The sequence below is a fragment of the Sturnira hondurensis genome, unplaced genomic scaffold (assembly GCF_014824575.4).
Source record: "Sturnira hondurensis isolate 20B ecotype Veracruz unplaced genomic scaffold, ASM1482457v3 Scaffold0000880, whole genome shotgun sequence".
Lineage (NCBI taxonomy): Eukaryota > Metazoa > Chordata > Mammalia > Chiroptera > Phyllostomidae > Sturnira > Sturnira hondurensis.
Genome location: NW_028073511.1, coordinates 7,922,677 through 8,197,991, shown reverse-complemented (window position 1 = coordinate 8,197,991; position 275,315 = coordinate 7,922,677). Strand labels below are relative to the sequence as shown.

Sequence of the window (275,315 nt, the reverse complement as noted above, 5' to 3'; positions counted from 1 at the left end):
CAAAGAAAATATAGGTGAAGCAAACAGCAGCCATTTACTATACTCTTTTTCAACTACTTTTATGTTTGAATCAAATAGAGAACTATTGTGCAGGCAGCTCAAACTATGTACAAATAACCAACACAAGTCATTTAACATATTTTTACATACATTTTATATATTTCACATGTACATATGTAAAATATTTTAGTTAAAATATTATTTTGTCCTCACTTTTCCTGCACTAAGGAGTTTTGTTTTGTCTTTTCACTGGTAACCTCATGACTAATAATTATTAATAAATAGTGAAATGTATGTATAACTCCACTAAAAACCCTTAAACCCAGACACAGGTGACAATTAGGCCAGCAACAGCTTATGAAACCCTGAGAGACAAAGTATGCAGAAGTGGTCTCAAGGAGGAAAGAGAAAGCAGGGCTCCAATCTAGAAAAAAAAGCAAGACAAATACAGCAAAGATAGAAATTGATTGACTCAACAATGGTGTCAGGCAGTGTTCCAGGTACTGGGGCTATAGCAGTGACAAGTTGCATTGCAGTGAGGGAAACAAACAAGAATCCCTGCCTTTATTTATTCTAGAGGAAATGGTGTCTATCCTGTGGCAGGCACCGCTCTAGGGATGTTACACACACGCATATCAACTCCACCCCAACAACCTATGGGATCGGTGCTACTCTGACCTCACGTCTCAGATTCGTAAACTAAGGGAAAGGGCCAGTGTGCTGCCAACAGTCACGCAGCTAATGTATGGCAGAAGTAGAAATTGAATCCAGGGAGTTTGGCTTCACCACTTACACTCTTTATTTTTTTCTTTTTCTTTCTTTTTTAAATTTATTTAATTATTTTTCAAGTACAGTATTCTGTCTATTACTCCCATCCCATCCCACCCCCGGTGCTCCCCACCTCCCTCCCATTTCCACCCAGTTGTTGTCCATGTATCCTTTATATATGTTCCTCTAAATCCCTCCCCTATTTCCCCTGAAATTCCCTCCCTTCTGGTCACTGTCAGCCTGTTCTCTATTTCAGTGTTTTTGGTTATATTTTGCTTGCTTGTTTCTTTTGTTGTTTAGCTTCCTGACACTTACACTCTTAAATTCTGCACTATATCACATAAAGTAAGGGAGGAACCACACAAAAAGAGAGAGAGAGAGAAGAGAAAAAGCAAGAGACACAAAGCATGCTCAGAGGAAAAGATAGTTATCAGGAGTATTAAACTAAAGAAGAGCTCAATTCCATACACCTCTTAATGAATTTATAAGCATTGAAATCAAGAAAATAATATAAGATTGTCTTCACTATAAAAATTGGGAAACGGGAATGTTGAGAGAGACAGTAGGGTTGTCAATGACCAGCTCAACCTACTACACCATTTTGGCCAAGCCTTGCTCTTGAGGGGTGAATTATGAAGTATGTGTAAGAGATAAAGAAATTCATTACTAACAGTTTCTTTGAAATTCATGGACATTCCAGATCAACTGGTTTGCAAACTTGCTAAACAAGAGTATTTAGCAAGTATTCAGTATTTTCCATCCACTCTTTTTGGTTGATATAATGTACTAGCTATTTGGGACTGAAGTCTCTCTGGATGTAAAGTATCATTGAGGATTTCCACACCTGCATACCCCTAACCTGCTCACATGTACATTGGTTAAAATCATAATGAATTGGGGAGAAAAACTGCTTCACCCCTTAAAGGTTTTAAGTATAAGCTAATCAAGATTGGGTATTAAATCATGACCTTTATTTTACTAACCCAAGTAATTATTTTATTGAACATATTTCATAAATATTAATATACCCATGCTGAGTCAAAGATAAAATTATCTCTGGAAAATATTACATGCTCCTGTTGAACTTTTGTTCGTGCTCAAGGTGGATGTAGGGTAAAGAACAGGTTCTTTATTATCACTAAATGCTGACTCAATTACTAATGAGTCATTTCCTGTTTAATAAGTTGCTTACTCACACACAATGAGAAGCTCAGTCTTATATTCTAATCTCTGACAGGAAAGAATAATGATGAATATACTTTAAAGCTTTCAATAATGCAGACAGCTGGCACTGAATTACAATTATTTAAAAGATTTAGTTATTTATTTTTCAAGAGGGGAAGTGAGGGAGAAAAGAGGGAGAGAAACATTCATGGTTACCTCATGCACATCCCCCACTGGGAACCCCACCCACAACCCAGGCATGGGTCCTAGACTGGGAATTGAACCAATGACCCTTTAGTTTACAGGCTGGTACTCAAATCCACTGAGCCACACCAGCCAGTGCTGAATTATACTTTTGAAACCTTGCTTAAGCAGCTACTTCTCAGAGTGCTACATGAGTCAGACATTGCAGTTTGGGAGTGGAAAAATAAATTTTTCTCCCACCTTTATAAGTTCTTCTGATGGGAATAATAATCAAATTAACCTGACACAGATTAACAGGAAAAAGTGTTCCAATTTATTACATGTGTGCCTATGGAGTATATAAGAATATGAGACCCCAGGACACATGGGCAGTTGAAGCTTCTATGCCATTCTGAAGGAAGGAGAGGGAGGCAGGAGACTAGGATTTCGAAGAGAAAGCAGCCAGTTCACAGGTAGACGAGAAAGTACAGACAAGTGATGAACAAATTCCTGCTGGTCCACCCAGAACCAATGGGCACAGAGGCATCCAACAAACAGGCCGGATTTCTATATGCTAGGTCAGTGTGCAAACATGAACAGCTTCCTTTCTTTAAGCAGGTGTTCCTTTAGGCAGGCAAATTTCTTAGTCTTCTGTTTCTTAAAAATAACCAGCTTAAAATAACTAATATCCCAAAAGGCATATTTTGGAGTGGCAAACTCTGTTCCCCGTCACAGTTAACTGGCATACCTAGTATTCTTTGTCTTTAACCCAACATCACACAGTTTCCAACCGGAGTACCTACCCAAATCAATACAGATAAATTTCCACTGATTCCACCAAGCTTTTTTAACTACACTAGTTCTCATCTCCTTTCTTCCCTTCACTAGCTTTCTGTACTTTAACTTCTTTTTTACTAATTGCAGTGCCCAATAGATACACATATTATTCTTAACTTTTCCTTCCTAGTGTCATGGCCTTAAAGATAAGCTACTTCAACGGTTCTTCTACTTGGTGGCCTGTGAGAATCATCTGGGAAGCAATTTTTAAACTTGCCAGTGCCCCAAGCTGCCTTCCAAGCCAACTGAATCCAAATCTCTTAGAATGGCCCTGGCCGGGTAGCTGGGTTGGTTGCAGCATCCTCCCAATTTGCTCCTCAGTCAGGGCACATATAAGAGTCAACCAGTGAATGCATAAGTGGAACAACAAGTTGATGTTTCTCCCCCGTCCCGGCTTCTTTAAAAAAAAATCAATAAATGAAAAGAAAATCTCTTAGAGTGGGCCAGATAACACTTAAAAAAATACTCTCCAGGTGATTCCCATGCAATCAAGTTTGAAAAGTGATGAGGCAATTCAATCTCATTCAAATTAGAAAATTTGACTCTTTCATGTCTGTTAGCTTTAGCTCCCCAATTGTGATTTTCAATGCCTAGAAACAGAAATTCTTGTCTTTACTTATGACATAGTATTCTTACTATCTTAGCAAGAATAACATAGTTGTTTGTGGCAAATGCATATCTAGCAAACAACAAATAAGCTCTATTATCTAGTGACCCATTCATCTTTTCAGGCAGGGTGGCTTCAAAAACAATACTCCTGCCTGCACCTTCCCCACTTCGTAGACTGAGGTATTTGAATCAGTAGAGGGCTAAGCGTCACCAACGGCCACCCCCGAGATGCCCGAGTCATCTCCACTCTGGCAAACAACTGCAGCTGGTGTGCGCAGCCCAACAACTGCACATCTATCCTGGCCTCGGTTGATCCCCTCTCTTTTCACCCCACCCTCTCCCTGCCCCAGCATACATTCCCATTCCATTTCAGGGCATGGCATTATACGCTTCCCAAGGTAACAAATGTTAAATCCTAGCAGCCAGAGCAGCAGGAACACACCGGCACTAAGAATTAGGTTGGAGGTATTTATCTTCTTCATCGAGTAAGAACGTACCCTTGAGAAATTACGGGGCATGTCCTTAAGTGGAGTCGGGAGGGGCTTCTCATAGGATTTAGACTTAAATGAAATGATCTCAAGGAAGCAGGAGCTAGTGCTTGATTAGATCTTGTCAGGAAACGGGACAACTCAGAGAAACGGTGCCTTGGCATTTTTTAATCAAGGGAATCGAAGCAGGAAAAGCCTAGCGGTATCACTGGCAAAGCAGCCAGGGTCACTTAGCCAGAAGAGGGGGAGGTTTAATCTTTGTTATGGTTTTGTAGTGACCTTGTCTCTGGTCACAGAGTGCCCTTTACACGGACAATGTTTACATTACCTGAGTGTTGAGTACGTGCAGTATGTGCCCACAAGGCCTGGCTGCCAGCAGGCCTGTTCCATTGTTGCCTTTTCACAAGTGAAAAATTGTTCGTGAGACCAGCTTTCAGGTCAACTACAAAATAAAGCCAGAGGCATGCGAGTGAAGGGTAAACCTTCCAAAGGCCAAGGCACTAAAATAACAGAATGACTCTCTAGTAGAGGAATTTACATCACCGACTGGACCTAGCGGGAAAAGGGAGAGGGCCAGGTGTGGCGGACCCTGGCCAGCAGAGTCCGCCTGTTGTGGCTGACAGCGAATGAACGCACAGGCGACAACAATCCAGTGGAGAAAAAGGGAACCGCACGACTACTCTCTCAAGGGGAGAGTGCCTGTGGACGCCTCGGCCGCTCCCTCAAGAGGGGAGCACCCCTGTGGCTGTTAATTGCCCAAGGGGTGCGACAATTGCCAGAGAGAGAGCAAGGCTTCTGCTTACTAAAGAGAGTGTGGTCGCAAGAGAGGGCAGCCTTGGAAAGATACCCTTTTTCCCTAAAATACAACACACCCCGCGCCCTCGGAAAAGTACTCAGGGTCGTGGGCCTTTACCTGGGCTGTTGCGCGCATTCCACCCACGTTGGTGTGTTGACCACATAGATGGCTGATGGCCTTGGCTGATAGCCTTTGTGTCCCTGTTTTGGGGCGCCAGATGTGACGGACTCTGCTAGCTGGAGTCCACCAGAGCCAGGTCTTGGGGAGGCTGTGCTGCCAACAACAGGCTTCTTTTGACATTGCCAAGGCACAATGTCTTCCTTAACTATTCAGACTCCACGGAGGTAAACTACTTTATTATCCCTCACTGACCTGAAACTATAACAGGCAACCCAGAGAGGAAGCAAATGGGGTCGTGTTAGCACTGTGTATCAGTCTTTCAGCCAGACAGCACCATCCTGCAGGCAAGCTACCTGTTTCTCTGGTTTATATTCTTTTTAGCTTTGTGTCACTGAAGTTGAGTTTATTTAGCATTTCCTCTTCATGTTCTTTCATGCATTTGCACACAACTTCTCGACGTCTAGAAATTCAGATGCTATATGATGGGTGAATGTGTCTCATTTCTCAACAAATAGATGTTTCCTGCCCTGCGATAGTGAAATATTGAATAGTGGCATATTGCACAAGTGCAATAAATCTTGTGGTTTATATTAGACTTCCTTCAGAAAACAGACCTCTGCATTGGACATTCCCCCAATATCCCTGTAAGGAAGAAAAATAAAGTGTTCTTAGTGACATTTGAAAGCAGCAAAAAAGGGCCTAGAGATCATCCACGCAGATTTTGGTGATGTTTCTCATGATGTGGTCCCGGGACTACCAGCTTCGGAATTACTGAGGGTCTTGATAAAACTCCCTATTCTAAGGCGTGCCCCAAACCTACAAGAATAGAACCTGAAAGTAGGCTAAGGCATTAATCTGCAGGTGATTTTCATGTCTGTTAAAGTTAATGTATTGTCTCCTATTTTTGGACAGATAATTTGATGTACTACTACATAAAAAGAAGAAAACTTCAAGGGGACAAGGGACTTGCTTTGTTCCCGGAGATGTCCCCACCACCTGGAAGAAGCCAGTTAACATTTAGCGCCCACTCAGTGATTTACTGGTTACGTAAATAAATAAACAGGAAAGACCATGAAGTCATAGGCTTAAAATAGGAAGGTAATTTTTTAATTAAAAAAATTTTTAACTGATTTTAGAGGGAGGGGGACATTGATTTTTTGTTTCACTTATTTATGCATTCATTGGTTGATTCTGATATGTGCCCTGATCTGAGATGAAACCTGCAACCGTGGTGTATTGCACGAGGCTCTAACCAACTGACCTACCCAGCCAGAACCAAAACAAGAAGGTAATTTAAAGTAGGAGCAAGCATTTAAACGTTAGAATTCTGGCTCCACTGTTTATCAGTGCTTGACCTTGGACAAACACTTGAACCTCCCTGTTCTTCAAAGTTCTTAAGGAGACTACTACTTCCTTGGTTTGTAGTAAAGAACAAACGAGTTGAAGTACATAGAGTGCTTAGAACAGTCCTCGTCTGAGAGGCTCAAAAACTTCACTGAGCTGTGACTTAGCAGAAGCCAGCCCGAGGCCAGGCATCTAATCAGCCCGACCTGACCCAAGTTTTCCACTCCAACCACACTTGTGGTGGCGGTTGTTCTGCAACTTGGCAGACATCAGGAAGTCCTCTCTCTCTGAATGTCAGCATTCTACTTGACCCTTCATGTATGAACACACTTTTCTACTATTGCAGTCATCTGTATAAGCAGACAGGAGAACTGAGCATTTTCTAATAAAATAAGCACCTGTTACCATGAACGGACTGGAAATTACAAACTAATCTGAGCTCCCCTTTTCCTGTTAGCTGGCTTTCCCCATTAACCTCGGGCGAAGGTCGGAGCGGCAGACCGAGGGCCTGGCAATGGGAGATTCCAAAAGCCCCCCCGCACAGATACCCACATTCTTAACTCCCAGAGTTAAAGAGAAGGGGGAGTGGAGGGAGGGGGGGCGTTTAAAAAACGACGTGAACACAACATTTTAAATCCTAAAGTTCACTTGGCGTTTTGTGTTTGTTTTGTTTCCTAGGCCTCATTACGCCCCTTCCCGAGATAAAGGTTGATTGTAACCCAAGTGGACGCAGGCGTGGCCACTGCATTCCAAAGGAGGAACGACAAACAAAAGCCCTTTTCTCAAAGCCTCCAACTTTCCCAGTCTGGTCCTTCCACCTGTATTCGATTATCTGGCCGGCGCCGTGGGGGTGGATTCGCAGTGAACACGCAACCCTTTTTCTGGAGAATTTGATGAAGTCAAGTAATTAAGAAGAGCAAGCTTCCTCGTGCCTTCCCGTGCGTCCCAGTGCCCTTTGCTGGGCGATGCGGAGGCGCGCAGTGGGAGGGGTTGTGCGTCTCGGCTGTGGGGAAACTCGGAAAGTGGAAAGCAGGATCGAGCTGAGCAGTGAGAGGAAACTGAATCAGAAACACGTCAGAGGTCACGGACCAGGGCTTGAGGCGGCGGAGCGACCGGGGGTGTGCGGCCTTTTGTTCTGCGGGGGCTCCAAGCCCGGGTGGAAGGCGGGAAGCGAGGGCCGGGGATCTGCCCGCAGTGGCTGAGGCAGGTCGCTGCCGCGCTCGCGGGGCGGGCGCCAGGGCCGCGCGACCGCACCTGGGGCTGCGCCTCCCGCGCGCTCCGGAGCAGGGCCGGAGCTTGCCGCGGGAACCAGTAAAGGAACCAACGAATGAATGACCCCCCTACCAGCATGGGGGCCCCGGGTCTCCGGGGAGCCACGCACCGCGCCGGCTGCCCTCGCAGCCTGGGGCAAGCGGGGACCGTTCCGCCCGAGGTGGGGCGCGGCTCCCCACTGGCCGCGGGCGCCCAGAGTCCCGGGGCCGGCGGAAGCCCGGGAGGCGGCCACCAGGACTGCGGGGACGGGCAGAGTCTGGACTCCTTGTCCTGGGTAAGAGAGAAAGTGCTCTTTCTTCTTCACCCGGAGAGAGGGCTGGGGACTCACGTGGATCCTGCGCGGCCAGAGACGGCTGCTGGGCAGGACGGTTCCCAGGCGGGCGGAAGCGACCCGGAGAGCCCTGCCCCACACTTAGGAGAAAAGCGGGTTCCTTGCGGCCACCTGGACCCTCCCGCCGGAACCCCGCCGCGGGACACCGCAGCCCCACCCAAATCCGTGCTCGTGCGGGTGGTGGATTATCAAGTGACACAAGAAGTCCTCTGGACCGCGTGGACGAAGGGCTGCATGACCTCACGGACAGAGGAGCGCTCCATGACCATGGTCACGTTTCGTAGCAACAAGGAGTGAGGCGCGTTGAGGGGCGCACGGACCCCTGGGGCACCCCGCGCTCTCGCCCCGCGAGTCCACGCGGCGGAGAGACGACCTTTCCAGGGCCACAGGGACCTGATTTCCCAAGGAGATTAAACAGGGAGGAGGCGCCCCAGGAATGTTCTGGGCTGGCGAACAAACGGTGATCCTCAAGAAAGGAAAACGCACTTCTGCATCCCCAACCTGCAATTAGCGAACAGCAGGAACCTTTAGAGACTGGCGCGGGTGCTTGGGGAGGCCGCTGATGGCACCCAGTGCACATCGAAGACAACTGTAAACAACGTATTACCTCGTTTGTGGCTTAAATACTGTGAGGGTCTGGAGACCTACCGCATTCACAAGAGGAGGAGAAAAGGTACTTTGAAATTAACAGAATGTGGAGATTTCGAGATAAGAAAATCTGTTGTTAATTCTCCTTTTGCAATACCTCTCACTTGACCTCTTTTCGGTCTCCCCATTTGCTCTTTGAGACAAAAGCAGAAATGAAGTTTGAGGTCTGATTTCTGCAAAGGGAAGGGGGGTAGATGGGGAGAGGGGCTTGTCCTTTAAAAGTTGAAAAATTAAGTAGAAATAAATGGGAAAATTAAAGCAGCAGCAAGTAAACATTTTTTTTTTACTTCTGTTGTGCACATCCCTCACCCCAATGTAAGTGTTAGGAAGGCAAAAGAGGCGTTAGGAAAACTGGGGACAACAACAGACCGAACTCCGACAGTGAAATACCATTGAAAAGGGCTTTACTCAAAGTGTCTACTTTAGTTCAGTAAAAAGGCTGTTAATCTGAAAATTTTAAGTATTTTAGTGTTAAAATACTGCAGTTGAATCTGATCCACACGTAGAAATGTATAGCTTGCCATAAAATAACTGTATCTTATTCTTGCCCATTGTTGTTTTATTAGTAAGACATGTAGTCAAGACCTGTTGAAAAGACATCTCTCTTGATGCTGTTGGAAAACACTCCTTGTGGCGCCATGGAAGGAACTTTTTTAAAAAAATGTATTCCTCTATTTATTAAATACCACCTTTATTAACCTCTTAGTAGTGTGGCTGGGTTTGGAAGTCTGAGGAGCCAAGCACTCCTTCTGGAGATGGACAAGGGGTGGTATTTGGTCACTGCAGGAATTAACAAGACAAGGGGGGCTTTGGCTTGAGGACTAAGCTGTTCAACAGTGTCCCCTACCTCACTCCCTCCTCTTTGCCCCCTGTTTTCACTTTAGAGCTTGAAATGCCCTCAAATGTACTCTGATCCACTTCTTGCCCCCCTGGCAGCCAAGATAGGTAAACTGTCCGGATTTTATACATGAGCCAACCTTGGCCTAGAGGTCATGTGGCTTGTGCAGATCACACAGCTAGTCCTGCATCTGCTTAACAAATAATACCCAAGGCTGTGTTCCAATAAAACTATTTGTGGACACTGAGGTTTGAATTTCACACAATTTCCCAATGTCATGAAATACTATTATTCTTATGGTTTCTTTTCAGCTATTTAAACATGTAAAAGACATTCTTAGCACACAGGCCACACGCAATGGGTCACGGGTCTGATCTGGCCAATGGGCCATAGTTTGCTGAACATTTTGTGGTCAATCACAAAATTCAGACTGCCGGTATAACCAATCAGGGGTGCAGAAGAGATGAGATACAGTCTCTAATGTAAAATGCAGTTGCAGTCTATTTGAAGACAACACAGTTATCCTAGTGACAACACTGAAATGAAGCCCCAGCACAAAGAGCTTTCACTCTCTGGCACGTAGCAGTCCCAGGCCTGTGGTCAGCACGCACAGGGCAAAAATCAGACAGGAGCCTGGACATCCATGTTGATTTGTACTGAAATTGTACATGTGATGTAAATGTAAACTAGCTTGCCATGTTCCTTGTATCCAGGTGCTAACCATCCTAAAAGCATAAACAATTACACATTTCAACCACTCCAGATAAAACCAACTGTGCCAAGTTAGACTAGATGATCGTCTCTCGCGTAACAGATAGGAGTGGCCTTTCGAGGGACTTCTAGGGAGTCAAAGATGCCAAGGGCGTCCTGAGTTTTCTGACATGTGTTCATGAGAAGTACCACAGTGTCCCCTTTCTGTCCCTGAGTCCTGCAAGTCCCATGGGCTAAGGGGTCTCCGCTGTCAGTGCTCCAGCCCAAGAGACCGACACCTGAGCTGATCTGTGTCCTAAACTGCTTGGTAGGTAGAAAAGATAATAAAGGCACCATAAATTAAACCTTTATTTTTCCCCAACAACCCTGTCTGACTCCCCTATGAGGTTAAACTGCTTGGCAGATTTCACACCTGATGTAATAAATTTGGTTATGAGTCATATGCCCCACATGACAGAGTCCTGACTATAGTCAACAAGAAAAGCCTCTTCGACGTGGACCAAAAATGGGAGCATCACCTGGTTGCCTTCTCCATGGAGGCAGACCCCGGAGTTCACTTCTCGGGTTTAAAACTGCTCCGCCTCTTCTTACTGTGGCTTTGGGCAAGTGCTTGATCTTTAGGTGCCTCTGTGTCTTCATCCGTTAAATAATAAATGCTATTAATCTCATAGAACTATTTTTTCCCCAGGATTAAGTTAAATGAAAATCACTGAGAACAAAGCTTGTCATAAAGCGAATGCTTGCAATTAGCTATTTTTTAAAAATGTTATTTGTTTATTTTCAGAGAGGGGAAGGGAGGAAGAGTCGAGGAACATCAATGTGTGGTTGCCTCTTACACACTCCCTCCTGGGGACCTGGTTGGCAAGCCAGGCATATGCCCTGACTGGGAATCAAACTGGCAGCCCTTTGGTTCACAGGTTGGCGCTCAATCCACTGAGCCACACCAGCCAGGGCTCAAAATTAGCTATTATCATTGCTAGTGAAACCAGAAAAGCTGGCATTCGTGCTGCCTGTCACATACCAAACCCAGTAAGCAGAGACGGGGGCTGAATCTTTATGGGTGCTTTATTCAGATGGCCGGTGATCTCAGAAGACAGCAGGTTTGTGCCCTGACAGACCACCTTCCATTGCCTTCCAAGCCAGCCTTTTTATAACAGAGCAGGTTGCAGTGAGGGGGGTTGAAATTCAGGGACAATTAGATTAAAGAACTGTAGCATTCTCCCCCTGGGGGTAAGCTGTCCCAGGAAGAGATATCTGCCTCTCTCTGAAACAGAATGGCTCTGGAGGTCTCTGGCTAGGCCCCAGGCCAGCTGTCTCTCAGGGTAGTGTCTGATGGTACCTGCAGTTCCTGAAATAATAGTTTGAACATATGCATTACCTACTAGGCTTATTAACTATTTACCTTAAACTAAAAATTTTCCAACTTTTGAGTCCCCTATCATTAATGTGATTATTTTTAGTTCACTTTCATCCTCACCAGCCTTGAGTCTCTTATTTAATAATAAAAAAAAAAATAGCTGAAGGCATACAGCCCCAGAAGTCCTGTGGAACTCATGCCAGTGATTTTTATTCACTCTTCCCCATTGCTGAAAGACTTATTCCTACCTTTTCCTAACACTTAACGTATGAGTAAATGCATTCCTTAAATTCCTTATACATGACCTGGTCCACATCTTGTAATGAAGATTGATTCTAAGGTTCAAAAACCTACCGTGCACCATGCCGGGATCTCTGATGGGGTGTCACACACTGCTTGTTGGTGCCTGTTGGTTGGTGGGGTCTTTGGATGCTGTCTCTTTTAGGACCTGTCAGGTCGGTTTATTTTCCCTCTGGGATTTCAAGTCTAATGCTCTGGTGGTTAGTTTGTTTGCCTTCAGAGATTTTAAATCTTCCAGCTCTCTTTGTAAGAGAAAAAAAGAACGGGCACGATGAGTTTTCACTGTGTCTCCTTTCTTTTAAAATGTGTCTATTCAAGTCAGCTTAACTCCATTCGTTGGGTAGGCCAAAGGTCTCAAAATCTAACCAGCTCTTCCTAAATGTCATTCTTGCCTCACGTGAATGTGGAGCACAGTTATTTTCCAGAAGAGCCGTAAATAGCACGAGCTTCACTGGAACCCACCTGATAAGTGTAACTAGCTACAAAGAAGAAAACAGTTAACCAGACAGCGTACCTGAGCAACAGCTAACCCTCCCTTCCAAGGAGACGGAGCCTTGGGTGTGCATCCCACCTCCTTTGCTTGCTGCAAGTAACTGAAACTACCTAATGACACCCATGCCTACTGCAAGCACCCCCACAGGGAACCCCCACCCAATACTGTCATCCAAATATGTTGGGGTTATTTTTAACTCCTCTAAGAATTTAAGTACAAATTCTTTTTAAAGCACTTATCAACCTCCCTGTTAAATGCCTGCACTGTGCTTACAGATTTTCTTTCAACAGAGGTCTCCCTGATATGAAAAGTAAGTTGAAATACTATTGAATTTGCTTCACAGGTTTTCCTGATCCAAGCAGAACCCTGTCCTGGGAGGAGCCCGAGGGTCTTCTCCCATTCGCAGCGTCCTGGGAATGAATCCCAAGGACATTGGGATTCATGTGGACATTCTCAATACTGAGATGTCTCTGAGAGTGGCAGGGTCCTGGCTCTCTGCTCTCACCTCCGTCTCACGGAAAAATGGGGCCTTCTAAAATTGGCTTAGGTGGATGAATCACAGCAAGGACTTCCAGAAGCCACCTGTCCGCTCAGGAGACCAAGAGACAAAGATCACAGTCACATAAAAGACCACGGATCAGGCAAGTCAACCTCTTAAAACCTTGGTCCACAAACTCCACCATTTTCGAGATTCATTACCTATGACTTGCCGCTCTTATTCTTGTTGGTTCTCACCAGCATTTTGTGGCCTTTTGCTTAGAAAAAGAAAAAGCTTTCTATTAAAACAAAAAGTTATATTCACTGTAGAAAAGTTTGAGGAAATATTATTTTGCTAAGGAAAAGAAAAATGGAATAAAAAAAAAGAAAAGCCCATGAACCCACACCTCTTTTCATATTTGGTTGTTTCCAGTCTGTGATTTTTTTTAAAAATTTTATTTATTTATTTATTTTTAGAGGGGAAGGGAAGGAGAAAGAGAGGGAGAGAAACATCAATGTATGGTTACTTCTCATGTGTCACCCACCGGGGACCTGGCCTGCAACCCAGGCATGTGCCCTGACTGAGAATCAAACCCATGACCCTTTGCTTCACAGGCCCATGCTCAATCCACTGAGCTACAACAGCCAGGGCCAGTCTGTGTTTTTTCTTTCATTCTATTTTTATGTATGAATACATACAGTTTTCTGAGCATGAACTATGTGTGAAATTGAAGTATTGTCTTTATATGAAACTAATGTATGCTGATGCTACTCAAGGTGTGGTCTGCGGACCAGCAGCATAGGCATCTTCAAGAAAGTTTTTGGAAAAGCAGAGGTCAGGCCCCAGCCTGATCAGCTGAGCCAGATCAGCTGAGCCAGAATCTGCAGCTGCAAGATCCCCGGGAGATTCACAGTCAAGTTGGAGAAGCTCTGACATAACTGCTGTATGTAGCCCTGTATCCTACTTTGTCGCTTACAAAAACTAAAAAGTTTTTATTGTTCATAGATTCCGGCTTAATTCTTAACGATGCCATGGAAATGATACTTTGTGAAATTATGAAAACACTTAGAGATTACAAAAAAGTTAACTCTAGTATGTATTGATTAGTGACGTAGCAAAGAAAGATCTAAAAAGCTTTGTAATTTTTTAAAAAGCCTATAATTCTCATGTTTTTCCTAACAAAACATTTCTTGATTATTGGAGTTAAAACTAGTCATGTGTGGCTTAACGACAGAGGTACATACATTCTGAGAAATGTGTTTTTGCATTTTAGGCGTTTCTGGGTGAACACTTCAGAGTACGCTCACACAAACGTAGATGACACAGCCTATTGCACACTGAGGCTGAATGGCACCGCCTATCGCTTCTGTGGAACAAACCCGATCAGCATGTTACTGTGCTGAACACGGCGGGCAGTCGTAACACAATGCTAGGCATTTGTATTTCTCAACATAGAAAAGGTACGGTAAAGATGTGGTATAAGAGATAAGATTGTACACCTGTACAGGGCACTTAACCGTGAATGGAGCCGGCAGGACTGGACTTTGCCCTGGGTGAGTCAGTGAGTAGTGAGTGAATATGAAAGCCTAGGACATCATTGTTCACTGCTGTAGGCTTTATAAACACTACACATTTAGGCTGCATGAAATTTATAAAACAATATGAGGTTAAGCACAGGAGAAAATAATACTATTAAGAGACATGCTAAAACACAAGATGTGTGATGAGGCTGCTCCCTGGGTAACACAACATACTATTTTACCGCAAGCTTATTTTTTATAAAGTAGACAATGCTGTAAAGTAATGATAAAAAGTATAATAAACACATAAATCAGTAACATGGTGATTTATTATTGTCAGGCATTATATAGTCTGCGTAACTGCTTGTGCTGTACTTTTGCATTAATTGGCAGGGCAAAAGGTTTGTTCACACAAGCATCACCCGGAACACGTCAGTAACTCTCGGCACTGTGGCTCTGGATGGTTACCAGGTCGATAGACGAAAGGAATTTCTCTGCTCCAGTAATAGCCTTACTGGATCTAAGATGGTGGTCCTTCTTGACCGAATACTTTTATGCAGCACATGACTGTATTTTGGAAATGTGGTTCTTTTATTATCTAAGAATGTGAAACAATCCTTAAACACCCCTTAAGGGAAGGAGGGCAGGAAGTCATTAATGAAAGCAGAATTGCAACAGTTCCAAGGGCAGACGAGGCAGGACTTGTCAGCCACTTATAATAAATTGCTAGGATGTGAGGTGGCGGGGGAGGGGTGGTGGCGGTGGCGTGGAGCCTGAATTTTAATCAACTGATTCAGATAGGAAAACAAAGGCTGTAAATGGTGAACACCTGGACCTCTTTATGACTCCAGTCTGTACTTTCTTCATTAGTTAGGGCAAAAAACTTTGTAACGTCTCTAAGTGAAGAAAAGAAACAGCTCAATTTGCTTTAGCATTATAATCCGTTGTAGGCACCATGCAGCAAGTAGATAACAAAACATAAGATTTGGTTAGCCTCAAAGCAAGAATTACTTTAAATTTTAACTCAGATTTCTAAGTATAAGACAGAGTGAGTGCTTTTAGGAGACTGCAGCCTTCACACACACAAAAAAGGATACAAAAATATTCAGTTTGATATAGGAAGAGAGCCAGCCAGCCTCAGCTGTGCTTGGCGGGGAAAGCGCAATGGGAAAGCTTTATGGTGATGGAAAAGACCTTCACACCATCCTCAGCCTGACTAAGCTTTAAACAGGTTTCTTCCGGGCTGTAGGCTCCCGACCTGCCTTATCTTAGAGCACTTACTTGAGAAAACTTGCAAATGTAAATTCTTTCTCTGCACTTTGGGATGTAAATCTTCCAACCTCTTGGAACTTTCACAACCTGGAAGCTACCGCTTTGAAAGCTAATCAAGAAAAACAGTTACCCCTCACCCCACAGTCTCTGTGAGAGAGCTTGAGCCCAGCCTCATGAGCATCAGTGAGTATACAGGAGGCTTACGGGCAGTGAGTGACCAGCCTCCCCTAAAGGCTTCCGATACTTTCCTACTAGCTCACCCCAGAGCTTCAAAATCTTCCCACCTTTTGTTTTAAGTGAGTTGAGTTCAATCTCTGTCCCCTATTGCAACAATCTTGAACAAAGTCTACTCTATCTGTTTAAACTTTAGTGCAATTTTTCTTTGACAATAACGAAAAAGGAAGGCCTCATGTGTGCTCTGACTGGACGTTATTGGTGTGGCAAAGCTGGAGGCTGGCTGTCTTAGAGGGGCTTCTAATATAATTGGCTTAGGGGTTCTCCGGTGGGTCCTGAATTGGGAGGGTGCAAACCTTGCCATGGGGAAGCTGGCAGTCATCCACCAAGTCCCCGTCTCTGTGGGCTGATTCAGAGGCTTCTGCTTGGCTTCCCAGGCTACTCGCTCCAGAGGTTTTAGGTTAGAGTTCTAAACACGATAAATAGTACCAATCTCGTAAGATTTTTCTCTAGGAGTAAGTTAAAAATACAGTGCCTGACATACAACAAATATTCAAAATTACCAATATTGTTTTTAGTCTTTTATTTTTTAAAAAAGGAGCAGAAGACATACAAACTCAAGAAATCATCAAACCCAACTGGTGGTTTTTACTAAAATTCTTCTTTTTTCGCCTACATATTATTATGTGTGATCTTGATACAGGGTGCAGCCAAGAGGAAGGTGTCTAAGAAGGGATTTGGAATGGGGTCCATAAATCAAGGTATCTAGGAATTATTAGAGAGACATATAAGATGTCCTCACCCCTTCTCCCCCTCCCCAGGTGTGAGTTGGGGGAAGGGACACATGGAGCAGGAACATGCAGGGCTGTTTTGTACAGCCACAGCCTTGCAGCTAATCCATGGCATGGTCATTTAACATATCTATAGCCTTTGGCGGGTCACTTGGATATGTTAAGTAGCTGCGGCCAGGCTTGGAGCCAGGGGGATGGAAGTCACTTCCCTTCAAGGTGGAACTTGGGGGGCAGGTCCCCTGNTGATACAGGGTGCAGCCAAGAGGAAGGTGTCTAAGAAGGGATTTGGAATGGGGTCCATAAATCAAGGTATCTAGGAATTATTAGAGAGACATATAAGATGTCCTCACCCCTTCTCCCCCTCCCCAGGTGTGAGTTGGGGGAAGGGACACATGGAGCAGGAACATGCAGGGCTGTTTTGTACAGCCACAGCCTTGCAGCTAATCCATGGCATGGTCATTTAACATATCTATAGCCTTTGGCAGGTCACTTGGATATGTTAAATAGCTGCGGCCAGGCTTGGAGCCAGGGGGATGGAAGTCAATTCCCTTCAAGGTGGAACTGGGGGGGCAGGTCCCCTGAGTTACAGCACCTGCGTGGGAGCTGGGAGAAGACTGGCTCCAGGACACGGGGCCATACCTGCCCAGACTCAGGATGGCAGCCCAGTAAACTTGGAATAATAGAGGAATGGTGGCAGGTGTCACTGAGGGTAGGAGGAGTCAGAAATGGGGGTACAGAGGAAGATTGGTGCGAGGATTTAAACCCAGACACGGCAGCCATTGAGGAGAGTGCCACCCAGCTTTGCCAGAGTGAGGACACTCTCTTGGCTTTGCCAGGAAAAGAGATCCACGTGGTTTGGCCAGAGTGCGGACCCCCACAGCTTTGGTAGAAGAGGACCACGCAGCTGCAGGGCACTCCCTTTGGCCACGTGGCCTGGGAAGCAGGAGAGACTTTGCCTGGAAAATCGGTACAAAGAACTCTTGCCAGTAGCCCATGAGAAAGTGCCACATGGCTTTGGATTAGTTAGAGATCCTGCCTGGACGGTGACACAGCGGACGGTGGCAGGATCCCGGACGTTTGCTTCCTTTCCTGAGTTAAGATACCTCAAATTCAGGCAGGGGGAGAAGGAAGCACTGTGGGCATCTGTGGGTATCCTAAAGGACTTTGATATTTTAATGAAGGTGTTAGGTCACTACTTTAAGGCTGTATACCTTTAAATAAATATTTCCTTATCACAGATCTCTGGCACTGAGAGACGTCTTTCCAACAGGGTGCCGCACATAGTGAACCTTGGCCCCTATTGTTCTGTAACAGTCTGGACTCTGTCCATCTATGTATTCAATCATTAACTATAGGACTACTTAAAGACAGTGTTACAAGCTAGAAGACCTAGTCACAAAAAAATTAGAGATAATCACATATTTGTTTCTTAGAAACCTCCAGAATGCAGTATTGCAAGTAGTTTCTTATGGGTGTGAACTGTGCTTTCTCATCAATCAGCCGGGTCTACTGGCACCCAAAACACCACACAACAGAGTAGTGCCGCCCTTACTGAGAGTGCAGCCAGGACTGCACAGGGTCCCCTGAGCACAGGGCACCGCTTGGTGACCACGGAAGCCGCTGAGTGTGCACACCCAGTCGAAGGCTAGCTGGACACCCTGCTGCAGGCACAAAGCCTGAATGTTAAATCTAATTTGTGGGCCCATTGGATCATCACTAGGTACGTGTCCTACTTCCAAAAAGTCTCATGAAGATTTATTTTGAAAGCCCACTAGGTCCATGGGGAAATGGCTAAAATTGTATATCCTAAATTCAACTTGGGAGAGGGATAGAGAGGTATGAGTGGCACCAGATAATTTTTACCAAACCAAGAGAACTTTAAGAGAAGATTCTGAACACAGTCAACTTCTGTAAGATTCTCTGACTACGGATGTCCATGCCCTAAGCCTGCCTATGGACTTCCCAAACCTGCCACAGTATTGACCCAGAATCCTGGGGTTACAAGGTTCAGGCCATGCAGTCTTTTTGTCCCAACACAACTGGATGGGAAAATGTGCAGACCTACAAGTGAAATGATATATTCCAAAGGCTGAGCAGAGAAAAGGAGATTCTGTGACTTCTATTCTGCGGCATGCCAAGGACTAGGAAGTGGGCCGGGTTTGCCCCAGGAGTGAAAAATAAGCAGTACGTCATCTACAGAGATTTTAAAACGATGATAAAAGTTCACTAAAGTCGATCTTCTTTTTCTCCTTGCTGTGTGCTTAGTGATAAAACACTACTCTCAGGGAGAAAGAAACATTGTTGATCTAAACCACAGGTGGCAAACACAAGGCCCATGGACCAAATTGGCCCTCCACCTTGTTTAATCCTGCCTGGCACCTTGTTTCTACCCAGCGGCAGCACTGAGCTCCTTGCCCCTAGTTAAGGAGTAGTTACATTCATACAGCCCTAAATTACATTCAGCCCTTTGAAGGTAACCATGAGGCTGATGTAGCCCCTAGTGAAAATGAGTTTGACAGCCCTGCTCTAAACTCTAAAAAATCACTGTTTGAACTTTAATAATACAGATGTAAACTTCAAATTAGCACTTTTTAAAACTATTTTTCTATATGGAAAATAAAGAACTCTCAGTGTTGCCCCTTAATCTCTCTCTCTCTCATGCACACACAGACACACAGAATCAGCAACGTGTATTTTTGCTGAGAGTCAGTTCCGAAGGATTCAGAATCTTTCAAACTCACTTGGCGTATATGCTGTGTATCCAGCCTGTACATATTCCTATATTTCAGTAGATTCAATATATAAACAGTACCACAGCCATTGTAATGATTAAGACAAAAGTCAGGGCACATGCCTGGGTTGCAGGCCAGTTCCCAGCAGGGGACGTATGAGAGGCAACCATACATTGATATTTCTCTCCTTTCCTTCCCCTCTAAAAATAAATAAATAAAAATTTAAAAAAAAGACAAAGAACTTGAGTTACTTCAATTCTGACATTATATATGACTCTTTATGTATGCAATTTAACATAGGGAAACAGCAAAATGTAATACTTTTTGTTTGGTAAGTACAGATTTAGTTTACACATGAACTGCTTTACTAAATTTGTATAATATATTTAACATGAAATTTATTTTTATTCATTATTTTAAAACTAAAGAACGAATCAAGAAAAAAACATTACATGAGTGGTACAATTTAGCAGTTGGAAGTTCTATTTCCTTTGTAGACATTTTAGTTTTATTAAAGTTTACTTTTTAGTTACTTAAAATTATTTACATAAATTATTGTACCAGACTAACCAAAGGATCAAAGTTATTGTTTGTTTCACTTTATGATTATTACTGGACACTATTTTCTTGTTGGTGTTAAAAATTATCAGCTCTTGGTATCAGGTTCACTAAGTGTCCCACTGTCAGTATGTAGCCGGAGAGTCAGAAAAGTGGAGGACTAACAAAGTTGCAATTTAAACTCAGATTTCCTGATCTCTAATCAAAGCTGTTTCTAGTACTTCCTATGGAGGAGAAAGCAGCTACTGATTGATTTTGACATTGGATTTAGAATACACACACACATACACACACATACACACACACACACACACACCCCTATACATATGGGGTGTGTGTGTATGTGCATAAAGATTTTATTTATTCATTTTTAGAGAAAGGGGAAGGGAGTGAGAGAGACATTGATCAGTTGCCTTTCACATGCCCTCAACTTGGGACCTGGCCCACGACCCAGGCATGTGCCCTGACTGGGAATTGAACTGGTGACCTTTTGGTTGGCAGACCAGCGCTCAATCCACTGAGCCACACCAGCCAGGGCAGATTTAAGATATATATTACTGGATAACAATGATGTACTAAGTACAACTCATAAAATGCAACTGCCCCTTGAATATGATCAAACAATAAGTTAAAATTATCAGGTCCTATTTCTTTATCATTTACAGTTCTATTTATATTAAGTTGGAATTCAGGAAACCCACATATTCCCCATTTCTTTCATTCTAAAAAGGCTTTGTGTGCAGTATAAGTTGGTGGTCTATTTTCATTTTTTTGCACTTATCAGTCCAATTTTCCCAACACCATTTATCAAAGACACTGTTTTTACTCCATTGTGTGCTCTTGCCTCTTTGTCAAATATTAATTGACCATAAAGGCATGGGTTGATTTCTGAGCTCTTTATTCTGTTCCATTGATCTATATGCCTCTTTTTATACCAGTACCAGGCTGTTTTGATTACAGTGGCTCTGAGGTATAGTTTGATAGCCAGTATTGTGATCCCTCCAACTTTTTTCTTTCTCAATTGCTGAGGCTATTTGAGATCTTTTTTTGGTTCCATATAAATTTTTAAAATATTTATTCTAGATCTGTAAAATATGCCATTGGTATTTTAACAGGAATTGCATTGAATATATCAATTGCTTTGGGTAGAATGGACCTTCTAATGATGTTAATTCTTCTAGTCCATATAATCTCACTCATATGTGGAATCTAATAAAATAAAACAAAATAAACTGACAAAATAAAACCAGAGGCATGGATACATAGAACAGACTGACAGATCTTGGAGGGGAGAAGAGTAGGGGCACTGGAAGAGATCGGCCAAAGAACATACGTGCATAGCCCACAGACATAGGCAACAATATGGTGAAGGGAGGGAGCACAAGCTGGGTGGAGGGGCACAAAGGCGGGGATAGGGGGATCTGTATAATAGTGTCCACAATAAAAAATAAATAAAGACTTTGTGGAAGATGCTGGATTGGGGATGACAAAGAAGGCCTTAATAATTCTCTCAGTTTGACTAGGCTTCTTCCCAACTCTAGGCCCTACCCTCCCTTCCTTAAAGCATTTACTTGAAAAAACTCTTTTTTTCAATTGTTCAAGTACAATTTTCTGCCTTTCCCCCCACCTCAGCCCACTCCCCCAGCCCTCCCCACCTCCTTCCTGTTTCCACCCCCCACCTTGTTATTGTCCATGTGTCCTCTATACTTGTTTCTGCAAACCCTTCACCATTTCCCCCTGAAATTCCCTCCCCTGTCTCCTCTGGTCACTATCAGCCTGTTCTCAATTTCCATATCTTTGGTTATATTTTTCTTGTTTGTTTGTTTGGTTGATTAGGTTCTTGTTAAAGGTGAGATCATATGGTATTTGTCTTTCATCGCCTGGCTTACTTCACTCAGCATAATGCTTTCCAGTTCCATCCATGCTCTCACAAAGGGTAGGAGCTCCTCCTTTCTGCTGCATAGAATTCCATTGTGTAAATGTAACACCGTTTTTTGATCCATTCATTTACTGATGGGCCTTCCAGCACTTGGCTATTGTTAATTGTGCTGCTTTGAACATTGGAGTGCATAGGTTTTTTGGATTGGTGTTTCAGGATTCTTAGGATATAATCCTAGCATTTGGAATTGCTGGGTTAAAAGGGAGATCCATTTTTAGTTTTTTGAGGAAATTTGATACTGTTTTCCATAGTGGTTGTACCAGTTGGCAATCCCACCAACAGTGTAGTAGGGTTCCCTTTTCTCTACAACCTCTCCAACACTTGTTTGTTGATTTGTTTATGATGGCCATTCTGATGGGTGTGATGTGGTATCTCATTGTGATTTTAATTTGCATCTCTCTGATGGCTAGTGATGCTGAGCATCTTTTCGTGTGTCTCTGGATCCTCTGTATGTTCTCCTTGGGGAAGTGTCTGTTCCAGTTCTTTGCCCAATTTTTAACTGAGAAAACCTTCCATTGTAAAATCTTTCCCTGCCCCTTTGAGATATAAATCTTTTAAAAAATCTCATGCCAGTTCTACAACCCAGGTAAGTCTTTCTCAAGGACCTAGGAGCCATCTCACTGAAATGTAATCATCAAGGAAGACAGCATCTCTATCTCCCAGTCTCTGAAGGAGAATAGGAGTCTAACTTCCATGGGTACTGGTTAGCAAATACATATGTTCTAATCACAGAGAAAAACATTTGCAAATTAAGGAGCAGCCCTGCATGCAGAACACAACCCACTGATCAGCCTCCCCACCAACATCCCAAGTACTTCACCCACTCACTTCAGCACTTAAAAACCCTTCCCCTCTTTGTTTCAGTGGAGTTGACTTCAGACTAAGTTCTAGCTATCCGTATTGGAATGGCCTTAAATAAAGTCTTCTTTGACTATTTAACTTTGTTAGTGCAATTTTTGTTTTGACAAGGATCAGACAAGAGCTGGGGAGAAGCATATTTGTTGACAAATAGGAAATAGATTTGATTTCAGAAAGGCTGAAGATGCTTTGTATTTCAGGGACACTGACAAGGACTTCTTGGATAGGATCCTTTGCATGTGCCTTTACTGGGCCTTTGGAGCGCCGAACACAGGACTGTGAGGTCTTCAAGCTCCAATTACATCAGGAGCAGGAAAACTTACTCTGTGACCTCTGAACACTGGCTGTAGTCACAAGCAACTATCTGTTACTAACCACCCCCTTTTCTTTTATTATTATTCACTGAATGTCTAATGCTTGCTTTGATCCTCACTTCTTCATTGTGGTTTTGAAGAAGTTCATGGGCGTTCTAGGACAGAGCATTATACACCCAGCCAAATGACTGGTGATACTCTGATGTCTCAGATGCCTTGGAGGAGAAGGACAGTTCAATGTGAAAGACAAAATTATGGAGCGCTAAGTGAGGGTTCTATTTGTCAAATGTTCTGTTTATTTGTTCTGTCTTACAGAACGGCAATAAGGAAGTTTGTACAACAGTGGTCAGCACAGAAACTCTGACCTGACAGGAGCACCCTCTGTGATGATATGACTGGCAAAATGCAGAAAGGGAAGTCACTGATAAGGACTGCAAGATAACACCTAACCCTGCAGATCACAGGCAGAGCCTGGCCGCTGAGCAGCACATACCTCGTGAGGCATTGGCTTAGTGATGAAGCCAGTGTCTGGGCTGAGGTCCACGTCCGATGGGAGACCCGAGGGGCTGCCCAAGGGTGAACTTTCTGCATGAGGCTTGGGAAGAAAAGGACAAGCTCCACCTTGGTTGGTGACTCCCTGGCACACTCCAGTGACTTGAACAGATGGACATGGAGAAGAGTTGTAAGACATATCAGCCAAAAAATCTGAAAATCTGGACAAAGAAAAACTCCGTGTGATTTTCCTACTGTAAGAGTGAGTCAGTCACATAACTCCCTTTGAATCTCATGGGCTCTGTCTGCCAGTGTGGAGACTAGAAATACAAAATTAAGTGCATATGCCAGTTCTGCCTTATGAGCTCCCATGGGAGAGACAAGCAATTAAACAGACATTAACATTTTTAAAAGATAATTTTATGAGTTTATTTGAGCCAAAAGTGAGGACAATTGCTGGGAAGTCAGATCTCAAATACCCCCAAACATTAACATTTTAATGTGAAAAATGTTGACAGGTAAAGTCAAATATGTCATGAAAACACACAATAAAGGTACCTAACATGATTTGGAGGGTCAGGAAGGGCTCATCCTTTGTATGAGAGCTTCATATCTAGGCTCTTGTATTTGGGAGGGGGGTGAGAAGAAGTTGCCAGGCAAAGACAGGGGAGGACGTGAAAGGTGTCATAATGCATTTGAGGGCTGCAAGAAATTTGACTCTGACTAGAACATAGAGCAATAGGTAGGGAGCCTCAGACCTGAGGACAGAGGGCCAGTAGAAACTAGATCATGCTGAAGCATTTTAAGAAGAGAGACTTGGTCGGTATTATTTTTGAAATATTAATTATTCGGGGAAAGTGTCAAAATATCTGAAAAGTGGAGTAAGTTATAACAGAGGAAGGCAGTCTTCGAGATGAGTATTAAAATAACAGGGGACTTAATGATTATACAAGGGTGGGCAAAAGTAGGTTTATAGTTGTGAACCCCAAATGAAAAGAGAAAACTACAGTAGGTGTAGAGCACAGCTGGACCTGAAAGGAAACTTTTCTTGGTTTCTTGAATAAGAGAAAAAGTGTAGTATTTTCATGGAAAGAAGGGAAAGGCCAATAAAGTGATATGCCATATACAATTAAGATGGAGTTTTAGATTCCTGTTAACGGCGAGATCATATGATATTTGTCTTTCACCACCTGGCTTGTTTCGCTCAGCATAATGCTTTCCAGTTCCATCCATGATGTTGCAAAGGGGGCGGGGGGCGGGCAGGGTTGGGAATATAAGACAGAAACCTGTACTTGAACAAGAATTAAATAAAAATTATATTTAAAAAAGATGGAGTTTTGATAATTCACCAAATACTTTTACATATAACACCTCAACAACAAAAATCAAATAAGGTTAAGTGACTTCCTCAAGTTCAAATGGTATAAATTAGTCCCTAAAAACAAAGGTTCTAAAGTCTGGCTGATTCTGATAAAAATTTCAGCTCTGCCCTGACCAGTATGGCTCAGTTGATTGGGAATTGCCTCACAAAGCCAAAGCTCTCAGGTTCAATTCCCAGTCAGGGCACATGCCTGGGTTGTGGGTTCAGTCCCAGTTGGGGTAGGTACAAGAGGCGACCAATTGATGTTTCTCACACTGATGTTTCTCTCTCTTTCTCCCTCCATCCCCTTTCTCTAAAAATAAATAAATAAAATCTTTTAATAAAATTTCAGCCCCAGAGGTGACTTAATCAATCTAAACTCCAGTTTCCTCACCTTTAAAGTGGGAAGAATAATCCTTACAAGCTGTTACGTGTGTCCCGTGAGATAATGTACAGAAAGTGTCAGGCCTACCTGACACGTGGTTTAGAACTGAAAGTCATGAGTATAAGAAGAGGAACTCGAGTCTTTTAATGCAAGTCCACATTCTCTCTGTTTCACAGAGCTGACAAAAGAAATGCCTGAGTGTAACGAGGCATGGTAAAAATAGGGAGGAAAATTAAGTAAATACAGAAGGAAAGAGCCTCTGAAAAAGGGCAGGACACAGTTTCTGGGACATGTGTACAAAATGACTACAAAGAAAAATGAAAGTGGGTGAGGAAGGAAAAAAGTTCAGGGAGATTAAAAAAGGAAGTCAAATTGTCAGTCACCAGCAGAGTGAAGATGAACATTATAGTTTCAAAGTAAGCTCTCGGTGAGAAATCCAAGTCAACAAATCTATCGCCATCCTGTTACCAGACAGGCGCCAGGCCCACAGTAGGTCTGCCTCAGGCTGGCCTGTGGTGTGTGGGCTCTTACTTCACGTAGGAAAGATTTCACAACACAAGTCCAGGTGATTTTGAGCATATGTTTATTAAGGCCGAGGACTGTGAAACAAAGGAAAGACTTAAGGTGGAAGAAGTAACCGGAGAGAGCTTAGGCGGGCTGCTTTGGTTCCCTAGAAAAGTTATAGGAAAGGAGTGAGCCCAAAACAGGCTGCTTTTGGCTCCCTTGAAAACCAGGAAAAAAAGGGGGGGCCCTGGAGACAGGATCGGGGTAACCCCAGGGGGAGCTGCTGCTGCTCACTGGCTGCAAGTCTCCTTAAGACCCTTAGAATTTAGGAAGAAATAAAAAGTTCACGCATTGGAAGGGCCAGGAGTGAGCTCTAGAGCAAGCCCGTGCACCGGCTCTTTGTTCTGGGGGCTTATCCTTTTCCCGTGGGTGAAAATCTTAGGGGAGGATTTTAGCAGAATGTTCATTAGCTTTCCAGGTGCATTTTTAACTATGCTGATAAATCGAAATGAATGCATAGCAGATTTTGGGAATATTCTTTGGTCCGTTAAACTGTTTTATTTTAATCTTGAGTTTGTCTGGATTTTAATAGGGTTTTTGTTATTTGTTCTCCTGACTTCTTCTGTCCTTGTGTAACACAGGGGTCAGGCCAAATCCTGACAGAAGGCAGGGGGCAGGGAGAAAACCCCAAGGTGGAATTTTGACGAGAATCATCTCATTGCCGTCCCTGTGAAGGGAGGGGCTGCTGGAGGAGAGATTGCAGGAAGCAACTGGGCAGCTCCTTACTCAGCAGGAGGGATCTTGTACAGAGCATGCGTGGTTCAAGACTTCTGACCCATTGCGCAAAACAAAGGCAAATGCAAACAGAAGGTGTAGGTAGAGGTGCGCACTCTTTTCCCTTCCTTGGTTAGCCGGGTCTGCTGCAGGGAGACTGAGTTCCTGAGTGAGACTGGCAGGTTTCCCAGAGACCACATAGCTGGGCTCCAAGCCCCTGTACCCCTTCCACACAGAAAATGGCAGCACCAGCTGAACAGCAACTGGAAAATGGCCAAGCTGCCTGGCTAATCCTGCTGTAATTGGCTGCACTGCATAAAGCATGGTACTTTTAGGAGTGGGAAAAGGGATTTCAAGTACATTCTTGAACTGGCATAGGGTGGCAGGGCTGTTTGTCTTTGGGTGTTTTAAGGGGAACAGGGCCCTAAGGCAGAAACCTACCACCATTCCAAAAACTGTATAACCTTTAAATAAACAACCCCATTCCTTTTCACCAAACTCTTGCCTTCAGAGTTATGCCTCTAGGTGGTGAACAACAGAACCTCACGAATTGTTCTGTGACAGCATGAGGCTGTCTGTTAACACTTGGCTTTAGTTGACACAAATAACATTGGGTCTCTGTTCTCTATTTTCAGACCAGGTAGGTTTAAGCTGTGTATTCTTGATTAAGGAGGAGAGGTAAACCATTCACTCTCAAGTATCCTTGGTTAGGGGAGGTAAGTTCTTGCAACTCACCAGCTGGCTAAGTCATTTAAACTGTTTTGGCCTTGTTTTATTTTCTTGCCTCAGTTTTCCCATTCCACTTGCCCAGGAATTTCCTTAGCTTCTTAATATCTTGCCTCAATTCATTTACAACTACCACCACCAAAACCAGCAACTTTGCCCCAAGCAAAAGAAAAGAAAGAAAAAAGGAATTGATGAAAATATAACCACAGCTCAAGAAAAAGCAGTATTGATGCCTGGTCCTACATTTCTGTGGAGCAGGACAGCACAGAGAATCATCCACAGAGCCAGGGGCTCCGAGCCCAACACAGGGCAGGGTTGTTACAGTGCCCGAGTGGCTCTGCAGGGAAAGATGACTCCCTGGCAATGGTTGTGGTGGCAGAGGCAGCCACCAGGACCAGGACCTGCATGGGAGCTGCACCAGCCCTGCCACAGAATGATGACTGTTTTGATACTTCAGGTGGAATTCGTCCTTTTCAGTTTCAAATCTAGAAGCAGAAAGTTGCACTAAGAAAGTGGACTTTACATGCACAGCAGAAAAATTTAAAAATCAAGTTATTAACATAAGAAAAGGTAAACACAGTCATGTCATCTCCACAACCAAAAAAGTGACTTCAGAACTGAGAATAGTATGCTGGAAAAATTGGAAAATAAATTAATTAACAACAGGAAAACAGAAGGAGCAAAAACCCAATAACAATGGCCTAAATTCATAGCAACGTAAAGAAGCTTCAGCATCAGTTAAAAGATGTGAAGCCTACAGCTAATTTTGTAGAAAAGTTTAGAGAAATGATGGGAGAAATTGAAAATACAATTAATACCTCAAGAAGCAATAGAGGTTGATGTATGGAGAGCTTATTAAAGAAGACAAAACAACTAACAAAGAGTTGCTTGACATATCAAGAAAAATTGAGGTTGTGCGGTGGCACAATGTGTGTGAGGTGCCACCATCCAGATCACCCGGCCAGCCGTGGGCGGATTAAGAGAATTCTAGCCAAGATAGAGGAGTAGGTAAAAGTACTTCACCTCTGCACATAACTACAGCAAACATTACAACTGAATTACAAAACAAACATCACCCAGATTCATCGGAGAATCAAGCTGTATGGAAATCTGACAAGTGAGGATTTAAAGAAGCCATATTCATACAGATGGGTGCCTTTTCTTTTTCTAAAAATATTTATTTATTTATTCATTCATTCATTTAATAAATATATAAACAGAGAGAGGGTAAGGGAGTGAAATTAAGGTTAAATAAACAGCCCTGGCTGGTATAGCTCAATGGCTTGAGCGCAGGCCTCCAAACCAAATAACCATGGTTCAATTCCCAGTCAGGGCACATGCCTGGGTTGCAAGCCAGTTCCCAGCAGGGGATGCACAAGAAGCAACCACACATTGATACTTCTCCCCCTCTCTCCTTCCCTTCCTCTCTAAAGATAAATAAATAAAATCTTTAAAAATAAATAAATAAATACATAAATGAACAAAAATTAACAATGTTATTTATTTTATTTTTGTATTTTATTTTTAATTTCATTCCCTTACCCTCTCTTTATTTATTTATTTTTAGAGAGAGGGGGAGGGAGGAAGAAAGAGGGGGAGTGAAACATCAATGTGTGGTTGCCTCTCATGCACCACTACTGGGGGCATAGCCTGCAACCCAGGCATGTGCCCTGACTGGGAATCAAACCAGCGACACTTTGGTTCACAGGCCCGTGCTCAATCCACTGAGCTACACCAGCCAGGGCCAGATGGGTGCCTTTTCTACAACAGACCACACCACTGAGACAGGGAGTCAAAGTAGCTCTACCTAATGCACAGAAACAAATGCAGGGAGGCTGCCAAACTGAGGAGATGAAGAAATATGGCCCAAATGAAAGAACAGAACAAAACTTCAGGAAAATAACTAAATGAAATGGAGATAAGTAACCTATCAGATGCATAGTTCAAAACACTGATTATCAGGATGCTCAAAGAAAGTATTGGGTACTGGGCAACAGCATATAACAGACCCAGACAGAAATGAAATTTGCACTAAGTCAAATAAGGAAAAATCCACTGGGAACCAACAATGGAGGGGATGAAGCTGAGATTCAAATCAGTGATTGAGAACATAAAGAAGAAAAAAGCATTCAATCAGAACAGCAAGAAGAAAAAAAATTTTTTAAAGGAGAATAGAATAAGGAGCCTCTGGGACATCTACAAATGTACCAACATCTGAATCATAGGGGTGCTGGAAGGAAACGAGGAAAAGCAAAAAATTGAAAACTTATTTGAAAGATGAAGGCATAGGTAGACATACTGTGCTTCCTCACACAACCAAAAGGACAACAACAAATTTAAAAACAAAAATTGAATCTAAAAAACAACCAGAACTGCCAGGAAACTGAACTGTATGGAAATCCAACAACCACGGAGTTAAAAAAAGCATTCATCCAGACCAGTAGGAGGAGGGGTGGAGATGGGCAGCCAAGTGGAGAGGACTCATTGAAAGATAGTGGCTGGCAGATCAGATGAGGCAGTGGGTGGTGGAGCAGGAAATCTGACATTTGTGTGCACATAAGCCAGGAGGAACAACTGGGGAGTGAGACAGACCTTACGACCCACGGTTCCGGTGCAGGGAAATAAAGCCTCAAAACCTCTGGCTGAAAAAATCAGTGGGGGTTTCAGTGGCAGGAAAAACTCCCAGCCTCACAAGAGAGTTCGTTAGAGTGACCCACAAGGTCCTAGAACATACACAAAACTACCTACCTGGGAATCAGCACCAGAAGGACCCACTTTGCTTGTGGATAGTCAGGGAAGTGACTGAAATCCAGCAGAAAGCAGAGCTAGTGCCATTGTTCCCTCTCAGACCCCTCCCCTGCATACAGCAACACAAGGCAGCTATGTGGGTTGTGCCCTCTGGTGAATACCTCAGGCTCCACCCCTTACTATGTAACAGGTGTACCAAGACAAAAAAATGGCCCAAATGAGAGAACAAATCAAAACTCCAGAAAAAATACAACTGAGCAATGAAGAGATAGCCCATCTATCAAATGCACAGTTCAAAACACTGGTAATCAGGATGCTTGAAGAATTGGTCGAGTATGGTCACAAAATAAAGGAAAAAATGAAGATTATACAAAATGAAATAAAGGAAAATATACAGGGAACCAACAGTGACAAGAAGGAAACTGGGACTCAAATCAGTGGTTTGGGCCAGAAGAAAGAAATAAACATTCAACTGGAACAGAATGAAGAAACAAGAATTGAAAAAAATGAGGAGAGGCTTAGGAAACTCTGGGATAACTTCAAATATTCCAACATCTGAATCATAGGAGTACCAGAAGCAGCAGAAGAAGACCAGGAAATTGAAAACTTATTTGGACAAATAACAAAAAAGAACTTCCCCAATCTGATAAAGGAAATAGACTTCCAGGAAGTCCAGAAATCCCAGAGAGTCCCAAAGAAGTTGGATGTAAGGAGGCACACACCAAGGCACATCATAATTATACTAGCCAAGATGAAAGATAGGAGAGAATTGTAAAAGCAGCAAGAGAAAAAGAGATAGTTACCTACAAAGAAGTGCCCATAAGACTATCAGCTGATTTCTCAAAAGAAACCTTGTAGGAAAGAAGGGGCTGGAAAGAAGTATTCCAAGTCATGAAAAGCAAGGACCCACATCCGAGATGACTCTATCCAGCAAGGTTATCATTTAGAAAGGAAGGGCAGATAAATTGCCTCCCAGAGAAAGTCAAGTTAAAGGAGTTCATCATCACCAAGCCCTTATTACATGGAATGTTAAAGGGACTTGTCTCAAATAAATAAGATAAAAAATACGAACAATAAAATAACAACAAATGTACAGCTATCAACAATTGAATCTAAAAAACAAACTAAGCAAACAGAACAGGAACAGAATCATAGGTATGGAGACCATTTGGAGGGCTATCAGCTTGGAGGGGGAATGGAGAGAATGGAGGAAAAGGTGCAGGGATTAAGAAGTGCAAATTGGTAGGTACAAAATAGACAGAGAGGGTGTTAAGGACAGTAGAGGAAGTGTAGCCAAAGAACTTATGTGCATGATTCATGGACATGAACTAAGGAGGAGGGTTGCTGGATGGAATGGAGATACCGGGTGTAGAGGGGCAAAGGGGTAAAAACTGGGACAATTGTAAAGGCAAAATCCATAAAATATATTTAAAAAATTAACAACAACAACAAAAAAACCCAGAGTTCCGGCCAAGATGGAGGCGTAGATAGAAACCCTTTGCTTCCTCGCACAACCAAAAGGAGGATAACATCCGATCTAAAATCAATAAACAACCAGAAGTGCCAGAAAACCAAACTGCATTAAACTCTGACAACCAAGGAATTAAAGCGAAAGTCAACCAAAACAACCAGACTGGTAAGAACCTGTGGTGAAGCAGCGTGAGCGGGGCTATCCCAGGCTGGGTATATTTTTCTGTGTGTATCTTTTCAGAAAGTATTTTAAGACATTTCCATGCTACTGAACTTTTCATAATTCTGACCACTGCTGTTTGGTATTTAAATATCCATGTTTTTGCTTGTTTAGTTGGTTTTGGGGGGGGGGTTGGTGAACAAGGGAGATGGAAGGAATAGGAACTTTGTGAACATCATGAACACATCACTAGATCAAGTTTCTAAATCACAAAGTGTAGACAGTTTCAGCCTCTTGATATACTAGAAAAATTATCTTCAAGAGTATTTTAGAAATATCTTGGGAAACTTGGGAAAACTCACATGAAGAAAGAATACATGAAAAAGAAAGGAAGTTTTAAATTACATAATATCAAAACTAATTTCTTCTGTGGTTTCAATCATTAAAAAACAACAAATCAATGTTTCTCTTTCTCTCAAATCAATGAAAAATTTTAAGAATAGTTGAACATTATATGATAAGAAAGCTGTTTCTACACTTTTATTCGGGAGCAAATGTTCTTCTACAGAGGTCTCAATGAGTCGGTGAATACGACCATGGAAAAGTGTGTGGGTTGTTTTTTCAGTTCATTTTTCTGGGTAAAAATAGCTCCTAACAGATATTTAAAGGACTGTGTAATCTAAGAAATAAAGTTCTTGGGTAAATCATCCATGAAAATTCCAGAAACATTTTGGAGTGGGGGGCGAGGGGTGGGAAAAAACACATAATATCAGCTCATTGAACTGAGTCTGTTGAAGTTTAACACTGAGAGTAGCACCGGGTGGCCCTGGCTGGTGTGGCTCAGTGGACTGAGCATGGGCCTGTGAACTAAGGGGTCACAGTTCCATTCCCAGTCAGGGCACATGCCTGGGTTGCAGGCCAGTTCCCAGCAGGGGACTCACAAGAGGCAACCATACATTGATGTTTCTCTACCTCTCTCCTTCTCTTCCTTCCCTTCCCCTCTGAGGATAAATGATTAAAATCTTTTAAAAAAATAGCACCAGGTGATAACAGTGACCATCCTCACCAGGGGCCCAAATGGCAGTGACAGGCCCCAGGGTGGCTGGGCTGCTCCTGCTGAGGTTGCCCCGGCCCCAGCCCGAGCGGGGCAGTGGGTAGTCCTCTGCACTGGACCCAGGCTGTGCAGAGGTGCTGCCGCTGGAGTGGTCATTTGACTTCGATGCAATGTGCGCTTCTGGAAGGGGGCTCACTGTTCTGGGAAAAGCAGGACAAAGCCTGTCCCTGTCACAGTGGCAGCTCAGTGACAAGGAGCTTCACAGTGGCAGCTCAGTGACAAGGAGCTTGTCAACTTTGGGATGTGGCTGCCGTGAATGGCCTGTCCTGTGTCCGAGTCCGTGAGGCCTGGTGCCCCTGATTACCCGAAGCTGAGGGCTAAGTCTCCTCCTGGTCCCCAGGCCCTGAGATGGTGGCCTTCATTGGTGCCTGGAGGTAAAACAGGTGCATGAGGCCAAGGGTCCCGGGAGCAGGAGTCCTTTTTGCCCACCTGCTGGATGAACATCATTCTTGTCCTCCTGCTCCTCATGGTCAGGGAACGACAGGTCCCCGGGGGCAGGCGGCAGTGGCCTGCGTGGTGTGCAGTCCAGTCAGTGCCCGCCCTCCTTCGCCCAGGTGACTACCTTCTGTCCCCCCGTGCCTGTGTCCTGGGTCTTCTCATGTAGATTCACTGGACGCTCCCCTGGAGCCCCTTCCTGTGGGCGTCTGTGTTCCTGTCAGTGGAGGAGCAGCTGGATTCTTGGCGTTGAGGCATGCTGCCTGCCCCAGGGTCCCTGTGTAGCTCCAAAGGCTCCCGTTTGCCCACAGGGTGGACCCAAAGCTGGGCTCCTCTAACCCCTGTCCTGTCACCCGAAACCCACTTTACCCCCCACACCAAGCCCTGCAGCATGGGAACATGCCCACTTTCTCCAGCCTCCATGCTTTTGATCTGTTGTTGTTCTGCCTTCCCCAGCTGGATTCGATGGTCCCCTGACTCATCTGACACACTCCTGTCTCCCTGTCCTTGAAGTCACAGAGCAGGCCTGGGCTGGCCATGGGTCACTGTCCCCATTCCTCCCTCCCACAGTCCTGTTGAGGTCCTGCTCTGCTTTTTTTTTTTTGTCCAGGACACTAGGCCCTGCATGGGCTTCTTCTGCTTAAAAACATCAACAAGAATATATTAAAATATATAAAGTTTTGAGAAGTTACAACTTTCAGCAGCCAATTGCACCTGTTTATTAGGCTCGAGGTGGTCATAATGTACATACAAGATCTGCCCAAAAGGTATCCAGCTGGGCACTGTGAAAACCAGACACATTTACTGAGGAAGATACAAGAAACATTGTCCACAGGACAATGATGCCTCAGTCCCCTTCAAAGTAGGCACCTTGGGACCTCACAGTTCTCCCAACCGCCATCAGCTGTCCCATTGCATTTTCATGAATCTCATCAACCGCCTGAAATCTCTTCCCTTTCAAAGATAATTCTAGTTTTGGGATAAGCCAGAAATCATAGAGCACCAAGTCTGGGTTGTAGGGAAGCTGAGTCACCTGGGTGATTTGATGTTTTGCCAGAAAACCCTGCACAAGACATGATGCATGAGGGGGTGTGTTGTCATGATAGAGCCGCCAATCACTGGCCTTTTAAATCATCCAGTTTCTGCAGAGAAATAATCAAGCTTAATGCAAAATCTGATGCAGATTTGTTGCTCTTCTCCATCATTTTCTTTTTAAAAGATTTTATTTCTCTATCTTTAGAGGGAAAGGGAAGGAGAGAGGAAGAGAAACATCAATGCATGGTTGCCTCTCCTGGGTCCCCTGCTGGGAACTGGCCTGCAACCCAGGCATGTGCCCTGACTGGGAATTGAACTGCGATCCTCTGGTTTGCAGGCCCGCGCTCAATCCACTGAGCCACACCAGCCAGGGCACTACTCATTCATTTTTAATGCAATGACCACACAGTGCACATGCTCACTCAATGGCATGTACCATCCCCACTGACTAGTACAGTGAAGTTGTCATTGTTCATACATGCACATTCCAGTCCACTCTCCTTGGCTGCCAGGTTGCGCAAACCATTCTTGTTATATTAGCAATGGTTGGACTTTTTCTGGACAGATCTTGTATGTATATAGGCATTATTATTACAATTTTGATGTTCACACTAAAAATTGTTCAGAAGCCCAAACACATGACCTTTATCATCATAGCTGTATGACATTCCATTGTGTCATGTGGCAGTTTATTAAGCTGTTGGCCAGATGTTCAAAAAATAAAATAGTTACCATTTCTTCACAGTTTAATGTGTACCAGGCACTCACTAAGTACTGTATATGAATTATATCTAATTTACATAACCACCCACAGGCTTAACATTAAGCAGTATTACTCCTCATTTTGTAAATAAGTGAGCTAGGCAAAGAGTAGTTAAGCACTTTCCTAAGGCCGCGCAAGTAGTAACAAAGCCAACATTCAAACTGAATTCTAGGTGACTCAGAACCAGTTTTTTAAAGATTTTCTATTATAGTTGATATTCAATATCATTATTTTAAGGTGAAATATGATTTCATATGATTTTACTTATAGGTGGAATCTAAATAACAAAAGTTTCAAACAAACAAAACAGAAAAAGACTCATACATGCAGAGGACAGACTGATAGTAGGAAGAAAGAGGGGTTTGGAGGATGAATGAAAAAGGAGGGATTGAGAAGTACAGATTGGTAGTTACAAAACAGTCACAGTGGTGTAAAGTGCAGCACAAGGAATATCGTCAATAACACTTGAGTAGATTGACAGTTGTCAGAGGGGAGGGAGTGTGGGATTGGGTGAGTCAGGTGAAGGGACGGAGCGGTACAGATCCGTGGTGACAGGAGAGTCCCAGAGGTGCAGACTGCAGCGTGGGGAATGCTGCTGGCAGTATCAGGACAACTGTGTGGGGCCAGGCGGGTACTGGAAGGGGAAGGGGCACCACTCTGTCAAGTACCTGACTTTCTAAACGCTTTGCTGTACATCTGAAACTACAACAAACTGATAGTGAAATGTAAACTGATTGAAAAAAGTAATAAATTAAAACATTTTACACACACAAAATATTTTAATAACTATGTGTGGTGCCAGGTGGGTACTGGAATTATCCAGGGGATCACATTGTCAATTATAAAACTGTCTAATTATTATTCTGTAAACCCGAAACTAATGTAAAATAATATTGAATGTCAATTATGGGTGAAAAGTAAATTTTAAAAAAAGGAAAGCTCTCTCCTAACCCAACAAGCAGAGCTCGTGAGCACAGCTCCAGCCTGGTCACCAGTCCCTCCCGGAGTCACACATTACAGGCAGGCGATGCCTCACAGACGGGTTTCCTTGTGTCCTTACAGTCAGTCTCCAGGCCCCCGTGACTGCTGTGCCCTATAACTTGGACAACCTTCCCACCTCTGTTTGCCGACAAACTCCTTGTCCTCGGTCACGATTCAACCCACTGTCTCCCCTCCAAGGCCTGAGGTGAGACTGAGTACACTCCTTTTGCACACACTTACCTACTCACTCAACCTTTCATGTTGGAATCTGAGTCTTCCCCTCTGGAATCACCCTCACCAGGGTTGAGATCTACCTTGTCTTGTTCATCCTGCTGTAGCCTAATGTGAAATTGGGTCACCCCCCTTTTCTTTTCCATTGGCCTCTACTGCAGCCTCAGTGGCCTCTGCCCATCTCTCACCACAGCTTCACCTGGCTCACTCACCCTTGTCCTCAAGTGTCTCCTCCACTGCCTCGCCTTCCACAACCAACTACCCTGTCCCAGTGCCACCACAGTGCACAGTGCATGGGACCGACACCACCTCATCGCTTTCTTATTCTCATTCCCCCACCCTCAATCCTTTGGCAACCATCAGCTCATAGGTTAGATCTGAGTTCAAATGTCACCTCTTTTTACCCACCCAAGTTGATTTTTGTAATCCTCATCCAAGGATATATTTACAAAGAAACATCAATATGAAGGAGAAACATGGGTCGGGTGCCTTCCATATCCACTCGGACGAGGGATCGAAACTACAACTTAGTTTTGTGCCTTGATTGGGAATTGAACCTGCAACCTTTTGGTGTACAGGACAACACTCCAAGCCACCTGGCCAGGCTCCACTTATTTTTTTAATCTATGTAACTCATCAAAATGATAATGCTTGGGAATATTACCAATTAGTTTTGTTCCCCAAGGATTACAGAGGCAGGAATCTAGTCAATTTTATCAGTGCCGTTTTTCCAGGACCTAGAAAGTGCCTGACACTTGGTGTGAGCTCAGTAGTTCAGGGTGTGCTCCACAAGTGCCGAGAGGAATGAACGCCTCTGGGACGACCCTCTGCTTCTTGTCTGTCTCATAACACATTGTGAGCTCCTGTAGGTCAGACACCCAGGTTTTATTTTTATTTCCCCCAAACCTAACAGACTGCCTTGCTTGGAATATAGTAGGTAAATGATATTTTATGAATGGATACGTATGCTGTCTGGATCCTTTCTTCAATGACAACCTCTCTACCTAAGACACAACTTCCAAGCATCCAATATTGGACGCCTTGCTAAAGGAATTCTGAACTGTTGTTTCATGAGAGTAGAGCTCATGAGAAAACTTTATGCTAGAGTCTTAAACTGGCAAAAGACCTTGGAGACTGGCCTTGCAGACCAAGTTTCCAGATGAAACACTTCTGGTAACGCAGGGCTGATCATCTCAGGAGACAGGGCCCACAATGAGGCTGGAATTACATTAAATGAGGGGCCTCGAACAGGCCTCTTTGGGATCGAGAGCTGTTGTCAAGCTGCTATCTGCCCATCTTGTCTTTGAAAACTAACCCTGAAAGCAGTGGCTTCACACATCGTCACACAAGCAGCTGAGCATCAGCTGAGCATCAAATAATGTTTCACTGACTCGAAGACGCCACTCATTGTCAGATGCCCATTGTTTTACGGACCACTGAGAAAAAACAATGCTGACAGTTAAACTCTGAAACGATACTAAAAAACTGGAACAATACTGGAGTGTATCCCACTTTCAGAAGTGTGTCTTAGATTGGACTGATATAAAACATGGTTTTTTTTCTCTTGAAAAGGATGAAGACAGAATTCCACAGTCTGCCGTGCACTTGGTTGGTTGGTCCTGCTGTGATTCACTGGCAGGCTCGTCTTCCCATGATTCTGGATGACTAATGAGATATCTTTGCTCATAGTCCTCCCCCTCCTCAGATTATCAAGGTCACCTGACATTTCTCAGAGAAAATAGAAACCATCAGATGTAAATTCTACCCACTTCCCACCAACAAACCCACAAACCCACCTGCATGCACTTCCGCCTTCTTCTCCTTCCCGTATCAACTTAGAGGAAGTGTCTCTCTTCCCTTCAAAATTTGCCCCTTCTCGGTAGCTCTGTCCCCTTCTCCTCAGACTTCCTCAGGACAGCATTCCTTATTCCTGTTTTCTGCGTCATCCATTTCTCCCCCTGCGATGCATCATCCCATTAACATTCACACGTGTTCAAATATCTTCCCTCCTCAAACCAAACCAAGTCCAAAGTCTCCTTTAGTTCCTACTGATTCTGCCCCAAGTCTTAGTCCTTGCTAACCTTTCCAGTTCTAACCACCGTATCTTCCAATCTGGTGTCATATTCAAATCCAGAAAATGTGCTCTCTGCTTTATCAACTCCTAGACCAGTGATCAGAGCAGGCCTCGCAAGGCCATCCTGCGCGGTGACTCATTGCCATGTGATTGTTAGCCCCGTCCACACAGCAATTCGATGGCAGAGTGGACCAGGTCAGTCCCGTGACCCGAAGCAATGGCCTCCTGGTTTGGTGGCCTTGGCTGTGGCTAAGGCCAGTCCCTGGAGCAAGTGGGTGGCAGCGTGGCTTCCTTCACAGGACACATCTCTTAACTTCATAAAAGATGCTGATGAAGGAATTCAAAAAAGAGGAAAAGACACCTACCTGACACTGAGATCGAAGCCACTCAGGCAATTTTAAGAACAGAGACATAAAACTCTGTACTGATTTAGAACAGAGTATGAAGATCAGAGCTTCAAATGAAGCAGCAACTGCTACTTACCGACTTCAGCTACTACAGAAAGACTGAGAAATCAAACTTCTGAAAGGAAGACAGGTTGCGAAACTGCAGTCGGCCACTCAGGAAAGTCGCCATCCTGCGTGGCGCCGGTTTGGGCTGTGGACAGTGGGGGGAGCGGGGGCGAGTGACAATGTTGTGGTCCCTCCCAGCACTTCAGCTGGGCAGGCACAGCCCCGCCCCCATAGCCGTCCTGCTCTGCCGCTGCACACACCGCACCTTCGCTACCCGCTGCCCTCCTGCACCCCAGCCAACGTGCCTGAGCCGCGGCCCGGGGTCGGGTACAGGCGGGAAGCAGGCCAGACGCGCAGCAAGTGCGGGAGCCGCGTGCAGAGCGCCACGATGCGACGCAGACTGGGTCAGTGGGAGCAGGGGAGGTGCCCAGGATCACCCTGTTGACAATGTTGACGCCGGCAGAGCACTTACCCAGAGCAGGCAAGCACCGCCACCCACACAGCGCTCTTCCCATCTCTTTAACCAGCTGCACCCGCCCTGCTGACCCGCCGACCTGCCAGAGCGGCAGCAGTGGTACCGCCACTGGCGGGCAGCAGCTGTGGGAGCCCCGCGCACAGCGCAGGGTGGCACAGAGAATGCGGGCCTCAGGGTCACCTTTTGACTCCAGCCACCGCCGTGCTCGGAAGGTACCAGAGCATCACAGCACCGCTACCAGCCAAGCGCTTGCAGGATGGCCGCAAGCAGCCACCCTTTCCAGCCCCACAGATCAACGGATCTCCCCATCCCAACCTACGGAGAGAAACTTTACTAAACCAAGGTTGAAGAGTTTCACAGTGGTGTCTTACTCCTTTTTTGACTCAGGTCTTACAGTGGCTTTCGAGGAAGCCTGGGATATTGTGCCTGGCTTCAAATGCGCCTCCCCGCCCCCCCCGCCCAAAAAAAAACACACCACCAACAAAACCCAAACTCGCTGCCTTAGTTTAGTCAGAAGTGAGGCCACCACAGGACACAATGGTGTGGGTTCTCTATTGTTTCTGGGGGACCCTGCTACAGATCCTCAGTAACCCTCTGATTGCCAGAGCTCCAGGTGAGGGCTCAAGTGAGAAGTCTGGTGAACTGACCCAGGACAGGAGCCAGCACCAACTAGTTGTCCCTGTACTGCTGGGGGTCTATAACCTGAATTCACCCAAGGGACATACAAAAATTGGAAATGCGCTCTTTGCTCATAACTGCTTTTCATCAGGATCTCAGGGCTGAGATTATGTGGAATATTTTCACTAACAGTACACAGGCCTTTCATGTCTTCCCTTGTTTTGGGATTTACCAAACTTCCAGTTCTAAGTGCAAGAAACCCAAGAAGTTAGGAGCCTGTTTATGCTTAAGAAACGAAGCAATGGATGAGTAGTTGGGGCTCAGGAATGATTTGTGATCACCTTTAAAATCCTTGTGGATTGGTTCCACCTCTTTACACTTTAGTTGGTTCTTTCTTACCACCTTTTCCCCCCCAGATGACAGAAGAACTGCAGCTCACTCTCATGGTAAGACTAGCTGTATTTCAAATTTTTTGAATTTCAGCCCCTAAGTCAGTAACATAGTTTGGGCAAAGCACTCTCCCAAACACTGGGTGGCCGGGGAGGCACTTTGTAAGATGGTAGCAGCTCCATTGTAAATACTAATGAACAGGGGTGTCTTCCTCAAAGAAAGGCAGTGGGAGGCCCCCCTTTTCTCTCAACCATCTCCATCACTGCAAAATGCTTTTGGGAAGAGGAAAAGAGCAGCTTCCATTAAGAAAAATCTACTCCATACTCCTTACTCTATAAGGAACTTTATATAAATCATTTCAAATACCCCCAATATTTCTGTGATGTGGAAAATACTATCTCACAGTTCCCAGTGAAAAAAAAAACAGACTCACAAATGTTTAGTAAAATCACACAAGTCTAGACCTTTTAGTGCTTTCATTTTAGTATTTGCATTGTTTCTTTTACTTACAAAACTGAAAGAAGTACGATAATTTGCATTGTACTCTGCAATAAGCATATGAAGATAATGGAAAATAACCAATAGACCCACACAACTGGCAATAATATTCTTTATTACTTATTTTTCTTTTTGAAGCAGAAGCATGCTTTTTTACAGCACCTGTAAACAAGTCAGTGAATTTTGAGTTACTTGAGTTTTTATATATATTTTTTCCCACACACCCTGGAATGTTAGCATACCACAATACCAACTGCATTACACTAATTACTGAAGAAAAGACAGGAGAAAACAAGGGTAAAATTTTATGGCTAAAAATATTCATAGCAGCAACTTTTAAGAGATGATTTTATTACATCAAGTCATTGCACTTGGTCATTTTATTGCTATAGTAAAATAAGGCCATTAAGTTTGTAACATTTCTGGTTTTAACGGATTGTCTCATTCTGTTCATATATTTCAAGTTTAAATGCAAGCAAAAATATGTTCAGTGACAAATCTCGAGAGCACTTGGGTTTTTTTCCCCCTGTGATTACAGTAAGAACCATGTACAAAAGAACCATCTGTTAACTCCTGCAGCCCACTTTCTCTTCCTAACTTCAAACCTAAATTTTCTAAAGACATGTCAGACTTAAATTTTGTAAAGCAGCTTTGTGGTCAACCCCCCCACCCCACTACAAATTCCAAAATACAATTAGGAAAATTAAACCTAAATAATACATTCACAAGCAATTTGGCAATGATGGATTCTGTGCTATTCACCTTTCATCTGTCACTTATGTTCATTCATAGCAAATAATGATGACTTAACCTCCGAGGAATGGCTATGATTTCATACCATTTTGTTATAAACTTTATGAACAGCAATTTATACAATTCCATATCAAAAACAAATACTGATACATTGCTAGATTAAAGTAATCGTTTTCCCTGCATGAGTCTGTTTGGTTTTCTTTACTTTTTGATCAAAGGTAGAAAAATTGAGACAGTACTTTAATGACTTTTCTATTCTGACTGAGGGAGTTCATAAGCAAATACTTGAAATGCACTTCCAGACTCATGACCATCTTGATTTCACGTGCTAGTGAGAGAAGGACCTGCAGAAACTTTAAGAACAGCCCGAAATCTGCTGGAAACCTCCCCCTTCCCATTACTAGGGGAAGGGGAGTCACTTAACAGATTTTCCCAGACAGAAAGCTGGAGGATGATACACTGTTTATGTTTATACTCCAGGACTTTCATTCAAAGATAAGATCTAGTGTATTTAAAACTGGAAGAAATCATTCAATTGACAAGTCATTTAAAACATTAGGCTCTGCCTGGTGTGGCTCAAGGTTGCAGGTTCGATTCCCAGGTTGCACATGCCTAGGTTGCCTGCTCAGCCCCTCTGGGGTATGTGTGTGAGGCAACGGATCAATGTTTCTCTCAATGTATGTTTCTCTCTCTTCCTTCCCCTCGTCTCAAATCAATAACCATGTCTTTGGGTGAGGGTAAAAAAAAAATTAGAACAAGAGTTAACAATAATGTTCAGTAATGACCTCATCAGACAAGCCCAAGGACTTTAAAAGAGTTAGAATATGCATACATACTCAATACACTCAGGCTTGTAAAAAAAACAAACAAACAAAACAAACTCATGAAGTTGTGAATCTAACATGAAGTAATTACATATTGGAATTTCTATTATTTTCAACTTATTATTTTATTTGAAATTTGACAATTTCATTTAACAAAGTTTCAGTATTGTAATATCAAAATTGTGAAGGAAAAATATTGGTTTGGTGCTTAAAAGTAAAATAAAATGGAAGCATGATAGCGGGTATTCAAAATCTGAAAGTCATTTGCAATAAAAAAATCTTAAATTCTCAATTTTTTGCAAATAAAAACATCGAATTTCTACTTTTAATATAAAACCCGACATTTTAAGACTATACATGTAACACTTTAAAATACCCAATTGGTGCCCTGTCCAGGTGGCTCACTTGGTCAGAACACCATCCTGTACACCCAAAGGTTGCAGGTTCCATCCCCAGTCAGGGCACACACCTACGTTGAGGGTCTGATCCCCTGTTGGGGTGCATATGAGGCAACCAATCAATGTTTCTCTATTTCCCTTCCTCTCTCTCTAAAAAATCAATAAACATATCATTGGGTGAGGAATAAAAAAAGTTCAACTGTTTATAAGTGATTAAAGAAATGCTTAAATCATCCACTTTGTGAAAATGCACTTTGAATATGGACAACCATATTTGGTTTTAAATAAGCTACAATTTTATGACATACTAACACTCTTTATAAAGTTGACTCCTAAATCACATCCCAAAATATTTCCACCATATCATTTTGGTATTAGATGAAACACTGTAAAACCTGAGTATTTACATAAAGATAACTCGTCAAAGTATGAAACCTCATACTGAGCTTCTGAAAGTTTGAGTTTTGTTCACCTATCAAAAATCAGAGGGAGGGGCATAAAGAATTCAACACAAGATCATGAAATGAGTAATATAAGCCTGTAAAAGAAGCAGAAAAGCACAGCAATTAGGTTGGTGTTTGCATATTACGTGTCTGCTGTAGTTTCTAGGCACAAGGGTTAAATTGACTAAATGTTCTTTAGACCCAATGAATTTAAAATGTAGCTCATATTTTCCCAAATATATTTAACAATCCACCTTAACTAAATTCCTTTTATAAATCCTTAGTGCAATCCATACAAAATATTCCAAAAGCAGATGAAATTATTTTGATTATTTCATTAGATATTACTATATGCACGGTGAGTAATCTGGTATATATAGCTAGGAAACTCCTATTTCATTGCCCAGAATATAAACAGCACTGCAAACAAACAGGCACACAGTGTAATCCTAGATAAGAAGCTAAAAGTGAAAGAAAAAAATATATATACATACAAAGTATATATCCCTTATGTATAAAGTTTATAACTCTTATATATAATGCATGGGAAAAGTAGTGGCTATAGTTACTATAAAGCTAATCTGTCTCTCTCAAATAGCATATTTTACAGATTATTTGTAAAGATATCACCATATTTATAGTATAGATCTCTTTAAAAATAATATTACAAGTTTCAATAAAAAAACTTGTGAACTTTTTCCTTTTTATACATATTCAGTAGTATTTTCAAGCAAACTAAAAAAGAAGTTTGCAATCCCAGCACATAAGAAATAAGTAAGGCCTCTTTTTTCCCTCATATTGGCAAAACAAAATATATAAAAAAATTTACCCTCCCCTACTTTTATATAGATAATATAGTTCAAATACTCATATTTCTTCATCACAACATCAGCATTTTAAGTAACAAGTTAGTTGAAGTCCATAGTGTTGTTCTGAGTCCCTGTATCATTAAAAATACTGGGTCTGTGCCTCTTCAAGAAGACAGGACTGCTTTTTTCAGCTTCTCTATTTCTACCTAAAATACAAAACATAAATTGAGCAACAGATAAGATATATTTATGTTAGTAAAGTTTCTTTATTTCATCCTAAGTCGTTAATATCTGGTCATACTTTCAAACCCTCCAAATGCTGATTTCTATTCTAAAATCCAATTTTCAATGGTGTGTACAGAAAATTTCCAATGGTGTAATACAAAGTTCAACAGAAGAAAATGTCATAATGCAAATTCCTCAATGGCAGGGCACAAAAACCACAAAAGCAAGTACAGTTTTCTGAACCAAAATTTTAACTCATTTGAACATTTGGAAAAACTCGAAGAAAATGAGCCCTACAAAGCACAAGAGAACCCTTGAAACCAAATTAAGAATTGTATAAACCTGTAACTAAATAAAAGGTGAAGTACAGAGCAGAAACACACACACACAAATACATAAAGGACCAGTGTAGTTCTACATTTTCACAACTGATGTGACGTTGGCAAATCACTTAACCTTGCTTGGTCTCAACTGCCTTATCTATAAACAGTAGGTTCTAGATTAAGTTCTCTTTAAGTCCCAGAAATACATTTAAAATTCAGTCAATGTACTGGAAATATTTTGATCTGTAGGTAGACTGTATTCTTCTATTAATAGAAATTCACAATTCAGAAACTTAAGAAAATTTAAAAATTCATTAAATTTTCACAATAACTACTGAGTTATGTAATTTTGATATATTACAAATAACTAAGTTGAGGACCAAAGAGATTAAATATCACGCCAATGGTTCCACGCTGCTAGCAAATGGCCTATTATTTTAATCGGTAAGGTCTAAGGCTATAAATTTTTATATTCCCAGTTTTTATATTCTCTTCACAAGGATATATTTTGACCATCTTTGACCTTTCCCAGCATGTGGAAATACTTAGGCCTTACCATCTTCAGCATCATCCCTGTACCCAACAGTGCATACAAATAATACATGCTACGACTAACCTGACAAATAGTTCATTATTAAAACGATGAACATTTTGTCACATAGAAAAGGTGTAATTCAAAATGCTCTCAATCTCCTAAGCAATTCTAGCTGTTCAAGAATGGTTTCTTAATTGTAGGATCTTTCCTGATATTATTCTTTGCTTAATATGATTAGTTAAACATTTTAGCAGCATTGGACTGGGAGAAATCTCAGTCTTCAGACTGGATGGAGATAAAATTGCTCAGTCATCAGCCTAATGTGCTTTTATTATTTCTATTCAAAAGATACATTACCCAACTGTACCAATTTTAATGGGACAGAATACACAGAAAACAAGGAAAAAACACTGGTGGAAGAGGGAGTAGGGTGTGGAAAGAGTAATCTTCAGTAATACTCCTTAGAGACTGCTATTTGTCATAAATTAGTTATCAGGCAATTATATTGCTGGAAATTGCTGGAGTTTCTCATCCAGCTCTTTTGTGTTCATTGTTCATCTTTAGTCCCTTTATCATTTTAAGTATAATTTAATATTATATAATATTAATTTCATGTCAAAGTACTACTTTTAATTTTTTGGGAAATATAATTTTTCTTTAAACACATGATCCAAAACAAAATGCCTGAGTAAGTGTGCTTTTATAAATACAAGAGTCAAAATGTTCCCCTTTAGGATCAAATATTTACAATACAAGTAAGTCAGTGAGAAGTTAACAGCTGATTTGGCTGGAGAAATTGAATCGAATGACATGCTTCATAAAGAACTCAATTGATTCTTATCATAATTTTTTGGACAAATCTCATCATATATTGAAATTCAGCACTGTGTTAGTTCCTCTTTCCCTATTACTTATTTTCACATATGAATATAGATGTGTATGTATAAACTATAAAAAATAAAAGTCAAGAAATATTTAATTTCTCAATTTCTATTATGTTACACACTGGAAATTTAAGGCCTTAACATGTATCCTTTAACATTTATCAATTTGACAAAAACTTACTAGCTATCTAATATATATACATGTTGGAAAGCCCAAAAAATCTGTTCATTTTTTCCATAAAAGACACATTTTTCATTTTCACCAATACCTTTATTGACTTGGATATTTTGAGTATGTCGGCTATCTTCCACATGGTATAACTTCATGCTCAATCAATGTCTCTATTTCATCACTATCAATTTAAACTGGTCTACCCAACCGTGGAGCATCATCCAGTGAGAAATCTCTAGCACGAAACTTCAAAAACCACTTTGGACACATTCAATCAGTCACAGCGCCTTCTCCATCTTTTTGTTTTCAGTCGTGTGATTTTACCTTTCTTGAAATAATAAAGCATGATATGCCAAAACTGTTGCTTTTTTCTTCCATCTTTACTATTAAAATGGCTACACAAAAATTCACCAGTTTTGGTAAGTCTTTAAAAAAATGCACTGCTGATATGACAGCTGCCACAATATAATCTAGCAAAATTGTTTCAAATGAAGTTAAAGACAACCAAGTGCTACTAGAGCCATGTCTTTAAAAAGATCCAACTTTCTGGCCAGCCCAATGCATAGCACTGTGTTAGAAGTTATGGGCAAAAATGAAACAGACATAGGTCCTGCCTCTAACAGTCTTACCGTCTAGAAAGATAGCCTGTATATTATCACATAACAGTGATAAGATAAACATTTTTACTTATTCCTCTCTTATAAAATTGAAGAACATAAATTGGTTAAAGATAAATTACTTTAAATCAGAAAAAGACTGGTAACTAACTTAAGGTAATTGAGCTGGGCCTTGAGAATCTGTAGAACTTGGGCAGGAGAGGATGAGACAAAAGGAAAATCCAGGAAAGACAACAGGAGTAAAAGTTCAAATAATTAACTGTAAGAAACAATGGAGGATCAGCAAGTGAGGAAAGGTAAACTAGGATCAGGACATAAAAGCTATGTATACCAAATTGGGAAGTTTGAACTTCATTGAGCAATTAACAGAAAGTTCTTGAAAGTACTGAGTATGGAAAGATTATTTTGAGATATAAATGAGAGAAACTTCAGCAAGCTAAACAGAAGACAAAGAGCAAGACAAAGGGACAGAAATAGTAGAGATAAAAAGACAAAGATTAGTTTGTAAAAACTCACAGGCCTGAAAGGGAATCAGAAAAGAACAGAAGTACCATGTCTGCACAACTAGAAGGGCAACAAAACCATCCACAAAAACAGAATCAGAAGAGCAGGAAAGAAAGATGATAAATTTCATGCTAAGTCTATGTTCACACTGGAACATCCAGGAAACTAACAGCTAGAAACACAGACAGAAGCTGGGAAAGGAAGGATTAGATTTACATGGAGATGCACTAGAACAAATCATGATATTCATAAGCTCAGAGAAACAAAGCAGGAACGCACAGAAAGGAGGACCAAGGACAGTACTGAGGGAATACCTTACTTATGTTACAAGATAGGAAGAAGAGATGGAGAAGCTAAAGAGAGGAAAATGCAGGATCACAAAAACTGAGCAAACCTTTGAAAGACTGGCAGTGTTAAAAATGTAATAAGCTACCAAAACTGCAGAGATATTGGAGTTGCCATTGGTAAACTGAAAATGTCAGGAGTTAGGGACTGAATTAAAGGTAAAGAACTAGACTGCTAATGTACACTTTTTTTTTGCAAGGTCAAATATACCTTCACATATATTACCTCAACAACTAAAACTGAGTAAGATTAGGTGACTTCTTCAAGTTCAAAAGGTGTAACTTAATCCCTAAGAGTAAAGGTTCTGAAGTCTGGCTGTATCTGTTAAAAATTTCAACTGAACTGGTGACTTTATCAATCTAAACTCCAGTTTTCTCACCCTTAAAGTGAGAAGAATAATCCTTACAAGTTGTTACGTGTGTCCCGTGAGATAATGTACAGAAAGTGTCAGGCCTACCTGACATGTGGTTTAGAACTGAAAGTCATGAGTATAAGAAGAGGAACTCGAGTCTTTTAATGCAAGTCCACATTCTCTCTGTTTCGCAGAGCTAACAAAAGAAATGCCTGAGTGTAACGAGGCATGGTAAAAATAGGGAGGAAAATAAAGTAAATACAGAAGGAAAGAGCCTCTGAAAAACGGCAAAACACAGTTTCTGTGACATGTGTGCAAAATGACTACAAAGAAAAAACAAAGTCAGCGAGGAAGGAAAAAAGTTCAGGGAGATTAAAAAAGGAAGTCAAATTGTCAGTCACCAGCAGAGTGAAGATGATGAGAATCATAGTTATCAAGTAAGTTCTCAGCAAAAAATTCAAGTCCGCAAATCTATCACCATCCCATTACCACTACCCCCACTATCAGCAGCAGCTTCTTCCCCAGCAAAAGAAAAGAAAAAAGGTCAACTGAAAAGAAAACTATAGCTCAAGAAAGAAGCAGTGTTTGAGTGCAAAGATCTACAACTAGACTCTGAACCATATTTGGTTTATTCATGTGCCTCATGCACTGCCAATGAGAGGTAGTGCTCAGAATACAAGTGCTCCACCACACAATGGAATGTGACAGAGTGTCAACAAGAGAGCTACCAAATTGTTACCAGGTACAGCAGGGAGTGCTCCAGCTGAAGCAGGACAGCACTATCTGTAGTGGGACCCATCAGCCCGCTGGTTGGGAACAACACTCCACTCTATGCTGACTGCAATCTCAAAGCTGGCAGAAATGCATTACCTCTAGATTACTTCTCTTTGCCTTCTCTTCTTCCAAATCCTTTCGTAGTTTTTCCAGTTCTTTCCTAAAAACAAAGTCTTTATTACTGCTGAGGCTTTCAATTAAACAATATATTTGACTAATGTTAACAATCTCTTTGTTGCCTGATAACCCAGAATACAAAGAAACTTTTTAAAGGAAAGAGTCACTCTAAGACAAATTTCAAACCCTGTAAATAAAATGGTTCAATATAACAGTTAAAGCTGTCAAGAAAACCATGGCAAAACTACTTGAGATTAAAAACATTTTTTAAATGAATACAGAACAGGCCATGATAAAGAAATAATAACTGGCTTTTATAAGCAATTTCCCCATATTCAGTTATCATACATTTCCTAGGCTGTGCACTCTAAGAGCCTAAACAATTTGGTAAGATGAATGTCAAAATATGTCACCTTGGCCAAGTTAGAGCATCATCCAATAATACACCAAGGTTGCAGGTTCAATCCCTGGTCACCGCACAGACAAGACTCACCAATGAGTGCATAGAAGTAGAAGAAGAAATTGATGTTTCTCTCTCTCTCAAAAAATAAAAAAGAGTCCCAATAGAAGGCAAAATATATTTTATTTAATAGGATAACCTGGATTTTAAATTTCTCTTTCTTTCCTTTGTTTAAAATTAAATGTTACACCCCTGGCTGTAGGCTCAGTTGGGTGGAGTAGCATCCCTTAACGAAAGGGCTGCAGTTTTAAGACCAGTCTAAGAGTATACAATTCCTGGTCCAGCGACGTATGGGAGGCGATCAATTGATGCTTCTCTCTCCCATCCATGAGTCCCCTCTCTCCCATTTTCTCTCCCTTACTCTCTCTAGAAGGAATGAAAATAATGTCCTCAGATGATGATTTAAAAAAATTTTAAAAAATGAACCTTACATTAAAATCCCAAACCGAATCAATAAACAAAATAACTTCAGCCAATAATTCACTCTGCTTTAACTTGTGTTCATTTTTCTGTGGTTCCATGTATCTCTTTACAGTCTTTTTTCCTCCCCACAGCTCTTGGTATATATTCCGTAGCTATCTTTTCACAAAGTATTTGTGAATATTCCACAAAGACATTTCCATGCTACTAAACTTTTCATAATTCTGTCAACTGCTGTCTGGTACTCAAATATCCATGTTTTCTGTTTGGTTAGTTGGTTTGGGGGAGGTAACAAAGGAAATGGAAAGAATAGGAACTTTATAAAGATCATGACTGCATGCAGACATTTTCAGCCTCCTGACATATCAAGAAAATTATCTTCAAGAGTATTACAGAAATAGCTTGAGAAACCTGCAAAAACTCATTAAAAATATAAGAAAATGTTTTAAATTATATATTACAAAATTTATTTCTTCTCTGGTTTCAATGATTAGAAAACTTTATTGTAAGTAAATTTACTACTGTTTTCTAGTAATTATAATTTTTAAAGTATTTCACTCAAATTTATCTAGAGCTTATTTTATTGTTATAAATGTACTTCTAAGCTATTTAACTTCCTAGTTCCATAAAGTTTTTACTCAATAAAATGATGCTTCCTTTGTCCAATTATTCTATTATTCTGAATTTATTATACATTTAATTTCAATCCTAATTATGATCTAATACAATATATACCCTACTCTTTATTTTTTTTAACACCCCACTCTTTTTATCTAAACTTGTAAATAGTTACATTATTCCAAACAGTTGTTTTTGGTTCTAATAATTTTTCACATTTTTACTGCTTTTAATGCATTTAAACGCTTTCACATTTTTATTGCTTTTTGAAAACAGATTTACAAATATAAAACTTTTATGTAACATTCTATTATCTATTTTTTAAAAAAATCTTTATGGGTGCTTTATTCAGATGGCCAGTGATCTGAGTAGATGATGAGTTAGCACCCTAATACATCATCTTACATTTCCTTCCAAGCCAGCCTTATTTTTTGCATTTTTATTTATTTTTAAAATATATTTTATGAATTATGCTATTGCAGTTATCCCATTTTTCTCTCCCTTTTATTCCCCTCTGCCCTGTACATCCCTCCCACCATCATTCCCCCACCTAAGTTCATGTCCATGGGTCATACATATGAGTTTTCTGGCTTCTCCATTTCCTATACTATTCTTAACCTCCCCCTGTCTATTTTGTACCTACCAATTATGCTTCTTATTCCCTGTACCTTTTTCCTCATTCTCCCCATTCCCCTCCCCACTGATAACCCTCCATGTGATCTCCATTTCTGTGATTCTGTTCCTGTTCTAGTTGTTGGGCTAGTTTTGTTTTTTAGGTACAGTTGTTGATTGTGTTTGTTGTCATTTTACTGTTCCTATCTTTGATCTTCTTTTTCTTAGATAAGTTACTTTAATGTTTCATATAACAAGGGCTTGGTGATGATGAATTCCTTTAACTTGTCCTTACCTGGGAAGCACTTTACCTGCTCTTCCATTCTAAATGATAACTTTGTTGAACAAAGCAATCTTGGATGTAGGTCTTTGCTTTTCATGACTTTGAATACTTCCTTCCAGCTCCTTCTTGCCTGCAAGGTTTCTTTTGAGAAATCAGCTGATAGTATTATGGGAACTCCTTTGTAGGTAACTGTCCCTTTTTCTCTTGCTGCTTTAATCTTGGGTAATGTAATTATGATGTGCCTTGGCGTGTTCTTCCTTGGGCCCAACTTTTTTGGGACGCTCTGAGCTTCGTGGAATTCCTAGAATTCTATTTCCTTTGTCAGACTGGGGAAGTTCTTCATTATTTTTTCAATAAGTTTTCAATTTGTTGGTCTTCCTCTTCTCCTTCTGGCACCCCTATGATTTGGATGTTAGAACATTTAAAGTTGTCCTAGAGGTTCCTAAGCCTCTCCTCATCTTTTTGGGAATTCTTGTTTCTTCATTCTGTTCTGGATGAATGTTTATTTCTTCCTTCTGGTTCAAATTGTTGATTTGAGTCTCGGTTTCTTCCTGTCACTGTTGGTTCCCTGTACATTTTTCTTTATTTCACTTTTCGTAGCCTTCACCTTTTCCTTTATTTTTGTGACCATACTCAACCATTTCTGTGAGCATCCTGATTACTAGTGTTTTGAAATGTGCATCTGATAGGCTGGCTATCTCTTCATTGCTTAGTTATATTTTTTCTGGAGCTTTGATCTTTCATTTGGGCCATATTTTTTCTGTCTCAGCATGCCTGTGATGTAGTAAAGGGCAGAGTCTTAGGTATTCCTTCACCAGGGCGGAGCCACCTACGTTTCTGTTTTGTGGTGCTGTGTATGGGGGAGGGGCCCAAAGGGGAATAATGCTGCTTGCTAAGCTCTCAGGTGGCTTTCACTCACTTTCTCCACTACCTATAAGCAAATTGGGCCCTTCTGGTGCTGACTCCGGGGTAGGTGGGTTTGTGTACATTGTAGGACCCCATAGGTCTCTGCAACAAACCCTCCTATGAGGCTGGGGGTTTCTCCTGGCACCACAAGCCCCACAGGATTTTACTGCCAGAGGTTTTAAGGCCTTACTTTCCCACACTGGAACCCTGGGCTGTGTGTTCTTTCTCATTCCCCAGGTGTTCCTCCCAGTTTATCCACAAATAAATGTGCGACTACATGGTCCACCAGCTGCTGTCTCAGTACTCCAACTGCTACCTTGCCAGAAGTCCTCTCCATCCTCCACCCCTCCAACCAGTCTGGATACATGTTTCTTCTTTAACTCCTTGGCTGTTGGGCTTCCATACAGTTTGATTTTCTGGGAGTTGTGGTTATTTTTTGTTTTTAAATTTGTTGCTGTCCTTCTTTTGGTTGTGCAAGGAGGAGAAGTGTGTCAACCTATGCCTCCATCTTGGCCAGAAGTTGCTCATTCTGTAGCTCTTTACAAGGACAAGAACAAACTACATATCTGGTCCTGTAACTTTTCTAGTGGAGAAATAGATTACTGATGTTACTGATGTATTATTCTGTCAATCTTCCATGTCAAACTTCCTAATTTTTTAAATGACTTATTCTATAAGTTCACAATTTTAATACTGAATGATTGAAGACTATATTTCTAAGCTATAAAGATATAATAACAAAGCAAAACCCAAGAACTCCAAGCCAGCTTAGGAAATAAATTACCAGTACCTCTGATACCCAAAAGTGACCCTCCCTCCTGAATTCCACTTCCCCCTCTACTTCACAGAAAAATTTTACAGTAATTATTGTCCTTTTTCTTCTTTTTAATTCTACCACATACATAAATATATCATGAAACAGTATGTTTGCAGGTGTATGCTTTTCAACTTCATGTAAATAAAATAATACTGTATGCACATCTCTAACTTACTTTTCCTGCCCCAACATTTTTTAGATTATGTTGACACATGTAGCCATAATTAATTAATTTATTTTTTCATTTTTTATCCTTACCCAGACACTTTTTTCCATTGGTTTTAGAGAAAGAGGAAGGGAGAGAGGAGAGAGAGAGGGAAAGAGAGGGAAAGAGAGGGAGAGAGAGGGAGGGAGGGAGGGAGGGAGAGGGAGAGAGAGAGGGAGGGAGGGAGGGAGGGAGGGAGAGGGAGAAACATTGATGTGAGAGAGAAGCATGGATTGGTTGCCTCCCTTGTGTGCCCAAACTGGGGATTTAACCTATAGCCCACATATGCACATTGACTAGTCAAACTCACAACCTTTCAGTTATGGGACAACACTCCAACAACTGAGTCACACCAGCCAGGGCCATAATTCATTTATTTTTATAGCTGTAGATGGTACACTATTTCTTTGTATATCTCCATTCTCCTCTGATGCTCTTCTTTAGTTTAAATTTCAGGAGAGTTCTCAGGTTCTTGGGTGGTACTCAGTAAAGATTTCCTGAATGAACAAACTTAATAATTTATAATACATATATTGCAGAATCTGAAAAAAATTGCTGGACTCAGAAGAGATAAACTAAAGGATTCAAGACAAAGCCATCAGCTCTGGTTGGTGTGGCTCAGTGGACTGAGTGCGGCCCACAAATTCAAAGGTCGCCTGTTTGATTCCCAGTCAGGGCACATGCCTAGGTTGCAGGCCAGATCCCAAGTTGAGCGTGTGCAAGAGGCAACTAACAGATGTATCTCTTGCACACAGATCTTCCTCTCCTTTTCTCCCTTCCTCCCCTTCCCTCTAAAAGAAAGAGCCATCTGTATCAAATTAGAAATTCTTGCTCCATATATATGAGATATATATATGCATGAAAATACTAATTACTCAAGATAAATTTATTTATATCTAAGAAATGTTTAGTATAAAGTGCTATGCAAAATACAAGTATATCATATTGATCTTAATATTTTAAAATAAAGAATCCAATGTCAAGTGAGTATTGGGGGAGAAATGGCACATTTAATCTCAGAGGTAACATGGTCTCTGGCAATAACTTTTCTAACAGATTCTGCATTTCATAAAATAACTTGTAGAGGCCACAGGAGACAGTAAGAAACAAAAGAAAACCTGAAAACTCTACCTCAGTTCAGTTAAATTAGCTCATCTTTGACTTATTTTAACACCAGGCTTTTGCAAAAAAATGTCCTTTACTTTCACTTAGGGTATGTATCACCATATACCATTATCCAAAATTTTTCAGATATAACAGATGGGTCTTAGAGATCACCTATCTCAACCTGTTGGGAGCTGCCCTGCCTGGTTTCAGAAGCTGTAACCTCCCACCATGGCTAAGGCTGAGTAAAGAGACCTTGGGACCATAAGCCACTAAGGAGACAAAGCTTATTTGCCCGCTTTTACTTCACCCTGCTTGGCCCCAGGTGGATGACTGGTTAGCCAATGATGAGTAAGATTCCTCAAGGAAGGGACGACCTAAGACAGGCATGGTCATGAAGGGGCCCTAGGGGAAGGACTTGGAGGGCTATCAAAAAGGGAGGCTGATGGACCCTCACCCCTCGGCTTTGACATATCCTGAGTCCTCATTCTGTCTGTAATAAGTCTCCTAATCTCTTGACTGCCTTACTTCCCCTGTCTGAGTTAAGCCTGAAACAATGCTGGAGGGTAGTGCAGCCCTAGGCAGGAACAGGCAGTTCCCTGGGTGACCAGTTCCCTGGCCCAAGAAAGAATGCATAAAATCCTGTGAAACTTGCTTTGTTAAGAATGCCCTCAATTTTCTGATATGGGTCCAAGCATGAAATGAGTTTGTTTCCCAAAGTTTTATGGCCCTTTAAGCTAACTGACCCTGACTCAGAATAAGACCTCATAGTTCTTTGAATGTTATCTATTGTTTGATCATTATTGCCTGACAATGACTGATGAACTTTGCCTGTATTCCTGTGCAAATTGAACCCAATGAAAGCCCACTGAAGAATAGGTTCAGGGCCCTTCTCCTCTGAGAGATCAGCCAGCTTTCCTCCCCAAGCAGATCATGTCTTGGTAGACTTATTCTCAACCATGACGGACAGGGTCATATCAACCCCCATATCAACCCACTTGTATTACAAATATCCAGCTTGACCCTTAGGAGAAACATCAAAGACCTCTGAGAAATAAACTATATATATAGAGGTACATCCCAGATCCAATACACAGTATGGTTTTCCTAATTTAAAAAAATTTTAAAAATTTATTTATTTTTAGAGAGAGGGTAAGGGAGGGAGCAAGTGGGAGAGAAACATTGATACCGATCAGTTGCCTCTTGCATGCACCCCACTCTGGGGACGAAACCTGAAACCCAAGCATGTGCCCTGACAGGGAATCAAACCTTTGGTTTGTGGGATGTTGCCCAAGCAACTAAGCCACACAGGTCAGGGTGGTTTTTAAAGAAAATTTTAAGACTAATTAACCCCTGTGTTTGGCCAGAAAAATTCTAGCCTTAAATTATAGGAATGTCTGTACCTTTTCTGTAACTGGGCTACTTGAATAAGTATTTAAGTGAAGTTTCTTGCCACAAGGAAATAAGCACATTTAAGAGAAATTTCTTCGAAAGCATACTTGTTGACACCAGTAACATGGTAGATTACATCTTTAGTTCTTATGATTTGAAAGATCCCTTTACACAGATATCAAGTAGTATTCAAAGAAGCGACCAAGGCCTACTTACTTACCCATGATCCTTTTTCAGTGCTTCTACAATGCATAACAGTTCAATCATCTCAGCTTTAAGTTCATCCAGGGAGTTTTTTACCTCATCATCTGCTTCTGATTTAGTTTTAATTTCTAATGGAGTTACGAAAGCAGTTACATTTGGTTTTGAAGGACTTGAAGGTGTTGAAAGGTACACAGATGGCTGAAAACAAAAATAAAGACTTGTGATTTTATTTGGATTCAGACTTAATATTATATTTAAGTTCAAAAGATTTTTATAGCAAGGAGCTAAGTAAATGTCAAGATAAATGATAAATTTGGAAATACTAAAAGCAGTCTGATGTTCACAACTAGAAAAAACACCAAAACAAAGAATAAATTTGCGGCCTGGCTGGTGTAGCTCAGTGGATTGAGCGCGGGCCTGCGAACCACATGATCGCGGTTCGATTCCCAGTCAGGCCACATGCTTGGGTTGCAGGCCAGTTCCCAGCAGGGGACTCACAAGAAGCAACCATACATTGATATTTCTCTCCTTTCCTTCCTCTCTGAAGACAAATAAATAAAATCTTTTTAAAAAAAACTAAAAGGAAGAATAACTTTGCAAACACTAGGGATTTTTGTGAGAAATGCCAAGAGTTTTGTTCTCTTAAATTAAAAACAACATCATAAGGGAAGAATCCACTACATTTATATTATGAATGGTTTGCCCAGTGGAATATTTAGAAGTAAGAATATACAGCCCCACCCTTACCCACAGTCTCACTTTCTACACTTCCAGTTACCTACCATCAGTTATCGTCTGAAAATATTAAGTAAACAACTCTAGATATAACAACTCAGGTTTTAAATTGCATGTCATTCTTAAGTGTGATGAAATCTCAACTTGTCTCATTCTGTCCTGTCCAGAACATGAATGATCCCTTTCTCCAGGATATATGCTACTTGCCTATTAGTCACTTAGCCATCTTGGTTATCAGACTAACTGGTCCTGGTATCACAGTGCTCGTGTTCAAGTAACCCTTATTTTACTTAAGAATGGGCCTGAAGCACAAGAGTAGTGATGCTGGCAATTTGGATATGCTAAAGAAATGCCATAAAGTGCTACCCATAAGTAAAAAGGTATATATGTATGCATGTATGTATGTATGTATGTTTAAAAAGAAACATTTATAAATAAATAATTAATTAAACAAATAAATAAATCGGAATATGTATATTCCTATACCACTGGAGGTCTGGCAATGGATTTGCCACAGAAAGGGGGAGAATACTGTATCACCATTATAGTGTTGTTTTGATCCTCCATATTAAAGATACTACTTAGACTATCCAAAGAGCTTCACTTACAAGTAATTATAAAGTACATGAAGAGGCATTAAAATTAACACATGGTCTGACATCCTTTTACTAGTTCCATAAAATAACAGAAAATAGAATTTCAATCGACTGCTAACATCTGAGAAAATCAGATTAAGTACATCTGATCAACTGGAATAGCAGGCAAATGCCCTGGAATGTATTTGAGAAAGAGATGACCTTCTTAAATACAAGTGTCAATTGTGGTTATAGTACCTAGAAAAAAAATGGCAGGAGTTTAGAAAAGAGTCAACACCACATAATAGATGGAAGAATACATGTACTCTGTCATTCATTCAAGTAGTATTTAGTGCTTATTACGGTGCCCAGCATCAAGCTAGGTAAAAAGTAAACAAAAGTGATGGCTTCTGACTTAATGAGTATGTATGTTTAATGGGAAAATGAAAGAGATGTGTAGATCTATGCTTTAAAAAATATAAAACACGGCCCTGACTGGTGGGGCTCAGTTGAATGGAGCATCATTCTGTAAAGGAAAGGTTGCGGGTTTGATTCCCTGTCTGTTCACCTGTGATTCCTGGTCCAGATGCCTACGGGAGGTGACCAATAGATGCTTGTTTCTAACATCAGTGTTTGTTTCCCTCCCTCCCTTCCTCTCTCTCTCTTAAAAAAAAAGCGTAATGAAAAAAATATCCCTTTGCAAGGATAAACAAAAAATAGAACACATGTAACATTTTAATACCACTTAAAGTAATATAAAATCTTCTAAGAAAAAACAATGACCTTCACAGAATAGTGTTATTTACCTTTAACAACTCTATTTTGTTTTTTTAAATTCTCACCTTGAGGTCACTTTCATTTGTTTTTTCAGAAACAGAGAGAGAAACACTGATGTGAGAGAAGCACTGATTGGCCGCCTTGGCAGGCCCGCAGACCCAGATGGGATCCTTTGAGACCAGGGATCATGGCAGCACACACCTGCCCCCACGTATCAGGGATGAACCTACAACAGAGACATGCGTCCTGACCAGGAATCCAAACACAACCCTTCTGTTAGGTTGTTTGCGGGGTGGGATGGGGGGCACACTTTAACCACTGAGCCACACCAGCTAGGGCAACAACTCGAAGGACACTTCAAATTACACAGCTTTGATGTTTTAAAAAAAATCGTATAAAGTATACAAATCTTAGACCACAATGCACACCTCACCTTTGGAGAATTGCCAGAATCCTTTTTAAATTCAGATGGCTTTACATTGGCACTATCTTCTTCTTTTGGTGACTTCAAGATTTTTTCTGGACTATGAGTTGGCTAAATAATTAAAAAAAAACAGAAAAGAAGGAAAAAGGTTAGTATTTGGATAATAAAGTAAATAACTTTTATTTCTGTTCTCCACACTTAGCTGTTCCAGCTTTCCACTGTTATTAATAGGGTGTTACATAATTTCAAGCTGTATAAGAAGACCCTTGCATATCTTGAGGGGAAAAAACGGTTGCCTGTTAGCTATAAAAATTTTCTCTACCTATGTAATTTAAAAGCACCACAGTGCTTAAGAACTAATATATTGGCACTAAAGCACTGCCAGTATGCCAGGCAATGTACAAAAAGCATAAAAATTAGTTCCGCATTTAAATACCAGGATTAGTACAACAAATACCTTTTGGTAGTTCAAGGAGATTCTCGGTCTTTCCTAAAATGGGTATGCACCACTCAACTCTAATTACTGTTGTTGGACAGGCATGTTATACAATACCCTGGTCTCATTTAAGTGCTCTGTGGTTATGGTCTCAGTACACTCCATTTCTGATTCTGGAACCTTCCATTTCAAGCTCTGTTAATAAGCAGGGTGCATTTTTTTTTTTAAGGATGCATTTTCTACATCTCCTTAAATACAAACATGTGCCACTTGAGTACAATAGCTACCTTTCTGATTTTCAAACTTTACTGGAGCTATAAATCCTCCCTCATTCTAATCTTCAAAGGGACTTGGTCTGCTAAATCCCCTGTTTTACAACAGTAAGTGTAACTCACAGAATGTCCACCATTGAAGCGGCCCGGCAACCTTCTTCCAGGCATCTTTGGTCTATTTGCAGTGAGATGTGGCAAGTTTTCTGAGGAAGCTATATCATCAAAATTTACGAGATCTGGAGAATAAAATTCAATGTACTGAGGGATGACCATGCATTTTAAAAGGTAAAAAAAAGAAAAGTATTTCTGGATTCTTAACCATAAATTAAAGGACTCACTTGTTGACCTGCACTTTTCAGATGCATTGAGAAAACACCACTCACCCTTAAAAACAAACATCCTGTTTACCTGATAGTTTATAGCATAAGACTTCAGTAACAATATGAAGTTTGTGCTTTTAATAGACTTTGATCACAGCAAAAAGTTCTTGAAAGATATGAATTTGTACCACCACTTGTTGTTGCATAAAAAGCTGTCATCTCAAGTTACTAAAAATGATTTATTTCAACTCATAATTAATTACAATATATATCAGAAAATTAAAACAAAAAGTTTGTTTTAAACTTCAGGTAGCATCCTGATATTCACATTTTAAGGACTCAACTATCTGATATCCTGCTGCTTTTCAATTGCTTTTCTCAATGTAAAGGGAAAGTGTAATTTCATGCATCTTGGTATATGTACATATGTATGTACACAGTAAAGGTGTAGCAGGAATGCACAGTTTGTAGTTCACTGCATTTCTGCTAGGATATTTCCATGTCTGGAAATCATAAATCATGAATCTAAAGCAGATGGGAGATAAAGGGAAAATCCTACATATATCATCCGTCTGCTTCCCCACTATCCAAAGGCTAGTTGATCTTTGATCCAGAAATGGGTGTAAAGACAAATCTACATAATTCACATCTCTGAAATCATAGTATATATAACTCCTTCACTTTTTCTACATGATGCAGAAAACCTTGCTAAAGGGCCTGATCTTTAATTTTGAAGCCCAGGTATTTGTAAGTAACAAAAATCTTAAGGGTAACTCCAGACATTTCCACAGTCAATACTGTCTTCTTAAAGTCCACATTGCAAACTAAGGAAATGGAAGCAGGTTTCTCTGGCCTAATCTTTCAGGTATGGAATCATTCTTCACATTATTATTTGCCTGGATGTTTATAATGCTTTGTTAAATATTTAGATGTCCCATCTCACTGTTTTGTTAATAAAAGAACCTAAAGAGTATCATCAGTATTGCCTTCAGCTTATTCATCAATTTTCATATTCAAAGTAATTCATTTAGATATTTTATTTAAGGGACAAAAGACACAAAAGGGGAAGGCAGAGAAAGTGGTATGTCTGTTTGGCAATACATATTTTGTGACAACTTTAAGTGTTTGTTGACCACTTCTCCATCTTCATATTCTGGGATTACTTTCTGTGTTTCATCTTACATCTAGTCACTAAGTTAATACATCACAATGGCAATCTAATGTGCTCAATACAATGACTGTTTTGAGTCATTCAATAATAGCCTACAAGTGATTATAAAATATAACAAACCATAATAAGAAATGCGTGGCTTTAATGGAAAAGGCATTATACAGTGTGAAAGACCCTGAGTTTAAATATATATTTAAATATCTCATTTATCTATAAATGTCACCAACAAAGTAAATCAATATTTTTTAAAATGTTAAAAATATACTGTAGTTTATAGGGTGAAAAATTGCTTTTTACACTGATGTTTATTGACAACCTAAATAAAAAAAACTTTGAAAAGTACAAACCATTTTGGCCTATGGCAGTTATTTTCAAATGCATATTTAAGCAACTTGAAGAAATAAAAAGAAATAAGCAGAAAAACATAGGAACAGATGAAGATAAATGAAATTGAAAGAGCAAATAAAAGGTAGACTTACAAAATTATACATCATGCTCATGTAAAAAGGATTTGCCTATGTCCAGTTTTGGGCTACAACACCAAGACAAATAATTTTACTATTCTGTAACTCTCTCAGGTCCTTAATTTAAGCCATTAGGTTAGTAAAATGAAACAGTGCACATTTTGGACTCATAATAAATTTGTACACTTTTAAATTTCCGAGTGGTAAAAATGAATTTAGACTATATATGTGGCATAAAAGGCATGACAACCATTTAACTCACAATCATACTGTCACTCTGCCAGCCATTTGCATTTTTAAATACTATTAAGAAAAGGAGTTTTTCAAAGTCACAATGAAATATCATAATTTGTGAGAAAATAAGCTGACTTTTTTGGTTTTTAATTAAACAAAAGCCTTATAAAAAATTAAGTAATCTCAGGAATAATTGTCCAACATGAATTTTATTTAAAAATGGAAAACCAATGGGTTAGAATAGACAGACAGACATGTACATTTTTAGTAAAATTACAAAAATAAAATCAATGTGCACCACCTATTTAATACTGAATATACTATTTTGATTTCTTTGATAAATTATTATCTTACCAAAATGGAGAAAGGTAGAATAATTTCCTGACACGTAAGAAGGGAAACATGGCAAACAGGCTAGGAAACAAAATCTGGAAAGAAAAGTCAAGGATAGAAATGTCTAGAAAAAAGTCTAAACAAAAAAAATTATTTTACAAAGCAGGAAAAAGGAACAGTTGTAGAATGAATAGAAACCAGTTCAATATTTAGCATAAATCTATTGCAAATTACCTAAATTTACAAAAGATGTGTATTATATTTTAGATTTTTTCTTTTGTTTTCAAAGGGAAAAATATGAGAACATAAACTTAATAGACATTTAACTACAAAGAAGCTGTTTTTTATTACACACTGAACACCCAAACAGTTTCCAAAGGGATGTTTTAGTATTAAGATTAATGGTCAGAGTACAACTCATTAATATAGATGTAACTAAAATTAACCCATCTTTTAGTCTAGTTTTAGTCTTCAGCATATGGTAATACAATGAGAAAATTTTAATTCTGTGATCTAATAAAACTATATTAATATTCTTTTAAAATACCTCACTCTAAAAACGCAACTCAGTACAACACTTGAAATTTCATACATATATAAATGAAAATTCACTAATGTCTCATGATACTCTCATCATTAGAAAATACAAATTTTATTCTTTGCGCTTATACCTGGTAAATTCTACATTTTCGTGTGTGGTGCTTTGCATTGTTTTGTACCTTAGTTCTGATACAAGCTTATTTTTTACAGTGTGTACCACTCAAGGTAAGCATCTTATTAGAAAAAAACAACATAAATTCTTTCTGAAAGAAATAAATGAATAAATGTGGGCAAATAAGTCAAACAAAAATAGATAAACTATCAAACAGAATTAAAGAGAAAAAATGGTTCCTTATTTAAAAATAAAGGCTTTTGGATCAAATCATGTATCTATTTCTACAATTTCTTTTTTACCAATGAATTTACCACAGAAAAGATAAAATACTACATTTGAAGAATACTTCATCAGCTGTGTTTTCTCAATGACATAGTTATGTTACCACTAAATTTGCTACCTTGTATTTTAAACTAATTGCAAACCAATTATACTTCCTGGAAAACTGACTATTTTAGGACTATGTAAATTTTATAATTAACCCGAATTTTATAGCCAGAATTTTATAATTCTGCCTTTATGTATAGGAAAATCCTATCTGAGAGCAGAATAAGAAATTTACATCCTTTGTAGATAGGAGCAGAAACAGAATGAGTTGGGATTAAAAATGGAGGAGGGGAGTAGAAGAGATAATAACCTTTTATACCAACTTTCATGTGTGATGTTCTAATAGGTATAATAGATATTTTGGGTCATTCAACTGTTAGCAAGAAAATAGATTAATAAAAGGATCATGCCAATAATGGCCATCAGCTAATAATTTATAACCCATGTATTTTACCAGCAAGGTCACAGTGTACTTTCTATTCTATTACATCATTTCACCTGAAATTATTACTACATCACAATAAAACTCTAAAGAGATTTATCTATTTTTAAAAATTTTCTGAAATTTATGTTAAAGGCCTAGATTGATCCGCTGTTTAAAAATTTTAAAACCTCAGCCTGGCTGGTGTAGCTGAGGGGATTGAGTACAGGCCTGCAAACCAAAGGATCGTGGTTTGATTCCCAGTCAGGGCACATGCCTGGGTTGCAGGCCAGGCAAGGGGATGCATAAGAGGCAACCATACACTGATATTTCTCCCCCTCTTTCCTTCCCTTTCCCTCTAAAGATAAATAAATGAAATATTTTAAAAAAATGTAAAACCTCAAACTGAACCAAATATATAATTTAAAACATGCCTCAACCTAATGCCAATGAAGTGATGCAGAACTGTTTCTGAAGACACAAAACACTTTTCTACTACACCTACTAAGAACATGATATGCTAATTAAAAAGGAAGCAATGGCCCTGGCTGGTGTAGCTCAGTGGATTAAGCACAGGCCTATGAAGCAAACGGTCACCAGTTTCATTCCCAATCAGGGCACATGACTGGTCAGGGCCAGGTCCCCAGTAGGGGACAACATGAGAAGCAAGCACACATTGATGCTTCTCTCCCTCTCTTTCTCCCTCCCTTCCCTCTAAAAATAAATAAATAAAATCTTAAAGAAAAAGGAAACAAGGAATGGCCTGAGTTGAGGTCAGAGACATAAGCATTTTGTTGTCAGTATCTATGCCTTTTATGTTGACACACTACTTGTGCCCACAACAATACTGTGGAGAGAAAACAATTCTTAGCAAATACTTGTCACTTAAGATAAACTCAATTTCCAAAATTTGCATTTTCTGAACTTTACCGGGTATAAGTATGGTGTACCGCGGTAGCCTGATGGCAAAAAGAATAAAAAAGAATAGCTAGTCAGTCAGCTGTTAGTTTTTTGACCATATATACCTCAGCATCTCTACTCCCTTATTCATTTGATTATAAAACAAAAATAAAATTTAAAAACACGGTTCCACAAAGCCTCTTTAGTTTTTAATGAAAACTGAATACTGGCTATGAATGTAAGATAAGAATTGGGACCAAAGACAAAATAAAAAAAAGAACTTTTCAATCAACAGTTTTACACTCTTATATGTCATTTCCACTAGAAATATAGCAAAGAATGACATGAAGTACAGAAAATATACAGCCTCTAAATATAACTTCAGTTAGAAAGAGACTCATCAAAATGTAAAACTTCTGATCAAGATCACAGAAAAAGTGGAAATTGAAAATGTAATGCCCATGAATTTTTGATTTCCAGTTAAAACTGTGCACTTACCCTTTATCTCTCCAACTATTACTTTTTAAAACACACTTCTAGCTGTATTTTATATTAAATAGAAAACAAGAATAGAATTAAATTTTTATCACTAACCTTAATAGAAAGAGCATTTTTCAAAAACACAAAAAGTTTGATTTATTTAACTAATAGTGAAAACAAATTACATTCATCATATAAAAACATAATGAATACACTTGAGTGAATGCCTCTCAAATACAATCAACATCTTAAATTCCAGAAATTAGTAATGAATGTAGCTTCACTCAGAACAGGCAGGATCCAAAATACATGATGAAATAATCTATAAAACATTCAAATTAAAAAACTGCAGGAGGCCATGTTTGGGTCAAAGCTTTGCTACTAGCAAACTGAAAAGAAGAAAGACAAAAATCACCTGTAAATTTTTGAAAGGTATAAGGGGGGCAGGGATGGGAATATAAGACAGAAAACTGTACTTGAACAAGAATTAAATAAAAATTAAAATAAAAAAAATAAATTGTGAAAAGAGAGGAAAAAAAAGAAGTGGAAAAAAACCCCTACCACAAACGAAACTTAAGTGGAGCCCTGGCTGGTGTGGCTCAGTGGACTGATCTCCAGCCTGCAAACCAAAAGATCCCCAGTTCAATTCCCAGTCAAGGCACATGCATGGGTTGTAGACCAGGCCTGCTGGGGGTGTGCTCAGAGGTGACTCGACTGATTTCTCTCTCGCGCATCGATACTTCTCTCCATCTCTTTCTCCCTCTCTTCCCCTCTCTCTTAAAGTAAATAAATAAAATATTTTTAAAACTCTAAGTGTAACTGACCTTGAGTTTATGTTAAGACTAAAATTAAAAACTATAGCCCTGGCTGGTATAACCCTATGAATTGAACATGGACCTGTGAACCAAAGGGTCGCTGGTTTGATTCCCAGTCAGTGTACATGCCTGGGTACAGGCCAGATCCCCAGTTGGGGACACGTGAAGAGCAAGCACACACTGATGTTTCTCTCCCTCTCTTTCTCCTTCCCTTCCCCTCTCTCTAAATAAATAAATAAAATCTTTAAAATATTAAGACTTAAAAATATTTCATAGAGTATGCAGTATAAACAGATTTAAAGAGTTCTCTCTGGCTTATGTGATCCTGAACGTCTGATATGTCTTTAGCTTACTTTATTTAGATGCTAAATATGAAAAATTAGCATCTGCCTCTTAAAAGTTATTGTAAAGATAAAAACTTAAGTGAGAAAGTGCTTTGAAAATGTAAAAAAACTAAAAAACAAATTCAAAGTACTGTACAATAACGCTTTAAGAGTGAGATCTTTATCAAAACTTCCTCTGTTTAAAGCATTCCATTTTAGAACTAAAAGGTATAAAAGACTAGAGACTAATAAAGACAATTAACAGGCTGAAAAATCAGTCTGAAAACTTAAGGAACAACACTTAGCTAAAGAAGTAAAATCTGCTGATATGTAAAGAAAGTAAGCCACAAAAACCTAATTTGCCTGAACTGGAAACAAAAGTATATTGGGATTAAGTGGAAAATAAAAAGTTTCCTTAAATGTAATCTAGTGCTAGTATTGAAAGTCTATATCACATCTCTTTATTTTTAAACCTTTAAAACTAAATGTCTTCATATCTCCCTGACTTAAATAGTGTGGTCATTTTATTTTGAAGGAACAGAACAATAAATGGATGAACTCTAACTATCCACCTTAGTCCTCTGACCAGTAAGAAAGCTTATGTGCATCACAAACATTTGGTCCATTTACCTTCTTTTACATTTTTCTACTTGGCTTCACAGATTTTAAAGAAATTTTAATTAAATTCTACTGTATCTATCCACACACAAAATTGCATAAAAAATTTATTTTTAACACTTTCTGAAAACTACATTGGCAACTTTTTTACTGTACCACCTTTCTACACGTTAACTTACCTGTTTCTTTAGGGCTCCTAACTGTAAATGAATCTAGATCTACTGATTTTGGTCTAAGTGGTAACTGTTCAGAATCTAGCTTTGGTTTTGATATTGGCTCAGTTTCAAATTTTGATGAAATGGTAGACACTTCCCCATTAATCCTGAAATGAGACAAATCAGAGGCAAAAAAAATCATTTACATGTGAAACATGACCATTTTTAACACTGTAATTAATGATATCAAAGATGTTAGAGATTAATAGTGATTTTTCATTGTGTTCTATAAAATAATTTTCATAAACATTAATATCTACCAAGTATAAATATAAAATTAATATTTAACAGAAAATTATTGAAGTCTATAGAAAAAAACAGGGAAAACAAATACTTTAAAAATTACTTTGAGCCCTGGCTGGTGTACTCAGTGGATTGAGCGCGGGGCCTGCGAACCACAGGACCGCGATTTGATTCCCAGTCAGGGCACATGCCTGGGTTGCAGGCCAGTTCCCAGCAGGGGACTCACGAGAGGCAACCATACATTGATATTTCTCTCCTTCCCTTCCCCTCTAAAGATAAATAAATAAAATCTTAAAAATAATAAAATAAAAATAAAAATTACTTTGAGATTTAGAAAGGCACAAATGCGTACTTTTGGGCCCACATTTTTGAGGGAAAAATAAGGATGCACATTACACCTGGGTAGTACCAATTCCATATCTATATAAATGTTTTTAACTCTTTTATTTATGCTTATGCCTTAAAAGTGTAACTCTAGAAAGCAGTAACAATAAATGTACGCAAAATAATATCCTGGAATGTGATAATCAGATCATTGATTTTGTTGAATGTTCAACAAACGCTCAACAAAAGCAGTTTTAGCCAACGATTCAATGAACAGCGTAAGACAGATGATGCTGTTTCTTATCAACTTGTTAAGATAGATGATGTGGATTGTTATCCACTTGATAAGATAGGTGATGCCAATTTTACTACCATAGGGTGAACAAGACAGTATTTCTCTTCATATACTTTAGGTTGGAGAAATTATTGGAAAATCCCTTGGAAAAATGTCACAACTTTTTGTATACTGAAAACTTTAAGCTAAGAGTTATTAAACATGCTAAAAAGCAAGGCAACAGAGCTGCTGAGAGACACTTTGGGCCTCCTCCCACAGAGTGTCATCAGACTGGAGGCAACAGGAAGAAACGCTTCTTCAGATGCAAGACAGAAGAAGGCAATGCCAGGGGAACCTCCAAAGAGGCTGGGGGTGGAGCAGGAGGTGAAGACCGGGATTCTGGAGCAGCTTCAAACTGGTATCGTAAATCTGTTACTAGTACATAAAATTTCTTATACCTTGTATCTGTTCAAAAATAAATGCTAAATTCCTTTATAATACAAAAACTAAGTATCTAAATATAAATAAATAATTTAATTACAAAGTTAAAATGAAACATTTTTTCCCTGAAAGTGGGGCCAAAATCATGGGTATGCATTATACATGACAAAATACTATATATTAATAAACTAACTTAAAATTAAATAAAATTTACCTGGGTACAGGTGGTGGTGGAGGAACTGGTTTCTCAGGCCGCTTTGTGTACACTGTTGCAGGAGATCTCAATAAATTATTGGCTTTGGTGGGTGGAGTAGGCTTCTTGGGTGGGACTTGTGGAGCAGCTGGTTTAGAAGGTTTCTGTTCCAGCATGGATTTTTCATCTGATTATTTAAAAACATTTAATAAGCTATCAAAAATGGAAACTGTTTAGTTTTTCTACGGCTTAAAGCTAATGTCAGGCTGAAAAAGTATGAAACAGATGAGAGACATTACTTTTGTGTGCATACTGTTTTATCTATTTTAAAGTTATAATTTGGTAATCCTAAATATCTAAAAAAGCTTACTTTGTTGGAGTGGGGGACCCCAAATAAGCTTATGATATACAAATAACGTTTGCTTCTATTGTCTTCTAGGCATCCTTTGCTCTTAGCAGTGTTATCCTATTCAAATATAACCACTCATGATTTCACTCTAAGCAAAAACAATATTATCTGGACTTAAATCCAGATCATTTCCTGAAAATGAAGTAGAAGGAACTGAAAATGTGTAAGAATTCTACCATATTTAACCCAATAATTTTGAAAAAATGTTAACAGAAGTTAAGGCTAGACTGATTAGTCAAAGATAAGATAATTATAGGCTTATATTTATAATTCTCACTATGGTATCAGGAATTTAATTAATGACATTTTCCTATTTTGGCTTCATATCCATTATTAAATCAACTGTACTATATTGATTTGTTATATAACTAATATATGACTATAATGTACTTGAGTACCAGATTTTAACTTACATAAAATTAGCCATTTTAAAGTGGACAAGTCAGTGCTGTTTCGTACGTTCACAATGTGTTGCAACCACCACTTCTACCTACTTCTAAAACCCTTTCATCCCCCGCAAAATAAAACTCTGTTCCCTTTAACCAGTTACTCCCCTCTCCCTCCTCTCCCCAGACCCTGGAATCCACCAAGCTGCTTTCTATCTTTATATTTTTATGTATTCTATATATATACACAAGTTAATACCATATGTGACCTTTTAGCCTGGCTTAATTCATGTAGCATAATAATGTTTATGAGGCTCATCTGTATTGCACTGGGTTGGCCAAAAAGTCTGTTTAGTTTTTCCCATAAAATAAGAAACACATTTTAAATTTTTACCAATAACCTACTGATTTGGATATTTTGAGTATGTCAGCTATCTCCTATCTCCTGCTATTGGCTTCTTGCGGGTTGAAGCCAGAGGCACTACTAAACATCTTCCAATGCATATGACAGCCCCACAGCAAAGAATTATTTGGCCAACATGTCAACAGTACAAAACTTAGCAAACTACTTTTGACACATTTGATCAGATATAGCACCTTCTCCATATACTCCACAAATCTTTGAGTTTCAGTTGCATTTTTACCTTTCTTGGAATAATAAAACATAATATGCCAAAAATGTTACAGATCTTCTTTCGTCTTCAATATTAAAATGGCTGCACAAAAATTCATCCATTTTGATGTTAGTTTTTTCTTCAAATGCATGGTGATATGACTTACAGCTGTCACAACACCATCTAACAAACTTGTTTCAAATGAAGTTAAAGACAACTAAGCACTGCTAGAACCATCACATGGAAAAAACTAAATGAACTTTTTGGCCAACCCAATAGCAGGTATCACTTTTTCCCTTTCTTTTTGTGACTGAATAATATCCATAAATACAGCACAATCCATTTGTTTAATGACATCTGGGTTGTTTCCACCTTTTGGCTACTGTGAATTCTGCTGCTACGGACAATATTTGAGTACTTGGTTCTGATTCTTCTGGGTATATCTTGGAGGAATGGCTGAATCATATGGTAATTTTTTGTTTAACTGGTTGAGGAACTACCAAATTTTTTCATAGCAGCTGAAACACTTTATATTTGCAACAGCAAATATAAACCCCAACAGGAGGGGTTTAATTTGACCATATTCTCTCTTTAAAAGATTTTACTTATTTATTTTTAGACAGAGGGAAAGGGAGGGAGAAAGAGAAGGAGAGAAACATGGATTGGGTGCCTCTTGTATGTTTGTGCCCCAAATGGGGACTGAACATGCAACCCAGGCATGTACCCTGACAGGGAACTGAACCAGTGGCTTTTTGCTTTGTGGGATGATGTCGCTCAACCCACTAAGCCACCTCTGTCAGGCCTTCACCACATTCTTGCCAATACTTGCTAACTTCCATTTTTTATTACTATAGCTATCTGAGTAGGTGTGACGTGGCAGCTCACTGTGGTTTGGTTGGCATTTCCCTAATGACAATAAACATCTTCTCGTGTGTTTGCAAGCCATTTGTGTATCTTGTTTAGAGAAATGTTTATTTCAGTTTTTTGACTATGTTTTGGTTGGGTTGTCTTTTTGCTGGTGAGTCCTAATAGTTCTTTACAGATTCCAGATACTGGACACTTTATGTATTCTAGATACTAAATATAGAATTTGCAAATATTTTTCCCCATTCTGTAGTTTCTCGCTTCACTTTCTTTACAATGGTCACTTTCTCAGTATGTCCTCTGATGCACAAAATTTTTAATTTTAATGAAGTCCAATTTAAATATTTTTCTTTTGTTGTCTGTGTTTTTGGTGTCACATCTAATAATCCACTACCAAACCCAAGGTCATTAAGACTTACCCTTTGTTTTTTCCTAAGACTTTTAATTTTATATCTCTTATATTTAAGTGAATATTCAACTTCCAGTCAAATATTGTATATGGTATGAGGTGGGGGGTCAACATCATTGCTTTGCATGTGACTATTCAATGAGAATTTTAATTTAACTAGAAATTCACCAAAAATAAGAAAAAATTTGCATTTCAGAAAGACATCTTATTGCTAGGTATCCAAACACCCAAAGAGATGTGTAATACACAGATATTATGATAATTTAGAGAGATAAAAGGAGGCATTATCTAAATGTATAAAAGAAACTTCTTGCTAAAAACTGCTATACCATAGAGCAGCTAAAAAATATAGCAAAATAACTGGGTATGTCCTATCTTGTTTACTATAGACTACAGCAATACATTACCAACAATGTAACAAATCATTTATTGATTCAGATGAGTGTTAGTTCCCTCTTGCATGAATAAGAATAAAAAAATAGGTAATGATACTAGTACCAAAGCATGAATGATTACAAGAAATTCTGACAGAAAAATAAAATATTCCATTCTTTATCAGCAGTCATTTGGCCGATACCTCAAAAAACAGAAACAAAAACCCCCAACACCGTAGTATCAAAAAACAGCAATATATTCTTAATTGTATCTACTTTCTGAAGATTTTGAGGCAACAGAAATATACCTATATTTAGCCCCTGAAGTGACAAACTGGAGTAGAACATATTTTCAGAAGCAGTAAGTACAAAGCTCATGAAGCTATCATCACATGAGCACACCCGAGTGACCACCACTCAAGCCAAGAACTGAACACTAGCCACATTACAGTTCTCCATGTGCCTCTTCCCCCAATTACTAGCCTATTGCTATCAAAAGGTGTCTCCTAATACCATAGGTCGCTTTTGCATATTTTAACTTTACATCAATGCAATACGTGATTCATGTTGCCATGTGAAACTCTAGTTCATTTACTTGTTGCTATATAGTATTCTGGTATGAAGATACTTTAATTTATTTATGCATTCAACTGCTAGCAGACACTTGTGTTGCTTCCAATTGAGAGTCAATATAAATAATGCTGTAAAAAAACTTTCTCAAATGAGTCTTTTGGCAATATACAGATACTGTATTATAGAATTGTATACCTAAAGCCTATGTTATTTTATTAACCAATATCACCCCAATAAACTTAATTTTTTTAAAAATGAGTCTTTTGGTGCATATCATGGAGCATACACTTCTGCTAAGTCTGTAACTAGAAGTGCTGGATAACAGGATATGAATAGATTCAAATTTAGTTCTTTGTATTAGATAATAATACATGTTCCCACTAACAGTGTATGAGAGTTCTGCTAATCTGTATCCTCACCATCATACAGTATTATCAGTCTTTTAAAAAAACTTCACCCATCTTGGTGAGAACCTTATTTTGGTTTATATTTATATTCCCTTCCTGATAATGAAACTGAGTAACTTTTCATACTAAGTGACTATTCAATTCTATTAACTACACTTTTGGGCTGTCTTTGTAGGAATTTTATATATCTGTATATGTATATCCACAACTTTTCATCCTCCTAATGTCTTTGAAATAGGCATTCCTTATTTTAATATAGTACAGTGAATCTTTTCTTTTACAGTAGGTACACCTTATCTATCTTATTAAAGAAATCCTTCCACCCTGGCAGGTGTGACTCAGTTGGTTGGAGTGACGTCAGGTAAATTGAAAGGTAGTGGTTTGACTCCTGGTTAGGGCACATGCCTGGGTAGTAGATCTGGTCTCTTGTCAGGGTGTATACAATCCCCAGTTCAGGCCCATATAGGAGGCAACCAATCAGTGTTTCTCACATCAATGTCTGTCTCTCTGTCTCCATCTCTATCTCCCTTTCCCTCTCTCTAAGATCAATAGGAATGTCCCTGGGTGAGACTTAAAAAAAAATCCTCTCTACTCCAAGGTCATACAAATACTTGCTTATATTTATTACCTTTTAGAAAATTCACAGCACAATCAGCATGGAATTAATTGACACTTAAGTATTTTCTAAGATAGAGTTAGTTTCATTATCATTTATTGAAACAAATGTCTTTTACCCTTACTTTACATTGCAGCTTTGGGCATAAGGCAAGTACCTATCAAACTATTTCTGGATTCAAATCTATGTACTATGTAAGATAGAGGTTAGGATTTATTTATTCACTTCTTATATATAAATATCAGTTAATCAACATTATTTATCTTTTCTATACTACAATGGCAACTATTTTATAAGTCATATGGACTTAATTAAATGTCTCTATTAAATAGTGTTTCTTCTTTACTATAGTCAACTTTGTCAGCAATTAACATACAGTTAGACCACCTTTCCTTTGACTGACATTTGCCTGGAATATCTTTGCCCATCTTTTCAACTTAATCCTTCCTGAATCCTTATCATTTAGCTAAGTCTCTTGATAACAAAATATGGCTGGGTTTATTTTTCTTTTTCAGTCTTAAAATTTTTCTTTTAATGGGAATATTTAGCCCACTTATATTTTCTGTAGTTACTTAATATTTACTTTTTTCTTGCTTCGTCTGTTTCCATTTTCTTTCTAGCTTTCTTTGTATTTTCATTATTCCACTTTCTCCCTACTATTATCTTACAACCTATACATTATTCTATTTCTGTAGTTGCCTAGAGATGACAACACATATCCTTGCCTTATTAAAGTCACATTTAAATTTCCTAATGGCTAAAACTTTAACTCCATTTACACCTCCTGTGGTCCTGTGACCTTATGTCTATGAAAGCCCAGCAGACAACGTTGATGTTTCATACAGTCAGTATTTAAACTCACCTACCTATCCAAGCCTTTCTGTTGTTCTTCATATCAGCATCTCCCACATTACATTTAAAATCATTTCCCTTCTGCTTAAGTAACATCCTTTAATACTGCCAGTAGTATAAGTATACTAGTGTTAATAAATTATTTTTGATTTAATTGATCTAAAAATGTCTTTACTTCCTCTTTTTTTCTGAAGATATTTTCACTGGCAATATAAATCTATGTCAGCAGTTACATCCTTTAACACTTTGCTGTCATCATTCCATTGTTTTCTGGCTTCCATATTTTCCTACTGAGAAGCAAGTATCTGATTTTTGCTTATTTAAAGTATGTCTTATTCTCTGGTTGCTTTGAGGATTATCTTTGTCTTTTGTCTCTAGCAGAAAGACTACAACAAAGTGTATGTAGGGAAGTATTCTTTGCATTTGACAATGTTGGGATCCACAATACTTCTTGATTATGTATAAATGCTTAACGCAAACTCTTAGCAAAGGTTCATCTTGTATTTCCTATATTCATATCAAATTCCCTGTCAAAAGCTAAAATCATGCACATTTTCCTCCAGAAACTGTCTCTATTTCATACCCACCTCATTTCCCCATCCTCACAACCCTTGGGATCCCATCATTCAACAAGATGTATGAAATGTAAGACCTAAACCACCTTCCTTATTGTAGAGCCTAATATATCTCAGTATCTTTGGCAGATAATACATTTTGTTCATGCAAATATACCCTGCTTTTATTATGATTACCACCAAACCAGTAAAGTGCACAGCATTCTTTTACAAGACTGATCAGTCTAAGAGTGCACGTGTCCAAAGTTGGTCCAGAAAACTGAAAAGGACTTACATTCCATGGTTGTGGAGAGGTATTCCTCTTTCCTATTAAACAGACAAGAAATCATGTTGCCCTGATTGTCACTGTCACCACAAGGAGAATTAATTTAGTAGACATTAAGAATGGCAGAATGAAGAGAGAGATATAATCCAGGTCCATTATAAAATTATAGACTTGAGAGGAGGGGAAGTCAGATGACTCCTACTTCTGGACTTCCAATTTATCTAGACTGTTTCCTTATTGTGTAAGTAATTTTGAACAAGGATATGTCTGTTCTGTGCTCTTAAAACATCCCAACCTCTTTTTATGCAAATCACCCCTATACCTACCTAAATAGCATGAGAAGAAAGTTTCAGAAAAACCTATCTGAACATGCCACATGTTTAAATTACATAATAAACATTGTACTGCATATACCTATTCATTATATACCTATTGTACAAGGAACTACAGAATCAAAGTCAAAGAAGATTCACATACACACACACTCCCTATCCCTTTGCCTTAATGAAGTTTAGTCACATGTGAGAAAGTAACAAAAAATATCTAAACTAATACACGACATACAACAATGAGTTGTATCTACTTTTAGATAAGAATAACTTTAAAAAATGAATCAAGGAGGTGACATTAAGCTGGATATCATTACTGAAACTTGAAGAAAAAAATGATTTAGCCACTAAAAGTTTCTGAAAGGTGTACAAGAGAGGTAGGATCTCAGGGAGAGAGTACTATACCATGTAAATGTGAAAGAAAAAAATGGTATTCTATGAATATGCTACTGTGGGGGACTGTACTATTATAAGCTGGATATTTTTCCCAATTGCAAAAGCACTGGAACACATTAAGATGATGTGTTGTATATGACATACACATATTCAAGAGAAACACATACACATTTTATTTACTGCTATAGGATAAATTCTAAAACGCTTCTCACTACTTTACATCCTTTTTGCAGCAGGGGAAGATATTAACACACTCCTCATACCACTGAAAGGCCTTCCATGAACTATGTAAGTAGTTCTCAATTTTGTCTTCAGATTAGAATCATGTGGAAAGCTTTATAAATACCTCAGTCCTATCCTATAAAAATTTTGTGGAAGATTCTAGGCATCAGCATATTTTTTAGACATCCAGGTAATTCTATATGCCACCAGTATTGAGAACTGTTCCAAGCTATCTTTCTAGCTTAGTTTCTCAAAATTCCTCCAAGGTATCTATAGTCATTTCCTGAATATGCTATGCTTTCTCTCATTCTTTTCATATTCTTTCTGTAGAATCACCTTCACTTCACTTCTTCCTTTCAGCATATTTTATTGATTATGCTATTACAGTTGTCCCAATTTCCCCCCCCCTTTGCCAACCTCTGCCCGTTACTCCCCTTTCCTCCACCAATCCCCCCACTAAGTTCATGTCCATGGGTTGTGCATGTAAGTTCTTGGGCTTCTCCATTTCCTACACTATTCTTAACATTCCCCTATTTTGCACCTACCAATTATGCTTCTTATTCCTTATATCTCCCTCCCATTCTCCTCTTTCCCCTTCCCTGCTGATACCCCTCCAGATGATCTCCATATCTATGATTTGGTTCCTACTCCAGTTGTTTGTCTAGTTTGTTTTTGTTTTTTAGATTCAATTGTTGATAGTTTGAATTTGTTGCCTTTTTAATGTTCATGGTTTTAATTTTATTTATTTATTTATGGGAAGGGAGGTAAAAAGCAAGGGAGAGAAACATCAATGTGTGGTTGCCTCTCATGTGGCCCCCACTGGGGACCTGGCCCATGACCCAGGCATGTGCTCTGACTGGGAATCAAACTGACCCTTTGGTTCGCAGCCTGTGTTCAACCCACTGAGCTACACCAGCCATAGCAGATGTTTTCTTCTTAAATAAGTCCCTTTAACATTTCATATAATAAAGTCTTGGTGATGATGAACTCCTTTAGCTTTACCTTGTCTGGGAGGCACTTTACCTGCCCTTCAACTCTAAATGATAACTTTGTTGGATACAGTGATCTAGGTTGTAGGTCCTTGCTTTTCTACACTTTGAATACTCCTGGCTAGTCCTGTCTTGCCTGCAAAGTTTCTTTTGAAAAATCAGCTGATAGTCTTATGGGAACTCCTTTGTAGGTTAGTTACTCTCTGCTTTTCTCTTGCCGCTTTTAAGATTCTCTATCTTTAACTTTGGCATTTTATTGTGGTATGTCTTGGTGTGGTCCTTTTTGGATCCTACTTGTTTGGGGCTCTCTGTGCTTCCTAGACACATCTATTTCCTTCACCAAACTAAGGAAGTTTTCTTCCATAATTTTTTCAAACAAGTTTTCAATTTCTTGCTCTTCCTCCTCTTCTGGCATCCCTGATCTGGATGTTGACACTTTTGGAGATGTCCTTATCCCGTCCCCATTTTTTGACTTCCTGTTTCTTCATTCTATTCTGGTTATTTCTTCCTTATGTTCCACTTCGTTGATTTGAATACTGGCTTCCTTCCCTTCACTGTTGGTTCCCAGTGGATTTTTCTTTATTTCACTTAGTGTAGCCTTCATTTCTTCCCTTATGCTTTTGCCATACTCAGTGGGATCTCTAAGCATCCTTATTATGTGTTTTAAACTTTACATCCGATAGGTTGGCCATCTCTGTTTAGTTCTTTTACTGGGGTTTTGTTCTGTTCTTTCATTTGGGCCACGTTTCTTTGCCTCCTCAACTTGGCAACTTCTCTGTGTTAGTTTCTGTGTATTAGGTAGAGTTGCTTTGACTTTTGGTCTTGGCACCCCTGTTACATGTACAGGGGTGGATGGAGCCTTAGTTAGGTAACTGCCAGGGCAGGGCAACCCACTTCGCAGCTTTGAATATGGGGGAGGAAGAGAGGGGGCAAAGCCATTGCCTGACTGCTGTGGGTTTGTTTGGCACTTGCTCTGCTTCCAGTCACTGATGCAACTGGCATCCCTCCAGCTGTTTCCACAGTCGTGTATAGAGTGTATGGGTTTGTGTATACTCTAGGACCGTGTGGGTCCCTTAAGAGGGCCCTATGGAGAGACTGGCAATTTCTTCTGCCACCTCCACTTCCATTGGTTTTTACAGCTAGAAGTTATGAAGCTTTATTTTTCCTGGTGCTGGAACCCTGGGATGTGCAGTCTGGTTTGGGGATCGCTCCCCATGTACCCCTAGTATGAGACTGCCCATTTCACCGCTGCTGCTTCATTGCTGCTCCTACACCATGTCCTCTCTGTCTTGGGTTCCTGTCTCTGCTCCTTCTACCCCTCTGGTTGTACCCCTCTGGATGAATATGTCTTCTTTAAATCCTCAGTTGTTGGACTTACACAGAGTTAGATTTTCTGGCAGCTCTAGGTGTATTTTGTTTTGTGGTTAGTTGTAATCCTTCTTATGTGAAAGGAGGTAAAGTGTGCTCTGCCTACGCCTTCATCTTGACCAGAAGTTCACCTCTGCTTTTCTAGTCAACAGATTCTGTTCATTTTCTACATCTTTGCATAATCACAATAGTTAATACCTATTAACTCTTCAACTAGCAATTGTCAGAATATCATTTTCAAAAGTGAAAAAATAATTTTTAATCTTCCTAGTAACTAGCAGAAGCAAGTTACCTCATACATAACTGATTGAATTTATGTTATTGTATGTTCAACATTTGTTACGTCTGTTTCAAGTGTGGTTATAAATATAATTTGCTGCTTCTTAAGATGTCAAGATTATTTTTAGGTTCAATGTGAAGTGACATATTAGAGTGACATATCAAAATGCTCTTTGTAGAACAGTAGAGATAAGTATCATTTACTTTTTGGTAAGCACACTAAATATAAAATACAACAGAGTGTTGCCACAACTCTCAACTCAATGTCCACATATTACGTATTGTGTCACAGATTAAAAGACATTTGAGTTTAGTACCTCCAATAATAAATGACCTTAAATGATTTTAAAAATATGTGCCTTGATTTAAATTCCTCAGAAAAGTGAAGTGTATTATACCAAGGTTTGAGAGTATGTAACAATTTCAAAGCATATTGTGATCACTGATTTCTAACATTCTGCAATGTGAAGAATCCTGATTTAAGAATCCACAGCCAGCAAATAAATTGGAAAATCTACCTTTATTATCATAATTCAATTTTTAAAAAGTTTTTATTCTATAAATTAAGCATTCCATTTATTGGCTCACTAAAGGAGAATGCTCCTAAGAAAAGTTATAAACTAGATATGTCAAGACTTCTATTTAAGGCAGTTCATTAATATACCAGGAACTACTCCTCTAGCAACTTGGAATCCAAAATGGTAAAATATCTTTCAAGGATGAGGAAAAAATTTTTCAGAGAAAACATGTTCCACTATTAGGTTCTCCATAAAGGAAATTATGTATTAATATATATTTTAGGCAGAATGTATAAAATAAAAACAAATGGAAGTACAAATGGAAAAACAAATGGAAGGAAGCAATAAATGTAAATAAATCCAACCAAACACTGACTGGGAATCTACAGTATTCACATAGTGGTTGAAGCTTTTATGTATATGACTGAGAAAATTAAGAATAAGGTAATAACCCTGGCTGGTATAGCTCAGTGGACTGAATGTGGGCTGAGAACCTGAGAACCAAAGGGTCACCAGTTTGATTCCCAGTCAGGGCATATGCCTGGGTAGTAGGCTAGGTCCCTATTGGGGGCCACATGAGAGGCAACCACACATTGATGTTTCTCTTCCTTTCTCCTCTCTCTAAAAATAAATAAATAAACAAACAAACAAACAAACAAATAATACTTTTTAAAAGAATAAGATAACACAAGACTGAAATCTGACAGTCCTTCCTTATTAATTTTTAGATTAGTGAAGTAGTGAGTGACTTAATCATGCCCCTACCCCTTTGGAAAGGAACTGTCAGCAGCCACATGACCTTCTATAAGAGATAAAGTTTTAAGTAGTCAGTAGAACCCCAAACTTTTTCAAGGAGATAGGGTAAGATTTACTGACCTTGAAAACCCCAGAAATCAGCCAATTACACCTTCAATCACTGAAATTCTACCATGTGACTACTACAACTTCTTAGCAATCCTAACCCCCTGCCATTTAATGTCAGGATCAAATCTATGCCAGATGCAGAAATTAAAAAGCAACAACAACAACAACAAAAAACTCAAGAAGGAATATGCATCAACACACTTCTCCCCTCCCATCGCTAATTACGAAACCAGATGCCATTATAAACATACTGGTGCTTAGTTTCTGCTTGGAGGGTTTTATTATCTGGTTATATTCTGCTTAGGAATCAACTGAAAATTAAGAAGGCTGATCCTAATTTCTTAAATAGAAACTCTAAAAGAAATGCTCCTCAAGGTAAAGTGAGTACAGATTCATTGCCTCTAAAAAAAAAAAAAGTGGACCCAGGCTAGGATTCACCAGCCCATTATGCTCTTCCTGTGGATGGGCCTGGTACAATTGAATTGATTTTATAAGCCCGATGGAGCTCCTGTTGCCTTCTATTCTACACATTTATATGCCTCCCTGTGTGGCACTCCAAAATAAACATGTTCATCTCTTCCTGTCATACATATTTCATACCAAAGATGAGAAAGGGTGCCAAGAATAAAGTAGACTAATGCAAGGTATGTCCAAGTAAAGTTTTTCCATAAAGTGGGAGAAAAATTTGTACTCCAGAGTGCTGACAGTATCACTCTGCTGAGGAACAGTGTGGCTGGCATTCAAGGTACCTCTGAGAAAATAGGGGGCAAAACACTGCCAAGTAGGTCTGAGAAGATACACATGGCAGCTTGGGGCCAGGAGCAGACAGTGAAAAAAAATAGATAAAAAATAGATGAAAATAATAGATAAAAAATCTATTTTTAATAGATAAAAAATTTAAAAAGTAGATTAAAAAATCCCATTCTTAAAAATTTTTAAAGTATCCCATGATTTTCACTTAAGAGTCAAAGGTAGGAAGATCAGTTGCATGTTTTCTAGTAGCTCCTTTTCTCCCCTCCCAAACACAGCAGAGCCTTTCAAAGGATATCTTCTATACAATTAAGATCATAAGAAATAAAAATCATGAACATATATACTGGTATATAAATACAATACTGTATTTATTGTCAGAAGGCTAAGGCTCCTTAACGTGGTCCCTGACATCGTTTGAAAAAGCTTGTTCTGTGGACTATGAAGAAGGGTGGAACTTTGCTTTATACCTGGCCCTGGCCAGGCTGTTCAGGTGGTAAGAGCATTGTCCCAATACACTAAAGTTGTGGGTTTGATCCCTGATCAGGGCACATACAAGACTCAACCAATAAATATATCAATAAGTGGAACAACAAATCAATGTTTCTCTCTCTCTCAAATCAATTTAAAAAAAAAGAACCAATCTATTTTTCCTATTCTTTGCACAGATCTATTAGAGCCATTTGAGGTCAATGGCTTTTTGAAAAAATATTAAGAATGTATCCCTAATTATACCTTTGTCTTGTTTCACTTGTAAAACAATTCTTGTATGTGCACACTTAAACTTTGAAACCAACTTGTTAAAATCAATTTTAAAGTCTTTTCAGTGAAGAGTTTAGTGTTAAGATTTAAGAAAAAGAAAACAAATGTCTTCTATTCATTCACATATTTGCCATTTCTGGCATCGCTCATTACTTTGTATACATCTGAATACCTTTATTGCATCATTTTCCTTCTCCAAAATAAAACAAAACAAAAACCCCATAACATTTCTTATGTGGCATATATAGTCTGTTGGCCATGAGTTTGCTCGGATTTTGTCTGGAAGTTTTTATTTTGTCTCCATTTCCTAAAAGCTATTTTTGCTATGTAGACAAGTCAAGGCTGACAGTTTTCTTTTTGACTTTATGCATTTCTCTTTGTCACTGCTTTTTAAAATCAAATCTATTAAAATGTGCCTTAAAGTGGTTTCTTTTTTGTTGGTCCATTTATTTATGTATTCATTAACTGATTCTTGTATGTGCCATGACCAGGGTTGAACCCAGAACCTTGGTGTATTGGAAGGACGCTCTAACCAACTGAGCTACCCGGCCAGGGCCTTTTATCTTTCTTCTGCTTGGAGTTCACTAGGTTTCTTGGATCTATGGGCTTATAGTTTTCATCAGATCTGAAATTTTATCAGCCATTACTTCTTACAATATTTTGTCCTATCTCTACTGTTTCTCCATTGCTTCAGGGACTCTATTTTTCATAAGTAAATTTATTTATTTACTTATTTCATCTATTTTACATAAGTAAAATCAACTTATATTGTTTCCCATGCCACTAACGCTCTGTTCATTTTTTTCCTAGATGTTTTTCCTACACATTTTAGATAATGTCTATTGCTTTATCTTCTAATTCATTAATATTTTCTTCTCTCCAATTTCCTGGAAATTCCACCTAGTGTTTTTCATTTCAGATATTGTACTTCTTGTCCACAAAATTTCAACTTGGATTTTCTTTTTATATTTTCCATTTCTCTCACCATCATGTCCAAATTTCTTCTACTTTCTTAAACATATGAAATGCACATATAATGGCTGTTTTAATGTCCTTGCTACTACTTCCACTATTATCTGACCATTTCTAGGTGTCTTTAAATTGACTGATTTTTCTTTGAGTTACAGGGTTACTATTTTCTCCTGTTTTTTTTTGCCTATCCAGTAATTTTTAATAAATCTTTTGTTGTTTATGCTATTACAGTTATTTTACTTCTTCCCCCTTCACACTTTTCCACTCATCCCACCATCCACTTCTATAGTGAGTCTCCACATCACTGACTATGTCCAGGGGTCCTTCAATATATCCAGTAATTTTTGACCGGATAATGGACAATGTGAATTTTATACTCTTTGGTGCTACATGTTGTTATACAGGCACACCTTGGAGATATTGTGAGTTCGGTTGCAAACCACCACAATAAAGCAAGCACCACGATAAAGCAAGTTGTAATCTTTGCTGGTGGAGGATTTTGCCTTTAATTTGTAAAAGAATGCAACATCTGTGAAGCACAATAAAGCCAAGTTCAATGAAATTAGGTATGCCTGTGTCCTTTCACATTCTACTGAATTGTGTTCTAAAGTTAGTTTAATTTGTTTCCAAGGTAGATGCAGATTAGTCTTTAGTAAGGTAAGATACCACTTTATAAATCTATCCAATACCTTATGGGTTCTTTCCACTGTGGCTTACAGGAACGAACTTTCTGTGAGTTTCAGAAACTGCCTCATCAAGTGTTCTCCAGCACTCTCTCTCCAGCTATGAAAGTTTTCTTACATGTGTGTAATCCAGTACTCAGCCAAAGGAAGCCTCATGGTAAATTCTATATAATCTCTCAGTGCTCTCTCTGTGTAACCTTACATTCTGGCATTCTGCCCCACAAACTATAGCTGCTTTGGCCTCCCTAAACCCCAATCTTCTCAACTCTGCAGAAAAACTAAGCTCTGTCTGGCTTCCTCTTTCCTGTGGCCTGTAAAATGTTTCTACACAATAAGATGGGGATAATTTTAGGGCTTGCTTCATTGGTTTCCTTGAAAACTCCTCTCAGTGATAACAATCCTATGCTACCTGTTGTTCAGTATCTGAAATTATATCAAATATTTTTACATTTTGTCTACTTCCCTAGTTTTTGTAACTCAGGAGGAAAAATTCAGTCCCTGCTACTCATTGCGGCCAGAATTTTGAGGAGTAAATGTAATAAAAATGTGTCTCCATCAACTTTGATTATAAGATCAACTCACTGATTTCAGAAAACACGAGAAGTCAGTATTTGAATTTTAATACACTATCTACTTGATGGAGAGGACAATAGAAAGAATATCATAATATAGATGATGAAGTCAGCAACATACTTCTACATTATCTTTGTACTTGAGTTTCATGTAGGACAGATATTGCAACCAAGTACAAGTGATCCAAGAATTGGACCTAACAATGTTGATACCACAAAGGACTAATCTGAAATTTTTAAAAAATGCTTTTATTAAGTACAAATTATTTTTACATCATAAATAAAAAATTCACAAATGTAAAAAAAGATAGTAATAACAAAACCTTTCACACAGAGCTCAAATAATTACAGCTATGAAGGTGCACAACATATTCAGGAAAAAGAGTGTGGTTGCTGCATTTAGTCAGTAAAAATGGCGGAGGATGGTAACAAAAATGTAATATGGGATCAGTTCCTGACAACACCAAATATTAGCCAGGATGTGGAGCAATGGGAGCTCTCAATCGTTGGTGGGAATGCAAAACAGTATACACACTTTGGAAGAGTTTGGTCATTTCTTAGAACACTAAAAATATAACCTTATGATCTCACAATACTCCTTGGTATTTAACATGGCGAACTGAAAACTTATGTATGTACAGACAAAAACATGCATGGAGACGTTTAGAGCAGCTTTCCTCATAACTGCCAAAAATTGGAAGCCACCAAGATACCCTTCCAGTAGATGAATGGCCCCAAACAACAGAATATTAAATAGCACTAAAAATAAATGAGCCATTTAACTCTGAAAAGACTTGAAGTAACTTTAAAGTGAAAGTGAAAAAAGTCCCTTGAAGTGACTTTATACTATCAAGTGAAAAAAGCCAATGCGAAAAGCCTACACAATGTGTGATTACAACCACATGACATTCTGAAAAAGGCAAGATTATAGAGGCAATAAAAATATCAGCATTTGCCAGGGACTGGGGAAAGGAATAAATGAAAAGGTACAGCAGGGAGGATTTTTAGGGCAGTGGACTACTCTATATATTATCACAAGTATACATTTGTCAAATCACACATTTGTCTAAACTCATAAAATATAAAACACTAGAAGCGAAACCTAATGAAAACTATAATCTTTGTATGGTAATGATGTGACCATGGAGGTGCACTGACTGTAACAAATGTACCACTCTGGTGCAGGTTTTCAATAGTGGGGAAGTTCGTGGATGTGTGGGGCCAGGGAGTATACAGGGACTTTGCTTTCTGCTAAAATTTACTTCAGTATAAAACTGTTCTAAAAAAGTCTACTAAAAAAATGAGTCCTGCCCTGGCTGGTGTAGCTCAGTGGATTGAGCATGGGCCTGCAAATTAGACAATCACGGTTCGATTCCCAGTCCGGGCACATGCCTGGGTTGCAGGCCAGTTTCCGGCAGGGGATGCACAAGAGGCAACCATATATTGGTATTTCTCTCCCTCTCTCCTTCCCTTCTCCTCTAAAGATAAATAAATAAAATCTTTTAAAAAAATGAGTCCTGCAAAGATGTAAAATAAAAACCGGACAAGGAACTAAAGTAGGAGAAATCAGTTAAGAGAAGTCAGCCACAATTTTTGTAAGAGAAAGACTAGCAGTAGAAACAAAACCATTCTAAAATAGTATTCAAGTTTCGCATGAATATATAGCCTCATCTACCTGATAAAACCATTCCAGATCTTTCTGTACAAAGGAGGTATATTCTCCAAATTAATAATGATACAAAATAAGTAATGTTTTTTAATAAAATACATAGCTTGGAATAACTAAGTTTACATGGCAAATAAATGCAGTAAAAATCAAATAAAAATCAAATAAAAAATCATAATAAATCATTTCCATGTTTTAAATTATAACACATTTATCCTTAAGAAATTTTTAAAATTTACTTCAACTGAAGCACTATAAAAATAATAGAAGTATAACTGTGTATGCTTAGTTTTCTTATACATTATTTGAAATAACTATGATTAAGTACTACATCCTTACTAAAGAAATAGTTTAACATTCTAATGAATGTAAACTGGTATTAGTTTGAATAAAATCTTTTTAAAAATTACTTATTTATTTTAATTCTTACATGAGGACATTTTTTCATTTGTCAAAAAAAAACAACCCCAAACATTTTTCATTTGTTTCTACAGAGAAACAGTGATGCAACACAGAAGCACCGAATAGTTGCCTCCTGCATACACCTGGACCATGGATCACACATGCCCTGACCAGGAACTGAACCCACAAACTTTTGGTTACAGGATGACACTCCAACCAACTGAGCCACACCAGGCAGGGCTGAGTAAAATCTTAATTTCCATTGGATTTTAACAAACTACTTGCTCCCAGAAAACACCAGGCATTGCAAAGTAAATACTGAACATTTCTTAATATCAGTGTAAGTGACTCAGTGTGGAGAGATGTTTTTCTTTAGAATGAACAAACAAAAAAAAAGGTATTTTTCTAAAAGTGGAAAGATTAGCCATACCTCTTTCTTCAGGCTTTATAGGAAAACACTTTTTCTCTGCAGATATCAGTTCAGGTTTGGGGGCTAAAAACAAAACAAAACAAAAACAAACAAAAAACCCCCTTAATACTTTTAAAAAATTGCTTTAGAGCACAAAAACAATTATACTACAAACTAGAGGCTAGTTAAAAATAATATCAGATTAAAATATGGTTTAACAGAAAGAACAATATAACAGAAATCACTAGGCTGAATCTAATGCTATACCTGTCATGGTTTGCATGAGTAGGTAGTAACTCTGTAATCTCAGTTCCTTTTTTGTCAATGAAGGTGTTCATGATGGAAATATTCTACTGTTATGCTGTCCCAAATTGACTATTGAGACTTGAAATGCTCCTATTGTGACTGTTTCATTTTATACAATTTTAATTAACTTTGTAATCCCAATTTAACTAGTTTCCAAAAAGCCTTCAACACTATCTGACATAAAAATTACTTTTAACTAGTGCTTTCCTTTTTGGGGATTAGGTCAGCAACTATAAAGCTAAAACCAATGAGAAAAAAAGAACTTACATTATTCTAAAGAAAGCAAATCTTTCAAGAAAAAAAATTGTACTATATTAAAAAAATCAGAAATTGGAGGCTGGAAATTAACAGAAATACACAAAGAGCTAGATTATAAAAAGTTAACTCTAGAAAACTCTTCTAGATTTGTTTGTTTAATCCAACTGTCTTTAAAAAATAAACTCTTCTAATTTGTTTAATTCCCTAGCGCATTCTCTTAAGAAAGAATACATAAATCAGTTTTTGTTTGCAACATTAACAAATTGATTTCATCTGAAAACATAGAAAATAAAATTTGTCAGGTCAATATATTAAATTTTCTTAGCAGGTTTATTTTTTCATTTTTTTTTCATATTTTATTGATTATACCGTTATAGTTGTTCTATTCCCCCCCTTCATTCCCCTGTACCTGCACACCCCTCCCCCACCATTCCCCCCTTTACTTTATGACCACCTGTCTCAAGTTCTTTAGATTCTATAGTTCCCCTACTATTCTTGCCCGCCCCCCTATCTATTTTCTACCTACCATCTATGCTGCTTATTTTCTGTACCTTCTCCCCCCTTCTCCTCCTCCCATTCCCCTGTTGCTGATCCTCCATGTGATCTCCATTTCTGTGATTATGTTCCTGATCTAGCTGTCCTCTTGGTTTGCTTTTGTTTTAGGTGTGTTTTTTAGTAACTCTGAGTTTGCTGTCCTTTCATGTTCATATTTTTTTATTTTCTTTTTCTTAGATAAGTCCCTTTAACATTTCATAGAATAAGGGCTTGGTGATGATGAACTCCTTGAATTTGATCTTATCTGAGAAGCACTTTATTTGCCCTTCCATTCTAAATGAAAGCTTTGCTGGATAGAGTAATCTTGGATGTAGGTCTTTGGATTTCATGACTTGGAATACATTCTTCCAGCTCCTTCTTGCCTATAAGGTCTCTTTTGAGAAATCCAATGACAGTCTGATGGGAACTCCTTTGTAGGTAACTGTCCCCTTATCTCTTGCTGCTTCTAGCATTCTCTCCTTCATTTTCATCTTGGCTAATGTAATTATGATGTGCCTTGGTGTGTTCCTCCTTGGGTCCAACTTCTTTGGGACTCTCTGAGCTTCCTGGATTTCTTGGAAGTCGATTCCTTTGCCAGACTGGGGAAGTTCTCCTTTATTATTTGTTCAAATAAGTTTTCCACTTGTGGCAGTTCCTCTTCCCCTTCTGGTACCCCTATAATTCAGATGTTGGAATGTTTAAAGATGTCCTGGAGGTTCCTAAGCTTCTCCTCATTTTTTTGAATTATTGTAACTTCACTTTTTCCTGTTTGGTCACTTCTTCCTTCCATCTGGTCCACACCCTTGATTTGAGTCCCAGTTTCCTTTCCATCACTATTAGTTTCGTGTGCATTTCCCTTCATTTCAATTAGTTTAGCCTTATATGTTCCTCTAATTTGTGGCTAAAATCAACCAGTTCTGTGAGCATCCTGATCACCAGTGTCTTGAATTGTGCATCTGAGAGGTTCGCTATTTCTTTTTCACTTAGAGTTATCGGCTCTGAGGCTGAGTTCTTCTTGAGCCATGTTTTGGAGTGTTCGTGCCTGTTACGTATGAGGAGCAGAGCCCTAGGGGCTCACGGGGGCGGGGGAGGGCACTCAGTTGCTGGGTTGTGACGCTGTATGTGGGGGCGGGGCCAAAGGAAAGCAATGGCGGGCCCCCTCTGATGTCTCCCGCCACCACCGCGGGCTGCGAGGTCTGTGAGGTCTGTCCGCTGCTGGGTTTGCCTGCTAGGGCCTGTGTGGTCCGTCTCACTGCTCACTGCTTTGCTGGTTTATCTGCACACGTGAATGTGTGACCGCAGCCAGCCCACCGCCCCGAGCCCTCACTGGGTCAGCGTGACAAGGAGCTGCCTGGGTACCTGGGGTCGGGGGATCTTTTTTGCCTTTCCCAGCTCTGCTGCTGGCTCTGCCCCTCTCACCAGTCCAGTTGAACGGTTTGCTGTTGTCGGACTTCTGTATAGTTCAATTTTCTGTTCTTTGGCTGTGTCTTTGTTCTCCAAACCTATGTTGTATTTAAACTTGGTTGTGGGAGAAGGCACAGTGTTTCCACCTACGCCTCCACCTTGGCAGAAGTCAGCAGGTTTAAACTTAGTCAATTCTCTTAACTCAAAATGACATAGAATTAAAGCATACAAATTATTTCAAGATTCTAATTTTATATGTCTTATACTTAAACAAATACTGATATTAATGTATGTGAACACTCACTTTTTATGTATTTCTAAAAATTGGTATATAACACATATATTAGACCCAATTTCACCATTTTAGAACATAAAGATATGAATAGCAAACTGAATAATGTTTTTCTTACATACCTGGACCCTTAGCAGGAGGTGGTGGTTTCCTTGGTTTCTATTAAAGTAATAATGGTAAAAATAGTTGAACACTTGAATATTAAATATAGTTAGATTCTGGTCATTAAAATCAAAAGTATATGAATATCTCTGCTTAACTCCTATTTGCTAAAAATTACGGGATAAATCCTGACAACGCCACAAAAGGTCACCAACAAAATTTATCTATTAGAACAAATACCTCCTAGATAAAAATTCAAGTATTTCAAAATTTATCCCTGTAAGATAAACCTACAAATTCTTAATGATCAATAAAAATGTTCTGTCCTCCCTCCCACAGATTAATATTCCTAGCACCATTTTACCTTCTTTAACAGCTAAATTGGGTGGGGAGGGAGGTGTAGCAAGGAAAGGCAGAGAAAGAGACTTTGTTTTTAAACGAAAAACAAAGTATCTAAAAGTATACCTAGCTTTCATGTTTGACTCTTCACTCTCAAAGAGAAGATAAGGCAAAGGTTTGTGTTTCCTCATTTTGTTTAAATTCTCTTAGACTTATAATGAGTCACTTATAAGAGTCCACTTACTATGTTTAAAAGCTTAAGACACATTTCTAAGTATGTGAATTTGGTTTTTCCAAATTGAAAATAACTAATAATCAATAATGTGTGTTCGTTAAGAAAAGTATAAAAAAATAAAGCACACTGGAGGCTGAATCAATAGTGAATTGAATCCAGGAAAGGAAGTGTCTAGGAATGGTGTAAGTCTCCACAGAGGCTTACTGTAAACTGTAAGCTGCAGTAATTTACTGACCTAAATGAAAGACCTAAAAGATCCCAGATTTCTGTGCTGGCCTAAATCAAATATGGTAGACTGTCTTTCTGCGTGTCTGCTCTCTAACTCCCCTTCCCCCTACTTTATTTAAAAACTCAATTAGATTCATCAATCTATGGGAGGAAAAAAGGGATCAAGTTATAGAAAAGCAAAAGATCACTGACAAAACTCAGCCTCACTTTATTCACCATGAGAAATAAAATATACATATTAAGCCCCGGCTGGTGTAGCTCAGTGGACTGAGCACAGGCCTACGAACCACAAGATCGTGGTTCGATTCCCAGTCAGGGCACATGCCTGGGTTGCAGGCCAGTTCCCAGCAGGGGACTCACGAAAGGCAACCATACATTGATGTTTCTCTCCTTCTCTCCTTCCCCTTCCCTCTAAAAGTAAATAAATAAATAAATAATATTTTAAAAATATCTACATATTAAATCCTATAAGGAAGTGAAGACTGCTTCTTTTTCTCCACAAAATGCACTGAGAAAATAGTAAGGTAGAAACTGCCTTATTTTCAACAAAATTAAATAAAAATATAATTTCGTCCAGGCAATTGCTAATTTGTCTAATTAGTATAGCCACCTTTTTTTCTTTTAATTATGAGTCTAAGGTTACTCTCTACTATAATCAATGGGTGAAAAAACTGGGAATAAAACATGAAACTGAAATAATTTTACAATGTTGTTTTGTTTTTACAATAATTCCAGTAAGTTACCTAAAGACATGAATGTAATATTCTCATAAAACTATTCAGTAACAAAATAAAAACTCTGTTTACAAAGAAATATTGGCTAAAGTTCTTTAAACTATTATCACCATTAAAAAATAAAAGCTTACTGGAAAGTCCTTATCCAGTTCATTTATCTGAACGGCAAAATTGTCTGGAAATACTCCTTCTTTACCATTAAGTTCACCCTTCCACCAGCCAGCTTCTCCAGTCTCCTAAAACACAAAATGAAGAATAATTAAGATTGTATGGATTATCTTTAAAAAAGAGGAAAAAAAATTACAAATGCTTTTAGCACTAGTTATAAAATTGGGCTTAATTTTTAAAAAGATTTTATTTATTCTTAGAGAGAGGGGAAAGAAGGGAGAAAAATGGGAAAGAAACATTAATGTGCGATTGGTTGCCTCTTGTATGCCCCCAACTGGGCCTAGCCCGAAACCCAGCTTTTGTGCCCTGGACTTGGAATCAAACTGGTGACCTTTCGGTTTACAGGATGGTGCTCAATCCAATGAGCCATACCAGCCAGAGCTAATTTCTTAAAAATAAGTCAGGTAACTTTCAATTTAATTTACAAGAATAAAAAGTTCTTGGATACCCTGGCTGGGTGACTTGGTTGGTTGGAATGCCATCCTGTACACTAAAAGGTTTCAGTTTTGATTTCCAGGGCAGATATGGGAAATCCAATAGATGTTTTTCTTTTACACCAATGTCTCTCTGTTTCTCTCTAAAATCAGTAATAAAACCTATCCTTGGATTAGGATTAAAAAAAAGTTGTTGGATAGAAGAAAATAAAAAGAACAGAAAATGGAGAGGGTAAACAGAGAACATGAATTACCAAACTGTTTCTTAACAATCTTCCCAACATTTTATATACCAAATATTAAATTATATTATTCACATGCATTAGAAATTAATAGGCTCTTTTCCAACTCCTTCCAAATGCCATCCTCCCACGAGCAATTAGTCCAAACTGTATGAATATTCAAAATGGCATAAAGTGAACCACCTGATTGTTAATTTAAAACAATGAAGCCCTGGCTGATGTGGCTCAGTTGGTTGGAGTGGCCTCCATAAGTGTAAGGATTGTGGGTTTGATTCCTGGTTGGGGTACATGTCTAAGTTACTGGTTTGGTCCCTGGTCGGGGTGAGTATAAGAGGTGACCAATCCACTGTTCTCTCCTTCCCTCCTGCTCTTGCTAAAATCAATAAGCATGTTCTTGGATAAGGATTAAAAAAAGAGGAGTATGGGAAGAAATTTCAAAATACTACACGACAGAATTACACCAAAAGAACAAAATATTTATAATTTTGCTGTATTACAAAATACTAATTATAGGATTCTGCCCATACGCCAATAATACTGAGTTTCCTTTTTCCAAGTTATAAAACTACCCCATTCTTTGAAATAATTGCACCATTTCCAACAGTATATAGTTTCATAAGCATTTACATGTCGATGGACATTTAAATTATTTCCTTATCATTTCTTTTTTTTTTTTATTTTAAAAGCAATGCAACAAACATTAGGTGGGAAAAATGGATTGAGATAAAAGAGAAAGAAGATAAACCTGAAGAGGGTTAGGGTTAGAGGGAAAAACACAACATGATGGTAATTTTCCAATATACTATAACAAAGATAGTGAAAATTTTAAAACAAAACAAAACAAAACCCTCTCTGACCACTCACTATATGCTCACAGTATGTGAAGGTTTCTCAAGACAAGGAAGTAAATAAGAGAAAGTCCCAGCTCTTCTAAAGCTCACATTCTAGGGGAAAATAGAAGAGTACTGAGAAATATTTCTATAAATAAATTACATGATACAATTCAGTGAAGAACAGAGAAAGATCTTACCTTACTTATCAAGTGGATTATCTCTCCTTCTTTAAAAGTAAGTTCATCTTCATTAGCACCTTCATAGGCAAATAACGTTCTACAATATTCCTTAGCTAAAATAAAGAATATAAATAATGTGGCTTCTATAAATGGATTATTTCAACATATACCTATGAAGTCTTTATTTTGGGCAAAGAAATGTACACTAGAAGCTATTAAAATGAATTTAATAATTTTAGCCAATACTACATGCTCAGCTAAGTATCAATTTTATTCATCCTTCATTCAACTACTTACTAAACTAAGTCCTACTATGTTATAGGTTCAGTTCTAACTAGGGGGTAGAACATTAGAGAACAAAGCATATTAAAAACCTTAACTCATGGTGTTTATACCTAGCAGGATTTAATACTCTGATCAAGTAGTACAGTGTTGACGAAAGTTTTTTAAAAATCCAACATATTTGAGCATCTTTCATTCCTAGTATAAAATTTTTATTCAAACACTTACTTACCTTTAACTTTACCTTCAGTGTCTGTTTTTATCTCCACACTCTGAGTTCTAGATCCTTGTGACTATAGGATTAAGGGCCAGAATAAAGAAGGATGAGATAAAATATTTTAAGTTAGAATAAAGATAATACTATTAGACAAAATTTGCATTTACAGTTATCCAGCTTTCCCTAATGGTACTTAGAGCCAGATCGGTAGTAATGTGACTGAACACTCTGCCAAGATCTCAAAAGCTATTTAAATGATAGTTTCAAACCTGTAACTTCTCTACTTCATCAACTCCTAGATCAGTGATCAGAGTAGGCTTCGAAAAGCCATCTTGTAGGGTGAGGCTGAGGCAACTCTCTGAGGACTGTACAGGAGTGGGCATAATTGGCGATGGAAAGATTACAAGTGTAGGCATGATGCACAGGCATGGACATTTGGCCAAATATGCCCACTTGTGGTCTTAAGATGATGTGTGTCACTGTATGAACTTCATTCAACTTCAAATGTAAAAAAAACACCCCCAAAATGGTGGCATGGAAACCACAAGCTGCAGGACAACATGAGCTATGTGACAAGAAAGTCAAAGGCAGTGTGGATTTTCTGAGACAGAGGAAGCAGGGGAGGGCTGCTGGGGATGTGTCACTGGAGAAGAGCCCCTTGTTAGGCTCAGGCCAGATCTTCCAGCTCCCAGGTGCTAAAATTAGAATAAGTCGCAGAAGCTGCAGTCAGCTACTTGGTCAGGAAATTCTAGAGCTGCCCTTGTACCATAAGCTCCTGCATCACCTTCTTTGGGTGGTGATATCAACCCTCATGCATCTGCTGCTTACAACAGAAAGACTCAGAAATCAACCCCTTTAAAAAAGACAGATGGTGGTAAAGAATAAGTTGCATTCAACCATTCACTCAGGAAATTCTGTAGCCAGCCATGTACCCTGCATCAGCTCACAACAGAGATGATATGGACTTTCCAGACCCGATTTCATCACAACAGGAAATAACCACTGTCAAATAAAGCTGTAACACTTGAGGCTGAAGTTAGCCATTGGAGACGTTTTGCTCAGACTTTCACAGTGAACACCTATGAAGATCATGAATTTTAGACTTCAATATACCATCAAGAAACTTGAACAAAAGAAAAACAAAGATATTGATAATCATCAAGTTGAAATGGCAATATTGCAGAATGTTCATGAACAAAAAGTGACAGAAGTAAGGCAAAGGTTTCAAGATAAAGTAAATGAATATGAAGAAAAAGATCGAACAACATGAACCTCTTTTATAGCAGTGTGGCTTGGGAATCAGAGAATCTGATGATTTTAAAATTTATGATAGTGCAAAAATCTATTCAAATTCTGCAACAGAAGAATAACAGTCTACATCAAGAAGATCAAAGGTCTTGGAGTCAGAATTATATCCCACAAGAAAAAATTATATTCTGTACAAAATAAGAGAGGTTTCAAGGAGAGAACAAGACCAGACAAATGAGAAAAAGAAAAAAACTGAAAAATGTGAACTGAATCCCGATATTATGAAGCAAAATGATAACATGACAGAAAAGGAAAAAGTTCTTTCACAAAGTACATCCATGGAAGAAGCACTGAGAGTGCAACAAGCATAGTCTAATGCTGAAAATAAAGTAATGGGATGAAGCAACTTAAACCATGATAACAGTCTCATTGACAACAATCAGAATTTGGAGAAGGAATTAGCACAAAATCAAATTGAATTCCTCTCTTTAAGTAAAAATTTCACTAATAAAAGAATGAAAATAACTTTTAAGGAAGGCAGTACACAAACTGAAAAACTACTGATTTTTGAAGTCAGCATTTGGAAAATCAAACAGGAAAATTAAAAAACTGCAGAAATGTCTCAGGAAAAGGAAACAGAAAATCCAGCACTGGTAGAAAAAAATATGTGACTTTCTATGACAAGGAAAGAGAACTGGAATACTTTGCAATGATGAAAAAGGCTCTTGCTGTAGAGGAACTACTAGGAAAAAAAGAGCACAACAGGGGAATTAAATCAGCTTTGGAAAGCAGTTGTATCTTGAGGACTTCCAGACAAGATGAAGGAGTAGGGAGACACATTTTGCCTCTCGCACAACTGAAAAAAGGACAAAAACAAATTTAAATACAAAAAAATAACCAGTAACTGTCAGAAAACAGAACTGTATGAAAGTCCAACAACCAAGGAGTTAAGAAAAAAAATTCATCCAGACCAGCAATGGGGCAGAGACAGGCAGCCTGGGTAGAAAGGACTCAGGACAAGGGGGTGACTAGAATACCAAGGCAGGCCAGCTGGCAGTTGGAGCAGGATAAACCAGGAGGAAGAACTGGGAGGCGAGACAGACCACGCAATCCAGGGCTCCAGTGCAGGGAAATGCAGCTTCAAAAACCTCTGGTTGTAAAAACCTGTGGGAATTGCAGCAGCAGGAGAAACTCCAACTCCCATGACAGTTTGTTGGAGAGACCCACAGAGTCTGAGAACATACACAAAACCACCCACCCAGGAATCAGCATCAGAAGGGCCCAATCTGCTTCTGGGATATGGAGGAAGTGATTAACAGCAGAGCAAGAGCTGAGCAAGCAGCACTGTTCCCTCTCGAATCTCTCCCCCACAAATAGCAACACACGGAAGCAACTTTGTGAATAAGGCTCTGACTCTTACTATGTAACTGGCTTACTGAGACAAAAAAATATGGCCCAAATGAAAGAACAGATCAAAACTCCTCCAAAATACAACTAAGCAATGAAGAAATAGCCAACCTATCAGATGCAGAGTTTAAAACACTAGTAAGCAGGATGCTCACAGAATTGGTTGAGTATGGTTGAAAAATAGAGGAAAAGTTAAGGCTATGAAACATGAAATAAAGAAAAATGTATAGAGAATTAATAGTGACAGGAAAGAAACCAGGACTCACATCAATGATTTAGAGAAGGAAGAAATAAACATTCAATGGGAACAAAACGAAGAAATAAGAGTTCAATAAAATGAGAAGAGGATAGAGGCTCAGGAACCTCTGGAACAACTTTAAACGTTCCAACATCTGAATCATAGGGATTCGGATGAATCCCCAGAAGAAGAAGAGGAATTAAAGAAATTGAAAACATAATGAAGGAGAACTTCCCTAATCTGGCAAAGGAAATAAACTTCCAGGAAGTCCAGGAAGCTCAGAGAGTCCCAAAGAAGTTGGACCCAAGAAGGAACACACCAAGGCACATCATAATTACATTAGCCAAGATGAAAATGAAGGAGAGAATCCTAGAAGCATCAAGGGATAAGGGGACAGTCACCTACAAAGGAGTACCCATCAGACTGTCAGCGGATTTCTCAAAAGAGACCTTACAGGCAAGAAGGGGCTGGAAAGAAGTATTCAAGTCATGAAATCCAAAGACCTCCATCCAAGATCACTCTATTGAGCAAAGTATCATTTAGAATGGAAGGGCAGATAAAGTGCTTCCCAGATAAGGCCAAGTTCAAGGAGTTCATTATCACCAAGACTTTATTATAGGAAATGTTACAGGGACTTGTCTAAGAAAAAGAAGACAATCAAAACTACGAATAGTAAAATGACAACAAACTCACAACTATCAACAACTGAACCTAAAAATAAACACAAAAATGAACTAAGCGAACAACTAAAACAGGAACACATTCACAGAAATGGAGATCACATGGAGGGTCATCAGCCAGAAGGGAGAGCGGGGAGAATGGGAAAAATGGAATAAGAGGCATAAATGGTAGGTAGAAAATAGACAGGGGGAGATTAAGAATAGTATGGGAAATGGAGAAGCCAAAGAATTTATATATATATGATCCATGGACATGAACTAAGTTGGGGGAATGATGGGAGGAGGAGGAGATACAGGGTGGAGGGGAATAAAGAGGAGAAAAAAATGGAACTGTAATAACATAATCAATAAAAACTATTTAAGAGATGTAGTTATATCTCTCGAGGAAGAGACAGGTATGTCACTTTGGCATTGAAACAGAAATAAACAGAAACTGTGTCTTAGGGAAAGAGGATCAATATTTACGTGACAAGGAATTATGCTTAAGCCAAGAACTCAAGAGATCCCCTAACCATGCTTTAGAACCACATGACTGTCCTTTGCCAGAAGCTTGGCCTGTAGAAGATAGAGCAATTTAGAAGGAACCTTAGAAGGAAAATCACAGCACTGGAGGAAAAGCCAACCTCACCTTTTAATGCAATGGAAAAGGCAAGCCTTCACACCAGTATGTAGGTAGTCATTGCATGAACAACTGAATGTTGTTGCCAAGGAGAGAGATGAATGAGCATTACCACAGCTTTCTGTCTCTCGGGAATAAGAAAAGCAGTATCCTCATAGCTAACCTGAAGTTGGTACTAGCTGAATAGATGGAGAAGCCAGATAGTCTTGACTGAAAACTGAGCATGTTATAGGGGTGTATGAATAAAGGAAATGCTGGCTTGGATCAGAAGGAAGAACAAATTAAAGAATTTAAAAAACACAATGAGGTCCCACAGGAAGTGCTGGATAATACACAGAAGAAATTAATGAACTCACTAGGTACCACAGAAGAAAAAGTCAACAGAGTCCAAATGAGAAAACCCTTTAGAGGATATTTTCAAACATCCACCATGAATGTTGTGAAGTGTTAAAATTAATGGGAAGCACCAAAAGTGTTACACTGAAGTGTTATAATTAACGAAAAGCAAAGAAATAGAGCAGCTGTTCAGTGAAGAGCAAGGTGGTGTTATCAGGTAGATGACCAGGCTTGGATGAAAATGTATCCCCAACGCACTGCTGAAACCAATGCACCAGGTCTATGCGTAAGAGCTCTTTTTTGGAACTTTTTGTTGAATATCTACAAGCAGAATCTCATTCAGCTTTCCATCAGCAAACACTATGCTTGTGATATGAAGACTATAGATTGGCCAGGGAAGACAATGAGCTAAAAATGTAAAACCAAGTCTTCAAACTATCTGAGGATCAATACCCAGAAACACTGGTGTGAATTCCTGTTCCACAGCTGTGTCTCTTATTAACAAACCTGGACCTGTAACTGGTGGCTCTGGACATCTTTTAAATGCTATTACTAATGTTTGGCCCACATATATTCCTTAGCCAATATCACCTGAGATGATTGCTCTAGTTGTCCTGAAAGACCTTCCAAAGCAAAATAAATGATTCTTGAGCCAAAGATAAAACAGCACTTTAATGCAGTGGTCTTAGGAAAAAGGTACAATTTGTTTTTGCAATTTTACTTTGTTTAAAGAGTATATCTTTACTTTAATAAAGATACTTAAAAATTGTTAATGATATCATTAATAATTGGAGTTACAAGCTTTAAGAGCTGGAAAGGGGCCCCAGATCATCTAATCTAATGTCCCTCTTAATGCAGACACTGCTTCTCCAACATTCCTAGCTATTATATGGTTATACAACAGTACTCCAAATGCCACAAGAACTCCAATCTTCATCTTTAACACCAAGAATCCATTAGGACCCATAATCTTAAGGCTAGGCAGTGTCAGACCTAACAGAAGATAGAATTCAAAGTACAAGTTTTCTTTCCTGAATCAAATCATAATTACATAAGAAAATATGCAGCAAGCTAGAAAGAAAAAAAATGTTGAAACTAAACACATTAGGAGAAAACATCACAATATATTTCACCAGCCAAGAGTCTTAAAAGTAAAATATTGCTAAACCAAGCAATTAAATACGAAATACTTTAAACTCTTAGGATTTAAATAAAGACATTCAAATGAGAGCTACAAGGGAAACAATGCCCTAACAACTTCACAGGAAAAGCATCCTGTCTGAATACCCCATCTGGAAGTCCCAGAGGTTAACACCAAGAACCATGGCCTTGAAATAAATGCCCATAAAATTGTAGCTATCCCCTGCCCCCCAACCCCCACCCCCACTCCCGCCAAATAACAACTTAAGCCCCTGAAGCTCCCTGATGTTAACACTAGAAACAACTACTCCAAAATTAAGACTGTAGCTGCTTTTCCCCCCAAATAAAAACTTAAATATTTAGTTTAAAATCTCGTGTTAGAAATTAAAATGTATGGTACATTGCTGGGGAAATGCTTAAGAAAAATAAAGTTCTCCATACATTTACAGAGGAAGGTGAGTGGACGTCACCACTGCTGACAAACCACAGGAAAATTAAACAGTGCCTAATAAACTTAGTTCTCACTGCAAAGCCATTTTAAAATGGCTCATTTGAGGCTTACTTCAAATTAAAGGGGAAAAATATATAATTTTAGCTTTAAAAGGCAAAAAAAAGCCTTGCCTTTTCTAATTTTAAACTGACAATTGTAATTCTAAAGCTTCCACTAAGAGTTTTGTGTTAAATTTACCACAAAACATTCTAATTTTATAAAAATCAAATATAAACACTAATTGCTATAAACTTGAAGAGTTTTTCACAAGTTTTCTTAATCAGTAACTACAGATTTCAAAATAGCATCTTTAAAAGTTGCAAAGTGACTTTTACATTCTGCAAAATGTTTAAGGAGAGAAATGGTAGAGATCCGAGTAAAGTTTTATCCATATTACCCTTTCTGATTTCTTCTCTTCTATTTCACTACTGGGTGTTCTTGTCCTAAGTTTCACAGAGCCTTCTTTAAAAATGTCTCCAAATCCAATCCCTCTAATTTTCTTTGGCTGTGTAACGGGTCCAGGTGCACTCTCATTCCCACTCCCCAGAGAGGGTAACGTTACGGTAGGCCCAGTCCAAACAGCTTCTGAAAGAATAATTTGTTTTTGAAGAATGATACCCAGCATCCTGAAATTCTTGGTACTCCCCCCTCCATTGTGTTTACAATATATGATGCCTAGTGAGAAATATCAAAAACAATGAAATGACTAAATACTACTATATCCAAGAGTAAGATGCACTTCACATTGATATTTTTCTGGATGCTGTGTATAACAATAAAAATTTAGGTATTTTTAATTAATAAAGTGCTAATTAAGAAATCAAGGAAATCACATTATACATGATTCTTACAATAGCATGTCAGATTTACTGCTTTGGACAAAGATGGTACAAAATGTAATAGTGAAAATAAAAATAAAGTTCATCATTTTTTAACAGTTATACAATTCAACCTTATTAAAGTTAGGGTGAGTTTCCAAACACAAAAACTGGGAATATCAGCAAATTTTTATTTTAGAAAGTCAGCAGTTCAAGACCTGTCATCTTAACTCATGGATGAAGTAACATAAATTACTAAATTTGAAGCAGTCCACGAGAATTTACATTATAGTGGTAAGAAAGTTATTTCTACATTCTTGCTCAACAGCAAAGGTTCTTATTTAGAGTCCTCAATGAGTTCATTAACAGCCCCATGGAAAACTATGTGGGTATTTTTTCAGTTCATTTTTCTGGTCAAAAGCAGCATAGCTTATAACAGATTCTCGAAGGACCTTATAATCTAAGAAATAAATTTCTAGAGTAAATCATACAAAAAATTTCAGAAACGTTTTAGAATGAGGATGAGAAATGGAGAGAAATACATAAATTTCAGCTCCCTAAACTAAAAACTTACGTTGGAATTTAACAGCAAGAATAACAACGGGTAATAGTAAAAATGGCAGCTATCATTTATTCTGTGCTTTTGTAGCAGGCACTTGCTAAGCACTATACATGAATTATATCTAATTTTTATAACCACACATAGGCTTAGCATTAAGCACTATTACTCCTTATTTTGAAAAACCAGGCAAGCAGATGTCAAGAACTTTTCCAAGGCCATAGAAGGTTTAAATAAGAGTCAATGTTGGAAGCTAATTCCCAAGAACCCCAAACCCAGTTTTAAATATTTTAATACAAATGATTCAAACAACAAAAGCCTCCAATCATACATTTGAAAATATCTTAGTTAATAAATTTTATTAAAAATATAATGCTACCAAGTTCAGTAATCTACTCTCATAATTTGCAGTAAGAGCCTAAGCTACATACAAGGAGGGACCCAACTCCCACCCCCCCGCCCCCCGCCTGGGGAAAGTTATTTATAAGAAATTGTGTATTTATTCGTACATGTTTAAACTTCACTCAACTTCAAAGTCCTCTCCATTCGATGCAATACACCTATTGAGATTTTTTGCCCACTGCTCAAAACAGTTTTTGAACTCAATGATTTTGATGCCTTTTAGTGCTTCTGCCGTTTTTGTTTCACCTCTTCCACATTGGCAAATTGTTTCCCTTTGAGGACTTTTTTTTTTAATCCGGGGAAACAAAAAAAAGTCAGTAGGGATGAGATTGGGTGAATAGGGAAGGTAGGGCATGAGGCAGGGGGCATGCTGTTTTTGGTCAAAAACTACTGAACACTCAGTGTCATGTGGGCAGGCACGCACGTAAATCACCTATCATGAAATGGGCAAATGCACTGAGTCTTAAAAAAAACTCACTGAAGCCAAACGCAGCCTCTCACAATGCCATCTGATACACTGATACAGATGGGTTCCTACAACACTCACCTAGGAGGTAAGCCTGTCCTACAAGGGGCCTGCCTCCAGAAAATAATTCCAGGTTTTTGTGGGTACCTCCTCATACACTTTTTCTAATAAAGTTTTAAGTTAACTTTATTGAGAGAATATTTATATACAATAAAATAAAAGCATTTTAAATGGACAATCCAATACTTTTTGATGTGTGTCCCATGTAACCCCAACAATTAAAATATAAAACATTATGTCACGCCAAAAAGGATACTTTGTTTACTATCTCAGTTAATCCTTCCTACCCTATATTCTCAAGAACCACTGGTCTTCAATTTTTCACTATTAAATGCAATGACATTTTTACATTTCAAATTTAATCATATAGTATGTCTTTTCTATCTGCTTCTCCTGCTAAGCAGAATATGTGTAAACCATCCATGCTTCCACACTTCAGTCCTTTTTATTTACCATTAAGATGTCAGTGGCAGATTTTTTAAAAGATCTCATCTATTTATTCTTAGAGAAAAGGGAAGGGAGAGAGAAAGAAAGAAAGGGAGAGACACATCAATGTGTGTGGTTGCCTCTCATGCATTCACTACTGGGGACCTGCAACCCAGGCATGTACCCTGATGGAGAATAGAACTGGCAACCCCTTGGTTTGCAGGCCTGCGGTCAGTGCACCTGAGCTACACCAGCCAGGGCTGACAATGGATTTTTCATAGACAAGCTTTATCCAATACTAAAAGTTCCCTTCTATGGCTATTGATACAGGGTGCAGCCAAGGGGGGGCCCAGAAAAGATTTGGAATGGTGTCCAGAACGCAAAGTGTACAGGAATATTGGAGGAAATATTAAGATATCCTCACTCCCCCCCCCCCCCAAGGTGTCAGTTGGGGGAAGGGACGAATGGAGCAGGGCCATTGAGAGCTGTTTTGCATAGCAACAGTTTTGCAGCTAACCTCTGGAGTGGTCATTTAACATATCTATAACCTTTAACTGGTTTCATAGATATGTTAAAGAGCTGTGGCCAAGTTTTGGGCCAGGGAGAAGTGAGTGGCTGCTACCCAGGCTAGAATTGGGAGCTGCTTCTCTGAGAGAGGGCCTGCTTGAGAGCCATGTGGCTTTAGCAGAGTGGGGGCTAACCAGGCTAGAAAACGGGGGCGGCTTCTCGTAGAGAGTGCCTGCGAGAGAGACACGAGGTTTCAGCAGAGTGCAGACCCCCTCTTGGCCAGGTGGAAGGGAAGACCACGCAGCTATGCCAGAATGGAGATCCCTGCGGCCAGGTGAAGAAGAAAGACACGCACTTTTGGTGGAGTGCGGCTTTGGTAGAAGAGGCCCACGCAACTTTGGCGTGCTCCCTTTGGCTGAGTAGCCTGGAAACTAGGAGAGACTTTGACTGGAACTTGGTACAAAGAACTCTTGCCAGTGGAAGGTGCCGCATGACTTTGGATTACTTGGAGATCCTGCCTGGACAGGCAGACGACGCAGCTCACGTGCCAGCGACCTGGGAGAAAAACGGACGTGTGCTCTTTTCCTGATTTACGGTACCCGGAGTTGGGACAGTGGGAGAAGGGAGCGCTGTGTGTGTGTGTGTAGGTGTATACCCTTAAAGACTTTAATATTTTAAGGAAGGCATTAGGCCTGAATAGCATTAAATAAACATTTTGTTTCCTTTTCACAAATCTCTGGCATTGAGAGATGTGTTTCCAATTGGCGGCAGACAGAACGACCTTAAGATTTTAGTGTATTGTCCTTGGGAGGGGTCCCTGTTTTCTGCAGCAGTTTTTGGCATCCCTCGGTGGGCCAAGTATTGCCCCCCCCTCGGACCCTTTGTTCGGTAACACTATTATAGAGAATTTTTATCATAATGTTGAATATGCAAAATTCTCTTTCTGCATCTGGTTGAGATGACCATATGGTTTTTCTCCTTTAAACTGTTAATATGGCAGATAAATTTTTGAATTTGTGGAATAAGCCCCACTAGTCATGATGCATCACATATTTTGTTGGATTTGATGTGGTAATGGTTTATTAAGAATTTCTCTGGTTATGATCATGTTTGTAATTCCTTAATGACTTCATCAAATTTTGATAAAGTCATACAGATTTCAGAAATCTTAAAGCATTTATGTTTAGACTAAATGCTTGATAGAATTTACCAGTGAAACCACCTTGGTAGAAAATTTTGTATAAAGGTGTTTGATAATGAATTCAATTTTTTTGGACTATAAAGTTTTTATTTCATCTACATTGGTTTCGGTAAGTTGTACTTTTCAAGGAATTTGTATATCTCACCTAAGTTGTCAAATTACAGGCACTATTTCCTTATTATGCCTATATTGTCTGATCTGTAGTGTCATTCCATTCATGTCTGATTGTCATATTATTTGTTTCTCTTTTTACCTGATCAGCTTTATCAATTCTTTTATCTTTTACTGATTTCCTTGACTATTGATTTGTTTTTTTATTTCAGTTTTGGGCCCTTCCTTCCTTCCTTCCTTCCAATTATTTCAGATTTAATTTGTTCTTTTACTAGTCTAAGATATAAATCAAGATTATTGATTTTTATATTTCTCTTTTTTAAATCAGCTGTTAAAGCTATAAACTTCTCTACAGGTGCTGCCTTACCTGCATTCCACAATTTCTGGTATGTTATGTTCTCATTTTTATTAATTTTAAAAAACCATTCTAATTTCCCTCATTTCTTCTTTGATCCACTGGTTATTTATAAGTGTTACTTAATTCCCATATACCTGAAGATTTCCTAAATATCTGTTATTAATAATTCCACTATAGTCACAAAACCTACTCTGCAGGACTTAAATCTTTTCAATTCACTGAGCTGTTTGATCCCCAAACACAGGGTCTATCTGCTAAATATTTCATGTACTCTTCAAATGACTGTGTATTCTACTACTGTTGGGTTAAGTATTCTGTAAATGTCAATTAGGTCCACTCATTTGATGTTATGCAAGTCTTATAAACTCTTTTTTTTGGGGGGAGTCCACTGATTTTATTGATTACTGAGAGAAGCATGTTCAAGTCCACTTGTGGATTTGTCTGTTTCTTTAAATTTCTGGCGGTTTCTGTCTCATGTATTTTCAAGTTCTGGTATTAAGTTATACATATTTAGAATTGTTATGTAAATATTTTAAACTGACTCTATCATTATAAAATATTCCTTTTTATCTTTAGTAATATTTATTTTCCCAAAATATACTTTGACATTAATATAACCACTCCAGATTTCATGTGCATTGCACAGAATACCTTTTTTCACCCTTTTAAAAAACCTGTACTGTAATATAGCCATGCATCATATAACATCATTTTGGTAATCAGCGGACTATATAACAATGGTCCTATGAGACTACAATGAATGGAAAAAAGTCCGATTACCTAATGATGTCATAGTAGTCATAAAATTGTAGCTCAATTCATTACTTACTGTAACTTTTTTACTTAATAAAATTTAAAAGTTCATAAGGCAAAAAAGTTACAGTAAGCTAAGGTTATTTTAGAATTAAAGAAAAATATTTATTTAGTGTAGCCTGTGTGTACAGCATTTATAAAGTCTACAGCAGTGTACAATAATGTCCTAGGCCTTCACATTCACTCACCAGTCACTCACTGACTCACCCAGTGCAAATTCCAGTCCTTCATGGTAAGTGCCCCATATAGGTGTACCATTTTGTATTTTCATACTGTGTTTTTACTGCACCTTTTCTATGTTTAGATGTTAGATACACAAAGTTACTACAGTGTTACAACTGACTACAGTATTCAGTATAGTAACATGGGACAGGTCTATAGCCTAAGGAGCAATAGGCTGTTCCATATAGCCTCAGTGTGTAGTAGGCTGCCATCTAGGTTTGTGTAAACACATTCTACAATGTTCACACAGCAATGAAATTACCTAACAATGCATTTCTCAGAATGTATCCAATCATAAGGGACACATGCCTATATTTAAAATGAAACTGTATGTTATTATCCAGTTCATTGGCCTGCCAATTGGAATTTACAAACTTAATTTTAATGTAATCAATGATGTGATTGTTTAAATCCAGTATCTTGCTAATTGTTTTCTGTTTACCTCACTGATCTTTGTCTCTCTTTTCTCCTCTCTTCCTTTTCCTCACTAAGGGCAGGAGTCAGGGGGTGGGAGAGTGTTAAGCATTTTCAGTTCTTAAGGCTGGAAACCCAAGATCAGAGTGCCAGCATGGCTGGGTTCTGGTTGATCTCTCTTCCTGACTTGAACATGGCCGCCTTCTTAGTGCGCCTCACAAGGCCTTCCCTCGGTGTGTGCACATGAAGAGACAGTGGGATCTGGTGCCATCGCAATGTATAATTGCAAATTTTTTTCTTCTAATGAGAACTTTTAAGATCTACGCTCACATCGATGTTTTTCTCCCCCTACCAAAATCAATAAACATATCCTTGGGTGAAGATTAAAATAATAATACAAATTAAAAAATACAATAGAATTTTTCAGAGAATTTTGCATAGAAGGAATTCAACTTCCTTTTAAAGAACAAAAACATTCTTGGACATATGTTGTCCTCAACTGCTACACTGCTATATACTTACTGTCCACTGACTCATCTCCCTTCCTCCTCAATTCAGCTTCTATCCAAATGACCTACCTCTCTTTACTGCTCTTGCCCAGGATATTAATGATCTCTTCATTCCTAAATCCAGAGTTATATTTTATTTTGTATCTTATTTACCTTACTTAACCTCACAGTAGCATCTGACACTACTGTCTATGCCTTCTATGAAAAACTCTTATACCCTACCTACCACACACTCACAGGTTTCCTCCTCGCTCTCTATGCCTTTTTGGTCATCTTTTTAGTTACTCTATCTTGGTCTATACCATAAATGTTACTACATAGGATTCTGTCGTAGGCTCTTTTCCTTTCTCTCTCTAGACATTCTCCTTAGGTACTCTTATCTAACTCCATGATTTCTTGTACCACCTAAAATACTGTTAAAGCCCTAAATTTGAATTTCCACCCAAACTTTTCTTCCAAGATTTCAGACCCACATATATAACTGGCTACCCAGTATCTTCACTAGGATATCCTCATATCCCTCCAGTACACAAACCAAACATCTCCAAAGTGAACTCATTAACTTCCAAAACTTTTCCCTTCCTCTCTACAGATGACATCTCCATCTACAATCTTCTTGAGCCAAAAACCTGGTAGCCACAGTATCTTCTTCCTTAGTCATTCCCATATCCCATCATTACAAGGTGCAGTTCTTTATACTACCTACACTACCTATGTTTCTCTATTCCCATAATTATTCCTCTAGTTTAAGCTGACACTATTTCTACCTTAATCATCAGAACATTATCAACTAATCTCGCTGTCCCAGTCTTACTCTTCTCCAACCCATTTTCAACAATCCAACCAAACCAATCTAAAAAAAATGCAATCATTTTACTCCCTTTTAAGGCTTCTCGGTGACTAGATTGAGCATTTTTCTAAAGCCTTCTTAAACCTGACCCAATAATTTCTCCAGCCTCAACACTCACCACATCCAACTATATACTCTCAATCCCTTTGAACTTGAATCTCTTTCAGATCTTGAAAATTCTATGCTCTTTCTCCACCCTCTGAGGGTGACCCTCAGTCACCCTCTTGACATAAACTTGCCTAGGGACTTCCTACCCATTCTTGGATCTCAATCTGCGGCACATTCCCTCAAACCATGCTAAATTTGGGCTTTCTAACATATATCTATAGCACCCTAAACTTTCCTGTCACAAACATTTCTCATGTTGAATAATAATATTCATCTAATAACCTTTTCTTACTCAAAGGACCAAAAGCTTCAATTATGGGAAAAATCATGCCTATGTTTCTCATTACTGTACTCCCAAAACCTTGCACAATATGGTCAACAATAAGCATTCAATATATTGAATAAACAAATACATAAACTTTGAATTAATTGAATAGTACTAGGTATATTCAAAATTTCCCTTCACTGGCTTTGACTTCCAAATTTCAGATTTAAGAATGCATTGACTCCATGGAAAATGCCACTGTACCCACTATCATTGCTCATTAAACACTCACAGGGCTAAAAGTACATGAAAACACAGTTGTACAGGCATGACTAAAAGAATATTAAGATACAACAGGCAAATAAGTGGGCTAAAACAGTGAGAGTTGTGTAATATTCATTGCCCCATATGTTAAATAGCATAGTAAGGTAAAAAAAAATAAGAGAGAATTCCAATTGTGATTTTTATCACTCTATGTTGAATAATCTCAGTTACAATTTCTTTGAATAATCTCAGTTACAATTTCTTTACCTTCAAAATGGAGTGAACTCACTCCTCAAAAGTTAGGAGAATTTGCCCTAGTTGGTGTGGCTCAGTTGGAGCATCATCCTGTAAATCAAAAAGGTTATGGGTTCGATGCCCAGTCAAGGTACACGCTTAGGTAGTAGGTTCGAAAACCAGTTGGGGAACATATAGGAAGCAACTGAATGATGTTTCTCTGGTATATCAATGTTTGCCCCTCTCTCTCTCTCCCTCCCTCCCCCTCTCTCTAAAATCAGTAAGCATGTCCTCAGCTAAGTAGTTTTAAAAAGTTAGGAGAATTTAATATGACAAAGTGTTTGAAAAGTTCTCTGTACAGCACAGAAGATTATTTATTCACTGAGGACTAATGTGGCAATTTTCTAGAAACTTAATATGCAGTAACAAACAACATGTACATTCTAACACAGGGGCAGACAGACACTAAGAAAATTAATAAGGAATAACAACATATACATCAAAGAAGATAAGGGAATTAAAGAGCAGGGGATGGGAGTTTTGGGCTGTTTTATACAGAGATGCCAGGAAATGCATCACTGAAAAGGTGACTTCTGAGACTACTGAAATCAGACAAAAAGCTGTAAGGACATCTCAAAGAAAAACATTCTTAAAGGTATACAGCAAGTACAAAGGCTATGAGACAGAAATGTTCCTGACTTCTTGAAATGGGTAGCTACTAGAAGATGAGCACTTTAACATTCAGTAGGGAGATAATGACAATTACCAGGCTAGTAGAATGATACAGTAAAATAAAACTTATACCAGGGTAAGCAGTAGTGGAGGTGGTAAAAGAGAACAGCTTCTGCACATTTATTTAGTAGGTCACAAAAAAGCAAAGTGTAAGATTAAAAAGAAGAGTAAAAGATGAATCTAATTCTTTAGTCTAACTAAAAGAGGGATGGAGTTGCCATGAACTCAGATGAAAAACACTATACAGCAACTCGAGGTGCAGGGAAAAAGACATAAAATCAGTTTTAACCATTTAAGGTTAATATGCCTAACCTTATGAAAAGTTTTACTTTTCATAAAATGAAGCACTAAACATTTTTAAGATAGTCAGCAATATAACAAACTATAAATTCACCACATTCTTATAAAAATATATTAGTGGCTCTCTTACAACTTTTATTCTACAGTTCTTCAATGAAAACTTAGGGCATAAAAATAAATTACCCAAGATGGTTCAGGTAATATTGTCCATACTTTATGTGGAGTCAGAATTATCTTCTTAGCAGTAATAGCTTGAGTGTTCTTTTAAAAGATTTCATGTATTTATTTTTAGAAAGAGGGGAAGGGAAGGAGAAAGAAAGGGAGAGAAACACCAATTGGTTGCCTCTCGTGCGTGCACCGACCACGCCCCACCAGGGCACCGAACCTGCAACCCAGGCATGTGCCCTGACTGGGAAGAGAACCAGTGAACATTTGCTTTAAAGGACAATGCCTAACCACCTAAGTAACACTGGTGAGGGCTGTAATAGCTACAGTCTAACTGCTCAAACCGAGAACACCATCCCATATATTTCAGTTTACTGATTATAAGAAGAGAACAGAAGAGCTCTACTAAATGCAAAGAAGTGTAAGAAGAAACTATGTAAAATAATCAAATTGTGGTGGATATGGCATTCCAATTCTATAAGCAAAAAAATAAATTTATAATGTATAGTTAACTATAATTCCTGTAACAGCTACTGGAACATACACTATTTTACTAACTAAAAAGACTGTCAAAATACCAATTATAGACAGAGACAGTAAACATTAATTTGTTAAGACACAGAGAGAGTAAACATCAGTTCTTTCAGTCATAAACCACAAGATCAAGCTCTTAAATTAAAACTTAAGAGACTACTTTTATAACTAAAGTTCTTAAGTTCTTATAAAGCACTCACTTCCTGGCATTCAAATCAATATTCAAAAACTCTCTGCCTAAACATTAGAGTTCTAAAAAAAGGAATTATAGTGTACTTAAACCACTGACTTACCACCCCATAATCACAAACCTCCACATTTAGAATGCTTGTTATTGTAACAGGGTTAAGCAAGCACGGAAGTACATTTTTAACAGATATGACTTTACAAGGTTACTAACATTCAAATAGGGCTACGCTGTTCAAGAAAGTGCCCAAAATATTTATAATTATAAAAATAATAAACTATATCCAAATTAAATTTGACTTCTTTTACAAGTGGTCCCATATGGAGACTAAATTTTGTACATATTTTAAGGGCTCAATTTATTTATTTTATTTTATTATTTTTTTAAGATTTTACTTATTTTTAGAGATGGGAAGGGAGGGAGAAGCGAGAAACATCAATGTGTGGTTGCCTCTTGTGCACCCCCTCCTAGGGTCCTGGCCCGCAACCCAGGCATGTGCTCTGACTGAGAATCGAACCGCAATCGTGTGGTTCGCAGGCCCATGCCCAATCCACTGAACTATGTCAGCCAAGGCTTAAGGGGTCAATTTATATAGCATCATAAAAATAATTTCACTATAAACTTTAATAACAAATTTTAATGTTAAAAATGTCAGATGATCCAATACCTATAAAACATAAGAAATACCAATATGGATCAGAAGTAATTCAGGGGATAATTTGCTAAAGAATAAGTGTACTTTTTTAAAAATATATTTTATTTATTTATTTATCTTTAGAGAGGAAGGGAAGGAGAGAAACATCAATGTATGGTTGCCTCTCGTGAGTCCCCCGCAGGAAACTGGCCTGCAACCCAGGCATGTGCCCCGACTGGGAATCGAACCGCAATCGTGTGGTTCGCAGGCCCACGCTCAATCCACTGAGCTACACCAGCCAGGGCATAAGTGTACTTTTTTAAACCAGATGTTTTTAGTACTTTATGTTTGTTCTCTAGTGGTTTATGTATCCTTAAAACTTTTGACTTCAGAATTGGTACCAAGTATTCTCAAGAAAGTATAACATAAAATAGTAAATCTGTTTGTTACAACTCCTCTATTTACTCCCATCTTATCATTCAGTGGAATGAGCATCTGTACTGCAGACTGACTTCATCATCTTTGACTTCAAGAATTTCTAAAATCCATTAAGTAGACAGGCACATTTACAAACTCAGGTCAAAACTGTATGTAAGTGCACCATAAGTGGGAAGAAATAAGGTAACATCAGTATTATCATTTCATAATCAGAGTACTTACTAAAGGTTTATTTCAGGCCAAAGTAGACATCAGAAGAAAAACTAAACTAAAGATATTTACTTCATTTTAAGACCCTGTCATAAGCTGTTTGTTTTTTTAAGCAGATAAATCGAAGCTCACAGTTCAAAAGTGACAACAGAATTTCAAAAAATACAATATAAACATTCCATGATATATATGATCTATTTAAATCTACTAAAAAATTTTAAAATAGTCTACCTGAATCTTCCTGGGCTTCATGAGTTTCATAATCATCTGTTGCCTCTAATACTTTCACAAAATTTGAGGGAAACAGTCCCAACTTGTTGTTCAGGGTTCCACTCCACCAGCCTTCTTCTACCTGAAAGAGTTCACAACTCAAAAATAATAAATATTTCTCTTAATGAAAATCTTCTCTCTGTGGGAAAATAAAGCTATGGAAGTGAATGAGCACAAAGTTAGTGATACAAAATAATCCCTTTATATCTGTAAGAAAACAATATAGGAAAAAATTTTTAGTAGATTAAATCTAAGTGGATTGGATTAACCATATATCATGAGCAGTTTGCAACATTTACATGGAAAATCTGTAATCAATTGTAATCTTGTAAAGAATTTACATGAAAGTATCAGATAACTGAGAATAATTATAAACAGCAAGAAGTAGAAAGCTTTCTTCTGGAATGTTACTCTTTTAACCTCAACTGAGACTCAGTTTGTGATTACGATGTATATTTCTTGATTTGGAAAAAGTTCGATGAATTTAAGAATAGAACTTCATAAAGGCACATAAAATTAGCCTTTTATTTGAACAGCAAGTCTTAACCCAAGTATGAAAAGAATCACTTATTTTTAAAAATCCCAGTGTCACACTCTACTAAAGATTCCCCCCCACCCCAACCACAAATATTTTCAGAAACCAAACTTTTTTTTTTAAAGATTTTATTTATTTATTTATCTTTAGAGGGGAAGGAGAGAGGGAGAGAAACATCAATGTATGGTTGCCTTTTGTGCGTCCCCTGCTGGTAGTTAGCCTGCAAGGAACCGGCCTGCAACCCAGGCATGTGCCCTGACTGGGAATCGAACCGCGATCCTCTGGTTCGCAGGCCCGCGCTCAATCCACTGAGCTACACCAGCCAGGGCTAGAAACCAAACTTTTAGAAAAATATTTATGTTCACTAATAACAAGGTTACTAAATTTTTGTGAAATTACTTAATAATTTTATAACTGGTATTTCTAAAATGTCTCAGAATATTTTTTAAAAGATTGAGATATTTTAGAAACACAGGCAATAAGTACTTTTATGAAATCAAGTAATTTTCATGAAATTACTTAATATTTAATAAGGTATAGTTTCAGCTAAGAATAATAAGAGATATTAATAGGTAAAAACAATTTTCTAAAGAATAAACTATTCAATGTCAAAACACACTTAGTAGTACATGCAATATCATAGCTACTTTTTGTTTAAAATATTTTTAATTTTTTTACCTCATAATGACAAGCAAACTTTAATAATTTATTCATCTAACAGGAACTCTCTATATAATAAAAGTCATGGTGTTAACTGCTAGGAAAAGATTCAAGTCTGTATATAAGAAATCTCTCTCCTTGATTTAAAAAATCTAAGGAAGAAACCCAAAAATAGGCAGATTGTTGCAATATAATATAGGTACTATAACAAAAGTATGAACAAACGCTATAGGAGCATAAAGAAGGGCTTAGAAGAATAAAAAAAAGGACTAAACTAAGATGGAAATGAAAAAGAGTCCGATATTTAAAGGCTGAGTAAGAATTTTCTAGGTAAAAAGCATGTTAAAAAATATGGTGACATAAAAATGAAGAACTTATTCATGGAATATATATAGCTAAAATATGAGGTGACTACAAGACAAGCTGTTTGAGGAATAAATGGAAGCCAGTAAGTATGATAAGTTCAGAATTTTTAGCAGACATAAGGAGGCATCAAAGGTTTGTGAGTTCTTCAAAACCATGTGTGATGGAGATATGCAGACCAAATTGGAATAGGCACAAAAAGGAGAGAAAAACATCAGAAAACCATTATCTACACCTGGAATCCCAAAGTGACAGCAATTGGGTAGTTAGGGTAAATAACCCTGTAATAATTCCTATTAATTAAGAAATTCTTAAGAGGCAGGGTAATATGGTGGTAAAGAACACTGACTCAAAAACTGACCTTGTGGATTCAGAATCTGGCTCCTCTGCATGCCAGGCATATGAACTTGGGCAAAGATGTCTGAGACAAGATCTCCTATCCCCTACACTCATCTACATCGTAAAATGACACCCTTCCCACCAAGAAGTGGTGGCCTTTGCCCCACCCCCTTCAATCTTGCTCAGTGAAAGTGACACTATCTCTTCCAAGATTAGATTATATAAAAGGTCATCTCTATGTTTGCTGAAATTCTTACACTTAAGAACCCTGCCATGTAATAAGTCCCATTATCCTAAGACCTCCCTCTGCTACAGTAAGAAAGCTAAGCCAAAGGAGACTCTACATCATGGCTCTCCATAGGCAGTCCTAATCTTCAAGTCTTCCAAGCACCAGATACATCAGTGAAGAAGCCTTCCCATGAGTCTACCAGCGTCCAACCTTGAATCCTTCCAGTTGATGCCCCAGACATCACAGAACAGACCTAAGTCTTCTCTGCTGTGCCCAACTGAATTTGTGACCTACACACCAATGAACCTAATAAAACAGCTGTTCTTTGCCACAAAATTTGGGATGGAATGTCATGCATCAACACTAACTAGAACAGCCAATCACTTATCTTCTACGAGTTAATCTATTCAAACTGAGATCAAAACTACTATATTCAGGTTGTTTAAAATTTTAAAGAAAATAATAAATGTAAAAACACCTTTTCAGATGTAAGTTCAATAAACATTCACTATTGCTATTGCTACCTGGAAGAAATAAAACTGAACTGCCTTTTGTGTAAACACATTGGAACTTAACATAAACCTAAGTGATAAACTGCATCATATGATATTAGGACACAGTATCAATTCCTGTGACAAATACATGGTATGAAACATATACTATGAAAATGAGAACTTTACCTGCCAAATAAAACTAATATTCCTTAATGGTAAAGCAGAGATATAAAAAAACTATTTTTAAATATTTTGAAATATAATTCTAAGATACTAAAGCAACAGATAAGTGTTTTGGGTTAATATTTCAATGTGATAATACAAACGATGCAGTTACTGTCATTAAAGATTTAAAGTCTATCTTAAAATTTTTATAAAAAACAATAAAATTTGCAAAAAAAACCCTGATATCCTTGCAAACTATTTTTCTGATACCCAAAGCATCAATACTTTTTTTTAAGATTTTACTTATTTATTTTTAGAGAGAGGGGAAGGAAAAGAGAAAGAAAGGGAGAGAGACATCAGTGTGTGTTTGCCTCTTGCATGACTCCTACTGGGGACTGTCCGGCAACCCAGGCATGTGCCCTACTAGGAATCCAACCAGCAACCCCTTGGTTCATAGGCCAGCACACAATCCACTGAGCGACACTAGCCAGGGCCCAAAGTATCAATTCTAATTGCTGCTCTATCTTTAACACATGTTTTCCTTACCTCTTCATTAATATAAATAGTATCTCCTACTTTCAGCTCCAGTTCATCATCATTTTGTGGAATGTACTCAAAGAGAACTTTGCAATAACGCTTCTTGGTCTCTAAAGAAAGTAACAGAAAAAAATTCGGTTAAGAACAATCATTAAAACAACAATAGTGTCTTTATTTACAAATTATATCTTTTTCATGGGATTTATATATATGAAAATAGAACATGTAACCATTTTAAGCAGCTAACCACAGTCAGTTCAGGTGGCTTTTCACCTTGTCCCCATATTACAATCTATTCATTCCAAAATAAATTCAAACCAACTAGAAATAAGGTACAAAGGGCACAGCAATGAAATCATTTACACATTTGATCCCACCAATTACACAACTAGACATCCACTGTCAATTTGGAGACATTTCAGAAATGGACAATAAAAGATACTGTTGGCACAATAAATTTATCACATACAAGTCCTCTGAGCCACTAATTTTCAGACCTTCCTGATCAAAGCCTAGGAATATTTAAAATGCACTAATTTAAGAGTATCTGTGTTTTTTTTAAAAAAGAAGGAAAATGCATAAATCTAAAATGTACTTTATCTTCTTAAATAGCTCTGTTTTCTGATACATAAAAATCAAATTCACATAGGTAAATTAGATAAAAACTTTTACCTTTTCAAACAAGCTACATTTATTCAGGCAAATGATAATCATTTAGTAACAATCCAGGTTTGTAGTTCTAAACTTCTTTTAAACTCTTAATATACTTGAGAACACAGCCCTGGCTGGTGTGGCTCAGTGGACTGAGAGCCAGTTTGTGAATCAACGGGTCACTCTTTTGATTCCTGGTCAGGGCACATGCCTGGATTGTGGGCCAGGTCCCCAAGTGGAGGCACGTGAGAGGCGACCACACACTGATTTTTCTCTCCCTCTCTTTCTTCTTCCCTTCCCGTCTCTCTAAACATAAATAAATAAAATCTTAGAAAACATAATTCAGAACTCAGACTCACTCCTTTCTTTACAAGTGAATCATTAAAGCAGCTATAGGTAGGTGAACAGGTATGTCTGATTAAAACTGCTTCTTGCTACCCAAAGAAATCAAGAGAAGGCTGAAACTTGGAAAGGCAGCAATGGAAGAATTAGGAAAAATCACCAAAAGCAAAGATGTTTTACTGAAGACCAAAGCTAAGATCATCTCCTCATTCTCATATTCCCAATTACTATCAACGAATGTGAAAGCTGGACAATAAAAAAGGCTGACAAGAAAAAAAAAAGATTCATCTGAAATATTGTGCTGGAGGAAAACTGTATGGATACCCTGGACAACCAGAAAGATGAACAAGTAGGTCCTAGAGCAAATTAAGCCTGAAACATTGCTGTACAAAAATGACACGACTGAAGTTGTCCTACTTTGGACATATCATAATAAGGCAATTACTTCAGCTCTGACATGCCATGGATCTATAAAATTATCAACACAAAAAAATAAATCCAACTGAACCCCCAAAACAACAAAAGAACACTACAACCAACATTTCAGAATAATTTTAAGTAACACTTTAACAGTGGCTTTACATATATTGCAGGAAAACTTCCCATGTCTTAGAACTACAGATAAGTATCGTTTCTAAATATTTTAAAAGTTGTTGAGGTGACCTTGAGAAAATGTGTTCTTTGTAGTTAGCACTTCATAAGTGAAGGGAAAATGATCTATATTACAGAAAGGAAAAATCTATTTTGCTCAGGGTACACTTAAAAAAATCTTTTATATCTCTCTGACAACCTTAGGCCTTAGTTTGTTTTTTAATATAATTATCTTTTGAAATGATTTAAAGTGGAAAAGAATATTAATTAGTAACCCTATCCACAAACATATCAATCAGCTTTGGGCAGCCAAATTATGTTTTAACCAAAAGCCTTGGTTTTTCATCCTCACATTAAGCATAATTCTCCACTGAGTGTTTTTTTGCCAAAGTAATCCGCAAAATTATTTGCAAATAAATTTTTCATTTTTCAAAGGAAAGTGCCATATAAGATAAAAACTTCTAAATTGTCCCAATTATTAACACAAAATGTATTTATCTAAAAATGTTTTCAAGATTCCATTTTCAAATATGGTTCATTCCATTTCTCTATTGAACTCATCTATTATTGGCAGCAAAATTAAAGAAATTTTGTGATTTTTTTTTACATCTTCAAATGGCATACACAATGTTCATCCATCCATACTGACCAATAAATATTTACTTAAGTACTACAATGTATCAGAGCCTCTGCTAAGCACTAAATAAAACAGAACTTCTGCTCAAGATGGTGGCATAGGCAGGCATGGCTTGCCTCTTCCTACAACCACATCAAAATTACAACTAAAAGATAGAACCACCATCACTCAGAACTGTTGAATTTGCGTTGAATGGAGGTCTGACAACTATCTATTCAGACCGGAATGAGGGCACAGATGTGGATCAGGCTGGTCCTTCACTTACATGTGGTGGATAAAAGTTCAGGAGGGATATCTCTGGAGTGAGGAGTCCCAGACACACACCAGGCCCCCCAGCCAAGGGTTCCAGCGCAAGGAACTCTTGCTGGCGGTTCCTGGCCCCACACAAGCAGCAGCCAGCCTAGATTCACATCTTCGCTTTGCCTGGGAATCTCTAAGCCCAGCACAAATACAGACCATCTCAGATTGGCAGGGTAGCAAAACACAGGTCAAGGCTGACATGACCTGAACCTCCTGGGAACCTCAGGGCCAGTGCACCCAGTGGGCAGCTATAGACCACATAGGAGCACCACCACACTTCATAGCTCGTCCTCTCCGGAGGTTGGCGGTCAGTGGTCACAGCCAATCCTTGCAGATAACTGGCCTGGATAAATTCCTCTCATTTATCTGCCAATAGCAACCAAGGCTGAATTAGAAGAGGAGGGTGCACTCAGCCCACACAAATACCCAGCTTGGGTAACAGAGAAGGCTATGCCACTGGACCACACACTACATTAGGCCATGCTACCAAGACATGGAGTCAAAGCAGTTCTACCTAATACACAGAAACAAACACAGGGAGGCTGACAAAATAAAGAGACAAAGAAACACGACCCAAATAAAAAAAACAGATCAAAACTCCAGAAAAGGAGCTAAATGAAACAGAGATAAGCAATCTATCAGATGCAGAGTTAAAAACACTGGTTATAAGGATGTTCAAGGAACTACAACACCATAAAAAAGATCTAGTCATAAATGAAGGATACACTAATTATAATAAAGAACAATTTATAGGTAAACAACAAGAGAGCAGATGAAGCCAAGAATCAAAACAGTAATTTGGAACACAAGGGCGCAAAAACAACCAATCAGAACCACAAGAAAAAAAAAAAGAATCCAAACAAATTAGGATAGTATAATCAGCCTCTGGGACAACTTCAAGAGGACCAACTGGTGCCAGAAGGAGAAGAGAAAGAGCAAGGAACTGGGAATCTATTTGAAAAAATAATGAAGGAAAAGCTCCCTAATTTGGTGAAGGAACTAGACATGCAAGTCCAGGAAGCACAGAGTAGCAAACAAGATGGATGTATAGAGGCCCACTGAAACATACATCATAATTAAAAGGCCAAAGGTTAAAGATAAAGAGAGAATCTTAAAAGCAGCAAGAGAAAAGAATTTGGTTAGTAGCCACAGGGGAGTTCCCATAAGACCATCAGTTGATTTCTCAAAAGAAACTTTGCAAGCTAGAAGAGATTGGCAAGAAAAATTCACAGTGATGAAAAGCAGTGATCTATGGCCAGAATCGCTCCATTCAGCAAAGCTATCACTTAGAATTGAAGGGCAGATAAAGAGCTTCCCAGACAAAAAAAAGAGAACAGAGTTCATCATCGCCAAACCATTATTATAAGAAATGTTAAAGAGACTTATTTAAGAAAAAGAAGATCAGGCTCTGGCTGGTGTGACTCAGTGGACTCAGTGCCACACCAGCCTGTGAAATAAAGGGTCACTGGTTCAATCCCCAGTCAGGGCACATGCCTGGGCTGTGGGCCAGGTCTCCTTGTAGGGGCATACTGGAAGCAACCACACATTGATGTTTCTTTCCTTCTCTTTCTCCCTCCCTTCCCCCTCTCTAAAAATAAATAAATGAAATCTTAAAAAAATAAAGAACATTATAAAAAAAGGAAGACCAAAACTCTGAACAATAAAATGGCAATAAATACATTATCTATCAATAATTGAATATAAAAAAACAAAACAAACTAAGTAAACAAGAAGAACAGAGACAGAATTATGGACATGGAGAACATTTTGATGGTTGCCAGATTGGAGGTGGGGGGGTGGGAGTGGGTGAAGAGGTGAGAGGATTAAGAAGTTCCCATAGTTAAAGAATAGCTATGGGAATGTAAAGCACAGTATAGGAAATGGAGTAGCCAAAGAACTTACACACATGACTCATGGACATGAACAATCGTGGGGGGACTGCCTGTGGGAGTGGGGGGTGCTGAGGGAAAGGGGGACAGAGGGCAAAAAATCAGGACAACTGTAATAGCATAATCAATAAAATATCATTAAAAATAAATAAAACAACAAAAAATAAAATAATATTGTCATAGTAGAGTCGTCAGTAAAAAATGCATAATATTAAGTTGATTTTAAAAAACAGCAACTAGTATTTTCTTTTTTAAAATTTACTGATTTTAGAGAGGGATGAAGGAACAGAAACATCAATTTGCTATTCCACTTACTTACACATTCATTTTTTGGATTGCTGTATGTGCTCTGCCCAGGAATCGAACCTACAACCTTAGGGTATCAGGACAGCACTCTAACCAACTAGACTACCCAGCCAGGGCACAACTAGTATTTTCTTACCACAAACAATCCCGGATATAGCTTTTCACATCTAAACAATGTCAAGAAAGTTTTTTTAAAGTCAGTATTTCATAAGTAAAGGTATTAACAAGAGGATAAAGGCAATACAACAAAGGCAGGGACATATTTCACATCTTTTCTGTACTAGTACTAAATTTTTTTCAAACATCTCCACACAACAGATCATTGAAACATATTATCATCATATTACCAATGAGAAAACAGTACTCAAGTTAAATAACCTGTCCAAGACCACACAGCTAAAGAGAGGCAAAACTTAAGCCTTTTACCTTTCCACTATATCATCATGTGCCTCCTCTACAGATTATGGCGCTTTAACACAGCGCTCACGCAGTCTAGTCATGTTGGGTGTCCTTATTCCTTGAAAATGCCCTATACTTGCTTATCTCCATGGGTCTTCCAAACCCCCAATTCTACCTGGAATTCCAAAACCTCCAATGAAAACCATCAAAAGTTAAAAAATACAGGACTTGAGTCATTTGCTACATATATGGTTGAATCTTCTAGACTCTTTTTTACCCTCAGCAATAAAAAATCATAATACTTAGGTCATTAAATGTAAGATTCAAGCTGTTCAAGATACTAACTATATTGTTGAGACATACGGCTTGGTTAAAATACTCAAAATCTTAGAAAATATTATCATTATCACTATTATGAAGGGAAAATCTCATATGACTAGGAAAGTAGTATCATATCAAAAACATACTTTCAACTTAAAAATGTATTTGCATATGTATAAGTATACAGATATACAGATAAAACCAGTATGACAAAATGTTAACAGCTTAGGTGAAGAGTATACCTAGTTCAATGCACAATTATTCATTCAATTTTTCTGTAAAATTTAAAATTTTTCAAAATAAGACAGAAAGTTAGTACACCCTATCCCATTCATTTGAGAGGCTGAAGCTACAGGAATCACTTGAGTAACTTTTCCCGAGTCAGAGTATTTTAACATCAAAGAACACAGCCTGAACTAATATGCTCATTTAAAAAAAAGCTGCAAAGATGGTATTCGAATTTTCATTACTTTCTTCAGTGCTGACTCAAAATCAGCAGGCATACTATTTGCTATCAACTCTTTCCTGGGAATTGAGCTCTATGTAGACTGGCATTCTAGTTAACTCAGTTTTCATATGGCAACATCTTCTTTCTCCACAACTACTAGCAATCAACTAGTGTCAACTTCAATGCATCTTTCACATTCAAAATAATTATTAACTAGATGAAAAATCATTTCTGCAGCATGAGAAAGGCATGTAAAGTTACAAGCACTGATTCCTTCCCTCACATGAGCCAAGAGTAGATTCACATGACTTCCATTTGTCCCCCAGATATAATATTCCACAATGTTATATAGAGTTGTGATGCTCAAAGATATCAATTCTTTACTCTCTAAGTAAAATACTCTACACCATCCCTTACCTTTGTGCATTATTTTACAAGGGTCTCAGCAGTAATGTGACAATTATACCTGTTTTGCTCTTCTATAACTTGAGCAACTTGTAACAGTCAACTTTGTCTTAGAAAAACATTATTCTGTGCTAGCTCTAAAAATACCTGTTTATTTGATCAAAGAAGTTATCACACTTAACTAAGTTTCAATGGCTTCATGACCAGACTTCATAAAAAAAGCAAACTCTTTTTTGGCTCTGGAGACTTAAAAAAAAAAAAAAAGCTAACAAGTACAATTTCCAGATATTTAACATCATATTATCTATTTGAACTTGTCCTTTTTAGTTGTTCATAGAAAACTGAACACATGCAGATTCACTTGTCTTGGCAAGTGAGATTTAAACTGAATATGCAATCTGCACTGTCTATCACTATCAAACCATTTATAATAGTTTTAAGGTTTTTAAGAATACATTTTACTAATAGTACTGGTTAGTAGTACCCACTACTGTTTAACATTGCAACGAACCACTTTTGAAAACGAGTGAGTCCATTTTGTGAATTAAGAATATGATGCAAACAGAAAAAAATGCAGATTAAAAAAGAAAACACATAAGCTTGCTTTTCCTGGAAAAGCAATTTGAAAGCAAAAACAACCTGCATCCTGTTTTAAATGTTAGCACCAAATGACCAATTTAGTCCTTGTGGCACAGGCACTTAAAAGCAAGTTATGAAAGAGCCTTAGGAAAAAACCTAAGCCTCCTGGCAACAACTACATAATGTTTATTCTTACAAGAAAAATAATTATGACAAATGTTCTTGAGGAAGGTAAAAATTTGATGTGCCCTTTCCTATCAGGAGACAAGATAAATAAATATTCATAACTTTGAAACTATTTGTCTAGCCTTAAGAAGAAACTTGTCTCTTTATAGCTCAGTAATGCTAAAGAAAGTGTTAAATAGATTTTACAATAGGCAGAGGTCATAAATAGCCCTTCTCTGGGCCTGTAAATTCTCCTTAGGCACAAAAATTCTACATAGAGCTCCACCTGCAGGATGTGGACATGGTCTGTTATCTCTTCCCCAACCTCCCAACAAACAGAATTTCAGAGTCCAGAACAATTAGATCTACTGATTCACCTTCAGCCAGTGGACTGAAAATAGTATGGGTAATATCTAAATATTGTTTGTACATCGCATTTACTGGGAAACAAAGAACACAGAGAACTCTCTAACTGATCTGTCTCAATGTCATGAAATTTTTTTATGAAAATCAAGTTTTATTTTATGAAAGTAAACAAAGAGTGATAAAACCCAGAAAGTACAGGTTTCCCCAAACTTCACAGACAACAGTATAGAAAGTAACAGGTTGAGATATAAGGATATAAAATTCATACATTTTTTCTTACATTTGTGAAACGTATGTAAACAAAATATCTTTTCTGTAGACTACTTGGTTTAAGGGATTTAAAGACTACAATATGAAAGACACTAATCTAAATGTGGATGAACACTCATTTACTACGTATTAAGTTAAATTGAACACAGCAATCAGTATTCAGTCTCTCAAGGGCCTTCAGGTTTTACTATGTTAAAATGTTGTCTATTTCCATAAATGCTTCAGTTCTTTGTGGATGTTCAATACTGTTTGTTTTTTTTTTTTAAAGAAGGGCCTTTTTTTTTTTTAAAGATTTTATTTATTTATTTATCTTTAGAGGGGAAGGAGAGAGGGAGAGAAACATCAATGTATGGTTGCCTTTTGTGCGTCCCCTGCTGGTAGTTAGCCTGCAAGGAACCGGCCTGCAACCCCAGGCATGTGCCCTGACTGGGAATCGAACCACGATTGTCTGGTTCGCAGGCCCGCGCTCAATCCACTGAGCCACGCCAGCCAGGGCTCAATACTGTTTTTATAATAGTCTTTCTCAAGATGTCAAGCTCTTTGAGAACAGCAATTATTACTTTTTTTTTTTACCAATTTCTCAGCAGCAGTAAAATAAATCTCAAGAGTTTAAATGATCTAAGGTAATGAGATGGACTCCAACTCTGTCTGATATCAAATGTGCTCACTCTCTAGGCTAAACTGTTCTCCTAACATATTTACTGAGTACCGAATACTTAAAATGCACTCTATTGAGCCAATCGCCTTGGAAAACTGAATGTTTATGTTCAGGCGTCTAACTACTAAAGAAATGTACTATTAGCGCTGGCTGGTGTGGCTCAGTGGACTGAGTGCTGTCCTGAGAACCAAAATATTGCCAGTTTGATTCCCAGTCCGGATATATGCCTGGGTTGTGGGCCAGGTCTGCACCAGAGACAACCACACATTGATGTTTCTCTCTCTCTCTTCTCCTTTCTCTAAAAATGAATGAATGAATAAATCTTTAAAAAAATGTACTATCAAAATTCTTTCATCTATCTATACTGATTAAGAATAAGCAGAGATGTATACATCTCATTAAATAAATGGTATTAAAATACATTAAGGCTAAGTGTTAACTATTCTATAAAGAATGTAAAACTATTAAGAAAACAAAGCCTCATATTCTAATTTATAATCCCCACATAGTTGTCAGCAATTCAAGCTATCATATGAAGAATGACTCCATGAGCCAGTAACTCGTAACATAAAAATAAGTGGAAAGTTTCTGCACTCAGCTGCACAAGGTTGAGCTAATTTTTCTTAACATAATTTATGAACAGCTACAAAATGTATTTTTTATTCTGACTTAATCTAATAGTAAAAATATTATTTACATACTCTTTTTAATGTTTTTAATTTGTGGATGTGGCTGAATTCCTCCAGCTGGAAGTCCATAGGTGCTTATTCGTTGTACAAGACTTGCTACATTCCCATGCCTTTCCCGTCTGATGGGCAAATCGTCATCCTTGTATTCTGTCTCTCTCTTAATTTCCTATAAAGGAAGAAATCAGTAAATAGGCAATTTTATATTTTATTAAATTAAATTTTCAAAAACATTTACCAAAACACCAATTATAATTATAATATATTTTATATACTTACAATATACGATTATATTTAATATAATTATATATTATAAAATAATATATCATGTATCATTATATATTCACCAGTTATAATATAAAATAATTATAATATTTATATAATAACATAGTTATTATTATATAAAACACCGATATCAACAGTTTTCAACATTTTCCTCTGTCCACAGAAATTTGAAGAATGCAACACACTTTGGTAACAGTGACTCATTATGAATTTAAGTCTTATCTGAATTGGAGATATAGATACAGAAAAGGAGGCTGAAAGACCATCTCCACCCCCAGTATGCACATTCAACCTGAAGTACATACATGAACAATGACAAACAGTAATTCTAAGTCAGAGGTAGACATACTTTTTCAATAAAGGGTCAAATAGTAAAATATTTTAGGGATCTGTAGGCTGTAGAACCTGTGTTGAAACAATGGACTCTGCCATTTGTAGTGCAGAAACAACTACATACTTAATGAATAAACATAACTATGTACCAACAAAATTCTATTTTTGGACACTAAAATTACAATTTGGTATAATTTCACATGTCACTAAATATTGTTCTTCTTTTGGTTTTCTTCCAACCAGTTATAAAACTCTTAGCTAGCATTCTCAGCTCATGGACATTACAAAAATAGGCAGTGTTCACGTTTGGCCAGTGGAGCCATAGTTTATTTAATGAACCCTGTTCTAAGTTAGAGGCTAACAGAAGATATGCAAACCTTCATGAAAAAAAGTATGAAATTTTATTGGAAGACATAAAATAAGACAAAAGGGAAGTTATGCCATGTTCAGCTTAAAAAGTCAGTATCACAGAGATATCAATTCTCCCTGAAACTGATATAATGATTTAATGCAATTCCAAAAATATCTCACAGATTTGAGAGAGCAATTTAATAAACAGGTTCTAAATATGTTTTAAAAAACAAGGCCAAGAATAGCCAGAATACTCCAGGGAAAAGAAAGTGAGGGGACTTTTTCTTTTTGACTAAAATATAAAGAAAAACAATGTGGAATACTGGTACAAAAACAGACATACTGATAAATGAAACAAAATAAAAAGTCCATAAACAAAAAATTTGTTTTATAATACACAAAAAGAAAAAATTGCATGGTGCTTGCTTGCAAAACTACTAACTACATTTAGGGTGTACAGAATAGAACTGGATTCCTACCTCACATATTTATATTGATATTAATAATTTCTGTTCATTAAAATCAATAATTTAAAAAGTGAATCACTAACCAGAAGATATTTGTCACATAAAAAGTTAACAAAGAATTTCTATCTCCAGGCACTTGAGTCTAGTACAATGTTAAGCAGTTGTTACTCTGCAACTGGTAAGGACTTCAGATAATTGACTCATTTATACTATAGAAAAGGATCTGATGCTTGTTTTTTTAAAATAAACAATATATATTATTTTGCAATCAGAATAAAAGTTGTTCATTTGGAGAAACTACTACATTGGTGGAGAAATGTGAAAAATTATTAAAGTACAAATCATAGAAGAGAAAATACTTTGTAATATAGATAACTTGCTTCATTTTTATGGGTAATGCACTTAAGGAAAATACTTCAATTAGCTATTAAAACATAATGTATCATCATCTGAAAACCTAGTTTCAGACTACACTAAGATTTTTCAAACTAAAACAAACATAAAAGGTATATAAAGATTGGTAGTCTTTTAGTAAAAATTAACTGTGAGCCCTGAGCAGGTGGCTCAGTTGGTTGGAGTCTCATCTTCTACACCAAAAGGTTGTGGGGTTGATCCCCAGTCAGGGCTGCCCCCTCCCTTCCTCCTTCTCCCTCAAAAAAAAAATCAATAAATAAAAATGTAAAATATAAAACAAAATTAAGAAATATATTTAATTATTTGTAATTTTACATTCAGGATTTCCCAAAAAGTGTTATACAGAACTAGAACCTCAAACTTTATAGAGGCGTAAATTAGAAGATAGAGAAAAGTAACATTTTTAAAGAATAAGGAAAGTAAGATTAAATGTTTATTTGGTACCTATATGATGTTTCAGCTTTACTGCATCAACATCAGACTCACACTTAAAACATCAGGCTTCCTTTCCAACCTAACAAAATGGTTAACCCAACTCCTAGAGTTTCTGTTTTACAGAATATTAGTGATATTATATAAGAAATGATATAGCAGAAACTGTAAGTCATCAGATTTTCCTTCTTATTATGATCAAATTAAACTGGATATTCTCGCTCTCTCTCTCTCACACACACACACACACAGTAACTTGAGTGCAAAGTGAAATGACCAACAGAGAAAATCTCCTTAATATGAAATCAATGTGTACCTTTTGAGTGCTGACCTTTCAGAATCATCAAGAAGAATAGCAAAGAAATAATAGGAGGACCATTTTGAAAGTTTCTAAACAACTTCTCTCCTCTCTCAAACAAGCTATTCTCCATGAAACTGCTGTCTCTTTAATTTGGACAAAGAGTCTCCATATTTCAACTGTTCCTCCCTCATTTGTAAAAGGGAAAAGTAGGAAAAGGTGGGGAGAGTTATGTACATTCATTGGCATCCTACTCCTTTCTTCCTCCTATTCCAAGAATGCTAATAAGAGCCAAGTGGAGTGGAAAAATACTAAATAAAGCACTCTTCTCTTAGTCAAATTCCTTCAGCCATATCACACTGATTGAAATGAACTGAAAATAACCCAATAATTTATAATGGTCCCATTTTCACACTAGTTTATTAATTTTTTAAATGCTATTTGTGCTTTCAGTCCTAAAATGAAGGGGTTTTAGGATATGCATGGCAGAAGATGAGGGCTAGTCTACAACACAAAACACCAGGTCTACATGGAAATCCTTCTCTCAAAGCTACTAGACTCCTTGAGGCCACAGATGACAACAACAAGCAGACACTGAGTATGAACTAATAAAAACCAAAACCAAAAGATATCCCAGAAGCCCAGCTTCTGGCAATCGAGATTTTCTGGTTTAAATTATTACAACTTGAGGAGAACTTCTGGACAAGATGGAGGCATAGGTAGACACGGTTCACCTCCTTGCACACTCATAAGAAGGATCACAACTAATCTCAAAACAAAGTACAACCAGAACTGTCAGAAAAACAAACTGTATGGAAGTACGACAACCAAAGATTTTAACAAGAAATATTCACCCAGATAGGTAAGAGGGTCAGAGCCTGGGAGCCAGGGAGGAGAGGACACAGTGTGGTGGTGGTAGCAGCAAGGCAGTGGCAGTGGTGGCAGGTAGAATAGGCAATCCCACATCCACCTGTGGTGTGGTTAAAAACTGGGAGGGACACTTGGGGAGTGAGCTACCCCAGCCCCAGGCTAGACTGTGCAGCACAGGGTTCCAGCGCTAGGAGAAAAAGCCTCATGATTTCTGGCTGTAAAAACCAGTGGAGGTTGGCATGGCAGAAGAAACTGTGGATCTCTCAGTAGGGTCAGTATAAAGGACCTGCACAGCCCTAGAATATACCCAAATCCACATACTCTGGGATACAACACCAGTGCAGCAGCAGCTAGAAGGGCGTCAGTCGTAGGGAAGTGGGGGAAGTGACTAGAAACAAGTGAGAGTCGAGAAAGCAACATTGTTGCCTCTCAGACCCCTCCTCATATACTGCCACAAAGTGGTGAAGTGGGTTGCCTCACTCTGGTGAATACAGGACTCTGCCATTTACAATGTCAACAGGTGCATCAAAATGGGGCCAAAGCAGCTCTACCCAATACACAGATACAAACACAGGGAGGCTGTCAAAGTGAGGAGACAAAGAAATATGGCCCAAATGAAAAGACAGATCAAAACTGCAGAGAAAGAACTAAGCAAAACTGAGATAACCAACCCATCTATGCATAGTTCAAAATACTGATAAGCATCCTTGGAGATCTTATTGAGTAGGGCAAAAACATAAGGAAAGAAATGAAGGCTACACTAAGTGAAATAAAAAAAATAAAGAGAATAAGAAGACTCTAGGATATCCCCAACTGTGCCAACATCCGAATCACAGGGATGCCAAAAGAAGAGGGAGAGCAAGAAACTGAAAACTTATTTGAAAGAAAATAATGGAAGAAAACTTCCTTAATTTGGTGAAGGAAATAGACATGCAAGTGCAGAGTCCCAAACAAGGTGGATATAAAGAAGACCACACCAAGACACATCATAATTAAAATTCCAATGTTAAAGATAAAAACATCAAGGGAAAAGCAGAGAATAACCTACAAAGGAATTCCCATAGGACTATCAGTTGATTTCCAAAAAGAAGCTTTGCAGGCAAAAGGGAACTAGCAAGAAGTATTCAAAGTATTGAAAAGCAAGGACCTACAACCTAGATTACTCTATCCAACACAATTACCATTTAGAATGGAAGGGCAGATAAAGTTCTTTCCAGCTAAGTAAAGCTAAAGGAGTTTATCATCACTAAGCCCTTATTATATGAAATGTAAGGGAAAGGGACTTATTTAAGAAAAAAGATCAAAATTATGAATTATCATCAAAAAAGAGAAAAATTATCATCACTAAGCCCTTATTATATGAAATGTAAAGGAAAGGGACTTATTTAAGAAAAAAAGATCAAAATTATGAACAGCAAAATGACAACAAACATACAACTATCAATAACTGAATCTTTTTAGTTGGAAAAAGACAAAACCAGACTTAGTAAACAACTAGAACAGGAATAGAATTACAGAAATGCAGATTACATGGAGGGTTATCAATGGGGAAGTGGGAGGGGGAAATGGTGGAAAAGGGACAGGAATTAAGAAGCATAATTGGTAAGTGTGGGGGTGACATCTCTCGCAAGTCCCCCTGGGTGCCACGGAAAGTGAATATGGCCATAGACATGACATGATCTGCTTGGGGAGGAGGGGTGGCCATTTTCCCTGCTGGGAAAAAGCTGTGGGCTGGTGGCCAGTTTCTCTGGGGGAAAAGGCCAGCAGCGGCCAATTTCTCCAAAGGGAAAAAGGCCCTGAGCCCCCTGCTCCATAGCCTTTTATTGGGTTGTAATACACAGGAATACAGGGTGGCAAGGATCAAACAGTAGATAACATTTCAAGAAATGTAACATTTCAAGAAATGTTGTCTGAGTTGTTATTTCAAGAAGAAATCTGAGGGCTTCAGAGTCTGTCAGGAACAGAGTTTTAGGGTTTACTGCTTGAACCCTTAACATATGAATGAAAGCACTCTTAGCAGAGCAGATTTCACAGGTTTATCAGGAAGTCTTTGTGATGCCAGATTTTTCCCTAGGACACGGTCTAGCAAGGAGCTGCACCTCTCCCAAAAGGTATTCAGGCTTAAGGGGATTAGAGCCAGGAATTGCTTCTCCCAGAGAACACAGGGATTCCGGTTATCTCAAAGGGGGGGGGGGGGAGTGGGAGGGGTGTGTGTCCATTGATTGAGTCGGCTTAGGTTGCCCCCCACTGTGAGGGGTCTTACTGGTCATTGACTTCCGACCAAGCTGTGGGGGCAGGGAGAGGAAACTGAGGCAGCGTTTGCTACCAGAGACAAGCTTTGTCTCTTGCAGCTTTGCTACCAGAGACAAGCTTTGTCTCTTGCAGCTTGCAGGCCTGCATCAGGTAGGTACAAAATAAACAGGGGGGTCCGGACTGGCATAGCTCAGTGGATTGAGCATGGGCCTACAAACCAAAGGATTGTGGTTCAATTCCCAGTCAGGGTACATGCCTGGGTTGCAGGCCAGTTCTCAGCAGGGGACGCACAGGAGGCAACCATACATTGATATTTCTTTCCCTCTCTCCTTCCCTTCCCCTCTAAAGATAAAACTTAAAAAAAATAAACAGAGGAATGTTAAGAATGGTGTAGTAAATGAAGAAGCCAAAGAACTTGTATACATGACCCAAGGACATGAACTAAGGGTGTAGGGAGGAGGGAACATGGGTACCAGGCAGAGGGGGGCTAAGAGGGAAAAAGCAGGACAACTGTAAAGCATAATCAATAAAATATACTTTAAAAAAAGAAAAAAGCTGTGCCTGTTGTGGTTTAGTTGATTGAGTGCTGGTCTGGGAACCAATAATTCGTGGGTCCAATTCCTAGTCAAGGCACACGCCTGGGTTGTGAGCCAGGTCTCCAGCTGTGTTGAGAGGCAACTGATTGATGTTTCTCTCCCTTTCTTTCTCCCTCCCTTCCCCCTCTCTTAAAATAAATAAAATCTTTTTTAAAATTATGACAACCTGAAATACTTTAGCAGAAACAAAAGATATTAACTCCTTAGGGGGAAATTAGGTTTTAACTTTTCAGGTAAGTCCCAGGTAAACACTAACATAATTTATATCATAATGTCTTGACTTTAAATTTATGGTGTGAAAAATAGGATACAAAGGGGAATGACAGTACAAATAATACAGTTTAAAAATATTTTCTATGGAAAACAATCTATAAAGTATCTACCAAATTCCTAAAAGTGAAATGAGGTTGAGAGAGTGTAAAGAAATGTACTTTTCACAATGGATACTTTCATACTGCTTGAATGTTGTTTCAACATGTATTACTTCAGTGACTTTTAATACAAAATGTGAGGTGCCTCGTTAGCGCAGTAGGTAGCGCGTCAGTCTCATAATGCAAAATGTGGTATGCCCACAAATAATAGTGCTATTAGTCAAATTGTTCTAGGGCATTTAGAGAGATCTTAGTTCTGCGAGCACATATTACTAAATCTAAACCCTTACATATCTTTTCTGGCATTATCTGTATTAAACTATTTCTCTAATTCAGTGAATACACTCTATACAGGATTTATGTTATCAAAAGTAACCCAAGTCACAAAAGAATTGCTCTTTTAGGTTTTACAGCATGTAAATGTTTTACATACTGTTAATGTTTTACAGTAATAGAAAATGCACTACAATGTATCATAAATAACTACATATATAGCTTTTAAATTGTCTATTTTTATTTTAATTCCCAATAAGCAAATAAAAGTTGTCTTCCACTTAGTATTCTGATACCTAGTTATTTTCTCCTCTACTGTGTTTCAAATTAATGACAGTAAATCAAATACCAAATGTTCTTCTCCTGATTTAAAGCTAGCTTCCTGAACTACTGTTCTATTAAAGCTATGAATACTTCTCCTAATACTTGAAAACTGAGGTTTATAATAGTTTTCACACAGTAAAGGATTTAAAAAAATAAAGGTCACACCCTGGCTACTGTGGCTTAGTGGACTGAGTGCTGGCCTGCAAGTCAAAATGTTGCTGGTTTGGTTCTCAGTCTAGGGCACATGCCTGTGTTGCAGTCTGGGTTCCCAGTGGCTGGGGAGTGGTGCACATGAGAGTCAACCATATATTGATGTTTCTCTCCCTCTCTTTTCCCTCTCTTCCTTTCTCTAAAAGCAAATAAATAAAATCTTTAAAAAAATAATAAAGGTCCCATAAAATCAAATGTTATTTTCTTCAATCAAATAATTCTTATCGAAACAGTGGAATGCCAACAGACTTAAAAATGAAATCAATGTTCTTCTAGAAAAAGAATGTTGTAATTTAAAAAAATGACCTAGTCCCTTTCTCAAGTAGCCATGTACATCAGATCATATTATTCCTACTTAATATTAAGATAAATTGTCAAACTGCCTATTAAAGAAAAAGATTCAATAATTAAATCCTTTTCTAAATGTGAAAAAAACTGCTAGAAATTTAGGTCAAAGTAAAGAAACAAAAATCCAAATAATTTTTATTTACTTGTCAGCTTCCTGTAGTATGTGTGAATAACTTTTGTTTCCTTGTTGCTTATATCGAGACATCTAAAACATTTTATCAAGTTCCGAAGACTCTTCAAAAGAGAGAAAAATTTCATTTAAATTTTCAAAACATAATTCACTTACCAATACCTGAGACATCTTCCATGAACATATCCACTTCCTTTTTAAAGCAGTAGAGTAAAACTGCCGCAACAGTAACAGATCTTATAAAAAACTTGTAGCACTACCAACATCATTAAAAAGCCTACAAGAAAGCTGCTTTGAAGCTGGCAGATTAGCAGCCCCAATCAGAAATTACTGTCCTCCTAATAATCTTTAAATATAGCTAACATTTCTGTTAACTTCTTTTGATATGTTATTTCACCGATATCCCTCTGCTTTCCCCATAACTTCTTGTGCTTCAATACTTATAAAACTATTAAATGTGCTTTCTATATTGGTGCCCCTCCCTTTCCCTCTCAACTTCCTCTGACTCACTCAGGTAATCAGACTATGCGCTCTACCATATAAGAAACTCATCAGTGAGCAGAGTTCACTAAGGTTTATCAAATGCCTATAACTAGTTAACTGCACTGTTAGCTATTTTCATGTGTTATCTTAATCTGCAGAGGCAAGTCATAGAAGAAAACAAAGGTATCAAGTACACCTACTACCTTTTTACTGAATGCTAATCTATGTACAGTATTCTTGTGTTAAAGGTAATCAATATTGTATTTTTCTGAATACTGTATAAGAGCTTAAGAAAAAACAAGTATTCCCACACCACTTCTAAAAAAGGAGAAACTCTCCTAGATTGAATTTTTTAGACTGCTAAGGGTGTGCACTACAATCTCTATTTGAGGCATCACCATTTAGAGTTTACTCTTACAGAAAGACAGATGTCCTTTTCCCAATCCCTCCCACTAAGTAAGTACAGTTAAAAACTGGGGACATTACACATTAAGAAAAAAAAAGTAACAGTACTATGAAAAATGAAGGAAAGAAGGTAGCACAAGCTGAAGAGACCAGGTTCCTCTAAACCTGGTTGAGTTCACTAGGTTTTCTTTTACCTCATATATTCCAGACTGAGTACTGGAGAAGCCAGCAACCTAGACAGAAATGTCAATGGGCAGAAAAGGAAAAAAGGTTCAAGAAAAGCCTACTCTGTTTAGCCAAAGGACCAAGAAAAGAGTAGCCTAACAAGACAGAAAGCTCCTAGACAATAACCACTCTACTGAAGTCACAGAAAACAAACAAACAAAAAACCAAACAAACCTATAGTCTCAACCCCACTCATGCCAGTAAAGGCCAGGAAGGGGGCCTAGATTTATACCTGGGCTGTAGCAAGGCACCCTAACTACCACCGCTACCCCAGATCCCCAGCTAGGATGCTGTCAGATGAAGCCAAATGAAGAGCCAGGACTCTCCTCCCAACAAGGCAGGAACCAGCCCTCTCCCTCTACTGGGAGTGCAGGCCACAAGGCAACATTGAGACACATCTGCTTGTACAGCAAGGAGGTATCAATGGAGGCCCACCCAAAATCAACAAGAAACTCCTCCGTCTCCAAGTGTCAAAGGAGACCAAGTGGGGTACTAAACTTGGAGGTAATTCATTTTTCTTTTTTGAGCACAAGTTCTCTCTTTAGTTTAAATCAAGTTAAGATTTCAATCCAAGGTCTTCAACCAATATTCTGATTTTTAAAAATAAATTTTTACCACCAGTGCTTTTACCGTAACTTCAACAAAAATCCTCAGCTTTTAATAATGAGTCCTCATAGATGTCTGCTTTCTCATCTTTTCTTAGTATAGTAACTGAAACAACTGTCCAAAGGCATTTTATTTTAGCCCCCTCATTTTCAGAGAACTACTTTTTCCACTCCAGAGGACTCAATAACAACAAAAAAGATCATTTCCACCAGATCATTTTTCTATAAATAAGACTATTCACAGAAAAAACCCATCACAATCAGTGTTACCCTAAGCAACTAGAGCTTACACAAACCCTAACACACTAAAGCTTTTTTATTGTCTAGTTTTCACCCAGTCAGCCTACTTTTCAATAAATTTGATCTGTTCTAGCACTTCTACCACCACCAAGACAAGATTATTTCCCTAGGGAAACAGGCTAATCAAGCTAACTGCTTTTCCCATATTATCTCATTTTAATAACTTTCTTCTTTATTTTTGTTCTTCCTTAAAACTGCTTTTTTAAAAGGGCATTTAGAAATGTTCTACCTTATTTACCTGTTTTTATTGTTAACATCTGACTTAACGGTATCTGGCATATTACAGGCACTAAAAACCCCCCTAAATATTTGTTGACTAAATGAACAATTTTGCTGATTTTCTTCTCCCGTCTCCCGAGCAAGAAAATAATAGAATGAAATAATAAACTCCATCATATATCTATATGCAAGACATATACACACATGATCAATTTCCTAACAACAATCCAAACAGGTGAGATCTTCCACTTTTACGTACTAAGAAAAGCATGCTCTAAAGTGACGCATCTTTAGGAAAAATACACAGTAGGTAGCATATGGGTATGGGGGAGATGGAGTAAGAGTCAAATAGAGGTTTACATATCCTGACTCCAAAAGCCATGTTCCTTTCACAGGACTATGCTATTTTCTTGACATACCTCTAGTACAGTAGTTGTTCACCACAACCATCACATTGAGCTTATCTTTCTCTGAAGTCTTTGTAAGTTACTGGCCAAATAACTTCAGAGATGTTATCCCAGAACACTCAATTTAAACAATCAGTGCCATTTTCCTTCACACCACCACCCACTTTTTTCTTCAAAAGCATACTCATGGCTATCAAAAATTATGTTCATCTATTTCATTTATTTATTCCCATGTCTGTTTTCTCTTCACTAATAGAATATAAACTCATGAAGAGGGAACTTACCTGTTACTCTCCATTGTATCCCCAGCATCTATAAAAAGTTCTAGAATGTAGAAACCTCAGTATATATTTAAACAAATGAATGGCAAACCAAAATGAATAAAACAATTGAGAGGCATCATAAAGAGGGGATATGCCACCATTTTGCTACTGACCTTACTAAAGAATAGCTCAATAGAAGGCACCAGTGGAGTTTAGTTTATCAGAGATACAGAAGAAACCCATTATCCACATAAAATTGAAAACTCTGCTATAATTACTGCAAGACAATACATGTGTTCGATGAAAACTATGTGCTTCAAAGAAAGCTTACTGAGAAGTATCCCTTATTGATGCTAAAGTTGTTAATCTTATTTGTAATGGATAAAAACATTCATTTTATTCATATTTTTCAGACTATAAGATACACTTCCCCCCAAATTTGGGAGGAAAGGGGGTGCATCTTATAGTCTAAATGTAGCTTACCTGGCTTGTGGGGGAGAGAGGGAGGGCGGGTGGCCTATGTTATTTACGTTATTAAATATTTTACATTTTTTGCTTCAAAAATTTTTCCACTATATTCCTCCTCTAAAACCTAGGTGCAGTGTAAGAAAGAGCAGGGTCTTATATTATTTATGTTACTAAATATTTTACCACATTTTTTGCTTCAAATTTTTTCCCCTATCTTCCTCCTTTAAAACCTATGTGCAGTGTAAGAAAAAGCAGGGTCGTTAATGACAGTGCTGTGAGGCTGTGCTGTGCAATGACAGGAGAATACACATCAGTTTATTCGTTTTTTTTAAATCCACAATACAGGTCCTGTATAAATTTCAAATCAAACTCCTCATGGTCTGTCCTTAAAATACCCAGTACATCATTGTGCCAGATCCTTAGAGGGGTATGTGCTCATTTTTAAAGTGAGCTGTATGACAAGGCTCCCCCAGAGTCATGTTCCACGCATGGAACAAAAGCAAAAAACCATAATTTTTGATTTATTAGCAACATTGACTTTCACTGTACTGAAATGAAGGTATAGTTCAGTCTGGGATGTTGTGAAATTCAAAGGTGATTCAAAAGAAGAGCTGTTATCTATTGCTCCATTAGAATAGAACCCCCGAAAATGACTTTTAAAAAACCAGGGCCAACCCTTGCAGACCCCAGCCATATTCGAGGCTGCTCTGGGAGACAAAGCCAACAACAGCTTCCTAGATTTATTCCGTGGTTTGGGTTTGTCTGTTTCTGTGAGAGTTGAGGGGGAGGAGGGCAGGTGGAGTGAGTGTGCCAACTGCTGCGCATGCCTATGTAGTTAAGCCTGGCATTCATCTTAGTGTACATCTCATAGATGACATCAGTGGTGGTCATATAGTTGACGAGGAAGAGGTGGACCTTGTCCAGGCACCCCTCGTCTTTCATGTTCTGGCCCTTGGAGAACAGTCAGGAAGGTTGGACTTATAGGACGGCACATAAAGGGTTTCCTGCAAGATCCTTTGCATGATTTGGCCCTGGTACTTCTTGAGGACAAGCTTGTATGCCTTGGTGGCACTGAGCCAGATGAAGCTGGGGTGGTTCTTGTCCTGCTGTCACAGATACTCTGGAGGAAGTCCTGGATGAAGTAGAAGCATCTTTTTCAGCTACATCAGTGCCAGCATAACCCGACTTTGGACCCTGGTCCATCCTTCTCCACCTACAGCATGAACTTGGCCAGGTCAGTGTCATATACAGCTTTGATTTCCACAATGTTGTCACTTATGTCTACCTTGATATGCATAAACACTGGGGACCCAAGGCAACCAAAGAAGAGTAGCAGGCAGGACATGCCTTGAGGAAGGGGCCGATCTCAATCTGTTTGTCCACAGGCAGCAACTTCAGCCAGTGCTCAGCCAGCAGCGCCACTTCAAGGTCAAGGCCCACAGTTTAGCCCCAGACAGTGCTGTGGGCATCCACGTCATTCCAAAGCATGTATTCTTTTTCACTGTGTTATGCTAAAATTGAAATTTTGATGGTGGTACTACAGTGAAAGCTACCCTGATACACTGAGCCTTCAAATTCCCTTAACTTGTATAATAAAAAGTTTTCGGCAGAATTTCTAAGGGTGGCAGTCGAAAAACATGAATAAGACTTTGAATGAATCCACTTACAAATAACTTTTCATGAACATTGCAAGCCCTATTTCATTTCCTAAATCTTTTTATTTTTATATTTTTTGCATATTTCCATTCCATTTTAGTCTTAGAAATGCCCTTATGTCAAATGTTTTTCTAAAATCTCAAGTCTAGCTTTGATTTAAAAAGGTTTATTCCCATAAACTGAAATTCGAGGAAACTTTTTTTTTTATTGTTGACTGTTTTGCAGATGTCTTCCATATTCTAACCCTTCACACAGCCCCTACGCTGGCCTTCACCACATTGTTGTCTGTGTCCATGAGCTATACATACATGCATATAATGTTCTTTGGCTTAATCTCTTCCAGACTGGCCTACCCCCCTCACCTCTCAGAGCTGTCAGTCTGCTCCATGCCCCTATGCCTCCATGCCTCTGGTTTTATTTTGTCAGTTTATTTTGTTCATTAGATTCCATATATGAGTGAAATCACGGTATCTGTATTTCTGTGGCTTAGCAAAATTATCTCTAGGTTCATCCATGATGTCACAAAGCATAAGAGTTCCTTCTTTTCCAGCTGTACAGTATTCCATTGTATAAATGCACCACATCATTTTTACCCATTCATCTACTGACGGGCACTTGGGCTGTTTACAGATCTTAGCTATTGTAAATAACACTGCTATGAACACAGGGGAGCAGCTAGTCTTTCTGATTGGTATTACAGGATTCTTGGGATATATTCCCAGAAGTGGGATTGCTGTGTTAAATGGCAGTTCCATTTTTACTATATTTTTTTGGACTATAAGAAGCATCCCCTCCCATTTGAGAGGAATAATGGTTGTTATGCTGCGGTTGAGTTCTGTTTACATTTACATTGGTGAAATATTATGTTATTTATGTTATTCAATATTTTACCACATTTTTGGCTTCAATTTTTTTTCCTCCTCTAAAACCTAGGTGCATCTTATGGTCTGAAAAATATGGTAAATTTGTTTGTTTGTTTGTTTTTTAGGAAACTCCTTATTTTCCACAGTGGTTGCAAATAGTATGCATTCCCACCAGTCACACACTATGGTAGCCTTTTCTCCACATCCTCATCAGCATTTGTTGTTTGTTGATTTATTGATGGTAGCCATTCTGCCAGGTGTGAGGTAATAATTCACTGTACTTTTAATTTGCACCTCTCTGATAATTAGTGACGTTGAACATTTTCTTAACATGTCTATGGGCCATCTATAGGTCCTCCTTGGAGAAGTAGCTATTCAGGTCCTTTGCCCATTTCTAAATTGAATCATTTGTTGAGTTGAGTAAGTTCTTTATGTGATATGGAAGTTACAAGTTAACTCCTAATCAGATAGATCACTGGTGACTATTCCATATAGCAGGTTCCTTTGTCATTTTATTATGGTTCCTTTTTCATTTTATGATGGTTTTCTTTGTTGTGCAAAAGCTTTTTAGTTTGATGTAGTCCTACTTGTTTATTTTTTCCTTTGTTTCCCCTGCCCTAGGAGAAATATTAGCAAATATATTTGCGGATGCAAGATATCTAGGATTTTACTGTGTATGCTATCTTCAAGGGTTTCCATGGTTTCATGACTTACATTTAAGTCTTTTACCCATTTTGAGTTTATTCTTGTATATGGTGTAAGTTGGTAGTCTATTTTTTTTGGCATGTATCAGTCCAATTTTCCCAACGCCATTTATTGAAGAAACTATTTTTACTCCATTGTATGCTCTTGCTTCCTATGTCAAATATTAACTGACCATAAAGGTGTGGGTTGATTTCTGTGTTCTCTATTCTGTTCTCTTGATCTATATGCTTGTTCTTGTGCCAATACCAGGCAATTTTGATTACAATGGCTTTGTAGTATAATTTGATATCTGGTATTGAAGCTCCCAACTTTGTTCTTCATTCTCAAGATTGCTCAAGCTATTTGGGGTCTTTTTTGGTTCCGTATAAATTTTTGCAGTATTTGTTCTAGATCGGTGATATATGCCATTGGCATTTTAATAGAAATTCTGTTGAATCTATAAATTGCTTAGGGTAATAATATAATCATAGTAGGGGAATTTAAAACCCCACTGACATCAATGGATAGATCTTCCAAGGCAAAAAATCAAGAAAACAGTGACCTTAAATGATACACTAGATCAGACAGATTTAATAGATATTTACTGAACATTTCATTCCAAAGAAGCAGAATATACACTATTCTCAAATACACATGGAATATTTTCAAAGATAGATCACATGTTAAGACACAAAATAAGTCTTAACAAATTTAAGAAGACTGAAATCATATCAAGTATCTTCTCAGATCACAATGTCACGACACTAGAAATCAACTACAATTAAAAAGCTCAAAAACATTCTAATACATGGAGGCCAAACAGCATGTTATGCAACAATGAATGGGTTACCAATGAGATCAAGGAAGAAATCAAAAACAACTTGGAAATGAACACACAATCCAAATCTATGGGATAGAATAAAAGAAGTCCTGAAAGGGAATTTCATAGAATTACAGGGCTACCTCAAGATGAAAGAAAAATCTCAAATAAACAATGTAACCTTACACATAAAAGAATCAGAAAAAGAGCACGAAAAGCCTGGAGTAAGTAGAAGGAAGAAAATAATAAAGATCAGAGCAGAAAAAAAAAGGAGAGAGAGACTAAAAAAAGAATACAAAGACCAATGAAATCAAGTGCTGGTTATTTGAAAAGATGAACAGGATTAATGAACCTCACCAAAAACTCAAGACCCACCAAAAAACAGAGAGAGGACCCAAATAAAATCAGAAATGAAAGAGGTAAAGTAACAGTAGACATCACAGAAATACAAAGGATTTTAAGAAAGTACTATGAACAACTATATGCCAATAAATTGTACTACACCTGGGTGAAATACACATATTGAAATGTACAATCTCCAAGAAACATACAATCTTTCAAAACTCAATCAGGAAGAATCAAGTTGGTATAATATCCACAAATCAATAAACGTGATACACCAAATAAACAAAATGATCGATAAAAATCAAATGATATCAAAAGATACAGAAAAAGAATTTTATAAAATCCAGCACCCATTTATAATGAAAACTCTCAGCAAAGTGGGAATAGTGGGATCATACCTCAACACAATAAAGGCCATATATGAAAAACCTACAAGCAACATCATGCTCAACGAGCAAGAACTAAAACTGTTTCTCTTAAGATGAAGAACAAGACAGGGCCCTGGCTGGAGCGCCAGACTGAGAGGTTGCTGATTGGATTCCCAGTCAGGGCACATGCGTGGGTTGCAGCCAGGTCCCTAGTTGGGGGTGTGTGAGAGGCCACCAATGGTATTTCTCTCCCTCTCTTTCTCCCTCCTTTCCTCACTCTCAAAAAATAAATAAAATCTTTAGAAAGAAAAAAAAAGAGGGATGTCCACTGTCACTTCTCTTATTCAACATAGTAGTGGAAGTCCCAGCCACACATATCAGACAATATAAAAGGCATTCGAACTGAAAAGGAGGATGTACAACCATCATTATTCACAGATGACATGGTATTGCACATAGAAAACTCTAAAGCCTCCACCAAAAAACCACTAGATTTAATGAATGAATTCAGCAAGAGCTACACAAAATTAATATCCAGAAATCACTGACACTTGTATACAGCAATAATAAAATCTCAGAAAGAGAAACTAAGAAAACAATCCCATTTACTATTGCAACAAAAAAAGATAAGGTATCTAGGAACAAATTTAACTATGGAAGTAAAAGACCGGTAGTCAGAAAACTACAGGACACTGAAAAAAAAACAAAAAACCATGACACAAACAAGTGGAGGCATATACTATGTTCACAGATTAGAATAATTAACATAAATGTCCACACTACCCAAAGGAATCTATAGTCAACACAGTTTCTATTGAGGATGCATTTTGATTTTTCTTTTTCCAGGGTCATTTCTAAAGGTTACCATGAGAACTTTTACCTGGCTGGTGTAGCTCAGTGGATTGAGTGCGGGCCTGTGAACCACATGATCACAGTTCGATTCCCAGTCAGGGCACATGCCTGGGTTGCAGGCCAGTTCCCAGCAGAGGACTCAAGAGAGGCAACCATACATTGATATTTCTCTCCTTCTCTCCTTCCCTTCCCCTCTAAAGATAAGTAAGTAAAATCTTTTTAAAAAAAGAACTTTTAATTTTGTAATTCTAACATCTTTCAACTTTGCTGATGCTACTGGGGAATTTCGAAGGCTAAGATTCATATCGCTTTGTCCTTACAGTCTTAAAAGCACACCACATACACTATATTTCTCACCTAAAAATAGCCTGACATTTTCCTATCATTGAGCTACTTACTACTTGCCTATTACCAGTACAACTTTAGGCAAGAATTATACATTCCCTAACTTTGAAAAATGTTAGGATAAAGTGAGAAAATACATGCAAAGTATTTGCAAAGTATTAATACAAATAAGAGGTATTATTAGCCTGTTAGCTATCCCTTCATTTCCGTTGTCACAGTAACACTCTGATTTCCATTATTATACTTTACTATATTATACTTTCCCTTCTTTATACTTCATAGAAGAAAAAGTAGTTCCCTTTACTTTCTCTTCTTTAAAATTTTTCCTTCCACTCAGATTGCCTATAAATAATATTCTACATGCACTGTATCACTGGCTTTAATCTACACTTTTGGCCTTAAGTCCCATTACCCACCCCCATATTAAAACTTTCTTTCAGTCAACATAGTCCATCTATTTTACCACAAAATATCTTTTGCTGTTGCAATAGACTACAATGAGTATTCATCCAACTTCTTATCTTTAAAGACCAATCTAAGTGTTATTTTTAACATATTTTCTGAATAATATTTTTCTAAGATTCCTTAACACCCATCATTTTTACCACATATTTGACATTAAGCCATATAACACATTACAATTTATCCTCCTTGTTCCATGCTGTCATCTCCCCCAATAAATTAAGATGAGGGAAATACTCCTCACACACTAACACAAATGCTTCATAGGTAATTACTAAGCATTTATTTATTGGAGTGTTTACTTTGTTTAATATCTCAATTACAAAGCAGCAAGTCCCATAGCATAGTGCCAAATATCAACAAAGACACTGATATTGAATCTCAAAGTTTATAACAACTAATAAGGCATTTGACTCTCTACTTTAGTCCCAAACACTGAAGTTGAAAATGTAGAGAGATCCAATAAACACTTTTCTTCTCAATTTTGACTTAATTCTTAAACACTATAAATCCATGAGGTTAAGGTAAGTTATCTGGTAACTTTTCGTGTGGAAAAAATGAAGTTAGTGCCCAAATCATATGTGAACAAAACAGAAAGCAAGACTGATAAAAGACTCAAATTGAAAATAAAAACTTTAAAATAAACAAAAAAAGAGTATCTTTAAGCCTTCTCTGTTCCCAAGTTATAGTTAGACAAGTCACAAAAAGTGCTTATGAAGATAAAAGACACATAATCAGAAAGACAACAAAGGATTAGCACTTACAATACTACTACAGCATTAAGAACTACAGCAGGTTGAGAAAAAGAGCAAGAACTCATTAGAAAAATGGACAGATCAATGGACACGCCCCAAAATACCATTGATAATGTTCAACTTCTTAATCAAACACTAAAAATACTAGTAGTTATATTAAAAAGTTGGGTTAGGAGCAGACCAGTCTAATCTATGCAACTTTAGAACCTGAGCACTAAAAATGAAAATAAATAACAGTAATTGGAACCTCAGACGATGGACAATAACTTAAGTCTGTCCAAGCAGTCATGACAATGGATTCCTTGGGATCTAGTAAATGCATAAAAATAGCCCTGGCTGGTGTGGTTCAGTGGACTGAGTACTGCCTGCAAAGCAAGGGGTCGCTGGTCCAATTCCCAGTCAGGGCACAGGCGTGGGTTGTCTCCCTCATTCTCCCTCCCTTTCTCTCTAAAAATAAATAAAATAAAATCTTTTAAAAATGCATAAAAATAATAAAGTGGAAATGCTGATTTGTGGATGCTGAGACAGTGCGGACAGAAATGGAGGTGAGCACTGGATGTTAACAGTCCAATAGTACTAAGACTGTAACTTTAAGGAAAATACCCAAGTACTGATAATCATTTAAACAAGCAAACAAACCAACCAACCAACTGACAAGCTGAGAGCCCATGCCTTCTTTGCTAACATTGTAATTCTACACTCTCTATCACAATTCTCCTTACCTAAGAAATAAACTAACAAGACTTTCTCCCCTGAGAACCATCTAGTGTTACAAAATACACTGTAGCAGAAGTGACTATATTAGGTATCCACACTGAAATCTCAGGTAAATCTGTATAAAACTGTATTAGAAGAGATAACATACAAATTCAGAATACAGGTGGTTGGGGGAGACAGAAATAAGAAGGCAACAAAGAAATCAATAGTATCTATAATATCTTATCTCTTTATTATAAAGTAACACTGAAGCAAAAAAAAAGGACAAAATAATGATGTTCTATATTCTATACATTAAGTTCATGCATCCTTGTTCTATATTCTTTATAAATTATTTTTAAATAATGGAAAGATGAGCTAATATTGCAAAGGGACACTGAAATAGACATGTATGCCACAAAACAAATTTAATGTCTATTACAGGCTGCAAAAATGATTTGATTTTTCTATCCAGCTTCCTGCCCAATCTGAGTATCATTGCTCTTTTAGTACAGGTAGCCAGAATAATAACAGGGATATGAATTTTCTATAGAAAACTGGTCCTACCACTCACTCCATAGTCTCCACATTTACAAAATAACAAATGTATCTAATGTTCCCCTGAAACGCTTATTTCCAAATACACAATGAAAATTACAACTTGCCCTTGAATCTTCACATATACATCTGAAGTGTTAAAGCCAACTGTTACCATTAACTGAACTACTGACTTCATACAAATTTCAATCGTTTTTCTACTAATATCACATTCTCTTCCCGTTCCAGAATCCACTCCAGAATATCACAAAGCATTTGGTCACCATGAATCCTTAGTCTCCTTTGGTCAGTATCAGTTTCTAGTCTTATTTTTCATGACTCTGAAATGTTTGAAGAGTACCAGTCAGGTATTTTGAAAAACATTCCCCAATTTAGGTTTGTCTAATTTTTTTTCTCAAGCTTAGAATGGGATTATGAATTTAGGGGAATAAATACCACAGAGGGGAAGGGGATACATGTTATCAACATAATTTTTAACTGATAATGTTAGTCTTTATCACTTGTTTAAAGTAGTATTTGCCACGTTACTCCATTGTGAAATCGGATATGAGAAAAGTGTCTACAAAAATCTTCAGAATAATTCTGTATAATTTATCCCTTCAACATTTATTTATTTACTCAGCCATCTATATCAGCATGGACTCATGTATATTTATGTTCTACTTTGGGTGGTAATCAAATACTAGGTTATTTTATTGCTCAAATTGTTCCAGCTATGGACACTGGGAGCTCTTTCAGGTTGGCTACTATGTTCCTTTGACATGAGCCCATCATTTTGTTTTTTCAAGGACCTCCTTACTTTCTGCCACTAATAGATACTCTAATGTCATCTTGTATTTTCCTTGCTCCTGCCCCCAAATCAGCCATTTCTCCAAGGAGTCCTCCTTCCTTTTATTGGAAAATGATATTTAGAAATCAAGAGCCTTGGCTGGTGTAGCTCAGTGGATTGAGCGCGGGCCTGCGAACCACATGATCGCGGTTCGATTCCCAGTCAGGGTACATACCTGGGTTGCAGGCCAGTTCCCAGCAGGGGACTCATAAGAGGCAACCATACATTGATATTTCTCTCCTTCTCTCCTTCCCTTCCCCTCTAAAGATAAATAAATAAATTTAAAAAAAAAGAAATCAAGATCTGAGCACTGGGTGTCTATCTACTACTCTGCCACTGCTTCTAGACCTTCTCAGCAGAAAGAGCTGAGAAATATATGTATGTGTACTAATGCATGTAAAGCACACACACACACACAATTATTTGTGTATGTACCTATACAAATTTTAAACTAAACATGAGTTCATATTGACGTCCTGACTCTAATTCTGAGGTTTATTTTTAATCTCAGACTGAGCGTCCCTCTAATACCTAACACACTCAAAATGTATTCTTTATTAGCAGGCAATTCATTACACTCAAGCTCTACTATCAGTTGTAACAAAAAAGAAAAATAAAACACACTTCAAAATTGAATCCCATGATAGGTCATTTCCAGTACTGGGACTATGCATGAGCACATAATTAGAACTGTATACAAACCTATTTATTTTTTAACCAATGTTGCATTACTTCAATATTCATTGACCCTTGAACACTTGGACAACACACATTTGAACTTTGCAGGTCCACTTAAAACATGATCTTTTTCAATAACTACTGGAAATACATTTCCTCTCCCTTATGATTTCTTTAATGTTTTCCTTTCTTTATTTTAATCCTCACCCAATGACACTTTTTCATTGCTTTTAGAAAGATAAGAAGGAAGAGAAACATCAGTGTGAGAAAGAAACATAGCCCTGACTCATGTGGCGCAGATGGTTGGAGGTCGTTCCACTAAGTGAAGGGTCCCCAGTTCATTCTCCATCAGAGCACGTGTTTGGGTTGCAGGTTTGGTCCCCAATGGGGATGTGTATGAGAGGCAGCTACTCAATGTTTCTTTCTCACATTGATGTTTTATTCTCCCTCCCCTCCTCTCACTCTAAAAATTTTTTTAAAATCTTAAAAAAAAGAAACAAACATCACTCAGTTGCCTCCTGCACACACCCAGACCAGAGATGGTACACACCTAGACCAAAGATGGAACCTGCAACCTAGGTATGTGTTCTCACCAGGAATCAAATCTACAACCTTTGGTTATAAGATTAACACTCCCACCAACTGAGCCACACAGGGCACAGCAATTTCTGTAATAACACTTTTTCTTTTTTTTAATTTAAATTATTTTATTGTTGTTCAATTATGATTGTCTGTTTTTTCCTCCCCATCCTTCCCCCACCTCCTCCAAACCCACTTCCCTCCCTTGCTTCCACCCTCCCCCTTGGTTTTGTCCATGAGTCCTTTACAGCAGTTCCTGAAAACCTGTCTCCCCACTGTCCCCTCCCCCCTCTGGCTATCATTATATTGTTCTTAATTTCAATGACTCCTGGTAGTATTTGGTTTGCTTTTTTCTTTTGTTTCACTTACTTTGTTGAAGAATACAGCATATAATACATATAACATATAAAACATGAGTTAATCAACTGTTCATGTTATCAATAAGGCTTCCAGTCAACAGTAGGTTATTAGGGGTAAGGTTTTGGGGCAATCAATTATATACAAATTTTCCACTGCACAGGGGGATCAGCACCCCTAACCCTTGTGTTGTTTAATAGTCAACTATACTTTCTCTTGAAAAACCACTTTCCATTTTAAAAAAGAGAGAGAGATGAAAGACCAATGTCATGGCTTACTGTATGTACACCATTAATACAACATTTTAAAAAGAAAACAGAAATTATGTGATTTGCCCTACATCACACCACCAGCAAAGGGCAAACCTAGAACTTAATTATGTTTAAATCCAATTTTTCTACTCCAATTTCCATGGTCTCTGCATTACATATCATTTTAGATAGTAAAAAAGAAGGCAATTTATAAAACAAAAAATAAAAACAAAAGTGATCTCCCTCCATAAGTTCAATTGCCTCCTACAGCTTTTCTCAGTTGTTTCAAGACAGAAAATGTAATTAGGGAAATGGTTGTCTTCTCTAAAACCAATTAACAGAGTAAAGTATGCATTCATAGTTAGATTTAAAACCACAACTAAAACAAACACAAAGTTATTCAGAGAACAAATATTTACTTAACTACTCTATAAGTTGGACAAGCAAATCAGACACCCGCTTTTCACCTTCCCAGAAGAACCCATAATTTAATGAGGACAGGAATGTGGTTGGGTTTAAGAAACTTAATAGAGAATACAAGACAATTATAAGTGAAGTGTAAATATTGAGATATTCTTTACTTTTTTTACTTCTCTTAAAGGATTACTAATTTTATTAGTTTGTAATAGATTTGATTTTTTTCTGGCACAGGTGAGTAGAATGTTTACTATAAAGGAATGTTTAGTTATAGTTGAAGAGTAACTGTTACTTTAATAGATTAACTGCTGTAATGCTGAAAAGCAACAAGATTCAATAAAACTTTAGAGGCAACAATCCTGGATTTCTGTTCAGATTCTGTGTCCTATTAGCTATCCAACAGTGGATAAACCATTTAACCTCTCAGTCTATATGCCACTATATTTAAAAGAAAGCTATCATTAAAGCTTCACAAGACTTTTGAAGGCTCAAATGAGAATTTCACAGCAAGACTTGAAGCGCTCCTCAAATGCAAACTACTGATTATTTATTTAAAAATATAGACAGACAGGTAGATATATACATACAAATATATACAAACACAGTGTTGTTACTTACCAGGACACCAAGAAACAATGACATAAATTACAGAAGCACCCAGACCTCTAGTTTTTTAAATTCTGCAGGGTAAAAAATTATCTATAACATTTAGTTATATACATAAATAACATTAAGATATAATGTTAAGATTAAATCCTATGAAGCAAAAGCTAGAAATTTAACTGAAAATACCTACCTTAACAAAATTATCAGGAAACATTCCTCTTTTCCCATTTAGTTCTCCTTCTAACCATCCTTCCTCCTGTAGTTTTGTCACATTCCTGATGATATCCCCAACTCGAATACTTAATTCATCATCATGTACAGCATTATAGTCAAACTCCACAATATAGTCAACTAAAAAAAAACACAAACCCACAATAAATTAATGTTTAAACAACTCATAATACTATTAATCATATTACTAAACTTAGGAATTTGTTTAGCAACAATAATATTATACAAAAATATCAAGAATTATCTCAATGATTTTAAATATTTGGCTACATAAGCAAATTTCTTGATTACCTTAGTAGAAAGCACTGTATAAGTTTTAAGTAGAAGGCTCAATACAATGTATAATGCATGTCATCAGTTTTTCTTATAGTCAGATATTATACCTTATACCCTTTGTGTTAAGGGGCAGAAAGACTATACTTTCAGGGATCATTTCTATAGCTCGTTAAGGGGCAGAAAAACTCTGGGTCCCCATGATCTCATCTCTTGATAGTCATGTCCTTGTATAATTCCCTTTCCATGAATGTGAACATGACCTATAACTGACAACTTCTAACCAACAGAATGTGACAAACATGATGGACTGTAAGTGATGACAAGATTATAATGTCCATGTTCCGGCAACTCATTCGCTGACTTTGAAGACGCAAACTGCCATATTGTGAGCTGCCCTATGGAGAGGGACACATGCAAGCACCTAAGGGAGGTCTATAGTTGACAGCCAGCGAAACACTGAGGTCCACAGTCCAACAGCCCACAAGGAACTGAATGATGTCAACAACCATGTCAGGTTGGATCCATCCTCATCTGAAAACACAAGCCCTGTCCAACACCTTAACTGCAGCCTTGCAGAACACCCAGCTGGCCATGCCCAGATTGCTGGACCACAAAACCAGTGAGGTAATAAATGTATATTGTTTTAAACTCCTAAGTTTGTGGCAATACTGTTACAGAAGAATACAGAAAGAATATACCTTAAAATAAACATTTACAAGGATATATATTTCACCTCTTTTAAGTACAAGATTTGAGATTATAGGACATGATTTATACATACCATTAATATTTTATATGTTCAATAAAAGTAATAACAGATTTCCTATTCAGATAGCATTTCCTACTTTAGCCATACCTCCAATTCATCTTTCTTCCTCCCATAAGAATAAGAGAAAAAAGATCATACATATGCAAAACCAACAACCAAAAAAAAGGAAAGGGAATACGGGCAGACACTGCTGGTGACCAAACCAACAAACATTACTATACTTATTCCCTCTCCTTCCTTTCCCGCTGAACTTTTACAAGTGAGGCCTCTCTCAGACCCAACAGGTATAGTCAAGGCCAGTACTTCTCAAATAGTAATGTACAATTAAGTCATCTTATTTACTTGCAGAAAGCATCCTGTCAACTTGGGGAATCACACTTAAATGCAGACTCGGAATAAGTATGTCCTAGGATACCTAATGTTGCTGGTCAAAGAGGCAAAGGTCTAAAGATAGTTGACTTATAATAATTTATATACACATATTCTGATGGGTTTTCAAATAGGCATGTGATGGATGGATTCTTTTTATTTTAGTTGTTGTTCAAGTACAGTTTTCTGTCTTTTACTCCTATCCTGGCCCACGCCCCGAGCCCTCCCCACCTCCCTCCCGTTTCCACTCCCCCTAGTTTTTGTCCATGGGTCCTTTATACTTACTTGTTCCTGTAGCCCTTCCCCTTTTCCCCTGAAATTCCCTCCCCTCTCCCCTTTGGTCACTGTCAGCCTATTCTCTATTTCAGTGTCTCTCGTTATATTTTGCTTGCTTGCTTATTTTGTTGTTTAGATTCCTGTTAAGGGTGAGATCATATGGTATTTGTCTTTCACTGCCCGGCTTATTTCACTTAGCATAATGCTTTCCAGTTCCATCCATGCTATTGCAAAGGGTAGGAGCTTCTTCTTTCTTTCTGCTACATAGAATTCCATTGAGTAAATGTACCATAGTTTTTTGATCCATTCATTTACTGATGGGTTCCTAGGTTGCTTCCAACATTTAGCTATTGTAAATTGTGCTGCTATGAACATCAAGGTGCATAGGTTTTTTGGATTGATGCTTCAGGGTTCTTAGGATATAATCCTAGTGGAATTGCTGGGTCAAAAGGCAGATCCATTTTTAGCTTTCTGAGAAAATTCCATACTGTTTTCCATAGTGGTTGTACCAGTCTGCAATGCCACCAACAGTGCACTAGGGTTCCCTGTTCTCCACAAACCTCTCCAACACTTGTTTGTTGCTTTGTTTATGATGGCATTCTGGGTGTGAAGTGGTATTTCATTGTGTTTTTCATTTGCATCTCTCTGATGATGGATGGATTCTGAGCAAGAGTTCTGAAAAGGTTTTATTTGACCTTAAATCCTGCAGACTTTGGATTTTCTTTGATGAGAATGTAATGCCCCAAACTCCTACAACTATTTGAGACAAGATAAAGAGCAGGTCTGATTAGGATGAAAGAGAAGATGAAAGTGACCTGGACCTTTGCTAAATTAACCAACCCAAGAATTACAATACCTTTAGACTTCTTGTTACAGAAGTAACTTTATCTTAACTTTTAAGTATATTTTATTCAGTATTTCTATCTGCGGCTGAAAACATCCCAATCTTAGAAGGGAACTAGTGAGAATTTTTTTTTCTTTTTTTTTCTTTTTTTTAAAGATTTTATTTATTTATCTTCAGAGGGGAAGGAGAGAGGGAGAGAAACATCAATGTATGGTTGCCTTTTGTGCGTCCCCTGCTGGTAGTTAGCCTGCAAGGAACCGGCCTGCAACCCAGGCATGTGCCCTGACTGGGAATCGAACCGCGATTGTCTGGTTCGCAGGCCCGTGCTCAATCCACTGAGCTACGCCAGCCAGGGCGAGAATTTTTTAATAATAAATTTGTGAAAATGGATCCATAACTGATAAAGCCAGGAACAGGAAGCCCAGAGAAGTTAAATAACTATAAAAGAGAAGAGAACCCCAGAAAACCAGAATTTCACAACAGGAGGGCTCATGGTAAATGTAAAGCTGAAAATAGGAAAATTAATCTCCATATGGAAAAGCTAACACCCATTATCAACCACAATAGCTCTAAGACAATAATGCTAACTAAGCAGGCACTTTTCTCCTAAGGCAAAAAACCCTAAAAGGTTAATCACATACACAGACACACATGCACGCACAGTTTGAGGAAACCAATATAGTTACTAAGCATGAGAGCTAATTTCTTAGAGAAATGACTCCTGATTTCCAGAATTCAAAGGTCTCCAGAGCTATGGGTAGCTCCCCACCTGCTAACTGTAAAATAAAACTCTAAGTCCTATCAACATAAACAGAATCCCCAATCAGTTTTTTACTAAAAGGAACCAGAAATCTTTGGAACTACAGGCAATTCTAGGATTAAGCCAGAGAAAGTACAAAATAAGCCTGTAACATAGCATTGTGTCATAAAGCAAGAAGTTCTCAAACAAAGATGAGGTGATGCCAAAGGACACAGAGAAGTGATATTAAAAGGCTCCTGCTGCTCTAGCTGATGTAGCTCAGCAGGTTGGATTGTCATTCCATAAATAGAAAGGCCACGGATTCAATGCCCAGTCTGCCCAAGTTACAGGTTCAACCCCTGGTCAGGGTGAGTGCGAGAGGTGACCAATCAATGTTTCACTCCCCCTCCCTTCCCCTCTCTAAGCATGTCCTTGGGGTAGTGAGGGAGGGAGGGAGGAAATTAAAAGGTTCCTGATGGCCCTATCAGGAAACCCTCAGCACCTAAATAAATAATGACAGAAACTAAATATACTCCACTGAATAAAGAAACCATGAAGTCCATACATGCATCAATAAGTATTTCTTAAATTTTATGGTTGGATTATGATTAAGTAGAAAAGGTCCTTGTTTATAGAAATTACACACTAAAATATTCTAAAGAAAGATCTTAGTCCGGAAAAAAATTCTCCGTACTGTACTTCTAAAATTTCTACATTATTTCAAAAATTTAAATAATTTAAACATGTGCAAATTTGAATCCTCAAGAGAAGTATAGGCATGCATCAAAGATGCATTTTCAGCCCTTACAATTTCAGCCCTTATCAGTGTGGCTCAGTTGGTTTGGGTGTTGTCCCACAAAGCAAAGGGGCACTGGTTCAATTCCCAGTCATGGTACCTGCCTGGGTTGTGAGTTCAGTCTGTCAGGGCACATTTGAGAGTTCACTAATCGATGTTTCTCGCTCACATCAATGTTTTTCTCCCTGTCTCCCTCCCTTCCCCTCTCTTTAAAAATAAATACAATCTTTTTTAAAAAAGACATTGAAGATTCAGTTCCAGACCACTGCAATAAAGACAATACTGCAATAAAGCAAGTGATACAAAGTAGTAAGACAACAATGAAGTTTGCATATATCAACTGACTCTTCCTTTCACGAACAATTTCTATATACATTGCAATGCTGCTTGATAGCATTTTCCTCATAAAACTTCTTTCACATATTCAGGCTCCACTTCTAATTCTAGTTGTCTTACTATTTCCATCACCTCTGTAGTTACTTTCTCCACTGAAATCTTGAACCCCTCAGTCACCTACATTAGTTGTAATCAATTTCTTCCCAACTCCTGTTAATGTTACTATTTTGACTTCTTTCCATGAATCAAGAATGTTCTTAACGATACCTAAAATTGTAAATTTTTTCCAGATTTGCAATTTACTTTGCCCAGTTCCATCAGAGAAATTACTACCTATGGCAGCTACAGTCTTACAAAATGCATTTCTTAAATAGTAAGACTTGAAAGTCAAAATTACTTTCTGATCACTGGCTACAGGATGAACACTGTACTGGCAGACATGAAAACATTAATCACCTTATACATCTCCAGTCTTGGGTAACAAGGTGCACTGTCAATGAGCAGTAATAGTTTAAAAGGAATCTGTTTTTCTAAGTAGTAAAAATCTCAACAATGGGCTGAAAATATTCAGTAACATTGTTGTATAAACAGATATGCCGTCATCCAGGCTTTGTTGTTCCTTTTGTAGAACACAGGCAGAGTAGATTTAGCATAATCTTAAGGCTCGAGAATGTTCATAGTAAATGAGCACTGACTTCAACTTAAAGTCAGCAGCAGCTTTAGCCCCTAACAAGAGAATCAGCCCATCATCATTTGGAGCCAGGCATTGACTTACCCTCTCTAGCTATTAAAGTCTTGGATAGCATTGTCTTCCAATACAAGGTTGCTTCATGTACATTGAAAATCTGGTGTTTATATAACCTATCTTCATTAATTATCTTAGCTAAGTTTCTGGACACTTTGCTGAAGCTTCTACAACAGCATTTGCTGCTTCACCTTGCACTTTCATGTTACGAAGATGACTTCTTCCCTTAAACCTCATGAACCTCTGCTAGCATCTAACCTTTCTTCTGCAGCTTCCTCACCTCCCTCAACCTTCAGAGAAATGAAGAGAGTTAAGGACTTGTTCTGAATTAGGCTTTGGGTTAAAGGAATGTTATGGCTGGTTTGATCTTCTATCCAGACCACTAAAACTTTGTCCATATCAGCAATACGACTGTTTCACTTTCTATCATTTATGTTCACTGGAGTAACAATTTTAATTTCCTTCAAGAACTTTTCCTTTGCATTCACAACTTGGCTAAGTTGAGCAAAGACCTGACTTTTGGTGTATTTTGGTTCAACATGCCTTCTTTACTAAAAGCTCAATCATTTCTAAAAGCTTTGATTTAAAGTGAAAGACTGCTATTCTTCCATTCACTTGAACACTTAGAGGCCACCGCAGGGTAATTAACTGGCTTAATTTCAATGACTTATTTAAAAAGGTACCTTTGTTTACCTGGAAACTGCACCAAACATTCTAACAATGCAATTTTGTTGAAGGCTTTGGGCCATGCAATATCCATTCTATCTCTATAGGGGCTGGAGACTAAAGACCAGTCATATGGGTAGTCAACTGTATCTCCTCAGTAAAACTGGACACCAAGTCTCAGGTGAGATTTCCTGGTTGGCAATATTCTGCATAATGTTACACATTATTCTCAAGAGGAGTTAGTACTGCCCGTGATTCTGGGGAGAAGGCCTGGAATCTTCCTGGACTCCACCCCATGCTTTGCTTCCCTTAGCGGATTTTAATCTGTATCCTATTACCACAAGAAACCATAGCCAAGAATATGACTGCTTTCAGTGAGTTCCCTGAGTCCTTCCAGTAAGTTATCAAACATTAGGGTAATTCTGGGAACCCCCAAACTCTGCAGATGGTGTCAGAAATGAGGGCAGTTTTATAAATGGTAACCCATACCATAGCACTTTCCTACAATAAACATATATAAAAACAAGTTACTAACAAAACTACAGTCACCAGATCTCATGTAACTGAAAAGTTAAAACTATTTAAATAAAATCTTATTTAATTAGAGTTTGGTATACAACTATGTGCAGGTCATCACTCCAAGAATCAGCACATTCCATATTTTAAAAACTCAAAAAGAGTTCCAAAGAATGTGGACCCAAAAAGGGACACACCAAGGCACATCATCATTAAGTTACCCAAGATTATAGATGAAGAGAAAATCCTAAAAACAGCAAAAGATAAGGAGACAGTTACCTACAAAGGAGTTCCCAATAAGACTATCAGCTGATTTCTCAAAAGAAACTTTACAGGCTAGAAGGGGCTGGAAAGAAGTATCCTAAGTCATGAAGGACAAGGACCTACATCCAAAATTGCTCTATCTAGCAAAGCTATCATTTAAAATGGAAGGGCAGATAAAGTGCTTCTCAGATAAGGTCAAGTTCTTAGAAGAGTTCATCATCACCAAGCCCTTTACATGAAATGTTAAAGGGACTTATCTAAGAAAAAGAAGATAAAAAATATGAACAGTAAAAGACAGCAAACTCACGGTTATTAACAACCACACCTAAAACAAAAGCAAACTAAGCAAACAACTAGAACAAGAACAGAACTACAGAAATGGAGATCACATGAAGGGTTATCAACAGGGGAGTGGGAAGAGGAGAGTCGGGGAAAAGGTACAGAAAATAAGTAGCATAGATGGTAGGCAGAAAATAGACAGGGGGAGGGCAAAATAGTGTGGGAAATGTAGAAGCTAAAGAACTTATGACACATGGACATGAACTAAAGGAAAGGGAATGTGGGTTGGAGGGGGTGTTCAAGGTATAGGGGAATGAAGGAGGGAATGGGACAACTGTAATAGCATAATCAATAAAATATATTTAAAAAATAAAAAATAATAAAGCAATTGTGTTTTACTAAATTAAGAAAGAGATTTGCATAAAGTATTTGTTTAAAGTGAAGAAATACAGGTTGCCCTGGTCTAGTTAGAGTCACCCTGATGTGCCACAATTATGGTTTCGATTGCTGGTCAGGACACATATAATAATCAACTAATAAATGTATAAATAAGTGTAACAACGAATGTTTCTCTCTCTAAAAATCAATTTTAAAAAATATTAACTAAATAAAAATGGGGGTGATGTATACATACTGATAAACACTGTAGTATTATAAAAGTATACAGACTCTATCACTAATGGCTCTTCCACCTGACCCACTCTTTTATCAAACCAATCATTTAAGATTAAAGTCTTTTTGGATTACTTATCTTTCATTTCAAATGTGATCATCACTGAAAGAGAAAGTGAAATTTAAATTAATTATTTAGGTCCTTATCAGTTTATTTTTTTATTTTTTAAAAAAGTTTTAAAAAGATTTTATTTATTTATTTATCTTTAGAGGGAAAGGAGAGAGGGAGAGAAACATCAGTGTATGGTTGCCTTTCGTGTGCCCCCTGCTGGGAGTTGGCCTGCAGGGAACTGGCCTGCAACTCAGGCATGTGCCCTGACTGGGAATTGAACCAGGATCCTCTGGTTCGCAGGCCTGTGCTCAATCCACTGAGCTACGCCAGCCAGGGCTATTTTTTTATTTTTTAAAAAAATATTTTTTATTTATTTTTAGAGAGAGGGGAAGGGAAGGAGAAAGAGTGGAAGAGAAACATCAGTTTCTCTCTATGATTGCCTCTCATGTGTCCCCTACTGGGGACCTGGCCTGCAACCCAGGCATGTGCCCTGACTGGGAATCAAACCACAATCCTGTAGTTTGCAGACCCGCACTCAATCCACTGAGCTACACCAGTCAGGGCCTTATCAGTTTATTTTTAAAGTGTGAAGAAAGCAACCCAAATTGATCACATATCACATTTTAGCATTTATGTGATCTGTTCATAGATTTTACAATGACATCAAATAAGTGATGAAACATTAGAAAATGTAGACCAACAGTCCCAGAAAAAAACAATTAAAAAATCTGGATAAAATATAAAAATCACCTTCTTGAAGATTTAAAAACTGAAAATATAAAAACAGAATTAGATGAAAGAAATCCAGATAAGGAATGGAACTGAGAGAGGTAAGTATAATACGGTGGTTCTTTGCTCTAGGAAGTACTGCCAAGTCAAAAGACATGACTGAGAGGCTAGACTGTATTTCAAAAGTTCTGTGACTCTAGGGTGTAAGACTGGAGTCCCACGATTATCAAGGGTAGTACCTCTGAGAAACCATATACACAATTGTGGACCCTAAACAAATACACACAGGCACTGGAGTCTAGTTTATTTGGATGACTCAGGACACATCATACCTTGACTGTGGAATTGTGGTTCCAGACAAAACAGAAGTAACCAAAATCCTCTCCAGGAAAGGCTATCCTAAATCCCAAATTGTGTCAATTTTTTTTAAATTTATAATATCCAGGAACCAAAAAAGACAACCAGACATGTAAAGTAACAAAAAGATATTACTAAGTACCTACACGAACAAACGAACAAACGAAACATTCCAGTAAACTCCAGATACTGGACTCATCAGGTACAGACTTTAAAACAACAACATTTCCATGTTTACAAATATAAAAGTTCTGCTTAAAAAACTGACACACAGCTAAATAAAACTGACACACAGCTAAATATTGTACATAGTGAGAATTTACACTGGAAAAAGAACCACAAAAATATTCTCAAACTGAGGAAGACAAACTCAACAGATGAGGGTTGTTGTTTTTTTAAGTATACTAGACACAGCCACAGAAAACTAGCTAAAATGAAAATAGGTAAATAGAAACTAACCAAAATGAAGCTGAGAAAAACAAAAATATGGGTAATATAAAAGAAAATGTAAGAGACATAGAAGATAAGACAGTGTAACGTACAACTGGAGACCCAGAAGAACATAAAAGGTAAATATCTGAAAGGTTAATAGCTATGAATTCACCAAAATGATAAATGACATCAATCCATGGAGTTAGGAGATCTAAGCCATTCCAAGTGGTTGAACAAAAAGAAATCTGTAAATTACAAGTAGTAAATTGCAAAAAAAAAAAAAAATCAAATACAAAGAGGTAAAACACCTTAGAGAAGCAAATTTAAAAACAGAGGTTATAGAAAAAGCAACACCTATGGACAGCTCCTAGCAGCAATGGAAGCCAGGAGCCACAGAATTTAGTATCTCAATGTGCAGAAAGAAAATAACTTGAAATTGTAAAGATTACACCAGAGAATATAGCCTTAAAGACAATAGAAAAACTAAACACTTCTGACAAGCAAAAGCTGGGAGAAACTAAAAGAAACTGTAAAGGATATCCTCTGAGCAAAGCTTCCAATATGTAAAAGATCCAATATGAAGTGACAGAAAGGAGAAAAATAAAAGAAGTGGTAAGCATATAGGCATACGAATACTGAGTAAAATAACCACATGAAAATTAACTTAAAATGCATTCAAGACTTGAATGTAAAACATGAAACCATAATAAAACATGTATAAGAAAACAGGCAGTAAGTTCCTTGAGATCAGTCTTGGCAGATTTTTCAGATTTGACATCAAAAGTAAGAGCAACAAAAACAAAAATGAACAATTGGGACTACATAACATTAAAAAGCTTCCCCACAGCAAATTAACCCATCAACAAAATGAAAATGTAATCTACCAAGTGGGAGAAAATATTTGCAAATCACATATCTGATAAGAAGTTAACTTCCAAAATGTATCAAGAACTCACAACTCAACAGGAAAAAAATCCTATTTAAAAAAAGGGCAGAGGATCTGAACAGACATTTTTCCAAGTACATACACATGACCAACAGGTACATGAAGAAGTACTCAACAAATCAACAGAGAAATAAAAATCAAAACCAAAAGGAAATGTCACTTCACACCTGTTAGAATAGCTATTATTAAAAACACAAGAAGTAACAAGTGTTGGCAAGGATGCAGAGAAAAGGGAACCTTTGATACAGGGTGCAGCGGGGGGCACCCAAAAAAGATTTGGAATGGTGTCCAGAATTTAAAGTGTATAAGAATATTGGGGAAACATATAAGATGTCCTCACCCCTTCCGCCCACACAGGTGTGAGTTGGGGGAAGGGACACATGGAGCAGGAACATGTAGAACTGTTTTGTACAGCCACAGCCTTGCAGCTAATCCGTGGCATGGTCATTTAACATATCTATAGCCTTTGGCGGGTCACTTGGATATGTTAAATGGCTGTGGCCAGGCTTGGAGCTAGGGGAATGAAGTCACTTCCCCCCAAGATGTAACTGGGGGACAGGTCCCCTGAGTTACAGCGCCTGCGTGGGAGCTTGGAGAAGATTGGCTCTAGGACATGGGGCCATACCTGCCCAAACTAACAATGGCATCCCAGTAAACTTGTAATAATACAGAAATACTGGCAGGTGTAACTGATCCTGGGAGGAGTCAGAAATAGGAGTACAGAGGAAGATGGGTACGGGGGATTTAAACCCAGACCCTGGCAGTCATGAAAGGGAGGGAGAGCCACACGGTTTCAACAGAGTTAAGACCTCTTGCCCAGGTGAAAGAGGGAGAGCCATGCAGTTTCAGCAGAGTTAGGACCCCCTCTTGCAGTCATGAAAGAGAGAGCCATGTGGTTTTGGCAGGGTGCATACCCCGTTTCCCAGGTGAAAGGGAAGACCATGCAGCTTTGCCAGAATGGAGATCCCTGCGACCAGGTGAAGAAGAAAGACATGCACTTTTGGTGGAGTGCGGACCCCTGCAGCTTTGGTAGAAGAGGCCCACGTGGCTTTGGGGCACTCCCTTTGGCCAAGTGGCCTGGAAAGCAGGAGAGACTTTGACTGGAACTTGGTACAAAGAACTCTTGCCAGTGGAAGGTGCCACATGACTTTGGATTAATTGGAGATCCTGCCTGGACAGGCGAAACAGCTCAGTACCAGCGACGTGAAAAACGGATGTGTGTTCTTTTCCTAATTTACGGTACCCAGAGTTGGGACAGTGGGAGAAGGAAGCACTGTGTGTGTGTGTGTGTGTGTGTGTGTGTGTGTAGGTGTATACCCTTAAAGTCTTTGATATTTTAATGAAGGCATTAGGCCTGAAGAGTATTAAATAAACATTTTGTTTCTTTTTCACAAATCTCTGGCACTGAGAGATGTCTTTGGCAGCAGGCCCAGTAGATATCAGTATACCATCCTTCGGAGGGGCCTCTGTTTTCTATAGCAATTTTTGGCATCCCTCAGTGGGCCAAGTATTGCCCCCTCCCCCTCTTTTGGACCTCTGTTCGGTAACACCTTTGCACACTGATGGTAGGAATGTAAATTGGTACAGCCATTATGGAAAACAGTACAGAGTTCCTCAAAAACTTAAATACAGCACACCACCATATGATCAAACAAATCCACTTCTGGGTATTTATCTAAAGACGACAAAAATCTGAAAAGATATATGTACCTCCATGTTCAATGCAGCATTATTTACAATAGCCAAGATATGAAAATGACTTAAACATTCATCCATGAATGAATGAATAAAGAAAATGTGGTATTTATACAATGGAATACTATTCACTCATAAAATAGAAAAAAGTCTTGCCACCTGCATCAACATGGATGGACCTTGAAGGTATTGCGTTAAGTGAAATAAGTCAGACAGAAAAAGTCAAATTCCAGATATCACAAAATCTCACTTTTATGTGAAATTTAAAACAAAACAAAACACAAGCTCATTGATAGAGAACAGATTGGTGTTTGCTTGGGGAGGGGAGAATAGGTGAAGGTGGTCAAAAGGTACAAACTTCTAATTACATGCAGCAAGGTGATTACAGTTAATACTATATTGCATATTTGAAAGTTGCTAAGAAAGTAAAACTTTAAAACTCATTACAAGAAAAAAATTTGTAATTACATATATGGGTAACAAAAGTTAACTACACTTATTGTGGTGATTATTTTGCAACATAAATATCAAATCATGCTGTACAATGAAATTAATGTTATATGACAATTATACCTCAATATTAAAAAGTAAATAATAATAATATAAAGGAAATTAAAGATTTATAAAGATTAAAATAGCTGCAGTATAAAATTCAGGAGTGAAAACTATTTTAAGATCTTTGTATGGTATAAAAGAAAAAAGGTATCAATTGACATTTGATTTTTAAAGATAAAATGCATGGGGTAATCACTGAAATTAGAGTATAAAAATGCCAAACCAAAAAGTCCCCCAAAAAACAAAAAAACTTGACTTACAGTTTCAGTGCGAAGATGTAAAAAGCTGGAAGTTATCATTCTTACCCTTACAACAAGAGAAAGCTAAACAAACTGAAAATCAATGACTTTCCTTGAACCTATCAGAGAACTAAGGATACAGGGGAAACCACCACTTCAAGATATGGAGAGACAGGCATGCATATTCAGAGTGTCACAGCCAAGATCTATTAGATCACTTCTAGTAGAAACCACTGGAGCCATAAACTGGGAGGAACACTATTATCAGTTTCCCAGAGCAGTCATAAACTAACAAAAACTAGGTGACTTAAAATACAACATTCTGCTCTCACAGTTAGCTCTGGAGACCACAGCAGAAAATCAAGGTATCCAGCAGGGTTAGATCTTTCTGAAGACTCAATGGAAGAATTGCTCCACACCTCTATCTTGGCTTCTGGGGGCTGCCAATAATCTCTGGAACTCCTTGGCTTGCATAATTCCAACCTCTGCCTCCATTTGCACATGGCCTTCTCCTTATATATCTCTGTCTTGAGTCTCTTTCCTCACTCTTAATAAGGACACCAGCCACTGAATTTATAGCCAATCCTAAACCTAGGATGGCACCATGTTCATATCCTTAGTTACATCTTCAAAGACTCTATTCCCAAATAATGTCACACTGATACTTACCAACAATTAGAACTTAATTTAAATATTACCATTTTGGGGACAAAAGGTCAATCTACTACATACACTTAAGTGGTAATTTTAATAAATTTCTGGAGGCTGAGTGTGGAATATCATGAGAGTGGGAAACTTCTGGAGACTGCAGTCTTAGGAGAGCTCCACACATTTGTGGGTTTTACATCCAGGAACCCCATCAGATTCTCACAGTGAGAGCCAATAAAGATGTCTTTATAGTTCTGGCAAAGAGGAAGGGAAAAGTATCATTGTGAAATAACCAGGAACCACAGCATTCCATAACAAAGACCCACTCTCCAAGGAAAAGACCTTATCAGAGACTTATTTATCTCACCTATGAAAAGGGCAATTCTCAGATTCCAGTCTCCCTTACCATTTTGTCTCATGTGTGCACTCAAGCGTTTGGGGAGAGGGGATGGTAGACACTATTAAAGACTTGTAAAATTTGAGAATCAATTCTAAGATTATATGATGCTTCCATGCCCCTACACCTTATGACCACACCAACAGGGCTCCAGTATGATAACACTTAATTAGTGCTGAAGGAGTTACACAATGCAGATACTGAGAAAAAAGTTCCTAGGGAAACCCAGGAGGTTTCAGGAGGAGAGACAAAAATGAGAACACTAAAGGAATTTGAAGCCTCTGGCACCTACAGCTAGAGCAAATATTAAAGCACAACTCCTAGCCAGATTAATATAAAACCTTACACTAAAGACCTATTTACCTCAGCTTTTATTACCTAATACATTATGTCCAACTCTCAATAAAAAAATTACACATCATGCTTAAAAGGCAAAAAATGGCACAAAGCAAGCATCAGAACTAATACAAACATAACACATATTTTGGAATAAGACACGGAATTTGAAGTAACTATGACTAATGTGTTAGGAGTGATAACAGAAAAAACAATATGCAAGAATAGTGGGTAAGACTCCAGCAGAGTAGCTCAATTGGTTTGAGCATCATCATGATACACCAAAGTCGCAGCTTCAATGCCTGGTCAAGGCACATACACCAAACAACCAGTGATTGCATAAACGAGTGGAACAAATTGCTCTTCCCTCCCTTCCTCTTTCACTCTAAAAATCAATAAATACATTTTTAAAAAATAGTAGGCAAGATAAGCACATGGAAACTCTAATAAATAATCAAGAAAAACTAGAAATCAAAAACACTGTAACAGCAATAAAGGAAGCCAGGGATAGATTCCTCAGGAGACTGGATAATGCCAAGGGCAGAATCAGTAAGATTGAAGATAGATCAACAGAAGTTTCCCAAACTGAAATGCAAAGAGAAAAAAATATTTTTAAAAAATAACAGAAAATCCAAGAACTGTAAAACAATTTCAAAAGATAAATATACCCATAACTATAATGCCACACACACAACAAAGGAGGAAACAGAGCATAAGTAATATCTGAAATAATAATGGAGATTTTTCCATAATTAATAACATACACCAAACTACACATCTAGGAAGTTCAGACAACACAAAGCAGGATAGATGTGGAAAAGTCTACACCTAAGCATACCATATTCAAACTGCAAAAAAACGAAGACAGAAAATCTTGAAAGAATCCATGAGACAGAGACACCTTACCTTGAAAGGAACAAGAATAAGAATTCCATCAGGCTTCTTTCTCTTCAAACACATGCAAGCAAGAAGGGAGTAAACTAAACTATTTAAAGTATAGAAAGGAAAAAAAAACTACATAGAATTCTATATCCAGCAAAATTATCTTTCAGAAGTGAAAGAGAAAGAAATCTTTTTCTCAAACAAAAACAAGAATTCATTGCCAGAAGAGCTGCCACGAAATAAATGTTAACACAAGTTCTTTAAGGAGAAGTAACTTAAATCTATGGGTTGGCCAAAAAGTCCATTTCGATTTTTCTATAAAAGACACACTTTTCACTTTCAACAGTAACTATTGATTTGGATATTCTGAGTATGTCAGCTATCTCTCATGTGATATTAACATTAATTGTTCTGAATTAATGTCTCGATTTGATCACTATCAACTTCAACTGGTCTACCCAACTGTGGAGCATCATCAGCAAGAAATCTCAGCATGAAACTTCGCAAACAACTTTTGACATATTCGGTCAGTCACAGCATCTTCTCCATACACTGCACAAGTTGTTTTTTTGCATTTCAATTGTGTCTTTGCCTTTCTTGAACTAATAAAGCACAATATATCAAAAATGTTGCTTATTTTCTTCCACAGTCAATGTTAAAATGGCTACACAAAAATTCACCAATTTTGATAAGGTGTTTTAAAAACGCACACTGATATGACAGCTGTCACAATACAATCTAACAAAATTGTTTTGAATGAAGTAACAAACAACTTTAAGTGCTACTAGAACAATCTTACAGAAAAAAAGAAATGAACGCTTTGGCCAATCCTACATAAAACAAGAAAGAATGAAGACACAGAACTAAATTAAGGTAAAACAAAACCTTTTCTTTTTCTTATTCTTAATTGATCTAAAAAATAATTTTTAAAATAATACTTACCATGTTTGGGGTGATTATACCATATTGATAGATGAATGAATGGTAACAATACCATAAGGGGGGATTAGGAATACTCTATGGTACCTACATTACACATGAAGTGGTGCAGTGTTATTGAAAGGTGATCTTAGATTAGCCCTGGCCAGATAAAGTGTCGTCTTAAAGTGCCAAAGTTGCAGGTTCAATCCCTGGTCAGGTAACATACAAGAATCAACCAATGAATGCATCTATAAGGGGAACAACAAATCCATGTTTCTCTCTTTCTCTCCCTCCCCCTCACTCTCTCAAATCAATTTCTAAATTTTTTAAAAGACCAATGTCTTTAACATATGTCTGTAACATAATATTTGTGAAAAGTTTTAAGAGAAAATAGTTACCCAAATACATGAGCAATGTCTACTATGGATTTATCATTTTAGGTGATAATTATCCATATTTCTCATCTTTTAGGATAGTCATTTCAATTAATACTACTTGCTCTGCTCAGCTCAACATTCTTCCCCTTCCAAAGTTATTTTAAGAAATAACTAATAAGACATGCTTTGAAATCAGACCAATCAGGCAATTCTGATCTGCCTTCTCCACATCCTGTGTATATGACATTAAGTAAAAATCTCTCTAACTTCAGCCCTTGCTGGTGTAGCTCAGTGGATCGAGTGCGGGCTGCAAACCAAAGGCTGGCCAGTTCGCCTCCTAGTCAGGGCACATGCCTGCGTTGTGTGGGCCGGGTCCCCAGTGGGGGTCATGTGAGGGGCAACAACACATTAATGTTTCTCTCCCCCTCTTTCTCCCTTCCTTCCCCCCCCCCAATAAATAAATAAATAAATAAATTTAAAGAAATCTCTGTAACTTCAATTTCTGAATCTTAAGATTGGAAACAATGAAGTTTTACCCCACAATGCTCCTGCGGTAATTAGATGTTCAATAAAATTTCCAGCATTGTAAGCATTCCCTAATGCTAATAAATAACAAAACATCAGCAAAAAATAAATTTTAAACTTACCAAAAAATGGAAAGTTGTTACAAAGGACAATTTCATTCACTTTCTAAGTAGACTTTAAAAACATAATGAAGTTATACAGACAACTTCAATAACCTCTAATAATCAGAATCATTTGAATTCTTCCTTGTTGCTAAGCACCTACCAAAAATAAATACATGTAGACAGGTAAACATGGCTCTCCTCCTTGCACACCCACATCAAAATTACAAATGAAATACGAAACAACCATCACTCAGAACCATCAGAAATTGAGCTGAATGTAAGTCTGACAACTATGGAATTAACAAAACTACATCAAAACCAGTACAAGGCAAAGATATACACAAGTTGGTCCCACATCCACATGTGGCAGATAAAAATTCAGGAGGGGTATCTTGAGAGCAAGGAGTCCCAGTCCCACACAGGCCCCCGAGCCCAGGGTTCCAGTGCTATCAAGATAAGTAAATCCCCGTAACTTATGGCTGCAAACACCAGTGGGGAGTGAGTCACTGGAAGAAACATCTGGAGTCCAAAGCAGTTCTGCTTAAAGAACCCACATATGGACTTCCTCAGACTCATTCCTTCTGAGCTCTAGCACTGGGTACCAGCTTAAAAGGCACCAGTAGCATACAGGGAGGAAATGAAGTTTCTGGCATCAAAGCAGGAGCTGGGGGACAGCTTTCTCCTGGAAAAAAAGGCAGGCAGAGATCATTGTCCCTTTTCCAAACCCTCCTCCCACAGGGCCAAAGAGTCAGCAGGTGGGTGCCATATCGGAGACTCCAATGACCTGGCTAACACCGTTGCCCCACTGTGGAGATTCCCTGAGACTCTGTCCCACCCAATTTATGGGCTCACACAAACTATTAGACATCACTTGTCCCCATGAATAGCTAATCTTGAATCAGGCTTCACAACTTCCTAAATTTGATTAAACAAGCAACAACCAGCCTCAGTAAACCCCAAGCCCCCATACCTCTTGATGAGTGGCCCCAGGCCCTGCCTAGCAGCTGCCAGCCTAGATTCACACCTTGACTTCACCTGGGAATATCCAAACTCAGCACATGCGGCAGCCATCTCAGATTCTATCATATCTCATGAAAAGTGGCTCTGGGCAGAACACAGGTTGGGGGTGACCTCAGCCTGCACCATCGGGGAAACACCAGAGCCTGTACTCTCACCAGAGAGTTACAGATCACATCAGAGCACCACCACCCCACCCCTACAAGGTTCATCCTCCATGGAGGGCAGAGGTTGGTGGTCAGTGGTCACAGCCAGTCCTTCCAGCTGGCTGGCCTGGAAAAATTCCTCCCATTGATTTGGCAATAGCAATCAAGGCTCTGTAAGAGGGTGTACTCAGCCCACACAAATGGTACACCTCAATTACCCAGCTTGGGTGATAGGGGAGGCTATGCCACTGGACCTTACAGGATGTAGTTAGTGCCTAACTACATTAAGCCACACTACCAAGACACGGAACCATAACTGCTCTACCTAATACACAGAAACACACACAGGGAGGCTGCCAAAATGAGGAGACAAGGAAAACACGACCCAAATGAAGAACAGATCAAAATTCTATAAAAAGAGCTAAACAAAATGGAGATAAGTGATCTATCAGATACAGAGTTCAAAACACTGGTTATAAGGATGCTCAAGGAACTTAGTGAAGATCTCAACAAGTAAAAGAAAATCCAGTCAAACGAAGGATACACTATTTGAAATATGCAACAATTTATACAGAAACAATAGGAGAGTGGATGAAGCTGATAATCAAATCAATGATATGGACCATAAGGAAGCAAAAAACCAATCAGAACAACAAGAATAAAGAACCCCCCCCAAAAAGAGGATAGGATAAGCAGACTCTGGGACAACTTCAAGAGGTCCAACAGACCCACAATAGATATATGAAAAGGAGAGGGGTAAAAAAAGAAAGAAACTGGAAATCTATTTGAAAAAATGAAAGAAAACTGCCCTAATTTGGTGAAGAAAATAGACATTCAAGTCCAGGAAGTATAGTCCCAAACAAGATACAAAGAGGCCCACTCTAAGACCCATCATAATTAAAAGGCAAAAGATTAAAGGAAAAGAGAGAATCTTAAAAGCACCAAAAGAAAAGAACTTAGTTAAGCAGGGACCTACAGTTAAGACTCCTCTGTCCAGCAAAGCTATCATTTAGAATAGAAGGGCAGATAAAGAGCTTCTCAGACAAGAAAAAACTACCAGAGTTCATCATCGGCAAACTATTATTATATCAAATGTTAAAGGGACTTATTTAAGAAAAAGAAGATCAAAACTGTGAGCAGGCTCTGCCTGGTGTAGCCCAGCGAACTGAGCTCTAGCCTGAGAACTAAAGGGTCACTGGTTTGATTCCCAGTCAGGACACATGCCGGGGTTGCGGGCATTGATGTTTCTCTCCCTCTCTTTCTCCTTCCTTCCCCATCTCTTTAAAAATTAATTAATTAATTTTAAAAATTGTTAACAATAAAATGGCAATAAATACATAAAATCAACAATAGAATCTACAAAACAAACTAAGCAAATAACAAGAACACAGACAAAAATCATGGATATGGAGAGCATTTGATGGTTGACAGCATTTGATGGGAGGGAGTTTTAGGAGACTGGAAAAAGAGGTAAGGGGATTAACAAATACAAATAGGAAGTTACAGAACAGCCATGGGGATGTACAGTACAGTATAGGAAATAGAGTAGCCAAAGAAGTTTTACGCATGATCCACAGACATGAACAACTTTGTGCCGAGGGAGTAGGGGGCACTGGGTGGAAGGGGCAAAGGGGGAAAAATTGGGAAAACTGTAATAGCATAATCAATGAAATTTAATTAAAAAAATAAATGCATGCACACACACACAAAAATAATCTAAATTCTTAGAATCAAATAAGTGTTAAATTCAAATTACCAAAAAACATTATCTAGCCAGAGTTGAGAGCAGGGAGGGGGCTGTGTCTTACTCATCTTTGTATTCCCAAACTCCATTATAGTGACTGACATATACTATGTGCTCAACACCTAACTGTTGTAACTGTAGCATATTGCCTAAAACTTTAAATTCTTATTATTTAAATTCTTATTTTACCACAAGTATAATCAAACTTAGTACTCAAATCAGCAAATATTTGAGTAGCTGCTATTGAAAAGCACTTCTTCTAGGCACTAGAATACATCTAAGAAAAAACAAAATTCTCTTCATTACTAGAGTTTATATTCTAATAGGTTAAGACAGAAATAAACAATATAGTAAAATAAGGAAATTACACAGTAAATTACAATGTGGACAGATGGATTTTTTTTTAAAAAAAGAAGCACTGAATAAGAGAATCAAGATCATCTATAATCCAAATGACTCCATTCAGGAAGAGTTAAAAACTCATCCCACATTTCATAGTAGTTAAGAGTACCAACACTGACTGGAAGGAGATCGCCTGGATTGAGTACTGATCACTAATTCTGTGCTTGTTTCCTATCCTATAAAACAAGAAAAATAACAGTAGCCCAAAATGTGTAATTTGGTGAGAGAATTAAATGAAGATAATGTCTGTGAAGTGCATAGAACTATGCCATAAATAGAAGTACTACCTAATAAACATTACAATAGTATACTGCAATCTCCCTAGTAATGATTAAGCTACTGGAGTGCAGGGATTTTGCCCACCTGTTTATTTTGAGTGCTTCTGTCTTTGCTAATTGATATATAAAAACCTAAAGAAACATTTGTCGAATTTTAAACAAAGTACTTAGTAACAAGATAAAATTATAATTGCCCTAGTTGGTGTAGCTCGGTTGGAGCATTGTCCCATAACCAAAAGGCTGTGAGTTTGATTCCCAGTCAGGGCACATACCTAGGTTGGGGGTTTGATCCCCAGTGCAGGTACATTCAATCCCCAGTTCAGGCATGCAAAATCCCCAGTCTGGTGTATATGGAAGGCAATAAATGGATGTTTCTCTCCTCTCTCTCTATAAACAGTGAAAAAAATATCCTCGAGCGATGATTAAAAAAAATTGTTTTATTTTCCTGGGAAAAAAACAATTAGTGTGGGATACGACTGATTAAAAACAAGTAGAAGTGTTAGCATCTGGGAATGAGACCACATAATAGCTATTTAACAGTCCTTCAGAACTTGTTTCAGATCAGAGAACTCACTGAATAGGCAATAAAAGATAGAGATCCTTTAGCCAGAACAATGGCATCGCAAAAGTCTGTACAAAAATTTTTTCAATATCTTATTTATTTATTTTATTTTTAAAAATATATTTGATTGATTATACCATTACAGTTGTTTTATTTCCCCCCCTTCATTCCCCTCCACCCTGCACACCCCTCCCCCACCATTCCCCCCCTTTAGTTTATGACCACATGTCTCAAGTTCCTTAGATTCTATATTTCCCCTACTATTCTTGCCCTCCCCCCTATCTATTTTCTACCTGTCTATTCTATTTTCTGTACCTTCTCCCCCCTTCTCCTCCTACCACTCCCCTGTTGCTAACCCTCCATGTGATCTGCACTTCTATGGTTCCACTCCTGATCTAGCTGTCCTCTTGGTTTGCTTTTGTTTTAGGTGTGGTTGTTAATAACTGTGAGTTTGCTGTCCTTTCACTGTTCATATTTTTCATCTTCTTTTTCTTAGATAAGTCCCTTTAACATTTCATAGAATAAGGACTTGGTGATGATGAACTCCTTGAATTTGACCTTATCTGAGAAGCACTTTATCTGTCCTTCCATTCTAAATGAAAGATTTGCTGCATAGAGCAATCTTGGCTGTAGGTCTTTGGATTTCATGACTTGGAATACTTCTTTCCAGTCCCTTCTTGCCTGTAAGGTCTCTTTTGAGAAATCAGCTGAGAGTCTGATGGGAACTCCTTTGTAGGTGACTGTCTCCTTATCTCTTGCTGCTTCTAGGATTTTCTCCTTCGTTTTCATCTTGGCTGATGCAATTATGATGTGCCTTGGTGTGTTCCTTCTTGGGTCCAACTTCTTTGGGACTTTCTGAGTTTCCTGGATTTTCTGGAAGTCTATTTCCTTTGCCAGACTGGGGAAGTTCTCCTTTACTATTTGTTCAAATAAGTTTTCCACTCGTGGCTGTTTCTTTCCCCCTTCTGGTACCCCTATAATCCGGATGTTGGAACGTTTAAAGATGTCCTGGAGGTTCCTAAGCCTCTCCTCATTGTTTTGAATTCTCATTTCTTCATTCCTTTCTGGTTGGATGTTTTGTTCTTCCTTCTGGTCCATTCCATTGATTTGAGTCCCAGTTTCCTTTCCATTGCTATTGGTTTCCTGGACATCTCCCTTCATTTCAATTAGTTTAGCCTTCATATGTTCCTCTAATTTGTGACTATAATCAACCAGTTCTGTGAGCATCCTGATCACCAGTGTTTTGAACTGTGCATCTGAGAGGTTCGCTATTTCTTTTTCACTTAGAGTTATTGGCTCTGGGGCTTTGAGTTCTTCTTGAGCCATATTTTGGACTGTTTGTGCCTACTACATATAAGGAGCGGAGCCCTAGGTGTTCACCAGGGTGGGGCAACTCAGTTGCTGGGTTGTGACGCTGTATGTGGGGGCGGAGTCAAAGGAAAGCAATGGCGGTCCCCTCTGCCGCCTCCCGCCGCTGGGGCCGCATGAATGTGTGACCACGGTCAACCTGCCCCGCACCCTCACTGGGTCCGCGCGCCTGGGTCGGGGGGATCTTTCCTGCCCAACCCTGCTCTGCTGCTGGCTCCGCCCCTCTTACCAGTCAAGTTGAACAGTTCGTTGTTGTTGGACTTCCATATAGTTCAATTTTCTGTTCTTTGGCTGCGTCTGTTTACTAAACCTTTGTTGTATTCAAACTTGGTTGTCGGAGAAGGCACAGTGTTTCCACCTACGCCTCCATCTTGGCGGAAGTCCTCCGTACAAAATTTTTTATGTTTAAAGCTGACAGACTTCTGAAATGTTTTCCCCCTGTCATTTCTGAGAACTTACCACATCCCCAAATAATTACTTGTGTTTTCCTTTTGAGCTTTTGACCGACAGCATTATTTGTGGAATACTACTCTTAATCTTACTTATCTCTAAAGGTAAGCATTCTACACTGAAAGAACAGCTCTCTTATTACTAAGGCCAAATTGTACATCCAATCAACATTAGTAGACCAAGTGCCAAAATCACATTATATTTAGAAAACAGAATGAAATAAATTGCAGGCCTATTATACGCAGTCCACTAAACTGAACATTTTTTCCACTAGAAAAGATGTTATTTAGTTATAATAAATTACCACCAATTAAGTATCTAATACAGAACAATCATATAAGGACAAAAATAATTTATTATTAACAAACCCTAATACTATACGAATCCTTACAGTAATTTACAATAGTATAATACTTTAAAAATATTTTTTATATACTTTCATTAGACTCACAACAAACCTGTAAGATTTACATTCTAAAACAGCACTATCCAGCTAGTAACCAGCAGCCGCAGGTGTCTACTGAGCACCTGAATTATGGATAGTTCAAACTGAGACATTATATAAATACAAAATACACCCCAGAATTCAAAAACAGAAAAAAATATAAACTATCTCATGATTAACTTTTTATATTGCATGTCAAAATAAATTTTCTTTAGCCCAATGTATTAAAAATAATTTTACCTGCCCTGGCTGGTGTAGCTCAGTGGATTGAGCAGGGCCTGTGAACCAAACGGTCACTGATTTGATTCTCAGTCAGGGCACGTGCCTGGGTTGCAGGCCAGGTCCCCACTAGGGGGCGAGAGAGGCAACCACACATTGGTTGAACCAATGTGAAATGAATGAACCACACATTTCACTCCCTCTCCTTCTCCTTCCCTTCCCCCTTCTCTAAAAATAAAAATAAATAAAATCTTTAAAAAATAATAATTTCATCTGTTTCTTTTTTTAACATAGCTACTAGCAAATTTATTGGTAGGTAATTTACCAATTCAGTATGCTTCAAGGAACATATGTATACTTGCTTCCCAGCACCCACTGAAGATGGTATAATTTTACAGTTCAATCAACACTGTTCAAGTTATTTAAGACAAACTTTTTAAAGCAAATTAATTCTTCATGTGTAAATTTGTTTAACATATAACCTGTAGACATATAGAAATGTCTGTCATCTGCAAAACAGGTAACTTTCACTCTATTTACTAGAAGCATGTAAATGTAACAAACATTCAATAGGCAATCAGCAGACCCATCTAACAAGATGCTTAATATCCCTCATCATTGATTCTCTACCAGAGGGATTTAAGAGACTCAATAAGTCAAGACAAAAAGGATTAAAGAGTTTCTTTCTAAAACGAAAGTTAGACCTCATGCACCAACTTGAAATAGGAGTTCACTACATTTAGGCAATGCTCTCTTAATCTGGTTGAGGTGGAAAATTTCAGTATGTTTAAAGCTTGTACTATTCATTAGAATGCCTCCCAATTTTCTGTTAGTTATTAACGGTTTTGTCCTGGTATAGGAATATGGTAATTTAACATTTGAGTTAAATGTTAAATGGAAAGGAAGATAACTATCCAGCAAGTTGTTGTTCTTGCATTAGGATGCTTGACTTCTATATAGTATTTTTAATACAAGCTACACAATACTTTCATGTGCATATTCTTAACTGACTTTTATTTATTTATTTTTAGAGAAAGGGGAAGGGAGGGAGAAAGAGAGGGAAACATCAATGTGTGGTTGCCTCTCATGCGCCCCTCTACTGGGAACCTGGTTCGCAACCCAGGCATGTGCTCTGACTGGGAATCGAACAAGAAACCCTCTGGTTCTCAGGTCAGCACTCAATCCACTGAGCCACACCAGCCAGGGAGGGCATGATTGTGAATAAATTTTTTAAGTAGAATTAAGTTAAGTGATGTGGTTACTGGCCTCAATGAGATCAGAGCAAGTAAGGTCATCACATATGAAATGAAGAGAACTGTTACCAACAGTTTTAATTTTAGCTTTAAACTATAAGCTTCTAAAGTACAAATTCCATTGCATTTTAGTCCCTTCTGTTCCAGCTCTGACCTCAGATGCTGCACCCATTGCGATGTTGACACCCCAAAAGAACCAGACAGCCATTTATGAACTCCATTTTATCGTGGGAGTAATGGCTGGCAAGAAGGACGTTCACATGCCTAAACACCCCGAGCTGGCAGAGAAGAATATGCCTAATGTTCACATCATGGTCATACAATATCTCAAATCATGAGGCTACATGATGGATGTTTGCCTGGAGATATTTCTACTGCTACCCTACAACAAGGGCATCCAGTATCTCCATGATTACCACCACCTACGCCCTGAGATGTGCCTTCTACTTCGCCTGCATCCAGCCTGAGACTGGCAGGCAAAGGCCCGAAGAAGGTCTGGAGAGTCAGATCCCTACAAGACTCACACAAGGGGAAGCCAACAGAGACACCTACAGACTACTATGCCCCCTGGTACCAACAAGAAGGCTGGGGCTATGGTTAGGTCAGCAACCGAATTCCAGTTTACAGGCAGATATGGTCATGGATGTGGTCAACTACCTCAGTAACATTGGAGCAATTATTTTGTGTTGAATATTTTAAAATTTAAAAGGATATATAATATTTTAAAAAATAAATTCAATTGAGTTTTACAGGTTATAGGAATATTAAGAATTTTAGGAAATTTGTGTGGGAATGTTCATTTGATATTCATTCTGAAAATTCTGAACTCTCAACAGACATATATTCATTGTTTAAGGTAATTTTCTTAAGCTACTTCATAAAGCATGTTTGATAAGAATGGCCTAATTAGTAGGTAAAAATGGAGTCTTTATCTTTAGTGTGTACATATACAAAAGTGTGCGTGTGCATGCATACATACACTCCTAAACAGCAAGGAAAAATACTCCAGAGTATAATCCTCTGTAGCACAGTAGGAATTTTAATGAAAGTCTATCATTAAATATGTTTTGATACCAGCAAAACACACTGGCCAATAAATTAAAAGTTACAAAATACAGAGAGATTATCATGTTTTCATTAAATGTTTTCTAACAATATTATACTCTACTTTAGCCAACACTATATCGTCTTACTTTTACAAATATATGAACTTCTTCTATACTTACAATCTAAAACAAACAAAATGGCACTTCATTATTACAATAATCATGACAAATACTATAGGAATGACAGTTTTACAGTAATCAACTCAGTCTAGATGTTAGGTAAATTTTTGGCCTCCTCAGTACTGGAGCACTGATAGATACAAAGAAGGTTAAGCCAGTTTGAATATTTCAAGTAAAAGGATCTTAAGACATCAACTGAAGGTGTGCTTTCAACTGAATCTAAAGACTCAGTGCCAGGAATAGAAAAAGATATCCTGACTTCTGCCAAGTACTTACCATGTGACTAGTCAAACTAAAGAGAGATGAACAAATCCTATTTGTCTTCCGATGCAGGAATCTATCCTGATGCTTCCTTATGCTTCTTCTTTATGCTTCTCTTAGTACATTTAATATTTCTGACTTCGCATATATTCTTTTAATATACTACATAATTCCTCACTTGTTTGGATTTCCAGTGATTCACCTGTTAATCTGTATCACAACACTATAAACCAACCCAACACATTTATGACACTCTTAACAGCTGGAGGGTAGGAAAGGCAGGAGAATTTATATCACAATCTCAAGGGGTTGTGGGAAATATTTTAAAATTCCAGGTGATTCTAATAATATGACCAATGCCCAATATTGCTGTAAACTACTTGAGGCACCAAAACTTGCATGAGGGAGGAACCAAAAAAAGCCAGAATTGATTTATAATATTCTTACATGTTTAAACTTCAGTCACTTTCAAAGTCCTTTCCATTTGATGTAATACACCTATCAAGACATTTTTTTGACTGCTCAAAACAGTTTTCAAACTCATTGATTGTGATGCCTTTTAGTGCTTCTGCTGTTTTTTGTTTCACCTCTTCCACATCAGCAAAACCTTTCCCTTTAGGACAAAGGGGGAAAAATGTTGCTTTCCCTTTTTCATCCAGGGGAAAAAAATGTTGCTCAGGGTGACATCAGTTAAACAGGGAGGACAGGGGCATGGGGTTATACTGTTTTTGGTCAAAAATTGCTGAACACTGAGTGCACGTGGGCAGGTGAGCTCATAAGTCACCCATCATGAAACAGGAAAAAACATATTGAAATAACTTTTAAAAACAAATTCACTGAAGCCTAACTCAGCTTCTCATAATAATGCCAGCTGCTACAATGATACAGATGGTTGCCTAGAACACTCACCTAGCAGGGGAAGCCTGTTATAAGCAGTCTACCCTCCAGAAGATAATTCAGGGTTTTTTGCCCCACCTCCATACTTGTCCTAATTCCTCTAATGTCTAGCATGACATGAATCACACTGCTCACAATAACATAAATTCCTAATTAATCTCTTATCTAACACTCATTTCTTTAATGATGTGAGAGAACCTGTCCCTTAATGTTGGTAGAAACTGCTCATTACTGTTATCATACTTAAAGTATTTTTCTACTAGAAACTCCCAATGATTATATGCCATACAATGTTTTGAAATCACCTGAACACTGAACCATCAAAAAATAACCTGAGCTAAGTGGCACTAAAATAGGCACAGGAACTTAGGATCTCATGCCAGTCATGAGAAACAGAATGGGATCATGACGAAAAGTTTAACAAAGTATACAAAACCTTTAAGATTATGAAATGCAAGTCTACTGGAGGCACTGGAAAGGACTGACATGGCATAAGTAGGTTTCAGGAAAGAACGAATCCCTAACACTGCCACAGGTGACACTAGAGCAACATCTTAGGCTAGATGTCAATTAAGAATCATGAATTTTTTAAAAGGAGAGTTTCTTCTTAGAGTAAAAGCTCCTTTAAGTACAAATGACTAAAGTATACTTTCAACTGAAAGAAAAAAGTAAGAGTAAAAATCACCTAGGTACCTGAGACCTTCAGAAACCAACAATATCCAAACAAAACCAAACAGGTAAGGTCAAATTTAGCCCAAAGGAGGAAACATCTAGGAGCCCAGAGGAAAATTTCTCTCTCACTTGGGCTAAAAGCCAAGATTATGATTGAAAAATGAAAAATAGTACAAATAAATCAGAAAAGCCCAAGTAAGATTATGAAGGGGATTCTATCTGCTTAATAGTCTGAACATCTAACTAACATAAACCTAAAAGAAAGCTGAGGAGAATGAGATGAGGAAGTGTGAGGGAAGACTGAAAAGGACAAGTACACCCTATTTGAAAGAAGAGAAGAGAAGAGATAACATCTAGTATCAGTTGTGTTTTTATCTTTCTTGAAATAATAGCAAAAATGTCACTTATTTTCTTCCATCTTCAATATTAAAATGGCTACACAAAAATTCACCAATTTTAGTGTTTTTTAAATGCAGGCTGATACAACTGTCACAATACAATCTAACAAAATTGTTTCCGAATGAAGTTAAAGACAACTAAGTGCTACTAGAACCATCTTAGGGAAAAAACTAAATGAATTTTTGGCCAAGCCAATAAGATCTAACAGGGGTATCTAACCTGCAGCCCACAGTCACCATATGACTCAGGATGGCTATAAATGCAGCCTAATACAAAATTGTAAATTACTTAAAAGATTATGAGATTTTTTTGTATGTGTGATTATGTGTCACAATGTATTTAATGTGTGGCCCAAGACAACTCTTCTTCCAGTGTGGCACAGAGACACCAAAAGGCTGGACACCCCTGACAGCTTAGGAGTCCAGCATCTTGTCAGTTTTACTGTTTGGCTCATCTTAAACAATTCCAATAACCAAGCTCATACTGCAAACAAATATCCACCTTGTCTCTCTGATAAGAAACCTGGACCCTGTCTGGTTTCCTTTCCCTGTGGCTAGGTCCTCAAGACCTACTGACAAACACCACTTCCCTCGCTCCCAAGATGGCAATCCAAACTGCTACCTAGTGCCTGCTACCAATCACCATGCCACTCCCACACCAAGGTGGCCTGCTCCACCTACCTAACTGCACACTGCCTTTGGCTACACCCATCCTTCATACTGACAGGCTAACTGTAGGTATATATGGATGAACCTTCACCCAGATTTCCCAGACCAGTTTTCTGGCCTCTCCCCCATTTAAAAAAATGTAAGTCTAGCCTGAAGTCAATCTGCCTAGTAATTGGATATCAAATACTAAAACTAAGCAAGTCAAAGCTCATAATGAGTACTCAATTTACCTAAATCTCAATTATATATTAGGTTTCATTCACCATTTATTTTCTGAACACAAACTGAAACTTTCAGATCTCTCATGACCTGCTTCAGTTCACCTGGAAAGATCAGCACCTGTTCTATTTTCATCCAAATCAAGAATCATTACAGCTCTTTCCTTGCCTATCTTCAGGCCCTTGACATGACACCATTTCTTCATATACACTAAAAAAATCAGAGGACTTCCGCCAAGATGGAGGCATAGGTGGAAACACTGTGCCTTCTCCCACAACCAAGTTTGAATACAACAAAAGTTTTGGAGAACTAGGACACACCCAAAGACCAGAAAACAGAATTATACAGAAGTCCGACAACTACGAACCGTTCAACGGGGACAGCAAGAGAGGCGGAGACAGCAGTGGAGCTGGGTCGGGCAGGACCGATCCCCCGACCTAGGCGCGCAGGCAGCCCGGAACCAGTCGGGGTGTGGGGCAGACTGACCACAGTCACACATTTGCACACAGTGAGACGGACCATGCAGGCCCCAGGGGGCGAACCCAGTGTTGGAGGGCTGACAGCGGTGACACACTCACGTGCAGTGGAACGAAACGCTTGGGCCTGGTGACAGTGGTGGCTGCGGTGACGGTGGTGGCTGCGGTGCCGGTGGGGGTCGCAGCGGCAGGTGGCAGAGGGAAGCCATTGTCCCTCTTTGACCCCGCCCCCACATACAACGTCAGAACTCAGTGACTTAGTTGCCCTGCTCTAGTGAACACTTTAGGGCTCCGATCCTGCTATGGAACAGGCACAAACAGCCCAAAAGATGGCGCAAGAAGAACTCAAAGTCCCAGAGCCAATAACTCTAAGCGACCGAGAAATTGCCAGCCTCTCAGAAGCACAATTCAAGACACTATTTATCAGGATGCTCACAGAACTGGTAGATTATAGTCACAAATTAGAGGAACATAGTCACAAATTAGAGGAACATATGAAGGCTAAACTAATTGAAATGAAGGGAGATGCACAGGAAACCAATAGTGATGGAAAGGAAACTGGGACTCAAATCAATGGAATGGACCAGAAGGAAGAACAAAACATCCCACCAGAAAGGAATGAAGAAATGAGAATTCAAAAAAATGAGGAGAGGCTTAGGAACCTCCAGGACATCTTTAAACGTTCCAACATCCGGATTATAGGGGTACCAGAAGGGGGAAAGAAACAGCCACGAGTGGAAAACTTATTTGAACAAATAATAAAGGAGAACTTCCCCAGTCTGGCAAAGGAAATAGACTTCCAGGAAATCCAGGAAGCTCAGAGAGTGCCAAAGAAGTTGGACCCAAGAAGGAACACACCAAGGCACATCATAATTACATTAGCCAAGACCAAAATGAAGGAGAGAATCCTAGAAGCAGCAAGGGATAAGGGGACAGTCACCTACAAAGGAGTACCCATCAGACTGTCAGCGGATTTCTCAAAAGAGACCTTACAGGCAAGAAGGGGCTGGAAAGAAGTATTCCAAGTCATGAAATCCAAAGACCTACAGCCAAGATTGCTTTATCCAGCAAAACTTTCATTTAGAATGGAAGGACAGATAAAGTGCTTCTCAGATAAGGTCAAGTTCAAGGAGTTCATCATCACCAAGCCCTTATTATATGAAATGCTAAAGGGACTTATATAAGAAAAAGAAGATGAAAAATATGAACAGTGAAAGGACAGCAAACACACAGTTATTAACAACCACACCTAAAACAAAAGCAAACCAAGAAGACAGCTAGATCAGGAGTGGAACCATAGAAATGAAGAACACATGGAGGATTAGAAACAGGGGGGTGGGAGAAGGAGAAGGGGGGAGAAGGCACAAAAAATAGCATAGATGGTAGGTAGAAAATAGATAGGGGGAGGGCGAGAATAGTGAGGGAAATACAGAATCTAAAGAAATTGTGACACGTGGTTATAAACTAAGGGGGAAGAATAGTGGAGGAGGGAGTGTGCGGGTAGAGGGGAATGAAGGGGGGAATAGAACAACTGTAATGGTATAATCAATAAAATATATTAAAAAAAACAAACATTTACCACACAAAATACATTTGATAGGAGAGGATATTCCATGACTAAGGAGGGGAGGAAAAAAATCATAAATTTGGATTATGTATCAATAAAATTTGGAGATTCTTTTTGATTGGCTATATAAAATGAAGCAAAAGCATTTCATGTTTTATAATTTTTATATTAAATGCTAATATTCATATATTACTAAGTTAATGTGACATCATTGTATTGCAAACCCCTCATTTGGAGGGATACATGGCAAACTTTAGGCTAGCTTGTGTAGAAAATATAAAACATTACAAATGTGAATTGTCACCCTTAAGTGATTTAATGGAATTGGTAACTATTCAAAGTTTGAAATACTTACAAAAAAATCTGATCCTAAGGACTTACTAATTAAGGAATACAATTGATCATTAGATTTGCTAGAAATCCAACTCTGAAACAAAAATTTTCTAATATTCTTCTTTCACGTGGTAGATTAGTTTAACTGATGTAAATTCTCTGATTGAAAGGTGAGCCAGTAACAGGCAATTTCCATTTGCCACTACTTATCTGTATGAATCAAGATTTTCTCCAAACAGGGCAACAAAGTAAAATAAAAAAATAAGTCACTCTATTATATACTGGTAAGTGCATTTATCATTTCTAAACCAACTGCATATTTTTTGTCCATTAAAACTACCTAATAATTTAGCCCTGACTGGTGGGGCTCAGTGAATTCAATGCCGACCTGCAAGACAAAGGTCACTGGTTCAATTCTGGAGCACAAGCCTGGGTTGCAGTCCAGGTCCCCAGCTGGGGGTGTGTAAGAGGCTACTGATCAATGTTTCTCTCCCTCTCTTTCTTCCTCCTTTTCCCTCTAAAAAGAAAAAAAATAAAATCTCTAAAAAATAACTACCTCATAATTTAAATATGTTGGCTTGTTATGTATGTGAGCTTATAGAAAATAATTTAAATTAAAAAATTCATAACCTTACCTAAAATTAAGAGATTCAGTCCTTAAAATCCACTTACTTGTTCAAAAATAAGTTCACACTTTGTGCCACTTGCTTTCTATCTTATTCCACTCCAAAATACAGATCTGTACTTTTGGAATAAGAAAAATAACTACTGCCTTTCTATCTCTTTTCCCAAATCCTTTCATTCATAATGCCTCAAATTTTATGATACACTTATAATTGTAGAAACTAAAACAGGGCTTTAGTTTAAAATAAAATATTGATACACACAAGGCTGTACTAGTACTCATCCTACTTAGTTTTTCCTAAACCACTAATCCTACTACCAACACTGGACTTACTCGTAGTATTCCTAATATTGAAAGTATCTTTCTACACTATTTTTGTGAGAATACAATATATAAAACTCAATTTCTGCATTAGTACAAAACCATCTCATCCTGCTGGTCCTTAAAACAAAACAAAAAGATTTTCCATTTTTTTTTTTTTGAGAAAGGGGAGGGAGGAAGACAAAGAGAGAGAGAAACACCAATGTGTGAGAGAAACATCAATCAGCTGCCTCTTACACACTCACCCAGACCCAGGCATGTGCCCAGAAAGGAAACTGAACTGGCCATCTTCCGCCCTGTAGTAGGATGCCCAACCAAATGAGCCACAACAGTCAAGACCCCACTGGTCTTTAAATATAATATGATCCTTCTAACCAAGGTCAAAAATTGAGAATTGTTTTTTTCAAGTTTGTACAAGAATTAAGGAAATCATCTGTAAATGAAAATAACAGCAACCAGCCCTTGGCCCTATTCTAAGCACTGTACAAGTATTAGTTATTCAACACTCCCAACAACCTATGAGGTTAGAACAGAGAGGTAAAGTAACTTAGTCACAACAGTCAGTAGGTCAAAGAGCTGGGATTGGACCTTAAGCTGTCCCAGTCCAGAACCCATGCTCTTAACTCTGTACCACCTAAATGTAGGATCCATCACTTAATAGACATACAAGTTATTTCAAAACAAAGAAATTGAAAATTTTTTCATTTTGTGACAAATCATAAAATACCATGTAAATATTTTAAGCTGTCACCTTAAATCATAAGAAATAAAGACTTTTGATAACGACAAGCAAATAAGTTTTCTATTATAAGAGAAAACCCCCTTAAATGATTTTGATAATTTTAATATGAATTATTACATGACCACTAAATCTGAAATATACATTCATATGGAAATGTCTGACAAATACCTGTCAAAAATTAACTACAAATGCCCCAAAGAAATCAACCTTCAAAACACATTCTGGCCTGGTTGGTGTGGCTCAATGGATAGAATTCTGGCCTGTGAACTAAAGGGTCACCAATTACATTCCCAGTGTAGGGCACATGCCTGGGTTGCAAGCAAGATCCCCAGTAGGGGGTGTGCAAGAGGCAACCACACATTGATGTTTCTCTCCCCATCTCCCTCCCTTTCCCTCTCTCTAAAAATAAATAAATCTTAACACACACACACACATTCTGGGTAGTCAAGGTGAGAGTATGCAACCATTCCACTTTACCAAGATAATCTGGCAAGTCACCTAATCAAGACATAGGGAAGAAGTCACTAAGAAAAGGCCTCTTAACAATCAGAATAGATACTCCAATATCCACGTATTGATACTCATTAATTTTTCTCAAAAGAGGATCTCACACACTACATAGAAGTCCCCTTTATTTTTCCCTAATACAGAACTACAAATACGAGTATAATTTCCATACTTGTAGAAAAATTAGAGAACAGAGTTGGTGAAGGGGTACACTGATTTCAGTGACAAGCATGCCCAACAGCAAAGCAGTAAAGTACTTCAAAATGCAAAGAAATCTTATCAACAGTCCTATATACAATGAACAGATACTCAAAGTATCACAGTACCTGATGCACCCAAAATTATTATGACCCTAGGTCATCAAGAAGTTTAATTATATTTTGCATCCTATTCAAGATGGAAACGAATTACAAACTTGATTTTAGTATGACCTTCATTCAAAGAAATCAAAGTTCTTTTATAATTAGATGCTTCCAGAATAAACCCTCAATTACCCAGTAAGCTCAACCGATCAATTAGAAAGGAATTCATCTGAAAGTTCCAAATACCAAAGTTTGAACTACTTCTGAGTTTAAAAGCACTTTGTGTACAAAAGTTACCTGAAAGCTAGAGGGAGGAGGAGGAACATAAAAGTAGAAAGACTAAGAAAACACAGAAGAGCAAGGCGGGTGTCTATAAACACTATGCTTAAAGCATTTCCCACAAAACAATGTGTGGGCAGAAGGTGCCACATCAGCAGTATTTTGTATCTGTCCTGCGTCTAAATCATTTGTTAGTTTCATAACTTACTAATTCGGTTAATAGTTTGCTGGTATGAAGCAGTACCAACTCTCATGAGAGAAAAATGATAGCATCCTCCTAATTTATTCTATAAAACCAAAATCAAGAATACTCTTGAAAGAACATGCTTATTCCTTATGGTGACTGAAATTTATGCTTTAAGGTGGCACACTTTTTTTTAAAGCAGCTCTTTAAAAGTGCTTTTAATTTTTAAAGAATTGAGGGATAGTGCTTAGCCCAGCGCGACACTTTGTTATCAACAGCATTGTGACACTGCTCAACAAAACTCCCTTTCAAACCAGGCTGCACCACATCCCTAGATCTAAACAAGACTTTAAAGCACCCAGTAAATAACATATAAGGCCTTGTACTTTTCCCTCCTTTAGCAAGAAAGTCTAACTCCAAACAGGAAACTGCTTCCCAAAGGGTACAACACATTAGTCCTACCAAACCCCAAACGAGTCTTCAGAGATTTAATATTTAAATGCCAACATACTTGCCTAGGTAGAAACCGAGTAAATAAATACTCAAGTTTCCCTGTCCTTGAGGCATCCCTCGTAAATTTCAGCGAGGGGGCAGTAAAGGGGGGGACATTGCCTTTTCAAAAAACCAAAAATACAACTTTGAAAGCCAATCAGAAAGCCACGCAGGAAAAGTTGAAAGCGCTACTTGGTCAAATTTTTCAATCACACTCCCACATCGGGGGAGAGAGGAAGGGACCGGGGAACAGAGGGAAGCCGGGGGCTGAGTTCAGCGGGTACTGGGCGAGGAGAGGTGACCGGCGTCCCCATCCCCCACTCCCTCACCTTTCCCGAGAGCAGGAAAAAGGCGGGAGGGGAGCGCGAGAGGCAGCCCCGCGAGCCCTCCGACGAACTTCTTCGAGAAAACAAGGTGGAAGGCAGGGCTGAGAGGACAGAGTGACGGAGTAGAGTTCGATGTTGCCGCGGAGGGGCTGTCCCCCCCTACCCCGACCCTTCCCCGCGAAGACCGAGAAGGGGAACCGACTTCCCGAAGCAGAAGGGTCCTCCAGGCGTGTGAAGCGCCCCCCGGAGTCTCTTACCCATGCTGGGGGGCCCCCTCGGGGAGAAGCCCGGTGCCGCCACTCCTCCAGCTGCTCGCGCCGCCGCTCTGGTGGCGGGAGGCGGGCCCTGCGCCTCGCTCTCGCCCCTCCAGCGCTCAGGCGGGGCGAGGAGTTGCCTCCATCTGCCCGCGGCGCTCTCCGGACAGTCCCGTCAGTGAGGCCCGTGAGGAAGAGGCCGTGGCGGCTACACGATTCTGGTCTCCCCCAAAGCCGCGGGGGTGGGAGGGCCGTCGCCCGCCTGCCCAGACAGTGGCTTTCCCACCCTAGGTCGCTTCCGCAGGGGAATGAAACTAGCTGGTTCGTCTAGGCCGCTGGCTCCAGCCCGGAGCCGCCCGCCGAACCCCAGGACCCGCCCCTCGCCTCCTCTTCAAAGCCTGCCGCTCTAGAACGCGACACGAAACACTGAGGTGGAAGCCCGGAGGGAGGCCAGGAAGGTATTCGAGCTGGGCCTGGGAGGAGGCAAATCTCGCGAGAACCCCTCTCCCAGTCCCCCCCCGCTCTGCCGCGTGTGGGCTCTCAACACCCGGTCCGGTCTAGTGCCAGGTGCGGTGACGTCACGACCGGGGGTCGCGCGCCGTCAGCTTCCAGGTGCGGCGAGCGGACGAGGGAGGAAGCCGGGGAGACTGCGGTTAGTTCTCCGCGCTCGTTTGGTGAAGCTGGGAGGCGTTTCGTCTGGTTTGTCGCCTCCATTGAATACAAAGAGTTTTTGCTGATAGGCGAAGTGAGCTCGGGTTGCCCCACTTTCCGAGGCGGCTGTGCGGGGTTGCAGAACAGCAGGCTCTGGGGGACCTAAAAGAGAAGAGGCGACGGGAGAGAGAGAGCGACCCGCTGGCTTTCCACCTTCCGAGGTCCAGCTGCTACCGGGCCCCCAGAGTTTACCTTGCGAAGTTCCTTGAGAATCAGAAGGATTTTCTTCGTCAAAAAACAAAACACGAAGCACAAAATAAATTCTCTTTTACAGGAATAAGTTATTGGCTTACTTTAGTCTGTCAGCTTAAAACTTTGAATCCCTTTTCTCTTTTAGAAGTATAATTTGTTACATGATGTAGGGAGGGGAGAATTCATGACTTGAAATATTGCCAGGCATTTTTTTCCATCTTCAGTATGAAGGGCATAGAATTATTGTAATCAAACAGCGTTTCTTAGAGTTAGAAACAAAAGTAATTAATTCAGCCAGCTTTTTCCTCGCTTGTTTAAGCGTACCCAATCACCAGACAGCAGTATTTGTTGAATGCCAACTACTGTGCCTAGTGCTTTTTAAAGAAAATACGTCATTTCTAATAATCATCCAATACTGAAACTGCCTTGCCCTTTGAAACCAGGCAGACCTAGGTTTCTGAAATTCAGCACAACCATTTACTTCTTGTGGAAACTTGGATAAATTAACTAACCTCCCTGGAGTTCAGATTCTTGAGTCTTTTGGGGGAAAAAAAGCTTTACAGTGCAAAGCCCAGTGTCTGGCACAATGTAGTAGCAATATCCATTTCCACTATCTCCTATAGGCCTACTTTTGCCAATTTTTAATGCTTTATGGTATCTAAAGATGTTGCCAGTGGTACCTTTATAACAAGAATTGTTGGTCACAATCAGAAGCCAAAGAGGAGAAAAGAAAATCATTTACTCTGCACACCTAAACTAGTTGTACATGTTGGCTGTGTTATATTGAAACCTTAGAATATATTGTGCTTTTTTCAATCAACAAATATTTGAGTATTGTGTTCATTGTCCCCTACCAAGCAAACAAACAAACAAAAAAAATAGCTGAAGTACAGCCCTATCCTCAAAGATTTTGCACTCTAACTGGGAAGTGACACATTAACACAGTTTGTTAACAGTATGAGGTAGGGAGGGTCAAACGCCTGAGCATTTGAAGGAAAAATTACTATGGGCAAGTCGAGCTTAATGAAGAAGGTATAAATTGAACTGAAGCTTAGGGGAAGGCAATAATTTCATCCTCGAGGAGTCCTAGAGATAAAGACTGGAAGTGGATATGCAAAAAGAATATTCCTGAGCCTTAAACAAATTGTGGCTCCAGCCACCCATAAGAAAATATGCAATTTCTGATTTGAAAGAATAAGACTGGTGGAAAGCAAAAGAAAATTTATCAAAGGAGACAAAGAATAATATAGTGTATTTAAAGAGAACTAAGTTCCTAAGTCTCTAGGATCCTGGACATTCCAATAAATAGAACTGAATGGAAATCCAGGAAAACAAACAGGAGGGGAAAAGACCACTGGATTTGACAATAAGGTTACTTTTGGAAGTATAAATTCAGAATATATAATATGTATATTCAGAATATATATAGCAGAAAAGTTGAGTCAGTCAAAGGTTTTAGTGAGTAAATGAGTGATAAGGAGTGGGGGCACAAGGAGATAAGGTAACCATACTTTCTTAACCAGAAGTTAAGTCACATGACCTGACAACAAGATAAAATATTTATAATCAGTTCTGGCCTAGAAATCTCAGGGTCTGTACTATTTCTGTAACAAATCCTGTACTTTAGAAGTTAGAAAATTAAGCAAAATCACTGCAAATTCAGAGGACAGTATCCCATCGAGCTAATGTTGGAATATTGAAAGAATATTAATGTTGGTTCATGAAAGAATTGGAAGGATCAGGAAATATGACCCATAAGAAAGGCTGAGCAGACTGAAGTGAAGCTAAAAAGTAATCCCAATCCTAGAATTAATCCTGTCTTCCACAGGTAAGACCAAAGGAAACACCAATAGAAGAATGAAATCTAGAAATTTATTTTTTAAACTTACAAAATGGTACATAAAACTGTATTCCAAACATTCAGTTACTAAGCAAATGTTGGTTGTTAATTACTCCATGAAGTTCTTTGCATCTTGTCTTACCTCCTGAATGACACTTCAAAGTGTGCACTATATTTTATATATTTTTATATAGCCAGTTCTTCATGCAGCTCAAAACATTGCTTTCCTCAACAATAACTATTAGATGGAGAATAAAAAATTTAGTGAGAAGATAGTCTCATATTTATCACACATTTTAGATTTAACTTTGATTTTTTTCAGCTAAAAACAGATTTTTTCTTTTTTGCCTTTATTTCCTTTATTGTTATCTTACAATGATTTAGTTTTTTTCTATTCATCTGGCCTCAATCTTTGTATTCTGAGACAGTTAGATGGATACCACCCTCACCATTCACCTTTTTTTTCCCGCTGCTAAATACTGAATGTGTCAACCTGGTATCAGAGAGAATATTACAATCGCTGTGAAAATGATACAATTTCAGATCAACATAATCATGCTACAGTGCCAGCATTTCTTCCTAATATTTCCTTAGAAATTTATCAGAAGATATCTATAGTGAAAAAATTGTCTACCTTGTTTCCTTCTGGTAAGGAAACTATTCTAACCAGGAAGATTCTTTCTGAAGAAATTCTAATTAAATAATAATTCCATTGTGTTATTTTAAAAATATTCATTTAGGTCAATTTTTATAGTTGACTAGTTCTTTTTTATTCTTAGTTCCACAATACAATATTTCCTGGCCATTTTCCTCTTTGTTATCTTGTTATGGCTTGGCTAGTTTATGGTATACTTAAGCACAAATTACACCAATGTATATAACCCAAACTTTAAAAATCATTATTTAGAAGACAGTTGCAGGAAATAATAATCCCAAACACAAAGCCTATACTGTGAGATTATTAAAGCTGGAAAATCACCCTGCTCAAACTGGTGACCCATCAGCTTGTAAGAGAATCCTGCTATTCTACCAATTTTGGGGATGTGCTCTCAGCACTTTTCATTAGTGCACATTAAGAAAAAATTTAATTAATAAATGATGAGGGCAGGCAAATGTCTCGCCACTTTGCCAACTGAAAGGACCTTTTTAATAATGTTATTTGCACTTTGCTCTGATGGTGGTATCATTATAGAGCTGATATATGATAGGTAAAGTCATGAAGCCTTTGCAGGCCCCAAAAGAAAGTCTCTTTCAAGAAGTATTACTTTTTCAAAATGTTAAAGATAGTCAGTTGAAGTGTCAGATATTTTAAGTAATCTCAAATGACAAATCCTTTTGCATTTTTCAAATATCAGGCAATTCATTGAAGCACACAGTATTATGTAAAGAATTTCCAGTCATGCATACACATTCATTCAACTCAGCAAACATTTTACTGATCACCCATTATAGATCAGCACCTGCTCTGTCATAAATACAGAGAGAAAAATACTGTCCCTCCTCTCAAAAGAGGAAGTATGGGGAGCCTTTGAGAGTACACTGGAGTTGCCCAAAATGGACAAGGAAGCATATTCATTCAGACGGCCAAGAGGCAGGTGTACAATTGAAGCCCTAGGATGTATCTTGGAGGGCCAGTCTCAGGAAAGCAGAGTCTAATCCAGAGGGCATCATATAATACAAGAATGATTTGAGATGTTATTCTAGAAGTTATAGATAATTAATCAAAAAGGTAGGTAATGGATTTGCTCTTTCAATCATATCTATAGTCACAGAAAAAATCACACTTCTCAGAAAATTAGATATGAAATGTATAGTTCAATAAGCATTGACTAAGCGCCCATATACCTATCTCAATTAGTAAATATTTTTTCACTAGTATAAAAACATTTAAACTAACATAATATACAAGGTATTGAGTATTCTGAGATGCAACACAGAAAACGCAAACTCTGCCTTCAAGGAATGTGATTTCTAGTTAAGAAGTTTAAGATATGCTTAACTGTTATAAACTTATGCCTATTTACCAATAAGTAAAATTCACCTTATTGCAGAGAGTCTGCATGTAGAATCATCCTGGCACAGACCACTACAAAGTGGGCATATTCTCATTTTAGTCATGAATTTGCAGTATTCTTAACAAGATCACTTTTCAAATTTTAAGCATTAAATACAATGACTTATTGCCCAATATTCAGGAGATAGTTGTACATATCACAAGTTACTCTACCACATAGTAGCCTTTTTGAAAACAAAAATATTAGTAAGCTGTGTTTTCTTCACTTGTGAACTTGTACAAATGACAAAAAAGAAAAAAAAATTTAATAGTACCCAAGGGAACACTCAACGGAGGATTCCATCTCTGATCATTATCCCTTGGGCGTTACCATCTGTGCCTCTGATCTAAGGTGACACTGAAAGACACTCATCAAAAGTTATATTTCTGTGCTTCTGAAACAAGAAGTAGAAACTTTCTTACAAATTCCTGTAACTTCCTTAACTGCACAGATGACAATGTGGCTTATGTCCCGCCTGACACTGGAGCTTTTAGACTGCCTGCTCTGACATTCTTTTGATGCCAAGAATTAAATGCCTGCCAAAGCGAAAGCAGCTCATAAACCAAGGCGTTCCTCTCTGCATATTCCTGAGACTTCACATTCCGTTCAGCTGGTTTCCAGGCCACATCTCGCCATTCCCACAACTGTACCACACTGTATGTGTGGCTCACAAGCAGAACTCCTCAATCTCCTTGTCGGCCCCCACCTCCTTACCCAACTTTGCCTTGTCTCACATCGGATTAACTATCTGAGAGTGAATTCAAGTAAAACATAGTTAAGTACAGTACAACCTCCTTACTGCTGAGGCTTATACAAAGACCTCCAGTTTACAACTAGCTAACCTGAGTCATTCTAAATGATCTCCCACACACTCTGTCTACCTTCCACTTTACACAATGGATTCATCTTCAATATGGGCAACGCCCCCTTTTTCCTCGCAACAGTTCCATTTATTTACACCCTCACAACTTTATCCTTGGGCTACCTTTTCTTCACTCTTAATTTCCCTAGACTGTACCTCCTCCTTTTTTCATTCTTCCTTCTCACCCTTTTTCTCTGTCTTTTATAGCACGTTTCTTTCAATTCTTTAACACTGTCCTCTGATCGCCAATCCAGTTTGCCCAGTCCGGTAACCTCTACACGGGTTGCCTCTTTGATCTCCTAACTCTGTCTCACCACCACAGATCTTTTCACAGAATATCTTGGACCTCATTGAGTCTGTTATAAGGTAACAAGGTTTTTACACATTAATAGCATGTAATCGCAATGTATTCCTTAAAGTAACTCAGTGAAGTAGGTAATAACTATTTCTCGTTTCATATCAGGCAGAGCAACAACAACAATGTGATTAACAGCTAACACTGTCTGACCATTTTAAGTCTTGGGCACTGACCTTTATAGCCCTCATCCAATGTGATCCTCATTGCAATTCTATGAGTCATGATATTACTATCCCCATTTTAAAGAGCAGGAAACTGAAACCAGTAATTACCTTGCCTAAGATGGCATCATTTTTAAGTGACAGAGTCTGCGCTTGAACACAGGACTAATTCTATAGCTGATATTCTAACCGATCTCAAGTCAATTTCCTCCTAGAGCCATGATTTTTTTTTCCCTTTTGTTTAAAGAGAAGGTGGGTAAGAGAGACGGGGTTAGGAGGAGCATCCAAAGGAATGCTTCAGTGGTTTGTTATAAAGATCAACCAGGAAAAGGTCTAACATAGAGTGGATCGTTGATGCTAATTTCTTTCCCACTTTAAGCACACATTGAGGACCTACTCTGTGCCAGGTACTATAGAAGGTGCTAGTATAGGTGGGTATAGAGAAGCAATAAAGGAGACGTGGTCACTACACTCGTGGAGTTTATGATCTAAAGGAGGAAGCTGCGTTTCCCAAGTACACAGTATAAATCATCTGCATTACTCCTCACGTGCCATCTTCCTCATGGCTCTTTTCTTAAGTGTGTATCTCCTTCCTCATAAACACTATGTTTATACCTCCCCCGGGACATTTGATGTATTTTTTGTAATATAGTCGTTATCTTACTGGTTTCATTTCCTGTCATGATGGTGATGGCCGTGAAAATTGGGACTGTGTCCTCCCTATCTTCGCATTTTTGCTAGCCATTAACACATACGAGGCTTTCAATAATTATGCACTGAATTTAATATTAGAAAGACACTATAAAATTTTTTCTCTCTGTTCTCCATATTTCAAATGAAAGAATGCTTATTTCAGTGTTTAGGCCAGATTTCTTCCCATGAATGTTGTCTTATAAATGAATTAGTTGTCACTTTGTGGTAAACTCTTGGTGATTAGCCAAGATGTGATTATCTAAGACGTATGTTAAGTAAATGGCCCCTTATCTTCTACAGTGAAGACAGACTTTCTGAAACAAGAAAGTAACCGTTATAAGTTAATTTTTATATACCTGAATTTTCTTAGAAATATCATCTCAAAAAAGCTGAAGAAGTACATATTTAGAGCAAATGCATTCATTTATTACCAGGTCATATTTTTTTCTAACAATTATGTGGTAGGAGGGAATAGTGAAGTAAACACTGGCAGTAAGAAAGATATTTCAAGTCTCAGCTACCCTAGCGTCCACATCAGAGCAGCCACTCCTAACTGCTGAAGCCTGGGTTTCATCAGGCCCACCTCGTGCTCACGTTCTCTTTCCACCATGGAACCAGCACCTTATTCTTCGATCCTTACCTCATGCCCCTAAAAAGTATGTAAAGAATGAAGAAATCCAGGCTGTTATAACACTTCAAATTTGTGCTGAAAATATATTAAAGAGTCGTGGCCTACTGGTTAGGAAATTAGTCACTTACTCGTGTGTACATGATTTCCCCTCAAATCAGATAAGGAACAAGAGCCCGGGATTTGGAAAGAAGTTCCCTGTTTCCGAATATGATTAAACAATTAAATAAAACATTTACAAAAGAGAAAGATATGATCACCACACAATGGAGTTTTGTTACATGACCATGAAGATTCCAAGGCCTCGGGAAATGATACTGTGCCAAGAGAAACAGCCTTAGAGGAATTCACATTTCTGATACAAGTTCAATACAGATCTGTTTCCCAAATGAAAGTGTAAATTAAAGGGTCTGTTTGAGTATCACCTAAACCAAAAGAAAGGGAAAGAACTTCCTGGCAGACACTTTTTAGAGACAGGAATTGAAAGCACATCTGAACAGTTTCATTTGTGAGGGGAGAACCCTGAGAAAGAGGAACTCTCTAAACAAATGTATTGAGAGAAATGTCAGACTACAAAAGGCCTGAGAGAAAATATCTATTTACTCATTCATTCATTCCTTCATTCATTTTGGTAGGAGAATTTTTCACCTTGACTCAGGATGAATTTTTTAATGAAGTGTTAAATTGAAATCAAATATCCAGTATAAGTAAAAAATTGCCCTATTCTTAAACTCATAGTATCGATTAATTACATCCACATTCTTATGTTTTTCTTCTGATTGTGTAAAAAATGCCTGTTATACTAAATTCAAACAATACAGAATCATATAAAGTCCACATCTCAAAACAAGCACTATTAACAGTTTGGTTCATATTAACCAGAATTTTTATTCATGTTCTTATATGTAAATGACTTGTAATTATGCTATCCACATTGCTCTGTTCTTTTCCATCTATCAGTAGATATACTTCCATGGCAATGCATTTATTTCCATATCAAGTCATTGCTTCAAATGATGCATTCCATTACTTTACTGAGCCAGGACCAATTAATCCTATAATGAACATTGAATTATTTTCAAGTTGTTTAATTTTTGGTATCATAAACGCTGCCTCAGTGAACACCTTTGAATGTCCATTTTTGCACACCGGTGTGAAACTTTTCATAGAAGTAGAATTGCTAGATCACAGGCCATCAAAAGATGTACCAGTTACAGGCATACTTCAGAGATACTGTGGGTTTGATTCCAGTTCACTGCGATAAAGCAAGTATCACAACAAAACAAGTCACAATTATTTTGCTGGTGTAATGTCTTGCCTTCCATTTGTTTAAAAAAAAGGTGGTGGGGGGGCATCATCTGTGAAGCACCATAAAGGGCTATACAATGGCGTACACTGTTACCAAAATTGAGTATTAACAATCTTTTGATTTTAGTTTGTACGGTGGGAGAAATATCCTAGGTCATTGTTTCCATTTATATTAAGGAGGCTGAGAGACTTTGTAGATTCACTATTTTTATTTGTCTAAATATTGCCAGCCTGCAAGCCCATCTCCTTGGCTCATTTTTCTATTTTGTTAATTATCATTTTCTATTAATTTCTAAGAACTCTTTACAGTAGGGATATCAGTCATTTTTCTGGGTCTCCATTTGCAGCTAAATAATTTCTCCTTCACTCCTCCCACTCCTGCACTGCATGTGGGGGAAGGGGTAGGCATCAACTATTAACCCCTGTAGATTGTTTTTGCCTGTCAGCTGGCTTTCAGCTGAGTCTAGAAAATGAGAGGCACTGGTGGAAGAGAGCAATGTGTGGAAGACTAAATAATGGCCCCTCAGAGATGCTCAGGTCCTCATCCCTGAACCCTGGGAACATGTATTACATGGGAAAAGGGAACTGGGTTGCAGGTGGAATTATGTTTGCAAATCAGCTCACCTTAAAATAAGGAGACCATCCTGGGTTATCCAGGCGGGCCCAACGTAATCACAAGGATCCTTAAAAGTGGAAGAGAGAGCCAGAGCAGGAGACCCAGAGAGAGGGCAGTATGAGAAGGACTCTACCAGGCATTACCGGCTTTGAAAATTAAGGAAAGGGCCACAACCCAAGGCCGGTGGCCTCTAGAAGCTAAAAAAGCCAAGAAAACAGTTTCTCTTCTAGACCCTCCAGAAAGAAAGACAGTGCTACTGGCATCTTGATTTCAGCCCACTGAGACCTATTTCAGACTTCTGAAACTTCAGAACTGTAAAATAATAAATTTGTATTGCTTTAAGTCACCTTTGTGGTGATTTCTTAGAGCAGCAACAGGAACCGAATACGGAAGCCCAGAGGAAGGGATAATCCACCTCCACCTCCACCACACCCACCCCTCCTTCTTTAAACAGTGTATCTTGGATCCACTGTGTATTCACCATGGTTTCTGTTTCTACCAGGGAGGCCTGCCGGGTTTTTGCTTCAGCTAGGTGACCCTGGTCCCTGCATGCAGGGAACACCACATTCTTCCCCTTTTCCATCCAGTTATTGATAACTTCTGAAATGCTTACCATCCTCTTTTTGGCTTCTCATATCTTCAGTCACCACTGAGAACAATTTCTGTGTTGGGTGCTCTCTATTTTGGATATTTGGAGAAATCTTTTCCTGATAGAGTCTGTCCAAAGTGTTAACATATGTTTTCTCATTTTGATTTTTTAAAAATTTTATGGTGCTTCTATGCCATTCAGAATGTTTTTAACTAGCTTATAGTTAAACTTCTAAGCCAGTTCAAAAGTTTTTATTGGTAAATAATATATAATTGCAAAAGTTTTTTATCATAGGTGTACAGCTTGCTGAATTTTTACAAAGTATAATTTTCTACTCATGTTACAATTTCACTTTTTATATTTAAAATGATATATATGGACTTGATTTATGGTGGACAGAGTAAGATCGAAATTCAGGTTCCTTTTCCCTTCAGTGACTAGCTACTCATAATGTTTGAGAACAGTAATCTGTATTTCTCATATGAATTTGCAATGCCACCTTTATCAGATCTTCATTCTGCATACATTTCATCAGTTTCTTGACTTTGATCTACCAATATCTATGTTACCTTATGTGTATCTTAGAACCATTGGTTGAATAATTAGACGTCAGCTAAACTCCCAGGAGTCATTTCCAAAGAACACAGTACAGAACTAGACCACCAGAGGAAGGTGGGGTATGTGTCTGTGAAATCCGGAAGCTGTGGGTAAAGGTCTGTTGTCTGTCAACAACTCCACAGTTCCACCCACAGAGGTACTATCAGCTGCACTGCTGTTAGAAAGCTGCCCTGTTCAACTGGGACTCTAGCCCTGCACAGCTGAATCTTGCAGCCTCTGCCATGAACCACACTAGCAAAACGGTTGCCTCTTGCCCTGTCTCTCTCCTCACCTAGCTCAATTTCAAAATCAAGTGTCATACAAGTATATCTATTTAGAGGAACCTAAATAACTCAGGGACTCTGGTTATAATGGAATCTGGAAGACGTTAGATTTTTAGCTTTCTATCCTCTGCAACACAAGAAGGCATACCAGCAGGAGGTTGAGATTGAATGTTAAATGAACTAACCAAGGTATCTACTACAAACAAGATATGTTTCTGGAAGAAAATACAAGAAGCTGGTATAGTGTGTGCAGGTACGGCGGGGAATTGAGTGCTTGTAGAATGGATGGGAAGGACACTTTATACTTGCTGTATATCCTTTGTAACTATTGAAATTGGTACTTTGCACTTGTTGGTTATCCACAACTGAATAATTTTTTAAATGGCACAGGGCAAATGAAGCCAACTAAAATAAAAATAACAAGATCTCCAATGATGCTGATATAGTTGGTCCACTGACCAGGGTAACCACACCGGTACTTGGTGAAATAAATGTTTTCTATTTGGTTTAGATGAGGATGAACATAAGTAAAGCAGTACTTTATAATTATTGGAATTTAGTTTTATCTATTTTTTATATTTTTGACATGATTGATGGGTAAAAAGTAACCTTTACTTTTAAATATTTCCTTTGGCTTACATTTTGCTCTCATTTGTTACTTACCCATTTGTTAGTGTGACTAGTTAACTAAAACAGTGGTCCCCAACTGGGCCGAGAAGGGCGGGGACCACTGAACTAAAATAAGCACAAAAGAATTACTTTCAATTGTTTATTACTTGAATAGGGCTAAGCATTTGGGCCAAACTCCACAGCCAAGGACCAGGGTTTCACTGCTGGTACCTGCAAAGATTCCAGGCATAATGCCAAAAAGGGAACAGTTCTAGTTCCATAGGTTAGTCTTACAAAAATTAAACCTATTAAACTTTTATAAAAATAATTTGAGGAGTAATTAAATACTGACTAATTATACTGAGAGAGTATAAAAAGGAATTATTTAAAGACATGGGAACAGAAATGGGGAATCCAGAGGAAGTGGTATTTTGTGGTGGGGGGAAGAAAAATGAGTTGATTTATGCAGCATTTGGGGTTAGTAGTTGGTGATGAACTTTCAAGTGGCAGTCTGACGAGTCATTTGAAATGAGGAACTGACGTTTAAGAGTGGGCAAGTCTGCCGAACATAAGCATTCGATAGCCATCCAAACCATACTATCATGAAACTTGATGAAATCTGCTAAAAACAGGTTTCCAACACACATAGTGATACGCCCTCACTCGTAGTAATATTAAATGAACACTGCCAATAGGAACTGAGTAGAAATTGTAACCCAAAGCTTCCTCTCTGAGCAATGGAACATAGAGGCATATAACTGCAATCAGACTGCCGGTTCCTCAGGGCACATCCCTCTGACCTCGTCTGCCAGAGGCTACGTAAGTGTTTAGTCGGCCCCGAGGTCGCTACAGGGTAGCATCAGGCAGAAGGCATACCCACTTCCCTCCTGTGGCAGTTGAGAGGTTTCTGAGGAAACAAAACCAGCCTTTTTTCCCCTCTAGATTTGTCGAAGTATAATTGGCATACAAAAAAACTACATATAATAAATGTGTACAATTTGGTGTTTGGACCTATGTGTACACTCATGTTATCAGCACCACAATCCAGGTAATAAACATATCCATTGCCTCCAAAAAGTTTCTTCTGTCTCCCTCACCACACTGCTCCTTTTTTTCGCGTGGTAACAGATTTACCTTCTCAACACATTTTTTTTAATTATTTATTTATTTATTTATTTATAGAGGGGAAGGAGAGAGGGAGAGAAACATCAATGTATGGTTGCCTTTTTGTGCATCCCCTGCTGGTAGTTGGCCTGCAAGGAACCGGTTTGCAACCCAGGCATGTGCCCTGACTGGGAATCGAACCGCGATCGTCTGGTTCGCAGGCCCGCGCTCAATCCACTGAGCTACGCCAGCACATTTTTAAAGACATAGCGCCTTGTGGTTAACAACATAAGCCTACGGCATATAGAAGATCCCTGGAATGTACTCATATTACTACTGACTCTATAGTCATAACCCTTTGAAATTAGGCCATTGATAAGGAAAAGAGGAGTGTAACTTTGTGTGGAAACACTAAAAGCAGCTTTTCTATGCCCCCCACACCTCACGCACTCAAACACTTAGGCTAGCTGTACAAGAGTTGCCTTCCAAAGTTAACCACTGAACCATGTCTGGTGTGGCTCCGTGGATTCAGAGTTGGCCTATGAACTGAAAGGTTAATGGTTTGATCCCAGTCAGGGCACATGCCTGGGTTGCAGGCCAGGTCCCTGGTGGGGGCCATGTGAGAGGTAACCAATCAATGTTTCTCTTGTACATCAATGTTTCTTCTCTCCCTCTTTTCCTTCCTCCCTTCCCCTCTCTCTGAATAATAAATAAAATCATTTTTAAAGAGTTAATCATTTCCTAGAATCCGGAAGACAATTCTCCACTGCTCTCATTACTGCCAATACAGGCAGGCGGGCCTGCAGAAATCTGTGTGTACTCCCATGATTCCCTGGAGAATTTCCCAGGTGTGGAGGAAGAAACTGGTTCAAGCAGTGATCCGACCCATGACCAGAAATCTGACTCCACCAAAGGATGAAGTCACAGGCTCTGTCAGATGCAATCTCAAACGTTTAGAAGGAGCAACGGTGGGAAACAGGAGAAGGGCCACTCACCGGGGGCCAAGGAGTCTAGCTCCCCAGGTGACTCAGGCCTTTTCTAAGGGGGGCAAGAGAAATGGCTCTATGGGACTATGCGTACAAGGGCCTGGTGCCTTTCCTGTTTGTTTTGTTTTTTTTGTAATGCCCAGAACAAAAGTAAAAACCACATGTGGGGATGTTATTGAAATGCAGGTTCTGATTCTGACATTGGGGTGGGGACAGCTGAAATTCTGGGCTTTTTTTAAATTTTGGGAAAAAGAGAGACTGACTTGTTGTTCCACTTATTTATGCATTCATTGGTTGCTTCTTGTATGTGCTCTGACCTGGCATAAAACTGGCAAATCTGTCCTATCAGGAGGATGCTCTAACCAACTGAGCTCCCCAACCCAGGGCAAGTTCTGGATTTCTAACAGGTGTCCAGGTGATGCCCACAGGGGAGTCCAAGACCCTCTCCAGAGCAGACAGGAGAATGCTAAATAGTGGTATCAAAACTTGTTCAGGGGGATAAAGTATTTGGGAAAACTGTAAAGCCACAGACACAGACCACACATTATAATAGTATAATCTATCTGTTTCCTTGTTTAATTTCAGTCCCTGGACTGTGAACCCACCTGGCAGGCATAAAATGTTCCCATCAACAACAAAAAAACAAAGACTCATTCATATCCCAAATCCATCTGCCCCCTATCTAAAACCACATCACCCACTGAAGCATTACTTGAGTTTTGTGAAGCTGTAAAGACTGAGGTTATGTGTAAACAAATACCCATGAAGAAAGATGGGTATACAAATGGCAGGTGATGAAGAAAAGCTAACAGGAAAAAATCAGAGAGGATTTGCTAACTGAAAAAATCTTGTATAATAACTCCTATTTGCCTTTGGGTTCAGACTGGGATACTCTGTTCAGGAAGTGTTTGTATATTTTCTACATTTGTAATTAAAGGAGCCATACATTTGCATGAAAATGATATGAATAAACTACCTTTTATTGTTGGAGTGGGAATACGAGTGAGGGTGGATAATGGCTAGAAACAACTATTGAACACCTACTATGTAAAACTGATCTACATACATCATATAATTTAAACCTACTCAGCCCTGGCTGGTGTAGCTCAGTGGATTGAGTGCGGGCCTGCGAACCACACGATCGCGGTTCGATTCCCAGTCAGGGCACATGCCTGGGTTGTAGGCCGGTTCCCGGCAGGGGACAAATGAGAGGCAACCATACATTGATATTTCTCTCTCCCTCTCTCTTTCCCTTCCCCTCTAAGATAAATAAATAAAATCTTAAAAAAAAACTACCTACTCAGTCTTGAGAACTAAGCAGAGACTTAAAGTACCCATTGCACAGTTGACCAATTTGAGGCTCAGAGAGGTTATAGAACTTGTCTAATTTTATATATTGGCAGAGGCAGACTTTCAAATCCTTTTTTTAATCTTAAGAATTTAGAATACCAGTCCAGTCCATTGGAAACTACAGAGAGATGTTTGTTTTGATGTTGGGCAGGTATTTTGAGTACCGAGTAGAACTATAACCACTAGCAGTGAGGCTTGACCAGGAAAGGCCATATTGAGTTCAAATGCTTTTCAAGTTATGTTTTAAAATAAAAAAAAATCTGTATAAGCACAGAGTAACTCAAACAGTATGTAAACGAAAAGTAAAATCTACTCCACCTCCCTTCTGGAAGTGGGATCATCAGGTCAATGATTCAGAATCTTGAGGAATGGAGCCCTGCGCCAGTTTGTTGCAGGAAAATTTCATTCTAAGGCACAAAGACGGTAAGAACTGAGACCTAGATCACCCCTAAAGGAAAACCCTTCACACTCAGGCTGCTGTCACACAAAGTATTTGATTCGAATGTTTATTCTTTTTCTTTTTTTCAAAGGTACTTTGAATGTACAAGCATTTGTTGAAAAAATGCAAATGGCATCATTTCCCACCAACTAGTGGGTGATATATTTGAATCTCAGAACAAAGTCGGTGAACAGGTAAGGTCTGTACCCACAGTCTGTGTTCCCAAGCAGAAGCATCCTGTGTCTGTGAGTCACAAGACCGAGCTGCTGCTTCTGGCATGTTCACTCACTCCTACACCTGCAGCCAGAGAGGAGGCCACGGATGAGGAGTTGTGAGTGTTTCTTTAATTCTCCTGGATGGAAATTTCTTTTCAAGTGCTATTTCCTAGAATCTATAGAAAAATTAATACACACTTTCAAGAATTTCTAATGGTTTCTTGTTGAATGCCAAAATGTCATTGACACTGTTCTTGTCTCCTTTAACTTCTTTGAGCTCAGTGATCAGAAATGATGGTGCTGGTTTGAGACGAAAACCATTGCCCTGGGAAAACAAATGAAAATACTTAGGAATTTCTCAGTCTCCCTGAGAGCTTAAAACTGAAGATAACTTGTTTTCCACATAATTTAGTAAGGAGATAATTCAATGACTATAGTTCTTAGAACAGCAAAGGATAAAAAGAGCTTCTTCCCATCTTCACTTCCCCAGTGGCAGTCAGCAAAATTTAGCTAGGAGATGAAATTCACCTTGTTGGGTGAACACTGACTGTGAAGGAAAAGAAGCTACAGCTGATCAGCTGCCAAATGGCACACTTTTTAATTCTTGCTAGCTTCACTTAAGAATCAGGACATGTTCTTTGTAAACAATGTCTTCAAATATCTGTGGGAAAGTGGCCCTGGATACACAAAATTAGGGACAGACGGCCAAGCTAGGGGCAATGAAGCATGGGCGTCGTTGAATGAAACTTAGATGCATTTTTCTCTTTCAGTCTTTGATCAAGTAGTTAACACCTTCTTCCAAGACTAGTCTTGTTTCTGGTGTGAAGAAAGGAGACATCACTATATATTAAAACACAAAGTTAACGGGTGCGTCAGTGACTATTCATGGCTTACTTCAAAGGTCGATGGTCTGGATATTTAGGACTTTAAATTACAAATGAAGAGATTTAGGACCATAGCTTCTACAGTACTCACACCTAATGTTTAGACTACAGTTTCTAGAAAGGTATAATTGGTTAAATAGACTGACCCCAATGAAATGACAATGTTTCCATTTCAAGTTTCTGGCTCCTGAGGATATGCTATGCATTTAGATGTAATGGCAACTGTACATTAAGGTAATAAGCAACTTAAACCCTACACAAGTCAAAGTTTGAAATCATTAGAACAAGAATATCAATAAAAAAGAGAAGAATATAAAGTACCGAAAAAAAAGCAACAGGATTCTGACTATGCCTAATTTATTAACAAACACACACAATTTCTTGTATTTTTCTAGTACAAAACTGCACAGGTCTTTCAAATTGTGTTTTCCTTCAATACTCAGTAGTGTGACCCCACAGCAAACTTGGAAATATTCAGAGGACAAAGGTGTCCTACTCTGTCAGTGCCAACTGTAGAAACCTAGATTGGTTTTATTGATTGGAGCCATGGCATACAGATGGGTAGCAAGAGAGTGAAGGGCACGCCCATGTGTGGAAGAGGACAATGTCACAATTTACATGGACTGTAACACTAACTGCCGTGCGCACTCCCAGGGAGGAAAGGATACCTTCTATGGCTCCCTGCATGATCACGTCCCAGTAAGCCAAGGCTATCTGAGGCATCTGTCCAACTCTGTTACTGATTGGCAGGTTCAAATAATAGCATTGCAGGTATAGCCCTGTAACTCGATGTCACAGCTTATTATTTCCTATCATATATTGATTTGAAATTTTAAAGATTTGATATTAAGCTGACCTGAGAGGTATTTTTTAAAATAGAATTATTCAACAACTTGAAATGCACAAACAGATCACAAAGTTGTGTCAGAAATCATTCACTTAGGTCAAGGGGGTAAAAACAAAAATAAACACAAAAATAAGCCCCTCAAAAAAGGAACAAAAAATAATTGATTCAAATATTTATTCAATCAGCCCTTATTGGTTATGTACTATATGCCAGGCACTGTTCGACAGTCTGAAGGCATATTCCTGCTCATTATAATTATACCATGTTTGTTAAAAATCAAATTCAAATTTGATTGATAATCCCTATTTATAATTTAGTTTGCCAAGACTTAAAAGAAGAAATTTAATCACAACCCAGGACATGGAATGTGTAAATTGAGAGTATCTTAGTGTAACACTTTTTTGTAACAAAAATGTTAATATCATTGAAATAGAGTGGTCTGAAGCTACCAAGAAATTTAAGGTGGCCAAATATGGTAAAATTTCTACCCACCCAAATGGTTAATGTGTTTTTTTAATATAGGAAATCAACACAATTTACATCTTCATAAAACATGTGTCTTAATCATTTCAAAAATATGGAAGCAATGTTGAAAATGTAATTATGATTTACAAATCACAGGAGAGAGGATAAATATAGGAGCTCAGGTATTCAACAGTGGGCAGAGGCACCGGTAGGTGGGCAACTGCCAGGTGGGAAAATGGAGCAGCATAGGAATCTTGAGACCCATAACCCGGAGGGCAGTGAAACAGCCAGATGGGGTGAATGTTGGGCAGGTCACAGTCCCAACGAAGAAGAATAAAGATGAGGCTGGAGGGAAGTACATAAGAGTAGACTTACTGACATGAAAAACTAGTTTTCAGATTTTTAAATCTTTTTATTGTTATTTTACTACAGTTGTCCCAATGTTTACCCTTTCGCCCTCCTCTGGGCATCCCAGCCCTCACTCCCACAGTCAATCCCCACACTGTTGCTCATGTCTGTGGGTCATTCACACTTAGTCTGTTCCTTCTTTTTTTTTAAATATTGTATTTATTTATCTTTAGAGGGGAAGGGGAGGGGAGAGGGCAAGAAGTATCAGTGTATGGTTGCCTCTGCCGAGGATACACAATGTATCTTGTGTCCCCTGCCAGGGACTGGCCCGCAACCCAGGCATGTACCCTGACTGGAATCGAACCTCGATCCTCTGGTTCGCAGGCCTGTGCTCAATCCACTGAGCTACACCAGCCAGGGCCTCTGTTCCCCTTCTTTCCACCCTATTCCCTTCCCCCTTATTCCCTTTCCCCTTATTCCCTTATTCCCTTCCCCCTTATTCCCTTTCCACCCTTATTCCCTTCCCCCTCCCTCTGGTCAATGTCAGTCTGTTCCATGTTTCCACATGTATGGTCCTATTTTGTTCATTGGTTTATTTTATTCATTAGATTCCTTGTATTGCTGAAATTATATGGCATTTGTCTTTCACGGACTGGCTTATTTCACTTAGCATAAGGTTCTCCAGTTCCATCCACGCTATTGCAAAAGGTAAGAGCTCCTTCTGTGTAGTACTTTATTGTGTAAATGTACCACAGTTTTTTGGTCCACTCATCTACTGATGGGTGCTTAGGCTGTTTCCAGCACTTGGCTATTATAAATAGAGCTGCTATGAACATATGGGTGCATAACTCCTTTTGAATTGGTGATTTGGGATTCTAAGGATATATTCCCAGAAGTGGAATTGCTGGGTCAAAAGGCAGTTTCATTTTTAGTTTTTTAGGAAATTCTATACTGTTTTCCACAGTGGCTGCACCAGTTTGCATTCCCACCAACAGTGCACTAGGGTTTTCTTTTCTCCACATCCTCGCCAGGACTTGTTTGTTTATTTATTAATGATGGCCATTCTGACAGGTGTGAGGTGATATCTCATTGTGGTTTTAATTTGCATCTCTCTGATGGCTAGTTCTCTGATCCTTTTTCTCCTTTCCACTACTTCCAATTCTGTCTTTAGATCTTCTGGATTGATCAGATAAGAATGAGCATTTTCTTCATCTTGATCATACTTGTACTCTTCTTAATGTTTCTGTCAATTATGTATGTACACTTAATATTCAATCTGGCTGTGGTAAAGAAAAAATTATTTTGAATTATTTAATCTATGATCTGATACATCAGGCAAGTCACTTAAATTTGAAGAGGACTCAGTCACTCTCTGTAAAATGAAGGAGTGGATAACATACTGTAAGTAACAGAAAACTCCTCCTCAGCTGGCTGCAATAACTCAGATTTATTGGCTCACATAACTGGAAGTCCAGAGATTGAGCAGGCTTTGAGGTTGGTTTAATTAAGTAACTCCAGCTCCTGTTTTCACAGTCCTCCTGGCTATGCTCATCTCTGGATATTGGCTCATTCTCAAGGCAGCATCCCTGTTTATGATGGAATGGATGGAGACTTTACAAGGCTTACATCCTTATTTTACAACGTTGAGAAGAAGAAAAAAGTGTTTCTCTTCTGCTGCTCTCTTTAAACAAGGAATATTCTTTTTCTATGGACTACCAAGAAACATCTCTCCTTGGCTCTTATTGGTCCCATCCCAATGCCCAGTTCCACTTTCCCTATCTTCTAATTTTTGGGCACTGAAATCCCAAGACTGATTTCATGGGTCATTTTTGTTTGGACCTCAGGTTAGAATTTCTAAAAAATATTTTAAGGTACACATTCAATGACCCAGATAGTCCTTAATGTTAAAAAATGTAAGGACTCTAGACTACATGAATCCCACAAGTTTCTTATAATATTTTTATTGCTTTAGACTTTCGTCTCATTTTCTTGTGAAATGTGGGCTGAGATTTAAAAATAAATTTTATCGGAATTTTTTCTTTACTAAAGTTATTGTACTTTTACAGAAATTGCGTTGAAGAAGTTTCTCTTTATCTGAACTCCCCTTCGCTTTAAAATTACATTTTATGTATGTAGGGCTTACATTGATAAGGGAAATTGGAAACCTCCCCAAAATACGTCCTGTACGCTCATGGCTCCTCTATGGGGAAGTTATTCCAAAGAACCTCAGTAAGAGGTTTTAAACTTAGCTTGCTTTGTTTATATACATGTTCTCAAAGAAAAATATAATTTTATCTGCAGAGAATCTAAAAAATTAAATTTCTTAAATTTGTGCAATACAGTAAGAATATTTCTTCTAATCAAGTTTTGGGCAGTGCTGTTAGTGAAAAAATACAGCGTTTAGTTAAAACACAGCAGAATTCTTTCTATTTGAGAAATTAAAAGAATGTGTAATCTTTTTCATTTTTCTTAAGTTGATCTCTAGAAATACATTTCTATTACTTAATTACTAAGTCTGTTGAAGTTTAATTACTTATGTGGCTATGATTACCAAAGGCAAAGTATAAGATTTATCTTTTTCCCTCCACATACTCACAAAAGCTGGCCTGCATTACAGAGCACTGTGGGAGGTGTTTGTTTTGCTATTAAATAAGACTAAGGAGAATGTTCTGAAGTTATTGCTTAGCATACCTCCCATCACCCTCTGCCAACCCATGCTTTTTTTTATAAAGACTTTATTTATTTCCATTTTTAGAGAGAGGGGAAGGGAGGGAGAAAGAAAGGGAGAGAAGCATCAATGCGCAAGAGATACATTGATACGCCCTGGCTGGTGTAGCTCAGTGGATAGAGCGAGGCCCTGAGAACCAGATGATCACGGTTCAATTCCCAGTCAGGGCACATGCCTGGGTTGCAGGACTGTTCCCAGCAGGGGACTCATGATAGGCAACCATACATTGGTACCTCTCTCCTTTTCTCCTTCCCTTCCCCTCTAAAAATAAATAAATAAAATCTTTGAAAAAAGAAAAGCAAAAGAGATACGTTGAGGGGTTGCCTCTTGTGCTCCGCTACCTGAGGACCTGTCCTGCAACCCAGGTATGTGCCCTGACTGGGAATGGAACCAGTGACCATTTGGTTTCCAGGCCAGCACTCAATCCACTGAGCTATGACAGGGCCTTAATATCTTTTTAAAAATTATTAAAACCAAGGTTGAAAGTGATTTTGGTAAAATTTGGTTCTTAAGTAAATTAGTGAAACATAACAGAGATATGTATAAGCATTTGCTTTTAGATTCAAATGTGAAGAGGACTTGTGACCTGGAGGGAGGCTGTCCTAAAAAAAATCTGAAGATTTTAATTAATCACAAGCTTAAAATTAGTGAAAGTATGACATGGCTATCTTGTACTGTAAGAATACAAGTATAGGCTCCTGGTAACACCAAGTAATATTCTCACTGTTCTATAAACTGCTCAGGTTACACTTGAGGTATAGTACTATGGTAGGCAGTCAGACAGGCATGAGTGAGTCAGAATGATAGGCCAGGTGCAGAAGGTCACCAGGACAGAGAGCCCTGGGTACCTAGCAGCAGGCAAAACTATAAGCCCTTGCAAAACCACTCCCTTAAGCATTAACTCCTGGAGAGATCCTCCCCTAAGATCTCCAGATAAAAGCTCTCGGTTCCCCTCCCCGCAGCGTGCCTGAGCTTTTCCTCCCTCTTTCATCTCTAAGTCTCAAGGCCAGTAACTCTTTCCGAAGCTCCAAGGGCCCTTCTTTTGCCTCGTCAATTCATTTCCTGAGCCCATTTCTTCTACAGCTCACTTCTACCTCTGTGACTTTTTTCTTTCTTTTTAAAAATCTATTGATTAATTTTAGCTGGAGGGAAGGGGGTGGGGAGAAAGGAAAAAGAGAGAGAGAGACAAAGAGAAATACTGATTTATTTTCTTAAATGTGCCCCGATGGGAATCAAACCCACAACCTTCGTATATCAGGACAGCACTCTAACCAACAGAGCTCCCTAGCCAGGGCTGTTGATACTCTAAATAAACTTTCTATTATAGTTGGAGTATTGGCTCTAAATTCTTTCTTAGCCAGAATTCAAGTACCAAGGTTGTTCAACCAAAATCTATGATTTATTTCACTATCAGCACTACTAGTCAAAATTTTAAGAGCAATATTTATAAAATGAAGTATAAGAACAGACCAGAAAATTGAGCATGTGAGGACCAATGCACAGAATTAGAGATTCTAAGACTGAAGAAAAAGACTAAAGTAAGAAAATCATCAACATTCAGTTAGCATCTCTTGTGCCAGAAATTGTCTGAGGTGCCTTCTAGAACCTTAATTCTCAGAATAATCCAATGCTGTAAGATTTATTATCTCCATATTCCCAGTGGCTCTGCATGGAAAGAGTTCTTCATTAGTTAGTGACAGCATTGTGATTCTGACTGCTGCTTGTCAGATATCAAATCTTATACTTTCTCCACCACACCTTAGGCTACCATCACCTGCTTTAGGTTTTACAGAAATTATGTGTCAAAATTTGCTTCACTCAACCCTTCATTCAGTACTATACTGGACACCCGTAATAGAGGAGGCACTGTGTCAAGAATTCTGCTCAAAGGAAGCTTATGGCTTCTAATTAGAGAATGTAAAAATATGTGCCTAAATAGCTATAATAATGCAAGGTGGAAAGCAAAAAAGTAGCATGAGAAGTACAGTTAATGTGCTTCAGGGGAGGAAATGTTGCTGCTGATAGAAATAATGTGGCATTTGAACTGGACTTTGAAAAACAGAGGGATTTGGGTATGCTGGGAGGGCATTCAGACAGAAAGAATAGCACGTACATGGGAAAATGAAATGAGTGTCTAAGACACACCCAACAGCGTCCTAGTGTAGCTCTAGTGTAGAGTAAGAGGAGATTAGTGAAAAATAAATTGGAGAGATGGACTGACCTAGATGAGGGAGGGTCAAAAATGCCCAGTTAATGAGTTCTGCCATGTTCTGTTGGCAGTGGGGAGCCACAATTATTTTGTTGTTGTTTGTTTCTAAGTAGGGCAATCACAATGGCCCCAAGTGGCTATTTGTGTAAAGGACTTTCTAGAGGGCGGAAAACAAAGTGGGAAGCAGTTAGGAGGTTTTGTGTGTCCAAGTTCAAGATAAGGAGAGCCTGAGTTACAGTATGTCCAGCTTTCTTGTATTCCTTTTCAAGGCCATGTAACCCTCATACTTATCACCCTACTTTGCTTTTTTTCAATCTCCTTTGGCTCTCTGACTTCAACTTGCAAATCCGGATCCCATGTATTTGACCTTCATCCTTATTTTCTGGTATTTGGGTATTAGTTTTCTCCTGTGCACTCTGTTGCGATTGACTCTTCCATTCCTGGGTTATTCCATCATCTCACTGTGCCTCAGCACCAGCCTTAGACCTGTAGAGTCTGAAGAGCACACTCCCACATCGTATCAGTCGTGCAGTTGCAAACAGAAACCACTCTAGCTAGTTCTGGCAAGAAAACAAAATTTTAATTTAATAAAAGATGTTTGGCATCTCTTGGAATCTCCAGGACGGCTGGAGAGCCAGGCCGAGCGGCTCTGCTCTGCAGCTAGACCCACCACGCACTGTGAGGGCTGCTGGAGTGGAGAGATCAGAACTGCTGCTCTGCGCAGGCTCGGCAGCGCCGCCTGTGACTCCGAGGACTCAACACAAGACATTGCACCTGGGAGCTCCTGGGAGGTTCTGGAAGCGCGAGGCCTTGCTGTGCTGTGGAAGATTGTGAGGGCTCCGGCTTCCCACAGCTTTCATTTCTGTCGGGAAGTCTCCAGGATTACGTGTGATTGCTGAAGCCTAATTGCAGGCAGAGCTGTAGATACCGTAGAGCTAATGAAGGTTGAGCTTCAGGACCTCTCAATTGCGTCCCCCGCTCCCCTGACCCTGGCAGAGTCCTAGAAATGTCACAGGTTTAGATAATTTGCAAAAGGAAAATATTGTAGCTACAAATCTGCTTTCCCCTGTCACACTTACTAAATTTACGTATTATCAACTATGAGTTGTGAAACTTAAAGAAACTTTTCTGAACTATCAATAATAATAAAAAATTGATCTATCTTGGTAAAAGATAAAATATCTTTTTATTTACTATAAAATTGTTACAAAATCATTGTATGTGAAGACATAAAGAGCATGCAGCTAAAAGAACAAAGAAAATAATAAAGAGATGCATTAGGCAATTACTTTTAAATTTTTTACTTTTTTCCTGGGTTTGTGATGGTTGTAATACTGGTAAGCCTTTAAATATTCGTAATTTGTTCATTAGTTTTATTTTTTTCTCAATCTAAATAACTACTAAATTTGTAACCTAATTTTAAATTTATATAATTGTGTTGCTTTTTCTTAAAGAAGGCCCTGAGCCTGTATTAGCTTCAAGTCTCTAAAACTAGGTTTTGCCTCTGGCCAAATCCATGAACCCTAAGTAAACAGGCTAAGAGAGCTGGGGGATTTCCCCCAGCTATCAGGCCGGCATTTAAACATGCGGGTAGCCCCAGACTGGAGGAAAGTCCCTCCCATTGTGCTTGATTGAGCACGTTTGGCACGTGGGAACAACACCTCTCTTGAGGAAATATAATTGGGGGAGTTTTAGAAGAAGAATGGAAAGTCAGGAGGAACACAAAACAGAAATATTGCCCGGATGTGGTAAGAAGCTGCACTGTGCAGGAACAGAGATGATCCAGGTGATCAGCCTAGATAATTATCGGGATAATGATGTTTATAACCAAGGTAGAGATCTCAGAGCTGATACAGATTCTGGGAGGAACTGGGAAGACAGTTTGCTTCTGAACTTTCTGGGACTCAAATTGAATGTCTCTTCAAAGACTAAAGTTAGCAGATGTTCTGCTATTAATTCACCATCTCGTCGTGATGGATGAAGAGTAGTAAAAGTTACATTTACAAAATGTTAATGGCCAAAGGAGGAAAACAAAGCATCAGATTGAACTAGAAGAATATCAACAAATACAACTGAAGGGCAGGAGTACCTGAGAGGCGTATTAGGCAAATTCTTACCAGCATTTGGCACTGTCAGTATTTTTCTAAAAACCATTCTAAAAGGTTTGAGGTGGTATCCCAACATGGGATTAAACTTTCTGCTATTATCCCATAAGTTCCAAAGGCTCAGTTAATTTTTTTCAATTTTCTTCTCTCTGTTATTCAAATTCACTAATTTCTATTGATTTATCTTCAACTCCATTGACTCCTGCTCTATTATCTCCACTCTGCTATTCAGCCCAGTGAGTGAGTTTACTTCAGTTATTCCATTTTTCAGTTCTAAAATTCTCATTTAGTTCTATTTATATCTTCTCTTTTCTTGCCAAGACATTTTAATTTTTTATTTGATCCAAGAGTGTTTGTGATTGCTTGTCGGGCATTATATAATAGCTGCTTTAAAGTTTACATCAGGTAATTCTAACATCTATGTCATCTCAGCTTTGGCGTCTATTAATTACCTTTTCCTATTCAAATTAAGATTTCCTGGTTTGTGATACCAAATGATTTTGGATTGTATCTTGGACCTTTTAAATACTATGTTGTGAGACTTTTAGTCTTGTTTAAATCCCATGGAGAGTATTGCTATTTTTGTTTTAACACACCATCAATCTGGTTAGGTTAGGTCACAATTTCCAAGCCACCTTCTGTGGGCGGTGGTTCTAGTGCCAGTTTGCTTTTCATGCCTTGGCAGTGCTTTTTGGACCTGTCCCAAGTGCACACCACCCAGCGGCCAATCTGAGCCATGGGCAAGTAGTCTGTCTATGAAGTTAGACTGTTCAGTCAGATCTGTGTATGGGCCTGGATTCATAAATAACTTTATGGGGTCACTTTCTTGAGCTCTTCTCTTTCCTAGACCTCCTGGTACTTTCCAGTTTCCTTGACTCCCCCTTTTTGGTCCTCAGGCCTGAAAAGTGGGGCTCTATTTGTACCATTCTGCTGCAAACTTCCGTTTTGCAGTGCCTACCTGTGGGTCTAAGCCTTGAGAAGACGAAAGGAAAAATCGTGGTAAACTCAGTGCTGCTTCAGAAAGTGCTACTGCACATTCTGGCTTTTCCCTTCAGGTGGCCTGCCATTATTTACTTTTCAGAGAAATAGCCTCTCCATGCATTCTTTCCAGATTTTGTAGTTGCATTCAATAGGAGAGATGGGGATACGTGTGCTTATTCTGATCTGGAACCCGAACCTCTTATAGATTCAATTCAACATCAGGTTAACCAATATAAGTACAGAAACAAAAGTTTTCATAGTAAATTGAATATTTTAGAGGGACTCTGTACAGATGAATTGGTTAAAAGAAATTATTCAATCTGTAAACAACATAAAAAATTAGGGAAAGTCACTGAAACCTAGGTGGGTCTTGCACTTACTTCAAAACTATATTTAGGTTCTTACTCCACTTTGCAAAAGGTGATGCATCATAGATGTGTTTCTCCTAGAAAGAAGACTCAGGAGCCCAATTAACAAATCCATTTTCAATGAAAAGGCCTTAGCTGTCCATTAAAGGTCTAACAAATGAAATTTTCATGTTTCATGTATGTGAAGATAAAATAAGATGTCTAATGTATATGTGTATTTTTCAAATAATTCCATACAAACTGATTATTTTTTGGTTCTATCCTGGGTAGATAAGGGCTTTGATATATTTATCAAAGAAAGCAATCCAACTGTGTTGGCTTGAAAAAGAGGGAAACAGAGGCAGGGAAATAAGTTTGGAGTTCAGTAGTTAAAGTGAGAGCCTGTGTTGTGCGGTAGCAAAGGGAATAAAAAAGAGATAAAACAGACAAAAGAGACATTAAAAAGGAAGAGCCAGCTAGACTTGCGAACCTGTTGGCTGCAAATAGGGAAGGAAGTGATGGGGAACTTGTTAAGATGGCTCAGATTTGGGGCCTGAGTGACTGAATAGTGCCAGTAACAAAAACAGGAAAGTGCAACCGATGAGGAAAGCATTTATATGGCCAAAAAGTACTTCTAAAAGGGCAAGAATAAGAAAAAACTTAAGTTTTACACTTGTTGAGTTGGGTTGGGAGATTATATATCCAAAAGAAAATATAAAATGTGGAAGACTGATTCTATTTCCAAGCTCTTCCTACTATTGTAGTCTGACATCTATTGAACTAAAGGGATGGTCGTGGCCTTTCCCACTGTGATCAAAACAGTCTGGTACTGGCATAGGAGCAGACATAAAGATCAATGGAACAGAATAGAGAGCACAGAAATAAACCCAGTACCTGGGTTTATTTACTATTTGGCAAAGGAAGCAAGAACATACAATGGAGTAAAAACAGTCTCGTCAATAAATGGTGTTGGGAGAAAGGGACTGGTACATGAAAAAAAACATGAAACTAGATACCATCTTGCACCATACACCAGAATAAAGTCAAAATAGATAAAGGACTTAAATATATGTCATGATACCATAAAAATCCTAGAGGAAAACACAAACAGTAAAATGAAGGATATTTCAGGTAGCAATATTTTTGCCGATATATCTCCTAGGGCGAGGGAAACAAAGGGAAAAAATAAACAAATGGGACTACATCAAATCAGAAAGCTTCTGCACATCGCCCTGGTTAGTATGGCTCAGCGGATTAAGTGGCAGCCTGCGAATTGAAAAGTCACTGGTTCCATTCCCACTCAGAGCATATGCCTGGGTTGTGGGCCTGGTCCCCAGTTGGGGCATACAAGGGGCAACCAATGGATGTTTCTCTCTTCTCACACATCAATGTATTTCTCCCTCCCTTCCTCTCTCTAAAAAAGAAATAAATAATCTTTAAAAATAACTTTAAAAAAGAAGCTTTTAAAAAAGCTTCTGCACATTAAAGAAACCATCATCAAAATGGAAAAGGAGCCAGTGCTATGGGAGAATGCATTTGCCACAATACATTGGACAAGGGTTTAATCTCCAAAATATATAAAGAACTTACATGACTCAACACCAGGAAGACAAACAATCCAATTAAAAATGGGCAAAGGACTTGAACAGACACTTCTCCAAGGAAGACATACAGAGGGCCCAGAGACATATGAAAGGATGCTCAGCATCACTAGCCATCAGAGAGATGCAAATTAAAACCACAATGAGATACCACTTCACACCAGTCAGAATGGCCATCATTAACAAGTCAATGAACAACAAGTGTTGGAGAGGATGTGGAGAAAAGGGAACCCTAGTGCTCTGTTGGTGGGAATGCAGACAGGTGCAGCCACTGTGGAAAACAGTGTGGAATTTCCTCAAAAAACTAAAGATGGGACTGTCTTTTGACCCAGCGATTCCACTGCTAGAGAGTGTACCTTAGAGAGGTACACTAAGAATCCTGAAACACCAACTCAAAAGAATGTATGTACCCCCATGTTCACAGCAGCATTATTTAAAATAGCCAAGATTTGGAAACAGCCTAAGTGCCCATCAGTAGATGAGTGGATCAAAAAACGATGGTACATTTACACAATGGAATATTATGCAGCAGAAAGAAAGAACTCTTAATTTTTTCAATAGCATGAATGGAACTGGAGACTATTATACTAAGTGAAATAAGCCAGTCAGTGAAAGACAAATACCATATGATCTTACCTATAAAAGGAATCTAATGAATGAAATAAACTAATGAGCAAAAATAGAACCAGAGGCATGGAATCATGGAACAGACTGATAACTATAAGACGGGAGGGAGGAGGTGAGAACTGACTGAAAGAAGGGAAGGGATTAGTCACAAAACGTATGCATGACCCATGGACATGGACTACGGTGAGGGGACTGAGTATGGAAGTGGGGAGCAGCCTTGTGGCAGGAGTGAAAGGGGGAAAAGTGGGACAACCCCAATAGCATAAATGATAAAATATTTTAAAAAGAAGACAGTGGCATTTCCATTCCTCTGTAGCTTCATGCTGGAAAGGCAACAGACACATATTTAGCATAATAAGTAACAGTAGAAATGCTAGAAAGGGTAAATCTTTGTAGGAAGAGGTTCGAGTATTTTTAGATGCTCTGTCACCTCAGGGGCTCTTCTTTTCAGTTCTTGATCAGAAGCATCCCTAATTCCCAATCACATATATTCAACCCATCCACCTGTAGTGGCAGATGGACCCACAAATGATTGACAGCTCATGCAGAGGAGTATAAAGGGGGAGGTAGGGCTTTGGAGATGGGATCTGTGGCAGGGCCACACTCCCGTTCTAGCCCCATTTTACCTAGCCTTTCCTTTACTTAAAACCTTGCTTTCTCGAATTCTTTCGCAGTTAAGGATGGCCACCTGATGTTGATTGGCCACTGAGATGCAGAAAAATAGATACCTTCCTGTTTTTTTTCTACCTGGACTGCATATAATGCTTGGGACTGCAGCAGTCAGTGCTAAATTATGAGGAGCAGAATAATAAAAGATACCCACTTCCTTATAGGAAGCCTTGGATTTTTATTGCTTTAGATAAACATACCTCCATATGGATAAACTGCTGTAGCTGGGTTTTTGTTTTATACCTCTAAGCATATCCTCTAACTGATATAGCAGCTAAAAGGTTAAAAAGAACCCCATACATGTAAGGGCAGAAATGGCACACAAAAAATACAAAGAATGGAAGTTGAAGGGTTCTGTCTGCTGAGACAGGAAATAGCCTTGGGGTATATCTTGAGATTCTAGAACACAAGCGTCACATTTGTAGGCAGAACAGGGAAGAATGGTTAAAACAACAGGCTAAAGAAGTAACTTCAGTCTCAGGGTTAGAATAGAAGACCTGCACCTGAAGTGCCAATCGGCCATTCTCTGGGCTTCTATCAGGAGTGCCTAACCAGCCAACAGTGACACTGATTTAAAAGATACCTACTTCCTTCTAGCCAGCCTTGGATGGCTTACACTTTGCATTTTCATTGCTTTAGGTAAACAAATCCCTATATGAATAAACCACTGTAGCTGGGTTGTTGTCCTATGATTCTGAACTTAAGGCCACTTCCTTTAGTGGTAAAGTGATGGTGGTGGGGAGGGACTTCCCCTCTTACTACTTCTGACTGGTCGAATAATGCAATTGACAAGAAAACATAGGTGACCCTATTAACCAATGTCACTCCAATAAATTTAATTTAAAAAATGGACCTGAGACAGAATAACTGGAGAAAATAACCCAATTTGATTGTGTAGGTACATGTATGGGTTCCATAATAATATGGGGCCCTAGGACGAATTGGGCAGTTAAGCTTTATAAGGAGAAAGAGGGGATGTGATTTGAGACTTCAAAAGGGAGAAAGGTTAATAACATGGAGCTGGAAAAGCAAATGTTTGGTAAACAAATGTTTGCTGGGCCATATTTAACAATGTGACAAAGAGGACTTTGACAGAGGGGGCCTTGCTAGTTTCCTCCCTATCACACATTGGTTTATATTAAACCACAGTGAGCTATGCTGATTGCTCTCCTTCTGAAGCAGGTCCTCCAGCTAAATTCTTTTAGGCAGTTAAGGAGGTCAAAGGTTTTTCCTGAGTCTTTCATTTCCTGAAATTAACCAGCTTAAAATAGCAAATATCCTCCAAAGAGCATATTTTAGGGTGGCAGACCTTGCTCCCCCCTCGATGAAATGGTGCTTAGGTTATACCAATGCACAGCGAGATGACAAGAGTGGAGTTGGAAAGAGAGGATATTTATTTGGAATTCATCATCATAGTAATGATACTTATGGGTGATTATGTTATCCAGCACAACAAATGTTATGTAACAGGAATTCAGTACTTCCTATATGATTACCTGATTGAGGGAGTTCATAAGACACCAAATAACGAAGGGCAAATTTACCATCTCTTTTAAATAGAACGTACCTATCATTCTTTGCATGCTCTCACCTATTGCAGAGCCATAACATATACCATTGCTCTTCCCCAGATCTCTCATCCTTCTCCCACATAGCCATGTCCTTCTTACACTTGAAAACGTATTCTGCAATCAAAATTATGACTAAACTACAGAACAACCATCACTCAGAACCTCCTGGAACCTGGCTGAATGGAAGCCCTACAACTAGGGAATTAAAGAAATTGCATTGAGATTGGTAGGAGGGGTGGAGACCCTGAATGGGCTGGTCTCACACCCATATGTGGCAGATAAAAATCAGGAGGGATATCTCAGATGTGGAGGTACCCCCTGAGGAGCAAGGAGTCCCAGCCTCACATCAGACCCTCCATCCCAGACTTCAAGTGGCAGGAAGAGAAGCCCTCATAAATTTTGGCTATAAAAACCATCAGGGATTAAGCCTGAGACAGGCTTTTGTAGTCCCAGGCAATTTCTCTTAAAGATGGGAGAAAGGGCCCACTCACACACTTACTTGGACCCACTCCTTCTGAGTTCCAGCACTGGGACAGCAACTCGAAAGGCACAGAAGCATCTGGGGAGGAACTGAGTTGTCTAGAACTAGGGCAAGAGCTGGGGGATAGCTGTCTCCCAGACAGAAGCACTGGCAGAGGCCGTTGTTTTTTTTGATGAACCTTCTCTGCATAGAGCTGGTAGGCAGGTGACATATGTGAGTCTCCATCAACATGGATCACACTGTTCATCCTGCCCTGATGATTCCATGAGGCCACACCCCACCCAGTTTGCAGGCCCACCTAATCTATTTCCAGTGGGTTTTCCACATGAATGGCCTATTTTGGCTCATGCTTCATAGTTTCCTAAAATCTCTCAAATAAGCAGCATTGGCCTCAGCATGCCCCCTACCTCTCACTAAGTGGTGCCAGGCCTGGCACTAATGGCAGCCGGCTTTGGTTTGCTGATTGGCCTCTCCTGGGCACCTGAAAGCCCAGCACAAGTAGCAGTCATCTGCAAATTGCTTTGTAGCTCATTCTGGGTGGCCCTGGGTAGAACACAGGAGGCAACTGACTTTGGCCCATACCTCCTTGGAGACTCCAGAGTCAGTTCACCCAATGGGCAGCTTCAGATTACATTGAGGCATTACCACCCAACCACTACCACAGGGAACACACTCAAAGGGGAGACTTAGTGGGCACCAGAACCCTGCTAAAGTAAGTCCCGGTCTGTGAGGTGGGCCCCTGCACAGCTGATCTTCCATGGTGACTGGAGCTCAGTGGTCAGTGATTGCAGCCAGTCCTTGCAGCTGACTGATCTGGGAGTAAATACCTCCCATTGACATACCAATAGCAATCAAGGCTCAACTACAAGAGGAGGGTGTGCAAGGCCCACAGTGGGTATGCCTTGAGTGCCCAGCTTGGGTGATCAGGGAGACTGTACTGTTAGACCCTACAGAATATCTAGTATATTCGGTCACTCTACCTAATACATAAAAAATGAACACAAAGAGGCTACCAAAATGAGGAGACAAAGAAACATGACCCAAAATAAAAGAAGATAACAAAACTCCAAAAAAAGAACTAAACAAAATTGGGACAAGCAATCTACTAGATGCAGGTTATTCAAAACTGATTATAAGGATGCTCAAGGAACTTAGTGAGGACCTCAACAGCATTAAAAAATCCAGTCGGAAACAAAGAATACACTAACTGAAATGAAGAATAATTTATAGGAAATCAATAGTAGAGTAGATGAAACAAAGACTCAAATCAGTGATTTGTAATATAAGGGAGCAAAAAACACCCAATCAAAACAGCAAAAAGGAAAAAAGGATAAAAAAATGAGGATAGGGTAAGGAATCTCTGGGACAGCTTTAAGCATACCAATTTGCATCATGGGGGTGCTGGAAGGAGAAGAGAGAGAGCAAGAAGTTGAATACCTGCTCTGGCTGTTGTAGCTCAGTAGATTCAGTGCTGACCTATGAACTGAAGAACTTCCAGTTCCATTCCCAGTCAGGGCACATGGGTTTTGGGCCAGGTCCCCAGTTGGGGGCATGTGAAAGGCAACCGATCAGTGCGTTTCTCTCCCTCTCTTTCCCTCTCTCTAAAAGTAAATAAATAAAATCTTTAAAAAGTTTAAAAATAAAGAAATTGAAAACCTATTTTTAAAAAATAATGACAGAAAACTTTCCTAAATGGTGAAGGAAATGGACATACAAGTCTAGGAAGCATAAAGAGTCCCAAATAAGATGAACTCAAAGATGTCCACACCAAGACACATCATAATTGAAATACCAAAGGTTACAGATAAAGAGAGAATCTTATTGCTTAAATGCAATAAGGCAAAAGCAGTTAGTTACCTACAGGGGCATCCCTTAAGACTGTCAGCTGATTTCTCAACAGAAACATTGCAGGCCAGAAGGGATGGGAAAGAAATATTCAAAGTGATGAAAAGCAAGGACTTACAACCAAGATTATTTTAATCAACAAAGCTATTATTTAGAATCAGTGGACAGATATAGAGCTTTCCAAATAAGAAAAAGCTAAAGAATATCAGTTTGCTGTTCATCACTAACAAACTGATATTATGTGAAAGGTAGAAAAAAGATAAAACATTATGAACAAAAAAAGGCAAAAAATACACATCTATCAACAACTGAACCCCCCCAAAAACCAAACAGCCCTGTCTGGTGTGACTCAGTTTGTTGGGAATTGTTCCATAAAGCGAAAGGTTACATTACACATGCTGGGTGGGGTATGGTCCCTGGTCAGGGCACATGCAAGAGACAACAGATCAATGTTTCTTACATCAATGTTTCTTTCCCTCTCTTTCCTCCTCTTTTCCCTTCTTTCTAGAAATAAATACATAAAAATATTAAAAAATGAATTAAAATAAATGAATAAGCAGAACCAACACAGACTCATAGATACAGAGAATGTTTTGAAGGTTACCAGATGGGAGGGAGGTTAGAGAGGATGAAAAAGGTGAAGGATTTAAGAAGTACAAATTGGGCCTTGGCTGGTGTAGCTCAATAGATTGAGTGTGGGCCTGTAAACCAAAGGGTTGCCGGTTTGATTCCTGGTCAGGGCACATGCCTCAGTTGCAGGCCAGGTCCCCAGTAGGGGGCACAGGAGAGGCAACCACACACTCATGTTTCTCTCCCTCTTTTTCTCCTTCCTTTCCCCTGTCTCTAAAAATAAATAAATAAAATATTTTTAAAAAGAAGTACACCTGGGCAGAATAGTCACGGGGATGTCAAATACTCATAGGGAATATAGTCAATAATATTCTAATAACTATGTGTGGTGTCAGATGGGTGCAAGATTTACTGGGTGATCACTTAGCAAGGTATGCAATGTCTAATCACTGGGGTGTGTACCTGAAACTAATATAATAATGTGTGTCAACGGTAATTGAAAAATAAAAGTGATTTTAAAAACTCTCTCTGCTTCAGTAGATGCTTTGTCACCCCGTCTCAGTTACGCAGTGACCACTCACAGCCACACAGTATTACTTTTGTAAATGTCAGTACATGCTTTGTGTGAATTTCAGAAAGAGAGGTATTTATCTCTATGTTTTCTCCATAAGATTGAAAGCCTCCCGGAAGGGATCTGTATCTCTCATTTCGATTCTGTTCCCTCATACCCCTACCTTGAGAATTGTAGCTACTTTTGACTCCGTAAACATTTTAGGTTAACTCGAGCTGGGGCATAGTTCTTCTAGTTTCATTTAACAAGAAATAGCAGTGACCAGCCAGACTTACTTCCCTAGTCACTAAATAAAGGAGAATGATCTGAATCATGTATTTCCAAATAAAAACATAACATTTCGTGTTGTACTTACAGTCTTACTGCAAATTTGGATTTGAACTGTAACTGACTCTTTCAGAAGCCCAAAGAAAGACATTTACATTCTGGGTCTGGGTTCCTGCTTTATTTTATAATAAATGAGCTATCCCATGGATTATTTAATGTAAATAAAGCAATATTTAACTAACCTGAATGAAGAGGGTTGGAGGTGGGGAAAAACAGGGAGATTTCAGAATGGAGCAATCTCATTAGGAGCAGATATGTAAAATAAACCTCTAAAGATATATCCGATTCAGTGGCTATAAGGTCGTGGAATATTATAGAGAGTAAGAATAAGCATTCGAGAGCTCAAATGACCTTAAGGTCATTTAGTTCAGTTTCCTCATTTGACAGATAAGGGAACTTAAACCTAGAACAGTTTTGCTTCCCTTTGCACGACGAGGTTACATGAACTTGACATTCATTTCTCAAAATGAGTTTATAAGCAGTTCAGGGAACCTCTCTCTAATACTGTTTCTGGGCACACACTGGGAGGGAGTGTTCCCGGTGAAACTGAGTTACATATTGTGAGGTCTTTTAACAATGAGATTTTGGTACAGAGCACAGGATGGACAGACTTCGTTCAGACTCAAAGACCCCTGTAGCAAGCTCCAGGGTAGTTTAACAGCAGTAACAGTCAGGGTTTTCACCAGGGTGCCACTGTATAGATGGGAATAGAAAACCATGTGCAATGCTCATCAGACCCAGCTATCAAATGCAAAAAAAAAAAAAAAAGAATGCTATATATTGACAGTGAATGTTGAATTCAGGGTAAAAAACAAACAAACAAACAAAAAACTGGCAGTAAACAATAGTAAATGCCCCCTGTTTGGCATGTTTGGTTTTATTTTACTTCGGGTAATGAGTTACCTTGATCAGTGTTTGCTGACAAGCAAAATTAAGGAAGAAAATATACCCTAGTCTTGGTTCTAAATAACTGATTATCTCTATAATTTCATTGATATTTTCACCCTCACACACATTCATGTTTTCTTTTACATACTTCTTAGGACTGAGATAGAAACACCAAAAAAAGGGCAATAACCAGTAAAAGTGGTTGCTAAGTGTCTATCCCTGTCTGGATGTGGTCTGTCCAGAAGGTATACAGTTTTGTAATCTGAAAAATAGAGACATTTATTGGAGAAGCTGCAAGATGCAAGAAACATTGTATATAGGACAATGACACCTCAGTCACCTTCAAAGTGACTGAATTTTGGGACCTCACACAGCTGTCCCATCATATTTTCCTGAATATCACTGATGGTCTGAAATCTCTTCCCTTTCCAAGGTGTTTTAGGAACAGCCAGAAGTCACAAGGCACCAAATCTGGGCTGTAGAGGGCTTAGTCACCTGGATGATTTAATGTTTCACCAAAAAAAAAAATCTGCATGAGATGTGATGCATGAGGTGGCACACATAACTTTGTTGTGACGAAGCTGCCAATCACCAGTTGCCCATAGCTGTGGCCTTCTGAATCATCCAAATAGTTTCCACGGAGGAATGTTCAAGCTTAACACAAAATTTGATGCACATTTGTTGCTCTACTCACTCAGTCATTTTGAATGCAAGGGCCACACGGTGCACATGCCCCCACTGACTAGTACAGTGAAGTCATCATTGTTCTCACATGAGCATTCCAGCCCACTCTCCTTGGCTTCCAGGTTACACTGATGTTGTGAAAACCATTCTCATTATACAAACAATGGCTGGACTTTTACCGGACAGACCTAGTGCACTTAAATTAACAGGCAATGAACTCAATGAAGGAAGCAATTTTAAAACAATGATAAGTAATGCAAACACTTTGCTTGGAATACAATTTTTAAAGATTTTATTTATTTATTTTTAGAGAGAGGGGAAGGGAGAAAGAGACAGAGAGAAACATCAATATGTTGCCTCTCATGTACCCCCTACTGAGGACCTAGCTCAAAACCCAGGCATGGGCCCTGACTGGGAATCGAACCAGCCACCCCTTGATTTACAGGCCGGCAGTCAATCCACTGAGCCACACCAGCCAGGGCTGCCTGTAATATAATTTTTATTATTTGTGTTATTTTACTCATCCATATTAATATTATAATACATTCTATTCCTTGAGCACAAGTTATACCACAGAGAGACAGTCCAGAAATAAAATGGTAGAAAGATCATCTCACAGGAGAAAAACGGCTATGGAGATTTCAGAGTAGGTTTGTGCACATAAATAATAGAGTGTTTGTCATGCATGCCAGCTTCCAGTTACTGCGAAACATATTTCACATTTTGAAATACAGCTGAACAGGTTGAAAAAGACTCTAAGTTAGAGCTTAGCTACATCTTTCCAATGATAGAATGGGTGGACCGCGGAAGCACAGGGCTTGCCTTTCGACTTCCTGGTGGGTCAGAGTTCTTAGCAAATATGTCTGATCCTTCCCACAGAAAAAGAATTTGCTTCCAGGAGGGCAAGCCCAAGGGCCAATGCAGTGAAATGCCTGCTTTGTTTGACATAATTTCCAGCGGTAGAGATAACTTGGGTAGGTGTGAAGGCATTTACTTGATTCCATTCCAGCCAAGTGACTCAGAATTCCTAAGGTTGGAGTTCAAGCCACACACAGGGTGGTTTCCAGGCAATTCTAAATATTTTAATCTTGATGCTCCAGTTAATTGAGCACGTGATAGCACCCCTGGAAGCCACACTGCTTCCTCACTGCCCACCAGCTTCAAAGCTGGTGGAGGATGCGAGTAAGAGGAGAGCTCAAGAATCTTACTGGTTGCTCTCTAACAGGACAGAGAAAAACAGACAAAATAGGAAGGAGCAAGATAAGAGCTGGAGGCAGGGATGCAGTTTGTCTTCCTAACTTGTTGGTAAAATACTTGCTGAGATCGAAAGTGGGAGATTCTGCTGCCCAGCTCTATTGCACAAAGCTTGGAGCCAAGTGTAACTAACAGCATAAAATTTTGGCTACTTTTCTGAGCATATACTAAGTTCTGCAGCTAATACATGTGTTGGTTTATTGTTGTCCTTTGTTTGTTCTCCTGCTTTTCATCCGTTTGTTACTAATTTGGGCACAGGATCTCTAAGGGAAGCATATTGTTGTTTAAAAATAATGTGATGCCTAATCGCACAATCATTTGGGCTGTTTCTTGGGAAAGGTAAAGAAAGCCAAAGTTATCCAGTTCTAAAATCAGAAGAAATTATGTTTGTTTTTTAATTGCCTCTTTTTTTTCACTTGCTGTAGTTCTGGGAAGGGAGAGCCCACTTTATCAAATTGTAAACAATTGGGATTTGATATTCTGGTTAATGATTATCCTCTGGCAAGGACAGTTTGCCAGGCTTATTCAGACCCAAAGCATTTCTGGACAAGAAGCAATAACAGCTAAAGCCAAGGAACCTGATGACTGGGGGGAATTTCCTCTTCTTTAATTGGATGCAAAGTCTAATAATACTTAATGTAGGAACAACATTTAATGTACCCGCCCCTTTGTTTATTTCCTTTGCAGGAAACGCTATTGTTTTTAAACTTTGGAGTGGAGAGAAAAGCTAATGTGGAGAAAACCTTGGTTAAACTGAACATGTGTGGTTCTGAAATGTTTATTTCTGACCTTCTACTTATTTTTTAAAATTGTTATCTCCCTCTTAGTGACTCATTGTATTTCCTATTAAAGCTGAGGGTCAAAGTTTTTAAAGTTCTCTGTTTCCTTCTTTTTTTCAGATTAAGGAAAAAAATCAAACTGGCCCTGGCTGGTGTGGCTCAGTGGATTGAATGTTGGCCTCTGAACCAAAGGGTTGCTAGTTCAATTCCTGGTCAGGACACATGCCTGGGTTTTGGGCCAGGTCCCCAGTAGGGGGCACACAAGAGGCAACCACACATTGATGTTTCTCTCCTCTTTCTCTCTCCCTTCCTCTCTGTCTACAAATAAATAAATAATCTTAAAAAAAAATCAAATTGGTTTTCTAATGCTCCTTCCCTAAAGTTCAAAAAAAATTAAATATGTTTATAGGGTTTTTTTCCCCACAAAACCGAGGAATGATTTGAAGTTTAAAAATAAAGTTGTTGGGGGGGACTCCAAGACGGTGAAGGAGTAGGTATAACATACACTCACCTTCTACCAGGACCAAACCAGAATTACAACTAAATTACAGAACAATCAGCCTGAATAACCAACTGAAGACTAGCTGAATGGAAGTCTTATAACTAAGAATATACAGAAGAAGCCTCATCAAGAATTGGCAGGAAGGATGGAGCCTGGAAAAAGGCTGACCCTTTTTCCTGAGAAGTGTGGGGGTTTCAACCTCTTGCTTGGCTCCCCAGCTTGGACCACCAGAGCCGGGAAGAGGATCCTACACAATATCTGACTGTGAAGATCAGTGGGGATTCTGTCCACTGGGGAGAGACTGGAATCTGCTAGAAACCCAAGTTCCCTCTTAAAGGGCCAATGCAAAAGTCACACATTCCTGGGTACTTACCCTAAACTCCAGCAAGGGACAGTGACCCAGAGCAGAGTGGAGTCACACAAGGAGAAACTGGGTTGCGTAGCTTCGAGGAGAGGGCTAGAAGGACTGCCGCCATTGTTCCTGAGCTGAGTCCCTCTCCCAAACTGCCCACAGACACCATCTTTCCAGGGTCAAGCACTTGCCTCCAGACTGAGTCGGCCCACCTTCCGACTGCCTGTGGCCTTTCGCTGCGGAGCTTGCCCTCTGTCCAGGAATCAGCTCACCGAGGGAAGCCTGGGCCTGCTGCATCCTTTCCTAGAAGGCTCTGTAGGACATCCTGGCAGACGCAGGGGGTCAGAGAGATGCCCAGAGAGAGACCAAGTTGTGTCGTTCTAGTGCAAGGGCATTTCTCTCCCCCCCCCCTGCTGACACCACTGTTCCTGTGCAGAGGCTCCCCACCCACACGGCCCGCATCTTAATCTGTTTAACCTGATGAACCCTGCTGGCCGCACCGGGATGACTCTCTGAGACCCCTGTCCTCCACAAAGGTCTGCAGGTCACAGCTGTATCCCGAGACTTCTACTGAGTGGCCACAGACTCAGCACTGGGGCTGAGTTTGAATGGTATCAGTCCGGGGGAACACCACTCGCCCCTACCCTGAGAACTTGCCTCACACAACTGGCATGCAGCCAAAGACTCTTTCAGGGGTTTTGTTGGAAGCCTGAAATATTTGTATTTGGGATAAAACATGGTACATTTTTGATGTAATGCGATGAAAAAGGTTCCACCTGGATGCTTCTGTTTTAATTGATCTCAAATTATTGTTAAGGCTGTTTCCAACTGGGAATGAATATCATCTAACTGTGGCTTCTTTTTATCTTTTTTATAAAATATATTCTTTTCTCTTAAATATTGCAGTCAGTTTGCCCTTCTAAAGTCAGGAAAGAGACACTGAAGTTAAAACCACTCTTTTGTGTACTATTCAGATCCCGGAGTTCAGAATTACCATTCTTTCCTTGCCATTGAATTATTTCTCTTATAATACTGTGAGCAACTGACCAGAAATCTAAATAGAATTTAGAAAGATTGTTGAAGATAATGAAAGATCCTCCCTTTGCTTTAATAGAACTATTCACATTAATTTATAATATTTATTTTAAAAATAATTTATGTACCAAAAAATTAAGTTGGATCCTTACCTTATAACACATCAAAAAAAAAAAACAACCAAAAGTGAATCAGAGACCTAAACATAAGACCTAAAACTATAACACTCTCGTAAAATCAAAGGGGAAAAGCTTCAGAGCATTGGATTTTACAACGATATCTTGGATATGACACCAGAAGCACAAGCAACAAAAGAAAAATAGATAAACCGGGCTTTATAAAAATTAAAAACTTTTGTGGATCAAAGGGCATTATCGAGAGAGTGAAAAGGCAACCCACACACTGGGAGAGTATTTCCAAATCATAAATCTGATAAGGGGTTAATATCCAGATTATGTAAAGAACTCATAATACTCCACAAAAACAGTTATTTGATTAAAAAATGGTCAAAAGACTTGAACTGACATTTATCCAGAGAAGATACACAAATGGCCAATAAGCATATGAAAAAATGCTCAAAATCACTAATTATGAGGGAAATGCAAATCGAAGCCACAATGAGATACCACTTCACACTCATTGGAAGGGCACGTATACCCACAGACACTAATGAGTGCTGACAAGGAGGCAGGAAGATTGGAGGCCCGTGCACTGTTGGTGGGAATAGAAAATAGTGCAATCACTGTGGAAACAGTGTGGTGATTCTTCCACAATGAAACAGAAGAACTGTATTATCTCACAGTTCCACTTCTGAGTATTTACCCAAAAGAACTGAGAGCAGAGATTTGACACCAATGTTCACAATAACATTATTCACAATAGCCAAAAGGTGGAAACAAATGTCCATCAGTGGATGAATGGAGAACCAGTATGTGGTATATGCAACAATGAAATATTTTCAGCTTTAAAATGGATACAATTCTGATACATGCTGCAACATGGATGAACCTTGAAGACATACAGCTAAGTGAAATAAGCCAGGTATAAAAGAACACATATAGTATGATTCCACTAATATGAAGTACCTAGAACAGTCAAATCTATAGGAAGGAAAGTGGAATAATGGTGGCCAGGGGCTGGGACGCCGAGGGGGTGGGGGCTGCTGGGAGTCACTGATTCGCGCGCACAGCGTTTCCGTTTGAGATGGTGAAGCAGTCCTGGAGGCTGATGGTGGTGATGGCTGCACAATCATGTGATGTCACTGAACTTGCACACTTCCAAGTGGTTGGAAGTGGTCAGTTTCGTGTTTCATATATTTTTTTTTCATATTTTATTTATTTATTTTTAGAGGGGTAGGGAAGGAGAGAGGAAGAGAAACATCAATGTATTGTTGCTTCTGGTGCATCCCCTGCTGGGAACTGACCCCTGCGGGGAACAGGCCTGCAACCCAGGCATGTGCTCTGACTGGGAATCGAACCACGATCGTCTGGTTCACAGGCCCGCGCTCAGTCCACTGAGCTACACCAGCCAGGGCTTCATATATTTTTTTATAAATAAAAATCCATTTGTCTATATATTCTTCATTTGAGTTTCTCTAAAAGTGGACCCCTTGAGACAAGGACTTAGAGTAAGTGGTTAATTTGGAATCTTAAGAGTGTTGGTGGGTGGGGAAGAGAGGCAAGGAAGAGAAAGCAACCAAGGTGACCCGTGTGACCAAGCCAGTTGTCACTACGAGCAACTGAAACCTAATCAGCTGGGGACCTAGCATCCAGTGTAACACCAACCTCAGAGCTAACTACCTGGTTGGGTGCAGGAATGGAGTATTGTTCTCTCAGTGTCCACCAGTCACATTTAAGGGCTGCTTGCCAGATGGCTAAGCCAGGTACAACAGAGTGAACTGCAGTGTCTAGATAAAGTCCTTGGGCAAAGGGACCCTAATGCTGGCAGCTGGATATAGTAGACACTGAGGCATTGACAGCATCTGCCTTTATTTAATTTCAACTTTTTATTACTACTTTAACTGGAATGGCATTAATTAATTCAAGTTGGCACTGATTTCTTAATTAGGCAGGTCCCAAATAACACGCAGTGGGACTTCCTGGATGTGAAGCATACATGAGACACAGCGTCAGCTCCCTCCCGTGACTCTGTCCTTGTCCGCTCCATACATCCTTACCTTCAGTCCAAGTCCTCACTTTCCAAACTGCTCCTCATCCCCTGCTCTAGTAAGGAAAACACAGTTTTCCTTCTTCCAAAAGGAAGGAGGAAAACTCCGGTGAAAAATCTCAGTGTTTTCCTGAATGTTATTAAATTTCACTCAGTTACTTTTGCACCCCAGAGTGTCCATATGTGTCTATGACTTTTCCTTGGGGGGAGTGGAGGCTGACAGGTGCAGACACCTCTCCGAGGATGCGAGCTGGGCGGGGTTCTCCAGAGCAAAGCTAAGCTGTGGCTGTAGAATAGTGAGAATGATCAAAGCTTAAATTCATTTATGTTTCAGTGACACCAGGGACAACTCTCACTGTGAGACTATTGTTTGTGGAATTGTTCAGAATTCTGCAACTTTCTCTGTTTGCTGTTTCTGTGCCTTTCCTGTTTCCTGTTATATTTAATGGTAAAAGCAAACCTCATGAAACAAAAAGTCTTTGAAAAACCTTTAAAACTTTGTGTGGTTTCAGGATGGTCATTAGGTTACATAAATCCTTCTGAGATGTGGGACATTGAGGGGATAAAAATCCTCATGAAAACACCACTGAAAGTGGAAACTGGTGACCCCATTCTGATGAGATGGGGGTCGGGGGGGAGCGCCCACCACAGCTTTCATCCTTGACACCCACTGTAAGGTGCCCCTCTGCCTTAAAGCTGAAGACATCCCCACTCTCTGAGGAAGGAGGAAGACATAAAGGCAGTCTCTTGGAATACTAAGTTGAAATCAAAACCTGGAAACATTCTAAAATGAGAGGGTTAGGTTTTGACATGCTGGTAGTCAAGTTACAAACTGTAACTTTAAAAAGGTTTTGTCTTACCATTTCTTACTTTTGGGACCAAGCCCATTTTTGTGTCAGGAAATTCCTCAGCTGGAAGAATTGGTGAAAGGAAATTTTGCTTTTCGGTTACCTGCTTAGCCTGTATCCGTGGATTTATACATTTATTCCCTTAAATGCCTATTACTAATCGCAAGAAGCCAATATGACAACGCTACATAGGGTGTGATCCCAAATGTGACATTCTGGAAAAGGCAAAATTTTGGAGACAGTGAAAAAGATTATTGGTTACCAGGGGTTGGGGGAAGGATAAACGAACAAAGCACAGAGGATTTTTAGGGCAGTAAAATTGCAGTATATAGTGTATATAATAGTGGATGCATGTCATTGTACGTTTGTCCAAATCCATAGAATTCTCAACACCAAGAATAGAACTGAATGTAAAATAAAGACTTGGGAGAAGACTGGTGTGTCAATATAGATTCATCTGTTTACCATTGTCTGCTAAAACAATGATATGGTATATGGGAAATGGGGGAGGCTGTGTATATATAGGGGCATGGGGTATATGGAAAATCTGTCTGTCTTCTGCACAATATTGCTGTGAACCTAAAATTGCTTTAAAAAAAGAAAGTTTTTTTTTTTAAGTGTACTCTGTGTTTAGCTATACCTCCTACACAGCCCTTTCTCCTTTTTCAGAAGACCAGGACTGTCTTGGACCTATTTTGCCACCTAGTGTCCAACTTTGGGAACTGTCAAATTCAAGACTGCCTTCTTTTTCAGAGGCGTGGCAACTTCTAGATATTCACAATTCACAGTTCAGTAAAAGACGATTTATTCCCTCTTCCTCTTCTCCCTCATTCCCTCTTTCTCTCCCTATTCTTACAATCTCCAACTGTTGCTATTCTTTCTGTTATCCTACAAGGTAGTTTTGCCATTTCCACCTCTCCTTTTTTTCCTCCAAGGTAGTTTTTCCATCCTCTCCTTTTTTTCTTAATTTGTGAACTCCTCACTCAAGTTAATGAAATTCATGTTTTCAGGAGTCATTAGGCACACTGAAACCAATGTAATAAAGTCTGAAACTTTTGTGAGGCCCTGAATTGCCCCTTTTTTTCAGAATCCCTGTATGATTTAAAGGGGATTTCTTCTTATTACCTCTCAATTAGATCTGTTTTCCTTCGTCATTAAAATATTACTTATACAGATGTATTTGCTGATATTTGTCAAAAGAAAACTGATCAGGTAATCCAAAGACTAATAAAATGGTTGTTGTAGGGGATGGGAGAGATTGGTGTTCAGGACAGGAATAGAGACACTTCTCTGATTATAGTTTTAAAAAATCAGATTTATTGAAGCATAATTATATAAGTAGAACTCACTCATGTAAGTGTAGAATTCAGTGATTTTTTAGTAAATTTACAAAGGCATGCAACCATCACTACAATCTAATTTTAGAACACTTCAATCAGCTCCCAAAGAAACTTTGCCTTTATTTGAAGTAACGCCCGCTTCCCAACCTTCCCCCCAACCCTCCACCCCCAAGGGAAAGGGAGATGGGCCACCTGTAAAACAGAGCATGGGAGCTTAGTTTTCCCTGGGAATCAGACTTTTTAATAAGTTCTCCAAGTGACTCTGATGCACGCTTCTGTGGACCCACTGAGGAGCTTTTGCCTCTAAGATGACAGCGACTCAGCATGTGGACTTGGGGAGCCAGATTCTAAATACAGTTATTACCAAGGAACACATAACCAAGTGGAACAGCAAATAGACAAATTGGCATTTCTCTCTCTCTCCCTTCCTGTCTCTCTCTAAAATCAATAAATTTTTAAAAATTTAGATAAATTATATTGTTTATTACCTATGCAAACTTTGGCACATTGGTTGTCCTCTCTGTCTCAGTTTTCCTATCTGGGAAATGGGACTAATAATAGATAGTGCTTATTTTATAGATTTGTCATGAGGATTAGATGAGTTGATAAATGTAAAGTGCTTAAAATGTAATAAACATTCAATATTCATCCATACTGAATGCACACTGGTGGTTGCCAGGGGTGGGGGGTGGGGGTGCTGGGATGGGCAACATGGGTGAAGGGGGTCAAAAGGTACAAACTTCCAGTTATAAAATAAGTAAGTCATGGGCATGCCATGTAGAACATGGCGACTACAGTTAAACATTTTGTTAGTGCTCTTTTGAAAGTTGCTAAAAGTTCTTATTACCAGAACAAAATTTTTTGTAACTCTGTATGGTGACAGATGTTAACTAGACTTATTGTGATGATCATTTTGCAAAATATACAACTGTCAAGTCATTGTTGTACACTTAAAGCTGGCATAATGTTCTATGTCAATTACACCTCATTAAAAATACTCAAAAAATAGAGCCTCATTTTGGTTAGAACACCTCACCACAAGGGAAATTAAAAGTGATGGATTTTTATTCACAAAATCACCTTGGGCCAATGTATAATATCCAGTTTCCTGTTAAAATTCAAAGAGTCCAAAAATTTGACAGGATTTTAAGCAGGGTGCATGATTCCATTGTGGGTGCTCTGTTATCCACCACTAATCCACATGTCTATTTTTAGTAAGAGGTCTAATCTTAGGGATTCATTATATCTTCAGAACTGGAGTGCCTTCAAAAAATTTTTTAAAACATGAAGTTTGTAGCAGATGTATGATTAAGAAAATCGCCAAATCTCTTGAGATTGCAATTTTTAGATGGTTCTACATCCTCCAGAACGTCTTATCTCATTTAAGCTTCTTAGTAAATCAAAATATTTGTTCTAAAGTTGACAGCACGCTTGGCAGGTTTCAACAGATGGGATCTTAAATAGCTCTGGGATACTTCAGATAATACGAAACAAAACAAAACAAAATTAAAAATAACTACAATCTTCCCAGGGTTTATTAAGTGATAAAATAAACTTTATTTGCTTAGTTGTGGATTTCTGCCTAACCCTGTTTAGAGAAATACTTCTGAAACCAGCACTTATGATTACTGAGGCGTCATATATATGCAGTTGTCCCTCAGTATCCATAGGGAACTAACTGGTCCAGGACCTTCCACAGATTCCAAGATCTGAAGATGCTCAAGTCCCTTGCCTAAAATGGCATAGTACTTGCATGGAACCTACACATCCTCCCATATATTAAAATCATCTGTAGATTATTTATGCTACTTAATACAATGTAAAATGCAGTGTAAATAGTTGTTACACTGTATTGTTTAGGGAACAATGACAAGGAAATAAAGTCTGTACATATTCAGTATAGCAACTATCTTAGGCCCAAGTACATAGTACACATGAGCAACAATGTAACATTTTTAAAATATTTTCTTCCATCTTCAGTTGGTTGAATCTGCTGATGTGGAACCTGCAGATACAGAGGGACAGCCGCGTGGCTCAGGTACAATGCCAAAAGCTCCCGATTTCAGTTTGTTGTCAGGGCCATAAGTGCTCCTTTTGACTGGGGCTCTTTGCAGACGTCATTCTTGCTAATACCCTCACAGCTGCCATCTTTCCCATCTGCTCCTTGTCCTGGACAAAGTGGTGTCTGTGACTGGGGGGGGGCGGTGAAAGCAGAGACCTGGGTTGCCTCTGCCCTCTCACCACCCCCTAGGTGTAGCTTAGTGACAAACACGAAAGATCGCCATTCTGGGTGGGTTTGTATGGTATTGTACCTTCTGTCTGTGGCACTCAGTGGCAATCTGTAAAAAAACATTCTTGAGTTAAGCTCAGGAACATGCCTTAGCTCCCACATACTGTGTAACAATATTTCCCCTTCTCTCATATGACCAAGCAATATTTGCAAATCTTTTTGCCTGAGTGATTGATCATTTATGTGAGGCATCCTTAAGTGCTTAGGGCCTGGCTTTGTCCTCCGCAGAGCTCCGGGTTGGGACTGCAGTGGAAAGGGCCTTGTCAGGTCCTTTGTGGCCTACGGGGGATCTGGCCCTTAGCAATGATGACTAGCAGGTAATACTAATCAGCAAACAAAGTCTGACTGGCCTTCAAAGGTTGGTATTTTGTAGGGTTCCTCAAACCTTCATCTCCTTCCCAGAATATTCATTCTAACACCTTTGTTTCTATCTATAAATTGATGAATATCAGTTCTATAATTTCAACCAAAAACTCTCTCCTGAGATCCAGATCCATACAATCAACAGGCTGCTGGGCGTCTCATCTTGGACATCCCTTGGTTACCCTCTGGAATTCAGCATCACCTTCTCCCCTCCCCAAGTGCTGCTGCTGTAGGAGGTGTTTCTTAATCCAGAGAACAACACGCCATCCACCCAACTTCTCTGAGCAAATATCAGACTTGACTTCTCGATTCCTACATCGTCCTCCAACACATACAAACACATGTCCATTCTCTATCTGCGTGGGTATTTTCAGAATTAATTTAATTCTTTTCACATCTGCTGCCATTATCTCCATCTTTACTGCCACTCTAAAAGCCTTCTTACAGTTCCAGCTCCTGGTCTTGTCCCTTTCCAATTTTCTAAGTGCAGCTAAAACACAATTTGGATCATATCACTCCTTTGCTTGAATTCTTTCCAGCGGCCTTCATTGTGGTCTAAATAAACAACAACTCAGCTCCCTCTAGTTCTCAGAGCCTTCACTGCCGCCCACCCTGCTGCTCACTCTTACATGGCCAACCCCTATTTAATTTTTGAAAAAGATTTTATTTATTTATTTTTAAAGAGTGGGGAAGGAGAGAGAAAGTAGGCAGAGAAACATCGATGTGAGAGAGAAACATCAACTGTTGCCTTTTGGAGGCATCTCAGCTGGGGACTGAACCTGCAACCCAGGCATGTGCTCTGACTGGGAATTGAACTGGCAACCTTTCACTTTGAGGGATAATGCCCAACTAGTTGAGCCACACCAGTCAGGGCTAACTCCTATTTAATTGTGAGGGTTGAGTTCATTTATTATTTCCTCTGGAACCTTCCCTGCATTCCTCAGACCAGATCCACTAGTCCTCTGTTCCCACAGCTCCTGTGCTCACCCTTGAAAGCACTTATTCTACATTTACTTGTCTGTCTTCTTCATCATACTCCAAATGCCTTGATGGAGGGAACTGTGTCTATTTCAGCATTGTAGTATCTGTATCTAGTAGGTGTTCTGCAAATATTCATTGTGTGAATTAGTGAACTGATCCACCTCAGCCAAAACATCATCACTGATAGTGTTTGCCTATGTGCCCTACAGCAACAGAATAAAATATGAAGTAGGAAAATCTTATGTTTGTAATTTTGTAATCATGAAGAACAAAATTGTGAGCTATTAATGGAAATACTTAATTCTTCCTACACTCAGAAAGTATTAGAATGAAGCACACACAAAAAAAAGACAAGATGGCCCTGGCTAGGTAGCTTGGTTGATTGGAGTGTTTTCCTGATGTACCAAGATTGTGGGTTTGCTCTCTGATCAGAGCATGTATAACAATTCACCAATGAATGTGTAAATGGGTGAATCATCAAACCAGTCTCTCTCCCTCCTTCCCTCTCCCTCTAAAATCAATAAATAAAAATATTTAAAAGTTAAAAAATAGACAGACTTCTGGCCAAGATGGAGATTCAGGTAGAAACACTTTACTTCTGGGCACAACCAAAAAAAAAGGATAAAAACCAATTTAAACATAAAAAACAACCAAATCTGCCAGAAAATCAGACTGCATGGGAGTCTAACAACCAAGAAGTTAAAGATACATGCATCCAGACCAATAGGAGGGGCAGAAATGGACAGCCAGGCAGAGAGGATGTGCAGCAAGGCAGTTGCCTGTGCAGGTGAGGTGGGGGCTGGTGGACCAGGTAGTTTCACATTCCTATGTGGATAAGCCAGGAAGAACAACTAGAAAGTGAAACAGACCACGAAATCCAGGGTTTCAGTTGGGAAACTAAAGACTCAAAACCTCTGGCTGTAAAACCTGTGGAGGTTGCAATGGTGGGAGAAACTCCAAGTCTCACAGGAGAGTCTGTTGGAGGAATCTGTAGGGTCGTAGAATGTACACAAACCCACCCACCTGGGAGTCAGCACCCCAAAAGGGCACAATCTGCTTGTGGAAAGTGAGAGAACTGATGGAAAGTGGGGCAAGAGCCAAGCAAGAGGCATTGTTCTCTCTCTGACCCTTTCCCCACATACAGCCCACAACTGCCCTGCCCTGGTGAGTGCCTAAAGCTCCACCCCTTAAAATGTAACAGGTGCATCAAAACAAAGAAACATGGCCCAAATGAAAAAACAGATCAAAACTCCAGAAAAAGAACTAAGTGATGAAGAGATAAATAACCTGTCAGATGCGCAGCTCAAAACATGGATAATCAGGTTGCTTACAGAAATGGTTGAATTTGGTTGCAAAATGAAGGAAGGAATGAAGGCTATACAAAGTGAAATAAAGGAAAATATAGAGGGAACTAACAGTGAAGGGAAGGAAACTGGGGCTCAAATCAACAATTTGGAACAAAAGGAAGAACTAAACATTCAACTGAAACAGAATGAAGAATTTCTGAAGAATTCAGAGAAATGAGGACAGGCTTAGGAAACTCCAGGACAACTTTAAACACTCCAACATCTGAATCATAAGGGTGCCAGAAGGAGAAGAGGAAGAGCAACAAGTTGAAAACATGTTTGAACAAGTAATGAAGGAGAACTTCCCCAATCTAGACTTCCAGGAAGTCCAGAAAGCTCAGAGTCCCAAGAATTTGAATCCAAGAAGAAACACATCAAGACACGTCATAATTAAAGTTACCCAAAATTAAAGATAAGGAGAGAATCTTAAAAGCAGCAAGAGAAAAGGAGATAGATACTTACAAAGGAGTTCCCATAAGACTATCAGCTGATTTCTGAAAAGAAACCTTGCAGGCAAGAAGGGGCTGGAAAGAAGTATTCCAAGTCATGAAAGGCAAGGACTACATCTAAGATCGCTCTATCCAGCAAAGCTTTCATTTAGAATGGAAGGGCAGATAAAGTGGTTCTCACATCAGGTCAAGTTAAAGGAGTTCATCATCACCAAGCCTTTATTATATGAAATATTAAAGGGACTTATCTAAGAAAAAGAAGATCAAAACTATGAACAGTAAAATGACAACAAACTCATAACTATCAATAACTGAGCCTAAAACAAACAAACAAACAAAAAACTAAGCACAGAACTAGAACAGGAACAGAATCACAAAAATGAACATCGCATGGAGGAATATCAGTGGGAAGGGGGAGGGGGAGAATGTGAAGAAAAGGTACAGGGAAGAACAACTATAAAGGACACATGGACAAAAACAAGGGGAGTGGTGGAAATGGAAGGTAGGTGGAGATGGCTGGGATGGTGGGGAGGAGTGGAGGAAAAAGGCAGAAAACTGTACTTGAACAACAATGAAACATTAAATTCAAAAGTATTTAATAAAAAATGTACAGAGAATAAGAAGCATAACTGGCAGGCACAAAATAGAATGGTATAGGAAGTGGAGAAGCCAAAGGACTTATACGTATGACCCATGGACACGAACTAAGGGGAGAGGAATGTTGGAGGGGGGGATGTAGGGTGGAGGGGGGCAAAGAGGAGAAAATAATTGGGACAACTGTAATAGCATAATTAATAAAATATACTTTAAAAATATTTTAAAAATTAAAAAAGTAAAAGGCAAGATGATTAATTCACTTATTCACAAACAAGTAAGGAGGTTCTTTGGAATGACAGGTTTTAGGAGGGGCTTTGGAAATACTGAAATGACTAAGTCCTGCTGATGTTGTCCTGGAGTTCCAAGTCAAAAGAGCGATAGACTCACAGAATGCTAAAGCTGGGGAGACAGAAGAGAAGTTTAATTCAGCCCCTTCGTTTTACGAAGATGATTTCTACAGTGTCTTCCAAATTACTCAATAGTTGTATAAAAAGAACATTTTTTCCATTAAACTCCCACACTCTCTCCACCTTCAATTAATCCAGTTCCTGGGAAAAGGAACATTGTATCAGTGATGCTACGAAAATATAGCCCACGTAAGTGTACCTTGGAGAGGAAAAAAATGTGTGATCTGCCAAAGCTGCTGGAAGGGTCAATTTCTCTCTGAAATCTTGGTATCATAAATGCTTGGGGGTGGGTGAAGTCCTGTCCGCATGAAATAGTTAAAAAGTAATCATTAATTAAAATAATCAAACTATGTTTGCAGGATATGGGAAGAATTTGATTACACAGTTGCTTGACTCAAATATTTCATTGGCCAGAAACGGGTTTTAAAAGAGAAACTGGTATCAAATTAAGATAGGATTATTTTGTATGGGCGTTTTGGAAATAAAATGACCATTTGTGCACATTTCCATGTGTTGATGCCAGGCAAAGAGAGGCCAAGTGGTTTGCATCAGGTGAGATACAAGGAAGTGGCCTGTCAGAGACTGTTTTCCTTGGATGAAACAAGCCTTATTCACAGGGGTGTGATCCACCATAGGAGACAGGCATAAGGTAGCCTAGAATTAAAAGGCTGAAAATATCTACATCTTCAAGTGAGAAAACCAGAAATGCTCACTTATGGAGAACAGTCAATGCCTTAAATATCTTAGTTTCACTCGCATGTCACCTGTTTCCTGCAGCTCAGCACAACCATAGGTGGGGTTTTAAATATTCTGTTTTTATATTTAGAGGGTCACTGACCTTAGAAGACCTCACATGTGCAAAATGTTATACTCTAGAAGTTAACTATATTGGCCATTGGTGATGATGACTATACTAGTCTACCATTGCACACACATAGACATTATTACATATATGTATGTGTACATTATTATATATGTATTACATGTACATATTATAACTGCTGGGAGCAATTTGTTTATCCTCACTTGAGGACATGCTCATTGATCTCAGAAAGAGGGAGGGGAGGGAGGGAGAGAGAGATGGAGAGAAGCATTCATGTGATATACCTGGGGACTAAACCTGCAACTCAGGCATGTGCCCCGACCAGGAATCGAACCTGCAACTTTTAGTCCATGGAACAACCCTCCAACCAACTGAGCCACACTGACCAGAGTGCTCCTGGGAACAATTTTATTAACAGATCAGCCTATTTCTTAGTCAAATTTTGGGCATGACTTTCCTATTTTGATTTTATATGAGGGAGGGGGAAGCTTTCCTTTTTTTGGTTATTTACTAGCAATGAACTGCTTCTTCGGGTAGAAAAGTCGCAAGTTGAAGCTCATCTCAGATTCAAACAGCTTTTAATTTGTGTGTTGATCACATGTGATCTGGACTGGAACACAATGGAATTTAAATTAGGCACGCTCACTACAGAGAGAACCAAACACCCTGCCTTTTCTAATTAGGTAAGCACTGAGGCTTGGGTGACAGATGATAGGAACAACAGCTCTGGGCAGGAATTGTGATGTACTTTTTCTTCTTTTTCTTTTTTTTATTATTACATGTTATGCTATTATAGAAATATATATGATTTTTAATATGTTTATAGATACACTTTTCTTAAATTTGGGATATGACCCCAATTTCAGAGTTGAGGGAACAGAGGCCCAGAGTGTGTACGTAACTGGCCCAAGTTTTCCCTGCTGGTAGATAGAAGAGCCAGGATTAGGAGATACAGTCTGATTCTAGAGCCTGGATTCTTTCCTCTACCACATATTCTCTTCAATTTTTTTAATTGATTGATTTTAAAGAGAGAAGAAAGGGGAGAGAAAGAGAGGGAAACATTTTGAAACATCTCTTTGTTGTTCTACTTATTTATTCATTGGTTGATTCCTGTATGTGCCCCGACAGTGACTGAATGCGCAACCTCGTTGTATGGGAACGACACTTCAGTCAACTGAGCTACCCAGCCAGCGACAACACACACTCTCTTTAAACCATATGATGCCTCCTCCTTCAAACCTGCCAGCCCAGCATTTAACAGAGTACCCAGCCTATGATGGTGACTTAACAATACTTGTGGAATTGAGGTGAACCCAAAGGTAGACTTATTCACCATAGTACACAAACAGGCCTTCAAAGGAAGTGGGAAGCAAAGCAGTCACATGGACGAAGGGGTGAACATGGGATCTGCATGCCACACACTGCTTCCCTCACACTTCCCAGGTCGAAGGAGAGGGACTTCTACGTGACCCCAAGTACCTTCGGCATAAGTAGGACAAAGAATTCAAAGCAAGTTTTGCCAACTCACTTGAGAGATGGCTAGAAATGAATTTGGTTCCAACTGAGCAGAAATTCAATTTTGGCATTCACTCAGCTCAGAAATAAGGTCAGTTTTTAAAAACCGTGTCCCAAGGAAAGGCTGAGTGTCACAGGTGATTAACTTCAAACCTTCCCAGCATCCTGAGAGTGCCAACATTGGTTTTAGAATGCATTTGTATGAGCATTGACTAGGCTCATTCCCAACTTCTTTTTTATATTCACAATGAGCCATTCCTCCAGGTTTTCCCAGCTCATCAGAAAATCTCATTTCCCTACAGCAATGACCCCTTATGTTCCTCTAGCATGTCCTTCTTGGGGTAGACAAGCCATCACTCTCTTTGATCTTAAGGAGACAACCAATTATGGATTTTTATACTTAGGATTCTGAAACATGAAGTTTGAGGCAGGCTGGCTTTCATCCAGGTCCCAAGGGCATAATCCAATTACCAACAAGGTGTAATGCCCACAGTTTTGCAGGGTACTTGGGAGTAAAGTCTCTATATCAACCAGAGACGTCAATAATAGAGCATTAACTAAGTCATACGGCAGCATTTATCGAACACCAAAGAGTTTGATATGCCACAAGGTGATAACAAAGGAGTGAAGATTCTCAAAGCTGAGTGGGGCCAATTTCCCCTCTGGTTGTAGGAAGCCATAAAGATTATCATGGTCTGTCCTGCTCACATTCCAATGAAGACATAGAAATTCTATATACCTTTCAGCTGGAGGAGCAGTAACAAGTTCTCTGAGAGGCGCAGATTTGAGAGGACAATGGATGTAAAGTAGGGAGAGGGAAGGAAAAGAGCAGGTATGAATTTTGGGCATGAACTCCTGTAATGGGAGTTATTGGGTAGGAGTCTTGAGGACCAGCCTTGTTGGAAGCCTGACCACAAGACAGGCCTGACCATCCTCCAACAAGTCTTCATAAAGGAGCAGGAAGTGATTTCTCCCTAGTGAGAGTTACATAGCCCTTCACCTGGGCACTTCCCTATACAAGAGCTTTGTCTGTTCTTACCTTGGCTCCCTGTGGAATATTTGGCTGGCTTAACATCCTAACCTGTAAGCTTCCTGGATCTTGGCAATCCTTGATGTAGTAAATGCACAGTGCTTTTGACCTGTCCTAGACTAAGCCTAGGGGTTGTTAACTTTTAGGACACTTTGAATGCTTATGGTTAGAAAAACTACCTTCAAGTCTCTATGACAGTGGAGAGACACACTGAAATGCTAAGTGTTGTAAAAAAAGAAAGAAAGAAAGAAAGAAAGAAAGAAAGAAAGAAAGAAAGAGAGACACTGATCATTCTGTTGAGTACAATTGTCACTCAATCATTCACTCAACCAATATTTATTGAGTGCCTACCATATTGTCTGGTTCTGTCCTAGGTGCTGGTGATACAACAGTGAGAAAACAACAGAACCCCTTTTTCTTCCCCACAAGACAGCTAACCCCTCAGAAAGATCCCCAAACTCATGGAGAGACAAGAAATTAGATAGGACTACAGATGACAATATGCTAGATGATGTTATGCTCTATGGGGAAAATAAGGCATGGAGGAGGGATAAGGAGTTTGTGTGAGGGGTGAGGCTGCCATTTTAGAAAAGCTAGCCAGGAAAGGACTTCTGGGCAGGCAACATTTGAGTCAAGACCAGAATGAGGTGAGGGAGCGAGTCCTGAAATCCATGCAGGGAAGGCCATTCTGGACAAATAAAATGCAAATGCAATGTCCTGAAGCTGGAGTATTATGGAATATTCCAAGAACCCCGAGGAGGCCAGAGTGGCTGAGTTGAATAAGGGAGGGGCAGAGTGGTAGGAACTAGGGCCAGAGAGGGAACAGGGAAAGCGGGTGAGCAGGATGGAGGCAGGACAGAGTGGGAGGACTTCTGGGCCTTTGAAAAATGTTGATATTTATTCTGAAGGAGATGAGAGTCAATGATATCTGTTATATAGAAATTTTTCATTTAATTAATTTTCTCATGGGCAGATATAAAGAATACAACGGTATGACTGTCTAAAAGTGAAATTAGCTAATGCTCACTTACATAGAAGTACATTTCTATGATTAAATAGGCTGTTGAAATTGTGGTATTTATTGACTGTGTGTTTGAATCTTGACTTTCTTTCTGCCCCTGATGTATCTACATCTCAGTCCCTGACTTGGTTTACACTCTGTTCCAATGCCATCTATTCAGAGAGGCCTTCTGTGACTGTGCTTTGTGAAATGGCACCTCTCATCACTCTCTGGTACCCATCCTGCTTTTTTTTTTTAAAACACTTAGCATTACCATCATCATAGGACAGGTGTACACCAATGGGAAGGTTTGCCTTCTGTTTTAACAGCGTTACTCTAGCTACTATGTTGAGACCATAGTGCAAGGAGGTAAGAGAAGAAACAGGAAGACTACTTATTGGCAGAATGTTGTTTCTCAATATCTTATTTGACAGTTCACGTAGAAAAGCTTGTATACATATTAATATCATTTATCCATTTAAAGAGGCTTAGTAGGAGTTTATGTGTATATGCACTCTCTATTCTTAAATGATTCTGATAAATGTAATGTCTAACAATTGTCCCCTGAATTTTTTGTCTAAATTACACAGAAACAAGATAAAGCTAACTAGAAAACACTCCCTTAAACTAAGAAATAGTATTATGCCAAGAATAGACAAATTTATTATAGTTATCCTTGAAGTTCATAACATTAAGCTGCCACCTTCCACAGTGATGTATATGATACAAATAGACGTTCTAACAAGGACTAAAGATGACAGGATATTTATTTGCTTATTTTACTTTTATTTTTTATTTTTTTTTACTGTTGTTCAAGTACAGTTGTCTCCATTTTTCTCCCACCACTCCCCCTACCCCAGCCATCCCCACCTCCCACACTGGATCCTACCCACCTCTGGCTTTGTCTGTGTGTCCTTTATTGAGTTGCTCTTTTTGCATCACTTATTTACTCCATCTCTAGGTGTAAATAAGTGATGTGACACTTTAAGGCCCAGGGACAGCCCCTGTGACTGGTCTTCCCATTGCTAAGTAAGAACAAAAGAGAGGTTTGCCTTGCCAGAGACTTCATCTCTGCAGAATCTAGAATGAGATTGTACTACTGACTTGGCAACTACATTAAAGGGGCAAAAATATCTACATATCCTCCTAATGTGTCACATGGACTGATCCCAGAGATGAAGGACTCATGTGGCTTTTGTGTTCCTGACATTCAATTCAGGCAAGCCTTATTTCTTTTTCTTAATGGTTTCTTGAGATATTAGGATAATATTTTTTAATGGATATACTCACTTTTTAATAAAAAGCCACGAAGTTACCATACTCACTTTCCTAATAAAGCAGTCTGTCTGGCCATGCAGGACATTACTTATTTTCCAGATGGCTTTGAAATAAATTGAATTCTGTTCTTCCCTTAAATTGATTAAATTGTTCTAGGTTTCAAAGATGGGAAACCTCTTGGTAATTTACACAAAAAATTAAAGGTGGCTTGAAGTTTATAAAAAAGGAATTGTTAAGTGGAAGGAAAGAAGGAAGGAAGGACTAAAAGTTCATTTGGCTTGTACTCCTTTGGAACCAAAGTTAATGTGATCTTAATGTCTTTGGATACTCATTTTCCTGCACTCAGATTCCTCCCCTCCCTCTTCTTTCCCAAATTGAAAAACATGGCAATGATTCTACTTCAGAATCACAGATACTATATCTCTGATTTAAAAGTGAGATTGTTACTGTGTTTTTCAGTTCCTGATGTTGCTGTTAGAGGCAGTCAGCTCATTTGATTCTGTCAGTTAGATTGCATTTGAGATTTTGAGTACAGAACTGCCCTGATACCATCCACTGCAACCAAAGTTGAGGGCATGACTCCAGAAATACTGTCTGCACCAAAAAATGCATTTGGTACACCAAATGCATTTTGGGTAAAGTAGCCAAAGAAGCATTTGCATGGCTTTCAATGCTTGGGCAAAGCAAACCAATAATTAATGTTGTTTTCCATTCAGTAAGTCTTCTCAAGAGGAGATGCAAAAAAGACCTAGTTTGAAAATGTGTGTGTGACATTTTAAATCAAATGCCAGACAAATAATTGATATGAATTTTATAATCACAGACTTACTGTGGTAGAAATTCAGAAATCTCAGAAATTTAAAACATTGTACTTAAGTTGTTACTAAGGTCTCTTAAAAGCCTCCAATCTATATTAATTTCTTCCTTCTCCCTCTCAATGGTTAAGAAATATTTGGATAAAAGTAATTTCTGGACTTCTGCCAAGATGGAGGCGTAGGTGGAAACACTGTGCCTCCTCTCACAACCGAGTTTAAAGTCAACAAATTTTCAGTAACAAAAACACAGCCAAAACACAGAAAATTGAAATATACGGAAGTCCGACAACAATGAACCGTTCAACCCAGACCGGTAGGAGGGGCAGAGCCAGCAGCAGAGCAGGGTTGGGCAGGAAAGATCTCCCAACCCAGGTGCACAGGCAGTCATGGGTGGATCCCAGGTGTGGGGTAGCAACAGGTGGACCCAGTGAGGGCACCAGGCGACAGGCTGACCATGGTCGCACATTCGCACACGGATAAACCAGCAAAGGAGTGAGCAGTGAGACAGACCACACAGGTCCCAGTGGCAGGAAGCAGCAAAGGAGACTGCCATTGCCCCTCTCTGACCCCGCCCCCACATACAGTATCACAACCCAGCGACTGGGTCACCCCACCCTGGTGAACACCTAAGGCTCTGTCCCTCATACATAACAAGTGCAAACAGACCAAACATTATGGCTCAAGAACAACTCAAAGCCCTAGAGCCAATAACTCTAAGCGGCCAAGAGATAGCCAACCTTTCAGATGCACAGTTCAAAATACTGGTGATCAGGATGCTTACAGAACTGGTCGATTTTAGTCACAAATTAGAGGAACATATGAAGGCTAAACTAATTGAAATGAAGGGAAATGCACAGGAAACAACCAATAGTGATGGAAAGGAAACTGGGACTCAAATCAAGGGAGTGGACCAGAAGGAAGAACGAAACATCTGACCAGAAAAGAATGAAGAACGAGAATTCAAAAAAATGAGGAGAGCCTTAGGAACCTCCAGGACATCTTTAAACGTTCCAACATCTGAATTATAGGGGTACCAGAAGGGGAAAAGAAACAGCCATGAGTGGAAAACTTATTTGAACAAATAATAAAAGAGAACTTCCCCAATCTGGCAAAGGAAATAGACTTCCAGGAAATCCAGGAAGCTCAGAGAGTCCTAAAGAAGTTGGACCCAAGAAGGAACACACCAAGGCACATCATAATTACATTAGCCAAGACTAAAATGAAGGAGAGAATCCTAGAAGCAGCAAGAGATAAGGGGACAGTCACCTACAAAGGCGTTCCCATCAGGCTGTCAGCGGATTTCTCAAAAGAGACCTTACAGGCAAGAAGGGGCTGGAAAGAAGTATTCCAAGTCATGAAATCCAAAGACCTACAGCCAAGATTGCTCTATCCAGCAAAGCTTTCATTTAGAATGGAAGGACAGATAAAGTGCTTCTCAGAGAAGGTCAAATTCAAGGAGTTCATCATCACCAAGCCCTTATTACATGAAATGTTAAAGGGACTTACATAAGAAAAATAAGATAAAAATATGAACAGTGAAAGGATAGCAAACTCACAGTTATTAACAACCACACCTAAAACAAAAGCAAACTAAGAAGACAGCTAGATCAGGAGCAGGACCATAGAAAAGGAGATCACATGGAGGCTTAGCAACAGGGGAGTGGGAGGAGGAGAATCGGAGAGAAGGTACAGAGAATAAGTAGCATAGATGGTAGGTAGAAAATAGATGGGGGGAGGGCAAGAATAGTAGGGGAAATATAGAATCTAAAGAACTTGAGACACGTGGACATAAACTAAAGGGGGGAGTGGTGGGGGAGGGGGTGTGCAGGGTGGAGGGGAATGAAGGGGGGAATTAGAACAACTGTGATGGCATAACCAATAAAATATATTGAAAAAAAGTCATTTCTGACAGAAGACTTCTGGCCAAGATGGAGGCATAGGTAGATGCACTGTGCCTCCTCACACAACCAAAATAAAGGCAACAACAATTTAGAAACAAAATACCAATCAGAACTGACAGAAAATTGAACTGTATGAAAGTCTGACAACCAAGAAGTTAAAATAGACACACTCATCCAAGACCAGTAGGAGGGGTGGAGTCAGGCAGCTGAGCAGAGAGGGGTCACAGCAAAAAAAAAAAAAAAAAGAGCGGTGGTACTGGGCGCACATTTTGGCACAGGCAGACCCCAGGTGTGGGGTGGCAATGGGAAGACCCATTGAAGTGGTGATTGTGAAGCCAGGTGCGGCACATAAGTCAGGAATGGCTGACCTGGTGGTCCCACATTCACATGCAGATAAAGCAGACAAAACTAGGGAGGAAGACAAACCGAGCAACCCAGGGTCCTGGCGATGGGAAATAAAGCCCCAAAACACCGACTGAAAATTTCTGTCGGGGTTGAGATGCCAGGAGAGACTCCCAGCCTCATAGTAGAGTTCATTGGAAAGACCCGCAGCATCCTAGATTATACATAAACCCACCTATCTGTGAATCAGCACCCGAGAGGCCCAGTTTGCTTGGGGGAAGCGCAGAAGGAACTGAAATTCAACAGAGAGCAGAGCAAGTGCCATTGTTCCCTCTTGGGGCCCTGCCCCCACAAACAGCATCACAACCCAGTGACTGGGTTGCCCCACCCTGGTGAACACCTAAGGCTCTTCACCTCATATGTAACAGGCATGACAAGCCAAAAAATATGGCCCCAAGGAAAGAATAGATCAAAGCTCCACAGCAAATACAACTAAGCAACGAAGAGATAGCCAACCTATCAGATGCACAGTTCAAAGCACTGGTGAGCAGGATGCTGACAGAATTGGTTGAATTTGGTCACAAATTAGATGAAAAAATGAAGGCTACACTACGTGAAATGAAGGAAAAGGCATAGGGAACCAATAGTGATGGGAAGAAAACTGGGACTCAAATCAAGGAAGTGGACCAGAAGGAAGAAAAAAACAACCAACAGAAAAGAATGAAGAAACAATAATTTAAACAAATGAGAAGAGGTTTAGTAAAATGGGTCCTCCAGGACATCTTTAAACGTTCCAACATCGGAATTATAGGGGTACCAGAAGGGGAGGAGGAAGAGCAACAAGTGGAAAACTTATTTGAACAAATAATAAAGGAGAACTTCCCCAATCTGGCAAAGGAAATAGACTTCCAGGAAGTCCAGGAAACTCAGAGAGTCCCAAAGAAGGTGGACCCAAAGACAACACACCAAGGCACATCATAAGTACATTACCCAAGATTAAAATGAAGAAAAGAATCCTAGGAGCAGCAAGAGATAAGGAGACAGTTACCTACAAAGGAGTTCCTCTCAGACTGTGAGCTGATTTCTTAAAAGAGACCTTATAGGCAAGAAGGGACTGGAAAGAAGTATTCCAAGTCATGGAATTCCAAGTCAAAGACCCACATCCAAGATTGCTCTATCCAGCAAAGCTTTCATTTAGAATGGAAGGACAGATAAAGTGCTTCTCAGATAAGGTCAAGTTAAAGGAGTTCATCATCACTAAGCCCTTATTATATGAAATGTTAAAGGGACTTATCTAAGAAAAAGAAGATAAAAAACCTGTATAGTAAAATGACAACATACTCACAATTATTAACAACCACACCTAAAGCAAAAAGAAAAACAAACTAAGAAAACAACTAGAACAGGAATAGAACCACGGAAATGGAGATCATATGGTGGGTTAGCAACAGGGGAGTGGGAGGAGGAGAGAGGGGGGAAAATGTACTGAGAATAAGTACTGTAGAAGGTAGGTAGAAAATAGACAGGGGGAGGGCAAGAATAGCATGGGATATGTAGAAGCTAGAGAACTTATGACATATGGACATGAACTAAAGGGGGAATGTGGGTGGGAGAGGGTGTGCGGGGTGGAGGGGGATGAAGTGGGAAAAGGGGCAACTGTAATAGCATAATCAATAAAATACACATTTTTTAAAAGTAATTTCTTTCATTTTCTTGTCACCTTTTGTATTTTTTTAAGTTACTGTCTTATAGATAATTTATTTATATTGGCCATTGCACTGCCTGAACACCACAAGGTTTATGTTTACACACTTCAGTCTCCTGGGACTCTGCCAAAGCATTTGTTGTCCTCACATTCAATATTCATCTGTTCCATACTGACATGTCTGGAGAGACTTTCCACAAGATTCTTGGAACCAACGCATTTTCTTACAATTTTATCTTGGAATTATTTGAATATGAGAAGAATCATTAAAAAAGAGAGCTATCCATCTATGGTATGATTGAAATAATTGTTTTATTGACTGATTAAAACATATTGAGGAGGTTGAAAGATGACACAATGAACTAAGTTACCGCAGCCTTCTAGTCTAAGTGGCATTCTTCTTTTAGGCTGTATAATTTGCTTAATTTGCCTCTCTTTGGTATCTTAAGTTGTCTTCTGCCCCATATCATCTGCCTTTTAATGGTTGCTTGGTGTTATTAGAAATTTTCAGTATTATTTGTAGTTAAGCCTAGATTTCAACATCTGGACAAGTCAAAATTAAGACAAAGTGGAATTTCTGGACTGTCGTTAGTTCTAAGCTGTAGCTACTGCAGAGACTGGGGAACTACTGGGATGCTAGTTCGTTCCTCCTGCCTCGCCCTTCGCTCTGCAAAGGGCAGGAGGCAGCCACAGGTCCCGGGAAGGGCCTTCGTTTTATACACTCCCATCCTTTCTCTGAACCCAAGCTGCCCCTGGCCACACAGGCACAGTAGAGGGCGCTGTAAACGTCCCTGGATCTTTTGGACTGAAAAGGGTGGTTTCCGGGCTGAGTCTCCAGCCTCTACTCAGTATTTGTTTCCCAGTATAAAAGTTCCACTCCAGCTTTGATTGTTCGGAACTTTATCGGTTAATGACGCTATGAATACTTCTGCATGGCAATGCAAAAGAGGCTCAATCAGCTCTTCATATTTTCTGCTGTTGTCACCTGGCCGAGGAGAGCTGTGACTTCCACAGAGATTTTTGGCACATGGCTCCTTTTCTCACTTTCTTCCACACATCTTCCTGGTGCCTCCTGCTCACAGGCCACCCACGACCCCTTGGGAAGTTGGTCATAGCTATTGATTGCTTTGTCTGCATGTTATACTTTCTTATTATCCTTCACCAGGTATGGTGCTCATTTTCTTTGGGTAACTGTTCCCTTTTTTCCTTGTTTTCCTGGTGAGCTCCATTACTTCCATGTGCTGTGGTTGTATGACTTAAGTGGGACCCATCAGGGCCTTATTTGAATTCGCAAAGGGGATGTGAAAAAGAAGTCCACTTTGGGTGTGGGCCCAAGGTTAGGACTCCCTAAGCCCTCTTCTCTACTATGTGAAGCAAGCCTGTCTAGGATGAATCCAAGGAGAAATGCAGAGGTGAGTAATGGGTGGTGGAGGGATAGAGAATGAATGTCAGGGAGTGCCCCCTTTTCTGAGGACAAGTTCCTGCAACTCACTTTTCAGTAATATGAATTGCCCCAATATCCCTCCCAAACAAGTAAGCCAGTATACGTCATTTTTATTTCCCCATTAAACTAGTTTGAGTTGGGTGTCTGTTTCTTGTGACCTAAGGAGTCCTGGCTAATATAGGCGTCCCTAACTGAGCTGCCCCATCACTGCCTGTCCTTTCTGCGACAGGAGAGTCCAGTTTTCAGGTAATTCTGTATTACTCTTTTCCAGCCCTGCTGGTAGCTCTGTTGGTTAGAGTGTTGTTCCAATATGCCAATGAATGCATAAATAAGTGGAAAAACAAATCGACGTTTCTCTCTCTCACTCTCTCTCAAATCAATCAATTATAAAACTATATTATTCTTTTATAGACCTTCCATAATTGGCCCTTTCTCTTCTGGTGCCCTTTCTCAGCTTCTCCTCCCCTTTTCCAAAGGGACAGCTAAGATAATTGGCACAAATGTCTCAACAGCCTGATCTTTTCTGAAAACATATTTAAATACTCCTAGAGGCATATTTGTATATTTATTGCAATGCTTTACAGACCCCAAAAGGACACACCCTGTATCTATCTAATGTAGTCTTATACAAAGGAGCTTTATGGCTCCATTTCACCTGGAGATGCCCAGACACTTTCATCATGGAACCTCTCCACTTTTTACAGTGAGTTGGAGGATATTTATTTTCCTAGCAGCCGGTACGTTTCCTTATAGGGTGAGATCTGCCACTGTTGGGAAGATGTTTGGTTAAAGCCACTTCCCAAGAACAGATGAGCTTCCAGAATCTGCATAAAGGAGAACTATTCTGCAGATAACAAGGGGAAAGTGTGCCTCTTGTTCCAGGGCAGGTGAGGTAAGGAGAATGGGTGGTTAGTGTGTGAAGGAATGCCCTGTGAGATAATAGATGATCAACCCATGATGTGGCCTCACTAGTAGTTTCTGGAATCACCGAATGGTTGGGCAAGAATGTCATTTGTGTGGAAACTGCTAACGGGCAAGACATTGCATGACCTGGCAGCACACATGGATGAATGGTGGTACAATAAACTCAAGAGATCGGCAGAAATAGTACTTAGTTCTTGCATATGTATGTGGATTTACAATTCAGGGTGATTTACTAACAAAACACTTGACAGCAAAGAGAAACCTCTGACATCTCTGTTACTATTACTTTTTAAAAAAGACACTTTGTTAAACTTTCCTTCAATTATCTTCTAAAAGAGTCTGTCCCGGTGATAGCTTGAATTTGTGCCCAGGGCATGCTGTCTAAAACAGTAGCTGCATCTGTTGGTGTGTGAAAGCAGGTTGCTAGGCCCAATCTTGTTAGCAAAGGAAAATACAGCATTTCCATGACCAATAAACTCTTCATGGCACCCAGAAATCTAAGGCAAGAGAAATCGTTTGGTTCTTTCCAAAGTGGTACACGGTCAGGAAATCTTGATGAGAGAAGATGCCTCATGTATTTCATATTCCTGTTTTGGAGGGCTCCCTGTGCCCATTAGCTCTGAAGCTTCTGTCATTAAAAGGAAAACTAAGAAAAAGCTATGCCAGAGGCACATGAAGAGGCAGTGTCTTTGTCTCAGCAAATCTCCTACCAGCTAAGGGAGGGAGAGGCTGGGTTCTTCAAACCAGAAAAGCTGGTGTTTGTGCTGCCGGTCACTATCAGAACCAACAAGTAGAGACAAGGATTGAATCTTTATGGGGGACTTCATTCAGATGCCAGCAGTCTGAGAAAAGGGCAGGTTATGCACCCTCAAAAACTGTCTTAAATCTCATCTTAGTAGGGGAACTGAAGAGTTAAATATTTTAGTCTTAGTTGATAGATTTAAGTGATTGAAGCTGTAACTCAAGAGTTAAAGATTTTAGCCTTAGTTGATAGGCTTAAGTGCCTACAGCAGGTGGAAAGCCGTTACTCCAAGAACTGGAATGCGTGATCTATGTGACCCCAGGAGGTCCATAAGCAATTCAGCCTTTGTGCTCTAGGGGTGGGCAAGTGATGGAGATGGTACCTGAGTTATTATTGTGTTCCAGGGAGGGAACACTCATGATGCAGATAAAAAAGTTAATAAGCAGATAAAGAAGTAGTAGGAAAATTGCTGCTGGACTGCAACTCTTATCCAACTAACTTTTCTTCCAAACTGCTTCTTACCCTTCTAGCCAATTAACCCTTTTCCAAACCCCTTACCCACTCTTTCTCCTTATATAAAGTCCAGCTTGAAATGAAATGTAAAGATGGTTTTTGCGGGCATATAACCTGCTGTCTTCTCAGTTCACTGGCCTTCTGGATAAAACAACCATAAAGACTCAGTCCTTGTCTCTACTGATTGGTTCTGGTGGTGACAGGCAGCAGGAACACTGACTTTTCCAGTTTCAATCTCAAGCCAACCTTTTTTAGGTAAGGGATTTAGAAAAAAGGTTAGTCAGGTAAGAGTTGCAGTCTAGAGGCAGTTTTCCTGGTATTTCTTTATCTGCTGATCAACAATTCTTTATCTGAGTCGTGGACTTTTCTCCTTGGAACAGAATGACTCAGACACCACATCCAGACCCCTTGGGGCACAAATGTTAAATTGCTCCTCCTGTGCTCCTCCTGCAGTCACCTGTTCGTGCGTTCTAGTTCCTGGAATAACAGCGTTCCATGTGCATTAATCACTTAAGCCTATTAATTATAACTGAAGCTAGAATCTTTAACTCCTTTGTTCTCCTATCAATCTGGCTTGTTGCTGTGACTCCCCAAATTCCACGGAGTTGAATGATGAGCAGACAGGCATCTGAGAATAGAGTCAAATGAATGCAAAGAAAGGACTAAGGATTTCTCTTGGAACATGAGGACCAAGGCAAAATGATTTAGGACCATAGGAATTTAGTAAAAATGAGTGAATAAAAAAGTAAATATTTGCTCCTATTCTTAAACCTTGATGAACAGACTTAGTATAGTTTAGTAATACTTGATGGAGTTAGCTCTTCTTATATACAGTTCTGCCTTTGTTTTATTTATGCCAAAATTTCCAACTTAAGCAAACCACATCCATGGTGAAGAGATTCCTCTTTCTCCAGGAGCTTAACCCGATTGTGACTGTTTCCCTGGTGTCAAGGGACCTTCAGTGTAAGCAACATAGCTCAAGAGAAAATACCCTTTCTAGCATTAAATTACCACCTAAAAATATGGCAGTGATGGCGTGTTATACTCCCCCTCATAGACACCTTTCCTCTTTTCCTGTTATTCTAGCAAATTCTTTTTCTTTAATTCATGTGGATAGCTGGAATCCAGAGAGACAGTAGTGACCTTGCTTTCTGGCTGTGAGGAAGAACATGCACAAGTGGTCATTGTCCCAGTGCCATGAAATCAGTGGGGACAGAGACCCCAGGCCGACAGCTGCACACCTACTGCCAATGTGTCTAGGGAGAGCTGGCCTCTGGCCTCCTCTGCAGTGGCCAATGCAAATGAGTAGAGTCTGCTCTGAAGAACAGTTCCTTCTCAATTTGGGGGGTGAGGCAGGTTTATTGTTGAGTGAATGTGGGAGTTTTATTAAAGAGTAAAGTATCAAATATGGAACAGAAAGGGCATAAATGAGCTTAAATAACTGCTTAAAAGGCATAAATAAGGGTATCAGATAGCCCCTGAGCTTAAATCTAGGCTTCATCACTTACTAGCTGACTTATTTATAATTTGTTGCAAAGGAAACACAAAATTCTTCCTGAATAAAATTCTTAAAAATTCACTCTTCTGTTAGTTTTTAGAATCTTGTAGTTCTTCCTGTATACCCCATTCCATTATAATATTTTTACCCTCTGAACCAGTTTTGCAGTTAGCATCTACACAAAGTGTTTGGTTATTCATATATATTAGTTAGGATTCTGTAGCAAAGCAGAACCAATAGCATACATATATGAATTAGGTTTACTGGAAAGAATTGGCCCCTGCAGTTACAGAGGCTGAGAAGTCTCACAGTCTGCAGTCTTGAAGCCAGAGGTCCAGGAAAGCTGGGGGTGCACTTCAGCTTGGGTTTGAAGGTTTGAAAGCCAGGAGAACCAAGGGCCAGAGAAGATTGATTTTCAGCTCAAACATTCAGGCTGGAAAAGCCAAATTCTTTCTTTCTCTGCTTTTCTGTTCTATGCAAGACCTGAACAGATTAGGTGATGCCCATTCACACTGGGGAGGACAAGCCAACTTAGTGAGACCACGACTCAGATGCAAATTTGATCTGGAAACATCCTCACAGACACACAGAAATAATGCTCAGCCCAAAATCCAGGCATCCCATGATCCAATCAAGTTGACCATAAAATTAACCATCGCATAGGAGATGCTGTTACATACTGTTGTATGTATAAATATGTTTATGCCTTATGCCTCTTTGTATTCTCTTCAAGGAAGAAACGTCCTTCACTGTGAGGACTGTTGACCTACTCTCCCTCTAACCCCTGGCAACCACTGATCTTTCTACTGTGTGCATAGTTTTGTCTTTTCCAGAATGTCATATAGGTGGAATCAAATAGTATGTAGCTCTTTCATATTGGCTTCTTTCACTTCATAGTATGTATTTATGTGTTCCTCCATGTGTTTTTATAGCTTGATAGTTCATTTGTTTTTAGTGCTGACCGATATTTCATTGTCTGGATGTATCATTGTTTATTATCCATTCACCTACTGAAGGATATCTTGGTTGCTTCCAAGCTTTGACAATTATAAATAAAGCAACTATAAACATTCATGTGCAGGATTTTGTGTGAACATAACTTTTCAACTCCTTTGGGTAACTTACCAAGAGGTGCAATTGCTGAAACGTATGACAAGAGTACTTGTTTTTATAATAAACTGCCAAACTGTTTCCCAAAGGGATTGTACCATCTTTCATTTCCACCAGCAATGAATGAAAGTCCCTGTTGCCCACGTCTTCGCCAGCATTTTGAATAATCAGCAGGCTGGCCCTGGCTGGTGTGGCTCAGCAGATTGATTGCCCACCTGTGAACCAAAGGGTCGCAGGTTCGATTACCAGTCTAGGACATGTGCCTCGGCTATAGGCCAGCTCCCCAGTAGGGATCACTCGAGAGGCAACCACACATTGATGGTGGTTGCCTCTCTCCCTCTCTTTCTCCCTCCCTTCCCCTCTCAAAAATAAATAAATAAAACCTAAAAAAATGAATTGTCAGCACTCTGGATTTTGGCTATTCTAGTGGGTGTGTAGTGGTATATCACTGTTTTATTTTACATTTTGTTGATGACATATGATGGGGAGTGCCTTCTCCTGTGCTTATTTTTCATCTGTATATATTCATTGGTGAAAAATGTAGGAAAGGGCCCTGGCTGGCGTGGCTCAGTGGATTGAGCGCGGGCCTGCGAACCAGGCGATCACGGTTCGATTCCCAGTCAGGGCACATGCCTGGGTTGCAGGCCGGTTCCTTGCAGGCTAACTACCAGCAGGGGACACACAAAAGGCAACCATACATTGATGTTTCTTTCTCTCTCCTTCCCCTCTAAAAATAAATAAATAAAATCTTAAAATGTAGGAAAGTTTTTCATTGCAGATACAGTATCTTTTATATGGGGCTATTCAGATAATATATTTCTTCTTGAGTGAGCTTTAGCAGTTTGTATCTTCCAAGAAATTTGTCCATTTTATCAGAACTGAAAAATTTATTGCCATCAAGTTGCATTCTCTTTATTATTCTTTTAAAATCTGTAGAATCTGTCACAATATCCCCTCATATTTTCTTGATATTAACAATTTACCTTTTCTTTTTATTCATTATTAAGCTTGAAGTTTATTAAGTTATTGAACTTTCCAAAGAGCTACCTTTTTGTCCTATTGATTTTTCCACTGTTCTCCTATTTTCTGTGTCATTGATTTTAGTGTTATCTTTTTTATTTTCTTTTTTAAAAATAAAATTGGAAATATCATATTTTGCTTGTTTTTAGAAATTTTATTTATTTATTTACATTATTTGTTTATTTATTTTTAGGGTTGGTGGTGTCTTTTTCTTTAGATTTTATTTATTTATTTATAGAGAGAGAGGAAAGGAGGAAAAAAGGGAGGGAGAGAAACATCAATGCGTGGTTGCCACTCAGGCACCCCCAAGTGAGACCTGGCCTGCAACCCGGGTATGTGACCTGACTAGAAATTGAATGCGCAACCCTTTTGCTTGCAGGCCAGTACTTCATCCACTGAGCCACACCAGCCAGGGCATTATTTCCTTTCTTCTCCTTCTCTGAGGAGTTGAAATGAGGAAATTTAGAAATGATAAATATGCGAGTAAATATAACTATTTGTTCTCATTTTAAAATTTTTTAAAAGAGACGGTTTAAAACAAAATAATAATACTGTATAGCTTATAACACATGTGGAGGTGTATATAACTAACTATAAGGCAAAAATGTATGTTGTAAATGTATGATAATGTACAGTTTATAACTTATGTAGATAACTTATTTATTATATATATTATAGTTTGTATAATATTGTACATTTTATAAAAATAGTATATAATCTGTAGTGTATATAGAACTCTATTGTATAACAATCTATGTTGGTGACATGCAAATGCCTGCAGTTTGGGAAAAATTAGATAGTTGAAGATGACTTGAAACATTAAATTAACTTTGATATAAAGAAACAGACCTGATATTCATATATTCACACATATGCTGGCAGATATTAACTGATGGCCATACAATAAAGTTAGGTTGACTGACTCAAAGGTAATTTACTGAGTGAATGCCACTCATTTGCCTTGTAACCTCTGCAATCCTTACACTACTCTCAAAAAATCCTTTACACTCAGATCTGATCAGTCTCTGCCACGCTCCTACTATTTCTTTGTTATTTGAAACCTTATTTCTTCTGTCTTTTTTAGAGGATTTTATTTATTTTTTAGCGAGAGGGGAAAGGAGGGAGAAAGAGAGAAAGTGGAACATCAATGTGTCAGAGAAACATCCACGGTTTGCCTCCTGGTTCACGGGCGGCACTCAATCCCCGGAGCCACACCAGCCAGGGCTCTCCTTTGTTACAACCCCCTCAAGTAGTTGCTGTTTCCTTGTTGCTTTAACTTAAACCTCTGAATCCGGAAAAAGGTTCTCATGTTTGTTATTCATCAGTGCTATTTCCAGATTATTGTCCCACTAACTTCTACCTTCATGCTCTATAATCTTCTTTCCCTTGAAATACAGGATGTCAGGTCATCCATCACCTTCTTTCCAGCTTTGTCGTGGTCACTTTCCAACTTCTAAATAAAGCCTCCACATTCCTGAAGAATCTGAATTCCATGTATTGACCATAGTCTCCTCGAAAACTCTTCACACCCTTGGGCTCTATGAACCTTGGCTTTTCCATTCCTCATCCCATGTGGCTCCTATTCCTCCAACCCTTTAAAGGCAGGCATTTTTCAAGGTTCTTGTCTCAGCCCTTTGCTCAGCTCCCTCTACCTTCTTTTCCTGATGACTTTCACATTTTCAATGAAAACCACTTTTGTCAGATCTGTGCTTAAGGAAGATTAATTTGGGAGTGCTTGCAGGAAGTTACCAAAGTTTATGGCACCCTTGTGATTCCTTTGAACTAAACTGACTACAGAATAATCCTTAGAAAACATAGCCTTAATCAACTCTCTAATGACATTCTTTAGCTTTTGATTACCTGCATAATATGGAAAAGTGCCTTTTGGAAGTTCAAATTGATGGAGAAATTCAATAGGACTAACACTGGATTAATTTCTTCTGATTGAATCTTTCATCTTCTAATTTGACAAATCAGAGAGCTTCATGCCAATGTGCTAAAAATGTGAAAGATTTTTCCAAATGAGATTCTTAAAGTTGTTGGCATCATTGTCATCTTCATCATTGCCATTGTTATCACCACCATCAATCTGACAGCCTCCTCCAAGGTTCTGGCTTTGGTAAAGGGGACACCCAGACTTCAAAGGATAAATCAAAGGTGTGGAAGTTTTGTCTTATATTGTACAGGTGATTCTATAAAGGAGTCGCAGTGTATTTGAGTTTTTATTTGCGCCCTCCCCCACCCCCGCCCACACTGTCTACAGGGCACACTCCGTTCCTGGTTATGGGACCTAAGTGCCACCCATAGAAGAGGAGGACGGCCCTCAGTGGCAGCCTTTCCAAACTGCTCTCAGACATTGTTTCCCCCTTGGTGTCTTATCGGTGTGCTTGACTTGACCAGCAAAATTTTGACAGCAACGAGGGGTCAGATGCGAATGTCACTTACACCATTTACCAGTGTGGAAACTTAAAGCGAGCCATTTCAAACTCCCAGTTTCTTCCTCTGTAGAAGGAGGGTAAATTCTACTCTTTTTTGCACAAATTGTGAGCATTTGATATTATGAATCTAAAACCCCTAATGGGGAGTATTTAGGATATAAAATATGATAGGTCATTCCTACTATAGCAGCAGGCGAACTGAGGGCAAGTTTTAAAGTACACCAAGAACAGGCTAGGCCACGTGCACATGAATCCTGGGTCTCTCTCCTCTGAGTGTGTTATTTAATTTTTCTTACCTTTAAAATAGAGGAAATAATGTATCAATCTCGTTGGAAGGCGTGAGGACAAGCTTGAGCTCATATGAATAAGACCTGAATAGCCAGGGCTCTGGGGTGGTCGTTCTGGGAATTACTGTTTTCTCCCCTCTGCTTTTCTTTTCTTGTTTGCTGTCACGATCTTTCTGGGATGCTGATTGAAACCTCCACTTGAAAAAGGCACTGAAAAATCCGTTCACATTAAGGCTCTGAGGAAAGGATAAATGTGGCACATCAGAGGAATAAAAAAATGCCTGGTGGTCTTAGAGTAAACGGTGTGAGGAAGGAAGTGATGGGAGAAGAGGTTGGAAAGAGGGGTAGGAACCAAAAGAGAACAGAAAGGATTCAATCAAAGTGATGATTGTCTTTTCTTTTTAGTTGATTTGAAAGAGAGAGGGAGAGACTGAATTTGTTGTTCCTCTTATTTATGCATTCATTGGTTGATTCTTGTATGTACCCTGACTGGAAATTGAACCTGCAACCTTTGCCTATGGGGACCATGCTCTAATCCACTGAGTTACCTGGCCAGGGTCTGTGATGAGTCTTTTTTTAAAAAATATTTTATTTATTTATTTTCAGAAAGAGGGGAAGAGAAGGAGAGAGGGAGAGAAATATCAATGTGTGGTTTCCTCTCATGTGTCCCCCACTGGGAACTGGCCTGCAACCCAGGCATGTGCCCTGACTGGGAATCGAACCGTGATCCTTTGCTTCACAGGCCCACGCTCAATCCACTGAGCTACACCAGCCAGGGCTGTGATGAGTCTTAATGATAGCACTCTGACACTGCTGTGTTGGTAAAGGAGATCCGAAAGGAGAATGTGTGCCCCAGTGAGCCTGCATTAAAGTTGCAGAGCAGGGTTTCTGAGCACAGTCTGAGATATCAGGGCTAAGTGCCCAGTATCTGATGTCAACAGCATTCAGGCTGGGGCTACAAATGGAACTGCGCTCTGGAAGTCAGAAGACCTTGGTTCTGCTCACTACTCAGCCATCAAGCAGGTACATGACCTTTGCCATTCTGGGCCTCAGTTTCCTCATCTGTGAGCTGAGACGAGAGAACTTTTCAACACTTCCAATTGCCACACAATTCTACAGGAGAAATTACTTGTGGATAAATTGGTATAGGAGATCTTTCTGGAAAATAGAGAATGTGAATTCAGTGTCCAGTCTTAAAGTTCAGCTATGTAAAGTTATTTTTAGGACCTATCTCCTAAAAAGAGTTAACCATGACATACTAGTTTCCTAGAGCTGCTATAACAAATTACTACAACCTTTGTGGCTTACAATGGGAGGAAATTTTTCTGTTCAGTTCAGGAGTTTAAAATCAAGATGTTAGCAGGATGTGTTTCTTCCCAAAGCTATAAGATAGAATGCTTCCTTGTCTCTTGGCACTCATTCCTTGACTTGTGGCAGCGTAAGATCAATCTCTGCCTGTTGTCACATGGCTTTCTCCTCTTACCTGCATCCCGGCTTCCATCTCTCATAAGCACACTTGCCACTGGACTTAGGGCCCCAAATATAAAATCCAGCGTGGTGTCAAATCAAGGTCTCTAACTTAATTATATCAGCAAAGACTTCTTTTCCAAATAAACTCACATTCACAGGTCGAGGGATTAGGGCATTAACACATCTTTTTTGTGTGTTATTAAATGGGGGTGTGGCACCATTTAGTCCATGCTACACATGGCTAATGGTAAACATCCCAGCTTATATAGATCAAATATGCTAATGTTCAAAAAGTAAGAACTTCGATGTAAAGTGTAATGTCACCTAGGCGGAATTTTTGAAATTTGGATGTAATAGTGAATGATGCAGTACTTACTGGCAGAGGAAGCAAGAGTCTGGGGTACTTATTGTGTGGGACATTTTCTCACAAAGAAGAGCTGACCCATGTTTTATGACAACTTTTCAAAGTCCTACCTAACTTGCATATGTCCCCAAGGACATTGATGTAGGTAAAAATCTGTTTAGAGCGATTGGTTCGAGACTATGTCTCTATTTTATAAACAACCAGGAGGTTATACCACCTGTGACTTTCATTTTAGAATAGGGAAAAGGGCAATACAAAATATTTATTATAAAAAAGGAGTGGTAGGGTCTGATGGCGTGAAAACTCACGTCCGTATAAAAAGAGGCCCTGACATGTTTTTCTCAGCTCTCGTTTTGAGTGAATTTTCTATTTTATCAGCATTTCCTACAGTCATTCCACTTGCCAGCCTCTCCCTGAGTGATGCATTCTTTATCTGCAGCAGCTCACAGAAGTGCCTTGGAGAGGCGTCTGGAGCTCCTGGGATGGGAACCAGGCTATTATGTTCTGAGACCTGTTTCCCACAGTCCTGTTAAGTGGCAGTGGATCTGGGGATCAGCCTCTCTGAAACCTAATATTCTTTTCTTCCAAACAGGAATGTCGCACATCAAATCACTGCTGTTTACAAATTAATCTAAATCCCCAAATAAACAAATTATGAGACCATCCCTAAATATTAATTGGATACTGAGAAGTAGGAACCCTCTGAATGGGAATAAAGCTCAGCAAGATTGATGTCTGCCTCCCAGTGCAGATGTTTGGAGATAAGAAAATGGGGTAGTAATAACCCTCACTTTAAAATCAAACTCCCCAGTGGTGCTCCTAGAATTAACTCCATTCATGGTACACTGTGACTCATGTTTTTGATATCTGTTCTGTTCTCAGTTGGAGTATCAAAACAATACCTTTGGGAAGGACTGAAGAGGAAGGACTGAAAGAGGAATGCAAGCAAACCAGGCCTGAAAACTGCAGCTCCTGGTGTATGGTGGCCTTCAGGTGGAATCCTTAGCTGGCCCAAAAGACTGCAAAATCTGGCAATCTGACCTAGTATCACACTCTCCCAATCACTCCCCTCTGTTCACAGTGTCTTAGTCCTGGTCCTTGGAATGGCAACAATGCTTTACTGCCTGTATCTGTCTTTGGAACTCTCTTTCCCCAGATATTCTCATGCCTTGTATTTCATATTCCTTTCTTTTCTGGCTTCCTTATATAAAATAGTAACCCAACCAATCATATTCCTTTATACTACTTTATTTTTCATTATAATACCTTATCTCATGTTGACACCATGAGGCACCATATCTCATGTTGATTTGCTAATTTGTTTATTGCTTCTGTCTCCTGCTGTAACATAAGGCCCCAAGGGTAGGGACATTGCCTGGTTCATTGCATTATCCTTTGTACTTAGAACGAAAACTGGTGTATTATGAGCTCCCAGTAAATATTTTTTGACTTTTGCATTTCACTCTTCCTTAATTATATATATATATATTTTATCAAATCTAGAGTTCCAGGCTGGTACTTATTTGTGAATTTTACACATGTTCTTTATAATTTAACCGATGCATTTCTCTGGGGCCAAGAGCCTTGTCTCCCATTGTTGTTTTACTTTCTGAATTTCCTTTTGATAATTAATATGTATCTTTGATCAGCTTTTATTATTTCCATCCAAGCAATTTATTAGTCATGGCTTAAAGGACTAATTAGAAGTTTAGCTGCATAGTATGTTTGGCTTTGAAGGCCTCTAAACATGGCTCAGCTAATTCATTAGGCGAACTTTGCAACCATAAACCACTAAACATGGGCAAGATTAATAGAACACTTATGAGGGGATTTACAATAGATGATAGGAACATGAAATGACTGGACTGTTTATTTATGTTATGTTGGAAGAAAAGTGGTGACTGGTTACCATAACGTAATTATAGTACTGGTTACTTGACTACAGACTATAAATCCATGAGGGTAATGATCTTGTCTGTTTTGCTCTCCTCTGTATCTTTAGGATCTAGAAGAGTGTCCAATATATAGTTGGGGTTCAACAAATGTTTTGAGTGAATTACTGAATAAAAGAAGAAATACTGCCATTGGGGAAAGGGCAGGAAGATACCCTGGAAATTAGTACTGGCAATATTTCTCATGCTTTTTTTTCCTGTTTCTATTGTCAATGAGATAATTCAGAGCCTTATCATATTTTTAACTTCTTATTCTCACTGTTATATTTTATCTTATATTTAGTAAAATTTTTGATTTATAAAAAAGTAATGATAATAGTAATTACCTACCTTTTTGCTCCAAAGTGACCTTTTTAAAAGTCAGGTGCCTATACTTGTATATAAGGATTTCTGCTAATGAGAATTAACCAATCAGAGGCAACCTTATTATGTGATGTGACTAATAATATGCAACTCTATTATATGACCTATATATTTATGGTTCAAGACAAAGCATTCACATGGGCTGGCTATTGCTGTGTTGGCGCTTGTCCTTTTATTGGTTTTAGAGAGAGAGAGGAAAGAGAGAAATACTGATTTGTTGTTCCACTTATTTATGCACTCATTGGTTGATTCTTGTATGTGCTCTGGCTGTGGACCAAACCTACCACCTTGGTCTATCGGGAGGATGCTCTGACTAACTGAGTTACCTAGCCAGGGCTGCCGTTGTCACTTTTAAATGTGATAATCTAAGGGAAAAGAGGTTAGTACGCCTGACTAGATACTCAGGTATTGCATGTTTTAAAAAATCTTGTGGCACATCGGTTGAAAATTGTTGCTGTAGTAGTTTGAATGGTGGGCCCCAAGAGATATGTCTATGTCCTAATCCCTAGAACCTGTGATTATTATCTAGCAAAAGATGTGATTAAGTTAAGGATATTGAAAGGGGGGTTCATCATGCATTATCCAAGTGAACCCCAAATGCAGTCACATATACTCTTAAAAGAGAAATGTGGAGAAGACATGCAGGGAACCAAGGACAAATCAATGAATACTGTGGTCACAAGTCAAGGAATGCGACAGCTACTCCAGGCTGGCAGAGGCAAAGAGCAAATTCCCCTCCTAGAGTCACTGGAGGGGTGTGGCCTTGCTGACACGCTGATTTCAGACATCTTGCTTGCAGAACTGTGAGAAGATAAATTTCTGCTGTTTTAAGCCACCGAGCTTGTGGTGAGTTGTTAGACCAGGCATATGAAACTAACACACTCACTCAGTCTCTTTTTAAAAAACAATTGAAGTGCCATCAATTTTGTTAGGGGCCTTTCCTAGTCCTTTGGTATTCTAACCAACCCCTTTTACTATTCTGATCCTGTCATTATTGTCGATCTTGTTTTCTTCCCTTGTAAATTGGTAGTGCCCCCCAGATCCTCCTTCATCAATGGCTTTGTTTGTGGACAGTTGCCTCGCACTGCCAGTCAGGGTGATTAGGTGTGGACTAATTTTATGTAACAATCCTACTGATCCACCCCTTAGCAAAAATGGCCACATTATGACCACTTTTGCTTTCCTGACCAACTCATAAGTGTAAAGTCATAACCAAACTCAATGGAACGTATATGGATTCAGAGAGATCAGTGTGGGGTTGGCAGTCAGAAAAGTCTACAAGGAAATACTTGGTCTGCGTTCTAAAAGATAGACCAGGATTGGATTAGGGAGAGAGGGCACTGAGCAAGGATATTCTAGGGCTTAGGTGGCTTATTATCTGAGCCAGTTCCATAGCTAACTTTACTTGGTCGGGTGCCATAAAAATTCCTCACTCAATCAAGCTGGGTCTAAGGTTCGGAGGCCCACTGGGCTTGCTTCTGTTATGAAGGTAGAGTAGAAAGTAGAAGAAGCAGATCTGGGTGGAGTTTGCATCCCACATTTTCACTCTGTTTACCAGTCTTTTTCTGAGTGCCTGGAGAGTGGCAGATGGGCGCCACTTAGTTACCTAACCAGATAGGAAGTGAGAAGGACGAGCAGGGTTTTTGGCTGTCAGGCTAAGTGGCATGTCGTGTTCCCTCCACCTACTGAGCTCAGCTGTGCTCTGCCATTCTGAGCAGGCTCTGGAGTCCTGACCCAACACAACAAATTAATAGCCCGGCTCTTTCATTTTTTTTTTTTTTGTAGCTGCGTTCTTCACACAGCCTGTCAGTTAAGATGATATAAATTGAACTTGATTTTCCCATGTTTGGACATAGCATTGGATGCAAACATACAAAAATCTGGTTCAAGTTCAAGTCAATTAGATTTTCTAGATTGGCAACTCTCAACATTCTTGGTGTTCTCTAAAATGATTATAATCCCAGATCACTTCAGTCAGGTGTGGCTATCTCCAACAAAGTTAGTTTTCCTGTAATGACTTGAATAGTCTTTGTAATCTCACCTAGACTGTAAACTCCATAAAGACAGGGGCTGTGTGTTCTGCTCTCTGTTGAGTCCTCAGAATGCAATGGAGTGCAGTTGTACACAGCAGGGACTCAACAAACACTTGCTGAATCAATGAATCAATGTATCACCTCATATTCCCAAGGAAGTTGAAGGTAAAAACATACATCTTTACCACTCTTTATGTTGCAGGCTCTTTCACCATTTCGTCTTTGAAACTGCATATCCCTGTGGATTCCTGAGTGTTTTGTGAATGTTTATTTCACTGGGAAAAGTTCCCTCATCTACCTTTATAAGTTTCCCAATGCCGCAGTTTGCTTCAGATTTCTTTGCATAGATACGTATCCAAAGTGCCATTATGGGTGGATAGTCTATTGTCTTCCATGAAAGTGAGTTCTGAATCATATTAGGTTTCAGACAGTCTGGGCAAAAAGCATTCATCTAGCCCACATAATTTGTCCCTCTGGAAAAGTCCTCAAATGTACCTCTAGATATCAAGTTTTAGAATACTAACATTATCTCAAAGGCAATCCGTAAGAACAGGTACTAATGATGAAACAATCGGAAGAACTGTTAAGCTCTTCTTTCCCCCTATTTGTTTTGAGTAGGCCCGTGTTTTCCCTCGCCCTCTGTTTGCCTGACCTCTGAAATGGGTGTGAGAGCACCACACCTTCCCATAGCACTATAACTTTGACGTCAGCAAGCTTCATTAGCTGCTGTTTGCCTAACCAAAGAGAACACAGGAGAGGTGGAGAGTGTCTTATAATTATCTGTCTGCCCACATGCCAGGTGCCACTTGCCCAACTTTCAGACGGAGATTGGCATCAAATAGACCGGCCGAGCAAGGAAACACGGAATAACAGAAACAAAAGGCAGAAAAGGAGCCCAAGACAGGCTGTTGCACAAGCAGAGCTTCAGCCTGGTTCTTGTTTCAGGATGGTAGGATAGAGGCACGGTGTGCTTGGTGGTTAGGGAGACTCAGATCCAAATCCCAGGTGAGGGTCTGTGGGTCGGGCACTGCTTTAATGTCCAAGTTTTATTTCTGAGATTAAAACAGGGATAATAATAGCAATCTTCTAGGGCTATAAGCATTAGAGATGTGTTTAAACCATATGATGTGCTGTACCACTCAAAAACTAGTTGGTGTCATTGTTTCCGGCACTCCGGGGAAAGAGAGGACAAAGTTTGATAACTTCTGCTGTATGTTCTGGGGGAAGAAAGTAGCCAGTTTTTCCCTTTCAAGCTAGAAGAAACGACTGCCTATTAATTAGACTGATAAATAGGTCTTGAAGATGAAAGTTTGCTTCAAAAACTTTGCTTAAAAAATCCCTTGCCTCCCTTACCTATCAGTTTTGTCTTCAATTCCCCCGCCCCCGCCCCCACCGAAACATCTTTCTTGTAAATCACCCTTGGTTGTAGCTGAGGTTATTGAAAATAAATTTTTAAAAGTGAATATAGCCCTGGCTGGTGTAGCTCAGTGGATTGAGCGCGGGCCTTCGAACCACACGATCGCGGTTCGATTCCCAGTCAGGGCACATGCCTGGGTTGCAGGCCAGGTCCCCAGCAGGGGACACACGAGAGGCAACCACACATTGATGTTTCTCTCCCACTCTTTCTCCTTCCCTTTCCTTCTCTCTAAAAATAAATAAAATAATATTTTTAAAAAGTGAATATAAACATGTCATCCCAATGGGTTTCTCTTCCCATCCTAGGGACACTGCTGATGTTGTCCTATTCCATATTCCCTGCTTGTAGTGACATGGATGATGGGCTCAGTCTGTAAGTGATGTCCCCAAGCCGGAATGACCATACAACTCTATTTGCCCCTCTTTGAGAGCTCCTCACCCCGAGAAGTCTCTGAGAGCCTTCTGTTTTGAGCAAATCCTAAATATTTTAGGAGAGCATGTAATGTTCCTTGGAGCAGGAAATGTAGCTATAGGAATCTTTGGTGAGCCAAGCTGATGTGACCTTGGTATTGGGAGAGCTAGCCTAGAAATGCAGTCCAGGTGAAAATGAGGCTTTTACAAAGGCCAGCAATACAGAACTCAAATACACAGGGGGAGAGTTGAGAAAGAGAAGGAAGAAGGGCTTGCCACTGGTTTAGCCAAGATACCATCCCGTGTATTAACAAGAAACCTTGGGCATGGTACCTAACCTGTTTTATTTTCCAAAGCTTTAAAATGGGAGTAATGAATACCTGCCTTAAACATTTATTACCATGATAAAGTAAGATGATATTGGAAAAGCACCTTGCAGATTACCCAGGACTTATCAGGCACTCAAAAATGTCAGCTGCTCATCTCCTTTCCACAAATCTTTCTCACGCGCATAGTGGTGTGTCGGAGTTGGCTCACACTGGAGTTGGCTAGGGCCAGTCCTGTGCATCTCTTCACAATGTTCCAGGAACATGGTGTCAGTCGCTTGAAATTTGCTGTGGTGGGAGTATATAAATGTGAAAATTGGCAAGTGCTCTCAGTCAGGGCTTCCTCATCCGGGGCTTCCCTCCCTAGAAAGCTTTTTGTGAAACATTTACCAGCATATTGATAGGTAATCTAACATATTTGAGCCTGTTTCCTCACTTTTAAATGAGGGAGAATTAACATATCCTACCCATCTCATGGAGATTTTGTGTCAAATAACATAAGGAAAACTAATAATGACTGAGAGTAGTAATGATTAATATCAATGTTAACTAGAGAAGATGACAATGACATTTCATTCAGGCAATGGCTCTGAAGTCCCAGTCTTTTTGAATACCCTGCGGGGTGGAAGACCACCAAGGTAGGCTAAAGATCTCAAGTAGGCTAAAGTTGGTATCCTTACCTTCCAACCACATACACTCAACAAACATATACGCACTGGGCCCTACACTAAATTGCAAGGATGGAACAGCGGTGAAGACAGTCTCCGCCTTCAGGGGCCTCACAGTGCAAGAAAAGGCAGGCTAGGAATTCAGAATAACAATCCTGAGTGATGTGTTATGACAGGGGTGAGCACAGTTGCTATGGAATCTGCAGTGTAATGCAGTAACTGCTAGCTGTATGTGGCTACTGAATACACGAGATGTGCGTAGTCCAAATAGAGATGTGCTGTAAATGTAAAATGCCAGACTATGAAGACTCATTGTCAAAAATGTCAGTGATCTCATATATACACTCATTATATTAGTTACACGTCAAAACACTTATATTTTGGACATATTAAAGTAAAATGTATCATTCAGAATTAATTTTACCAATTCCTTTTTACTTTTTAAAAGATTTTATTTATTCACTCTTACAGAGGGGGGAAGGGAGAGAGGGAGAGAAACATCTAGGGGGTTGCCTCTCGCAGGTGCCATGACTGGGGACCAGGCTACAACCCAGGCATGTGCCCCAACCTAGGATCAAACAAGCAATCTTTTGCTTTGAGGGATGACACCCAACCAACTGAGCCACACTGCTCAGAGATTTACTTTTATTGTAGCTACTAAAAAATTTAAAATTAAGCCCTGGCTGGTGTAGCTCAGTGGATTGAGCTCAGGCCTGCAAAGCACACGATCGCGGTCCAATTCCCAGTCAGGGCACATGCCTGGGTTGCAGGCCAGTTCCCAGCAGGGGACACATGAGAGGCAACTATACATGGATATTTCTCTCCCTCTCTCCTTCCCTTCCTCTCTAAATATGAATTTAAAATTACATATGTATCTCAGGTCATGTTTATACTGGGCATTTGTATATCTCTTTTGGAGAAATGTCTGTTCAAATAAATCCCTTGCCCATTTTTACTTAGGTTATTTATCCTTTTGTTGTTAACTTGTGTTTTTTGTTATTCTGGATACCAGATTCTAATCAGGTAAATGCTTTGAAAATATTTTCTCCCAATCTGCGTCTTTCTCTAGTGTCCTTTTAAAGATTGTTTTGGCTATTCTTTTCCAAGATTATCTTGGCTGTCCTGGGTCCCTTGCATTTTATATAAATTTTAGGATCAGTTCATTAATTTCTGTAAAAAATGTGGTTGGAACTTTTATAGGGATTGCATTGAATCTGCAGATGAATTTGGGGAATATCATCATCTTAAAAATATTAACTCTTTTAATCCATGAAGATTTACTTAGGTCTTCCTCAGTTTCTTTCTGCAACATTTCACAGCTTTAAGTGTACATGACAACTTGGATAATTTCTTTCCTGAGATGTTTCCTTTATTGACACAATTATACGTGGAACTGTCACGCTGAGATGAGAGTGATTTCATCAGGGTTTGCTTTGGCCGCCTCTTTCCCCGGAATCTCTGTCAAACTATCTGCCCCACTGGTATCACACCGAGTTTTTAGGCTGCTCTAATTGCTGGCTGATTGCGCTATTGTTTAGACAATACCCTGGGTGTTAACTTGCTCCCCAGTCTGATCCAATTACATTTGGGTCCTTTGCAGAGTAATTTTTAAAGCCAGTCTTTAAAGTGTGTTTTGACATCCTTAGCTGAATCTTTCCCCTATTCTTTCCGGTACAGTGGCTGAACTATTGTTCAACTTGATACTGCAGTGGAGCTGCCAGCCTCTTCTTCTCCATTGTTTTTGAGAATTATTTTTAGGGTTGAACTTACTCACAATCTGTTCCAAATAAAGTCCCTTTCTTTGGAAAGAGCTTTCTGTTCTTATGGGCCAATATAATCTCAGGGGTTCCTCTAAGCAGAAGGGAGATTTTGCCTCTCTTCCTCTCCACAAAATCTCTGATGCCCTGCTCTGGAACTGGGAGCAATGAAACACCTCTCCTTGAAGTGACACCCCAGCTTACTGAGCAGAATGCTGGGTGGGGAGGCAGGTGATAGTCTCTGGTCACCCTGCTTTGCATCTCCCAGCATGAAAACTGTGCACTATGGGTAAGCTGGGGCAAGGGTGGTTAGGGCCCCATTATTTTCAGCCTGCCACACCTGGGGCCAAGCCTGTGCCCCTATGGGTATGGGATGAATGGAGGAAGGAAGGCCATTGTTTTATGGTCATACTCCCCAGGAATTTCGCTTTAGCATCTTAGGGCCAGTGGGTGGGTGGTGGAGGAGGAGAAACGCTGGTCGTCTGCCACTCCTGGTGAGATACTGTCTGGTGTCTGGAAGCCGAGAGGAGAAGAAGCCTTGCTTTCGGTCCTTGCATTGGAGCTCAGTCACTGAAGAGATATGAGTGAAGGAAGAAATGAGCAGTAAGGGCTCGAGGGCTGTGGATCATGGTGTTATTACTGAGATTTAGTAGATTTTCTTGAATAAATATTTCTTCATTTTTTATACGTCCTTAGGACGGTTTCTCAAGTTTTTAAGTGGTTGCTTTTCCATAGTTTTCACCAATTACAGTTGTTTCCTGTGGAGTGAGTCGACAGGGCTTCTCACACAGCCCTTCTCCTGGAAGTGGAACTAACAGTGATTTCAAAAATGAAACTCCAAAACCATAAGGGGAAAAATTTGTATTGGTTTTTACTATATTCAAATAAAAGGTTTTGTTCAAGAATAGGTGGTATATAAGAAGTTAATTGTTGACTACAGGGTGGCAGACTGATGTAAAATATTTACAAAGTATATTGATAACAAAATATTGCACATTTTTAACAGATAAACACCTAGAATATATAGGAATTCCTGTAAATCTACAAGAAAATGATGGGCAAGTCCATAGAAAAATGAGCAATAGCTATGAATGGGTAATTCACAGAAGAAAATTCTTTTGAAAAAAATTTTAAAAGATTTTTAAATTTATTTTTAGAAAGAAGGGGGAGGGAGAATGAGAGAAAAAGCAGCATCAATGTGAGAGAGAAACATCAGTGTGTGGTTGCCTCTTGCATGTCTCCAACTGGGGGCCTGGCCTACAACCCAGGCATGTGCCCTACCTGGGAATTGAACAGCAACCTTTTGTTTGGCAGGCCAACGCTAATTCACAGAGCCACACCAGCCAGGGCATGAAAATTCTTGTAGCTAATGAGTTCATGAAGACTTAGCCTCATTCGTAATTATACAAAATGCAATCAAAGTAAGATTCCACTCTAGCTCATAAATTAAGCTATTTGCTATCAAGTGCTGATGAAAATGGGGAAACAGAAAGCTGCATAAACTATTGGTAAGACCATGAGATTTTGGAGAGCAGTTTAGTGTTATTTAGTGAAATTAAGCACATATTTAGCCTAGGACCCAAGAAATTCCATATTTGGGTAAATACCTTAGAAAACCTTTCACACAGAAATGAGGGGAAGGTGATTATTGCATTATTATTAATGTCTGTCAAAGCAAAGATTTGGAACCAATCTAAAAGTTCATCAACAGATAATAAATGAACATAATGTAGTACATTCATATTATCAAATACAGTTTATCAATCAAAAAGAAGAAATTAGTTGCCTTGGCTGGGTGGTTAAGTTGGTTAGAGCATTGTTCTGTACACCAAAAGGTAACAGGTTTGGTTTCCAGTCAGGGCACACACTTAGGTTGCAGGTTCGAGCCACCATCTATGATGCCGGCATGCAGGGGAGGCAGCTGATGTTTCTCTTTCATACTGATGTTTCTCTCTCTCTAGTTCACACATATAATATTGAGTCTAAAAAGGAAAAGCAAAATGAAATACTTAGTACAATGCAATTGATTTACAACATAAAGTAATACTTTGTGTTGTTCATTTTTGAACAACATTATACAATTTTGTGACTAGAAGTATGGATAGTGGATGATATACATTAAATACATGAGCAAGAGTATGTATAGTGCAAGAGGAGATGGAGAATGACACTGAGTGTGTTAAGTGAAGATGACAAAAAGTAAGTGCATAAAATTGAATTGAAAAGAGACTCTGCAGGTAGTGCTGTCAATAATGAACCACAAATTAAAGCATCTGATTGGTTCTATCAATCCAATTATGTGTACCTGAGAGCCTCAGATTATTTTTTTAAAGGTTGCATTTATTTTTAGAGGGGAAGGAGGGGGGAAAGAGAGGGAAGTGTCAATGTGTGGTTACCTCTCATGTGTCCCCTACAGGATACTTGGCCTGAAACCCATGCATGTGCCCTGACTGGGAATCAAACCAGCGACCCCTTGCTCCACAGGCCAGCTCTCTCAATCCACTGAGCCACAACAGCCTGGGTGAGAGCCTCAGATTACTAATGATGATAAAATAAGAAAACATATATGTAAGCAACTAGCAGTACAACCATTCATTGCTAATTCTCCTTTCCTTTCTGACTACCTTAGTGCCAGAATTAGGGAGATAAACATTCAAATGGACTTCAAAAATTCTCACAAAAATTTTAGTTTGAGTTATTTTTTTCCAAAATTAGGCATGAGTTACTATACTGAAAATTATTATTTGTTTAAATTGGCCAGCGACTTAGTCAGGTAGAGACCAACTGAGAGTACAGAGTTTAGAAAGAAAATGTTTCAACCAGGCAAGGTATCAAAGCTTGTATACACAGAAAAGGGAAATAAAAAAATTCCTGGACAAAAATCTGTAAATCCTGAAATGTGGTCCAGAGGGTGCCATCTGCTCATAAAATTATGGAGAGGCTGCTGGAATCTTGCAGCGGCGTGTTGGACTGTCTCCACAGACCTGCCTAGGCAAACTTCTGCGGTGCCAGATCATCAGGAGAGTTTCCAAGGAAAGATCAATATGGGATATTTTCAATCTCCTGCCTGAGTTATGCACAATATCCAAAGGAAATAAAATGAGGATTTGCCCTTATAAAACACCAGCCTAACCCATATTCCTTGCACTGAACAGCCCTTCCTCATTACCACCACCCATCCAATTCATAATGATTCTTCAGTTTTCATCTCAAGTCCAAGAAAGAGTGGAATGGGAAAGGACACTAGATATAGTGTCCTTTATCTGGGTTTAAATATACTTTTTTATTTCTTAATTTTTTACCTTTTAAAGTATATTGTATTGATTATGCTATTACAGTGGTCCCATTGTCTCTCCCCTTTATTCCCCTTCACCCTGCAACCCCCTCCCAACAGCATTCCCCTCCCTTATTTCACGTCCATGGGCCGTACATATACGTTCTTTGGCTTCTCCATTTCCCATACTGTTCTTAATCTCCCCCTGTCTGTTTTGTGCCTACCAGTTATGCTTCTTATTCTCTGTACCTTCTACCCCATTCTCCTCCCTCCCCCTTCCCACTGATAACCCTCCATGAGATTTCCATTTCTGTGATTCTGTTCCTGTTCTAGTTCTTTGCTTAGTTTGTTTTTGTTTTGTCTTAGGTTAGTTGTTGATAGTTGTGAGTTTGTTGCTATTTTACTGTTCATAATTTTAATCTTCTTTTTCTTAGATAAGTCCCTTTAACACTTCATACAATATGAGCTTGGTGATGATGAACTCCTTTACTTGACCTTATCTGGGAAGCACTTTATCTGCCCTTCCATTCTAAATGAAAGCTTTGCTGGATAGAGCAATCTTGGATGTAGGTCCTTGCCTTTCATGACTTGGAACCCTTCTTTCCAGCCCCATCTTGCCTGCAAGGTTTCTTTTGAGAAATCAGCTGATAGTCTTATGGGCACTCCTTTGTAGGTAACTCTCTCCTTTTCTCTTGCTATTTTTAAGAGTCTCTCCTTATTTTTAATTTTAGATACTTTAATTATGATGTGCTTTGGTGTGTGCTTCCTTGAGTATAACTTCTTTGGGACTCTCTGAGCTTCCTAGACTTCCTGGAATTCTATTTCCTTTGTCAGATTGGGGAAATCCTTCATTATTTGTTCAAATAAGTTTTCAATTACTTGCTCTTCCTCTTCTCTTTCTGGCACCCCTATGATTTGGATGTTGGGACATTTAAACTTGTCCTGGAGGTTCCTAAGCCTCTCCTCATTTTTTTGAATTCTTATTTCTTCATTCTGTTCTGGTTGAATGTTTATTTCTTCCTTCTGCTCCAAATTATTGATTTGAGTACTGGTTTCCTTCTCTTTACTGTTGGCGTCCTGTATATTTTGCTTTATTTCACTTTGCATAGCCTTCACTTTTCCTCTATTTTGAGACCATTCTCAAATATTTCTGTGAGCATCCTGATTACCAGTGCTTTGAGCTCTTCATCTCATAGGTTGGCTATCTCCTGGTCACTTAGTTCTATTTTGAGAGTTTTGATCTATTCTTTCATTTGGGCCATATTTCCTTGTCTTGGCTCACCTGTAATGTTGTAAAGGGCAGAGCCTTGCCAAGACAGGGCAACCCACATTGCTGCGTTGTGGTGTTGTATGTGGGGGAGGGGTCAGAGAGAGAACAATGGCACTTGCTCAGTTCTCCACCGGCTTTCAGTCCCTTCTCCCACTACCCACAAGCAAATTGGGCCTTTCTGGTGCTGATTCCTGGGCATGTGGGCTTGTGTTCATTCTAGGACCCTGTGGATCTCTCTAATGAACTCTCCTGTGAGGCTGGGAGTCTCTCCCACAACTGCCATTCCCACAGATTTTTATAGCCACAGGTTTTGAGGCTTTCTTTTCCTTCACTGGAACTGGGCTTGTGTGGTCTGTCTCGCTCCCCACTTGTTCCTCCTGGTTAAGCCACATGTGAATGTGGGACTACTTAGTCTGCCAGTGGCTGCCTTCCCACAAGTCCTCTCTGCCCCAGCTGCCTGTCTCTGCTCCTCCTACTAGTCCGGATAATGTTTCTTCTCTGACTCCTTGGTTGTCAGATTTCCATAGTTTGATTTTCTGGCAATTATGGTTGTTTTTTGTTTTTAAATTTGTTGTTGTCCTTCTTTTGGTTGTGTAAGGAGGTACAGTGTATCTACCTACACCTTTGTGGGGGTGACTTCTCACGAGTTCCCCCAGGTGCCACGGACGAAAGTGAATGTGGCCAAGACATGATGGATCTGCTTAGGGAGGAGAAGTGGACTGTGGCCAGTTTCTCAGGGGAGACAAAGGCCAGCTGTGGCCAGTTTCTCGGGGAAAAAAAGGCCCAAACCCCCTGTTCCATAGCCTTTTATTGGGTTGTAATACACAGGAATACAGGGCGGTGAGGATCAAAAAGTAGATAACATTTCAAAGATATCTGAGGGCTTCAGAGTCTGAGTGAGTGTCTGTAAGAAAGAGAGTTGCAGAAACTTTGGGAAACATATTCATTTCTTCCTGGACCCTTATCATATGAATGAAAGCACTCTTAGCAGAGCAGATTTCACAGGTTCATCAGCAAGTCTTTGTGATGCCAGATTTTTCCCCAGGACATGCTCTAGCAAGGCAAGGAGCTGCACCTNTGTCTTAGGTTAGTTGTTGATACTTGTGAGTTTGTTGCCATTTTACTGTTCAGAATTTTAATCTTCTTTTCCTTAGATAAGTCCCTTTAACACTTCATACAATATGAGCTTGGTGATGATGAACTCCTTTAACTTGACCTTACTGAGAAGCACTGTATCTGTCCTTCCATTCTAAATGATAGCTTTGCTGGAGAGAGTAATCTTGGATGTAGGTCCTTGCCTTTCATGACTTGGAACACTTTTTTCCAGCCCCATCTTGCCTGCAAGGTTTCTTTTGAGAAATCAGCTGATAGTCTTATGGGCACTCCTTTGTAGGTAAATTTCTCCTTTTCTCTTGCTATTTTTAAGAGTCTCTCCTTATTTTTAATTTTAGATACTTTAATTATGATGTACTTTGGTATGTGCTTCCTTGAGTATCACTTCTTTGGGACTCTCTGAGCTTCTAGACTTCCTGGAATTCTATTTCCTTTGTCAGATTGGGGAAATTCTTCAGTATTTGTTCAAATAAGTTTTCAATTACTTGTTCTTCCTCTTTTCTTTCTGGCACCCCTATGATTTGGATGTTGGGACATTTAAACTTGTCCTGGAGGTTCCTAAGCCTCTCCTCATTTTTTTTTGAATTCTTATTTCTTCATTCTGTTCTGGTTGAATGTTTATTTGTTCCTTCTGCTCCAAATTATTGATTTTAGTACTGGTTTCCTTCTCTTTTCTGCTGGCTTCCTGTATATTTTGCTTTATTTCACTTTGCATAGCCTTCACTTTTCCTCTATTTTGAGACCATACCAAAGTATTTCTGTGAGCATCCTGATTACCAGTGTTTTGAACTCTTCATCTCATAGGTTGGCTATCTCCTTGTCACTTAGTTCTATTTTGAGAGTTTTGATCTATTCTTTTTTGGGCCATATTTCCTTGCCTTGGCTCACCTGTAATGTTGTAAAGGGTGGAGCCTTGCCAAGACAGGGCAACCTACATTGCTGCGTTGTGGTGCTGTATGTTGGGGAAGGGTCAGAGAGAGAACAATGGCACTTGCTCAGTTCTCCACCGGCTTTCAGTCCCTTCTCCCACTACCCACAAGCAAATTGGGCCTTTCTAGTGCTGATTCCTGGGCATGTGGGCTTGTGTTCATTCTAGGACCCTGTGGATCTCTCTAATGAACTCTCCTGTGAGGCTGGGAGTCTCTCCCACCAATGCCATTCCCACAGATTTTATAGCCACAGGTTTTGAGGCTTTCTTTTCTTTTGCTGGAAACTGGGCTTGTGTGGTCTGTCTCGCTCCCCACTTGTTCCTCCTGGTTAAGCCACACGTGAATGTGGGACTACTTAGTCTGCCAGTGGCTGCCTTGCCACAAGTCCTCTCTGCCCCAGCTGCCTGTCTCTGCTCCTCCTACCAGTCCGGATAATGTTTCTTCTCTAACTCCTTGGTTGTCAGATTTCCATAGTTTGATTTTCTGGCAGTTATGGTTGTTTTTTTGTTTTTAAATTTGCTGTTGTCCTTCTTTTGGTTGTGTAAGGAGGCACAGTGTATCTACCTACACCTTTGTGGGGGTGACTTCTCACGAGTTCCCCCAGGTGCCACGGACGAAAGTGAATGTGGCTGAGACATGATGGATCTGCTTAGGGAGGAGAAGTGGACTGTGGCCAGTTTCTCAGGGGAGACAAAGGCCAGCAGCGGCCAGTTTCTCCGAGGAAAAAAAGGCCCCGAGCCCCCTGTTCCATAGCCTTTTATTGGGTTGTAATACACAGGAATACAGGGCAGCAAGGATCAAACAGTAGATAACATTTCAAAGATATCTGAGGGCTTCAGAGTCTGAGTGAGTGTCTGTCAGAAAGAGAGTTGCAGAAACTTTGGGAGACATATTCATTTCTTCCTGGACCCTTATCATATGAATGAAAGCACTCTTAGCAGAGCAGATTTCACAGGTTCATCAGCAAGTCTTTGTGATGCCAGATTTTTCCCCAGGACATGCTCTAGCAAGGCAAGGAGCTGCACCTCTCCCAACAGGTATTCAGGCTTAAGGGGATTTGAGCCAGGAAGCACTTCTCCCAGAGGACATGGGAACTTGAGCTACCTCAAAGCAGGGGGGCAAGAGTCCATTGCTTTTTGTTGCAGCCCCTTGAGTCCTTCCATGAAGGCCTTCCAAGTGATTGAGTGTGGCTTAGGTTGCTCCCTGCTGTGAGGGGTCTTAACCATCATTGACTTCTGACCAAGCTTTGGGGGCAGGGAGAGGAACTGAGGCAGTGTTTGCTACCAGAGACAAGCTTTGTCCCCTGGGGCTTTCATTCCAAAGGTCGTCCTTCGACCTTAACCACAAGGGGTACAGATACAATTTCTAAAACCCGGCAGAGCAGTCTATAACACACCTTCCTCTTGGTTAGAAGTTGGGTTCAAATCTAGTCTCAACTACTTGTTAGCTGCATTAACTTGGGCATAATTGTAAATCTTACTGTGTTGCAATTTTCTAAGTAAAACAGGGAAAATAATACCCAACTTTCAAGTTGTGAGAATGGAAAAACTAGAGCACATACTTGGATCAATATTTATCCCTATCTCCCTGTCCCTATTGGTCTCTCCCTTCCTGGAATTCCCCAACACCTGTAGGTGTAACTCAATAACTTCCTGTCACGATGTAATTCTTATAGCTCTGGGAAAAGCTTGCCATAAGCTTTCTTTTCCTTCTTCAGATCTTGCCCTCACTTCTTCTTCCAATTTTCTCTCTTTGTGCCTAAAGAATTGGAGCTGCCCTGACTGGATAAGTCAGTGCAGTGGGTTGGAATGCTGTCCTGATATGCCAATGTTGTGGGTTTGATCCCTGGTCAGGGTATATACAAGAAGCAACCAATGAATCCATAAATAAGTGAAACAACAAATTGATGTTTCTCTCTCTCTCTTCCTCTTTCTCTCTAAAATGCAGTAAATAAATTTTTTTAAGTTGGCATTTAACCAACCCAGGTAGACATCCTGACTCTCGTACTCCTAGCCCNCCCTCTTTGTGCCTAAAGAATTGGAGCTGCCCTGACTGGATAAGTCAGTGCAGTGGGTTGGAATGCTGTCCTAATATGCCAATGTTGTGGGTTTGATCCCTGGTCAGGGTATATACAAGAAGCAACCAATGAATCCATAAATAAGTGAAACAACAAATTGATGTTTCTCTCTCTCTCTTCCTCTTTCTCTCTAAAATGCAGTAAATACATTTTTTTAAGTTGGCATTTAACCAACCCAGGTAGACATCCTGACTCGTGCTCGCCGGCCCTTCTAGAAGCCTCCAGGAAGACATCTCCATCAGGTGTCAAATGTCTGGACAGGTGTGCAGGAAAGTTTATTACCAGAACATGAAGCAAATATTACTTTTGGGCAAACAGTTGCAGTGCACAGGATAGTGCCAAGTGTTTCTGCGTGTACCCAGAGTCTCCTCCTGGCCTCATAGAGCCGACCTCATACAGGCACCTGAGGCCTTTTCCAATGTAGTCTCTCTTTTCTCCACTCCCACCCCATTGCCCCTCTCAACCATTTCTTCTTCTCTGTACTCTATGGGGCACCCAGAGGGGCACTTTTTGGGCCTCTGTGCCCTGAGAGTCACCAGTGGCTCCATCCAGAAGTATCTTTGCCTTCCCTGGGTGTTGCTGATAAGGGCTTGAAGTCCTTCAGATTCTTTGCCAGAGGGGGGCCGGGCAGGGGGGACTTTAGAACCATAAGCAAACAATATTTCTTTGGTTAATGGAAAACTTTATCAGAGAATAACTTCATTGCCTCACTCTGCTGATAAAACCTCTCTTTCTATATTGCCTTATAACAAAAATACCTTCCATGTACTGACTACCCAAGTCTGTAAGGTATAAACTCCTATTATCTCTGTTTACAAATGAGAACATTGAGGCATTCAGAGTTTGAATAACTTGCACAAGGTCTCTACTATCTATTGCCTGATCTACTCTATTTCACCACAACTACCCCAGAGTTAAATAAGGTGGGAGAAAAGGCAGTGCCCACTGTGCCTCCTAAGTCTTAGTGTATGCTTCCCCAGAAGTCCCTGTGTTCCCAGCAACTCTTTGGGTGGGAGAGGGAAGTTACATTCCTCATCCAAATGCCTGAAGAGGATTTGATGGGGTTAGGACACAGGGACACTTCTCCAGGCCTCTCCTGGCCTTACACGGTCAGAGTGGAGCCCAGAAATCTTAGCAGGGGAGGTGAACATTTTCATAAGGGCATTCTCAGGAAGCTTCTTCATTACCAGGGACCTGGATATTATCAACCTGAGAAGGCAGCATCACAGAACTACACAAAATGTTAAGAAAACTCCACCTTGTCATAAAAAAGAGGCATGAAGGAGTAGGTAGTCACTATGAATCTAGCCTGCGTGTGTTTCTGGGAGCAAATCCAAAAGAATACTCATTCGCGCAGGAGCCTGACTGCATTTACCAAAGCACCATGAATAAATAAGAACCAAGGGAGCCCTGCATTTCACTTAAAATACACCACTGATAGTCAGTAATAGGAAAAAGAAGTCTGAAAATCCTCATCAGAAAAGAGTACTCTAGGTAAAACAAAATGAAAAGAAGTATTTTCAGCCACAGAGAAACTACGCTCATCTGTCTCTGTTTTTAAGGGCGCTTCAGCAAGAGGAGGCAGATTCTGTGTCTCAGCCTCCACGATTACAGGAGTGACTCAACTTCGCCTTACTTTGCTGCCACGAAGGGAGGCGGGCAATTTGTTTTTCTTATGATGAGTCTAAAGTAGATAATCATTTTTTCTTCAGATAAAAGGCAACACTCACAGTCAAAAAAAGCTCTCTTTTTCTAGTTCTTTTAAACTCAGAATTTCACATAGGCCTGTAATAATATTCCAAAGCACAAAAACAGGCCATTTTCATCCTACAGCTCCTGAACCAGAAAAAAAATACAGTTTAATTGGAAAATTGACTGCTAAATTTCCTATCACATCCTTAAGCATGTGGGTGATTTCGTGGCTCTGTAGCCAACTCATTTCTCCAACGTTCACTGGGAAGAGAGATGTTTCCTTTCTTCTGGGGGCAGGAAACCAAGTGCCCTGCTGAGTAGGATGTACATGGAGTGTCCCCTCAGGTGCCATGTCACAGTGGTCCCCAGGAAGCCAATCCCTGAGCCAGCTCCAGGGTGACCAACTGCCAGGGCTCTTGGGCCAAAGAACTTGACCCCTTTTTAATGTAATGCAATTTTCTATGAAGGCCTCTAATCTTTAAATGAACTTAAAGTGATTATATTCTGGCTTTGACATAGAGAACATTTGTTCCACACATTTAAACCAATTCAGTTCCATTTCAATTTACACAGTTAATATTTGCTCAGTGGTTACTACGAACAAAGCACTATACATATGCTTAACAATAGCATTTCTCCCTCACTGAAGGAAAATAAGATTTGAGGCTTTTTTTCTTTTTTGTAACATCTTTGTTCCAGTTTAATTTACATAGCCATAAAATTTACCTATTTTAAGTATAGACTTCAATGATTTATAGTAAATTTGCAGAATCGTGTAGATATTGTTACAATGCAATTTTAGAACATTTCCATCACCCCAGGAGCTTTAAACATACTGCTTTACAGGCCTGACCCTGACCTATTTAGTCAGGTTTTTGGGGGTGATTTTGATTGCTAAATGCAGCGTCTTGAGGAGGACTGTTGGACAGGTTGTGGACCAGGCCTCTGTCTCTAAAAATAAATAAATAATATCTTAAAAGAAAAACTATTGGTTTATCGAGGTGGTAAGACATGATTACAAACAAGTTGAAAACTTGGCAGAGACGTAGTGACACCAAAATAATGTCTGACAAATTTTGACAAACAATAAAGAGAGATACAAACATAATGTACAGCAGTTTAAAGAAGGAGATCTTGTATGAGTCTCAGAGTGGTATAGTGGGAAGATGGTGGGCTTTGAAGGAATAAATGGATAG

General features: G+C 39.0%; 2 protein-coding genes, 1 long non-coding RNA gene and 3 pseudogenes across 5 annotated transcripts; 4 read left to right on the top strand and 2 right to left on the bottom strand.

Annotated features, from left to right (window-relative positions):
* Positions 1-6,922: 6,922 nt before the first annotated feature.
* Positions 6,923-24,507, top strand: CUNH6orf141 (chromosome unknown C6orf141 homolog). 3 transcript variants are annotated; one of them, XR_005067647.1, is made up of 2 exons: positions 6,923-8,585; positions 23,211-24,507. XR_005067647.1 is itself a non-coding variant. In XM_037054459.1 (1 exon), exon 1 carries the CDS (start codon positions 7,637-7,639, stop codon positions 8,207-8,209), a length of 573 nt encoding a protein of 190 aa, XP_036910354.1. In that variant the 5' UTR covers positions 6,923-7,636; the 3' UTR covers positions 8,210-8,816. The 3 variants fall into 3 exon arrangements, 1 of the variants encoding a protein (XP_036910354.1); XR_005067646.1 differs by lacking the exon at positions 23,211-24,507 and adding an exon at positions 12,603-13,169; XM_037054459.1 differs by lacking the exon at positions 23,211-24,507 and having other exon boundaries at positions 6,923-8,816.
* A 16,168-nt stretch (positions 24,508-40,675) lies between these two features.
* On the bottom strand, positions 40,676-181,940 carry CD2AP (CD2 associated protein). Its single transcript, XM_037054448.1, has 18 exons — positions 181,570-181,940; positions 146,150-146,310; positions 122,524-122,677; positions 113,505-113,605; positions 110,135-110,255; positions 98,514-98,701; positions 91,974-92,034; positions 91,478-91,572; positions 89,735-89,839; positions 88,088-88,124; positions 85,193-85,255; positions 67,668-67,833; positions 66,136-66,278; positions 59,019-59,131; positions 58,197-58,298; positions 55,693-55,874; positions 48,635-48,698; positions 40,676-44,013 (listed from the first exon to the last, which is right to left on the bottom strand). The coding sequence occupies exons 1-18, from the start codon at positions 181,571-181,573 to the stop codon at positions 43,972-43,974; spliced, it is 1,902 nt and encodes a 633-aa protein (XP_036910343.1). The 5' UTR covers positions 181,574-181,940; the 3' UTR covers positions 40,676-43,971.
* LOC118993482 (glycolipid transfer protein-like) lies at positions 134,161-136,009 on the bottom strand (annotated as a pseudogene).
* On the top strand, positions 170,993-171,532 carry LOC118992526 (40S ribosomal protein S10-like; annotated as a pseudogene).
* On the top strand, positions 181,940-182,550 carry LOC118992537 (uncharacterized). The gene is made up of 2 exons (XR_005067643.1): positions 181,940-182,024; positions 182,128-182,550. It is a non-coding gene; the product is annotated as an uncharacterized LOC118992537 (long non-coding RNA).
* Positions 182,551-275,226: 92,676 nt separating this feature from the next.
* LOC118993961 (60S ribosomal protein L24-like) overlaps positions 275,227-275,315 on the top strand; it is a 3,427-nt pseudogene continuing 3,338 nt past the window's right edge.

What these genes read in the sequence shown, in the direction of transcription:
- CD2AP (XM_037054448.1), bottom strand. An exon ending in CTATTTATATTAATGAAGAG is followed by an intron (nt 110,256 to 113,504) that starts GTAAGGAAAACA and finishes GAACTCTTTCAG; the next exon opens with GTAGAAGAAGGCTGGTGGAG. An exon ending in TAATCCACTTGATAAGTAAG is followed by an intron (nt 89,840 to 91,477) that starts GTAAGATCTTTC and finishes TTTGTGTTTTAG; the next exon opens with GAGACTGGAGAAGCTGGCTG.
- CUNH6orf141 (XM_037054459.1), top strand. Translation starts at nt 7,637, where the DNA reads ATGAATGACCCCCCTACCAGCATGGGGGCCCCGGGTCTCCGGGGAGCC.